Below are 288358 nucleotides of genomic sequence, written 5' to 3' on the forward strand. Positions count from 1 at the left end.
TTCAATTCTGAACAGCCAATCGCAGTTTCTCAATGTTTCAGCCAATCAGCTTGGTTGAAAAAGTCAAACGGGGTTCTTTCCCTTCTGAGCCCTGCCATGTGCCCAAACAGTGGTTCCCCCCCACATATTGGGTATCAGCATACTCAGGACAAATTTGACAATAACCTTTGTGTCCAATTTCTCCTGTTACCCTTGGAAAACAAAATATTGGGGACTAAATGATTATGTTTGTGGAAAAAATATGATTTTTTATTTTCACGCCCAGGCGTTATAAACCTCTGTGAAGCCTTTGGGGGTTTAAAGTGCTCACCACACATCTAGAGAAGTTCCTTAGGAGGTCTAGTTTCCAAAATGGGGTCACTTGTGGGGGGTTTCCACTGATTAGGCACATCAGACGCTCGTCAAACGCGACATGGCGTCCGATCTCAATTCCAGCCAATTTTAGGTTGAAAAAGTCAAACGGGGCTCCTTCCCTTCTGAGCACTGTCATGTGCCCAAACAGTGGTTCCCCCCACATATTGGGTATCAGCATACTCAGGACACATTGGACAACAACTTTTGCGGTCCAATTTCTCATGTTACCCTTGGGAAAATAAAAAAATTGTTGCTAAAATATCATTTTTGTGACTAAAAAGTTAAATGTTCATTTTTTCCTTCCACGTTGCTTCTGCTCCTGTGAAGCACCTGAAGGGTTAATAAACTTCTTGAATGTAGTTTTGAGTAGCTTCTGGGGTGTAGTTTTTAGAATGGTGTCACTTTTGGGTATTTTCTGCCATATAGACCCCTCAAAGTGACTTGAAATGTGAGGTGGTCCCTAAAAAAAATGGTTTTGTAAGTTTTGTTGTAAAAATGAGAAATCGCTGGTCAACTTTTAACCCTTATAACTTCTTACAAAAAAAATGTTGTTTCCCAAATTGTGCTGATGTAAAGTAGATATGCGGGAAATGTTATTTAGTAACTATTTTGTGTCACATATTTCTCTTTTTTAGGGGCAAAAAAATTCAAATTTTCGCCATATTTCTGTTTTTTTTCATAAATAAACGCAAGTTATAGTAAAAAAATTTTACCACTAAAGTGAAGTCCAATATGTCACGAGAAAACAAACTCAGAATCGCCTAGATCCGTTGAAGCGTTCAAGAGTTATAACCTCATAAAGGGACAATGGTCAGAATTCTAAAAATTGGCTCAGTCATGAACGTGCAGACCACCCTTGGGGGTAAAGGGGTTAAAAGTGCTAAGAATCACCTGATGTGGCAATTCACAGTGTTCATAAGTTGACCCACTTTCACCCCTACCTAAGCATTGTGATGCATAAGGTTATTCACCCAATCAGGCACTACTTTCTTCTAACAAAGGGCAATACACCCACTATACCTGGGTATACATTATATAGCTCTTAGATAAGTCTTCTACTACAGGGAGAGAGTTTTTCTTTGCAAATATTCTCTGTTCTGGTTACTAAAGTGTGGTTTCAGATGTAGATTCCAACACTTAGTTATGTCCCTCAGTCCCATTGAAATTAAAGCAGCAGCACTGCACATGTTTTACCACTACTCCTTTCAAGTGGACTACTGCAAAGCCCTTATTTCAGTATCGGTGTAGTACCAAATTTATTTTTCCTTTTCCATGTATTTAATTTGACTACATATTCAGTTTATTATCTGGTGTGTTTGGCCAAACAGTTATTAAAAGTTCGGGCTCGGGTAACAGAAGAGTACCCAGACCTGAACCGGAACCCTTACACCATTCACTTAAATGAGGGGCCCTAACATTCAGTGTTTGTCATGTGCATGACCATGTGGAAAACTTTGCTTCTGATCGGCACTAAAATCATTTCTGCTGGTCAGAAAGCTGCAGTTCCCACGCTGTTAAATGACAGCGTGAGACCACAGCTGTGATCGAACACATAAAGTTTACCTTCCGTCAATGGCGTGGGCTGATGGGACTACTGTTCCGATCAGACTACACCTGCTGCCGCTAATAACAGCGAGAGCAGGAGTGGCTGATGGCAGTATTCATCAGCCAACACCTACGCTCTAAATAAAAAAAATTATAAAAAAAGACGTGGGTTCCCCTGTATTTTTGATAATCAGCCAGGCACAAATGGCAGCTGGGGCTGTAATCCTCAGCAGTCTGTGTTAGCAAGGTTGGTTATCAAGAATAAAGGTGTCCTCACTAGTGTTGAGTGATACCGTCTGATATTGAGAAATATCGGATCGGCCGATATCCAAAAAGTATCGGGTATCGCTGATTCCGATCCCGGAAATCCCATTCAAGTCAATGGGACCAAAATATAGGATTTAAAAAAAAACCTTTCTTTCCTTGTTGGTTAATTCTCCATGAAGAATAACAACTAAGAATAATGTAGAATGTATTGGGGGAGGTGGAGGAGACATTAAAGGCATAGAGGTTTAGCCCAATCAAATGGAATAGCAGGAATAATTTTTTTTTCTTAAGACGTTCGGATTTACAAAGATATTGACTATGTTAACCTCTTTTTTTTGTCAGATATGTATGTTTCACTACTTCCATGCTCTTCGCCTTCTTTTTTACTTCTCCCACACTTTCTCCTTCATGATCCTCAGCAGCATCAGCATCTTTTTCATCAACTTCTTCTTCACCTTATTCATCTTCTTCTTCTTCACCTTCTTCCTATTATTCTTTTTTTTTACATTCTTCATATTCTTCTTATTCAACTATTATTCTTCTTCATATCCTACTTCTTCATCTTCTTCCTATTCTTCTTCTTCATCATATTCTTATTTGTGACAGTCATTCCTGTAGTTGTTATCTATAAAAGTTTGAAGATTACACCTTCCGTTCTGTCTGTTACAAAAGATTTACAACAGGATTTGTCCGCGTTCAGTTTGGCCTGCAGCAGCAGGCATTTTCCAGGGGCACCACGAGGAGGAACAAACTCACCCCCATACACTGCTTAGTCTTCTTCTGCTTATAATTTAGATAATATCATTTGCTCTGATTTTTAGTCTTATGCTTAATGTTCTTCTGCTTTTGGTTTTTCTGCATCTTGGTCTTCTGTCTCTTGTTGTTCTGCATCTTGGTGGTTGTCTTCATGTTCTTTGTCCTCTTGGTCATCTTCTTCAGGGTCATCTTTTTGGTCTTCTTTGGTGTGGTCTTCAGGGTCGTCGTCTTCAAGGTCGTCGTCAGCGAGATCCAGAGTGAGATACAAAAACCATTTCCACAAGATCGAACTTGGAAAAGTAGCAGAAGGTACAAGAAGGCTGAGGAACTGCTGAGAACCAGCTGAGGGTACTGGAACCCGGATGGTTAGCAGAAGAAACAAGAGCAAATGGAACTAGCGAGGACCAGCTGACGGTGCTGGAACCCAGAGGGGCAGCATAAGGAACAAGAGCCAATGGCACAACCGTGGACCAGCTGACGGTGCTGGAACACGGTTACTAAGCAGGAGGTACCTTTGCTAGAAAGCACTACCAAGGACCAGCAGACGTTGCTGGAACTCAGATACCGAGAAGGAGGCACCTCAGCCAAAGGCACTGCCGAGAACCAGCTGAAGGTGCTGGAACCCAGATGGTTAGCAGAAGGAACAAGAGCAAATGGAACTATTGAGGACCAGCTGACTGTGCTGGAACCCGGAGGAGCAGCAGAAGGACCAAGAGCCAATGGCACAACCGTGGACCAGCTGACGGAGCTGGAGCACGGTTACTAAGCAGCAGGTACCTGTGCTAGAAAGCACTACCACGGACCAGTAGATGTTGCTGGAACTCTGATACTGAGAAGGAGGCACCTACGCCAAAGGCACTGCCGAGAACCGGCTGACGGTGCAGGAACCCGGATGGGTAGCAGAAGGTACCCATGAAAAACAAAGTTGCAAGGCCACGAGCCTGCCGCAGTTACTGAAAACCACAGTCCTACAGGGGGTGCTTGTCCTATTGGCACTACGGAACCAGCCTTTATTACCAGAACCCGCAGCCCACATAGGAAGCACCTAAACAGCAGGCACCATAGGCTTGGCTAACCCGACCGCAACTCGACAGGACAGCGTATTGGTGGCAAAGTGACATTAACACTACCCGGAAACAGCAGGTGTGCTGGACCCAAGCTGGGCAGGAGGGAGTACCCATGCCAAAGACACTGCCAAGAACCAGCTGACAGTGCTGGAACCCGGATGGGTAGCAGAAGCTACAAGAGTAGCTCTCCTCCTTGATGGCATTCCAGAGTTCCTGTGCTGTGTTGCTTCGATTCCCCAAAGAAATTAATTTCAGTATGGCCTGTTGACGTTTGGCCCTGGCTGTGCTCTTATCGGCCGCAACAGGCTCATGCAGCGCTGATTCTGAGGAACTGGAGTATGAGGAGGAGTCAATGTGTACAGACTGGATTCCTGCAATCCTTGGAGTTGGCAGAACACGTAGAGCGCCACTCTCCAGATCTGTACCCGGCTCCACAACATTGACCCTATGGGCAGTGAGGGAAAGGTATCGTCCCTGTCCATGGTTACTGGTCCACGCATCGGTGGTCAGGTAGACCTTGCTACTGAGGGCGTTTAGTAGCGCATGTTTAATTTTTCCCTCCACATGCTTTTGCAGGGCAGGGACGGCTTGCCTGCTGAAATAAAAGCGGCTGGGCACGGTGTATTGTGGGACTGCCAATGCCATGAAGTTCCGGAAGGTGTCAGTCTCCACCAGCCTGAATGAGAGCATTTCAAGGGCCAGTAATTTGGCAATGACAGCATTCAGAGACTGTGCTCGGGGATGGTTTGCCGAGTATGGCCGCCTTTTCTCCCATGCCTGTGCTACTGATGGCTGTAGAGTGGCCTGGGAGTGTGAGGATGAACGGGAATGTGGTGCTGTGGGTGGAATGTCACTGGGTCTCCGGACAACAGTGCCAGAGGTTCTTCCATGGCGATCCTGTGAGGAAGCCGAACCAGCTGTGTGTGAGCTGGAGGAAGAAGCTACAACATGAGCTGAAGAGGTGGTAGGTGGTGCTGTACGTTGGCCTACGTCTTCAGTGTGTCTCTAACTCCACCACGTGCTTGGCCCGCACATGTTTCCACATATTTGTGGTATTGAGGTTGCTGACATTTTTCCCTCTTTTGACTTTCTGATGACACAGCTTGCATTTGACAAAGCAAAGGTCATCTGCAACTGTGTCAAAAAAGGACCACGCACTGTAAGTCTTGGGAGCGCCCGTTTTGGCTTTTGGAAGAGGAATGCTCCTAACGGGTGCCAAAGTGGAGGCTACAGGCAACCAAGTCTGCCCCCTCCCTCTCCCTCCTGTTTTGGCCATTCGGGGAATCTCTTCCTCAGAGCTGCTCCCACCACCTTCCTGTTCCTCATGCCATGAAGGGTCAAGGACCTCATCATCTACACTCCCCTCTTCAAACACCTACTTCCCCTGGGTAGTCTCGCCAGCACTGTACGCACCAGAAAGTGGCACCTGAGTCTCGTCATCATCTGATGCGTACTGAGGTGTGCTGACCATAGGCACTGGCCCACCCACCTCTTCAGATTCAGAGGGTCAAAGCAGTGGCACATCACTGCATACTCCCTCTTCTTCACATTCTTGAATGCTGCTTGGCTGGCCCCCTCTTTCCAAGCCAACAGATTTAGAGAACAGAAGTAGAGACTGTGATGGCTCCTGTCCAGGGCTCTCTGACTGCCTGGGCACTTTGGCAGGTGGTGAAGAGACATATGGTTGCTCTTCAGTGCTCTTGCCCTGAGAGGATGTGGAAGTCATTGAAGTCGATGCGTTAGCTGCCATCCATCTGACAACTGCTTCAATTTGTTCCTCCCGCAGCAGTGGAGTACGGCGAGGTCATACAAAGCTGCGCATAAAGGACTGTTGCCTGCTAAAACTGGGGGATGCTGACTCACTGGTGCCCGCAGCAGGCATAGAATCCCCACGTCCTCTCCCTGCAGAATCCCCACGTCCTCTCCCTGCTGAAACTCCACACCCACGTGCCTTACTCCCTGCCTTCTTCATCTTGCTAGACTGAGAAAGATAGGCAGAAAAGTACAAAGGGGGGCTTAGTGAGCTTATTCCTGAACAGCTGCTAACAGGTATAAGAAACACTAATTTTATAAAGTGTGTGTGTGGACTACACTTTAATATGAGCTAATGTGGCCTACACAACTGTCAAATGTAGTGTTTGGTGAACTTTATTTTGTTTTTTTTTTCAAAAAAAGAAAAAGGATGTGACCAAAGATTTGAAAGCGATAGTATCACAAACTTTTTGGAGCTATTACAATGCAGGAAGGTAACCTACAATGCAAAAGATGAGGCTCCAAAAAATAGGGTAATACTAATCTGGCTGCAGCTGAAGTGCACAAGCCAGAAAAAAGGCTCCTCTATGTACTCCTATATAGTGTTTGCAACCAACCAATGTAGATTGATACGGATGAATGCACACTAATAGGAGAATGAAAAATGAGTTGCAATAAAAGAAAAATATGTATGAGGCAGTGACGCATGCTGAGCGGCCTACAACCAGACGTAACTGTAGGACACACTACAGCGTGAGCTGCACTCACACACAGAGACTTCTCAGACAGCCGTGAACAGTGTAGATAAGTGTGCACTAGCACTGAAAGGCTGTAGAAAGGCTCCACTGTCTAATCCTATAGTGTTTGCAACCAACGTATATGGATACGGATGGATGCACACTTATAGGAAAATGAAAAATGAGCTGCAATAAAAGAAAAATGTGTGAGGCAGTGACGCACGCTGTGCGGCCTACAACCAGACGTAGCTGCAGGACACACAACAGCGTGAGCTGCACTCACACACAGAGACCTCTCAGACAGCCGTGAACAGTGCAGAAAACTGGGCACTAGCACTGAAAGGCTGCAGAGAGGCTCTGCTGTCTACTCCTATAGTGTTTGCAACCAACCAATGTAGATGGATACGGATGGATACACACTAATAGGAGAATGAAAAATGTGCAGCAAAAAAAGAAAAATATGTATGAGGCAGTGATACACACTGAGCGGCCTACAACCAGACGTGGCTGCAGGACACACTACACAGCGTGAGCTGCACTCACACAGACCTTGCAGACAGCTGTGAACACTGCTGCAAGGCAAAATAAAGCTACAGTGGTTGATTATGTAGCATGGGTAAAGCACAATATTATTTTGAAAAACGCTATCTCTAACTGTCTCTCACAGTCTTGAACAGCAGCCTGTCCCTAACTGAATTCAAAGCAGAGTGAACCCGAAATGGCGGCGGCGGCTTTTATAGTGCATCATGACATCATTTCAACAGCCAATCACAGCCATGCCATTAATTAACATGCCTACATGCCTAACAGGATGTGCCCATACTTCTGAGGATTGTCATTGGCTGAATCAAATCAAACTGGCTCCTAGCATTATGGGAACTTCCGATTCCGATATTCGATATGCTAAAAGTATCGGAACTCAATATCGGAAATCCGATACCGTGAATATCGGCCGATACCCGATACTTGCGGCATCGGAATGCTCAACACTAGTCCTCACTCTGTTTTTTTAAATTATTTAAATAAATAATTTAAAAACGGCGCGAGGTCCCACTTATTTTTAACAACCAGCCTTGGTAAAGCAGACAGCTGGTGTCTAGTATTCTCAGGCTGGTAAGGGACAAATGGATATAGACCCCCAGCCTAAAAATAGCAGCACGCAGCTGCCTAGAAAAGGGTGTTAGGTGTCGGGTTCCTGTCGATGCACAGCAGGAATCCCGAGCCTTGCCTTCAGCAGTTTCCCATTCCTCTCCGGCCGCAGAGGAGGCTTCTCAGCAGACTCGTCGATCCCGATGCTCTGCTCAGACTAGCACTATGGGTTTGGTTGCTGCTGCCACCTCTGGTCCAGCTATAGCAATGCATGCTGATCAGCAGCGAGCTAAGGACTAAGTCCTCCTTTCAGTCTACTGAGCATGCCCGTGGGCCAATCTCTCTTTGGAGATCAGAGGTCACATGCTCAGGTCCTTCTCCAGCTCGGATTGGACCATCAGGAAGGTCCCAGAAGGATGCTGCTATAAAAGGCTTGCATGGTCGCTCAGCCATGCGCTAGTATAGACAGTATTTTTCAGTTGTGTGTGTGAATATGGATGTATGCTTTCTGGTGACTGACTCATTAAGACTCCATCGCTCTGGTTGTGCATGTGTATAGGGTATTGGAGATAAGTCAGTGCCTACAGGTGGCATTGCCTATGTGCCATGGTGCATGCAGTCCTCTGCACCACACTTAGCTTCAAACTGTGCCATCCAGCACAAGGCACTACTATACTGCATCAAGCAGCAACCATCAGTGTGGCGCCGTGCGCAATACGTGCACTTTCCTAGCCCTAAGTTTGGGTGGTAAGCGGCGTCCGCCAGAGCGGTGCTGTGCTCACTTGGTCTGCTTTATCTTCCTTTCAGTTTCTTCCTGGCACTGCAGTTGCGGCGCCGAGTGCTAGTGATCTAGAAGGAATCTAACCCAGCATCTTTGGGGCTGAGTCCTTAGGCTGTACACTAGCGCTCACTCCGCTGAGTCCTGTAACAGGCTCCGGCATCTGTTACTGTGGCTCTGGGTAGTAATAGAGTTCGCTCCCGTACACACCGGGTCAGCAGTTTCCCGCAGTGTTTAATTAGTACTCCACCATTACATAGCAGCAGTATACCATCTCTGCACGGTGGACCCTGGGTTGAGATCGCACTTTCTCATATTTTATATTTAGTGCCATCCGCAACCTTAACAAAGGGACATCTATTAGATGCACCAATTCTGGCGCTTTGTCCAGCTCCAAGTGGGATTCATAATTGTACTGATGATGTCACCTTTGCATTGTCCGGTGACATCAAGCCCAACACTTAGTAATGTAGAGGTGTCTATAAATGGGGTTACTCCAAGCCGTTTTCTTAAATTATTTATATAAATAATTAGAAAAATCGGAGTTGGGACACCTCTATTTTTGATAACCAGCCTTACTGAAGCTGACAGCTGAGGGTTGCAGCCCCCAGCAGTCAGTTTTGCTGGGCTGGTTATCAAAAATACAGAGGAGCCCACAATGTTTTTTATTTCATTATTTATTTACTGTTCGGGTTTGTCTATCTCTAAAAATCACCATGATTACATAGCATAGATGTATTTTTTTTTCTTATATACAGTATTTTTAATTATATAAAACCCTGCGGGTTCTACAGAGCATATGCCATGTTTGCCACTTACCAGGCTAATTTGATAAAATTAGACATCTTGTACCACAGTTGCTGTGTGCCAGAGGGTTTGCTACCTAGCCATTTTGTCTTGGTCCGGATATTTACATGCATCTTTGAGAATTGTACTGCTCTAGTCATAAATCAGTATTAATTACTCCACATACAGATTAGATTGTTGGCTGGTCCTATTTATATCTATTGGATTGGCAGACTTTTTTTTTACTAATTCACTTTTAGCATTACCTAAGTCGTACAGTTGATGTCTAACTTTCAGAACACGGTGAATAGACTTTTTTGGAGTCTTCAGCTTCATAATGCTGTGTGACCCTGTATAAAAGATGAAATCTGATTTGATGCACTTTATTTTTGTAATCATCCTGATCCTTTAAAGAACTGAGGGGAAGATGACTTTCTTGTAGCTTCTATTTCACTGTGATTGATCAATCATCTAGCTATTCTATATCTCTAAGATTCAAGCCGACACATTGGGAAGAAATCAGACGTGCATTTACAACTTTGAGGCACTTACATACTTTGCAAAATGCAAGAAACCTTTTCTGCTTGCTGAAAACTGGTGTTCTATAATTTATCAAATACTCCACTATCACATTTGTAGGTAATTAATTAAAGTAAATCACTTTTATAACATCTTTTGACTATTTTTGACAATATCTATCTATCTATCTATCTCTCTATCTATTTATCTATCTATCTATCTATCTATCTATCGATATATCTATCTATCTATCGATATATCTGTATATGTGTCCTGATTCCGCTGCTATACAGTCAGATCCAGAAATATTTGCACAGTGACAAGTTTTGGCATTTTAGCTGTTTACCAAAACATATTCAAGATACAGTTATATAATCAATATGGGATCCTAATTGGAGTAAGGGTTTAGGCATTACAGCTCTGTAATATGTAGCTGCATCTATTTAAAGGGAATAAAAGTAATTTGATAATAATTGCAAAAGCTCTTTATATTAATGGGCTGCATGGACTATTCCCTTATTAATTCATCATCAATTAAGCAGATAAAAGGTCTGGACCTCATACCAGGTGTGGCATTTGCTTTTGGAAGCTTTTGCCATGAACTCAAAACATGGAATTTGTTAGGGCTGGTGGAACGCACCAAATTATAAAATAATAGTAGGTGCGTTCGCAGCCCGGGGTCCACCGTGCAGAGGTGGTACACCTCTGCTAAGTAGTGGTGGAAGAATTAAGCGGTGTGAAACCAGTCACACGTGGGTTACGTCACCCAATGTGAACAGGGGCGAACTCTGCTAATGCCCAGAGCCGCACAACCGCTGCTAATGCACAGAGCCCGGCCAAAAGAGCGCACAGTGTACAGCCACAGAACTCTACCCCAAGGACACGGGGGGGTTAGAGTCCTTCTAGGCCCACTGAACGCGCGGTGTCACTACTTCGAACGCCGCTATAAATGCTGGCTATGGAGCATGTGCACTGAGGCGTGCCGAGTCCCTGGTGAGGACTGATGCCTGACTCATCCTCTGTCCTACCTATGCCTAAGACTGGGCGCTAGCAGGCTAGGCTGCACAACACATGCGTACCAAGGGTAGGGGTTTCTTAATGAGTCATTCACCAGAGACATTCATGTGTGCATACATCACTCACTCCACATAGTCTGTAAATACAGTCTTATCCTAGCGCATGGCCGAGCTTCCATGCAAACTTTTTATAGCCGCGAGCGTCCGGGACCTTCCTGGCTTCTCGGATGGGCCAATCCGAACAGGAGCAGGACCTGAGCACGTGACCTTCGATCTCCAATGGGAGATCTCTCCACGGGCATGCTCAGTGGCCCGACATGGGGACTTAGTCCCTGGAGAATCTCGCTGCTGGGCAGCATGTATTGTCATAGCTGCGCCAGAGGTGGCAGCAGCAAGCAAACCCACGGAGCTGGTCTGGGCAGAGCGCCTGGACCGACGAGTTTGCTGAGCAACCTCCTCTGCGACTGGAGAGGAATGGGAGACCGCTGGAAGTAAGGCTTGGGATTCTTGCTGTTCAGCGACAGAAATCCGACGCCTAACAGAATCTTTTGGACATGGGCTCTTAGTGGAATAGAAAAAGGCCATGATTCGGCTGAAAAAGAGAAGTAATCAATCAGCCACACAGCAGAAAATTTAGGTGTGTTTAAAAATAGTTTGGTACATTCTGCTAAAAAAGTGCACTGGTGAGGTTTTGGGAAATCAAACAAGCTTGGATTCCACAGAAGATTGCAATGGTAAATGATCCTAGAATACTTTCCATGGTTAAGAAAAACTAATTCACAACATCTATCCACATGATGAACACTCTTCAGGAAGTAGGTGTTTCACTATCTAAGTATACCATAAAGAGAAGACTTCATGAGAGCAAATAAAGAGAGTTCACCACAAGGAGCTAACCCATAGTCAGCCTTATAAATTGAAAGGTCAGATTAGATGCTTTCAAAACCCATCTAAACAAGCCAGATCAGTTCTTGAAAAGAGAAAAAGCATTTTTTGGACTAAAATCAACTGTACCAGAATGATGGGAAGAGGAAAGTATGGAGAAGTCTTAGAAAGGCTCATGATCTGAAGCACACCACATCCTCTTTAAAACATGGTGGAGGCAGTGTGATGGTATGGGCATGCAAGGCTTCCAGTGATACTGGGTCACTAGTGTTTATTGATGATGTAATTGAAGACAGAAGCATCCAGATGAATTCTGAAGTGTACAGGGTGAAACTTTCTGCTCAGATTCAATCAAACACAGCAAGGTTGATTAGATGTCACTTTCATAGTACAGAAGGTCCCAGAAGATTGGGGAAGGACAAATGTTGTTCCTACCTTCTGAAAAGCAAAGATGATGGAGCCAGGAAATTACAGGCCAGAGAGCCTTATTTCTATAATAGGAAAGATCTTTTAAAAAATTATTAAACAGCACGTATGTAAGTACTTACATAACACAGTAATTAACCTGAGTCAGCATGGGTTTGTAGCAAAAAAAGTCATGCCAGACTAATTTAATTTCCTTCTATGATGAAATCACTGACTGGGTGGATCAGGGAACTGCAATAGATATAGTATACTTGATTAAGGCCAGATGCTATCGCATCGAGAGGATAGTGACACACCTCTTGCCATGTTAACCCTCAATACACACACACTTCCTCAACACACACTCCTCTCACCTTTCACCATCTCCACTCACATCCACTCACTCTTTCACTCCACATACGACCCTTTCTCTCACTCCATCTCTCATACTCACACTGTCATCGTCGCTGCTCCATGATCCCCGACATCTTCTTCCGCCGGCGCCATCCTGGATCCCGACGTTGTCCACGCCGGCGACATGTTCTTGCGGCCATGCCATCTTGAGTATTCTGAAATCCTGCGAGTGGACATTAGTTGAGATAGTGAAAGGTGAGAGGAGTGTGTGTTGAGGAGTGGTGTGTTGAGGGTTAACATGGCAAGAGGTGTGCTGTGACGTCACCGGTTACAACTGGACGGAAGTTGTTACAACCCGGAAGCTGCTTAGCGCATTTATTATAGTAGATTAAGGCCCGATGCTATCGCATCAGGAGGATAGTGACACACCTCTTGCCATGTGAACCCTCAACACACAGTCCTCCTGAACACACCACACCGCCTCAACACAAACTCCTCTCACCTTTCACCATCTCCACTCACATCCACTCACTCTTTCACTCCACATACGACCCTTTCTCTCACTCCGTCTCTCATACTCACACCGTCATCGTCGCTGCTCCACGATCCCCGACATCTTCTTCCGCCGGCGCCATCCTGGATCCCGATGTTGTCCACGCCGGTGACATGTTCTTGCGGCCATGCCATCTTGAGTATTCTGAAATCCTGCGAGTGGACATTAGTGGAGATAGTGAAAGGTGAGAGGAGTGTGTGTTGAGGAGTAGTGTGTTGAGGGTTAACATGGCAAGGGGTGTGCTGTGACGTCACCAGTTACAACTGGACGGAAGTTGTTACAATCCGGAAGCTGCTTAGCGCATTTATTATAGTAGATTAAGGCCCGATGCTATCGCATCAGGATAGTGACACACCTCTTGCCATGTGAACCCTCAACACACACTCCTCCTGAACACACCACACCGCCTCAACACACACTCCTCTCACCTTTCACCATCTCCACTCACGTCCACTCACTCTTTCACTCCACATACGACCCTTTCTCTCACTCCGTCTCTCATACTCACACCGTCATCATCGCTGCTCCACGTTCCCCGACATCTTCTTCCACCGGCGCCATCCTTGATCCCGACGTTGTCCACGCCGGCGACATGTTCTTGCGGCCACGCCATCTTGAGTATTCTGAAATCCTGCGAGTGGACATTAGTGGAGATAGTGAAAGGTGAGAGGAGTGTGTGTTGAGGAGTGGTGTGTTGAGGGTTAACATGGCAAGAGGTGTGCTGTGACGTCACCAGTTACAACTGGACGGAAGTTGTTACAACCTGGAAGCTGCTTAGCGCATTTATTATAGTAGATTAAGGCCCGATGCTATCGCATTGGGAGGATAGTGACACATCTCTTGCCATGTGAACCCTCAACACACACTCCTCCTGAACACACCACACCGCCTCAACACACACTCCTCTCACCTTTCACCATGTCCACTCACGTCCACTCACTCTTTCACTCCACATACGACCCTTTCTCTCACTCCGTCTCTCATACTCACACCGTCATCGTCGCTGCTCCACGATCCCAGACATCTTCTTCCACCGGCGCCATCCTAAATCCTGACGTTGTCCACGCCGGCGACATGTTCTTGCGGCCACGCCATCTTGAGTATTCTAAAATCCTGCGACTGGACGTTAGTGGAGATAGTGAAAGGTGACAGGAGTGTGTGTTGAGGAGGAGTGGTGTGTTGAGGGTTAACATGGCAAGAGGTGTGCTGTGACATCACCAGTTACAACTGGACGGAAGTTGTTACAACCCGCAAGCTGCTTAGCGCATTTATTATAGTAGATAGATGTATCACACCTATGTTTTTATGTGGATAAGATATTTACATAGTGAGCCTCAAGAAGGACAGTATTACTGATGTATGTAAAGTGCTATTGAAATAATAGTACTCTATTAATAAATAAAAAAAAATTATTATTACCTAAGTTATGTAGGTATGTGTTAGCTATGTAGTTGAAATCTACGTATGTTTGCCTAAATTTTTTCTGTTTTTGCCTTTTTTTTTTTTAATCTAAATACAGTGGGGCAAAAAAGTATTTAGTCAGTCAGCAATAGTGCAAGTTCCACCACTTAAAAAGATGAGAGGCGTCTGTAATTTACATCATAGGTAGACCTCAACTATGGGAGACAAACTGAGAAAAAAAATCCAGAAAATCACATTGTCTGTTTTTTTTTCATTTTATTTGCATATTATGGTGGAAAATAAGTATTTGGTCAGAAACAAAATTTCATCTCAATACTTTGTGATATATCCTTTGTTGGCAATGACAGAGGTCAAACGTTTTCTGTAAGTCTTCACAAGGTTGCCACACACTGTTGTTGGTATGTTGGCCCATTCCTCCATGCAGATCTCCTCTAGAGCAGTGATGTTTTTGGCTTTTCGCTTGGCAACACGGACTTTCAACTCCCTCCAAAGGTTTTCTATAGGGTTGAGATCTGGAGACTGGCTAGGCCACTCCAGGACCTTGAAATGCTTCTTACGAAGCCACTCCTTCGTTGCCCTGGCGGTGTGCTTTGGATCATTGTCATGTTGAAAGACCCAGCCACGTTTCATCTTCAATGCCCTTGCTGATGGAAGGAGGTTTGCACTCAAAATCTCACGATACATGGCCCCATTCATTCTTTCATGTACCCGGATCAGTCGTCCTGGCCCCTTTGCAGAGAAACAGCCCCAAAGCATGATGTTTCCAGCACCATGCTTTACAGTAGGTATGGTGTTTGATGGATGCAACTCAGTATTCTTTTTCCTCCAAACACGACAAGTTGTGTTTCTACCAAACAGTTCCAGTTTGGTTTCATCAGACCATAGGACATTCTCCCAAAACTCCTCTGGATCATCCAAATGCTCTCTAGCAAACTTCAGACGGGCCCGGACATGTACAGGCTTAAGCAGTGGGACACGTCTGGCACTGCAGGATCTGAGTCCATGGTGGCGTAGTGTGTTACTTATGGTAGGTCTTGTTACATTGGTCCCATCTCTCTGCAGTTCATTCACTAGGTCCCCCCGCGTGGTTCTGGGATTTTTGCTCACCGTTCTTGTGATCATTCTGACCCCACGGGGTGGGATTTTGCGTGGAGCATCAGATCGAGGGAGATTATCAGTGGTCTTGTATGTCTTCCATTTTCTAATTATTGCTCCCACAGTTGATTTCTTCACTCCAAGCTGGTTGGCTATTGCAGATTCAGTCTTCCCAGCCTGGTGCAGGGCTACAATTTTGTTTCTGGTGTCCTTTGACAGCTCTTTGGTCTTCACCATAGTGGAGTTTGGAGTCAGACTGTTTGAGGGTGTGCACAGGTGTCTTTTTATACTGATAACAAGTTTAAACAGGTGCCATTACTACAGGTAATGAGTGGAGGAAAGAGGAGACTCTTAAAGAAGAAGTTACAGGTCTGTGAGAGCCAGAAATCTTGATTGCTTGTTTCTGACCAAATACTTATTTTCCACCATAATATGCAAATAAAATGAAAAAAAACAGACAATGTGATTTTCTGGATTTTTCTTTCTCAGTTTGTCTCCCATAGTTGAGGTCTACCTATGATGTAAATTACAGACGCCTCTCATCTTTTTAAGTGGTGGAACTTGCACTATTGCTGACTGACTAAATACTTTTTTGCCCCACTGTATACCTATACCTATGTATATTTTTATGGATTTAAATATGTCTATGACATATATGTGAAAGAGATAATTAGTGTAAGATATATCTATCTGCTTAAAATATTTATATATATAACATATATCAAGCTATGTATAGAAGTCTTAGAAGTCTATTATCTATATCTATTTAGAATGTAACTATTATTTATATATCTATATATCTATCAATTCTAGGACCAACTTAAATAGTTTAAAGTAAGACATTTTTGTAAACGACATTTCTAGTGAAGATTTTTGGGCTATTAGGTAGCAATTGTCCTTGAAGTGGTGTATCCACCACTTTGACCCTAACGTTGCTGCGTTGCTTTACTCGGGAGAATGCAACATACAATTGTCCATGGGCAAATACAGGTTCGGGCAAAAAAATTCCAACTCGATTGAGGGTCTGTCCTTGGGATTTGTTAATGGTCATAGCAAAAGCAGGTTTTAGAGGAAACTGTCGACGTTTTAATTTAAAAGGTAACCCAGTTTCTGAAGGACACAAATCGATGCGTGGAATAAACACAATGTCTCCTTCAGCTGGGCCAGTAATCACTTTAGCCTGTATGATGTTGCGGAGTAAGGCAATGACAATGAGGCGAGTGCCATTGCAGAGACCTTTCTTGGTGTTTAGGTTTCTTAATAGCATCACAATGGTGCCAATTTTAAGTTTTAAGAGATGTGATGGCATTCCTGATGGTGTCAGAGAGTTTAAAAATTCAACTGGGTAGTTTTCACATTCCTCTGCCTCATCAGCATCGACAGAATCATCACTTGTATATACAGTATAATCACCACTAATGCGATCCATTACTTTACAGTTCAGAAAATCGACGTCATAATTTTTTGGACATAGTATAGCATGTGATGCAGCAGTGTTGAGACTTTGTTGGTCATTAACATCAATGCAAATATGGTCTCCAAAGATCTCGGTTACTATAGAGCCAGTGCAAAGCATGTCTGGAGGAATTTCAATGACATCCTCTCCAAGGTTATGTTCATTAGACAGCTCACCATTTCCAAGTTTAAGCAACCAAGTGCTGTATTCAGGATCAGTGGAGCGCATGTTGTTCATTAGCGGTAGTCTGGTAAAATGTTGCCAATGTTCTGAATATTTAATGCAGGAATCTACAATGTCTATTCTTGTTCCATGAGCGATGATGGGAAGACATTGTCTGAAGTCTCCTCCAAGAACAATAACTTTACCTCCAAATGGTGTTTTATTTTTTTCAGCAACATTTGTTGTCATGATGTCACGTAGAAGTCTATCTATCACATTCAATGCATGTTTTTGGACCATAGTGCACTCATCAATAATAAAAAGTTTTGTACTCTGTAAATGTTTTCCTGCATTTGTATCGTTTTTAATCCTGGAAACAGATGTTTCGCTGATCGGAATAGGTATGCCATATAGAGAGTGGATTGTTCGGCCTCCTTGTATCAAGTTAGATGCTATTCCTGTAGTTGCTGCAGGTGACAATTTCTCCTTGTCCTCTTAAATGATGTGTAAGTAGATGGTATAGGTAGGTCTTTCCACTGCCACCAGGTCCATCGAGAAAAAAGCACTTTGGTATTAAACTGCTATTTTGTAAAGCTTCAGTAATGACATCATAGGCAAAAAGTTGCTCCTGATTAAGAGTTTCTTTCATCTCTGCAGCTTTTTTTAACTCATAATCCTTATCATATTGTTTAAGGAGTTGTTTAATATTTTTTGCTGGGCATGGTAAATTATAATCAGCAAAAGTTTTTCCATGGACTATGAGGACATCTTGGACATCTTTCATAGTATATCCTTCACAATCGATACACTCTTCAGTGTTGCTGTGGTATGTATGACAATAGTCTTGTAAAAAATGGTCCTTAAATTCATTCCACAATTCAAGTGGATTACTGGGGGGGCCAAAAATACAGATATAAGCAAACATGTCTCTAAGTTGGGAAGGCATGTTAAGAATGCAAGCATCTGTTAAAGTATGTCTCCAGATGCTATCATCGAATAATAATCCAAGTGCTAACGCAGCATCCTTAAAGGTTTCATGCATAACTCCATTGACGGTTTTAATGCTGTCAAAACTGGTAGCAGCTTTTACATGCAGTAACAACAAACGTAAATAATAGTGTTCTTGGTCTTTCACACTAACAGTGTACATTCTTCCAATAACTGTGAGACCCCCTCGTTTTCTTTGTTCCCATGTGCCTTGTTTCCAAATGTAGTGTTCTGGAATTTCGCGGTAGAAATAGTTATGTGCATTGTGGTCGATCTTATTAAGGTTGAAATACGCCATAAGTGTAGAATTGGAATTGAGCTTTTGATGGATGTTGTCTGCAAAGTCATTCTCATGAAAATAGAGTGGTTGAGAATTAGGCAGATGTACGGCTAGGCGAATGATGGCATGAGATTGTTTATGCATAGGAAAAGCAAATATCCGCCATGCAGCCTCAGGTGCACTAACATATCTGGTATCCGTAAATTGGTGTGTTTCATCATGTTGGATGCTATTTTGGGAAATTTCAAGGTTGGCTTTGTCATGTCCTTTGTAAACGTATTTAAATAAATATTTTACACTTTGAATGGAATCACATATTTCTACATTAATATGGCACTTGTATTTGGTGAGTAAAAATGGGTTATATGGAACTACCCATGAATTGTCAATCGTCTTAGAATGGTGTTCATATGTTTTGCCAATGGGTCTGCGGTAAGTGGGATAGCCATCCTTTTCTTTGATGGTATATGGTTGGTTTTGTTTTGGGAAACCTTTGCTACACTTTCCAAGATCCATACAGGGAGAATTAGGATTGTGTTCTCCACAGGGACCATGAATCATGTGTTGAAGAACAATGTTATGGAGCTGAGGGTAGATTGTTTCATCAGGTATTTCAGCCCAGACTATATTGTCTATGTCCGCCTCAGTCCGTAATTTAGACAGGCTGTCAAGAATAATTAAAATATGAGCGTGTGGGAGACCACGCTTCTGAAATTCAATGACATGGACCATTGCAGTGACGTTTCCAAATAATCCACTGCTAATGTCTTTTAAGAGGGATTCCAGTTTAATTTTAAAGACACGTGCAACCAAGTCTGGTCTGTGTTCAACACGCTGCCACGGTTCTAAATGTGTAGTAATCTCATTCCACTTAGGATTACATGTCATGGTGATAAATAGATCTGGTCGACCATACTTTGTAACAATAGCCATAGCATCCTGGTAGCGCTGCTGCATGTTGCTTGGACTGCCTTCAAAAGAAGATGGTAAAATGACGGTTTTCCCAATAGGGATGCCCTTTTGAACCGATTTTTTGAGTAGATGTTCTTGAAGGAGGCAGTAATCCTCCACTTTTAAATCTTTTTGGTGTTTGCGGATGTAATGTAGGCGATTAGCTTCGATTTTGACATAAGCATCTACTAAATATTGCTGTGTTAGCTTACCACCATTGAGGAGTGGATTAAAGTAATTTCTGACAGATAACATATAGCAAAAGTATTGCAGTTGAGTGATCCTCCTCGAACTTTTGCCTTGTTGTTTGAGTCCATCATGCCATCCTTGGTCTCCATAAGGGAAAAATATTGGATAGAGGAGGGCATCCAAATTGCTATGGAGAATACTAATTTGTTGTGTTTTTGGAGCTAAAGGGTTATGGGGATCAGGTTTTAAATGAATTAATGTCTCTATTGAAAGGTGGCTCACCATTGTCATTTTGAAACACGGCTGCTACTTCACTGACAGTGGGATTATTGTAGCGTCGAGGGTCTTGAGTACGATCTTGTTTAATAGCCATAGTGATGTTTGGCATGACAGTTCCGTTTTGTAGAGATTTAATTTTTTCTTGTTCTTCCACATCACGTAACATTTGATAAGCTTCCACAAAAGGATTAATAGTTTGGATTTGAAGGGCAATAATGTTCATCAATGTAGGATGACATTTTTGATTTTCTTTACATCGTAAGCGTTGTTCGTTTGCGGTAGTGGTATCGAGAATGTAAAGTTGGGTAAATGCGCATTGCTGGTCATCTGAGGGATGTAGTGTTCCAGTTCTATGATAGATCTGGCCATGTATGCGGAAACAGTATGGGCCATATCCAGGAGGTGGTGAAATATTTGCACCCGTGGAGGCAAAAGCAAAGGAACTGTTAATACTTCGAATATTATCCATGAAATTTTTGCTAAATTCACTTTGCCCTTTCAGCAAACGTGTAAAGACATCAGGATATTGTAGTATGGGTACATGGACTTTACCCTTCTGACAGCAGAGCGTAAAGTTGTTATCAGAAGGTATCTCTGCTACAAAATGCAAAGCTTCGCAATGCTCACATACATGGATCATGTCACCACAGCTGTGTTCGGTAATACTATTTTCATCATTAGTGAAAATGTGAGGTTGTAGTAGAAGTGCATGTCCAACCGATGGGGTGCGCCTAGTTTTGAGACCAACGTATATTTGTCTTGGTTGCACTTTCTGCGGGCTAACTGCAGCTTGTATGTGAAGAAACTGTGCGTTGGTATTGACTAATGGTGGTATTGATAGGGCAGAAACAGATTGCTGATTAGTTATGTCAGTGAACGGCATATAGGATGAAGTGTGGTAGTAACTTGTTCCACATGCTGATGTGGAAGCATCCTGTTGTGAGTCTACTAATAATGATGAGGAAGAAGCCGTCTGTTGTTGGCGGTGATGGCGTGTAGAGGCTTCTTCAGCCAATGTAATAGATTTAGAGTTAGGGGATTCGTGTGTGAGATGACGGCGTTTATAAGCCTTAATCTTGTCAAGCCGATGCTGTTTTTCCTCAGGAGTCTCATTAGCACGGCGTTGTTTTTGTCATAGTGCTAAAGCTTCTTTCCTTTCACTGGCATTGGCATACTGTGCATCGGTATTGAATGGTGGTATTGATAGGGCAGAAACAGATTGCTGATTAGTTATGTCAGTGAACGGCATATGGGATGAAGTGTAGCAGTAAATTGTTCCACATGCTGATGTGGAAGCATCCTGTTGTGAGTCTATTAATAATGATGAGGAAGAGGCCGTCTGTTGTCGGTGGTGACGGCGTGCAGAGTCTTCTTCAGCCAATCTTATGGATTTAGAGTTAGGGGATTCGTGTGTGAGGCGACGGCGTTTATAAGCCTTAATCTTCTCAAGGCGATGGTGTTTTTCCTCAGGAGTTTCATTAGCACGGCGTTGTTTTTGTCGTAGTGCTAAAGCTGCTTTCCTTTCACTGGCATTGGCATACTTTTTGTTATGACTCATGTTGGCACAGGTAAAGGAGTCTATTTGGCAGTTATCTGGCAGTGAAGAAGGCGTCCTGGAGTATTGTAGAGTAAACAGATACTAATTGACCCTGTAATTGCCCAGCAGTAGTTATGAAGTGGTAGTGGCAAATTGGCCCTGTAGTTAGACACCGGCAGAGGAGCAAGGCAGCAGTAGTTATGGCGGTAGAGGCAAATTAGCCCTGTAATTAGACACCGGCAGAGGAGCAAGGCAGCAGTAGTTATGGCGGTAGAGGCAAATTGGCCCTGTAATTAGACACCGGCAGAGGAGCAAGGCAGCAGTAGTTATGGCGGTAGAGGCAAATTGGCCCTGTAATTAGACACAGGCAGTGAACAGTCAGAGGAGCAAGGCAGCAGTACTTATGGCGGTAGAGGCAAATTGGCCCTGTAATTAGACACCGGCAGAGGAGCAAGGCAGCAGTAGTTATGGCGGTATTGGCAAATTGGCCCTGTAATTAGACACCAGCAGAGGAGCAATGCAGCAGTAGTTATGGCGGTAGAGGCAAATTGATCCTGTAATTAGACACCGGCAGAGGAGCAAGGCAGCAATAGTTATGGCGGTAGAGGCAAATTGGCCCTGTAAATTAGACACCGGCAGAGGAGCAAGGCAGCAGTAGTTATGGCGGTAGAGGCAAATTGGCCCTGTAATTAGACACCGGCAGAGGAGCAAGGCAGCAGTAGTTATGGCGGTAGAGGCAAATTAGCCCTGTAATTAGACACCGGCAGAGGAGCAAGGCAGCAGTAGTTATGGCGGTATAGGCAAATTGGCCCTGTAATTAGACACCAGCAGAGGAGCAATGCAGCAGTAGTTATGGCGGTAGAGGCAAATTAGCCCTGTAATTAGACACCGGCAGAGGAGCAAGGCAGCAGTAGTTATGGCGGTAGAGGCAAATTAGCCCTTTAATTAGACACCAGCAGAGGAGCAAGGCAGCAGTAGTTATGGCGGTAGAGGCAAATTAGCCCTGTAATTAGACACCGGCAGAGGAGCAAGGCAGCAGTAGTTATGGCGGTAGAGGCAAATTGGCCTTGTAATTAGACACCGGCAGTAAACAGGCAGATGACCAAAGCAGCAGTAGTTATGGTGATAGAGGCAAATTGGCCCTGTAATTAGACACTGGCAGAGGACAAAGGCAGCAGTAGTTATGGCAGTATAGGCAAATTGGCCCTGTAATTAGACACCGGCAGAGGAGCAAGGCAGCAGTAGTTATGGCGGTAGAGGCAAATTGGCCTTGTAATTAGACACCGGCAGTAAACAGGCAGATGACCAAAGCAGCAGTAGTTATGGCGATAGAGGAAAATTGGCCCTGTAATTAGACACTGGCAGAGGACAAAGGCAGCAGTAGTTATGGCAGTATAGGCAAATTGGCCCTGTAATTAGACACCGGCAGAGGACAAAGGCAGTAGTTATGGCGGTATAGGCAAATTGGCCCTGTAATTAGACACCGGCAGAGGAGCAAGGCAGCAGTAGTTATGGCGGTAGAGGCAAATTAGCCCTGTAATTAGACACCGGCAGAGTAGCAAGGTAGCAATAGTTATGGCAGTACAGGCAAATTGGTCCAGTAATTAGACACCGGCAGTAAACAGGCATAGGACCAAGGCAGCAGTAGTCATGGTGGTACAGGCAATGCCAAGCATCCGCACAGCAAGTCGGCGGGAGGTAAATGACGCAATTTCACGAATGCAAGATGGCGTCGGCGAAATCTCGTGAGATTTCGCCGACGTCGTTAACACCTCTTGCCATGTTAACCCTCAACACACCACACCGCCTCAACACACACTCCTCTCACCTTTCACCTCCACTCATGTCCACTCACTCTTTCACTCCACATACGTTCCTTTCTCTCACTCCGTTTCTCATACTCACACCGTCATCGTCGCTGCCCCGACATCTTCCTCCGCCGCCGCGATCCAGGATCCAGACGTTCTCCAGGCCGCCGACATGTTCTTGCGGGACGCCATCTTGGATTTCGTGAAATCCCGCGATATTTAAGATGGCGTCGCCGCAACAACATGTCGCTGGCGTGGACGACATCGGGATCCAAAAAGATGGCGTCGGCGAAATCTCGCGAGATTACACCGACGCCATTTTGGATCCCGATGTCGCCCACGCCAGCGACATGTTCTTGCGGGATGCCTTCTTGGATTTCGTGAAGTCCCGCGATATTCAAGATGGCGTCGCCGCAACAACATGTTGCTGGCATGGGCGACATCAGGATCCAAAATGGCGTCGGCGTAATCTCGCGAGATTTCGCCGACGCCATCTTTTTGGATCCCAATGTCGTCCACGCCAGCGACATGTTGTTGCGGCGACGCCATCTTAAATATCGCGGGATTTCACGAAATCCAAGATGGCGTCCCGCAAGAACATGTCGGCGGCCTGGAGAACGTCTGGATCCTGGATCGCGGCGGCGGAGGAAGATGTCGGGGCAGCGACGATGACGGTGTGAGTATGAGAAACGGAGTGAGAGAAAGGATCGTATGTGGAGTGAAAGAGTGAGTGGACATGAGTGGAGGTGAAAGGTGAGAGGAGTGTGTGTTGAGGCGGTGTGGTGTGTTGAGGGTTAACGTGCGTGTGTGTGTGGTGACGTCACCAGTTACAACTGGACGGAAGTTGTTACAACCGGAAGCTGGTTAGGGCATTTATTATTATAGATTTCAACTTCAGCAAAGCATTTGATAAAGTATCTCATGCTATCCTTATTGAAATAATGACCAAGTATAGAACTGACAAGGCTATAGTTAATTAGATTCATAACTGGCTCAGTAATTGTACTCAACGAGTGGCGATAAATAGTTGCACATCCAACTGAAAGAGTGTTTAAAGTGGGGTACCACAAGGCTCTATCCTGGCCCCAGTGTTGCTGAACATTTTTGTAAATGATGTAGATAAGGAAACTGAAGGTAAGCTAATCAAATTTTCATATGATGCTAAACTAGGAAGGATAGCTAACACTAGAGAAGACAGAGAAAGGATGCAGAAGGATCTAGATAAGCTTGAACAATGGGTGTCGACTAATAGAGTGGTATTTAACATGGAGAAATACAAGATTCTACATCTTGGCAGGAAAACCAAAAAATACGACTACATAATGGGAGGAATAGAAATAGGAAACAGCATGTGTATAAAAAACTTTGGTATATTAATAGATCACAGATTGCACATAAGTCAACAGTGTGATGCAGCAGCAAAAAGGCAAACACTTCTAGAATGATTTAAGATAAGCATAGAGTCTAGATCACCTGAAGTAATTATCCCCCTGTACCCCTCCTTGGTCAGGCCTCATCTGGAATACTGTGTCCAGTTCTGGGCACTCCATTTTATAAAAGACATTGAAAAACTGGAGCAAGTTCAGAGAAGAGCAAATAGGATGGTGAGTGGATTGCAGACTGTGAAGAACAGTTAAAGAATCTCAAAATGATTAGCTTGAAAGCAGAAGGCTAAGAGGAGACTTAATACAGTAGCTGTCTACTAATATCTAAAGGAATGTCACAGCATAGAGCGATCATCCTGATTCTCATTTGCACATTGAAACACGAGAAGCAATGGAATGAAACTGAAAGGGACAAGATAAAGCGTAAATATTAGAAAAAAAAACTTTTTGACATCTATCATTTTACGATTTTAAAAAGCATTACTTATTCTACTGTAACTTGTACATCACATTCAATATGTTTTCTGCCATTTGTACCCCACTAACATAGACAAATATCATCCAGGACATTTCCCCATATTTGTTGCCAAATGAATATGTCTGATTAGATTTTATGCAATATGTATAGATCATGTATCTGGATAGAGTGCTGCACTGAAAAAGCACAATACTGAATAATTATCTTCTATTATTTTCTTTTTTTCTGTACTGTTTCATTTTCTTATATGACATGATTTTCTTCATTGCATTATGCACCAAAAAAAGCTTGTAACAATGTCTGATCTTTCCATTCATTTCATTTCATTTAATACGGTCTACATTGACATGATTTCATGTACTTTCTCAACATGCCCCCTGGTGGTGATAGAATTAATTGCTTTGTTTCACATTTGTATGTACTTCAAGCAGCTTGTAGTTTTACAATCAGAAATTTGCAACTGATGGTATATCGACTGCATGTAGCATGTGGGAACAGCTTCTGGGTAATGACTGATTGCTGAAAAACTGAAGTTATGTGAATAATTGCAAAATATGCTTTTCTATTTAGTCTATTTTAACTTTACATTTATCGTTATATATTTATTTTATGGTATGTTATCTATTAATTCACATATCTATTTATATGCTGTTTTTCCATTTATTACACCTATATCTATCTAAAGTGGCATGTAAAAGATTGGGCACCTCTGGCAAAAATTAATGTAACTGTGAACAGTTTAGTAAGTTGAAGATAAAATAATCTCTAGAAGGACTAAAGTTAAAGATGACACATTTTCTTTGTATTTTGGGCCAAAATATATATTTTTCATCTTTTATATTTTAACAGTTACAGAAAGGAAAATGGCTTGATTCAAAAGTTTGAGCACCTTTGGAGATTGTGTGCTCAGATAACTTTTGACCAAGGTTTCAGACCTTAATTAGCCTGCTAGGCTAATGATTTGTTCACTATCATCAATAGGAAAGGCCAGGTGATGCAAATTTCCCAGCTTTAGAAAAACTCAGCCTCCTCTAACCTTGTGCCAAAAAACAGCAGCCATGGGTTCTTCTAAGCAGCTGCCTAGTGTTCTGTAAATAAAAATGAATATAGTGGACGTCCACAAAGCAGGAGAGGCTATAAGAACATTGAAAAACATCTTCAAGTGGCCCTTTTCTCAGTTCAAAATGTAATTAAGAAATGGCATTTAACATGAAGAGTGGAGGTCAAGATAAGGTCTGGAAGCCGAAGCAAAATTTCATTAAGATCTACTAGTAGGATTGCTAGAGAGACAAATCAGAACCCCCCGCTCAACTGCAAAACACCTTCGCAAAGATTTAGCACACTCTGGAGTTGTGGTACATTGTTCTACTGTTCAAAGACATTTGCACAAATATAGCCTTAATGGTAGAATCATCAGAAGAAAACATCTCCTGCGTCCACACCTTAAAATTCAGTGTCAGAAGTATGCAAAAGAACATATCACAAACCTGATACATTTTGGAAACAAGTCCTGCGGACCGATAAGGTTCATATAGAACTCTTGACCCAAAGTGATCAAAGGTATGCGTGTGGAAAAAAGGATGCAGAATTTCAAAAAAAAGCATCTCGAAAATCATTAAGCATGGGGGTGGACCAATCAATCTTTGAGTTTGTGTTGCAGCCGATGACATGGGGAACATTTCATGGGTAGGAAGAAGAATGGATTCAATGAAATTTCAACGAATTTGGGAGGCAAACATAACATCATGTGTAAAAAAAAGCTGAAGTTAAAACGAGGATGGTTTCTACAAATGGATAATGATCCTAAACACACCTCAAAATCCACAAAAGATTACTTCAAAAGGTGCAAGCTGAAGAATTAACAATCAGAAAAAAATGAAAAGAGGCAGCTCACCTGGCTGATCCTTTAAAAAGAGGTGATACGCCTATGTCGGACTCCCTCTGATGTGTACTCCGGCGGTGAGCCCACATCTCTCCCTTAATATATTTTTTTTTTATATAAACAATTGTTATGCAATTTTTATCTTCCAGCAAGAATTGTACAATAATATATATGGATATAAGACCAAAAATGTCTTTTGAAAGAATATTTTATTCAGAAATTTCATGGTATAAGGTTTTCTTTTTTTCTATACATATTGATGGATTTGGCATCATTTGTGTGGTTTCATTTCATGGTGGCTCTCTTGAGAGGATGTTCTCCTTACAAGGCATACTGTATCTCCTCCTTTTTCCCCCCCCCCCATTTTTGGAGGTTCTTGTCCCTTTCTTTATAATTTTCTTTTAATATTTTTTTCTGCTGATTACTGTTAATAAAGAAATTAATATATATTAGTCATTTTATAATGCAAGTATTATAATAATTTTATAACAGAAATTTAAATATATTTTGTCTATTAAGTGTCTATCATGTGTTCAAGCAATGAACTTTGACATCCTTTGAATCAGGTGACCTGTTAGACGCTGAGCACCTGAATGACAAGTGTACTGTTTTTTCTATTTAAGAACCTATTCATGATGCTTGTATGTGGTTAGTCCTGAGGAAGGAGTTCTGTGAAACTTCGAAACGCGTCGAATAAAGACCACTGTAATAACAATCGTTTATAGTGATTCGCAGCACGGATTGTCTGACCACTTTTTTTTCCTATCCTGCATCTTCTACGTCGGTCCCTCGTGGATCTGTGGTTTCTGCAGCAGCGAATCCTCCATGCTTATTATAAGCTCCATCTGGTGAGTGTATTATTTTTAAAATTATATACTTACATTGGATAATGCACTATTTCTCTTCAATAGTATCCCCACATCTCTCCCAGGACATGTCTGCTGTTTTGAACAGCTAACATGTGCCCGCAATAGACACGGGCAGAATTGAAATCCATATACCACATATTTGGGATCACCGCTTTCAGAATCACCCAATATATTAATAAAAAAAAGGATTAACCTGATCGCTAAATAGCCTAGCGAGAAAAAAAGTCAAAACGCCAGAATTCCTTTTTAAGGTCACAGCGACATTGCATTAAAATGCAGTAACAGGTGATCAAAGTATCGTATCTGAACCATTATGGTATCATTAAAAACGTCAGCTCAGCACGCAAAAAATAAGCGCTCTCCAAACCCGAGATCACAAAAAATGGAGTTTCGGAATATGGCGCAATTTTTTTTTTAACAAAGCTTGGAATATTTTTTCTCCACTTAGCTAAAAAAGAGCCTAGACATATTTGGTGTCTATGAACTCATAATGACCTGGAGAATCATAATGGCAGGTCATTTTTAGCATTTAGTGAACCTAGTAAAAAAGCCAAACAAAAAACAAGTGTGGGATTGCACTTTTTTTGCACTTTCACCGCACTTGGAATTTTTTTCTCATTTCCTAGTACACAACATGGTAAAACCAATGGTGTCGTTGAAAAGTTTATCTTGTCCCGCAAAAAAACAAGCCCTCACATGGCCATATTGATGGAAAAATAAAAAGCTATGGCTCTGAGAAGGGGAGCAAAAAACAAAATTTTGGCACTTAGCCTCACTCTTCCCACTTGCCCTTTAGCAGAGCTGATCAGCTAATGGACTCTGGTGAACTTTCAAGGTAGCTCAGTGATACACTGTGGGAGCAATTCCCTCCTCTCAGTGTATCGCGGCTGGGTGACATTGATGTGGGACACTCGGTATTAGGCGGGCGTCACACTAGAGAGAAATACGGACAAGTGAGAGGCGTTAAAAACGCGCATTGCACACGGACCAATGATTCTCTATGGGGCAGCTCCCATCAGCCGTATATTTCGGTTTTAGGAAGTTTCGCCCCCCGGAGTTCGCCCCCAGCATTTAGCCTCCAGCAGTTCGCCCCCAGCAGTTCGCCCCCAGGTACACTTCGCCCCCGAACATTTCGCCCCCAGCATTTCGCCCCCAGGTTGTTTCGCCCCCGCACATTTCGCCCCCGCACATTTCGCCCCCAGCAGTTCACCCCCGGATGTTTCGCCCCCGGATGTTTCGCCCCCAGCAGTTCGCCCCTGGATGTTTCGCTCCCGGATGTTTCGCCCCCAGCAGTTCGCCCCTGGATGTTTCGCTCCCGGATGTTTCGCCCCCAGCAGTTCGCCCCCGGATGTTTCGCCCCCGGATGTTTTGCCCCCAGCAGTTCGCCCCCGGATGTTTCGCCCCCGGATGTTTCGCCCCCAGCAGTTCGCCCCCGGATGTTTCGCCCACGGATGTTTCGCCCCCAGCAGTTCGCCCCCGCATGTTTCGCCCCCGGATGTTTCGCCCCCAGCAGTTCGCCCCCGGATGTTTCGCCCCCGGATGTTTTGCCCCCAGCAGTTCGCCCCCAGCAGTTCGTCCCCGGATGTTTCGCCCCCAGCAGTTCGCCCCCGGATGTTTCGCCCCTGGATGTTTCGCCCCCAGCAGTTCACCCCCGGATGTTCACCCCCGGATGTTTCGCCCCCAGCAGTTCGCCCCCAGATGTTTCGCCCCCAGCAGTTCGCCCCCGGATGTTTCACCCCCGGATGTTTCGCCCCCTGTCAGTTCGCCCCCAGCAGTTCATCCCTGGATGTTTTGCCTCTAGCAATTTGCTCCTGGATCTTTCGCATCCGGGAAAAACCTGCCTGAACTGAACATTGGCAGGTTTGCTTATCACTAATAATACACCATATGAGTCTAAGATATACAATTCTGATCAAATTAGTTTTTTTTATTCTCAAACTTTGTTTTCTAGATGAGTAATTTTACAAACAGACAGGAAAATAGTAGGATTTCATTGGTTACTAAGGAGGTCGTGCCCCCTTGGGAGCAGAACAGATCCTGGCTCCCTATGATACATTCAGGGCTGCTTGTTCACAGCCCTCTGCAAAGCTCCCCTTCACCCTCCGCTCATGTGCTCTGTCCTGGACAAGAGGAGGGCTCCCCCCTGCCTGTGTAAAGCCGTTACAGGACGGAACACATAGGGGGGCTTTGCAGAGGGCTGTAAACCAGCAGCCCTTTATACATCATAGGGAATATATTGTTAGCTGCATGCTCCTGTGCAGCCACGCCCTCTAGAATCCATCCACAAGTACTGCTACTAAGGAGAAACAACCTCCTTAGCAACCACTGAAATCCTGCAGCACATGGAGCTTTAACTTGGATGAGACTTTTCACACAGAAGTGAAGCTGCTGGAAGGTCTCCTTTGGAAATGAATATCATGGGCACAGGTACTATATCATAACATGTTTTTTGCAGAGTTATGCTTTAACTGTATATATCAAAACTGTTTTAACAAGAAACATAAAAAGGTATAGAGGGGAAGGATTAGAGAAAAAGAGAAAATACAAATTGCAGGTTATAATGCTTGAATTAGTTTACAGCTAAAAACACTGCTCTCAAAACATACAATATGTGACCATGAACTAAAAATCAAAGCTGTAGGCAATGCCTCTCAGATAATCCATCAAGCTTCTATTATCGAAATCTTGCACGATACGTTTAACCCTTGCTGAAATTGCAGCATACTTTTTGCTTCTTGCAGCGATGGGATTTCCTGCTATTATCTGAATAATTTCAAAACTATGGAGCTCTTGCTGATGTTTCAGACAGTTAATGAACCGGTATATATTTTGGAAAAGAGTGCCACATGTTTCTCGAAAGCTACGGTGCCATCCTTCGACATCATTATTTGTTCGCTGTTGATCATTCAATGTTCGTTCATACACATTCCAGAATTGAACTGGAAACAAAGGTGCTTGACGTCCTCTGCGATTCATTCGACCGATATAGCTGTCTTCAAAATAGTTGGCAATAGGTATTGCTTCTTGTGGAAAGTCAGGATCTTCCACCAATTCTTCAAATGATTGCACAACATTCTGTGGTGGTAGAAAGGCCAGGGCAGGTATCATGCGTATCCAACGGGCAAATTCATGGTCACCTTGGTATTGCATCTTGAGTCCTTCATTTTGAACTTTACGCCAAACCGACTGTGATAGGTGGAAAAAGCAACCAGTCTTCACAAGGTTGGGGAATTCACTTTCAAATGCCTGTATTGCAGCTAGTTCAAAATCCAACATCAGGTTGTCTGGCTGCAGTCCAGGCTGCAAGTTCTTCAGCTCTTGCAGCAACCTCTGGTATGTAGAATGGCTCTTGTCTGTCAGCAAGGTGTACACTACAGGAACGACAAGGCCGCTGTGGACTACATGGATTGTGTAAAGTTGCTTAAACAAGGCTGGTGTAGTGAAAAACATGCCATCAGCAAACCACTCTTTACTTTGTGCCAGTAGATGGAGATTGTCTCTTGTTCCAAATATCAACATACGGCTGTGTCCATTTCCTAATTTAAAATGAAAGTATTAGTAGAGGAAATAACAGAAAAAGTGTAACAAGCAGCAGACAGAGTTTTGGGATAAATTCACAAAAAAAATATCCTAATCAGAAGCCTCTGTTCATATCTCACATTAAATACTCACATTTTGCTCCAGATTTTCTGATTTCATAATAAAAAAACTGAAGCAAAATCTAGTGTGAAGGGGCCAACCAATAGTTTTTTAACATATATTGTCCCAGTGGAAAATTATATATTTTTGTTTAAAATTAAAATTCCTTCCAAACTTGAAATAGGTCACATTTTTAGGGTACCTTTAGACCCTTCAACTAGACGGCCGTTCAGCACGGCCGATCGCCACTATGCTGAACGGGCCATCTAGTTGTCAGCCGCATCCAGACGCGGCGTGCGGCTGGACGTCTGAATGAACGACTGGGCGGTCCGCCCGCCTGAATGGGGCATTCCATTCAGGCGGATGGGCACGCTAGTCGTCGGGTGGGCAGCGCGGACGTTCGTGACGTCCGCGCTGCCTATGCTGTCTCATTGAGAGGATTGTGCAGGACGCAAAAAACGCCAGTAAAATCACCAGTGTGCTTTTGGCCTAAGGCATAACTGAATGGTCCATTAGGCTGGGGTCATATGCAGCATTAATGTGTAAATCCCATCCACATGCTGATGAAAAAATTTTGTTTACAAAAAAAAAACATGCAGTGCAGCATGTCAATGTATGCTGCCATTATACAAACAAAATTCCAGCCATTCAGACAAGGGGCTGAAATCCTGCACTAAAACCTGCACCTAAATCCATAGAGTTAAGTGAAGATTTTGATACAGAATTAGGGTACCACAATAGTGGCCACAATTGCAGGCACAAATAGATTCCTGTGGGATCTCCAATTGCTACCGCAATTACAGCCGCTGTGGAGATGCCGCTCCACAATCCCCTTCCGTCAGTGGGCACGAGGCCTCAGGCTTTATCCAGACAAGCTGGATTTACAGGCATATTCCGTGCTGTGTTTCCTGCCTGAAACCCGCCCTTTCATGTCTATGGTGCGGATTCCGGCCGGGGCCGGAAAACGCCCCACCGGAAAATAGCTTCAAAGCTATTTTCCGGCGGATCCCGGAAGGAATGGGAATGGGCAAGAGGGAAACCGCTCGAAAAATGCCTGCAAACCACGCCAAATACGCTCGGTTTAGGCCATAGCAGGGCATGGCCACGCCCATAGCAGAGCTTGACCACGTCCCCTATTTGCAGAAGCATTTTGCCAAAGCGCTTGCAAAGTGCTTAAAAAGTGCTTGGAAGCAGCAGGCAAAACGCATCTGCAAAACATGGCGTATCTCACCTGAGCTCCGGAGTTCAGCCCGACCTGTCCACGGATCTGCAGGACTGAACTACGAGAGCCGAGGAATCAGCCGGCGATGGCAGTTCAGTCCGTGCATGCCGCAGACAGGCGAGGCTGAACTCCGTGGCAGCATCCAGGACAGGTATGGCCAGTACAATGCTGCATATTTGGAATTAGTGTTGGCCGGTCCGATCACTGAAGATCGTAATTTATTACGATTTTCAGGCTGATCGTTATTTTAAATTACGATCCGATTTGTAGCCAGATCATGATGATGATCTGAATTAGAAATCGGAATCCTCCGTAATCTGAAAACACTGTCCGGGCATACACTCCCGAACAGTGTGCGTGTATATATATATATATATACACACACACACACTATACGGGTGTACAGCGTGTGTTCATATTTAGCTTTAGTAAATGGCTCCAGGCTGCGCTGTTAAAAAAATAAACAAACCCAGTTACTCACCTCTTTCTCCAGTGTCCAGTACTGGCTCCGGCTCCTAGCCCAGCAGTGCAGGGAATCCCGAAATCCAGGCGGCGCATCGCCGCCTCTGTGCCTGCCGTACTATAACTACAGTGGAGAGTGATCCCAGGACCGCTCACTAGACGGTCCTGGGAAAGCACCACATCACGCCACAGAACAGCCCGGCACATGTGCAGAGGTGGTGATGCACAACCCAGAATGCATAGCATTGGGATTTCGGAATTCCCTGCACCGCCGGAGACAGCGCTGGACACCGGAGAGAGAGTTGAATAACTGGGTTTGTTTATTTTTTAACAGCGCAGCTTGGGGCCATTATATATATGCAAGAAAGCTGGAAGAAGAGTGGCTCAACTGAGATTGTTGCTGAGGACTCAGTGTGCTGCTAGAGCAGGGGTTGGCTTCCGCCCGTAGTTAACATGCATCCATGAAGAAAGACCTCCGCGCTCCTGAAGTCCTATACAAATCCTTTATTGCATTTCAAAGTTCCAAAAGTGCCAGACCACCATCACCCACCCACATATATGCATATATATACACACACACACTGTTCGGGCGTACAGTGTGCATATATATATATATATATCTACATTTAGCTCTGGAGATTGGATCTGAATTAATTCCAATCTTTCGGTATGATCAGCCCGATACGATACTATCTTTCCAGTGATCGGCCAACACTAGTTGGAATCAGTAGGCCTCACTACATTATATTACCCTCAAAGTTTCCCTTGAAGGAAAAAATCACATAGTATTTTATATCAGCACCTTATAGTGTAGCATTTTTCACATTTGTGCAAAATAAACTTTGCAATAATTATGCATAATGGAATTGTTTTAATACAATGTTAAATGGTTAAGTAGCTTACCAGAGTCATGCAGAAGGAACTGCTGCTGGACACCATCAATACTGATCTCCTGGAACTCGAGGGGGATAACAAGTTGATCAAGGGTTTGAGGTAACCTTGGGATATTGCCAAGTTGCCTTGCTAATCGTATTGTCCTCTTCAGTGATGCTTTCCTTGGGAGAAGTGCTGCAACATTAGAATGGGCTCCTGAAACGACGTCTGTGAGAATCTGTTGTGGTGTCTCCTGTGTTGTCCTTGCCCTGGTCACAGCCTCATTAACAAGTCGGATTGCTTCAGGTCTTGCAGCTTGTGCTGCGTGATTGTGAAGATTGACTACTTTCACAACTTCGCCAGATTCTTCATTGGTCCAAACACGTCCCTTGCAAGTCGACCGTTTTTCACATACCCAGATGGAATGAACATCGTCAGCGGTTCGTTTGGAAAATAAGTAAATGTGATTCTCATGGACCAACTTCCTCCTTCCACGTTTGGACAGAACTGAATTCATAGTTGTAGAAAGTGAATTGCTGTGGAAGCTGACTGATTTTTTGTGGCAGTACACTTCTCTCTTTGTGGAGATTTCGGACACTGCTATATTCTGATATACAGATGGAATAAAAGCTAGTCTAATGTAACTTGCAGGACATGTGACCATGCTACTTGTTACATCTGCAACAAAACTTGCAGCAAAGCAGGTCAGTGCTTGGTCAGGTAAAAGTTCAAAATTGTTTAGATTTTAGGCCTCTTGCACACTGTAATTTTAGAGTGGTTTCACACTTGTGTTTGTGGCCGCCAGAGGTCGATCCGCTCTGGATCTGACATCCAGCTGACCCCAGGGCAATGCTGGCTGAATGCTGGCATTCCGCTTGCATTGCCCATAGAAGTGAACGGCTTGGTTCGGCGATCTGCAGACGCCCGTTCGCTTTTGTAATGCCGCATTCCGCTATCAGTGTCAGAACAAAAAGAAGAGCATTTTCTTCTTTTCGTTCCGCTGCAGGTTAGCGGAATGCGGCATTACAGAAGCGAACGGGCGGCCTGTAGTGCATATGTAGCGGAAGTGTGAAAGCACCCTTATGCTGCCACTGTTTTAGAACTCCAAAGCACGTGCTTTACTGGCATTTTTCAGAGCGCTTTTGTGAGCGCTCTCGGTAATGACCCATAAGATACAGGCTATTGATGAACGCTAAGTGCTCAAAAATAGCTCCTGTAATAAAATAAAAAGAGCTGGCCGAAACAACACCTCACTTTTCTAGCCATTGACTTATCTACTATATAATTGTCTAAGGGTCACTTTCGTCTTTCTGTCTGTAACGTTTTATTCGTATATTCATTGGTCGCGGCGTCTGTCTGTCATGTAAATCCAAGTCGCTGATTGGTCGTGGCAAAACGCCCACGACCAATCAGCGACGGTCACAGTCTGCCATAAAAATGGCCGCTGCTTCACTGCCCTGCACTCACCGCTGACCGCTCACACAGGGTTAATGCCAGCGTTAACGGATCGCGGTGTACCGCACTCCTTTAACGCTGCTATTAACCATGTGTGACCAACTTTTCGCTATTGATGGTGCCTATGCAGCATCAATAGTGAAAAGATGTAATGTTAAAAATAATAATGATAAAAAAAAAAGTTATTCTCACCCCCTCCAACGTCGCGCTGTCCTCCGCGCCTCTCTCCAATGCACACCGTCCAGGACCTGCGATGATGTCACGGTCATGTGACCGCGACATCATCGCAGGTCCTACGCTCAGACCGGAAGCCACCGCCAGCACTGCAGAGAGGTGCGAGGACTTCAGGGCCCGTGGCTGAGGTGAGTATATCTTTATTATTTTTTTTTTAAACACGAATATAGTGCCCACATTCCTAGACTACGTGGACAGTGCAATATACTACGTGACCAGTGCAATATACTACGTTGGCTGGCCAATATACTATGTGCGATGTGTAATTTACTATGTGCGCTGTGCAATTTACTACGTGGATTGTGCAATTTACTACGTGCGCTGTCCAAAATACTACGTCGGCTGTCCTATATACTACGTGGCCTGTACAATGTACTACGTGGACTGTCCAATATACTACATAACCTGTGCAACATACCACGTGGCTGTGCCTTCTAGAATACCCAATACATTAGAATCGGGCCACCATGTAGTATATTCAAAATTGGCAATCTTCTTAGCGATTTTCCAGTGCTTAGCACTTGGGAAAGTGGCTACTGTGAAAGCGGTCTTAGGGCTAAAACACAAGGCCAAAATTCCCTGCCTAACTTGGGGTCGAAACATCTGGGGGCAAAAAGCAGGGGGCGAAACATCCGGGGGTGAAACATCCGGGGGCGAACTGCTGGGGGTGAAACATCCGGGGGCGAACTGCTGGGGGCGAAACATCCGGGGGCGAACTGCTGGGGGCGAAACATCCGGGGGCGAAACATCCGGGGGCGAAACATCTGGGGGCGAACTGCTGGGGGCGAAACATCCGGGGGCGAAACATCCGGGGGCGAAACATCCGGGGGCACATCCGGGGGCGAAACATCCGGGGGCGAAACATCCGGGGGCGAAACATCCGGGGGCGAAACATCCGGGGGCGAAACATCCGGGGGCGAACTGCTGGGGGCGAAACATCCGGGGGTGAACTGCTGGGGGCGAAACATCCGGGGGGCGAAACATCCGGGGGCAAACTGCTGGGGGCGAAACATCCGGGGGCGAAACATCCGGGGGCGAAACATCCGGGGGCGAACTGCTGGGGGCGAAATGTGCGGGGGTGAAACAGCCTGGGGGCGAAATGCTGGGGGCGAAATGTTCGGGGGCGAAGTGTACCTGGGGGCGAACTGCTGGGGGCGAAATGCTGGGGGCGAACTGCTGGGGGCGAAACTTCCCACTCCCGTATATTTCTCGTGTATATTTTATGGTCCGTGCCAGTAGCAGCATGCTGTGATTGTCAGCATACTACGCCCGTAATACGCCAATGCAAGTCTATGGGTGCACAAAAAAAACGCATTAGACACATACCAGATGTGTGACTTGCGAGAAATACGCACCAAAATTCCTGTAGAAAAGCCGGCAATTCAGTGCGCGACACAGTAAAATCATACTGACAGGTTTAATAAAGAAACAAAAGAATAGTTATATACACATAGAATACACATATATATATATATAGACAAAAAGAATACAGCAGCACATGTGCATGAATCTAAGCCATGTGAAAACACAGAAACACATTAAAACCATTCAATTTGGATAATAATCCTCAAAAATAATTTTTTCAAAAATTTTTTTAAAAAATTACAGTAAGATGAAAATGAAGGTTCTTAGTGCACAAGTTGGCCAATTCATGTAAGCCCATCAACCACGGCAAGGTGACCTCCCCCTGATGGGTCCCTGCTCTACAGTACATAAGCCACTTCAGGGCCACCAGCCTACAATTTTGGACAAACATGCCCCTACCGTGCTAAGCCTACAATTTATGGGCAGGTAGAGCTGATTGTGGCCACCTGCAAGGCCAATAGGAGGGGTGCAAGATCAGACTGTTGGCAGCTAGCATCCAGCAACCAGCAAATAGAGAAAAAAAAATGACCAGCACCTCCATTCAATTTGGATAATAATCTTCAAAAATATTTTTTTCAAAATTTTTTAAAAAAAAGTTACAGTAAGATTGGCTTAGCCCGGTAGTGACATGTTTGTCCAAAATTGTAGACTGGCGGCCCAGAAGTGGCTTATGTATGGTAGAGCAGGGACCCATTAGGGGGAGGTCACCTTGCCATGGTTGATGAGCTTACATGAATTGGCCAATTTGTGCAATAAGAACCTTCATTTTCATCTTACTGTAATTTTTTTTTAAAAAATTTGAAAAAAATATTTAAGGATTTTTATCCAAATTGAATGGTTTTAATGTGCTTCTGTATTTTCACATGGCCTAGATTTATGCACATGTGCTGCTGTATTCTTTTTGTCTATATTGTGCAGTTTTTGCAGCTTGCACATGTACACATTAGGAGGTGCTGATCATTTTTTTTTCTTTTTTTTCTCTCTCTCTCTCTCTCTCTATATATATACACACAAACATCATTGAGACACACACACATAGTATATATATATATATATATATATAAATATATATATATATATATATATTTCATGTAGTTCTACATAGCAGAATAGCCGCAAAATCATTTGCCAGCTTCTGTAAAATCATTCCCAAACCCAACATGAAATGACATATGGTTTACATACAGTAAACCACTTCATTTCATGTATTTTTTTTATATGTCCCTGACTAATAATTAAAGTAGGGTTTGTGTGTAAAATTTAGGACATCTAGGTGTTAAATTAAGGGGGTTAATTCTTAAATCTTATAGATGCGCCTTTTCTGGGGTGTCTGGGGGCAGATTTTTGTAGCCGGGGGGGCAAAAACAATGGTCTCTCTCAAGGCTATTAAAATCTGCCCTCACTCACCTGCTTTACCTCTCTGGCTGCAATTTTGCCGAGGGAGTCCACGCTTTTTTTTCCAATGAATTAACCCCTCAATTTAACACCTAGACGTCCCAAATTTTACACACAAACCCTAATTTAATTATTAGCCAGGGACATATAAAAAAATACATGAAGTGAAATCGTTTACTGTATGTAAACCATGTGTCATTTCATGTCGGGATTTTGCGGCTATTCTACTATGTAGAACTCTATGAAATATATATATATATATATATATATATATATATATATATATATATATATACAGTGCATATATATATACATATATTTATATATATGTGTCTCAATGACATGTATGTATATATATATACACACGCATGTATTCTATGTCAATATAACTATTCTTTCGCTTGGGTGTTAACCTGTCATAGGGCTCCATTATATGTCCATTTTGCAAGCCTGCAAGAAAATCTTGGCATACGGATGCCATACGGATTACATACGGATGCTTACATGGGCAAAATATGTGGCCACACTGTGACAACGGATGACATACGGATCACTATTCAGGGACCATTTCTGTGTATTACGGCCGTAAAATACGGACTGTATTTTTATACGTTGTGTGTGACTCCAGCCTTACATGGACTATGGTGGGCAGGGAGTATATGTTAGTTTATTGTTTTTGATTGCTTGCAGGAAACTCGGGCGTCGGGGATTAGGTGTTTGGTGAGTATGTATATCTTATGTGATTATGTCAATGTTTTGATTTTTTTTTACAATTGAACTCAGGCGCCGAATGATGAGACAATTCACCCATCATCAGCTCATGCTGTCTCTGTTATATGGGCTGTTCATCGCATGGGTACGCACACACAAAGACACCCGCAGACAGATGCAGTACCTGAAGACAGACACACACAGACACCTGCAGACAGATGCAGATACCCAGAGACGTACACAGACACCCGCAGACAGACACAGACAGATGAGAACGCACACAGACACAGATAGATGCAGACAGATGCACAGACACGCACATTTTCTCCGCTTACACATATTCTCCGCTCACACACATATTCTCCATCCACACACTCTTCCTCCTTCTGATATCATTTCCTTTGACAATTCTGCAGTTTTTTGCAGCAAATCTGCAGCAAATACGCATACCTTTTTACACCTGCGTTTTTGCTGCAGATTTGACTGACTCAATTGAAGTCAAAAACGCTGCAGAAACGCAAAAAGAATAGACATGCTGCAGAAAATAAAATGCTGCAAATACGGACGGAAATTTACGGATCATGTGCACACTTCAGGATTGTCGTTGCATTACCTTGCTTTACTATTCCATTGTGTTTTTGGAGCATTCCCGGGCATAAAAAAAACTCTGTGAAAACGCATCAAAAACGCATCATGTGCACATAGCCTTACATGGGCCAAGTTATGAACCCTAGACAACTCATCTTGAAAATGACTTTTGACAAGTTCCTCATATGAATAGATTAGTGCCTTCGATCAGAAGATCAAGGAATTACAACTTGTGAGTAGAGATGAGCGACTTTGCCTTTTTTCGGGTTGAGTCTGGTTTCTTGAAACCCGACTTTCGCAAAAGTTGGGTCCAACGAAATCGGCCGATTATCGTGAAAAGTCGAAGGCAGACTGAAACACGAAACCCAATGCTAGTCAATGGGGAAGAAAAGTCGGCAGTGAGTGGAGGACAAGAAACACACCTACAGCGCCCATTTTAATGCCAAAAACATCAATTCTTATTACTTAAGCTTGTCAACCTTAATTTACTTTATAATAGTTAGGCATTGAAAACTGGGGGTTATTTGGCTAAAGTTGTGTGGGGGGGAGGGCAGGCTCCAGATTTTCGTGGGCCCAGGGCCAAAGAGTGTCAATGGGCTCCTTTAACACATACCACAATTCATGATCCTCTGATACAGCAGAGAAATAGCGGTATAGTACAATGAAAAATACTTCACTTCTTACATCACATGACTGATATCCATTTTAAATTCTCCAATAGCTCCAAAAACGGACAGTATATTACTCCATACAATATTATGGCGACCGCATAGTGCGCTATACAGAGTAATGAGGCCCATATATTTCTCCATACAGAATCATTGGTCCCATATAATGTTAGATACAGTATATGATGTGCTCCACATAATGCTACAGTATATGTTGGTCCCCATGGATGAAGCTCCACTGTCTTATGGGCCCAAATAATGCTCCATATGTAATGGGCCCCATTTCTAATGCTCCAGTGTATAATGGGCCCTGTAAATGCTGCTCCAGTGTCTGATGTCCACCTTTGGAATGCTCCAGTGTATGGTGGGCCCCATATATCATTCTCCAGAGTATAGTGCTCCCAAAAAATTGCTCCCAACCTTTAAACAATTAAATAAGTCTCCTCGCTAGGGAATCCCTGTACTAGTGTGGACTCCTCATTGTCCCCATCTTCCATCTCTCTGCACTTGGACTGTTTAGGCAGAGGGCGTACAGATGTGATGTCATCGCGCTCTCTGACCAGAATGTCACTGTCAGGAAACGCGGAAGACGTCATGGCGGTGGAGCAGGGAGAGGTAAGTATTTCAACTTTGCAAGTGCTGTGATCCTGAGCAAGCAGGGGGGGCCCACTTGTTGGCGACGGCTCTGGCACAGGGCCCTTCATAGTACAGCGGTGTGTCTGATGGCGGGTGGGCCCTCCCACCGGCAGAGACACTTTTGTGTACTATGAGGGGCCCTGTGACAGTGCCGTTGCCCATGAGTATGCCCCCCACCTGCTCAAGCAACCAGCACTTTCATCTGCATCTTCCTCTTTGTCACCGTGTAAGGTGGTATAGTATGCGGGAAGGGGAACCTGAGTTTCATCAGGGTCAGATTCTGCCTGTGTAGAGTGCGAGGGGAATGTAGTGGTCTGGGTCAATGTACCAGCAGAATCATCTAGCAGTGGCTGGGCATCAGTGCACTTGTGGTGCCCCCAGGAGTACAGTCACCACAGTGGCATTACCTTCCTCCTAGGGAGTGTGATGTCATGCTAGGGAGCAACAAAGGATCTCTCTAGTAGTTAAACCAACACACAACACACTTCCCACTCCAGGCCAGCAGGGAGAGCTCTGAACCTGACTGCTGAGGAGTTGCTCTCTGTGGTCGGGAGGAGGGAAGTTATGGCAGTCTGTGAAGGGAAGGGGAAGTGTGTGGATGTGAGAAGGGGAGCTGGAGGATGAGCAGAGTTAAGGCTCACTCCTAGCTGGAGCGCATGGTCTGGATTCTGGTCTCCGAGTTTGTAGGGACACTGACGATCCTGCAGCAGAAACCAGAGGAAGTAGCAGCTGTAAATGCTCTGTTCTCACCTAAAGCTCGGAGGCCCCAGCAGCGACTTGTGTGAGTCAGAAGGAAAAGGCTACGGCTGCCTGCCATGCGAGAAAGTTTCAAAAGAAAGTCAACAGGAGGAACTTCAGTGAACTCAGTACTGCAAGTACCTCAGATAAGCGCTAGAATGGAGGCCACATTACCTATCTGCAGAGAGAGAATTTAAAAATTTGCTTCCAGGCTGACCAACTCCTTCTCCATCTTTACTCTAGGTCCTGTACGGCACTTTCCAAGTACAGGTAAAGGAACTGCACGACTGTGTCTGTCATCTTTCTCCTGCGCCTGGCGCATGGCTCTGCTACATCCTGCACTGCACACCATCTACCAACTCTTTCATCTGCCTTGCGACTACGGCCCTAACTGTGCAGGGCTTCTACATCTTAGCTGCACCACAACATCTGTCTCAGAGAAGCAACACTGCAGCGCTGGTCAATATGATCAGAAACCACAGGTGGCGTCACGTATCATTCACCTATAAACGTTATTTACCCCTTTGCATGGATGCCCATGCCCACGGACCGGGTCACCACCACCGTGACACATCCCTCTGAAACACCGGACCAGTACCGATTAACCCCACCGCCCTGGCTGGCCACCCACACTTGATTTCAGATTCATATTGGACTGGGGAATTCACGATTTGACTTGATAACCCAGGCATGGTACGTGTGAAAGAACTCCATGGACTAATGTGAAGTGTGGCCTGCTGCATCATTCACTTTTGGTGGGGGTGAAGGACACAAGGAAAGGGGTTCTTCCTGACCAGGAGCAAGCACTTGACGTCTCAGTGCTTGCATTTTTTGAAACTTCAGAAGAGGAGGGCATATTTGCTGGAGTCTGTTTCGGCAATGTAAGCCAAAACCAGTTCCTGATGCTCCGGCTTTAAAAGCGGTTAACCTACTCCCAGAAAAGGTAGCCTTCCAGGTGTTCCAGAGCCAGACCATGACGCAGGCTCAACAACTCGTGCCTTAGCTGCTATTGTGCTTTTGCCACTACCAGCAGATGCACCACCACCATCATTACCAGCTGGCCCCCCACGTCCGCGGCCTCTTCCACCATACTTGGAGAAAATGTACCCAAAATAACTTCAGATATAAGGTACTGTATCAGAAGTGTACAGCTCTATACAGTCAAAGGATAATTGTCAATCTCCCTATATATTTCATGAGTCACACAGAGACGCTCACAGGCTCAGTATGGATTAGACAAGAATGCAAAAAGTAGAAAAACGGTACAGTATCATCAGATACCCGGTATATATAGTATAGTTTAAACATTCTAAAACTCCGTATATATTTTGGGAGGAAGACACAGACGCACTCAGGCTCAGTATGGATTGCAACACAATATAAAAAGCCGTAAAACGGTAATGGATCTGAAGCGTTCAGCTGTACACAGTGTAGGGGTCATTGTCAATCTCAGTATTTATTTCCACAGTCAGAAACAGACTCTCACTTGGTCAGTTTGGATTAGACCAGAATATAAAAAGCAGTAAATGGGTAATGTATCACAAGCGTAGAGCTGTATACAGCTGTATACAGTGTTGGGGTAATTTTTAAAACTACATATAAATTGCAGGAGCAACCCATAGACTCTCACATGCTCAGAATGGATCACACCACAATATAAAAAGAAGATCCGCAAGAAATAATCACACATGTGGGCCAATGTTCCAGGTGTCAATGATACACTTAGAGTGGTGGGTGGAGGAGGACTTCCTGGCAGAAAACGTACAGTATCACCAGACAACAGGTATATAAAGCATAGTTTAAACATTAAAAATGTACGTCTATATATCAGGAGTAGTGTTGAGCCACCCCGCTAGTGTTCGGTTCAGTTCGTCGAACAGGAGGCAAATTCGTCGAATGTTCGTCAAACGTTCGACGAACACCGTCGAGCCCCATTGAAAACAATGGCAGGCAAACACAAACACATACAAACACATAGAAAACAATTACAAAACACCTTAAAAGGTGTCCCAAAGCAGACACAATGCTCAGAAGACAAAAATAACATATGGAAAAGGGCAACTACATATAGGAAAGAGGTGGAGGAGTAAAAGGAGGAGGAGGAGACACAGATATAGGCATGTCATGCCATTATAACGTCAATAAAAGCTGAACTAAAAATTTAAAATAAAAAAAATCTAGAATTCTAAAATCGAAGATGATCATATACCGTTGGACTTCCCATCATAAATTATGCCAACTGCTGATCGGGCGGCGTTATTCCCACGACCCTCCGAACAGCGTCCATGAAGGCAAAGTGTTTGGTTTCCGGGGGCAGTATGGTTGCAAAGCTGAACCTTAAAGGAATGTCCAGAAGGGCACCACCAGGAGTGGAGCCTGTGGCTTAATTGGACTCCACATGGGCAACCTCAACCATGCCAGCTACGGAAAAGATGGACAGATTGCAAGCTTTGTCGATTCTGTGGGTGGTGGTGCATGGCCGCTTTGAGTTGCGCTAGCGATTTGTCAGCTTAATTCCGTTAATGAACGAGACTCCGGCATGCCCCCGTGGTCCGCGTCTAGCTTACTAGAGGGACACGCGAGGCTCTGGCATGCGAGATCGAGCAATAACAGGTCTGTCATGCCCTTACATGTCCGGGGCTGCATGCGCGCTACAGTGAAAGGACTAGCATGTGTCGTTTACAGGTGCGGATAACCCGCTGAACCCCGTTAGTGATGGGGATCTGGGATTCTAATTCTTCCCTGCGAACGAGGATTTCCCAGTAAATGCAGGTCAACCGGAATTCCGGAATTAGGCCTAACCGCCATTCCAGAAAGAATGTGAAAAAACTAATTGTCCAAACCACAGGTGCTGTAGCTTGCTTAACAGCTGGGCACCTCTGCTGAGTAGCACGCAGTTCTTACATAAACAGGCGGCATAACTTGGTTCACGGGTGGGCAACTCTGCTGAGTAGCAGACAGTGCTTACATAAACAAGCAGCATAGCTAGGTTCACGGGTGGGCTCCTCTGCTGAGCAGTAGACACAGGTACTAGGCCCAAAGTATTGACTGGGCTAAATGGAGTTAAAAAATGGTTCTTACATAAACAGGTGGCACAGCTTGGTTCACGGGTGGGCTCCTCTGCTCAGTAGCAGATAGTGCTACAAGGCCCAAAAGGATTTTCTGGACAAGATGTGGTAAAAAATTATTAGAAACACACACGGTGTAGCTCCTTGACAGGTGTATTAGACCGCTGGCTACCAGACACCGCTACTATGCCATGAAACTGTCTATTAACATTTAACCCCTTAACGACCAGGGGTATTTTTGGTTTTACATTTTCATTTTTCCCTCCCCTTCTTTCCAGAGCCATAACTTTTTTATTTTTCCGTTTATATGGCCAGGTGAGGGCTTATTTTTTGCGGGACGAGTTGTACTTTTAAATGACATCATTGGTTTTACCATATTGTGTACTCGAAAATGGGAAAAAAATTCCAAGTGTGGTGAAATTGCAAAAAAAGTGCAATCCCACACTTGTTTTTGCTTGGCTTTTTTGTTAGGTTCACTAGATGCTAAATCTGACCTGCCATTATGATTCTCCAGGTCATTACGAGTTCATAGACACCAAACATGTCTATGTCCTCCTTTATCTAAGTGGTGAAAAAAAATTCCTAAGTTTGCTAAAAAAAAAAAAAAAAAAAAAAAAATTTGCGCAATTTTCCGAGACCTGTAGCGTCTCTATTTTTCATGATCTGGGGTCGGCTGAGGGCTTATTTTTTCCATGGTGGTCTGACGTTTTTAATGATACCACGTTTGTGCAGATACGTTCTTTTGATCGCCCGTTATTGCATTTTAATGCAATGTCTTGGTGACCAAAAAAACGTAATTCTGGCGTTTTGAATTTTTTTCTCGCTACGCCGTTTAGCGATCGGGTTAATGCTTTTTTTTATTGATAGATTGGGCGATTCTGAACGCGGCAATACCTAATATGTGTATGTGGGATTTTTTTTTTACTGTTTTACTTTGATTAGGGCGAAAGGGGGGTGATTTGAACTTTTAGGTGTTTTAATTTTTTTTTATTTTTAAACATTTTTTTTTTTTACTTTTGGCATGCTTCAATAGCCTCCATAGGAGGCTAGAAGGTTGCGCAACCCGATCGGCTCTGCTACATATGGGCGATGAGCAGATCGCCCATACAGTGGGGAAAAAAAGTATTTAGTCAGTCAGCAATAGTGCAAGTTCCACCACTTAAAAAGATGAGAGGCGTCTGTAATTTACATCATAGGTAGACCTCAACTATGGGAGACAAACTGAGAAAAAAAAATCCAGAAAATCACATTGTCTGTTTTTTTTTCATTTTATTTGCATATTATGGTGGAAAATAAGTATTTGGTCAGAAACAAGCAATCAAGATTTCTGGCTCTCACAGACCTGTAACTTCTTCTTTAAGAGTCTCCTCTTTCCTCCACTCATTACCTGTAGTAATGGCACCTGTTTAAACTTGTTATCAGTATAAAAAGACACCTGTGCACACCCTCAAACAGTCTGACTCCAAACTCCACTATGGTGAAGACCAAAGAGCTGTCAAAGGACACCAGAAACAAAATTGTAGCCCTGCACCAGGCTGGGAAGACTGAATCTGCAATAGCCAACCAGCTTGGAGTGAAGAAATCAACTGTGGGAGCAATAATTAGAAAATGGAAGACATACAAGACCACTGATAATCTCCCTCGATCTGGTGCTCCACGCAAAATCCCACCCCGTGGGGTCAGAATGATCACAAGAACGGTGAGCAAAAATCCCATAACCACGCGGGGGGACCTAGTGAATGAACTGCAGAGAGCTGGGACCAATGTAACAAGGCCTACCATAAGTAACACACTACGCCACCATGGACTCAGATCCTGCAGTGCCAGACGTGTCAGATTGCTTAAGCCTGTACATGTCCGGGCCCGTCTGAAGTTTGCTAGAGAGCATTTGGATGATCCAGAGGAGTTTTGGGAGAATGTCCTATGGTCTGATGAAACCAAACTGGAACTGTTTGGTAGAAACACAACTTGTCGTGTTTGGAGGAAAAAGAATACTGAGTTGCATCCATCAAACACCATACCTACTGTAAAGCATGGTGGTGGAAACATCATGCTTTGGGGCTGTTTCTCTGCAAAGGGGCCAGGACGACTGATCCGGGTACATGAAAGAATGAATGGGCCCATGTATCGTGAGATTTTGAGTGCAAACCTCCTTCTATCAGCAAGGGCATTGAAGATGAAACATGGCTGGGTCTTTCAACATGACAATGATCCAAAGCACACCGCCAGGGCAACGAAGGAGTGGCTTCGTAAGAAGCATTTCAAGGTCCTGGAGTGGCCTAGCCAGTCTCCAGATCTCAACCCTATAGAAAACCTTTGGAGGGAGTTGAAAGTCCATGCTGCCAAGCGAAAAGCCAAAAACATCACTGCTCTAGAGGAGATCTGCATGGAGGAATGGGCCAACATACCAACAACAGTGTGTGGCAACCTTGTGAAGACTTACAGAAAACGTTTGACCTCTGTCATTGCCAACAAAGGATATATCACAAAGTATTGAGATGAAATTTTGTTTCTGACCAAATACTTATTTTCCACCATAATATGCAAATAAAATGAAAAAAAAACAGACAATGTGATTTTCTGGATTTTTTTTTCTCAGTTTGTCTCCCATAGTTGAGGTCTACCTATGATGTAAATTACAGACACCTCTCATCTTTTTAAGTGGTGGAACTTGCACTATTGCTGACTGACTAAATACTTTTTTTCCCCACTGTATGTAGCAGATTTACTGCTGTGCTTTCAGTGCCGACCACCGGGTGGCGCTGAAAGCCATATGCGTGGAACTACCATAGAGGTCTCATAGAGACCTCTGGTTGTCCAGGCAACATGACGCCGACCCCCGATCACGTGATGGGGGTCGGCGATGACGTCATTTCCGGCCCGGCGGCCGGAAATTCTATTTAAATGCCCGCTGTCAGCTTTGACAGCGGCATTTAACTAGTTAATAGGCGCGGGCGGACGGCGATTCCGCTCGCGCCTATTGCGGGCACATGTCAGCTGTTGATAACAGCTGACATGTCCCGGCTTTGATGCGGGCTCAGCGCCAGAGCCCTCATCAAAGCAGGGGAAATGGCTGATGACGGACTGTGTCCGTCATTGGACATTAATGGGTTAAAACCATTATTAATGTGAAAATAAAGTTACGCTTTTGGTGACTGAACCATTCTCGAACGGAACCTCAAACAGCCAAATTTTGAGCAAAGTGTTCGAGTTCGACAAACGGCTCAAACACCGCCCAAAACAGCTCGAATTTGAACTTGGCGAACAGGTCGACTTGAACACCGCTCATCTCTAATCAGGAGGCAGACTCAGATGGTCTCAGGCCCAGTATGGTTTTGACAAGATTGTAGAAAGTTGAGAAAGGGTACAGTATCACCAGATAACAGGTATATATAACATAGTTTACACATTAAAAATCTATATCTATATATCAGGAGGCAGACTCAGACGGTCTTAGGCCAAGTATGGATTCAACAAGATTGTAGAAAGTTGAGAAAGGGTACAGTATCACAGGATAACAGGTATATATGTAGCATAGTTTACACATTAAAAATCTATGTCTATAGATCAGGAGGCAGACTCAGATGGTCTCAGACCCAGTATGGATTCGACAAGACTGTAGAAAGTTGAGAAAGGGTACAGTATCACTGGATACCAGGTATATATAGCATAGTTTAAACATAAAAAATCTCCGTGTATATTTTCAGAGTACGACAAAGACACTCACAGCCTCAGTATGGATTAGACAAGAATCTAAAAAGTTTAAAAATGGTAATGTATTCGAAGCGTACACCAGTATACACTGCTGGGGTATTTTTCAATCTTCATATATATTTCAGTCTCAGTAAGACAGCCCAGACTCTCCGTAAGAGGAAGCGAGATGGATACAAGGACAGACGAAAAGTCAAGTGATTGCAGAAATTTTGGATTTACTTATCACGGGAAAAACTCCTAGGAGAATTCTCAGAGGCGATGCTGACCCTCAATTACTTTGTCTGTGGAGACAGCGAAAACTGTTCTTTGTGAAGAAAGGTTTGCTGTACCGCAGTACCGTGGATCTCATCACCGTTACTCATCTCCATCAAATTGTGATCACAGGAAGAGAGGTAGACATTGTCCTCACTGCCTATCATGATCTGTCAGGTAACTTTGGAGTGCAAAAGACAAAAGCCACTGGCCATAGGCAATTCTATTGGATTGGCATGAGAGGACACATTTAAAAATGTGGGCAGGAATGTCACACTTCTGTGAGTAGGAAAGCCATGAAAGCTGATGTCCAGGGCAACGGCACTCGCATGGGTGCGTGCGCCAGGTGGTGACCCCGGCCCGGGGGGGAGGCAGCCCAGTTAGGGAGGTTGAAAAAATGGCATATGTTGATGTTGGACATTCAGCAGCTGCAAATGGAGGAATTGGAGAAGTCCGAGGAAGAGGAGGACAAAAGTGAGCCATTTTTCTGGCAACCTACGTGTCAGCAGGGGAAGGTGGGACAGAATCCTTTGAAACCCACGCATGGTTCTTTTTAATGAAGGTTAGATCATCAACATTTTGGGTCAACAGACGGGTTTCTTTTTTCTGTCAGGATTGATCCAGCAGCACTGAATACTCTTTCGGATAGCACACTAGCAGCAGGGCAAGCGAGCTCCTGTTAGGCTTATTGTGCCAATTCAGGCCAGGTGTCCAGTTTACAGGCCCAATAGTCAAAGGGGAATGACCTGTGAGGGAGAACATTGATATGGGAGGAGAAGTAGTTTGTTTTCAAATAATTTTATTGGTTTTTTTTAAATAAACAGGGTAGGGAAAGGAAGGTAGGAAGGGAGGGAAGGGAGTGGGGAATAAACAACCTTGTACAGGTACGGAAAAAAAATTTAAAAACTAGAGAACCCACAAACAGGCATAAAATAACATATATCGAATAACAACATAAAAGAAAAAAAATCGACAATCCTTAATATGGGGTAACATTCTTGGAAGGAGATACAGCATCCCAGTACTAAAGCGCCCAGGTTTAAACTTCAAAATATAGTGCCTCTTGTTAAGTCTAGGTGATATGAAATTTGTTGTTCCAGGTTTGCGATTCCAGATTTGCGATTAACAACAATCACATTCACAAATATTCAAAAAAATGGAAGACCTGTAACCATAGTTGACAACTGCTGTCTCCTGTCACTTTCAATCGATGCAGTATTACAAGTCGTGTGAGCGGTACTTGAAAAATCAGTCGACAACATGGTCATGAAACCCCTGTGTCCAACGCCACTTCAGATGTGTGCACCACGAACACCTCTTCCATGTTGCCCCCTACGGCTCATGGGAGAACCATCACCGCCGCTGTGTGCTGGGAATGCCTCAAAGAAATGGTTTACCAGAGTTGCTTGTTTGTTAGCCAATATTAGCTCTAGGTTCTCCTGTGGCATGATGTTTTGGAATTTGCCTTTATAGCGTGGATCCAGTATGCTGGCCAACCAGTATTCGTCATCGTTCATCATTTTAGCAATGCGGTGGTCCCTTTTTAGGATCTGCAAGGCATGATCACACATGTGGGCCAATGTTCCATGTGTCAATGATGCACTGCAAGTGCTGGGTGGAGGAGCACTTTCTGGCAAATCAGCATCCCTCCAGTCACACACAAACCCTGTACCTGACCTTGCCACGGCAACATTTTCTCTTGCCCCCTGAGAAGCATCCTCCTCCCTTAAATAATCATACCCATCATCCTCCTCCTCTTCTTCTTCTTCCTCCACCTAGTCCAGGAGAGTTCTGTTGTGAACTCATTTTCTGGTCTACCAGTTGTGAGTTCTCCTTCCGGTATCCCTCTGGTGGTAACAGGAGGTAGTGAGGTTGATTTAATTAGTAGAGATCTGCCACCTGATGATGAGGATAACGATTGGATCTCTGGAATCTCAGACTGGATTTAAGACAGCCGACGCCCTATTCTGGTGCTGGTGATTCCTTCTGGCTTTTCAGGTCTTGGTTTTCAGCTCTGTTCCAGTCATCTCAAGCTAAGTGTTTCTGCTAATGTTCACACTTGATTTTGTTGGTCTATTCAGTTTTTTGTGTGGTCAGCCAGCCCCGGCTGGGGCTGTGCTGAATATCCACTCTTATTTATCTGTATTTGCCAATTTGATTTTTGTCCCTTATTAGATTGGCCTCTTTTTTGCTCTGTCTCAGAGTGTTTCAGAGTGCTGATATAGTGAGAGTAAGTCTGCATCTTTGCCTCCTCATAGGAGTTATGACTGTGCAATTGAGTTGATGCCTGGGTGTAAATTTCCCTAGGATCGGCTTTTCAACTTATCAGTACCCGAACATGATGCTATGCAATCCTATATTAAGGAGTCGTTGGAGCAGCATCATATTAGACCATCTTCGTCACCTTTAGGTGCTGGGTTTCTTTTTGTGGCCAAGAAAGATGGTTCATTAAGACTGTGTATTGATTATCATTCCCTTAACAAGATGACGGTTAAATATCAGTACCCGTTACCTCTGATGTCTGATTTATTCTCCAGAGTTAAGAGTGCCTGCTGGTTTACTAAGCTTGACCTCAGGGGGGCATATAATCTTATTCACATCAAGCACAGGGATGAATGGAAGATGGCGTTTAATACTCCGGAGGGACATTTTGAGTACCTGGTGATGCCTTTTGGGCTCACTAATGCCCCTTCTGTCTTCCAGTCCTTTATGAATGATATTTTCCGAGACTTTGTGGATAAGTTTTTGATCATCTATCCGGATGATATTTTGATCTTTTCTAGTGATTGGGATTCTCATGTGGAACATGTCTGGACTGTGTTCCGGATTTTGAGGGAGAATTCCTTGTTTGTTAAGGGATCGAAATGCCTCTTTGGTGTACAGAGGATTTCATTTTTGTGATTTATCTTGTCTCCGTCGACTATTGAAATGGACCAGGCCAAGGTACAGGCCATTTATGATTGGGTTCAGCCTACTTCTGAAGGCTCTCCAGAAGTTTTTGGGTTTTGCTAATTTTTATCGTAAATTTATAGGTAATTTTTCTGGTATTGTCAAACCACTGACTGATCTGACCAAGAAGGGCGCTGATGTGCTGAATTGGTCTACTGAGGCTGTCCCAGCATTTCAGGAGCTTACGCAGAGATTTACTTCAGCTCCAGTTTTACGGCAACCTGATGTCTCACTTCCATTTCAGGTGGAGGTAGATGCTTCTGAGATTGGTGCAGGAGCTGTTTTGTCCCAAAAAGACCCTGTGACTTCTAAGATGAATCCCTGTGCCTTCTTTTCTCGAAAGTTCTCCCCATCTGAACGCAACTATGACGTGGGGAATCGGGAATTGTTGGCCATGAAATGGGCAATTGAGGACTGGAGACATTGGTTGGAGGGAGCTAGACATCAAGTTGTGGTCCTCACCGATCACAAGAATTTGATTTACCTGGAGTCGGCCAAACGCTTGAATCCTAGACAGGCTAGATGGGCCTTGTTTTTCATGCGTTTTAATTTTGTGGTCTCTTTTCTTCCGGGCACTAAGAATGTTAAGGCAGACGCCCTTTCTAGGAGTTCCTTTGCTGATTCTCTTAATGTGACCGAGCCTACTACCATCCTAGGTGAGGGGGTAGTTCTTTCTGCCATTTTGCCCGATTTGAGACGCGCCCTGGAGGAATTTCAGGAGGATAAACCTGAGCGTTGCCCTATGGGAAAATTGTATGTTCCTGACCAGTGGAGAAAGAGAGTGATGTCTGAAGTTCATTGCTCCGCATTGGCTGGTCATCCAGGTATTTTTGGTACCAGAGATTTGGTGAGTCGGTCTTTTTGGTGGCCCGCCTTATCTCGTGATGTCTGGAATTTTGTACAGTCCTGTGGGACTTGTTCTCGGTCTAAACCCTGTTCTCGTTCTAGTGGGTTGCTGATGCCCCTGCCGGTGCCCAAGAGGCCATGGTCCCATATCTCAATGGATTTTATTTCTGATCTTCCTGTCTCTCAGAGAATGACTGTTATGTGGGTGATTTGTGATAGATTTTCGAAGATGGTCCATCTTGTACCACTCCCAAAGTTGCCATCTTCTGCTGAGCTGGTGCCCTTGTTTTTACAACAGGTGGTTCTGTTACATAGGATCCCTGAGAACATTGTGTCGGACAGAGGAGTCAGGTTTGTTTCCAGATTCTGGAAAGCCTATTGTTCCAATCTGGGAATTCAGTTATCCTTCTCCTCCGCATTTCATCCCCAGACCAATGGGCAGACTGAGAGAACAAAGCAGACCTTGGAGTCTTATTTAAGATGTTTTATATCTGCTGATCAGGATGATTGGGTCTCATTTTTGCCCTTGGACGAATTCGCGCTGAACAATAGAGCTAGTTCTGCCACTTTGATGGCACCCTTTTTCTGTAATTTTGGGTTTCATCCTCTATTCTCTTCAGGGCAAGTGGAATCTTCGTTCTGCCCAGGTTTGGACACTGTGGTTGAGAGAATGCAGCAGATATGGGACCAAGTGGTGGATAAGTTGTCACTCTCTCAGGAAAAGGCCCAGCGATTTTCCAACCGGCATAGGACCATTGGTCCCCGGTTTAAAGTGGGTGATATGGTTTGGTTGTCGTCTAAGAATATTCCTATGAAGGTTGCATCTCCAAAATTTAAGCCAAGATTTATTGGACCTTATAAGATTTTGGAGATTCTTAATCCTGTTTCTTTTCGATTGGCTCTTCCAGTTACGTTCAAGATCCATAACGTATTTCACAAATCACTGTTGAAGAGGTTTGTTGAGCCAGTAGTTCCTATGGCAGCACCTCCTGACCCTGTATTGGTTAAAGGCAATGTGGAATATGAGGTAGAGAAAATATTGGATTCTCGTTTGGTTAGACGGAGACTACAGTATTTGGTCAAAAGGAAGGGTTATGGCCAGGAGGATAATTCTTGGGTCTCTGCCTCTGATATTCATGCCAATAAATTGGTTTATGCTTTTCACCAGGCCCATCCTGATCAGCCTGGTGGTGTGGATGAGGGTTCGGTGACCCCTCCTCAAGGGGGGGTACTGTTGTGAACTCATTTTCTGGTCTACCAGTTGTGAGCTCTTCTTCCGGTCTCACTCTGGTGGTAGCAGGAGGTAGTGAGGTTGATATAATTAGAAGAGATCTGCCACCTGATGATGAGGATAACGATTGGATCTCTGGAATCTCAGACTGGATTTAAGACAGCCGACGCCCTATTCTGGTGCTGGTGATTCCTTCTGGCTTTTCAGGTTTTGGTTTTCAGCTTTGCTCCAGTCATCTCAAGCTAAGTGTTTCTGCTAATGTTCACACTTGATTTTGTTGGTCTATTCAGTTTTTTGTGTGGTCAGCCAGCCCCGGCTGGGGCTGTGCTGAATTTCCACTCTTATTTATCTGTATTTGCCAATTTGCTTTTTGTCCATTATTATATTGGCCTCTTTTTTGCTCTGTCTCAGAGTGTTTCAGAGTGCTGATATAGTGGGAAAAGTCTAGTGACTTCAGGGTTAATTTTGTTATCAGAAGTGTTGGACATTATTTTTGTAGGGTTTTTTGGGCAGATTGCAGACAGTGTCTTTCCTTTCCTGTCCTTTCTAGTTAGTTTGGGCCCATCATTTGCTCAGCCTATTTTCCTGCCTGTGTTTGTGTTTTCATCTTGTTTCACCGTCAATACATGTGTGGGGGCTGTCTATTCCTTTGGGGTCTGCTCTGGGGCAGTTAGTTTTCCCCTTTTCTTGCTTTAGGCTTATTTTGTCCTCCGGCTGTGATGAGGCGTCTAGATTCATCGTAGGAACGCTCCACGGCTGTTGCTAGTTGTGTGGTTAGGATCAGGGGTCTGCAATCTGCATAATTACCAACCTCTCTGGTTTTCAGTGACTTAGGCTACTTTCACACTAGCGTCGTGTGACGTACGTCACAATGCGCAGTTTTGGCGAAAAAACGCATCCTGCAAAGTTGCCCACAGGATGCGTTTTTTCTCCATAGACTTGCATTAGCGATGCATTGCGACGTATGGCCACACGTCGCATCCATCGTGCGACGGATGCGTCGTGTTTTGGCAGCCGCGGCGCACACAAAAACGTTACATGTAACTCTTTTTGTGCGTCGTGTCTGCCATTTTCGACAGTGCATGCGCAGCCGAAACTCCTCCCCCTCCTCCATGGACATTACAATGGGGCAGTGGATGCATTGAAAAACTGCATCCGCTGCCCCCGTTGTGCAAATCTTTCACAACGTGCGTCGGTATGTCGGCCCGACGCATTGCGATGGGCCCGTACCGACGCAAGTGTGAAAGTAGCCTTAGCTTGTTTAGTTTTCCTCCTCGGTGACCCATTCATAACAGAGTTCCCTGAGCAGACAATGGCTGACTGTCATCAAGGTTTCCCTCCTCCTCTTTCTCCTTGGCTGCAGACGCCTGCTCCTTGATGTGCATCAAAGTTTGCATGAGCAGACGCATAAGTGGGATGCTCATGCTTATGATGGTGTCGTCTGCGCTTACCAGCCGTGTTCATTCCTCAGAACACTGAAGGACTTTACAAAGGTCTTTCAGCTTCGACTGCTGCACACCAGACAACTCCATGTCTGCCCTCAAACTGCCTGCCTGTGTATCCTACCACAAATGCGTTACAGCCTGCCTCTGTTCGCACAGCCTCTGAACCATGTGCAGGGTGGAGTTCCACCTTGTTGCAACGTCGATAATTAGGCGGTGCTTGGGAAGGTGCAGCTTCTGCATACGACTGGAGCGTATGGGCGACCAGCGGATGTGCGAGCACTGTCTTCACACCTTATGGAGCAGGGCTGTTAACTCCGGATAATTATTGAGGAAGCACTGCATCACCAGGTTCAAGGTGTGAGCCAGGCAAGGTATGTGTCTGAGTTTTGAAAGGGCTATGGCTGCCACAAAATTCCGGCCGTTATCACTAACTACCTTGCCTGCCTCAAGATGTAGACTGCCCAGCCATGACTCAGTTTGCCACTGCAAGTAGTCGGCAAGTACCTCCGCGGTGTGTCTGTTGTCGCCCAAACACATCATCTTCAACACAGCCTGCTGATGCTTACCACTAGCTGTTCGATAGTGGGACACCTCGTGTGTAACACTGGCAGCTGCGGATGGAGTGCTCGTGCCACTGCGCTCTGTGGACGAGCTTTTGCTTCTGGAGGAGGAGGGTCGAACGCCTACAGCCAACTGTTTCCTATACCGTGGGCTAGGCAGCACTGTCCCACCGCCCCTATCCCCTGTAGACCCTGCATCCACCACATTAACCCAGTGCGCAGTGATTGACACATAATGGCCCTGGCCATGCCTACTGGACCATGCATCTGTTGTGAGGTGCACCTTTCCATTCACTGATTGCTTGAGTGCATGGGCAATGCGGTCTTTCACATGCAGGTGGAGGGCTGGGATGGCTTTTCGAGAAAAGAAGTGCCGACTGGGTAGGTCATAGCGTGGTACAGCGCAGGCCATGAGCTCGCGGAAAGCTTCGCTTTCAACCAAACAGTAAGGCATCATCTCTAACAAGATTAGTTAGGTAATGTGGGCGTTCAAACACTACGCAGATGAGAGGATGAGTACTTTCTTGTCCTACTGAGAGTCTCTGATAGGGTGAGATGGACTTGAGAGCTGCATATGGTGGAACTAGTGGTGGACATGGCGGACTGAGAGAGGGTTGGTGATGGTGATGGTGTTGGTGGTCTTGCTGATGACCTAGATTCAGCCTTTCGTAGCAATAACATTGTGATTCCCTGACTGCTTTGGCCTTGCGACGACACCTGAACATTTGCTGCTGGTGGTGTGCAAACCGGTGGGCTTACAGTGGGGGAAGCGATGTAGCGTTGCTGACTACCTTCTTTGGGAGCAGGTGCACATGTGGGACTTGAGGTTTGGTAGTCCATCCACGCTTGCAAGTGCATGGTGGTTAAATGTCTAAACATGCAACTGGTATTCAAATTTCTCATATTTTTCCCTCGGCTAAAGGTCTTTGCGCACTTCTTACAGATAACCTTTGCCTGATCATTAGGATTTTGTTCAAAAAAGTGCCACACTGCACTCTTCCTACTATGGAAGACATTTTGAGGCCTTGCACGCTGTTAATTTGACCGTCTGGCCAAGCTGTCCTGCAACTCTTTGGGTTTTTGTAAACCGTTTTTGGACTGCTACGGGCCTGCCAGATAACAGCTGTTGCGATGTTGATGCCTGCTGCGATCCTCCTCCTCCTCTTCTGAGCTATTGGCAGCGGCACCCTCTTCCCCCAATGGATGCCAATCTGGGTCAACAACTGGGTCATCCATCACCTCCTCTTCAATTTCATGTGCACCTTCCTCTGTGTTACCGTGTAAGGTGGTATAGTGTGCGGGAAGGGGCACCTGAGTTTCATCAGGGTCAGATTCTGGCTCAGTACACTGCGAGGACAATGTAGTTCTCTGAGTGAATGTACCAGCAGAAAAATCTAGCAGTGGCTGTGCATCAGTGCACTCCATGTCCGATTCATCTTGGACTGGGGAATTCACGGTTTGACTTGATAATCCAGGCATGGTATGTGAAAAGAGCTCCATGAAGTAATTTGTAGTGTGGCCTGCTGCATCCTTCACTTTTGGTAGGGATGAAGGACAAAAGGAAAGGTGTTGTTCCTGACAAGGAGCCTCCACTGACGACTAAGTGCTTTTATTTTTTGAAACTTCAGAAGAAATGGCGATAGAGCAAGAGGCTGTGTCAGCAATGTAAGCCAAAACATGTTCCTGAAGCACCGGCTTTAAAAGCGGTTTACCTACTCCCAGAAAAGGGAGCCTTCGAGGCCTTGTGGAGCCAGATGATGATGCAGGCTCAACACCTCCTGCCTTAGGTGCTATTGTGCTTTTGCCACTACCAGCAGATGCACCCCCACCCCCACCACCATCAGTACCAGCTAGCAACCCCCACCCACTTCCAAGGCCTCTTCCACCATACTTCCTCATTTTCGGAAAAATGTACCCAAAATACCACCAGCTATATGGTACTGTAAAACAAGGTACAAGGTGTATATAGTATTGTGGAGAATTTGAATCTCCCTAGAGATTTTAGGAGGCTGAACTATTATCTCAGGCCCACTATAGATTACACCTCAATTTAACAGGCTGAAATAGGCAGGTGTATGACCATGCACAAGGTGTTAGAAGTGGCGGAAGGCACTTAAAAAAAAAAAATAATTAAAGTGCCTTCGCCACTCGGGGTCCAACGTGCGGTGGATGGTAAAACCGCTGCTGAGAGAGGCAGAGCACAAATATGCACAGGGTTCTAACACACCCAGAAGCAATAAGGCAAGCTCTGTTAAGGGACACATAGCTGCAGGGAAAATAATACCAAAATAGTATCGCTGAGCCTGTTAACAGCACAAGATCTCAGCGACACACGTGCGGTAGCCGGAAACCGGAGTAGTTAAATAAGATCACTTCAACCGAGCGGACTTACCGTGTAAACGTGTGCTAGGCGTCGCAACTGCGCACGCCAGGGACAAGCTGCAACCGCAAATATTGCAAGCGCGATGCAGGAAGCTAAGCTGCTGGAAAGATGGAGCTTGTGCATGCTGGCGCTAGCGCAGGTACTGACTGAAAACCACTCACACACAGATGTATTATCAGAGGGAAGGGGATTCTTAATGAGTCAGTCACCAATCCAAGCATCCGTCACCATGCACACAGCAGCAGTATGAAAATACTAGCGCATGGCATAACAGCCATGCGCACTTTTTATAGCGTACGGGACCTGCCGGAAGTCTCCAGAGCCCTGAGCTAAACCAATGGAATCAGGAGCAGGACCTGAGCACCTGACTCCTGAACTCTAATGGGAGCTCGTCCCGTGGGCATGCTCAGAAGCTGGAAAAAAGGACTTAGCCTCTGGAGACAAATGTGAGAATATAGATTCCCGCATAGGCATCATAGAACCCAGATTCCTAACATTACCCCCCCTCCTAGGGCCCCCTCCTCCCTGAGCCTTCCAATCCACCAGCCTGTGCCCGACAGCGGCACAGGTCTCAGACTCATCAAATGGTGAGCCTGATGTCCCGGTAGGTGAAACCGAAAACCGGGACACACAGACGGTATTATGGGAGGCCAGGTCGCCAGGTCTCAGGAGGGACACTCGGGAGACAATGGGAGTGGGAGTTTTAGGAGAAGGCCGCCGTGTATCGGCGGGCGTAGCCACACTCCGTTCGGGAAGACTATTCCGTGCACATAAGGTGCATGCCCGAATGAACTTTTTTACGTCCCGAGCCCTGTGCGGCCACCAATACTTTTCGGCCAGAGACTTCGTGGTCTGCATATAGCCACGATGGCCATCCGCATTGGGTGCGTGTGCCCACGTGAGGACTTTAGGCCGCTGGCAAGGAGGGACAAAAGTCTCGCCTACTGGCTCACAGTCAGAGCATTGTGGGGAACTGTCTTCCTGGGAAGCAGCAAATAGATGGTGACAACCGCTTAAGGACTCTTGAGCCGGACATGTCTCAGAAATGACGCGAGACATCTCCATGGGCTCAGGAGGTAGAACCTCTGGCTCGGGCAGGTCCTGGGGCTCAAAAAATTTGGAAGATGCCGGGCGCGTGGTGAGAGGAGGGAAAGAGTCCAGGGGCTGTCGGAAGGTGAGTATATCACTAGTTTTTATTTTAATTCTATTTTTTACAGGTTTATGGTACCCAGGGCCTGGAGGAGAGTCTCCTCTCCTCTGGACCCTGGGTACCATCCTCTCATTGAGCGCTGCGCCGGTCATCTCCCGGCTGCATTGCCACTGACCTCCGTGCGGCAGGAGATGACCCGCGGCAATCATTGGGAGTTCAGCGTCTAGCGCCACAGATCTCCTGATGGTAGCGGTGGCGTGCGTCATTCGAATGCCGCGCGAATTTGCGGCCGGACTGTGCCTGTCGCTGATTGGTCGCGGCCGGCCAGGCACGACCAATCAGCGACGTGGGATTTCCGTTACAGGAAGACAGACAGAATTAGGCGATTATATAGTAGATTGACTCCCAGATTGAACACTCCAGCAGGGAGCACTCCAGCAGGAACACTCATAATTGCAGGCTTTAGCCTAAAAGAGGATCCACATTAGATAGGTTCCCAGCAAACCGGAGATCACCTTTTGTTGGCTACTGGGCATGCAAAAATTGACCAAATTATGTGCTAAGTATCTCCATTTTTTCTTATTATCAAGAATGCTTATTCTGATACCTCACCACTACAAGATTTGGAGTTTTATAGATAACTAAACTGGAAATCAATTAAATGTACTGTATATCAGCTTTCAAAGTCAATATTGGCAAGTCATTTATTGGTATGTGTATACGATGATATTAGGATGCGACATGTTAATTGCTTCTTGCACAGAGGCTGTAAGGCTTTATTAAAAATATGCTAAATAGAAAATAAAAGCTGTATTTCAAAATCAACATGATTTTTTCCTGTTTGTCTATTGTATGTTTTATTTAGTAGAGAGCAGGCTGTAAAACTATTTCTCTTAGTCACATGGAATCTGTCCCAAATGGATAAAATATCACTCTTTGAAAAATGACTTGGAAAATATAAAAAATATTGGGAAGCCCTACTCTGACACAATGATAGAGAGCCTGCAAAATGCAAGTAACACAGAAGGAGCATAAAACAACATTGTTTACCATGGGAAGAAGTTGCCAGCTGCCTTAAGAGGCAATATTTGTAGTATATTTTTTATTATTATCTTTTCTGTTGAGACCTTTATATGGGAGAACAAAACCCTTATGTTTAACAAGATTTATCCTTCTTATGTATTCAAAATTTTTCATCCTTTTTTCTTTCATCATGAAGTAAAAGGCATAACCATTAAATGATCTCCAAAAAGGTGCCAATGTGAAGCCATTGATAGGATGCTGCAACTGTCCAAAACCCATTTTTAGAGAAAAAGTATAGTCAGTAATAGACACAAATTCCAATCTTTTGCAAACAAGTTCCTTCATTTTATGATTATCTAGAACCTTTCCTCGGTAAATAAATGAGTATACCCATCCTCACTATCCTATCTCAATATGTTGTAGGTATAATAATAAAAATTAGCAAACAACTCTAATTAGAAATGCAGTATAGTTCTTCTGATTCACTATGTCGCTATGCAGCAGCTCAGGTATCCATTGTTATGACCACTCCATATAGTGACAGTTAGTTAGTTGCTAGTGTTCATAACCATGGAAACCTAAGCTACTGCAATACCTGCACATGAGGTAAGCGACATTGAGAATCAGAAAAACTATGAAACTTTTCTAATTGGAGGTATTTGCTAATATTATTATTGTTACACATTGTGATAGGATCTTGGAGAAGGAAATAAAGTTCAGCTCCCAATGACGCAAATGGTAGCCGAGCTGCAGTACCCAAAATTGGCCATTAAACAATAAATGATGCCATAGTGCACTGACTCTGTACATGGTTTACATCCACCTGTAGCTATGCAAATAGCTCCGTGGTAAAGTTGCCTGACCACAAGGAATGATGGGATATCAATATTAATTTCTTCACAACCTTTTGATTTTCCATTTTTGCAATTTCATTTTGCTCCCCTTTTGCTTACTAGATACCAAATACAGGTGCATCTCACAAAATTAAAATATCATCAAAAAGTTAATTTATTTCAGTTCTTCAATACAAAAGTGAAACTTATATATTATACAGAGTCATTACAAACAGAGTGATGTATTTCAAGTGTTTATTTCTGTTAACCCCTTTCTGCCATTAGACGTACTATCCCGTCCATGTGCCCTGGGACTTAATTCCCAAGGACGGGATAGTACGTCTAATGCGATCAGCGGCGCCCACGTGGTGAGCGCCGCTGATCGCGGCCGGGTGTCAGCTGATTATCACAGCTGACAACCGGCACAATGTGTCAGGGGCAGTCACGGACTGCCCCCGACATGCTAACCCCTTGTACACCGCGATCAAACATGATCGCGGTGTACCGGGGGTTAAAGGGAAGCATCGGCAGGGAGGGGGCTCCCTCCGTGTTTCCCTGAGCCCCCCACGGCAGCGCAATGTGCAGCGCTGCTGCAGGGGACTCCTTCCCTACAGGCCCCCGGATCCAAGATGGCGACGGGGACCTTCGGGGGCCTGTAGGGAGCTGACTTCCTCACTGCCTGCAAAGCGCAGGCATGAGGAAGTCTGCAGAACTGCCTGTGACAGATTGCTGATCTGATCTGTGATGTGACAGATCAGCGATCTGTGATGTGACAGATCAGCGATCTGTCACAGGACAGTGATATCCCACCTGGGACTATGTAATAAAGTAAAAAAAAAAAGTGTAAAAATAATTTTAAAAAAATCGCTAAATAAATTAGTAAAAAAAAAAAATATTCCCCAATAAATTCATTTTTTGAAAATAAAAAAAAACAATAAAAGTACACATATTTGGTATCGCCGCGTCCGTAGCGACCTGCCCTATAAAACTGTTACATTAGTTAACCCCTCTAGCGAACCCCTTAAAAAATAAAAATAAAAAACGAACCAAAAAATAATTATTTATTATCATACCACCGAACAAAAAGTGCAATAACGCGCGATCAAAAAGGCGCATATAAATATCCATGGTACCACTGAAAACGCCATCTTGTCCCGCAAAAAACGAGCCACCATACAGCATCATCCGCAAAAAAATTAAAAAGTTATAGCTCGCAGAATAAAGCGATGCAAAAATAATTAATTTTATATAAAATTGTTTTCATTGCAAAAAACCGACAAAACATAAAAAAAACGACCTAAATGAGGTATCGCTGTAACCATACCGACCCAAAGAATAAAACCGGTTTATCAATTTTACTGCACGCGGAACGGTGTAAACGCACCCCCCCAAAAGAAATTCATGAAACGCTGGTTTTTGTTCATTCTGCGTCCCAAATATCGGAATAAAAAGCGATCAAAAAATGTCACGTGCCCGAATATGGTATCAATAAAAACGTAAATTCGTCCCGCAAAGAATAAGACATCACGTGGCTCGGTGGGTCAAAATACGGAAAAATTATAGCTCTCAATATTTGGTGATGCAAAAACTATTTTTACACTAAAAAGCATCTTTTAGTGTGCGACAGCCGCCAAACACAAAAACCGCCATAGATAGTAAATCAAACCCCCCGTTATCACCGCCTTAGCTAGGGAAAAATAATAAAATAAAAAAATGTATTTATTTCCATTTTCCCAATAGGGTTAGGGTTAGGGTTAGGGCTAGGGCTAGAGTTAGGGCTAGGGTTAGGGCTAGGGTTAGGGCTCAGATTAGGGTTATGGGTGTGTTGGGGTTAGGGTTAGAGTTATAATTGGGGGTTTCTACTGTTTGGGCACATCAGGTGCTCTCCAAATGCAACATGGCGTCATCTCAATTCCAGCCAATTCTGCGTTGAAAAAGTCAAATGGTGCTCCTTCCCTTCCAAGCTCTGCCATGCGCCCAAACAGTGTTTTACCCCCACATATAGGGTATCAGCGTACTCAGGACAAATTACAAAACAACTTTTGGGGTCCAATTTCTCCTGATACCCTTAGGAAAATAAAAAATTGGGGGCAAAAATATCATTTTTGTGGAAAAAATGATTTTTTTATTTTCACGCCCAGGCGTTATAAACTTCTGTGAAGCACTTTGGGGTTCAAAGTGCTCACCACACATTCTAGATATGTTCCGTGGGGGGTCTAGTTTCCAAAATGGGGTCACTTGTGGGGAGTTTCAATAGTTTAGGAACATCAGGGACTCTCCAAACGCACATGACACCCGCAGACCAATCCATCAAAGTCTGCATTCAAAGACGTCACTACTTCCCTTCCGAGCCCCGACATGTGCCCATACAGTAGTTTTCTCCCACATATGAAGTATCAGCGCACTCAGGACAAATTGGACAACAACTTTTGGGGTCCAATTTCTCCTGTTACCATTGTGAAAATAAAAAATTTGGAGACTAATTGATCATGTTTGTGGAAAAAATACGATTTTTTTATTTTCATGCCTGGGCATTATAAACTTCTGTGAGGCCCTTGGGGGTTCAAAGTGCTCACCACACATCTAGATAAGTTCCTTAGGGGGTCTAGTTTCCAAAATGGGGTCATTTGTGGGCAGTTTCCACTGTTTAGGTACACTAGGGGCTCTCCAAAGGCAACATGACACCCGCAGACCATTCCATGAAAGTCTGCATTCCAAAACGTCACTACTTCCTTTCCGAGCCCCAACGTGTGCCCATACAGTAGTTTTCTCCCACATATGGGGTGTCTGCGTACTCATGACAAATTGGACAACAAATTTTGGGGTCCAATTTCTCCTGTTACCCTTGTGAAAATAAAAAATGGGGACTAAAAGATGATGTTTGTTGAAAAAATACGATATTTTTATTTTCACGCCCGGACGTTATAAACTTCTGTGAAGCCCTTGGGGGTTCAAAGTTCTCACCACATATCTAGATAAGTTCCTTGGGGGGTCTAGTTTCCAAAATGGGGTCACTTGGGGGGGGTTTCCACTGTTTAAGTACATCAGGGGCTCTCCAAACGCGACACGGCGTCCGATCTGAATTCCAGCCAATTTTGCATTGAAAAAGTCAAACGGCGCTCCTTCCCTGAGGTCTGCCATGCGCCGAAACAGTGGTTCCCCCCCACATATCAGGTATCAGCGTACACAGGACAAATTGCACAATAACTTTTGCAGTCCAATTTCTCCTGTTACCCTTGGTAAAATAAAAAAAATTGACCCTGAAGTATTTTTTTAGTGAAAAAAAGTTAAATGTTCATCTTTTTTTAAATATTCAAAAAATTCCTGTGATGCACCTAAAGGGTTAATAAACTTCTTGAATGTGGTTTTGAGCACCTTAAGGGGTGCAGTTTTTAGAATGTTGTCACTTTTGGGTATTTTCTATCATTTAGATCCCTCAAAGTGGCTTCAAATGTGATGTGGTCCGTAAAAATAAAATGGTGTTGCAAAAATGAGAAATCGCTGGTCAAATTTTAACCCTTATAACATTCTAACAAAAAAAAATGTTGGCTCCAAAATTGTGCTGATGTACAGTAAACATGTGGGAAATGTTACGCATCAAGTTTTTTGTGTGCCATATTATCTGTGATTTAAGGGCATAAAAATTCAAATTTGGAAAATTGCGAAATTTTCAAAATTTTCGCCAAATTTCCATTTTTTTCACAAATAAACGCAAGTTATTTGAATGAAATTTTACCACTAACATGAAGTACAATATGTCACGAGAAAACAATGTCAGAATCACCAGGATCCATGGAAGCGTTTCAGAGTTATCACCTCATAAAGGGACAGAATTGTAAAAATTGGCCTGGTCATTAACGTGCAAACCACCCTTGGGGCTTAAGGGGTTAATGTTGATGATTATGGCTTCCAGTCAATGAAAACCGAAAAGTCCTTATCTCAGTAAATTAGAATATTTTATAACACCACCTTGAAAGAATGATTTTAAAATTTGGAATGTTGGCCTACTTAAATGTAAAGTGTATATATAGTAAATGCACTCAATACTTGGTCGGGCTCCTTTGACATCAATTACTGCATCAATACGACGTGGTATGGAAGCGATCAGCCTGTGGCACTGCTGAGGTGTTATGGAAGCCCAGGTTGCTTTGATAGCCACATTCAGCTCATCTGCATTGTGGGGTCTGGTGTCTCTCATCTTCCTCTTTACAATACTCCACAGACTCTCTATGGGGTTAAGGTCAGGCGAGTTTTCTGACCAATCAAGCATGGTAATACTTGATTTGATTGATTTTTAGCCCCCAATTTTTTTATTTTCTCAAGGGTATCAGGAGAAATTGGACCCAAAAAGTTGTTATCCAATTTGTCCTGAGTATGCTGGTACCCCATATGTGGGAGAAAACTACTGTTTCGGCACATGGCAAAGCTCGAAAGGGAAGTAGTGACATTTTGGAATGTAGACTTTTATAGAATGGTCTGCGGGCGTCATGTCGCGTTTGGAAAGCCCCTGATGTGCCTAAACAGTGGAACCCCCCACAAGTGACCACATTTTGGAAACTAGACCCCCCAAGGAACTTATCTAGATGTACAGTATGTTAACAGTGGCAATGTCCAACAAGTGCCCACTTTTTGGACCTAATCTACTGTTTCCTGGTATGTAAATTTTATAAGTGACTCCGGATGTCACCGCAGCTCAGCCCGGCTGGGAACAGTGACCGGATGTAACTGCGGTGACATCAGTGACATCCCAGCTAGAACTGTGAGCTGTGAGTGCTCACGGTGCTAGCGGGGATCTTATCACAGCTCAGTGCGGCTCAGAACAGAGCCCAGTGACCAGAGGTAACCTCTACAGCATCACCCCCAATTACTGATGCTGCGTTGCCAGCAGCTCATTCACCAGTGATTCTCAGTTTGCACGGTCGCATCCTGGCACCGTCCAGGTTGAAAACTAATGTTTTTATGATTGGCTGCTGCCACACCCTAAAAGACACTTTTTTTTGCAAAAAATAGTTTTTGCATTGCCATGGTTTGACAGCTATAATTTTTCAATATTTTGGCCCACAGAGTCATGTGAGGTCTTTTTTTGTTGCGAGATGAGCTGACATTTTTATTGGTACCATTTTTGGCACATGATATTTTTTGATCACTTTCTATTCCGATTTTTTGGGAGACAGAATGATCAAAAACCTGCAATTCATGAATTTCTTTTTTGGTGGCTTTAATACCATTCTGTGTGTGGTAAAATTGATAAGGCAGTTTTATTCTTCGGGTCGTACGATGGCAGCGATACCTCATTTATATTTTTTTTTATGTTTTGGTGATTTTATACAATAAAAATGTTTTATAGAAAAAATAATTTTTTTGCACCACTTTATTCTGAGATCTATAACTTTTTTACTTTTCCACTGATGGAACTCTATGGTGGCTTGTTTTTCGCAGATCAAGATGATGTTTTCAACGGTACCATGTTTATTTATATCCTTCTTTTTGATCGCGTGTTATTCCACGCCTTATAAACTCTAAGCCATGCTGCTGCTTTTTTCCATGGACTCATTGACCAATTCAAATTTTTTATGGTGCTCTGCAGTCAGAAATTCTTAAAAGCAGACAAAACTAACTGATTCAGGCTATGTGCCCATGTATGCAGAAAATTTCTGCATGAAAACCGGACTCTTTCCCAGAAAACGCGTTTTTGATGCGTTTTTTTCCGTGCGTCCCCAGACTCATAGAAAATAGCTAAAAACTCGGACTTTTCCGCAAAATTAATGAGCATGCTGCGTTTTTTACCGCGATGAGTTTTTTTCGCAGAAAAAAACGCATCAATATACTCAAAAAGTGCAGAATGCATTAAAATGAATGGGATGCGTCTTTTAAGCTATTTTTTGCATTTTTTAAGTATTTTTACCGGCAAAAACGCTTAAAAACTGCAAAAAAATGCTTACGTGGCCACACAGCCTTAGTGTGTCCATTCACGGTTTCTCTCTTGCATCTGCATGTAAGAGGCAGTGGTGAGACATTTTAAACTACTGAAGTGGGAATTACCACTGATAAATGACCTAGGATGAAAACTCAGCTTTCAGACCCCTGGCACTACATTGCAACCCCGCAACCCAAAATCATTTGGGAATCTTCACATTTCTTGATGTCTTGCAATCCGCAGCCACCCAGAAAAAGAAAATCCATTGGATGCGCCAATTCTGGTGCTTTGACCAGCTCTTCCCACTTGCCGTGTGGCGGTGACAAGTGGTGTTCATATTGGTGGGGTTAATGTCACCTTTGTATTGTCCGATAACATCAAACCCACGGTTTAATAATGGAGAAGTGGCTATAAGACATCTATCCCTTACTAACCGCATTGTGATAATGTATAAAAAAACACCAAGAATAGTCCTTTGTTTTAAATAATGACACAGACTACTTTATTGACTCTAAATTAAACCATATTCACGTCATCACCCAGTCCACTGAAGCCAATGTTCCATGCAAATTAATTAAAATGCTAAACAACAATATTCCTCACCTGTCCAAAGTGAAGGGATAATCCATAATGTCCCATAACAATCCTGATGACTTTGTGAGCAGTCACTAATGTGATTGCTCTACCCAGCAGCTGGCGACACACTGGCAAGAGCATGTAATCAGTGTACCACTGAGCTGCCGTGAAAAATGTTTCCAGAGTTCATCAGTTCATGAGCCCTGGTGATTTCACTTTTGGCATCTCTGCTGCAGGAGAACTTTCTCACGCAGCCATGCCGTAAGTGAGGTCACAGGAGCTTATCAGCTGATGAGCCCCAGTGGCTCATCAGGTCAGTGCAGGTCAGTGCTACAAACTGCAGAAGTGATTACATGCTCCTGTCGGTGTATAGATGGCTGTTGGGTAGTGCAGTTGCATCAGCTGATGTTACTGCTCTACAAGTTATCCGAATTGTTGCAGGACAGTATGGAGTAAGACGGATAGCTGAGGGATATGGTGGTTTGTTATTTTTCCTCTTTTCCAGGTGAGGCTGGTTCCACGCTAGTGTTTTTTTGCGCTGCGCTTTTGCGCACACATGCGCATGCGTCCTTTTCCCCTATCTTTAACATGGGTGCGCATGGTCTAGCGTTTGCACACAGTCGTACGCGTTTTACGTGCGCATGCGTTTTTTTGTATTGTGCGCCCAAGCGCGCCGGACGCAACCTGTTGCATTTTTGGTCTGTCCGACCTGTCTCAAAAAAATGCATGCGCACGGAATGTGCATGGAATGCGCAAAAAAAACACATTACAGTCTATGGGAACGCAGATGTGCACATGGATATGCGCACGTATGCGTTTTAAGAGTAAAAATGGCTAAAAAATGGTTAAAACACATGCGCAAAAAAAGCAGCAAACGCATACAAAACACACGCGCAAAAAAACGCTAGTGTGAAACTAGCCTGACATGGATATTAGGGATAAGGTGCTAAGGTTAGTATATGGTGTTTTTTAATTTTTTTTAAAGAAGACAAAGGGCTTCAGGGATTAGATGTAAGGTGAGTATATACTGTGATTTCTATTTTTACTGCATTATGTATTTTTTTCTTCACTTTGAGCAAAGGCACCAACTGATGACTACACCCATCAGTGGCAGCCTGCTCCCACTGTTATCAGCAACAGCAGGCATAGGTTGATGGGCGTAGTAGTCTTTCATCAGCCAATGCCTCCGACACACTTTTTACGACGCATCACAATCACAGCTGCGGAGTCACTTTGACATCTGACAGCGTGACACCGCTGAGCTCTGACAGACAGTAACAATCTTATTAGACCTGCCATGTGCACACAGTTTTAATGGAATCTCAATCATTTACCAAACTTTGAAAAAATTTCGACAATTTTGAAGAAAATGCTCAGGAATATGAACACAAATCTGAATGTGCACTGTTCCTACCGACTTTGAGATTGGCAAATATTTTCCAAACAAATTCGTTCATCTCTAGTCACTGCTATGCAAAAAGCTATATGTAGATTCTTTTTGTTGCTACCCACGCTTAACGACATTAAAGGTTTTGCATCCGCTTGAGAAGTTTGCACAAGATCTAAAGTTTGTCATAACCAGCTAACTGGGGAATTGGCCATTGCCTATTCTGGAAATACTGTGGACTAATTTGTACAATTCCTCTTGAATGTGCTGGAGGGCCTTCCTGATAGCATGTTCCTGGGTCTTTTGGATGTCTGGCATGATGCTACTTGCCACGTCAGCCGCCAGTTTGTTATAGTCTATTGTTATCAATCTTGAAGGGTCTTCCCTGCTACACTCAGCTAGGTCTTCAATGTCCTCCCTACAAAGGGTTTTCTGTTGTGAGTGTGTTGCGGTAGCATCCTCTCTTGTGGGGCTTGGGTCCAAGATGTCTTCCCCCTTACTGTGGTTCCCACTGCTTGTTTGCATAGGGCTCTCTGGCTTTTGCGAGCTATGTAACACGTAGCGATCCATTTGCTGAATTAGTGATGTACAGTAAATGGGTTCAGTGTCTGAGCCCTCTGTTGTTGCAGTTTATCCTTTCTCCAGAGAATTATCAACTCTTATGTTTCTTGGCAGCTATAGAAATATCTCTCCCTATAGCACAAAGCAGGTACTTGTAGTTCTAATTTTTGTCCACTAGGTGGCAGCAGAGCTTTTCCTTGCATGAAAAGCAGTTGCAGTTCATTGTAGCGGCCAGCAGATGTCACCAGTTTTCCCAGTAGAAATGACCAGCCAAGTGTGTTTAACCTTTTTCTCTCTGCTTTTTCTGGTCGCTGTCCCACTTTTAGGGGCCCCTTTACCGGAAAACACAGGAAAACAGCTATGCTCCAGTAAGCTGTGTTTTCATGGGGGGGTCTGTGTGCAGCTAGTCTCGGATTGTGCCTTTAGTCACAGTGGGTTTTGCTGTGGGTTACCCAGGGTGGAGATAGCAGCCCCTCCAGGCCTCGATGCGAGCATGTGGGTGGGCAGCCGGCCAGGGCCATCGGGGGTCCCAGGAGTGGTCAGGGAACGTAGTGACTGACTTTTTTGGGTGATGTGGAGTGGGGGCCAGTGGTAATCTGTCTTTTTCTTGTCTAGGAGGTACAGATGTTGGCAGATTTCTTAGTAGAGCTTCTGTCTGGTGTGGGAGCTGCTCTTTCAGCCGTGCTACATCCTCAGTGCTGGAACTGAAAGTCTGGACTAATTTGTTAATGGATTACATTTAGAGTTGAGCGAAACGGGTCGAAAAAATTCAAAAGTCGCCGACTTTTAGCAAAGTCGGGTTTCATGAAACGAAACCCGACCCTAGGATGAGGTCGGCCACGAAGTCGGCGACTTACGCGCCAAAGTCACGTTTCAAAAGTTTGTTTTGCGCTCTTTTTCAGCCAATCAGGATCCACGGACACTGTGGGCAACGTGATGACCTAGGCACGGGTCACCACCATCTTTCAGAAGGGCATGCAAGTGATTGGCTTGCTTTGGTGGGCGTCACAGGGGGTATAAAAGGGCGTGCACGCCGACCGCCATCTTACTTCTGCCGATCTTAGTATAGGGAGAGGTTGCTGCTGATTCTGTAGGGAGAGCGTTAGGCAGGGAAGAAGACAAAAAAACTGCTTCTGCTGCTAGCGATTTGGCCTGCACAACACACAAGTCACTGTGTGTGCAGTGCAAGGGGAGGCTATATTGTGGTGTATCAGTGGTGTTGGTTGTTGGGCTGCCTTTTAAGGCTTCCTGACATGCTGGCATTGCTGTTTACCCACTGCTCCGCAAACTGCTTTTTTTAAAAGCAATCCAATCTCCCTTATCCTCTAGTCACTTTTGTCACAGCTGTGCCATCGAGCCTGTCACATAGCGCTCAGATATCAGTGGGCCTCACACAATCCACAAGTGTCCAGTGTCCAAAAGTGTGCGCAGAGATTCAAAATCTCCATTATCCTCTCGTCACTTTGGTCACAGGCAGCTGTGCCATCGAGCGTGTCACATAGCGCTCAGATATCAGTGGGCCTCACACAATCCACAAGTGTCCAGTGTCCAAAAGTGTGCGCAGAGATTCAAAATCTCCATTATCCTCTCGTCACTTTGGTCACAGCTGTGCCATCGAGCCTGTCACATAGCGCTCAGATATCAGTGGGCCTCACACAATCCACAAGTGTCCAGTGTCCAAAAGTGTGCGCAGAGATTCAAAATCTCCATTATCCTCTCGTCACTTTGGTCACAGGCAGCTGTGCCATCGAGCGTGTCACATAGCGCTCAGATATCAGTGGGCCTCACACAATCCACAAGTGTCCAGTGTCCAAAAGTGTGCACAGAGATTCAAAATCTCCATTATCCTCTCGTCACTTTGGTCACAGCTGTGCCATCGAGCCTGTCACATAGCGCTCAGATATCAGTGGGCCTCACACAATCCACAAGTGTCCAGTGTCCAAAAGTGTGCGCAGAGATTCAAAATCTCCATTATCCTCTCGTCACTTTGGTCACAGGCAGCTGTGCCATCGAGCGTGTCACATAGCGCTCAGATATCAGTGGGCCTCACACAATCCACAAGTGTCCAGTGTCCAAAAGTGTGCACAGAGATTCAAAATCTCCATTATCCTCTCGTCACTTTGGTCACAGGCAGCTGTGCCATCGAGCGTGTCACATAGCGCTCAGATATCAGTGGGCCTCACACAATCCACAAGTGTCCAGTGTCCAAAAGTGTGCGCAGAGATTCAAAATCTCCATTATCCTCTCGTCACTTTGGTCACAGGCAGCTGTGCCATCGAGCCTGTCACATAGCGCTCAGATATCAGTGGGCCTCACACAATCCACAAGTGTCCAGTGTCCAAAAGTGTGCGCAGAGATTCAAAATCTCCATTATCCTCTCGTCACTTTGGTCACAGGCAGCTGTGCCATCGAGCCTGTCACATAGCGCTCAGATATCAGTGGGCCTCACACAATCCAAAAGTGTCCACTGTCCACAAGTGTGTGCAGAAATTCAAAATCTCCCCTGTCCTATAGACACCTTGTACCTTGTTTTACATTACTATATAGTTTGTTGGATTTTGTCTACATTTCTACCAAAAATGAGGAAGGCTGGTGGAAGAGGCCGTGGAATTGGGCGGGGGTTGGCAGCTGGTAATGATGGTGTTGGTGGTGGATCTGATGGTAGTGGCAAGAGCAAAATAGGACCGAATGCAGGAGGTGCTGACCCTGCATCATCGTCTGGCTACATAAGGCCTCGAACGCTTAGTTTTCTAGGAGTTGGCAAACCGCTTTTAAAGGCAGAGCATCAGGAAAAAGTTTTGTCTTACATTGCTGACTCAGCCTCCAGCTCTATCGCCTCCTCTTCTTCAGTTGTAAAAAGTAAAAGCACTGAGTCATCATTGGAGGCTCATGTTCATGAACCACACCTTTCCTTGTGTCCTTCACCCCAACCAAGATTGAAGGATGACGCAGGCCATACTACTGATTACTCCATGGAGCTGTTTTCACATACCATGCCTGGATTATCAAGTGAAATGGTGAATTACCCAGGCCAAGATGAATCTGACATGGAGTGCACTGATGCACAGCCGCTGATGGATGATTCTGCTGGTAAATTCACTCAGAGCACTACATTGTCCTCGCAGTGTACAGAGCCAGATTTTGACCCTGATGAGACTCAGGTGCCCCTTCCCGCACACTATACCACCATACACGGTGACACAGAGAAAGGTGCACATGACATAGAAGAGGAGGTGATGGATGACCCAGTTGTTGACCCAGATTGGCATCCATTGGGGGAAGAGGGTGCTGCTTCCAATAGCTCAGATGAGGAGCATCCACAGCAGACATCGACATCGCAACAGCTGTTATCTGGCAGGCCCGGAGCACTCCAAAGACAGGTTCCAAACATCAAAAGAGTTGCTGGACAGCTTGTCCAGAGGGTCAAAAGATCACAGCGTGCTAGGCCGCAAAATGTCTGCCAAAGTAGGAAGAGTGCAGTGTGGCACTTTTTTGACCAAAATCCTCATGATCAGGCCAAGGTTATCTGTAAGAAGTGCGCAAAGACCTTTAGCCGAGGGAAAAATCTGAAAAATTTGAATACCAGTTGCATGCTTAGACATTTAACCAGCATGCACTTGCAAGCGTGGACACAACACCAAACCTCAAGTGCCACATGTGCAACTGATCACAACGAAGGTAGTCAGCAACGCTACATTGTTTCCCCCACTGTAAGCCCACCGGTTAGCACAGCAGCAAATGTTGAGGTGTCGTTGCAAGACCACAGCAGTCAGGGAATCCCACTGTTATATCAACGAAAGACTGATTCTAGGCCATCAGAAAGAACACCAACTCCATCACCATCATCAACCCTCTCTCAGTCCGCCCTGTCCACCGCTACTTCCACCATATGCAGCTCTCAAGTCCAGCTCACCCTCCCAGACACTATGAGTAGGTCAAGAAAGTACTCAGTCTCTCATCCGCGTACACTGGGTTTGAACGCCCACATTGCCAAACTAATCTCGTTTGAGATGATGCCTTTTCGGTTGGTGGAAAGCACAGCTTTCCGCGAACTCATGGCCTATGCAGTACCACGCTATGACCTACCCAGTCGCCACTTCTTCTCTCGCAAAGCCATCCCAGCCCTCCACTATCATGTGAAAGACCGCATTGTCCATGCACTCAAGCAGTCAGTGAGCGGAAAGGTGCACCTCACAACTGATGCATGGTCCAGTCGGCATGGCCAGGGCCGTTACGTGTCCATCACTGCGCACTGGGTTAATGTGGTGGATGCAGGGTCCACAGGGGACAGCGGTGGTGGGACAGTGCTGCCTAGCCCACGGTATAGGAAACAGTTGGCTGTAGGCGTTCGACCCTCCTCCTCCTCCTCCTCCTCCTCCAGAAGCGAAAGCTCGTCCACAGAGCGCAGTCGTACGAGCACTCCATCTGCAGCTGCCACTGTTGCACACGATGTGTCCCCCTATCGAGCAGCTAGTGGAAAGCGTCAGCAGGCTGTGTTGCAGATGATGTGTTTGGGCGACAGACACACCGCCGAGGTGCTGGCCGAGTACTTGAAGCGACAAACTGAGTCATGGCTGGGCAGTGTACATCTTGAGGCAGGCAAGGTAGTTAGTGATAACGGCCGTAATTTTGTGGCAGCCATAGCCCTTTCAAAACTCAGCCACATACCTTGCTTGGCTCACACCTTCAACCTGGTGGTGCAGTGCTTCCTCAAAAATTATCCGGAGTTAACAGCCCTGCTCCAGAAGGTGCGAAGACTGTGCGCGCACATCCGCCGGTCGCCTGTACACTCCGTTCGTATGCAGAAGCTGCAGCGATTGCTCCACCTTCCCAACCACCGCCTCATTATCGACATTGCAACAAGGTGGAACTCCACCCTGCACATGGTGGAGCGGCTGTGCGAGCAGAGGCAGGCCATAATGCATTTGTGGGAGGATACACGGCCAGGCACTTTGAGAGCAGACATGGAGTTGACAGGCGTGCAGTGGTCGAAGCTGAAAGACCTTTGTAAAGTCCTTCAGTGTTTTGAGGAATGCACACGGCTGGTAAGCGCAGACGACGCCATCCTAAGCATGAGCATCCCACTTATGCGTCTGCTCATGCAAACTTTGACGCACCTTAAGGAGCAGGCGTCTGCAGCCAATGTTGATGAGGAGGAAGAGGAGGAGGGAATCCTTGATGACATTCAGCCATTGTCTGCTCAGGGACCTCTCCTGGACGAGGTGGAGGAAGAAGAGGAGGAGGAGGAGGATGATGGGGATGATTACTTAGGGGAGGAGGATGCATCTCGTGGGGCAAGTGAAAATGTTGGCGTGGCAAGGTCTGGTAGAGGGTTTGTGCGTGACTGGAGGGATGTGGATTTGCCAGAAAGTGCTCCTCCACCCAGCACTTGCAGTGCATCATTGACACCGGGAACATTGGCCCACATGTCAGATTATGCCTTGCGGATCCTAAAAAGGGACCCCCGCATTGCCAAAATGATGAACGATGACGATTACTGGTTGGCCAGCATCCTGGATCCACGCTATAAAGGCAAATTACAAAACATCATGCCACAGGAGAACCTTGACCTAATATTGGCTAATAAACAAGCAACTCTGGTAAATCGGTTGCTTGAGGCATTCCCAGCACACAGCAGCGGTGATGGTTCTCACACGAGCCGTACGGGCCGGGGGCAGCTTGGCAGAGGTGTTCGTGGTGCACACAGCAGAAGTGGCGTTGGAGACAGGGGTTTCATGACAATGTTGTGGACTGATTTTTCAAATACCGCTCACACAACTGGTAATACTGCATCGATGGAAAGTGACAGGAGACAGCAGTTGTCAACTATGGTTACAAACTACTTTTCCTCCCATATCGATGTTCTCCCACACAGGTCATTCCCCTTTGACTATTGGGCCGCTAAACTGGACACCTGGCCTGAATTGGCCCAATATGCCTTACAGGAGCTCGCTTGCCCAGCTGCAAGTGTGCTATCGGAAAGAGTCTTCAGTGCAGCTGGATCAATCCTGACAGAAAAAAGGACCCGTCTGTCAACCCAAAATGTGGATGATCTAACCTTCATTAAAATGAACTACGCATGGGTTTCCAAGGATTTTGTCCCACCTTCCCCTGATGACACATAGGGTGACAGAAAAATGGCTTGCTTTGGTCCACCTCTTCCTGGTACTTCACCTATTTCGCCTTTTGCATCAGCTGAATGTCCAACATCAACATATGCCACTTTCTAAAACTCCCTAACTGTGCTGCCTCCCCCCCCATGGCCGGGGTCACCACCTACCGCACGACACCGTGCGAGTGCCGTTGCCCTGGACAGGTGGGTAGGCCGACTCTTGGGCGCGGGCACTGGCACAGGGTCCCTCATAGTGCAATCAAGTGTCTCTGACGGTGGTGGTGCACACCCGCCGTCAGACACACCGCTGTACTATGAGGGGCCCAGTGCCAGTACCGACGCCCACGAGTGGGCCCCCCTTGCTTGGGCAGGGCCCCAGCAATTGCAATCTTTACCTCTCCCTGCTCCTCCGCTGTGTAATCTGGGCCGTCAAATCCATACTGTGCCTGGCACCGTCTGAGCCTGCCTCCTGAGACATATATTTTGAATGTGTACGCTATCCATACATGTTATCCGGGGATACGGTACCCTTTCTAACCTTTGTGCAATCACGTGCAATCCATACTGTGCCTGAAACCGTCTGAGCCTGCCTCCTGAGACATATATTTTGAATGTGTACGCTATCCATACATGTTATCCAGGGATACGGTACCCTTTCTAACCTTTGTGCAATCACGTGCAATCCATACTGGGCCTAACACCGTCTGAGCCTGCCTCCTGAGACATATATTTTGAATGTGTACGCTATCCATACATGTTATCCGGGGATACAGTACCATTTCTAACCTTTGTGCAATCACGTGCAATCCATACTGGGCCTAACACCGTCTGAGCCTGCCTCCTGAGACATATATTTTGAATGTGTACGCTATCCATACATGTTATCCGGGGATACGGTACCCTTTCTAACCTTTGTGCAATCACGTGCAATCCATACTGGGCCTAACACCGTCTGAGCCTGCCTCCTGAGACATATATTTTGAATGTGTACGCTATCCATACATGTTATCCGGGGATACGGTACCCTTTCTAACCTTTGTGCAATCACGTGCAATCCATACTGTGCCTGACACCGTCTGAGCCTGCCTCCTGAGACATATATTTTGAATGTGTACGCTATCCATACATGTTATCCAGGGATACGGTACCCTTTCTAACCTTTGTGCAATCACGTGCAATCCATACTGGGCCTAACACCGTCTGAGCCTGCCTCCTGAGACATATATTTTGAATGTGTACGCTATCCATACATGTTATCCGGGGATACGGTACCCTTTCTAACCTTTGTGCAATCACGTGCAATCCATACTGGGCCTAACACCGTCTGAGCCTGCCTCCTGAGACATATATTTTGAATGTGTACGCTATCCATACATGTTATCCGGGGATACGGTACCCTTTCTAACCTTTGTGCAATCACGTGCAATCCATACTGTGCCTGACACCGTCTGAGCCTGCCTCCTGAGACATATATTTTGAATGTGTACGCTATCCATACATGTTATCCAGGGATACGGTACCCTTTCTAACCTTTGTGCAATCACGTGCAATCCATACTGTGCCTGAAACCGTCTGAGCCTGCCTCCTGAGACATATATTTTGAATGTGTACGCTATCCATACATGTTATCCAGGGATACGGTACCCTTTCTAACCTTTGTGCAATCACGTGCAATCCATACTGGGCGTGAGAACGGCTGGCGAGCTGTTAAGCAAGCTACAGCACCTGGCCAGACAAGTACAGGGATTCCCTAGCGAGGAGACTTATTTGATTGTTTTCAATGTTGGGACAGCAATTTTTGGGGAGCACTATACTCTGGAGAATGATAGATGGGGCCCACCATACACTGGAACATTCCAAAGGTGGACATCAGACACTGGAGCAGCATTTACAGGGCCCATTATACACTAGAGCATTAGAAATGGGGCCCATTATGTTTGGAGCATTATTTGGGCCCATAAGACAGTGGAGCTTCATCCATGGGGACCAACATATACTGTAGCATTATGTGGAGCTCATCATATACTGTTTCAAACATTATATGGGACCAATGATTCTGTATGGAGAAATAGATGGGCCTCGTCATGAGATGTAAAAAGTGAGGTATTTTTCATTGTACTATACCGCTATTTATCTGCCGTATCGGAGCATGATGAGTTGTGGTATGTGTTAAAGGGGCGCTCTTTCGCCCAGGGCACATGAAAACCTGCAGCCAGCCCTCCCCCCCCCACAACTTTAGCCAAATAACCCCCATTTTTCAGTGCGTAACTTGTATTATGAAGTTAATTAAGGTTGACAAGCTTAAGTAAGAAGAATTGATGCTTTTGGCATTCAAATGGGCACTGTAGGTGTGTTTCCTGTCCTCCTCTCACTGCCGACTTTTATTCCCCATTGACTTACATTGGGTTTCGTGTTTCGGGACGACCCCGACTTTTCCCTATAATCGGACGATCTTGCTCGACCCGACTTTTGGAAAAGTCGTGTTTCACGAAACGAAACGCGACCCTAAAAAACCAAAAGTCGCTCAACTCTAATTACATTATTGATTTGCCTTTGTCTAGTGGTAAAACTGGTACTTGGGTGGTTGTTGACCAAATCAATAAGCAAGCTCATTTTGTTGCATTATTGGGGATAGCTAATGTGGTGGCGCTTTTCACGTTATCATTATCAATCGTGGTGAGATTGCATGACATTTCTTTGAACATTGAATCAGATGGGTGGGTGCAATTTGTCTCAAAATTAGTGTTTTCTAAGATATTGGGGATTGACCAGTCATTTTCCATTGCTTTTTATCCTGAAACTGTCAGACTAACAGGGCAAATCAGTCATTAGAGCAAATTCTAAGATGTTGTGTTGCACATCAGCAGGAGGGCTGGTCCTCATTCTTACCTTTTGTGAAGGTCCTCTTTAACAGTCAAGTTAACCAGTCTACTGGAAACTCACCATTTTTTGCAATTATGATTTTCAGCCTCATTTTGGTGAATTCTCAAAGATGAGTCTTGGCTGTTTGGAAGTAGACGTTGCCATACAGAAAGTTGGGGATGACTGGAGGGAGATTCAGAAGAATATTTGAGTCGCTCATTATCGCCAGAAATAGAAGGCCAATAGAAACCATTCAGGGGGTCCCATATTCAGGTTTGGTGATAAGGTATTGGTTTCTTCCAAAAATATTACATTGAAAGTGCCATTAGCTAAATTACATCATAAGTTTATTCGTCCATATGAGATTTTTGAGGTAGTTAACCCGGTGGCTTTCAGATTATTACTCCCCCCATCTTTTTGCATTCCAAATGCAATCCATAACTCACTACTAAAAGAATGTCTCCCCTCAGTTATGGCTCCTTCATATCCACCTCTGTCGGTTTCTGTCAATGACAGTTTGGAGTTTGAAGTGCTAAAGATTGTTGATTCTTGGAAAGTCCATAATTCCCTCCAGAACCTTATTAACTGGAGAGGTTACAGACCAGAGGATTGATCCTGGGTCCCTGTTCAAGCTGTAAATGCTGATCATCTAGTCATGACCTTCCAGGATAGATTTCCTGGGAAACCAGTAGAGCCTCCCCCTAGAAGAGGGTGTACTGTCATGATTTCGCCACTCAGTTATGTTTTCCTATGGAAGCTGGGTCATCCAGAAATGTTGGTCTTCTGATTTAAAGCTCAGCTGTCCAATCTTGTGATGGGCATGCTGAGCTGTCAATGTTGTGATTGGCAGATCAGCTGTCAAATATGTGAGTGCGGAACTTTCTCCATTTGTTCTGTATTCTGGAGATTGCCCAAGCTAATTAATTGAGCTGTTTGCCCCTGATTCCTGCCAGAAATAGTTTGTGCTTCCTGATGAGTGTTTGTTTGATTCTGTTTTTCTGAGTTCTGATCTTCTGCTGCCTGACCGTTTGGACTATGTTTTGACTATCCCTTTTTCTTGCTCTTTTGCATTGTTCCGCTATCTCCTGGTATTTTGACCCACGTACCGTGACCTGACTAATTCCTTTGTCATAGAATCATAGAATCATAGAATCGTAGAGTTGGAAGGGACCTCCTGGGCCATCTGGTCCAACCCCCTGCTCAAAGCAGGATTCGCTAAATCATCCCAGTCAGATGTCTGTCCAGCCTCTGTTTGAAGACTTCCATTGAAGGAGAACTCACCACTTCTCGTGGCAGCCTGTTCCACTCATTGATCACTCTAACTGTCAAAAAGTTTTTTCTAATATCTAATCTGTGTCTCCTCCCATTCAGTTTCATCCCATTGCTTCTAGTCTTTCCATGTGCAAATGAGAATAAAGTTGATCCTTCTACAATGTGACAGCCCTTTAGATATTTGTAGACAGCTATTAAGTCTCCTCTCAGTCTTCTCTTTTGCAAACTGTCTTTTCCCTTGATTGTCTGCGTGCCATATTAGTACTGACCCTGGAATGTCTGACTTCTCTGCCTCATAGTGAGTGCTTGACTAGTGACTAGCGTTACAGGGACATTTATTTTGAAATATCTCTGTCATGATCCAGGTTGGATTATAACAGATAAAAGCACTAGTAACCTTTTTTTTTCCTTAAGCTGTGTGCTTAAAGATAGTTTTGCCCCCGGTGGCCATTAGGGTCATTGTACTGTGGTGGTGGTTTCACTTCTAGTTTTGCCCCCGGTGGCCGTTAGGGTCATTGCACTCTGGTTACTTTAGTTAGTGCATGTGATTATGAAGCAGGTGTGATTGCTGGCTCTTACCTATAAAAGATTGTCAGGTGGTTGCAATCACTGTTGGTGATACTGCTCATTTCCAACCAAGTCTGGTGGAGGAAGGACAACTGAGAGGAGTTCCTTGCAGCTCAGGCAGAGCTCTGGTGTAGTAGCTTCAGGTGGAAGCTGAATTCTGGTGGTAGACTCTGTTGCTTGGAGCAATAGCAACAGAGCAAAGCTAAGTGGTGTTATCCCTGTTTGTGACTTCCCTTATGTGTGTTTCAGTGCAGTGGTGGGATTAGTTTCTGCACCGTCCTTTTCACTAGTAAGGGATAGGTGCAGGGCGAGATAGGGTTCTTAGGTTCCAGCTCAGCGACAGGTGCGGAGCCTGTATAGGGACTGTTAGGAGTGTAGAGACTGGCTCAGGGGAGTGCAGGAGGTCTCCACGCCCCATTCCCTATCGCAGGGCCCTCCATTGTATCGGTTTCCCTGGTGTTTCCCCTTATTATTTAAATTCGCCCTACTGGAGGCGGTGTATCCGGTTTCACGTGTAATTTTGAAATTCGCCTGCTGGAAGCGGTGTATCTGACTGCATGTTCTATTATTTAAATTCGCCCTGCTGGAGGCGGTGTATCAAGGGTCACGTGTGCCATAGAAATTCGCCCTGCTGGAGGCGGTGTGTCCAGTCACATGTTGACCATCACAATCTCTCGAATGTGAGAATACTACATTAGTGGTTGCAAACTACAATTTTGCCACACAACATGGCTTGCAATAGAAGAATATTATTTATATTTTGGAGGTCATATTTTTCAGAATAGTTTGCAGGTCTTATGTTCAGAACCTATAAGGTACCAAAACAGCAGAAAAATCCCTAAGCTGTACCCATTTTGTAAATTACCTACAGTGGTTGTTGCAGATTGAAATTTGCCAATATGTCATTTCAGTGCACAATATATAGCTAAAATAGTTAAGTGAAGCCACCCTGCAGTGCCATGCCATACCATACTTGTAGCTTCTAACTGCCATTTGGGCACACTGGATTGCTCAGCATGAAACAGGACCATTTGGCTTTGTAAATTTGTTGGCTTTTTCAGTGATATTATTGCCCTTACAATTACTACACAATACTATACTATTTTTCTTTACATATTACTTATTGCTTGCTTTTTGTTCTTTTTTTCTGTAGCTGTATAATGAAAAATTACCATGTTATTTACTTATTTTTTAATGGTGTGTAAACTGTATGATAAAATCCTGTAACAGTGTAATGGCTTTGGTTGTTTTGGAAACTTCAATACCAATAATGAGTCTTATTGCTTATTTTGTGTTTTATTTTTACATTTTTATATATTTTGCTCAACTTTTTCCTTTCTTTAATCCACTATGAGACTTGGACTTTCAAAAGTTTGTTCATTAATTTAATACACAGCAATACTTACTTATTGCAGCGGATTGGATTTATGCATTTTACCCTGACTTGGTGTGCTACATGTTGCGTATTGCATAGCCTAGAGGCCATCACTACTGACAGACCTCTGAGCAGTTACTTGGCCTTGGGTGGCCACAGAATACATTGAGACCCCATGAGCCCTTCATCGCGCCATTGAGGGGGAAATAGGAACTTCCATCCTCTCACAACCATTTAGACGCAGTAGTTGCTACTAATTTAGCACCTAGATTGTTAAATGGCCATGATCAGTGCTAGCACAGACCATAAGCCTTGCAGCAGATATGATCAACTGACTTTTCTGTGATTAGAATAATGTTTTTTTCAAAATTAACGGAAACTGAGAATTCTTTGAGTCTTATTTGCTCTAGGAACATAACTCTTATTGCAGTGAAGTTTATCTTTAATGTGAAAAAGATATCTGCAGATGTTTTAACAAAAAATGTTGGTGCAGCACTAAATCATAGTGAGTAAAAAACTGGAAAACAACAATAACTTCATTGTTTATTTGCATTTTTAGGGAGCTTCCAGCTCTCTCCCTATTACACACACTATTTCCCCTACTTAAGAACTACTCTCAATGGTCAATGTTCTCTCTAATCTGGGCAATTTAGTGAGGAAAAGGGCAAATAATATACTGATTAGGTCAGTGAGACTTTTTGCAGATACACCTTATGGCAAGGTGTTACATGTTTTACCATTTCCAAGGGTAAGAGTACTTATGGCGCCCCTCGACCACCTAAAATGCCACCATACCACTGCCTCTACGATATACCTTTCACACAGGCTAATGACCCCTTTTCTTTCATAGACTGCTCCTTGTGCCCACCTCTCACAGTATGGGATGGTCATCCACCAATTCTCCCCCCCCCCCACTCCGGCACCCAACATACAAAGAATGGTTCCTCACATTCATTCCATGAATTTTATCAGCACATTGCCTGATCATTAAGGTGGAAAGCTGATATCGGAGCTCTCAGTTATGCAGCAGTCTTGCTGAGCAGCTCAAAATAAGTAGTGTTGATAGGGATCTTTCGGGTTTGGGAGTCAAAGAAATGTTCCCACCTCACCCCCAAAGTGCCAACCTCATTTTTTACAGTATAAAGGAATACCCTTATATCATTTTTAGAGATTTAGATAAACTCTGGAACACCATTAGCAAAATCTCCAAGTTAATTTTCTTGTATCTGCATGCCTGTTGTCAACAACAAAAATAACAATCTCTCTCAAAGACTGCTCTCCTCTCAAATCTTTTTAATACAGATTGTTTACCAAGCTCCCCTCTATCATAGACAACTCACCATGCCCTCTCTATCACATACTTTTCCTTGATGAAGACTGCTCACAGTGGCCCATCTCACAAAGTGACAGCTCTTTTTACCCCATACTCAATGTCAATGTTTTTGCACACCGGACCATTTAGTTATCACTTTTGCCTTGTGACACGGTGTTCCATCATGCTGGAGAAAGCATTGTTCATTACAAAATTTCTCCTTGATTATTAAGAGAAGTTACTTTTGAAGGATGTTTCAATACTATTTTTTATTCTTTATTCATAACACTGTGCTTTGGCAAAATTGTGAGTGAACACACTCCCTTAAGTGAAGTAAAGCCCAAGCATGAATGATCTCAGTATGCATTACTGCTGGCATGACACAGAACTTATGATAGCAATCATCTTTTCTTCCCAATCATTCTTCAAAATGTTCCGAACAGTCTGAAGTCACTTTACTGTAGCCCTCTGTATTCAAATCACAGTCGTTTCTGCAGAATAACAGTCTGTACTTGAAGATTTTTCTTTAAAAGAAGTGGCTTGTTTGTTGTCCTTCATGACACCAGATCAGCCTCCAAAAGCCATCATCTCACTATGCACCAGTGCCTGCTGACATGGAAGGAAGCTCTGCACTGGTCTTGAATCTACAGCTAAATTTGCTTCAGGTCATGGCACTTGCTGGACTTTTTTGGATGCCCTGAAGCATTTTTCACCACAATTAAACCTTTTTCTTCAAATGTCTCAATGATCCGATAAATGGGTTATTTACAATTGCAATTCATCTGATCACTCATATTCATAACAATCTGAAATTTATGCATTTCATAATGGTTATGAAAACTGTTCAAAGACAATGCATCATAATGCACCCTAAAAAAAATCTGCTGTTATATTCTTTTTGCCAGCTGTAGACAAATTCCGTGCCACATCGCAGTTATATTTCATCCATGCAACACATTAATATTTTTTTTAATTAATTCTACTTGCAAAAACACACTACCTTAGATTTAAAGAGGTTATCTTAGACGTTTTTTCTCTAAGGGACTTATACCTTACTGTCAAGTAGTTGCTAGCTATGCTAGCCATCTGTCTGTTTTGCCCTGCGATAATCTTTTTCAGGTCAGAGCCATCATGAACCACCCTAACCTGTAATTCTTCTGCTTCCTGTGAAGTCTCATTAATGGAGTAGCTCCTTCTCTTACTGTAACAGAGTCTACCAAGCTGGGGTACCTCTTTCAGTACCACCCCGTGTTTTCGGAGGTCCGCTCTGCGTTGGCTGGAGTCTGAATGAATGACGCTGGCTGGAATTCCTTGGTGACATGGGCGCCTATAAAAGATCACTGCTTCTCCACGTATTTCCAGTCTGACAACACTTTGCTCTCAGGACACAGAACATATCACACAAATAAAGAGGGCAGGCCAATAGAAAAGCGGCAGGCCAGACATGCATTACAAAAGCCGCAGGTGGCCGGAGCCTGCCGATGTTTACTGTAGGAATTACAAAGGTGGGGGGAGGGCGGACAAAAGGAGAATATCGTGTCCCCTCTGCCCAGAGGCGCAGCCTGTGGGCTTATGCATTAGGGACATGCATCTCACATAGAACCTATTATACATACATATAACTGCACAACATTTTCTGGGTGCTGAGTGGTTCTGTAGCACGTAACACTTACACTCTGCTCTTTTAACAGGACAGCACGGCTGACGTCATGCTGATTGACATCAGTCTCCCCACTGCATACTTTGTGGAGTTAGTTGTCAATCAGCATGGCATCAGAAGTCATGCCCTTTTGACAAAGCAGATCGGAATAGAAAGAACTGCTCTGTTGAAGTGAGGCCAAAGAAAGCAGGAGAATCATTGACTAAGAGAGAGAATTTTACTGGGTGCAACAGGTAGGTAATTAGCTTCTACCTGCCAGTAAGTTTTTAGCCACCTAGGAAAAAAAATCCACAATAACCCCTTTAATTATTTATCTAACTATATACAGTGGGGCAAAAAAGTATTTAGTCAGTCAGCAATAGTGCAAGTTCCATCACTTAAAAAGATGAGAGGCGTCTGTAATTTACATCATAGGTAGACCTCAACTATGGGAGACAAACTGAGAAAAAAAAATCCAGAAAATCACATTGTCTGTTTTTTTTTTCATTTTATTTGCATATTATGGTGGAAAATAAGTATTTGGTCAGAAACAAAATTTCATCTCAATACTTTGTGATATATCCTTTGTTGGCAATGACAGAGGTCAAACGTTTTCTGTAAGTCTTCACAAGGTTGCCACACACTGTTGTTGGTATGTTGGCCCATTCCTCCATGCAGATCTCCTCTAGAGCAGTGATGTTTTTGGCTTTTCGCTTGGCAACACGGACTTTCAACTCCCTCCAAAGGTTTTCTATAGGGTTGAGATCTGGAGACTGGCTAGGCCACTCCAGGACCTTGAAATGCTTCTTACGAAGCCACTCCTTCGTTGCCCTGGCGGTGTGCTTTGGATCATTGTCATGTTGAAAGACCCAGCCACGTTTCATATTAAATGCCCTTGCTAATGGAAGGAGGTTTGCACTCAAAATCTCACGATACATGGCCCCATTCATTCTTTCATGTACCCGGATCAGTCGTCCTGGCCCCTTTGCAGAGAAACAGCCCCAAAGCATGATGTTTCCACCACCATGCTTTACAGTAGGTATGGTGTTTGTAGGTATGGTCAACAATACAGCGCATGCATAACGCCTTTTTGTATGACCAAACAACTCAATCTTTTTTCATCAGTCCACAGGACCTTCTTCCAAAATGTAACTCGTTTGTCCAAATGTGCTTTTGCATACCTCAGGCGACACTGTTTGTGGCGTGCTTGCAGAAACGGCTTCTTTCGCATCACTCTCCCATACAGCTTCTCCTTGTGCAAAGTGCGCTGTATTGTTGACCGATGCACAGTGACACCATCTGCAGCAAGATGATGCTGCAGGTCTTTGGAGGTGGTCTGTGGATTGTCCTTGACTGTTCCCACCATTCTTCTTCTCTGTCTTTCTGATATTTTTCTTGGCCTGCCACTTCTGGGCTTAACAAGAACTGTACCTGTGTTCTTCCATTTCCTTACTATGTTCCTCACAGTGGAAACTGACAGGTTAAATCTCTGAGACAACTTTTTGTATCCTTCCCCTGAAAAGCTATGTTGTTTTCAGATCATTTAAGAGTTGTTTTGAGGAGCCCATGATGCCACTCTTCATAGGAGAATCAAATAGGAGAACTACTTGCAAGTGGCCACTTGAAATACCTTTTCTCATGATTTGATACACCTGGCTATGAAGTTCAAAGCTCAATGAGGTTACAAAACCAATTTAGTGCTTCAGGAAGTCAGTAAAAAGTAGTTAGGAGTGTTCAAATCAAGAAAATGATAAGGGTGCCCATACTTTTGCACCGGTCAAATTTTGTTTAAATGCAGATTGCACATTTTCTGTTAGTACAATAAACCTCATTTGAATCCAGAAATATAACTGAGTCCATCAGTTATTAGATATATGAAACTGAAATAGCTGTTGCAAAAACCAAAATTGTTATAAAGAAAAAAGGTTAACATTAATAGGGGTGCCCAAACTTATACATATGACTGTATGTACCTTGAATGGCATCAAATATTGGTTTTCAGCAGCATTTGCCTTGACTATTTTTCTTTCCAAGCGCCTGATACAATAAGTACATTACTAAACTTTTCAACCTTTGAGACATAACAATTTTTATTCTCTGCTGTTTAGTTGCACTTTTAGACTGAAGCAATGCTTTTACTCAACTTGGAAGGAAACATAGAAGCAGACTATATTCTAGGACGCTTGCGGCAAAAAAAGGAAAAAAAAGAGAAAAAGATAAACAGTGCATGTATAAAATGCTTGGTGCATGGAAGTGAAAATTTACAGACCTTCAATCTTGATATATAAAAATAAAACACAGTTTAGCCTTAAGCTATTCCCTAAGTAAATGTGAAAAAACTATGAAGATGAACCTGTAAAAAAAAAATCATACTTTAAAACTGGGGCCTTTGCTAAATGCTAAGATTAATTTAAACAGCTGGTTATGGCTATAAGTTTCTTTTCCTTGCATAATTATTATTTTATCCATTTCTTGAATTTAAATTTCTTGATTTGTATTTGTCTTTTTAAAAGAAGTGTTTCTTTATCATTACTAATGTGTGTTTTATAAACATTTGTTTTTCAAAAAAATATACAGTCTATGTCAGTGATGGCGAACCATTCTGAGACCTAGTGCCCAAACTGCAACCTAAAACCCAAATATTTATGACAAAGTGCCACCAGGGCAATTTTGTGTGATGAAAAATGTGTAGTGGCTGTCTCAAGGTACTGCAGCGCTGCCCTCATTCAAAGTGAATGAGAACTACTCAGCAGCGCTGCACAGGAGAGTCCGCAGCTGCCAACTCTCTTCCCTGTACAGCACTTGCCGTCCCTAAACCCTGATGATCAATTCTATTATGCAAACAATTCATTGATTTTAAACTTACCTTTGCAGTCTTCTCTTCGGTTCAGCAGGGGGGCTTCAAGCCCATGTGTGCTTATCACACACTGAAACTGAGAAGAGATGAGCCACTTTGCCTTTTTTAGGGTCGAGTCGGGTTTCATGAAGCCCGAATTTCTCAAAAGTCGAGTCGAACGAAATCAGCCGACTATAGGGAAAAGTCGAAGTCCGACTGAAACACAAAACCCACTGCAAGTCAATGGAGAAGCAAAGTCATCAGGGAGTGGAGGACAGTAAACACACCTACAGTGCCCATTTCAATGCCAACAACATCAATTCTTATTACTTAAGCTTTGCAACTTTAATAGTATATTACTCCATACAGTATTATGGCCACCACATAGTGTGCCATACAGAATAATGAGCCCAATATATTTCTCCATACAGAATAATTGGTCCCATATTATGTTCCATACAGTATATGATGAGCTCCACATAATGCTACAGTATATGTTAATCCCCATGGATGATGCTCCAGTGTCTTATGGGCCCAAATAATGCTCCATATATAATGGGCCCCATTTATAATGCTCCAGTGTATAATGGGCCCCGTAAATGCTGATCCAGTGTCTGATGTCCCCCATTTGGAATGCTCCAGTATATGATGGGCCTCATGTATGATGCTCCAGTGTATGATAAGCCCAAATAATGCCCCATATATAATCTGCCCCATTTAGAATGCTCCAGTATATGATGGGCCCCATGGATGATGCTCCAGTGTCTTATGGGCCCAAATAATGCTCCATATATAATTGGCCCCATTTCTAATGCTCCAGTGTACAATGGGCCCCATAAATGCTGCTTCAGTTTCTGATGTCTCCCATTTGGAATGCTCCAGTGTATGATGGGCCCAAATAATGCTCCTTATATAATCTGCCCCATTTAGAATGCTCCAGTATGTGATGGGCCCCATGAATGATGCTCCAGTGTCTTATGGGCCCCCACATAATGCTCCTTATATAATGGGCCCCATTTCTAATGCTCCAGTGTATAATGGGCCCGTAAATACTGCTCCAGTGTCTGATGAAAATCAATGCAGAGCTCAATGAACACCTACAGAAAACAGTTTCCACGAAAAAAGTTTGTCACGAGCTGCACAAATCTGGATTCCACGGAAGAGCTTGAAATGTAAAAATGCTTCTCTCAATGACAAATGTTTCCATGCATTTAGAGTGGTGTAGAAATCTCCAGAATAGGTCTCTCGAGCTGTGAAAACATTTTATATTCTCAGACAAATCATCATTTACCCTATTTCCGACTTCCGGCCGAGTGTACGTTTGGAGACAGCCTAAAGAAGCATTCCATCCAGACTGCCTTCTCCCAACCGTAAAACATGTCGGATGGTCTGTGATGATCTGGGGTGCTATTTCATTGAGATTTGCCTGGCCAATGATATCCCTTCATTGAAGAAGTAACAGCCGCAATTATTTAGGCATTTTGGGCAACCAAGTGCATTCTATGGCTCAAGCACTGTTCCCGGAGGGGAACGCCATCTTTCAGGATGATAATGCACCAATTCATACAGCTCGAATCATTAAAGCATGGCACGAGTAACACTGTAATGAAGTTGAACATCTCATCTGTCCCCCACAATCCCCAGACCTCCACATTATTCATCATTTCTGGCAGATTTTATCGATTCAAGTTAGACGTCGATTTCCACCACCATTGTTGCTCAAAGAACTGGAGGGTGTTTTAACTGAAGAATGGGCTACAATTCATTTGGAAACAATTCACACCTTGTATGAATCCATACCTCGGATAATCGAGGCTGTAATCACCGCAAATGGTGGACCTACACCATATTAACCTAAGTTGTTTTGATGTTTCCATGTCTTTCCATTATTTTTTCCAACCACCAGATTTCATGAGTCAACCACACTCGCTCACTCAGTCAGTATGGATTTAACCATACTCAAACATGTTGAAAAAAAGTACTGTATCAGCAGATACAAGGTGTATCCAGTCCAGGGGTAATTGGAAATATCAGTCTATATATCCGGAGTCAGAAAAATACACTCACAGTCTCAGTATGGATTAGACAAGAATACAAAAAGTCCAAAAAGGGTAATATATTACAAGCGTACAGCTGCATACAGTGTTGGTGTCATTTTAAATCTCCCTATAGTTTAAAAGAGTGAGACACAAACTCTCACAGGCTCAGTATGGATTACACCAGAATATAAAAATTAGAAAAAGGGAAATGTATTCGAAGCGTACAACAGTATACAGTGTTGGGTACTTTTAAATATTTTAAATATATATTTGAAATATCAGTGTCAGTAAGCCAGTCCAGACTGTCTGCTACAGGAAACAAGATGGATACAACTCCAGATGGAAAGTCGAGTTATTGCAGAAATTTTAGAAATTACTAATCACGGGAAAACCTCCCGGGAGGATTCGCACAGGCGATGCTGACCCTCAAGTAATTTGTCTGTGGAGACTGCGAGAATGGTTGTTTGTGAATAAAGGATTGCTGTATAGCAGTAGCATGGATCCCATCACCGTTACTCGTCTCCATCAAATTGTGATCACAGGGAGAGATGTACACATGGTCCTCACTGCCTATCATGATCTGTCTGTTCACTTTGGAGTGCAAAAGACAGAAGCCACAGGCCGTAAGTGATTCTATTGGACTGCCATGAGAGGAGACATTGAAAAATGGTGGAAGGAATGTCACACGTCTGTGACTAAGAAAACTGTGAAAGCTGATCATAAAGAACACCCCTGCATCCAATTGTGAGTCAACGTCCATTACAAATGGTAGCCATTGATCATCTGAAAGTAGAGCCCAGCAGGACTGGCCATAGCTAAGTTTTAACCATCATCGATCAGTTCTGCAAAGTTGTAGTGCCTGTCCCTGTGAAGGATTTAACTGGCCAGACTACACAGCGGTGGAGCAGGGAGAGGTAAGTCTTGCAAGTGCTTGGGCCCTGAGCAAGCAGGGGGGGAACACTGCACACTCATGGGAGGCGGTACTGGCACAGGGACCCTCATAGTACGCCGGTGTGTTTGACAGCGAGTGGGCCCCCCCCTGTCAGAGACACACTATTGTACTGCGAGGGGCCCTGTGCCAGTGCCGTCGCCAAAGAGTGGGCCCACCCACCTGTTCAGGGCAACAGCACTTGCCAGGGTGCGCCAGGTGGTGACCACAGCCATGGGGGGGCAGCCCAGTTAGGGAGGTTTAACCCCTTCACCCCCAAGGGTGGTTTGCACGTTCATGACCGGGCCAATTTTTACAATTCTGACCACTGTACCTTTATGAGGTCATAACTCTGGAACGCTTCCATGGATCCCGGTGATTCTGGCATTGTTTTCTCGTGACATATTGTACTTCATGGTAGTGGTAAAATTTCATTCAAATAACTTGCGTTTATTTGTGAGAAAAACAGAAATTTGGCGAAAATTTTGAAAATTTCGCAATTTTCCAACTTTGAATTTCTATGCCCTTAAATCACAGAGATACAGCACACAAAAAACTTGATAACTAACATTTGCCACATGTTTACTTTACATCAGCACAATTTTGGAACCAACATTTTTTTTTGTTAGGAAGTTATAAGGGTTAAAAGTTGACCAGCGATTTCTCATTTTTACAACACCATTTTATTTTTGGACCACATCACATTTGAAGCCACTTTGAGGGGTCTATATGATAGAAAATACCCAAAAGTGACACCATTCTAAAAACTGCACCCCTTAAGGTGCTCAAAACCACATTCAAGAAGTTTATTAACCCTTTAGGTGCGTCACAGGAATTTTTTTTAATATTTAAAAAAAATGAACATCTAACTTTTTTTCCCCAAAAAAATACTTCAGGTTCAATCTTTTTTATTTTACCAAGGGTAACAGGAGAAATTGGACTGCAAAAGTTATTGTGCAATTTGTCCTGAGTACGCTGATACCTGATATGTGGGGGGGAACGACTGTTTCGGCGCATGGCAGAGCTCAGAATGGAAGATGCGCCGTTTGACTTTTTCAATGCAAAATTGGCTGGAATTCAGATCGGACGCCATGTAACGTTTGGAGAGGCCCTGATGTACCTAAACAGTGGAAACCCCCCACAAATGACCCCATTTTGGAAACTAGACCCCCCCAAGGAACTTATCTAGATATGTGGTGAGAACTTTGAACCCACAAGGGCTTTACAGAAGTTTATAACGTACAGCCGTACAATTAAAAAATCATATTTTTTCCACAAAAATGATCTTTTCACCCCAATTTTTATTTTCCCAAGGGTAACAGGACCATAAAAGTTATTGTGCAATTTGTCCTGAGTACGCTGATACCCCACATGTGGGGGTAAACCACTATTTGGGCGCATGGCAGAGCTCGGAAGGGAAGCAGCGCCATTTGACGTTTTTGGCTGGAATTGAGATCGGACATCATGTCGCGATTGGAAAACCCCTGATGTACCAAAACAGTGGAAACCCCCCACAAATGACACCATTTTGGAAACTAGACCCCCTAAGGAACTTATCTAGATGTGTGGTGAGAACTTTGAACCCCCAAGGGCTTCACAGAAGTTTATAACATACAGCCGTACAATTAAAAAATCATATTTTTTCCACAAAAATGATCTTTTCACCCTCAATTCTTATTTTTCCAAGGGTAACAGGACCCTAAAAGTTATTGTGCAATTTGTCCTGAGTATGCTGATACACCACATGTGGGGGTAAACCACTATTTGGGCGCATGGCAGAGCTCGGAAGGGAAGCAGCGCCATTTGACGTTTTTGGCTGGAATTGAGATCGGACACCATGTCGCGATTGGAAAACCCCTGATGTACCTAAACAGTGGAAACCCCCCACAAATGACACCATTTTGTAAACTAGACCCCCCAAGGAACTTATCTAGATGTGAGGTGAGCACTTTGAACCCCCAGTACTTCACAGAAGTTTATAACGCCTGGGCGTGAAAATAAAAAATTCGTATTTTTTCCACAAACATGATCTTTTAGTCACCATTTTTTTATTTTCCCAAGGGTACCAGGAGAAATTGGACCCCAAAAGTTGTTGTCCAATTTGTCCTGAGTATGCTGATACCCCATATGTCGGAGAAAACTACTGTATGGGCACACGTTGGGGCTCGAAAGGGAAGTAGTGACGTTTTGGAATGCAGACTTTGATGGAATGGTCTGCGGGTGTCATGTTGCCTTTGGAGAGCCCCTAATGTACCTAAACAGTGGAAACCCCCAACAAATGACCCCATTTTGAAAACTAGACCCCCTAAGGAACTTATCTAGATGTGAGGTGAGCACTTTGAACCCCCAAGGACTTCGCAGAAGTTTATAATGCCCGGGCATGAAAATAAAAAAATCGTATTTTTTCCACAAACATGATCAATTAGTCCCCAATTTTTTTATTTTCCCAAGGGTAACAGGAGAAATTGAACCCCAAAAGTTGTTTTCCAATTTGTCCTGAGTACGCTGACACCCCATATGTGGGAGAAAACTACTGTATGGACACACGTCAGGGCTCGGAAGGGAAGTAGTGACGTTTTGGAATGCAGACTTTGATGGAATGGTCTGCGGGTGTCATGTTGCCTTTGGAGAGCCCCTAATGTACCTAAACAGTGGAAACCCCCCACAAGTGACCCCATTTTGGAAACGAGACCCCCTAAGGAACTTATCTAGATGTGTGGTGAGCACTTTGAACCCCCAAGGGCTTCACAGAAGTTTATAATGCCCGGGCATGAAAATAAAAAAATCGTATTTTTTCCACAAACATGATCAATTAGTCCCCAATTTTTTTATTTTCCCAAGGGTACCAGGAGAAATTGAACCCCAAAAGTTGTTGTCCAATTTGTCCTGAGTACGCTGACGCCCCACATGTGGGAGAAAACTACTGTATGGACACACGTCGGGGCTCGGAAAGGAAGTAGTGACGTTTTGGAATGCAGACTTTGAGGGAATGTTCTGCGGGTGTCATGTTGCCTTTGGAGAGCCCCTAATGTACCTAAACAGTGGAAACCCCCCACAAATGACCCCATTTTGGAAGCGAGACCCCCTAAGGAACTTATCTGGATGTGTGGTGAGCACTTTGAACCCCCAAGGGCTTCACAGAAGTTTATAATGCCCGGGCATGAAAATAAAAAAATCGTATTTTTTCCACAAACATGATCAATTAGTCCCCAATTTTTTCATTTTCCCAAGGGTAAGAGGAGAAATTGGACCACAAAAGTTGTTGTCCAATTTGTCATGAGTATACTGACACCCCATATGTGTGAGAAAACTACTGTATGGACACACGTCGGGGCTTGGAAGGGAAGCAGTGACGTTTTGGAATGCAGACTTTGATGGAATGGTCTGCGGGTGTCATGTGCGTTTGGAGAGCCCCTGATGTACCTAAACTATTGAAACTCCCCACAAGTGACCCCATTTTGGACACTAGACCCCCCACCGAACTTATCTAGATGTGTGGTGAGCACTTTGAACCCCCAAGTGCTTCACAGAAGTTTAAAACGCTCGGATGTGAAAATAAAAAAATCATTTTTTTCCACAAAAATGATATTTTTGCCCCCAATTTTTTATTTTCCTAAGGGTAACAGGAGAAATTGGACCCCAAAAATTGTTTTGCAATTTGTTCTAAGTAGGCTGATACCCTACATGTGGGGGTAAAACACTGTTTGGGCGCATAGCAGAGCTTGGAAGGGAAGGAGCACCATTTGACTTTTTCAACTCAGAATTGGCTGGAATTGAGATCAGACGCCATGTTGCATTTGGAGAGCCCCTGATGTGCCCAAACAGTGGAAACCCCCCAATTCTAACTCCAACCCTAACCCCAACACACCCGTAACCCTAATCTCAGCCCTAACCCTAGCCCTAACCCTAGCCCTAACCCTAACCCTAGCTGCTGCCTCCTGTCATTTGCAATCGATTCAGTATTAGCAGTCGTGTGAGCGGTATTTGAAAAATCAGTCCGGAACATGGTCATGAAACCCCTGTCTCCAACGCCACTTCGGCTGTGTGTACCACGAGCACCTCTTCCATTTTGGCCTCTACAGCTCGTGGGAGAACCAGCACCGGTGCTGTGTGCTGGGAATGCCTCCAACAAACGGTTTACCAGAGTTGCTTATTTGTTCGCCAATGTTATCTCTAGGTTCTCCTGTGGCATAATGTTTTGTAATTTGCCTTTATAGCATGGATCGAGGATGCTGGCCAACCAGTAGTCGTCCATCCTTCATCATTTTGGCAATGCGGGGGTCCCTTTTTAGGATCCGCAAGGCATAATCACACTTGTGGGCCAATGTTCCAGGTGTCAATGATGCACTGCCAGTGGTGGGTGGAAGAGCACTTTCTTGGAAATCCACATCCCTCCAGTCACCCAAAAACCCCGTACCTGACCTTGGCATGCCAACATTATCTCTTGGCCCCTGAGAAGCATTCTCCTCCCTAAAATAATCATCCCCCTGTTCATCTTCTTCCTCCACCTCGTCCAGGTCAGTTGCCATCGCTGACAATGGCTTACTGTCATCAAGGCTTGCCTCCTCCTCTTCCTCCTCCTCTGCTGCAGATGCCTGATCCTTAATGTGCATCAAAGTTTGCATGAGCAGACACATAAGTGGTATGATCATGCTTATGATGGCGCCGTCTGCGCTTACCAGCCGTGTGCATTCCTCAAAACACTGAAGGACTTTAAAGAGGTCTTTCAGCTTTGACCACTGCACACTCGACAATTCCATGTCTTCCCTAAAACTGCTTGCCCGTGTATCCTCCCACAAATGCATTACAGCCTGCCTCTGTTCGCACAGCCTCTCAACCATGTGCAGGGTGGAGTTCCACCTTGTTGCAACGCCTATGATTAGGCGGTGCTTTGGGAATTGGAGCGATCGCTGCAGCTTCTGCATACGACTGGAGTGTACGGGCTAGTGATGGATGTGCGAGCACAGTCTTCGCACCTTATTGCTGCGGATGGAGTGCTCGTGCGACAGCGCTCTGTGGACGAGATTTCGCTTCTGGAGGAGGAGAATGAGGAGGGTGGAATGCCTACAGCCAACTGTTTCCTATACCGTGGGCTCGGCAGCACTGTTCCACCACCGCTCTCCCCTGTGGAGCCAGCATCCACCACATTAACCCAGTGCGCAGTGATGGACACGTAACAGCCCTGGCCATGCCTACTGGCCCATGCATCTGTTGTGAGGTGCACCTTTCCACTCACTGATTGTTTGAGTGCTAGGACAATGCGGTCTTTCACAGGCAGGTGGAGGGCAGGGATGGCGTTTCGAGAAAAGAAGTGCCGACTGAGTAGGTCATAGTGTGGGACAGCATAGGCCATGAGGTCTCAGAACACTTCGCTTTCAACCAAACGGAAGGGCATCATCTCTAATGAGATCAGTTTGGCAATGTAGCCGTTCAAAGCCAGTGTACGTGGATGAGATGATGAGTACTTTCTTGTCCTCCTCAGAGTGTCTGGTAGGGTGAGCTGGACTTGAGAGCTGCATAGGGGGAACTAGTGGTGGACATTAAGGACTGAGAGGGGGTTGGTGATGGTGATGGTGGTGTTGGTGATGGCCTTGATTCAGTCTTTTTTTCCAAAAACATTGTGATTCCCTGACTGCTTTGGCCTTGCAATGACACCTCAACATTTCTTGCTGGTGGTGTGCTTATCGGTGGCCTTACAGTGGTGGAAGCAATGTAGCGTTGCTGGCTACCTTCAGTCAGAGCAGGTGCACATGTGCTACCTGAGGTTTGGCAGTCCGTCCACGATTGCAAGTGCATGGTGGTTAAATGTCTAGGCATGCAACTGGTGTTTAAATTTCAGAGATTTTTACCTCGGCTGAAGGTCCTTCCACACTTCTTACAGACAACCTTTGCCTCATCAATAGGATTTTGGTCAAAAAAGTGCCACACCGCACTCTTGCTACTATGGTATAAATTTTCAGGGCTTGCATGGTGTGCAAATTTGACCATCTGGCCAAGCTGTCCTGCAACTCTTTGTTTTTTTAACAAGTTTTGGTACAGCTGTGGGCCTGCCAGCTAACTGCTGCTGAGATGTCGATGCCTGCTGCGGATACTTCTCCTCTTCTGAGCTATTGCCAGTGGCACCCTCTTCCCCCAATGGATGCCAATCCGGGTCAACAACTGGGTCATCCATCACCTCCTCTTCAATTTCAACTGCACCTTCCTCTGTGTCACCGTGTAAGGTGGTATAGTATGCGGGAAGGGGCACCTGAGTTTCATCTGGGTCTGATTCAGGCTCACTAGACTGCGAGGCAAATGTATTGCTCTGGGTCAATGTACCAGTAGAATCATCTAGCAGTGGCTGTGCATCAGTGCACTCCATGTCAGATTCATCTTGGACTGGGGAATTCAGGATTTGACTTGATAACCCTGGCATGGTGTGTGAAAAGAGCTCCATGGAGTAATCTGAAGTGTGTGCTGCGGCATCCTTCACTTTTGGTGTGGGTGAAGGACACAAGGAAAGGTGTTGTTCCTGACCAGAAGCCTGCACTGATGACTCTGTGCTTGCAGTTTTTGCAACTTCAGAAGAGGAGGCAATAGAGCTGGAGGCGTTTTCAGCAATGTAAGCCAAAACCTGTTCCTGATGCTCTTGCTTTAAAAGCGGTTTACCTACTCCCAGAAAAGGGAACCTTAAAGGCCTTCTTGTGCCAGACGATGACGCAAGCTCAACACCTCCTGCTTTAGCTGCTATTGTGCTTTTGCCATAACCAGCAGATGCACCACCATCACTACCAGCTGCTCCCCCCTGCCCACGTACGCGGTCTCTTCCACCATACTTCCTCATGTTTGGGAAAATGTACCAAAAATACCAGCAGTGATATGGTACTGTATGAGAAGCGGAAAGCTCTATACGGTGTATTGAAAAATGGAAATGTCCGTATATGTACAGTATTTACGGAGTCTCACGCACACATGCTGACTCTGTATAGATGTGACCGTAAAGCGAACAGCAGATACAGTATGCAATACTGTTAGAGAAACGGACAGCTCTATATGGTGTATGGAAAAATGGAAATGTCCATCTATGTATTTACGGACTCACACACACACGCGCTGTCTCTGTATCGATTTGACCATAATCAAACAGCAGATATATTATACTGTTTGACAAGCGGACAGCTCTATATGGTGTATGCATGGAAAATTTTAATTATCCGTCTATCTTGTACTGGAGTCACACACACACGCTGTGTCTGTATCGATTTGACCGTAATCAAACAGCAGATATAGGATTCTGTTTGACAAGCGGATAGCTCTTACGGTGTATGGAAAAATTGAAATTTCCGTATATGTATTTACGGAGTCTCACACACACACGCTGTCTCTGTATAGATTTGACCGCAATACAAACAGCAGATCTACAATACTGTTTGATAAGCGGACAGCTATATACGGTGTATGTATGGAAAAAAGAAAATCTCGGTCTATCTTTTTACGGAGTCACACACAGATAGCATGTATTTGTTCATGATACCAGCCAGTACACCGTAGTGTGTGAGGAGCGTACACCTCTATACAGTGTGTGAAAAAATGAACGGTCGCTAACTGTGCAGAAAAAAGGAATAAAAGTATTTTTGCTTTGAAAAAAGCAGTCTGCACAGAAGTGTGCACACAGCAATGAAGCTATCAGGTAGCCTTATAAGGCAGCCTAATAACCACCAGAGCTGCTGCACACAAAAGTGTGAAAAAATGAACGCTCGGTAACTGTGCAGACAAAAGGAATAAAAGTATTTTTGCTTTGAAAAAAGCAGTCTGCACAGCAGTGTGCAAACAGCAATGCAGCTATCAGGTAGCCTTATAAGGCAGCCTAATTACCACCAGAGCTGCTTCACACCAAAATATTATCCTCCCCTGTCACTGCACACTAACTGTTGTGTTGTACAGTGAAAATTGCTATCAGCAGAAGCATAGTTGTATTTTTTTTGCCTGCCTAAACACTCTCCCTATAGAGAACGAGCAGCAACCTCTTCCTATGCTAAGATTGGCAGAAGTAAGATGGCGGTCGGCATTCAGGGCTTTTATAGCCACTGTGACGCCACACAAAGCCAGCCATCACTGCAATGCCCTTCTATAAGATGGTGGTGGCCGCTGCCTATGTTATCGCGTTGCCCACAGTGTGCGTCTTTGATCATTGGCTGAGAAAAGACGCTGGATGCATGATGGGAAACGCAACTTTGGCGCGCGGGTCGGCGACCTCATGGCCGACCTCATGCTATGGTCGGGTTTCGATCGGCGAAACCCGACTTTAACGAAAGTCGGCGACTTTTGAATTTGACCGACCCGTTTCGCTCAACTCTAAAACTGAGCCACTCACACTGCCCTTTCTAGACACAGCAGTTGGATTGAACTTTAGGGAGAAAAAAATGCAGAATGTTAGATAGATAGATTTATTTTAGCAAGGAATGCAAGCAGATTCCTTGCTGAAATCCAATGCTACATTTCACAGTGTAAATATATCTAATCTCTAGCCACAGTCACACAAATGTGATAACACTTACTGTATCTGGCTGCTGCGGACTCCTGAATCCTGGCATGCAGATGGCTGGCTTGGGAATTGTGGATAGCACCTGGCAAGAATGGCAGGCTGGGAGGTTTCACCGTGATCTGAAAAAGTATAAATATTTGCTGCAGCTCCACATTTGACAAAAAATATATAAATAAAAAAAAAATCGCTGGCGGTCCAGGTGCTGAGATTGCTAGCAGCCGCCAAACTACTAACAGGTGCACACTTTATGTTTTAATTACTGTGCTTACCACCTGCCCAATTAGAATGGTCCCACAGCCAGTAGTTATGTTCCCATCCTGATCCCCTTCCTGTAGTAATATGCCCCATCATTGTCCCCTTCTTTTAGTAATGTGTCCCATCATGATCACCTTCATGTAGAAATGTCCCATCATAATCCCATTCATGCAGAAATATGCCCCATCATGATCCCCTTCATGTTGAAATATGCTCCATCGTGATCCCCTTCATGTAGAAATATGCCCCATCATGATCCCCTTCATGCAGAAATATGCCACATCAAGATCCCCTTCATGCAGAAATATGCCCCATCATGATCCCTTTCATGCAGAAATATGCCCCATCATGATCCCCTTCATGCAGAAATATGCCCCATCGTGATCCCCTTCATACAGGAATATGCCCCATCATGATCCCCTTCATGCAGAAATATGCCCCATCATGATCCCCATCATGCAGAAATATGCCCGTTCTTGTAGAAATGTAGAAATTGCCCATTCCACCACCTCCATCATTTCCTCCTCCCCATCATTGCCCTCTCCCCACCACCATTGTTGCCCTCTCCCCATCACTCCCATCATTTTTCCCTCTCCCCATCACTCCCATCATTAGCCCTCTCCCCATCACCACCATCATTGGCCCTCTCCCCATCACTCCCATCATTAGCCCTCTCCCCATCACCACCATCATTGGCCCTCTCCCCATCACTAGCCCTCTCCCCATCACTCCCATCATTGTCCCTCTCCCCATCACCGCCATCATTGGCCTTTTCCCCATCACTGGTTCTTTCCCCATCACTCCCATCATTGTCACTCTCCCCATCAACACCATCATTTGCCCTCTCCCATCACTGGCCCTCTCCCTATCACTCCCATCATTGTCCCTCTCCCCATCACCACCTTCACTGGCCCTCGCCACACACATAGGGCCACACTCACCACACACACACTCACCACACACACACTCACCACACACACACAGCAGCCACACTCACCTCTCCGCGCGCCGGCAGCTTCCTTCCTGTTACTTCCTCACACACATTGAGAAGCGCGGCGGCGGCTGGATGACATCATCATTCAGCTCCACGGCCACCCAGCTCAATGTGTGTGAGGAAGCTGCAGCACTGAACAGTGAGGCGAGGCCGCGTGCCAGCTGAGAGGGCTCTGCATGCCCTGTCTGGCACACGTGCCATAGGTTCGCCATCACTGGTCTATGTTCTTAAAATGTTCTTAAAATATACTGCAGAAGACAAGTAGGACAACCATTCACCAAGTAAGGTTCATGTATGTACAGGCAGAAGGAGTGTCAAGCAGCAATGAAAGTCATAATTGAAAGAAAAGTGAATACCGCTAGGGTAACAAGCCTCACTCGTATCGACATATGTAAGGTGTCTTCCTCAGGGCTTGATATCTTTTTCTGTCCTTACATTTCCTATCCCTTACTGCGCTAGTTTAAAGCTCTCCTGATGAGTGTAGCAAGTCATCTTCAAAAGATGTGTTTTCCTGTTTTTGCAAGATGTAACCCATCTCTAGCAAGAAGTCCAGCATGCAATTAATTCACGCCATGGTCAAGAAACCAAAAATGTTGCTCATCGAAGTAGCCAGTTGTTCACCTGTAGAATCCTGTTCAAGCTCCTTAGTCCATGTCCATCGACTGCATGGATGGATAAGAAGATGACCTGCTCTCCCAGTTCATTCACTTTCCAGCCTAAGTTTCCAATGTCTCTGCATATAGTCTCCACGTCCTTTTTTGCTGTGTCATTTGCTCCACAAATTTGGTTCACAAAATTTTAATAGGCTTTTTGTAATTTTACAGATCACAGAAATGTTCACAAACCACGCAATACTTTGTGTCTGAGAAATGGAAGGCTACATACTTTTTAAAAGCTTTTGTTCACTTTTAGGCCATGTACCCACGTTGCATAAATGCTGCGGAAATTTCACCAAGATTTCCGCACTCCCGTCGCGGGTAAAATCGAATGCGTTTTTCCCACGGAAAACAAGCGTTTTGCAAGTGTTTTTCGCTTGCGGAATGCTTGCACATTCCAAGCCATTAGCATCGCTTGGAGATAGGATGTTAAAATAATAAAAAAATAAAAAATATTGTTATTCTCACCTTCCGACGGCCCCCGATCTACTCTGCAGTGCTCCCGACATCTTCCGGTCCCGGTAATGCTTTGTGCGAAGGACGTGAGATGACGTCACGCTTGTGAGAGCGTGATGTCATCAGCAGTCTTTCGCGCATAGCATTACTGGGACCGGAAGATGCCGGGAGCATGGTGAGAGGCGGGAAGGACTTCGGGGGCTGCAGGAGGGTGAGTATATCACTGTTTTTTATTTTTATTCTATTTTTTACAGAATTATGGTACCCAGGGCCTGGAGGAGAGTCTCCTCTTCTCCAGGCCCTGGGTACCATCTGCACATGATCCTCTTACTTTGTGCATGGTGGGCATAGCCACATGCAGAAAGTAAGTGGATCAATGCATTCCTATGGGTGCGGAATCCCCGCGATTCCGCAAAAAGAATGGGCATGCTGCACATTTTTCCGCTATGCAATTCCGCAGCGGAAAAATCCGCAGCATTAGCACAGCATTGCAGAATCCCATAGAATTGCATGGGATGCGTTTTCTTTGCGTTTTTGCTGCGATTCAGCAGCGCAAAAATGCAGCGAAAGCACAAAAAAACCGCAACGTGTGCACACAACCTTAGGGTTCACAGAAATTTATACCACACTATGAAATAGTGATATGGCTGAGAAATGTTGCCCAAAAAAATGTTTCAAAGAATTTTGGGTGTTTTATATAACACAAAAAACGACCTTAAAGCACATAATATTAGATGGACCATATTATACTTCAGAATATATTCAATTTTTCCAGCGCTGACAAAAAAAAAACTGCAGCTATATATTTGGCAACGGACTGCACTTACTTAATCCCTGTGTACAAACTGGATTCTATAACTTTTCCTGCACTTGCTCCTGGGACTCTCTGTCCTTCCCTAACCTAAATGCAGATTGCATGTGCCGCAAACGATTACCTCTTATAAGTGCTGTTAGTATTATGGCTCATCTTCAGCACCAGTATCAATACTGCAGGCTTCTAATTCATTCTTCTGTTCACACAGGTCTTGAGAAGAACTCTCTCCCTCCAATACAAAGTGTCACAAAGCTGTGCAGTGGCATCCATTTATTCTTTTATAACCTCGGATGATGTCACACGGCCAGCCAATCACAGTAATGCCGCATCCAAGATGACTATGGCATTACAGTGACTCACAGGCAATCCCCGCATACTAATGGGCTGCGTAACAGACTCCAAACATGTTAGATTTTAAATTTACATCGAGCACCACTCATTACTCGCTGAGTAACCAGTACATCCAAGCAACATGATACTCGAGCTCATCCCTAATAGCAGAACCTATTTTAATCTACTGCAACATGTCACTTAGAGATTTATACTCGCATTCTATCTAAGACCTGCATATACCTGTCAGTTCTTGTCAAATCTGTGACCCTACATCAATATGGATATGATGAAACCTGATTTACAGTAAACCGTATTTTTAGGATTATAAGATGCTCCAAATTATAAGACGCACCTCAAATTTTGAGGAAAAAAATAGGAAAAACTTTTTTTTAATAAAATGGTGGTGCTTCTTATAATCCATGCATCTTATTGCCTACTGGGGGTGGTGGCTGCGATGAAGTGGGGTCCCAGGATTGCTGCTGAAGGAGGCAGGAGTGGGGTGATGCTGCAGGCCGCAGGCTGGGATGAGGGGGTGTCTGATGTGCAGTGCACTGCTGCAGGTGTCCTGTGCTGTGGGTGTCTGGTGTTGCAGGGCTGTCCAGCACTGTGGGTGCTCTGCAGTGTTGTGGGGATCTCTGGCGCTGCTGCTCCGATATCCGGTGATGCGAGGGGGCTCTGCTGACATTTCGTGAAAGGCCAGAGCCCCTGTAGTTTTGTGGTTTCCAGTGCTGTTGACTACGGGAAAATAGTCGCAGTGGTGGGGAGCATGTGCAGAGAGAGATCTCAGCATCAAAATCTCTGGAGATAGATTTCAGCGCTTCATCAGCACCGCCAGACACCTCAGCAGCACTGCTGGACACCCCAGCTGCACCACCGGGCTCCCCCTCATCCCAGCCTGCAGCAACGGTACCAGTAAGGTATATATGCATTATAAGACGCACCCCCATTTCCCCCCAAATTTGGGGAAAAAAAGTGTGTCTCATAATCCATAAAATATGGTAACTAATAAGGGACAATAGTGAGGAATCACATTATAAATCATATCTCTGCAATCAAGCGCTATACCGGGAATTTAGTGGGTCATTATTATGATAAATGGTTTTTAAAATATATTATTATCTAACAAATTAATAAAAGTTAATTTTTATTCACAGACCCTTTTTATTTTCTCTTCCCTAATATTCTACAGTATTGTAATAGTAATGCCTACATGGTTAAATTATTAGTGCAATAGTGAACGAGTGTGGTTGTCAATCAAAGCCACACTTCTGCTGGGAATCACCTTGAAAGTCAATTACCTACTGCCGATGAAGTACATGTACTGTCTGTATGCTGCTATAGCATGTAGAATATTTACAAGCACAAAATCTCATAAATGAAATGAACATTAGATTGACAAAATACTCAGAACAATAAAATATTTTGTAAATGTAAAATAAAAACTAAAGAGAATGTGAAAATAATAATCAATGATACTTTGAAAACTGCTAGGTTAAAAAATACAGACGATACATTAGTACTGTACTTGCCATAAAAAATTTCACATAGTATGTTATCTACTTACCAATATTCCCATAGTCACATCTCTCTATAATACCGTCCCATCCTTAGTTAGGAACAGAAAAATAATAGATGAACATAAAGGTATAAATATTAACCTGATTTACTTGTCAGCGATATCATCAATCAAATTCAGTCATAGCGATAGATCACAAAGAATAGATCAATATACTTTTAATCATAGGCTTCAGTACCTGGAAATATGACAGTCGATTTAATGAAGCTCCCACTCATAAATAATATGAACTTGAAGATGGGAAACAGAAGTCTAAATATAAACACAAGAATCAGGTTGGAAAAGGAAAAGACACATTAAGACAAAATCACTGTTGTCAAATTACGCCAGATTTTGAGATTGAAGAATCTTCACATTAAAACTTCTGCACATTAAAAATTTATGTCAATTGGGTAGAGTTGAGCAAAACGGGTCAGTCAAATTCAAAAGTCGCCGAATTTAGCTAAAGTCGGGTTTCGCCGATCTAAATCATGAGGTCGGCCATGAGGTCGCATTTCAAATAATGCTTCCAGCGCCTTTTCTCAGCCAATGATGGAGGACGCACACTGTGGGCAACGAGATGACATGGGAGCGGCCAGCACCATCTTAGAGAAGGGCATTGAAGTGATTGACTGGCTTTGTGTGGCGTCACAGTGGCTATAAAAGGCCGTGACCGCCGACTGCCATCTTACTTCCGCCGATCTTAGAATAGGGTGAGGTGCTGCTGATGATTCTGAATAGGGAGAGCGTTAGGCAGGGAAGAAGAAAAAAAAAATGCTTCTGCTGATAGCGCTTTTCACTGTACAGTTAGTGTGCAGTGAAAGGGGAGAATTTTTTTTGTGTGCGGCAGCGCTGGTAGTGATTAGGCTGCCTTTTAAGGCTACCTACTAGCTGCATTGCTGTGTGCACACTGCTGTTCAAACTGCTCTTTTCAAAGCACTCCAACTTTTATCATTTTGTTCTGGTCAGTTACCGAACGTTCATTTTTTCACACACCGTATAGCAGTGTACACTCCTCACACACTACCATGTACCGGCTGGTATCACGGACAAATACAAGCTATCTGTGTGTGACTCTGGAAAAACAAACTGAGGAGATTTTCCATTTTTCCAGAACTACACCGTATTGAGCTGTCCGCTTTTCAAACATTTTCGTATATCTGCTGTTTGATTATGGTCCAAACTATACAGAGACAGCATGTGTCACTCCGTATAAAAATAGATGGAGATTTAAAATTTTCCATGCAGACACCGTATAGTGGTGTACGCTCCTCACACACGACCGTGTACCGGCTGGTATCACGGACAAATATAAGCTATCTGTGTGTGACTCTAGAAAAACAAACCAAGGAGATTTACCATTTTTCCAGACCTACACAGTATAGAGCTGTCCGCTTTTCAAACAGTTTCGTATATCTGCTGTTTGATCACGTTCAAAACTATACAGAGACAGCGTGTGTCACTCCTTATAAAAATAGACGGAGATTTAAAATTTTCAATACAGACACCGTATAGAGCTGTCCAATTCTCAAACAGTATTGTTTATCTGCTGTTCGCATTACAGTCACATCTATACAGAGTCAGCGTGTGTGTGACACTCCATAAATACATATACGGACATTTCCATTTCTCCATACACCGTATTGAGCTGTCCGATTCTCAAACAGTATTGTTTATCTGCTGTTCGCATTACAGTCACATCTATACAGAGTCAGCGTGTGTGTGTGTGACACTGTGTAAATACAGTCATATGTTAAAGTTTGGGCACCCCTATTAATGTTAACCTTTTTTCTTTATAACAATTTTGGTTTTTGCAACAGCTATTTCAGTTTCATATATCTAATAACTGATGGACTCCGTTATATTTCTGGATTCAAATGAGGTTTATTGTACTAACAGAAAATGTGCAATCTGCATTTAAACAAAATTTGACCGATGCAAAAGTATGGGCACCTCAACATAAAAGTGACATTAATATTTCGTAGATCCTCCTTTTGCAAAAATAACAGCCTCTAGTCACTTCCTGTAGCTATTAATGAGTTCCCGGATCCTGGATGAAGGTATTTGTGACCATTCCTGTTTACAAAACAATTCCAGTTCAGTTAAGTTTGATGGTCGCCGAGCATGGACAGCCCGCTTCAAATCATCCCACAGATGTTCAATGATATTCAGGTCTGGAGACTGGGATGGCCATTCCAGAACATTGTAATTGTTCCTCTGCATGAATGCCTGAGTAGATTTGGAGCAGTGTTTTGGATCATTGTCTTGCTGAAATATCCATCCCCTGCGTAACTTCAACTTTGTCACTGATTCTTGCACATTATTGTCAAGAATCTGCTGATACTGAGTTGAATCCATGCGACCCTCAACTTTAACAAGATTCCCGGTGCCAGCATTGGCCACACAGCTCCAAAGCATGATGGAACCTCCACCAAATTTTACTGTGGGCAGCAAGTGTTTTTCTTGGAATGCTGTGTTTTTAGCCTCCATGCATAACGCCTTTTTGTATGACCAAACAACTCAATCTTTGTTTCATCAGTCCACAGGACCTTCTTCCAAAATGTAACTGGCTTGTCCAAATGTGCTTTTGCATACCTCAGGCGACTCTGTTTGTGGCGTGCTTGCAGAAATGGCTTCTTTCGCATCACTCTCCCATACAGCTTCTCCTTGTGCAAAGTGCGCTGTATTGTTGACCGATGCATAGTGACACCATCTGCAGCAAGATGATGCTGCAGGTCTTTGGAGGTGGTCTGTGGATTGTCCTTGACTGTGCTCACCATTCTTCTTCTCTGCCTTTCTGATATTTTTCTTGGCCTGCCACTTCTGGGCTTAACAAGAACTGTACCTGTGTTCTTCCATTTCCTTACTATGTTCCTCACAGTGAAAACTGACAGGTTAAATCTCTGAGACAACTTTTTGTATCCTTCCCCTGAAAAGCTATGTTGAATAATCTTTGTTTTCAGATCATTTGAGAGTTGTTTTGAGGAGCCCATGATGCCACTCTTCATAGGAGAATCAAATAGGAGAACTACTTGCAAGTGGCAACCTTAAATACCTTTTCTCATGATTTGATACACCTGGCTATGAAGTTCAAAGCTCAATGAGGTTACAAAACCAATTTAGTGCTTCAGGAAGTCAGTAAAAAGTAGTTAGGAGTGTTCAAATCAAGAAAATGATAAGGATGCCCATACTTTTGCACCGGTCAAATTTTGTTTAAATGCAGATTGCACATTTTCTGTTAGTACAATAAACCTCACTTGAATCCAGAAATATAACTGAGTCCATCAGTTATTAGATATATGAAACTGAAATAGCTGTTGCAAAAACCAAAATTGTTATAAAGAAAAAAGGTTAACATTAATAGGGGTGCCCAAACTTTAACATATGAATGTGCATACACAGACACTTCCATTTCTCCATACACCGTATTGAGCTGACTGATTCTCATACAGTATTGTATATCTGCTGTTCGCATTACAGTCACATCTATACAGAGACAGCATGTGTATGTGACACTCCGTAAATACATATACGGACATTGTTAGTTACACAAAAAATGTATACAGTTGTACACTTCTGATTCAGTACCGTATATCTGCATGTTGGATCACGGTCAAATACATACTGGGAAAGCATCTGTGACTAACAAAATATATACGTAGATTTAATTTTTTGAATACACCTTAAACAGCTGGATGCTCCTCATACAGTACCATCTCTCTACTGGTATTTTTGGTACATTTTCCCAAACATGAGGAAGTATGGTGGAAAAGGTAGCGGATGTGGGCAGGGGGGCGCGGCTGGTACTGATGGTGGTGGTGCATCGGCTGGTTCTGGCAAAAGCACAATAGCAGCTAAGGCAGGAGGTGTTGAGCCTGCGTCATCGTCTGGCCCAAGAAGGCCTGTAATGTTCCCTTTTCTTGGAGTAGGAAAACCGCTTTTAAAGCCGGAGCATCAGGAACAGGTTTTGGCGTACATTGCCGAAACAGTCACCAGCTCTATTGCCTCCTCTTCTGAACGTTCGAAACCTGCAAGCACGGAGTCGTCAGTGCAGGGTTCTGGTCAGAAACAACACCATTCCTTGTGTCCTTCACCCCCACCAAAAGTTAAGGATGCGGCAGCCCACACTTCAGATTACTCTATGGAGCTCATTTCACATACCAAGCCTAGGTTATCCAGTCAAATCCTGAATTCCCCAGTCCAAGATGAATCTGACATGGAGTGCACTGATGCACAGCCACTGCTTGATAATTCTGCTGGTACATTGACCCAGAGCACTACATTGCCCTCGCAGTCTACTGAGCCAGAATCTGACCCTGATGAAACTCAGGTGCCCCTTCCTGCATACTATACCACCTTACACGGTGACACAGAGGAAGGTAAAGAGGAAGGTGCAGATGACTTTGAAGAGGAGGTGATGGATGACCCAGTTCTTGACCCGGATTGGCATCCATTGGGGGAGGAGGGTGGCGCTGGCAATAGTTCAGATAAGGAGAAGGATCCGCAGCAGGCATTGACATCGCAGCAGTGGTCATCTGGCAGGCCCGTAGCTGTCCAAAAACGTGGACCAAAAACTAAGAGTTGCAGGACAGCTTGGCCAGACGGTCAACTTAGCACAGCGTGCAAGGCCAGAAAATGTATACCATAGTAGGAAGAGTGCAGTGTGGCACTACTTTGTCAAAAATCCTACTAATGAGGCAAAGGTTACCTGTAAGAAGACCTTTAGCCGAGGTAAACAACTCAGAAATTTGAATACCAGTTGCATGCTTAGACATTTAACCAACATGCACTTGCAAGCGTGAACGGACTACAAAACCTCAGGTAGCACATGTGCACCTGCTCCGACTCAAGTTAGCCGGCAGCGCTCCATCACTTCCCTCACTGTAAGGCCACCACTAAGCACACCACCATCAAGAAATGTTGAGGTGTCGTTGCTAGGCCAAAGCATTCAGGCAATCACAATATTTTCGCGAGGAAACACTGAATCTAGGCCATCAACACCCTCACCATCACCAACCCCTTCTCAGTCCGTCATGTCCAATGCTAGTTCCCCCATATGCAGCTTTCATGTCCAGCTCACCCTACCAGACACTCTGAGTAGGACAAGAAAGTACTCATCCTCTCATCCGCGTACACTGTGTTTGAATGCCTACATTACCAAACTGATCTCATTAGAGATGATGCCCTTCTGTTTGGTAGAAAGCGAAGCTTTCTGAGAGCTCATAGCCTACGCTGTCCCACGCTATGACCTACACAGTCGGCACTTCTTTTCTCGAAAATCCATCCCTGCCCTCCACCGGCATGTGAAAGACTGCATTGTCCATGCACTAAAACAATCAGTGAGTGGAAAGGTGTACCTCACAACAGATGCATGGACCAGTAGGCATGGCCAGGGCCGTTACATATCCATCACTGCGCACTGGGTTAATGTGGTGGATGCAGGCTCCACAGGGGACAGTGGCAGTGGAACAGTGCTGCCTAGCTCACGGTATAGGAAACAGTTGGCTGTAGGCTTTCGACCCTCCTCCTCCCTAAGCAAAAGCTCGTCCACAGAGTGCAGTCGCCCAAGCACTCCATTTGCAGCTGGCAGTGTTGCACACAATGTGTCCCACTATCGAACAGGTAGTGGTAAGCGTCAGCAGGCTGTGTTAAAGATGATGTCTTTGGGCGACAACAGACACACCGCTGAGGTACTGGCCGACAACTTGCAGCGACAAACTGAGTCATGGCTGGGCAGTCTACATCTTGAGCCAGGCAAGGTAGTCAGTGATAATGGCCTTAATTTTGTGGCAGCCATAGCCCTTGCAAAACTCAGGCACATACCTTGCCTGGCTCACACATTGAACCTGGTGGTGCAGTGCTTCCTTAATAATTTTCCGGAGTTAACATCCCTGCTCTATAAGTTGCAAAGACTGTGCTTGCACATCCATCGCTCGCCCGTACACTCCAGTCTAGAGTTGAGCGACTTTGCCTTTTTTTTGGTCGAGTCGGGTTTCATGAAACCCGGCTTTCGCAAAAGTCGGGTCGAACGAAATCGGCCGATTTTTGTGAAAAGTCGAAGGCCGACTGAAACACGAAACCCAATGCAAGTCAATGGGGAAGCAAAGCCGGCAGGGAGTGGAGGCCAGGAAACACACCTACAGTGCCCTTTTTAATGCCAAAAACATCAAATCTTATTACTGAAGCTTTTCAACCTTAATTTATTTCATAATACTAGTTACGCACTGAAAAATGGGGGTTATTTGGCTAAATTTGTGGGGGAGTAGGGCTGGCTCCAGGTTTTCATGTGCCATGGGCCAAAGAGCGCCCCTTTAACACATACCACAGCTCATGATGGTCCGATACGGCAGAGAAATAGCGGTATAGTACAATGAAAAATACTTCACTTTTTACATCTCATGACTGATATCCATTTTAAATTCTCCAATAGCTCCAAAAGAGGACAGTATCTTACTCCATACAGTATTATGGCCACCGCATAGTGCGCTATACAGAGTAATGAGGCCCATATATTTCACCATACAGAATCATTGGTCCCATATAATGTTTGAAACAGTATATGTTGAGCTCCACATAATGCTACAGTATATGTTGGTCCCCATGGATGAAGCTGCACTGTCTTATGGGCCCAAATAATGCTCTATATAATGGGCCCCATTTCTAATGCTCTAGTGTATAATGGGCCCTGTAAATGCAGCTCCAGTGTCTGATGTCCACCTTTGGAATGCTCAAGTGTATGGTGGGCCCCATATATCATTCTCCAGAGTATAGTGCTCCCCAAAAATTGCTGTCCCAACATTGAAAACAATTAAATAAGTCTCCTCAAATAAGTCTCCTCGCTAGGGAATCCCTGTACTAGTCTGGGCGTACAGACGTGATGTCATTGCGCTCTCTGATCAGAATATCACTGTCAAGAAACGCGCAAGACGTCATGGCGGTGGAGCAGGGAGAGGTAAGTATTTAAACTTTGCAAGCACTGTGATCCAGAGCAAGCAGGGGGGGCCCACTCGTTGGCGACGGCACTGGCACAGGGCCCCTCATAGTACGGCAGTGTGTCTGATATGGGTGGGCCGAACCTGTATCTTTCAGCTGCACCTTCCTTTTTGTCACCGTGTAAGGTGGTACAGTATATGGGAAGGGTAACCTGAGTTTCATCTGGGTCACATTCAGGCTGTGTAGAGTGCGAGGGGAATGTAGTGGTCTGGGTCAATGTACCAGCAGAATCATCTAGAAGTAGCTGAGCCTCAGTGCACTTGTGGCGCCCCCAGGAGTACGGTCGCCACAGTGGCATTACCTTCCTCCTAGGGAGTGTGATGTCATGCTTGGGAGCAACGAAGGATCTCTCTAGCAGTTAAACCAACACACAACACATTTCCCACTCCAGGCCAGCAGGGAGACCTCTGAACCTGACTGCTGAGGAGCTGCTGTCTGTGGTCGGGAGGAAGTAAGTTAGGGCAGTCTGTGAAGGGAAGGGGAAGTGTGTGGACGTGAGAAGGGGAGCTGGAGGATGAGCAGAGTTAAGGCTCATTCCTAGCTGGAGCGCATGGTCCGGATTCCGGTCTCCGAGTTTGTAGGGACACTGACTTTCCTGCAGCAGAAACCGGAGAAAGTAGCAGCTGTAAATGCTCTGTACCCAACTAAGGCTCGGAGGCCCCAGCAGTGACGTGTGGGAGCCAGAAGGAAAAGGCAACGGCTGCCTGCCATACGAGAAAGTTCCAAGAGAGAGAGTCAACAGGGGGAACTTCATTGAACTCACCACTGTGAGTACCTCAGATAAGCGCTAGAATGGAGGCCACACTACCTATCTGCAGAGAGAGAATTCCAAATTGGCTTCCAGGCTGATCAACTCCTTCTCCATCTGTACTCTGGGTCCTGGACGGCACTTACCATGTACAGGTAAAGGAACTGCACAACTTTGTCTGTCCTCTTTCTCCTGCGCCTGGCGCACGGCTCTGCTACATCCTGCACTGCACACCATCTACCAACTCTTTCATGTGCCCTGCGACAATGGCCATACCTGTGCAGGGCTTCTACATCTTAGCTGCACCACAACTTCTGTCCCAGAGAAGCACCACTGCAGCGATGGTCAATCTACTCAGAAACCACAGGTGGCGTCACGTATCATTCACCTATAAACGTAATTCACCCCTTTGCATGGATGCCCAGGGCCACGGAACGGGTCACCACCACTGTGACACATCCCAGGGAGACACCGTCCCGGTACCGATTAACCCCACTGCCCTGCCTGGCCACCCACACTCCATGTCAGATTCATCTTGGACTGGGGAATTCACGATTTGACTTGATAACCCATGCATGGTATGATAGAAAGAGCTACATGGACTAATGTGAAGTGTGGCCTGCTGCATCATTCACTTTGAGTGGGGGTGCAGGAGACAAGGAAAGGGGTTCTTCCTGACCAGGAGCCAGCACTCGACGACTCAGTGCTTGCATTTTTTGAAACTTCAGAAGAGGAGGGCATATTTGCTGGAGTCTGTTTCAGCAATGTAAGCCCAAACCAGTTCCTCATGCTCCGGCTTTAAAAACGGTTAACCTACTCCCAGAAAAGGTAGCCTTCCAGGCGTTCCGTAGACAGACAATGACGCAGGCTAGACACCTCCTGCCTTAGCTGCTATTGTGATTTTGACACTACCAGCAGATGCACCACCACCATCAGCACCAGCTGGCCCCCCCACGCCCACGTCCGCGGCCTCTTCCACCAAACTTCCAAATTTAGCACAAAATAGACACAAAATAACATCACATATATGGTACTGTATCAGAAGCGTACAGCTCTATTCAGTCAAAGGATAATTGTCAACCTCCATATATATTCCATCAGTCACACAGAGACACTCCCAGGCTCAGTATGGATTAGACAAGAATATAAAAAGTAGACAAAGTGTACAGTATCATCAGATAGCAGGTATATATAGCTTAGTTTAAACATTAACAATGTATGTCTATATATCATGAGTAGTGTTGAGCCACCCCGCTTGTGTTTTGGTTCATCGCACAGGAGGCAAGTTCGTCGAATGTTCGTCGAACCACACTGAAAACAATGGCAGGCAAACACAAACACATACTAACACATACAAAACAATTACAAAACACCTTAAAAGGTGTCCCAAAGCCGACAATATGCTCAGAAGCCAAAAATAACATATGGAAAAGGGCAACTACATTTACAAAAGAGGTGGAGGAGAAAAAGGAGGAGGTGGAGGAGACACAGATCTAGGCTTGTCATGCCCTTATGAAGTTAAGAAAATCTGGACTAAAAATGTAAAAACCAAACCCAAAAAACCAAAATCTGAAAACGAACACGATCATATACCGTCGTACTTCCCACCAATAAATTATGGCAACTGGCGATCGGGCGACGTTATTCCCATGAACCTCCAAACAGTGTCCATGAAGCCAAAGTGTTTGCTTTCCGGGGGCAGTATGATGGCAAAGCTGAACCTTAAAGGAATGTCCAAAAGGACACCACCAGGAGTGGAGCCTGCGGCTTAATTGGACTCCACCCGGGAAACCACAACCATGCCACCTCAAAAAAAGATGCACACATTGAAAGCTTTGTCGATTGTGTGTGGTGTGGTATGTTCGTTTGTAGTTGTGCTAGCGATTTGTCAGCTTTATTCCGTTAACGAACGAGGCTCTGGCACGCGCGATCGAGCAATAACAGGGCTATCATGGCCTTCCATGTCCGGGGCTACATGCGCGCTACACTGAAAGGACCATCTTTTGTCACTTGCAGGTGCAGATAACCCGCTGAACACCGTTAGTGATGGGGATCTGGGATTCCAATAATTTACCGTGAACGATGATTTCCCAGTAAGTGCAGGTCAACAGCAATTCCTGATTTCGGCCTAACCGCCATTCCAGAAAATATGCAAAACATTACGTGTCCAAACCACAGGTGCTGTAGCTTGCTTAACAGCTCTGCAGCCATTCTCAGGCCCAGTATGGATTCTACAAGATTCGAGAAAGTTGATAAAGGGTACAGTTTCACCGGATAACACGTATATATGTTGCATAGTTTACACAATAAAAACCTATGTGTATCGATCAGGAGGCAGGCTCAGACGGTCTTAGGCCCAGTATGGATTAGACCAGATTGTACAAAGTTGAGATAGGGTACATTATCACTGGATAGCAGGTATATAGAGCATAGTTTAAACATTTAAAATCTCCGTGTTCTCTGCATTATCTTACACAACAATCTAAAAACTAAAAAAAAGGAAATGTATTTCAAGCGTACACCATGATACACTTTTGGTGGTATTTTTAAATCTTCATTTATATTTCTGTCTCAGTAAGACAGCCCAGACACTCTGCAATAGGAAATTAGATGCATACAATTATTTACCTAAAGTCTAGTGATTGCAGAAATCTACGAATTAATATTCACGGGAACAACTTCCATCACAATTCTCAGAGGCGATGCTGACCCTCAATTAATTAGTGTGTGGACACAGGAAAAACCTTTTTTGTGAAGAAAGTGTTGCTGTATCACAGTACCGTTGATCCCATCGCCATTACTCATATCCATTCAATTTTGATCACATGGAGAGATGTAAACATGGTGCTCACTGCCTATCATGATCTGTCACGTAACTATGGAGTGCAAAACATAGAAGCCACAGGCCATTGGCGATTCAATTGGATTGGCATGAGAGGGAGGGCACATTTAAAAATGTGCGCTGGAATGTCACACTTCTGTGGGTAAGAAAACTGTTAAAGCTGATGAGAAACCACCACTGCATCTCATTGTGAGTCGACGTCCATAAGAAATGGAAGCCATTGTTCATCTGAAGCTGGATCCCGGCCAGCGGGACAGGGCATAGCTACGTCTTAACCATCATCTTCTATCAGTTCACCAAATTTGAAGTGCCAGTCCCAGTGATGGATTTGACAGCCCAGACTACACAGCGGAGGAGCAGGGAGAGGTAAACATTGCAAATGCTGGGGCCCTGCCCAAGCAAGGGGGGCCCACTCGTGGGCGTCGGCACTGGCATTGGGCCCCTCATAGTACGGCGGTGTGTCTGACGGCGGGTGTGCACCACCACCATCAGAGACACTTGATTGCACTATGAGGGACCCTGTGCCGGTGCCCGCGCCCATGAGTCGACCCACCCACCTGTCCAGGGCAATGGTACTTGCACGGTTGCGTGCACTCGGTGGTGACCCCGGCCATTGGGGGAGGAGGCTGCCCAGTTAGGGAGGTTTACAAAATGGCATATGTTGATGTGGGACATTCACCTGCTGCTAAAGGCAAAATTGGTCGAGTCCCAGGAACAAGCAGACCAAAGAAAACAATTTTTCTGGCAACCTATGTGTCATCAGGGTAAGGTGGGACAAAATACTTGGAAACCCATGCATGGTTCATTTTAATGAAGGTTAGATCATCCACATTTTGGGTCGACAGACGGGTCCTTTTTTCTGTCAGTATTGATCCAGCAGCACTGAAGACTCTTTCCGATAGCACACTTGCAGCTGGGCATGCGAGCTCCTGTAGGGCATATTGTGCCAATTCAGGCCAGGTGTCCAGTTTAGCTGCCCAATAGTCAAATGGGAATGACCTGTGAGGGATAACATCGATATGGGAGGAAAAGTAGTTTGTAACCATACTTGACAAGTGCTGTCTCCTGTCACTTTCAATCAATGCAGTATTACCAGTCGTGTGAGCGGGACTTGAAAAATCAGTCCACAACATGGTCATGAAACCCCTGTCTCCAACGCCACTTCTGATGTGTCTACCACCAACACTGCTTCCAAGTTGCCCCCGGCCCCAACGGCTCGTGTGAGAACCATCACCGCTGCTGTGTGCTGGGAATGCCTCAACCAACCGGTTTACCAGAGTAGCTTGTTTGTTAGCCAATATTAGGTCATGGTTCTCCTGTGGCATGATGTTTTGGAATTTGCCTTTATAGCGTGGATCCAGGATGCTGGCCAACCAGTAGTCATCATCGTTTATCATTTTGGCAATGCGGGAGTCCCTTTTTAGGATCTGCAATGCATAATCTGACATGTGGGCCAATGTTCCCGGTGTCAATGATGCACTGTTAGTGCTGGGTGGAGGAGCACTTTCTGGCAAATCCACATCCCTCCAGTCACGCACAAACCCTGTACCAGACCTTGCCACGCCAACATTTTCACTTGCCCCACGAGAATCATCCTCCTCCCCTAAATAATCATCCCCATCCTCCTCCTCTTCTTCCTCCACCTCATCCACGAAAGTTACCTGACCAGACAATGGCTGACTGTCATCAAGGCTTCCCTCCTCCTCTTCCTCCTCATCAACCTCGGCTGCAGACGCCGGCTCCTTAATGTGCGTCAAAGTTGGCATGAGCAGACGCATAAGTGGGATGCTCATGCTTATGATGGTGTCGTCTGCGCTTACCAGCCATGTGCATTCCTCAAAACACTGAAGGACTTTACAGAGGTCTTTCAGCGTCAACCACTGCACACCTGTCAACTCCATGTCTGCCCTCAAAGTGCCTGCCCGTGTATCCTCCCACAAATGCATTACGGCCTGCCTTTTTCCGCACAGCCGCTCAACCATGCGCAGGGTGGAGTTCCACCTTGTTGCAACGTCGATAATTAGGCGGTGCATAGGAAGGTGGAGCAATCGCTGCAGCTTCTGCATACGACAGGAGTGTACCGTCGACCGGCGGATGTGCGAGCACAGTCTTTGAACCTTAAGGAGCAGGCCTGTTAAATCTGGATAATTAGTGAGGAAGCACTGCACCACCAGGTTCAAGGTGTGAGCCAAGCAAGCTATGTGTCTGAGTTTTGAAAGGGCTATGGCTGCCACAAAATTTCGGCCGTTATCACTAACTACATTGACTGCATCAAGATGTAGATTGCCAAGCCATGACTCAGTTTGTCGCTGAAAGTAGTCGGCCAGTACCTCTGCGATGTGTCTGTCGCCCAAATACATCATCTGCAACACAGCCTGCTGACGCTTTCCACTATCTGATCGATAGAGGGACACCTCGTTTGCAACACTGTCAACTGCGGATGCAGTGCTCGTGCGACTGCGCTCTGTGGACCAGCTTTCGCTTCTGGAGGAGGAGGATCGAACACCTACAGCCAACTGTTTCCTCTACCGTGGGCTAGGCAGCACTGTGCCACCACCGCTGTCCCCTGTGGACCCTGCATCCACCACAATAACCCAGTGCGCAGTGATGGACACGTAACGGCCCTTGCCATGCCTACTGGACCATGCATCAGTTGTGAGGTGCACCTTTCCACTCACTGATTGCTTGAGTGCATGGACAATGCGGTCTTTCACATGAAGGTGGAGGGCTGGGATGGCTTTGCGAGAAAAGAAGTGGCGACTGGGTAGTTCATAGCATGGACCTGCGTAGGCCATTAGTTCACGGAAAGCTGCGCTTTCAACCGACCGATAGGCCATCATCTCTAATGAGATTAGTTTGGCAATGTGGGTGTTCAAAGCTAGTGTACGCGGATGAGAGGATGAGTACTTTTTTGTCCTACTTGTAGTCTCTGGTAGGGTGAGCTGGACTTGAGAGCTGGATATGGTGGAAGTAGCGGTGGACATGGCGGACTGAGAGAGGGTTGATGATGGTGATGGAGTTGTTCTTTCTGATGGCCTAGATTCAGTCTTTCGTTGCAATAACAGTGTGATTCCCTGAATGATTTGCCCTTGCGACGACAACTCAACAGTTGCTGCTGGTGGTGTGCTAACCGGTGGACTTACAGTGGGGGAAACAATGTTGCGTTGCTGACTACCTTCTTTGGGAGCAGTAGCACATGTGGTACGTGAGTTTTGGTAGTCCATCCACGCTTGCAAGTGCATGGTGGTTAAATGTCTTAGCATGCAACTGGTATTCAAATTTCTCAGATTTTTCCCTCGGCTAAAGGTCTTTGCGCACTTCTTACAGATTACCTTTGCCTGATCATTAGGATTTTGTTCAAAAAAGTGCCACACTGCACTCTTCCTACTAGGGAAGACAGTTTGAGGCCTTGCTGTGCTTTTTTGACCATCTGGCCAAGCTGTCCTGCAATTTTTTTGGTTTTTGTAACCCGTTTTTGGACTGCTCCGAGCCTGCCAGATAACAACTGTTGCGATATCGATGCCCGCTGCGGATGCTCCTCCTCCTCTTCTGAGCTATTGGCAGCGGCACACTCTACCCCCAATGGATGCCAATCTGGGTCAACAACTGGGTCATCCATCACCTCCTCTTCAATGTCATGTGCACCTTCCTCTGTGTCACCGTGTATGGTGGTATAGTATGCGGGAGGGGGCAACTGAGTTTCATCAGGGTCAGATTCTGGCTCAGTACACTGCGAGGACAATGTAGTGCTCTGAGTGAATGTACCAGCAGATAAATCTAAATGTCTTTAGAGGTGGATATGCTCCTAGTAACTATTGACATAGAGTCACTGAACACCTCTATTAGACACAGTGATGGCCTTCGGGCGGTCCGCTTCTTCCTCGAGACTGCCAACTGGGATGGCCATTTTTTGGATTTTGTTTTGGATTTATTGGAGTTTGCTTTGACAAAATTTTTTTTGTTTTTAAAGACAAATTTTATTTACAGTTACAGGGGACTGCAATGGGCGTAGCGTGTGCCCCGGCCTATGCAAACCTATTTCTAGGTTTTTGGGAGAGGCAGGTTTTTTATGGGGATGGGGCCCACGCCGCGGACCAGGTGGTGGGTTGGTTTCGTTACATCGATGATGTATTGATGATATGGAGGGGTGACGAGACCAGCCTATCCAAATTCATGCAGTTCCTTAATGTAAATCCATTCAATCTTAGATTTACATTCAATTATCATGCAAAACGTATTGATTTTTTGAATATAACATTGTGTGTGGCGGAGGATGGGTCCATTGAGACCGATTTATATCGTAAAGAGACGGCAGTGAATTCTCTTTTACACGCCTCCTCAGCACACAATTTTTCCGTGATTAAAGCCATCCCAGTTGGACAATTTTTGAGGAACAGGCGGACCTGCTCGACTATGGCCCGATTTGAACGGCAATCTGCCCGCCTCACGGAGCGGTTTTGAGATAGGGGATACAGCAATTGCTGTATTAGGGAGGGCTATAGACGTGCCAAACGCACAAAAAGGGAAGAACTACTTGCGCCCCCAAAAAGGAAGGTCTCGATTGATTCTAATGAGATGAGATTTATCTCGACTTCTAATTGCCGCTGGGATCAGATTCGTGACGCATTAAATAGACATTGGCCAGTTTTACATACGGATAAGTTCTTGGCTGGGAGTTTACCACAGTGTCCCTTGATGGTACAACGCAGGGGGAGGAATCTAAAAGACCATCTTGTTAAAAGTCATTATACGACTAAATCACAGTTTATTTTCAATATGAGTAACCCCAGGGTTGGGTGCTTCACCTGCGGTGCATGTGTCGCGTGTCCTAATATCCTTAGGAGTGGGACTTTCAGTACTTCTGATGGGAGCAGGGAGTACAAAATACGTGATTATATCTCGTGTAATACAACTTTTGTGATATATTATGCGACATGCCCCTGCTCCCTAATTTATGTGGGCCTCACTTTGAGGGAATTGAAGGTACGGACGCGCCAACATGTTCGTGATATCATAGCCGCTAGGGACGCTGTGGATCCGACTTTGCGTAAGACTCTTTCAAGACACTTCTTGTTGTGTCACAGTTCTGATCCCAGCGGCCTTAAGGTGAGGGGCATTGATAGGATCCATGGCGGTGTCAGGGGTAGCAATTTGGTCCGCCTTTTGGCACAACGTGAATGTAGGTGGATTGTCACTCTTGACACCGTCACATCTAAAGGACTCAATGAAAACTTACCTTTGTTCCCTTACTTTGATGGGTTTTTCCTTTGTATTTCCACCCATCTCTGTCTGAGTCCTTGTGGTAGCGTCCTTTCATATATGTATATTTTTATACATGTATTATATGTTTAAAGAATGAATTTGCATCACCGTCCCACGTTTTTATGTTTTTATGTATTATTTTTAATTTTGTCATTTCTCTTAGTCTTTTTTTATAGTCTTTGCCTTGCCAGGTCTTGATCTTTTGGAACTTACGCTTGATATGATATCCCATCAGTCAATATTGGGAAAGTCTTGTATGTGGGATATCATCGAATATTCAAATAGAACCAAAGGATCCTTTCCAAACCGGAGAAGAAGACTATTTTTGTCTATTTCTTTCTTGTCATTTTTTTGTGCCCATATATATTTGGTTATTTTTTCATTTTTTATTATTTATTTAATATTTTTCTAGTTTTGTTTTTGTTTTTCTTTCTTATGATTTCTTTCACTATTATGTATTATTTGTTTTTTATATTATTACTCTTTTCTTTCATTATTTCTGTACATTATCACTGATTTTTGTAATATGCGTACGTTTCTAATATTGCAGTATTTTGTGATACTATATAGGATTGCGCTCTGTCACTTTTATGATGCACTCTTTCACTTTATATCGCTATCTGAGATATTATTAATGTCTTGTTGTTCTTTCTGTGTTTAATTGAGCACTTGATCACTGCAACCCTCTCTTATAATTCGGGCTGCATTAACACTATATGTATTTTATATGGGCCGATTTTCATCCTCTCCAAGATGGCTGCCGCTATGGTCTTCTTTGCAATGGCGGTTGAGGTGTGCACGCGCACTTTGCTCCACGCCCCTCCTACTCTCCTCTGTGGCTATCTATATTAGCCTGGCATGCATGTTTATGACGTCAGCAGGTGGATTTCCACCTACATGTGTGCCGCTTACTGACAGCCACGGAGGTGGGAGGAAACATTCCTGGCGTGTGATGTCATCGGCCCGTGCGCCCAGCACACCGGCATTGATTGGCACCATTATATAACTACAGAGATATGGCATCTCTTTGCACCCCTTTTGAAAAAGCATCTAACGCGAAACGCGAGTCAGGGGGTCACAGGAGGGCACATTGGTGTACTGGTGATTATGGGTAAGTGATATTTATTTTGATACAGATGGGCACATTGATTTGTCAGTTGTTCCGGACAATGTTGTTTATATTTGCTCATGTTTCTGTATGGATACTTTCCTTGGGATTTATCCTGTTGTACTGTATTACTGATATGCATATTGTATAACTCTTGGTCGCTGTATCACCATGTGTACCCCTGTATTGGCCGAAGTACTCCTTCTTTCCTTTTTATTGTAAAAGCCTTAATATTTGTATGTACATTTTGTACATTTTCAGAATGATTTGAATTAATAAAATATAATTTTTTTATTGGATTGTGTTTCTCTACTCCGTTTCTTCCATGTGTATCAGCAGATAAATCTAGCAGTGGCTGTGCATCAGTGCACTCCATGTCAGAATCATCTTGGACTGGGGAGTTCACGATTTGACTTGAAAACCCAGGCATGGTATGTGAAAACAGCTCCATGGAGCAATCTGTAGTGTGGCCTACCACATCCTTCAATTTTGTTAGGGGTGAAGGACACAAGGAAAGGTGTGGTTCATGACCATGAGCCTCCAATGGCGACTCAGTGCTTTTATTTTTATTTTTTAAAACTTCAGAAGAGGAGGCGATAGAGCTGGAGGCTGAGTCAGCAATGTAAGCCAAAACTTGTTCTTGAAGCTCCAGCTTTAGAAGCGGTTTACCTACTCTCAGAAAAGGGAGTGTTATGAATGAGTCACCATAGGAGGCAAAAACAGAAATACTAGCTAAGTCCAGAAAACCAGAGAAGTTGGCAGCTATCGGATTGCAGACCCCTGAGCCTATCAACAACAACTAGCAGTAGCCGTGGGGGGTTTCTACAGTGCCCTAGACACCTCGATCACAGCCGGAGAACTAAATAGCCTAAAGACAGAAAGGGAAATCTAAACTGCCCCAGAGCAGACCCCAAAGCAAAAGGCAGCCCCCAACATATAATGACGGTGAAGCAAGATAAAAAACACTCACACAGATAGAAAGATAGGCTGAGCAAATGATGGGGCCCAAGCTAACTAAATAGGACAGGATAGAAAAGCTGCTGTCTGCAATCCGCCAAAACCCTATCAAAACAAGAGCCAACAGACTGATAGGGAAAAAAGCCCTGAAGACGCTAGGCTTCAAAAAGACTATATCAGTACTAAGGTATTTTCTGAAGACAGAGCAAAAAGGAATTCAGCTCACTCCAGCAGGGAATGGCAGAAATCCAGAAAAACAAGGCAAAACAAAACCAAAACACAAATGCAAAAAGCAGAGCAGAAAACTTAGCTTTTGAGGAGCAGGAATCAGACTGGTCTCCTAGAATCCCTCTGAGAAATCACCAGCAAGGCAGAAGGGTGTCGGCTGCCTTATATCCAATCAGCAATTCCAGTCACCCAGTCATCATCATCCTGCTCAGGTGCTTGGTAATCAGCCTCACTACCTTCCTTCACCAGAAGAGGGAGTTCATCAGACCTCAATGGTGAAGGGGAAAATGAACTCACAACAGGGAGCCTTCGAGGCCTTGTGGAGACAGACGATGACGCAGCCTCAATACCTCAAGTATTAGGTGCTATTTTGCTTTTGCCACTACCAGCAGATCTACCACCAACACCAACACCATCATTACCAGCTGCCAACCCCCGCCCACTTCCACGGACTCTTCCACCACACTTCCTCATTTTTTGGAAAAATTTACCCAAATTTACACCAACTCTCTGGTACTGTAAAACAAGGTACAAGGTGTATGTAGTACTGGGGAGAATTGGAATGTCTCTACACTTCAGGACACTGTGGGATTCAGTCAGGCCCTGTTTATTTAACACCGCAATATTACAGGCAGATTCTCTATCCTGTTAGAAAGGTTTATAGAGGACTGTGGGGAATTGGAATGTCTCTACACTTCAGGACACTGTGGGATTCAGTCAGGCGCTGTTTATTTAACACCACAATATGACAGGCAGATTCTCTATGCTGTTAGAGGGGTGTATAGAGGACTGTGGAGAATTGGAATGTCTCTACACTTCAGGACACTGTGGGATTCAGTCAGGCCCTGTTTATTTAACACCGCAATATGACAGGCAGATTCTCTATGCTGTTAGAAAGGTGTATAGAGGACTGTGTAGAATTGCAATGTCTCTACACTTCAGGACACTGTAGGATTCAGTCAGGCCCTGTTTATTTAACACCGCAATATGACAGGCAGATTCTCTATGCTGTTAGAAGGGTGTATAGAGGACTGTGGAGAATTGTAATGTCTCTACACTTCAGGACACTGTGGGATTCAGTCAGGCCCTGTTTATTTAACACCGCAATGTGACCGGCAGAAATTGCCTAGTGTATGACAAACTACAAGGTGTATATAGAATTGGGCAGAACTGGAATCTCCCTACAGTGTAGGCCTGTAAGAATGGAACAACTCCTCGACTTATCCTTACAGAGTCACACACAGATAGCTTCACTATGGCCGTGATAACAGCCGTTACACGGTACTGAGAGAGGAGCGTGCACGTACACCGCTGTCCAGTGTATGTAAAATTGTCAAGCTCCGTGTTTTAGTATACGGACTGACACACGCTGTCTCTCTATAGTTTTGAATGTAATAAAGCAGCAAATTTACAAAACTGTTTGAAAACCAGACAAAACTATAAGGTGGAGGTCAGTAACAACGGAACAACTCCTCGACTTATCCTTACAGAGTCACACACAGATAGCTTCACTGTGGCCGTGATAACAGCCGTTACACAGTACTGAGAGAGGAGCGTACACCGCTGTACGGTGTGTGAAAAATGAACGCTCAGTAACTCACAAGGACAAAACAATAAAATCTGGATTGCTTTGAAAAAAGCAGTTTGCTCAGCAGTGGGCACACAGCAATGCAGCTACCAGGTAGCCTTAAAAGGCAGCCTAATAACCAACAGAGCTGATGCACCAAAATATAGCCTCCCCTTGCACTGCACAGTGACTGATGTGTTGTACAGGCAAAATCGCTAGCAGCAGAATCAGTTTTTGGTATCTTCTTCCCTGCCTAACACTCTCCCTACAGAATCAGCAGCAGCTCTCCCTATTCTGAGATCAGCATGAGTAACATGGCAGTCGGCGTCCCTGCCCTTTTATACCCCCTGTGATGCCCCACAAAGCAAGCCAATCACTTGCATGCCCTTCTCCAAGATGGTGGTGACCACTGCCTATGTCATCACATTGCCCACAGTGTCTGTTCTTCCTGGCTGCAAAAAGGGCGCTCAAGCATCTTTTGAAATGCGACTTTGGCGCTAAAGTCGCCAACCTCGTGGCCGACCTCACGCTAAGGTCGGGTTTCATTTCATGAAGCCCTACTTAGGCGAAAGTCGGCGACTTTTCAATTTTTTCAACCCGTTTCACTCAACTCTACTCCAGTCATATGCAGAAGCTGCAGCGATTGCTCCACCTCCCCATGCACCGCCTAATCATAGACGTTGCAACAAAGTGGAACTCCACCCTGCACATGGTTGAGAGGCTGTGCGAACAGAGGCAGGCTGTAGTGCATTTGTGCGAGGATACACGGGCAGGCAGTTTGAGGGAAGACATGGAATTGTCTGGTGTGCAGTGGTCAAAGCTGAAAGACTTCTGTAAAGTCCTTCAGTGTTTTGAGGAATGCACACAGCTGGTAAGCGCAGACGACGCCATCATAAGCATGAGCATCCCACTTATGCATCTGCTCATGCAAGGTTTGACGCACATTAAGGATCTGGCATCTGCAGCAAAGGAGGAGGAACAGGAGAAGGAGGAGGAGGAGGGAAGTCTTGCTGACAGTCAGCCATTGTCTGGTTAGGGAACTGTCCTGGATGAGGTGGAGGAAGAAGAGGAAGAGGAGGAGGATGAGGGGGATGATTATTTTGGGCAGGAGGATGCTTCTCAGTGGGCAAGAGAAAATGTTGGAATTCCAAGGTCAGGTACAGGGTTTGTGCATGACTGTAGGGATGTGGATTTGCCAGAAAGTGCTCCTTCACCCAGCAGTGGCAGTGCATTATTGACACCTGGAACATTGGCCCACATGTGAGATTATGCCTTGCGGATCCTAAAAAGGGACCCCCACTTTGCCAAAATGATGAAGGATGACGACTACTGGCTGGCCAGCATCCTCGATCAATGCTACAAATGCAAATTACACAACATCATGCCACAGGAGAACCTAGAGATAATATTGGCTAACAAACAAGCAACTCTGGTAAACCGTTTGTTTGAGGCTTTCCCAGCACACAGCAGCGGTGCTGGTTCTCCCACGAGCCATAGTGGGCACAATGGAAGAGGTGTTTGTGGTGCACACACAAGTGGCATTGGAGAAAGGGGTTTCATGACCATGTTGTTGAATGATCTCTCAAGTACCGCTCACACGACTGCTAATACTGCATCGATTCAAAGTGACTGGAGACAGTAGTTGTCAACTATGGTTACAAAGTACTCCCATATCGATGTTCTCCCTCACAGGTCATTCCTCTTTGACTATTGGGCCTCTAAACTGGACACCTAGCCTGAATTGGCACAATATGCCTTACAGGAGCTCTCTTTCCCTGCTGCTAGTGTGTTATCTGAAATAGTTTTCAGTACTGCTGGATCAATCCTGACAGAAAAAAGGACCTGTCTGTTGACCCAAAATGTTGATGATCTAACCTTCATTAAAATGAACCATGCATGGGTTTCAAAGGATTTTGTCCCACCTTCCCCTGATGACACATAGGTTGCCAGAAAACTGCCTCGTTTTTGTCCTCATTTTCCTCGGACTTGCCCAATTCCGCCATTTGCAGCTGCTGAATGTCCAGCCTACACATCAACATTTGCCATTTTTTAAACCTCCCTAACTGGGCTGCCCACCACCCCCCAAGGGCTGGGTTCAACACCTGGCACACCCGGGCAAGCGCCGTTGCTCTGAACAGGTGGATGGTCCCACTGATGGCCGATGGCAATGGCACAGGGGCCCTCATAGTACAATACAGTGTCTCTGACGGTGGGGGGGCCCACTTGCCGTCAGACACACCAGCATACTTTGAGGGGCCCTGTGCCAGTACCGTCACCCATGAGTGTGCCCCCCCTGCTTGGTCAGGGCCACAGCACTTGCAAGTTGCAATACTTACCCCTCCCTGCTCCACTGCTGTGAAGTCTGGGCAGTTAAATCCTTCACAGAGGCGGCCACTAGAAATTTGGTGTATTGATCGATGATGGTTAAGATGTAGCTATGGCCTGTCCTGCTGGCCTCTACCTTCAGATGATCAATGGCTACCATTTGTAATGGATGTCAACTTACAAGAGGATGCAGTGGTGCTTTATGATCACCTTTCACAGTTGTGATAGTCACAGACGTGTGACATTCCTGCCACCATTTTTCAATGTCTCCTCTCATGGCAATCCAATGGAATCGCCTACGGCCTGTGGCTTCTGTCTTTTGCACTCCAAAATGACCAGCCACATCATGATAGGCAGTGAGTACCAGGTCTACATCTCTCCCTGTTGTCACAATTTGATGGAGATGAGTAACAGTGATGTGATCCACGCTACTGCGATAAAGCAATCCTTTCTTCACAAATGACCATTTTCACTGTCTCCACAGACACAGTAATTGAGGGTCTGCATCGCCTTTGCAACATCTAGGAGGTTTTCCTGCGATGAGTAATTCTCAAATTTCTGCTAACACTCAACTTTCCATCTGTACATGTATCCATGTTGTTTCCAGTAGCAGAGAGTCTGGACTGGCATACTGAGATTGAAATATATACGAAGATTTAAAAGTACCACAACACTGTATACTGGTGTACGCTTCGAATACTTTTCCTTTTTCTACTTTTTAAATTCTGGTGTAACACATACTGAGCCTATGAGTGTCTGTGTCTGACTCCGGAAGTATAGATGGAAATGTACAATTACCCCTAGACTGGATACACCTGGTATGTTCTAAATTTTTTATTACGGTATCATCCATAGCGAGTGAGCATGTGTGGTTTACGCCTTCTATATATACGGTGAATCGGAGATACCAATTTTTACACTATACTCGATACAGTCTGTATCTTGTTATACAGTACCTTTGTTCGACATTTAGTATTACGGTCAAATCCATACTGAGTAAGCGTCTGAGAGTGACTACGGGACTATGTATACGGAGATTTCAATTGTACTTTATAATATATATACATGCTATCTTGTTATCCAGTACCTTTTTTACAACATTTTTTTTTATGGTCAAATCCAGACTGAGTGAGCGTCTGAGGGTCACTCCGGAAATATATACCGAGATTTCAAATTTGTCCAACACTGTATACAGCTGTACGCTTCTGATACAGTAACCTTTTTTGCTATTTAGATTCTGATGGAATCCATAATGAGCCTGTGAACGTCTGTCTGTTACTCCAGGAAATATATTTGGAGATTTAAGATTAACCCAACACTGCATACAGCTGTACGCTTGTGTTACATTACCCATTTGCAGGTTTTCATATTCTTGTGTAATCCAGGGGTTAAGGGGTTCACTAAAGGGGTTAACCAATGGGACAGTTTTATAGGGTGGGTCATTATAGATGAGGCGATACTTAATATATGTACGTTTATTGTTTTTTTTATTTACATAAAAAAATACATTTATTGGAGAATTTTTATTTATTTAGGATTTTTTTAAAATTATTTTTACAAATGTTAATTTTTTTTTACATTTTTACATTGTCCCAGGGTGGGACATTACTATGCAAAGTCAGATCGCTGATCTGACACTTTGAACAGCACTGTGTCAGATCATTGATCTGACAGGCACTGAGAAGCCACCTCCCTGCAGGACTCGGAAGGACCCTGCGGCCATCTTGGATCTGGAGACCTGCAGGGAGGAGGCCCTCGGAACAACGCAATCACATTGCGTTTTTCTGAGGGTCTTAGGGAAGTATGCAGGGAGCCCCCTCCTTACGTGATGCTTCCCTATGCCACCAGAACACTGAGATCATGTTTGATCGCAGTGTGCCGGGGGTTAATGTGCCAGTAACGTGGAAGCCTCCTATATTTCTGTTAACACATGGCAACCTGAGTGGTGAATTGCTTTTTTGTGGATTAAGTTGAAGCTATTATTGGGAGCATTTTACATAACGTTTGGGATCACTTAGTTTTGGGGTTTCCATCTAAATCTCCTAGTTACATGACAGATGAAACCCCCGACGGGTCCATTCACTATAATGAGGCAGCAGAGTTACTCTGGACTCCATCTGGCCTCTGTTCAGCATTGTCATTTTTTATTTTTCTGCTCATGGAGCTGTATGGCGGATTGTTTTCTGAGGGACAAGATGGCGTTTTCAGTGATACTATCTTAATTTACTTTAGTCTTTTTGATCGTGTTTTATTCCACTTTTTCCAAACGTTATGATGATAAAGCATTGTTTGCTACTTTTTTGTGTTTTTTTACAGCGTTCACTGAAGGGGTTAACTAGGGTGACACTTTTATAGATTGGATTGTTCTGGATGCAGCGATACCAGGCATGTGTACTTTTTTGTTTATTTGTTTATTTAATTTTTTTGTACATAAAATGTGTATTTATTAGTGGATTATTATTATTATTATTATTATTATTATTATTATCATCATCATTTTTAGTAATATTATTATTTTGTAATTTTTTTTACAATTTTTTTTACCTATTCCCTGGGACTTTCATTTTTTTTTACTTTGATTGAAGGTATAATGCATTGCAATGCACTAGCATTGCAGTGCATTATACCTACACTGAAAGCTTCTATGAATATGGTCTTAGAAGTTTTCTCTAGGTTGGTGACCCGGGGGTCATCATGTCGACCCCAGGTCACCATGGCAATGATCGGGTCCTGCGATGACATCACAGGGACGTCGATCACAAGGCAGAGGGAGCTCCCGTCCCTCTGTCTCCCTCCTGAACACTGCAATCAAGCTCGATTGCAGATTTTAGGGGGGTTAACAGCAAGGGGCAGTGCTTACACAGCTCCTGGCTGTTACTGCAGACATTCAGCCACTGGCAGAGATGAGCTGCTACACTGATCAGGCAGGAAGTGCTAATATTTCAACATTACCTGCGCGATCATGCTGTGTCAGATTGACTGACCAATCACAGCAATCTTGGTGAGGGGACTGGCAGCATGGGTCCCTGCACCTCTTCTTGCACTTCTCAGCTGTCACAGACAGCCATCGTCACTGAACTGTCACTGCTTGTTTACACACAGTTACAGTTTAAATGCATGATGGACACAGTCCGTCCTGGTGCGGGAACTGACAAAAGGCCATGATGGACTGTGTCTGTCATTGGAAGTTAAGGGGTTAAGGAACCTTTAATAGTAGGCTGCCTTTAACTTTGAGCACTGCACTTAAGCTATCCAGGACTGCAACCAATGGAAACCAACTACAAACTAAAATGTGTCTATACAAATTCACAGAACACTTCACTTTAATTATTTTGTCCTCCCATTCTGTTTTCTTATGCATTGACTGCAAGGCCTGCCCTGCTACCAAATCATATGCACCCCAATAAGCCTTTGAACCCAGGTACTGGATGGGCCCAGAACAATCCACTTCACATTATTAATTTTGTCCTCCCATTCTGTCTTTTATGCATTGACTCCAAGGCCTACCCTGCTGCCAAGTCATGTGCACCCCAATAAGTCTTTGAACCCAGGTACTGGATGGACCCAGGAAAATTTACTTCACATTATTCATTTTGTACTTCCATTCTGTTTTCTTATGCATTGACTGCAAGGCCTGCCCTGCTACCAAGTTATATGCACCCCAATAACTCCAATCCCTCCTTGGAAGAAACAGGGAGGAGGACCTCTTACCAAAAAATGTCCCATTTAACCCCTTTACCCCCAAGGGTGGTTTGCACGTTCATGACAGGGCAAATTTTTACAATTCTGACCACTGTCCCTTTATGAGGTATTAACTCTGAAACGCTTCCATGGATCCTGGTGATTCTGACTTTGTTTTCTCGTGACATATTGTACTTCATGTTAGTGGTAAAATTTCATTCATATAACTTACGTTTATTTGTGAAAAAAATGGAAATTTGGCGAAAATTTTGAAAATTTCGCAATTTTCCAACTTTGAATTTCATGCCCTTAAGTCACAGAGATACAGCACACAAAAAACTTAATAAGTAACATTTCCCACATGTTTACTTTACATCAGCACAATTTTGGAACCAACTTTTTTTTTTGTTAGGAAGTTATAAGGGTTAAAATTTGACCAGCGATTTCTCATTTTTACAACACCATTTTATTTTTATGGACCACATCACATTTGAAGCCACTTTGAGGGGTCTATATGATAGAAAATACCCAAAAGTGACACGATTCTGAAAACTGCACCCCTCAAGGTGTTCAAAACCACATTCAAGAAGTTTATTAACCCTTCAGGTGCTTCACAGGAATGTTTTGAATATTTAAAAAAAAATGAACATTTAACTTTTTTTCACAAAAAAAAAAATTCAGGTTCAATTTTTTTTATTTTACCAAGGGTGAAAGGAGAAATTGGTCTGCAAAAGTTATTGTGCAATTTGTCCTGAGTACGCTGATACCTGATATGTGGGGGGGGGAACCACTGTTTCGGTGCATGGCAGAGCTCAGAAGGGAAGGAGCGCCGTTTGACTTTTTCAATGCAAAATTGGCTGGAATTCTGATCGGATGCCATGTCACATATGGAGAGTCCCTGATGTACCTAAACAATGGAAACCCCCCACAAGTGACCCCATTTTGGAAACTAGACCCCCCAAGGAACTTATCTAGATATGTGGTGAGAACTTTGAACCCCCAAGGGCTTCACAGAAGTTTATAACGTACAGCTGTACAATTATAAAATCATATTTTTTCCACAAAAATGATCTTTTCACCCTCAATTCTTACTTTCCCAAGGGTAATAGGACCATAAAAGTTATTGTGAAATTTGTCCTGAGTACGCTGATACCCCATATGTGGGTGTAAACGATTATTTGGGCGCATGGCAGAGTTCGGAAGGAAAGCAGCGCCATTTGACTTTTTTGGCTGGAATTGAGATCGGACACCATGTCGCGTTTGGAAAGCCACTGATGTACCTAAACAGGGGAATCCCCCCACAAGTGACCCCATTTTGGAAACTAGACCCCATAAGGAACTTATCTAGATGTGTGGTGAGCACTTTGAACCCCCAAAGGCTTCACAGAAGTTTATAATGCCTGGGCATGAAAATAAAAAAATCGTATTTTTTCCACAAACATGATCATTTAGTCCCCAATTTTTTTATTTTCTCAAGGGTACCAGGAGAAAATGTATCCTAAAAGTTGTTGTCCAATTTGTCCAGAGTACCCTGATACCCCATATGTGGAAGAAAACTACTGTATGGGCCCACGTCGGGGCTCGGAAGGGAAGTAGTGAGGCTTTGGAATGCAGACTTTGATGGAATGGTCTGCGAGTGTCATGTTGCCTTTGGAGAGCCCCTAATGTACCTAATCAGCGGAAACCCCCCACAAATGACACAATTTGGAAACTAGACCCCCTAAGGAACTTTTCTAGGTGTGTGGTGAGCACTTTGAACCCCCAAGGGCTTCACAGAAGTTTATAATGCCCGGGCGTGAAAATAAGAAAATCGTATTTTTTTCCACAAACATGATCATTTGGTCCCCAATTTTTTTATTTTCCCAAGGGTACCAGGAGAAAATGTACCCCAAAAGTTGTTGTCCAATTTGTCCTGAGTACCCTGATACCCCATATGTGGGAAAAAACTACTATATGGGCCCACGTCGGGGCTCGGAAGGGAGGTAGTGACGTTTTGGAATGCAGGCTTTGATGGAGTGCTCTGCGGGTGTCATGCTGGCTTTGGAAAGCCCCTGATGTACCTAAACAGTGGGAACCCCCACAAATGACACCATTTTGGAAACTAGACCCCCTGAGGAACTTATCTAGATGTGTGGTGAGCACTTTGAACCCCCAAGGGCTTCACAGAAGTTTATAACGCCCGGGCGTGAAAATAAAAAAATCATATTTTTTTCCCACAAAAATTATATTTTTGCCCCCAATTTTTTATTTTCCAAAGGGCAATAGGAGAAATAGGACCCCAAAAGTTGTTTTTCAATTTGTCCTGAGTAGGCTGATACCCCATATGTAGGGGTAAAACACTGTTTGGGCGCATGGCAGAGCTTGGAAGGGAAGGAGCACCATTTGATTTTTTCAATGCAGAATTGGCTGGAATTGAGATCAGATGCCATGTTGCGTTTGGAGAGCACCTGATGTGCCCAAACAGTGGAAACTCCCCAATTCTAACTCCAACCCTAACCCCAACACACCCCTAACCCTAGCTCAGCCCTAGCCCTAACCCTAGCCCTAGCCCTAACCCTAATGGGAAAATGGAAATAAATACATTTTCTTTTAATTTTATTTTTTTTCCCTAACTAAGGGCGTGATAACGGGGGGTTTGACTTACTATTTATGGCGGTTTTTATTGTTTGCAGCTGTCGCACGCTAAAAGACGCTTTTTATTGTAAAAATAGTTTTTGCATCACAACATATTGAGAGCTATAATTTTTTCGTATTTTGACCAACTGAGTTGTGTGAGGTCTTATTTTTTGTGGGACGAGTTGACGTTTTTATTGGTATCATGTTCGGGCATATGACATTTTTTGATCGCTTTTTATTCCGATTTTTGGGACGCAGAATGAACAAAAACCAGCTTTTCATGAATTTCTTTTGGGGGTGCGTTTACACCGTTCCGCGTGCGGTAACATTGATAAAGCGGTTTTATTCTTTGGGTCAGTACGGTTACAGCGATACCTCATTTATGTCTTTTTTTATGTTTTAGCGCTTTTATGTAATAAAAAAAAATTTATATAAAAAATCATTATTTTTGCATCACTTTGGCTACTTTCACACTTGCTTTTTTTGCAGCGCGTTTTTCCCCGCAAAAAACGCATGGAAAAAAACGCATACAAACGCATATATATGCTGCGTTTTTTCCAAGCATTTTTATGAGCATGCATGAAAAAAACGGAGCGTTTTTATGCGTTTGTATGCGTTTTTAGTGCGTTTTTACGGCGTTTGCGGTTTTTTCCAACATTAGTTGGCCCCTCACACTAACCCAAACCATGACTTTACTAACCCTAACCCTAACCCTGACCCTAACCCTGACCCTAACCCTAACCCTTAACCAATTATACCCTAACCCTAACCCTAACCCTGACCCTAACCCTAACCCTATCCCTTAACCAAACCCTACCCAAACCCTAACCCTAAACCCTAACCCTTAACCAAACCATACTAGCCCTAACCCAAACCCTAACCCTAAACCCCCTTAACTAACCCTAACTCTAACCCAAACCCCTAAATTCCATTGTCTAACTAATGGTCAACAAAAAAACACATGCGCAAAAAAACGCATACATGAGCATGGCAATGCGCACATATACGCACCCATGGGTGTCTTGCTGTAAAAAACGCACTGCGCGCGCATGCATTTTTTTGAGGCAAGTCGGACGCCCAAAAAATGCAACAGGATGCATTTTGTGTGCCCGAGCGCACACTACAAAAAAACGCATGCGCGGAAAAACACATACAAACGCATGTGTATGTGCACATAAGCGCATCCCATGCAAAATATAGGAAAAAAACGCATGCGTTTTTTAGCGCTAAAATACAGCGCAAAGAAATGCAAGTGTGAAACCAGCCTTTATGCTGCGAGCTGTAACTTTTTTATTTTTTCTCTGATGATGCTGTGTGGCAGCTCGTTTTTTGCGGGACAAGATGACGTTTTCAGTGGTTCCATGGATATTTATGTGCGTCTTTTTGATCGCGCGTTATTGCACTTTTTGTTCGGCGGTATGATAATAAATCATTATTTTTTGCTTCGTTTTTTATTTTTATTTTTTAAGGGGTTCGCTAAAGGGGTTAACTAATGGGACAGTTTTATAGGGCAGGTCGTTACGGACACGGCGATACTAAATATGTGTGCTTTTATTGTTTTTTTTTTTATTTCCAAAAAATGAATTTATTGGGGAATATATTTTTTTTTCTAATTTATATAGCGATTTTTTTTAAATTATTTTAACACTTTTTTTTAACTTTATTACATTGTCCCAGTTGGGACATCACTGTCCTGTGACAGATCGCTGATCTGTCACATCACAGATCACTGTGACAGATCAGCAACCTGTCACAGGCAGTACAGAAGGCATCCTCGTGCCTGCGCTTTGCAGGCACTGAGGAAGCCAGCTCCCTGCAGGCCCCCGAAGGTCCCCGTCGCCATCTTGGATTCGGGGGCCTGCAGGGATAGAGCCCCCCGCAGCAGCGCTGCACATTGCGCTGCCGTGGGGGGCTCAGGGAAGCAAGGAGGGAGCCCCCTCCCTGCCGATGCTTCCCTTTAACACCCGGTACACCGCGATCATGTTTGATCGCGGTGTGCAAGGGGTTAACGTGTCGGGGGCTGTCCGTGACCGCCCCGACACATAGTGCCGGATGTCAGCTGTGATAATCAGCTGACACCCGGCCGCGATCAGCGGCGCTCACCACGTGGGCGCCGCTGATCGCGCTAGACGTACTATCCCGTCCATGGGCATATGGGCCCGGGTATTGCTCCTACTAGCCAGTTTCCTACTCCACACTGATGAGGGGCAATACCCCGAAACAGCTGTCTGTGGATGGATACCATGTTTTGTCATAGGTGGTTTCCTTCATTGGAGACTGCCCTTCCCGTGGTTGTTCCTTCCCGGTGAAAGACCTGGCTAGTCATTGCCTGCGTTGAGAAACATGTGATGGTGTCTCCGCGGCTTATATATTTGCATGTTTTACATATTTCCCATAAGGGATGGGAGCAGTGCTCTAGAATCACTGCGTTGAGAAACACGTGATGGTGTCTCCGCAGTGTCGGATGTTGATCTCCATGAGGTCAATCATCCTCCTTTTTTCATAGTCTGCTACTAGGCATTGCTCCTACTAGCCAGTTTTCTACTCCACACTGATGAGGGGCAATACCCCGAAACAGCTGTCTGTGGATGGATACCATGTTTTGGCATAGGTGGTTTCCTTCATTGGAGACTGCCCTTCCCGTGGTTGTTCCTTCCCGGTGAAAGACCTGGCTAGTCATTGCCTGCGTTGAGAAACATGTGATGGTGTCTCCGCGGCTTATATATTTGCATGTTTTACATATTTCCCATAAGGGATGGGAGCAGTGCTCTAGAATCACTGCGTTGAGAAACACGTGAGGGTGTCTCCGCAGTGTCGGATGTTGATCTCCATGAGGTCAATCATCCTCCTTTTTTCATAGTCTGCTACTAGGCATTGCTCCTACTAGCCAGTTTCCTACTCCACACTGATGAGGGGCAATTCCCCGAAACAGCTGTCTGTGGATGGATACCATGTTTTGGCATAGGTGGTTTCCTTCATTGGAGACTGCCCTTCCCGTGGTTGTTCCTTCCCGGTGAAAGACCTGGCTAGTCATTGCCTGTGTTGAGGAACATGTGATGGTGTCTCCGCGGCTTATATATTTGCGTGATAATCAGCTGACACCACGTGGGCGCCGCTGATCGCGCTAGACGTACTATCCCGTCCATGGGCATAGGGGCCCGGGTCCCATGGATAGGATAGTACGTCTGATGTCATAAGGGGTTAAAGGAGCTGGTCTCCTAGACTTGGAATACAATACCCTTAGTGTATGGGCTGGCAAACATTTCCCCTGTGGGGTACACCTCAACCTTTTTCAGAACAAGTCTGTTACGTACAGCCTAACCACTCACCCTTGTTAATAATGCAACACCGGCTGTATCTGCATGGAACACTTAAAACCTTTTGATCTAGTGACGGTGGATGATCAGACATGGAAGAAGGCCTGATTAAAAAATAGGCCCAATTTCTAGGAGCGGGTCTCCTAGACTTTGTATGCCCATACAGTTAGTGTATGGGCTTGCAAACATTTCTCCTGTGGGGTACACCTCAACCTTTTTCAGAACAAGTCTGTTACACACAGCCAAACCACCCACCCTTGTTAATTATGCGATACTGGCTGTAGCTGCATGGAACATGTAAACCCTTTTGATCTAGTGGCAGTGGATGATCAGATGTGGAAGAAGGCCGATTAAAAAATATGCCCAATTTCTAGGAGCAGGTCTCCTAGACTTGGAATGCCCATACACTTAGTGTATGGGCTGGCAAACATTTCCCCTTGGGGTGTACATATTTTTTCTATTTTGGTGATGGGCATCATAACACCCTTGTCAAAACATAGAGTGGCTGGAGCATGACTGCATACATTCACCCTGGTGTTCAAGTGGTGATGGACGTTGAGGATGAGGAGAAGGATGAGGAGGACACAAAATAGCCAAAATCAGAACGCATATATCCATGTTTGGTTGTGAAGAGGAGCATGGGAATACACTTCCCAAAAAAGCACTACGCTGTCATCATTTGGTGGTGTCGAGAAGTCTGGCCCAATCGATCCCTTGTTCATAATATAAGAGTCAGCCTGTCTGCATTTTCAGTAGAAAGGAGACTGCGCTTATCTGTAATAATGCCACAAGCAGCACTAAAAATCCGCTCGGACAAAACGCTAGCAGCAGGCCAGGACATCCAAGGTGTAGAGACCCAGCTCATGCCACATGGCCAACTTGGATTCTAATTAATTAAAAGGTACAGTGGAATCACGGAGGGCATTGGTACAGTCAGCAAGGTACTCCCTCAGCATCTTAGAGAAGATTGCATTCCTTGTGAGATTACCCCGTGCCTCAGTGCATGGGTGATGGGAGGGTCTTAGAAAATTGTCCCAGAACTTTGCCAGTGTTCCCCTGCCTCTGCTGGAGTGGACTTGTGTCTGTCTCGCCTGTCCTGCTTAGTTGGCCAGCGAACTGTTATCTCTGCCGCCAGCGTTTTGAGATGGGATTTTTTTTAATAATTCTTCAACAATGGCCCTATGGTACTGCATCATTTTGGTACACCTGTCTGTCTCTGGAACAAGAGATTGAAAGTTATCCTTGTTCCATGGGTCTAAAAGTGTCACTAGCCAGTAATGACTGGTACCCAATAGTTTGACAATACGAGGGTCACGGGAAAGGCAGTGCACCATAAAGTCTGCCATACGTGCCAGACTGGTAACAGGCAAAACTTCCGTGTCCTCACCAACAGGACAACTGACCAAGGTGTCCTCCTCCTCTTCCTTTTCTTCCCTGTCCTCAGGCCATCCATGCTGAACAGACGGTATGACAGTTGTGGTGTAGTCCTGTCTATAGCGCATGAAAGTAGCTCCTGTTCTTCCTCCTCCTCTTCCTCATAGTCAACCAATCCATGTTGGGATGACACGAGGCTGGGCTGTGTGTAATCACCCTGTATGGTTCCTTGATCCATGTCCTCGTGCTCTGCCTGCAATGCCTCCTCTTTCATTGTGAGCAGAGAGCTTTTCAGAATGCAGAAGAGCGGGATGGTGATGCTAATTATGGCCTGATCACCGCTCACCATCTTGGTGGACTCCTCAAAGTTTTGGAGGATGCTACATATGTCTGATATCCATGTCCATTCCTGAGATCTTCTGTGTGGAGTCAAACCTGAAAAAAGATGGCCTTGTTGATGCTGGTATTCAACAACTGCCCACTTCTGCTCACAAATCCTTTCTAACATACGCAGTGTAGAGTTCCAATGCGTGGGGACATCACACACCAGTCGGTGAGCCGGAATCTGCAATCGTTGCTGAAGCATGGCAAGGGTGGCTGAAGCTGTAGCTGACTTTCTAAAATGTGCACACAGGTGGCGTACTTTAACCAGCAGCGGACAGCTTTTTAAGAAAACATTGAACAATGAGGTTCAGCACATGAGCCAAGCTTGGTACGTGTGTCAGTTCACCTTGCCTCAGAGCCGCCACCAGGTTCCTGCCATTGTCACACACAACCATGCCTGGCTGGAGATTTAGCGGTGTCAGCCATACATCTGCCTTCTCTTTCAGAGCTGTAAACAACTCTTCAGAATTGTGCGGTTTGTCACCTACGCAAATAGGCTTCAGCACAGCCTGTTGCCACTTTGCTTTGGCAGTGCTTCCAGCTTGGGACTGATGTGCTCATTTCTGACATGGAGGCTGAAGAGGTGGAGGAGGAGGTGCAAGAGCAGTACACAGTGGGGGCACCCCTAATTGACATAGGGCCCACAATCCTTGGCGTTGGGAGGACGTGTTCCATTCCAAGGTCTGACTGAGTCCCGGCTTCCACTATGTTAACCCAGTGTGCCATCAGCGAGATGTACCATCCCTGGCTACAAGCAACTGTCCACATGTCCGTGGTTAGTTGTTCTTTCCCTGTAACTGCATTGTTGCAGGCACGGGTAATGTTGTGGGACAACTGCTTGTGTAATGGCGGGACGGCACAGCGGGAGAAATAGTGGTGGCTGGGGACAGAGTACTTGGGACAGCCGCCGCCATCAGGTTGCGGAAAGCTTTCGTCTCCAAGAGTCTAAAAGGCAACATTTCGACTGCAAGCAGACAAGAAATATGAGAATTAAGTACTGTGGCCTGTAGGGGGTTGGCTGCGTATTTCCGCTTACATTCCAATGACTGGGGTATGGACAACTGAAGGCTGCACTGGGACAAGGATGTGGACATGCTTGATGATGGTGCTATTTGACTGTGGGCAATGACAGCTGCAAGGCAGGAGGCATCTTCGCATGCAGCATGGACAGGGTATTGGCTTGCACGCACAACAGTGGATGAAGCAGTGGTGTCACCCGCAGACACTCTTCCTGGAGCCTGAGGTTGGGCCCACAAAGTCGGGTGCTTTGCTGCCATGTGCCTGATCATGCTGGTGGTGGTAAGGCTTGTAGTTTTGTTACCCTTGCTGATGCTGGCATGACAGGTATTGCAAATGGCTTGTTTGGGGTTAACGGCAGAGTCTTTAAAAAATAACCAGACTTGGAAAGACCTAACAGTTGGACTGGCAACTTCCATCAGGTTGGTGTTATGGGGAACGGTTGCACACCTTCTGTCTACAGCCACCACACTGCTTCTTCTTGCCTGAAGTGGTGCAACGCCTACCTCCCCCTGTGTGCTGCTGTCCTCGCTCTGCATGTCCTCCTGCCAGGTTGGGTCTGTTACTACATCATCCACCACCTCATCTTCCACTTCCTCACCTCCTCCTGACTTTCCATCAATTGTGTCTCATCATCATCCACCTCTTGTGACCGTGGCTGCTCACAGATTTGTGCATTGCTACATGGAATATCATCTTGCCCCGCTTCTAGTGGACCAGGCAAGAGGCATGAATCCCAATGGAAAACTGAACAGCTCTTCGGAGTGTCCGAGTGTGGGATCAGTTGTCTCAGGGCATTCAGCATGGTGGGAGGAAGGAGGATCAGGGTAAGGAATATGCGGTCCAGATTCATGGATACTGTGACTTGACCATTTTGAAGACAGGGTGCTGGTGGTGGTGGAAAAGTAACTATATGTATTATCCGCTATCCAACCAACAACCTTTTCACACTTCTCGGGCTTCAATAGTGCTGTCTTGCCAGGGTACCCTAGGAGTTGGGACACTAAGGTCCAGCGATAAGATGTGGGTGTTTCCAGTGGGCCAATTTCAGCTAGTCCACGGCTTCGGCCTGCACCATCACCACAATGTCCACTACCCTGTCCCTTGCCACACGCCTTGCCCATTGTAAATGAAATAGAATATTATACACGTTGATTAAAAAGGGTGATTTGGGAGTCAACTTGTATGCGATAAGTGTGCTTAAAAACCACAGAACTGCCCAAACTTTGAGCATGCACAGTTATGAGCTGGCACGGAGATACCACTATGAGAAATTTTTTTTTGTTTTTTATATTTTTGTGTTTTGGATAAATAGTGCTGTATATAAGTACAGTTTCACCCAGGACATAAAAAAGAAAACCACCGCAAACTGGCCAAACTTTGAGCACACACAGATATGAGCTTCCACGGAGATACCACTATGACAAATGTGTGGACTGTATTTTTTTTACGAAATACTGCTGTATTTAAGTGCAGTGGCAGCCAGGACAAAAAAGAAAACTGATCTAAACTGGCCAAGCTTTGAGCACGCACAGATATGAACTGGCACGGAGATACCACTATGACAAATGTGTTTTTTTGTTTTTTTTATATGGCTAAATAGTGCTTTATATAAGTACAGTTTCACCCCAGACACTGTAAACTGGCCAACCTTTGAGCACACACAGATATAAGATGACATGGAGGTACCACTACGAAAAATGTTTTTTTTTTGCTAAATAGTGCTGTATACAGTATAAGTATAGTTTCACCCAGGACAAAAAATGAAAACTGCCATAAACTGGCCAAACTTTGAGCACACACAGATACAGTCATATGTAAAAGTTTGGGCACCCCTATTAATGTTAACCTTTTTTCTTTATAACAATTTTGGTTTTTGCAACAGCTATTTCAGTTTCATATATCTAATAACTGATGGACTCAGTTATATTTCTGGATTCAAATGAGGTTTATTGTACTAACAGAAAATGTGCAATCTGCATTTAAACAAAATTTGACCGGTGCAAAAGTATGGGCACCCTTATCATTTTCTTGATTTGAACACTCCTAACTACTTTTTACTGACTTCCTGAAGCACTAAATTGGTTTTGTAACCTCATTAAGCTTTGAACTTCATAGCCAGGTGTATCAAATCATGAGAAAAGGTATTTCAAGTGGCCACTTGCAAGTAGTTCTCCTATTTGATTCTCCTATGAAGAGTGGCATCATGGGCTCCTCAAAACAACTCTCAAATGATCTGAAAACAACATAGCTTTTCAGGGGAAGGATACAAAAAGTTGTCTCAGAGATTTAACCTGTCAGTTTCCACTGTGAGGAACATAGTAAGGAAATGGAAGAACACAGGTACAGTTCTTGTTAAGCCCAGAAGTGGCAGGCCAAGAAAAATATCAGAAAGACAGAGAAGAAGAATGGTGGGAACAGTCAAGGACAATCCACAGACCACCTCCAAAGACCTGCAGCATCATCTTGCTGCAGATGGTGTCACTGTGCATCGGTCAACAATACAGCGCACTTTGCACAAGGAGAAGCTGTATGGGAGAGTGATGCGAAAGAAGCCGTTTCTGCAAGCACGCCACAAACAGTGTCGCCTGAGGTATGCAAAAGCACATTTGGACAAACCAGTTACATTTTGGAAGAAGGTCCTGTGGACTGATGAAACAAAGATTGAGTTGTTTGGTCATACAAAAAGGCGTTATGCATGCGCTGTATTGTTGACCGATGCACAGTGACACCATCTGCAGCAAGATGATGCTGCAGGTCTTTGGAGCTGGTCTGTGGATTGTCCCTGACTGTTCTCACCATTCTTCTTCTCTGCCTTTCTGATATTTTTCTTGGCCTGCCACTTCTGGGCTTAACAAGAACTGTACCTGTGTTCTTCCATTTCCTTACTATGTTCCTCACAGTGGAAACTGACAGGTTAAATCTCTGAGACAACTTTTTGTATCCTTCCCCTGAAAAGCTATGTTGAATAATCTTTGTTTTCAGATCATTTGAGAGTTGTTTTGAGGAGCCCATGATGCCACTCTTCATAGGAGAATCAAATAGGAGAACTACTTGCAAGTGGCCACTTGAAATACCTTTTCTCATGATTTGAAACACCTGGCTATGAAGTTCAAAGCTCAATGAGGTTACAAAACCAATTTAGTGCTTCAGGAAGTCAGTAAAAAATAGTTGGGAGTGTTCAAATCAAGAAAATGATAAGGGTGCCCTTACTTTTGCACTGGTCACATTTTGTTTAAATGCAGATTGCACATTTTCTGTTAGTACAATAAACCTCATTTGAATCCAGAAATATAACTGAGTCCATCAGTTATTAGATATATGAAACTGAAATAGCTGTTGCAAAAACCAAAATTGTTATAAAGAAAAAAGGTTAACATTAATAGGGGTGCCCAAACTTTCACATATGACTGTATGAGCCGCCACGGAGATACTACTACGACAAACGTGTGGGCTGAATTTTTTTTTTGCTAAATACTGCTGTATTTAATTACAGTGACAGCCAGGACAAAAAAAGAAAAATGCCGTAAACTGGCCAATCTTTGAGCACACACAGATATGAGCAGGCACAGAGATACCACTACAACAAATGTGTGCCCTTTTTTATTTTTTGGCAAACTATTCATAGAATCATAGAATCATAGAATCATAGAATCGTAGAGTTGGAAGGGACCTCCTGGGCCATCTGGTCCAACCCCCTGCTCAAAGCAGGATTCGCTAAATCATCCCAGTCAGATGTCTGTCCAGCCTCTGTTTGAAGACTTCCATTGAAGGAGAACTCACCACTTCTCGTGGCAGCCTGTTCCACTCATTGATCACTCTAACTGTCAAAAAGTTTTTTCTAATATCTAATCTGTGTCTCCTCCCATTCAGTTTCATCCCATTGCTTCTAGTCTTTCCTTGTGCAAATGAGAATAAAGTTGATCCTTCTACAATGTGACAGCCCTTTAGATATTTGTAGACAGCTATTAAGTCTCCTCTCAGTCTTCTCTTTTGCAAACTAAACATTCCCAAATCCTGCAACCTTTCCTCATAAGACAGGGTTTGCAGACCGGTCACCATTCTGGTCGCTCTTTTCTGAACTTGCTCCAGTTTGTTGATGTCTTTTTTAAAATGTGGTGCCCAAAACTGGACACAATATTCCAGATGAGGTCTGACCAAAGAGGAGTAGAGGGAAATAATGACTTCACGTGATCTAGACTGTATGCTTCTGTTAATACATCCTAGAATTGCATTTGCCTTTTTTGCTGCTGCATCACACTGTTGACTCATATTCAGTCTGTGATCTATTAGTATACCCAAGTCTTTTTCACATGTGCTGTCACTTAGCCCTATTCCTCCCATTCTATATATGCTTTTTCCATTTTTATTGCCCAGATGTAGTACTTTGCATTTCTCCCTGTTAAAAACCATTCTGTTAGTTGCTGCCCACTTCTCCAGTTTATTTAAATCTTTTTGAATCCTCTCTCTCTCTTATTGCTGCATAAAAGAAAAGTTTCACCCAGGACACAAAAATAAAACCGCCATAAACTGGCAAAACTTTGAGCATACACAGATATGAGCTGGCATGGAGATACTACTATGACTACCACTACGACAAATGTGTGCCCTGTATTTTTTGGGGGGGCTAAAAACTGCTTTATTTAACTACAGAGAAGCCAGTACAAAAAAAGAAAAATGCCGTAAACTGGCCAAACTTTGAGCACACACAGATATGAGCTGGCACGGAGATACCACTACAATAAATGTGTGTTTTTTTCTTTTTTTGGGGGGGTAAATACTGCTGTATATAAGTACAGTGACACCCAAAACATAAAAAAGAAAACCTCAGTAAACTGGCCAACTTTGAGCAAGCACAGATATGATCTGCCCCGGATATGCCACACCAAAAAATGTGTGGCCTGTATTCCAGTTACACCTGGGGCTAGCTATATATGGCCAATATATCCTGCAGGTAGCAGTAGCACCAGATCACAGGAAGGAGATGGACCATTTTGATATATGCAATGATCTATATACACACATACAGTGCCTGTAGACCTTGTACTGATGTATATAGAGCGACGTACACAACCCTGCCTACCTAACACTGGAACCTATACACTCTGGAATTAGTCCTTAGAAGGACTGTGGCTTTAGCTGGATTTGAGTAGTTTAGGATGGTAGACCCCACACTAATAAATCCCCAATTCTGTCCCTGCAGCAGCTCTACCTACACTATCTCAATCCGGAGCTCAATGCACCAAGCAGGGCAGTGTTTGGTCTCTTATACCCCTGATGATGCTGTGCAGCCAGCCAATCACTGCATGACCACAACAAAGAAGACTGCTGTGTTTCATTGCCTGGCAGACAATCCCTGTATTGTGATTGGGTCTGTAAAATCCGCCAAGAAAGCTGGGTGGAAACCCGAGTTCCCACCGAGTAATCCTGGAAATGCTCGGTGCTCGCGGAGTACACCGAGTACTGAATAATGAGCAGTGGTGAGCACGTTCACTCATCACTAATAATTATTTATTTTACCATTACTACCTCCAGACTCCAGAGGAACATAGTATATGGTGCTACAATGTGATTCACCTGAGGCCTAGTCAGGACCTTGAGGGTCACACGTCATGACTTGACGATCTGATGTGTTAGCACAACACAGAGTGTGGTCAAAAGCCACCTTTTCAAAGGCACAAAGTAAAGCAGGCCACTGAGGATGTGCTCAATGGTTAAGGCAAGATGAAGAGGTACAGAGAACAAAACAGAGGGCTGTGGCGGCGCTGAACAGATGAGCGGTGAGGTGTGTTTCATTTATTCTATTTTTTTATCCTTTTGCTGGCTATTTGCGGTTCAGGAACTGGTGGCCAGATGGCCGCCATTTTGTTAAATGTACAATGATCGAAATGCATAAATTTTAGGAGGATTCAATTCTCAACAAACAAACTCACTCACCTTTAGTCATTAGCAAAACGTTTTTGGAATAGTTGAATGCACAGTATAACATTTATTAATTTACTCAATGCAATGTTGGTTCAGGTTTTGCCGAACATTGTCCACTTTTACTTTGACACGTCTTTGGACTTGGCAAATAGCAATTACAATCTGTGCCTAGATATTCCTTTTAGCCAGGAACAGTTGGTGCTCATTAACATTCTTATCAGCCAAATTTAGAAGGGTTTGTATTTCTAGACTACAGACACACATTTCTATTTCCAGCACTTGGTTTCTACATAATATCCTGTTACAGTTATGATTGTGCTTAATTAAAAGCAAAATATCAATCTAAAGTATTCACCAAACTCTGGTAATGTTGATGTAAGCAAATTCAATCACATTAATTCCCAAGATTTATTGCATTTAGTCAGTGTTATTGAAATTCTATGAATGTGAGTTTTCTATAATGAATATGAATATGTGTAATGTGTTTGATTATTTCTCTGATTAGGGAATTGTTTTTTGATTTGACCACAGATTCATGTATGCATAGCAAAACTATACTAATCAAATAACAACAACTTTTAAAATTAAATTATCTGATTGTGAAAATAAGAAGAATACCAAAATATATATATCTACCATATATACTTGAGTATAAGCTGACCTGAGTATAAGCCGACCCCCCTAATTTTGCAACAAAAAACTGGGTATCTTATTGACTCAAGTATAAGCCTAGGGTGGAAAATGCAGCAGCTACTGGTAAATTTCAAAAATAAAAATAGATACCAATAAAAGTAAAATTAATTGAGACATCAGTAGCTTAAATGTTTTTGAATATCCATATTGAATCAGGAGCCCCATATAATGCTCCATACAGTTCATGATGGCCCCGTAAGATGCTCCATACAAAATACGCCCCATATAATGCTGCACAAAGGTTACTAATGGCCCCATAAGATGCTCCATAGAGTAATATGCCCCATACACTGCTCCATAAAGGTTATGGCCCCATAAGATTCTCCAAAGATTATGCCCCATATGCTGCTCCATAAAGGATATGGCCCCATAAGATGCCCCATGGATACCCATGCCCCATATGCTGCTGCTGCAAATAAAAAAAGACATACTCACATCTTGTCGCTGGGGGTCAGGTGCTGGTGTCCTGAGCAGGCGGGGACACCGGTGTGCTATCGGGGCCAGGTACCTGTGTCACTGCTGGCTCAAGGCCCCGGCACCTACGATATTCACCTGTCCATGTTCCACCACCATGCGCTGCTCTGTCTTCCGGGTCTCTGCACTGTCTGTTCAGGCAGAGGGTGCGCACTAGCCACGCCACTGTACGCTCTGACCTGAACGTCACAGCCAGAGGATGCAGAGAACAGAGCGGCGCGCGGTGATGGAAACGGGGACAGGTGAATATAGCATGGCTTCCCCTGTCCTCCCCATCATACTAACCCCCTCCTGGTCTCCGATGCCACAGCTCTTCCTTCCTTTAGCGTTCACGTGTTACCGCTCATTAAAGTTATGAATATGCGCATAATTATGACTTTAATGAGCGTTACCACGTGACCGCTGAACACAGGCGCCGGAGACTATGGGAGAAGCAGGGGAGCTGCAGAGACCATGCCAGGAGGGGTAAGTATGATCTGACACCCGCGCTCCTGCTCCCCCACTGACTCCCTGGTGTATGACTCGAGTATAAGCCGAGAGGGGCACTTTCAGCCTTAAAAAATGGGCTGAAAATCTCGGCTTATACTTGAGTATATACTATCTATCTAAATTCTAAACATAGACAGCACTCCAGAAAATACTAACTATAATAGCCCATGTCTGGTGATATTTTGGTTTAAAAAATATGAACTTCTCTCAATTAAGAATCAGGATTTAAAGTGCAAATATTTATAGCAGTATCAAGTGCAACATAAGTGCACAGTAATTAGTCAATTAATTTAATATCCCAAAAGTGTTTGATTCCAACAACATAATGTGAAGTAGCCCATAATTTGATACATTGTTTACATATAAGCAATTACATATAAGATAATAACCAGCAAATATAGAGCTTATATCATAATGATATTAATAGCAATCATTAATATGATATTAAGAGAAACATTTCCCCAATACATCAAATACAAATAATATTCGGCATTCTAAACACCCAATTAAGCATGCTTTAAGACTGTAGCAAGAGGAGAAAAGAGCAAATATATGGACTAATCAGTACAGTAGAACTCTGCTAGCCTATGCACATAAGCTCTATTTAAGCAAAATATTTGGCACCATTAAGAATGAAGTTGCCCATCGCACTTACACTTTTTTTTTTGTTCTATCGAAAAGAAGACTGTGGTACCATATTAATTAATGCTGCTAGTGACAGGAAGCTAAACTCTATTACATATCCATGTGGAAGTTAAAAAAAAGTGCATAATAGATATTGCTGTATACGTAAGCATAATGAGACAACAGATACACAAACAAGTTTTCCTAAGTAATTAGCAAAATAAGAAATAAAATCACTACAAGGACAGAAAATTAAGGAAATAGGCCCTGGTTCATCAAGACCATCAATTTTTTTTCATTGGTGTTAATGAGGGGCATGTAGTAGCCTGACACTCCTGATTCATTAGAAGCGACTGAAGATAATTTTCTGGTGTAGTGCCACAGCTCATCATGAATTAGATAAGCTGTGGCATAATGTTCACACCAAGCTCCATCTTGCCCAAGCTCTGTCCATCTTGGCAAAGCTGAGAGAATCTCATGTGAAAACACCAAAATGTGCAAAATTTCTGTGCGATTCTGAGCTGCGCAAGAATTTTGTAACTTATCAAGTAAATTAAGCCTGAATTCTGGGGAAATTGCTTTGATGAATTGGGTTCATAGTCTCAATAAAAGGCATAGTAACTATATCCACAAAACAAATAAATCTATAGCACTGTGCCAAAGTTTTAGGCAGGTATGGAACCCTTCTGCAAAGAAAGAATGTTTTATAAAATTGAAGTGTTAAAAAATTTTTTTTATCAAATGGAAAACTGTGAAGTGAACAAAAGAGAAATATAAATCAAATCAATGTTTGCTGTGACCACCTTTTTGTCTACAAAAATCGTCAAAGAATCACATTTTCTAAATACATTTGCACATAGTTTTTGAAGGAACTAAGCAGGAAGGTTGTTCCAAATAGCTTACACAATTTTTTTGTCTCTTCATGCACTCCCAGAGTGGATGATGTTGTGATCAGGGCTCTGTGGGGGCCATACCTTCACTTCCAGGACTTGGTTCTTTTACACAAAAATTGTTTCTAATGGCATTGGCTTTATTTTTGAGGTCCCATATGATGTTAAATGATGGATCGAACATTATTTCTCAGCACTGAGTACACCATTAATCTTGACACAATTCCCAATTTGCTGAAACACAGTCCCAAACTTGCAAGGAACCTTCTCTGGCTTTATTGTTGCTTACAGACACTCACTAACTTACCACTCTCCAGGGGCGTGTCCAGATGCTGATGTGAGATGACGTGTGGCTGCAGAGCTCCCTCCAGACACCATACATTACCAGCTGAAGAGCCCTGTACTGGCGCTCTATCTTGCCCACCGATGGGTTCGAGGAGGGAGAGAAACTCTGTGCTCTCCAAAGCGATACAGAATGGCCCCACTTTCCTCCTCCTGGAGCGGGGAACTGCCTGACTATGGGCGCCATCTTGCTCAGAGGGGGAGGTGTCTAACGAGCAAAAAGACCCCAAAGATAAAAGTCTAAGGGGATCACATTGGGAGACCTTGGTGGACATTCAACTGGCCCACGATGACCAATCCACTTTCCAGGAAACTGTTCATGTAGGAATGCACCTACATGATGGTGCACCACCACATTATGGGTTTCAGGTCCGAGCGTTCCTACATGAACAGTTTCCTGGCAAGTGGATTGGTTGTCATGGGCCAGATGAATGGCTACCAAGGTTTCCCGATCTGATCCCTTTAGACTTTTATCTTTGGGGTCATCTGAAGGCAATTGTCTATGCTGTGAAGATAGGAGATGTGCAGCACCTGAAGCAACGGATACAGGTACCACTCATTAAACTCATAAATATGCGCATATTCATGAGTTTAATGAGCAGTACCAAGTGACACCTGAATGCAGGAAGCAGAAGACCAAGGGAGAAGCAGGGGCTGCAGAAACATGCCAGGAGGGGTGAGTATGGTCTCTGACACCCCCGCTCTCCCTCCCCCCGCCCATCCCCGGTATATGACTCACGTATAAGCTGAGAGGGGGACTTTCAGTCCCAAAAAATGGGCTGAAAATCTCGGCTTATACACAAGTATACATGGTATTTTTTAAGGAGCTGGAACGCCTTCCTTTTTTTCCTTTATTTCAAGTGTTATCTCAAAGCAAGGGTCAAAGCAAATGATACTCTTGGTTGTGTCAATACTTGGGTAATCATTCAGTTAATTTGTGTTGCAAATCTGTAGTGCTGAATATATGATGTGAAATGTTTTTATGTGCAATATAGTCATTATAATTTGTTATAACTAACCACAGTTGGTTACTATGCCCAGGCAAAGCCGGGCTCTTCAGCTAATTTTGCATAATGTTTTTCATATTTATCATCTCTGCTATCTAATATTTTTGCCCATTGGGGTTCTTTTTTATAAATTCCCATATTTTTAATTCAGTTAAATAAAAGACATATTTTTCCATTTAAATGCTGTTGAACTCAATAGATTATCATACATGAATCTGTCACAGATGACTTTAGATCATAGATGATCTTTATAATGATGACCATTTGTGATCATTGTAAAACGTTCTCTTATTCTTCCACCTCTCATTGTGACAGATAATATTATTACTTTTCCTATAATAAGATATGCAAAATACAATTGTAATATCATACATACAGGCAAGTATAAGTTTGAAGAATATTTCACAAAAACAATTGGTATTTTCTCTCAATTTTTTTGTTTTTTTTATTTTGAAGCATGAAATTTATATTATTTTCAAACAACAAGATCTTGTGTTTCACAGTTGATTAACAAGGGATTCCAGATAATGAATGTAGCACAGGGGAAATGTTAAGTGCCTGTTCTTAACAGAAAGAGCCTTAGAAATTTAATGAACAATTACCAAAAGTGGAACCTCTCAGAAAACATAATTACAAGTTCTATTCTTTATACTTCTAACAATGACATGAATATTAATGAAATCTGGATTTCATGTATGGATTATATATGCATGTATGTATGTGTTATTTTTATTAATATATTTTTTACTTGCTGATGTTGCTTTTTTGTGTTGTTTTAATGTTAATTGTTACAGCTCACCACATCTATATATATAAAACTGAATGTATGTATGTATGTATGTATCACCAACCAATCACGAAGCATCTGTCATTTCACCAGAGCAGGTTAAAAGAAGCTGAGCTGTGATTGGTTGCTATGAGCAAGATTTCCCACTTGACAACACCTCAGCAGACACTGACATGGTGGGAGAAATCTAGCATCCCTGGGAACATAAGCTCCCAGCCATTGTCTGCCCCCCAAAAAGGAGCAGAGAGCACATGACAGAAATGAATCCCCCCTCCCATGCCCATATACACATCACACATCCTCCATCCTATAGACACATCTTCCCTCTTAAAGGGATCATTGGTATGGAAGTCAGAGCAAATCCATCCAGCGCTTTGGTTTTGACCCCAGGCCTCTCTTAAAGGGATCCCTGGTATGGAAGTTAGGACTGATCCACTCAGCTCTGTGGTTCTGACCCCAGGGTTTCTTAAAGGGATCATTGGTACGGAAGTTAGGGCAAATCCACTCTGCGCTTTGGTACTGACCTCTTAAAGGGATCTCCTGCATGGATGTCAGGGCAAATCCCTCAGCGCTTTGATTGTGACCCCAGGGTTCTATTAAAGGGATCATTGGTATGCAAGTCAGGGCAAATCCACTCAGCGCTCTGGTTCTGACCCAAGGCCCCTCTTAAAGGGATCATTGGTATGGAAGTGAGGGCAAATCCACTATGTGCTTTGATACTGACCCCAGGCCTCTCTTAAAGGGATCTCCGGTATGGAAGTTAGGGCAAATCCCTCAGTGCTCTGATTCTGACCCCAGGGTTCTATTAAAGGGATCATTGGTATGGAAGTCAGGGCAAATCCACTCAGTGCTCTGGTTCTGATACCAGGCCTGTCTTAAAGGTATCCCCTGTTGTGAATTCGCTTTCTGGCCTACCTCTCGTTACTAGTGAAGGTAGTGGAGCTGTGTTATGAATGGGTCACCGAGGAAGAAAACTAAACAAGCTAAGTCACAGAAAATCAGAGAGGTTGGAAACTATGCAGATTGAAGACCCCTGGAGCGTTCCTACGATGAATCTAGACGCCTCGTCACAGCTGGAGGACTAAATAAGCCTACAGCAAGGAAAGGGGAAAACTAACTTCCCCAGAGCAGACCCCAAAGAAATAGACAGCCCCCACACATGTATTAACGGTGAAACAAGATGAAAACACAAACACAGACAGGAAAATAGGCTGAGCAAATGATGGGGCCCAAACTAACTAGAAAGGACAGGAAAGGAAAGACACTGTCTGCAATCTGCCCAAAAAACCCTACAAAAATAATGTCCAACACTTCTGATAACAAAATTAACCCTGAAGTCACTAGACTTTTCCCACTATATCAGCACTCTGAAATATTCTGAAACAGAGCAAAAAAGAGGCCAATCTACTAAGGGACAAAAAGCAGATTGGCAAATACAGATAAATAAGAGTGGAAATTCAGCACAACCCCAGCCGGGGCTGGCTGACCACACAAAAAACTGAATAGACCAACAAAATCAAGTGTGAACACTAGCAGAAACACTTAGCTTGAGAAGACTGGAACAGAGCTGAAAACCAAGACCTGAAAAGCCAGAAGGAATCACCAGCACCAGAATAGGACATCGGCTGTCTTAAATCCAGTCTGAGATTCCAGAGATCCAATCGTTATCCTCATCATCAGGTGGCAGATCTCTACTAACTAAATCAACCTCACTACCTCCTGTTACCACCAGAGGGAGCCCGGAAGGAGAACTCACAACTGGTAGACCAGAAAATGAGTTCACAACAGTACCCCCCCTGAGGATGGGTCACCGAACCCTCATCCATGCCACCAGGCTGATCAGGATGGGCCCGGTGAAAAGCACGAACCAATCTATTGGCATGAATATCAGAGGCAGAGACCCAAGAATTATCCTCCTGGCCATAACCCTTCCATTTGACCAAATACTGGAGTCTCCGTCTAACCAAAGGAGAATCCAATATTTTCTCTACCTCATATTCCACATTGCCTTTAACCAATACAGGGTCAGGAGGTGCTGCCATAGGAACTACTGGCTCAACAAACCTCTTCAACAGTGATTTGTGAAATACGTTATGGATCTTGAACGCAACTGGAAGAGCCAATCAAAAAGAAACAGGATAAAGAATCTCCAAAATCTTATAAGGTCCAATAAATCTTTGCTTAAATTTTGGAGATGCAACCTTCATAGGAATATTCTTGGATGACAACCAAACCTTATCACCCACTTTAAACCGGGGACCAATGGTCCTATGCCGGTTGGAAAATCGCTGGGCCTTTTCCTGAGAGAGTGACAACTTATCCACCACTTGGTCCCATATCTGCTGCGTTCTCTCAACCACAGTGTCCACACCTGAGTAGGACGAAGATTCCACTTGCCCTGAAGAGAATCGAGGATGAAACCCAAAATTACAGAAAAAGGGTGACATCAAAGTGACAGAACTAGCTCTATTGTTCAGCGCGAATTCGACCAAGGGCAAAAATGAGACTCAATCATCCTGATCAGCAGATATAAAACATCTTAATAAGACTCCAAGGTCTGGTTTGTTCTCTCAGTCTGCCCATTGGTATGAGGATGAAACGCGGAGGAGAAGGATAACTGAATTCCCAGATTGGAACATTAGGCTTTCCAGAATCTGGAAGCAAACTGGACTCCTCTGTCCGACACAATGTTCTCAGGAATCCCATGTAACCGAACCACCTGTTGTAAAAACAAGGGCACCAACTCAGTGGAAGATGGCAACTTTGGGTGTGGTACAAGATGGACCATCTTCGAAAATCTATCACAAATCACCAAGATAGCAGTCATTCTCTGAGAGACAGGAAGATCAGAAATAAAATCCATTGAGATATGGATCCATGGCCTCTTGGGCACCGGCAGGGGCATCAGCAACCCACTAGAACGAGAACAGGGTTTAGACCGAGAACAAGTCCCACAGGACTGTACAAAATTCCTGACACCACGAGATAAGGCAGGCCACCAAAAAGACCGACTCACCAAATCTCTGGTACCAAAAATACCTGGATGACCAACCAATGCGGAGCAATGTACTTCAGTCATAACTCTCTTTCTCCACTGGTCAGGAACATACAATTTTCCCATAGGGCAACGCTCAGGTTTATCCTCCTGAAATTCCTCCAGGGTGCATTTCAAATCGGGCGAAATGGCAGAAAGGACTACCCCCTCACCTAGTGTAAGGATCCTGACAGCGCCGGCGTACAGCCCTCGCTGAGCAGGGACTCACCAGTGCTGTAGGGGTCCCGGGGACAGTAACAGTTGGAAAGTACAGATGCACAGGACCTGAACGCTGAAGTATTAGCAAGCAGGCAAGGGACCTACGGTCATGTGACCACAAGGGAGCAGGGCTTAGCGTCCTGCTTGCTAAGATGGAAGAACACTTAGAGTCGGGCAAACCAGAGATCATACACAATACGGGCGAACGAGGTACAGGAGGGACAAGCAGATGGGAGGTCAGACGAAGCCAAAGGTCATACACAAGAGGGCGGTGCGGTACAAAAGGGACGAGCAGAGAGCAGTCGAGTCACAAGCAGAGGGTCATACACGAGAGGACGGTGCGGTACAAGAGGGTCAGGCAGAACTCATAACAAGGACAGAACCGGATCACAACCAAACAAGCAACAAGCTGTCAGGCACAAGGCACACGTATACAAGAGGTCACTTAACTCAGCCGAGGGCAGGAGTATAACTAACACCGGACCCAGGTCCAGTGAGCATTAAATAGCCGCCCTGTGCCAGAGAGAGGAAGAAACAATTAACCCCCTGTCTGACCAGGATGGGCCAAAGCGAAACCTCGTCCTGGATCATGACAGTACCCCCCTCTCAATGGGGAGCCACCGGACCCCCAGGTTTCTCAGGATACTTGGCGTGAAAAGCCCTGACCAACCGATCCGCATGAACCGATCGAGCAGGAGCCCACGAGCGTTCCATCGGACCGTAGCCTTTCCAATGTATCAGATATTGAAGGGCACGACGGATCAACCTGGAGTCGACAATTCGTTCCACCTCGTACTCGTACTGCCCGTCTACCAAAGCCGGTGGCGGGGAAGCTGATGGTCCCTCCCAACCGGACCTCACAGGTTTCAAAAGGGCCCTATGGAAAACATTTGGGATCCGCAGAGATGGCGGGAGACACAACCGAAAAGCCACCGGGTTAACTGCTTCGGTAATTTCATAGGGACCTATAAACTTGGGTTCAAACTTCGCAGAGGGGACCTTGAGCCTTATATTCTTGGTGGATAACCATACCTTATCCCCAACCTGAAACACTGGTCCCGCGGATCGTTTTTTGTCTGCAAAAATTTAAATTTATCCTGAGCCTTCGTAATGTTACTCTGGACCTCCCGCCATACCTCCTCCAACCGCTGGATCGTCTCATCCGCCCCAGGACACCCAGAATTCAAACGGGAAAATTCTCCAAAATGTGGATGAAACCCATAGTTGTACAAAAAGGGAGATGTACCCGTAGACTGGTTAATGCGGTTGTTAAATGCAAACTCGGCCAACGGTAACACAGAACACCAATCATCCTGTCGGGCTGAGGTCAAGCAACGCAGAATTTGCTCCAGTGACTGATTGGTCCGCTCGGTCTGCCCATTAGACTCTGGATGATAAGTGGATGAAAAGGACAGACCAATACCCAACCTCTTACAAAAAGCCCTCCAAAATCTGGAAACAAATTGCACTCCTCTATCAGACACCACATTCAAGGGTACCCCATGCAACCGCACCACATGCTCAACAAACAATCTGGACAATGTTTCCGCATTAGGTAGAGCTGCCAAAGGTACAAAATGTGCCTGCTTACTAAACCTGTCCACCACAACCCAAACGTCGGTATTACCCTTGGAGGGGGGAAGGTTGGTGATGAAATCCATGGACAAATGGGTCCATGGTCTCTCAGGAATTGGCAGTGGTACCAATTCCCCGGCCGGCCGGTTATGGGGGGTTTTCGCACGGGCACAAACATCACATGCAGACACATATTTCCCAACATCAGAGGCTAAAGAAGACCACCAGAATACTCTAGCAATGGCCTTCCAGGTAGCCGAGATGCCTGGATGTCCACCCAGAACTGAGTCATGGAACTCTCGGAGGACCTTGAGACGAAACTGAGCTGGCACGAAAAGTTTATCCACCGGCTTAGCCGGAAGTGCAAGAGACTGGGCTTCCCGAATCTCCCGTTCCAACATGTTAAAAACACCTGCCACCACCACCCCAGGCTGAAGAATGGAGGATGGAGGTTCCAAGGGGGACACCGGATCTAGACTGCGTGACAAGGCATCAGCTCTGACATTTTTGGATCCTGGCCGAAAAGTGATCGAGAAGTTGAACCGGGAAAAAAAAGTGACTATCTAGCCTGCCTGGGAGTCAACCTTTTAGCTGACTCAATGTAAGCTATGTTTTTTTGTTCTGTAATTACGGTTATAGGATGGACAGCCCCCTCCAAAAAATGCCTCCATTCTTCAAAGGCCAGCTTTACGGCCAGAAGTTCTCGATTCCCAACATCATAGTTTCTCTCCGCAGGAGAGAATTTCTTCGAGAAAAAGGCGCAAGGTCTCAAATTGGTCAAAGTGGCAGGTCCCTGGGACAATACCGCCCCCACCCCCACCTCTGAGACATCTACCTCGACAATAAATGGTTCAGACGGGTCCGGTTGAATAAGAACCGGAGCAGACATGAAACATTTTTTCAAAAACTGAAACGCCGCTACCGCTGCGGCTGACCAATTCTTAATATCAGCCCCCTTTTGAGTCATGTCTGTGAGGGGTTTAACCACCTGTGAGAACCCCCTTATAAATTTACGATAATAATAGGCAAACCCTAGGAAACGCTGCAGAGCCTTCAAATCACAAGGTTGAACCCACTCGACAATGGTCTGCACCTTATTAGGATCCATGCGATACTCTTCTGCAGACACAATGTACCCCAGAAACGACAGTTCTTGAACACAAAATAGACATTTTTCAAGTTTAGCAAAGAGACAGTTCTCCCGGAGCCTTTGGAGAACTGCCCGAACATGACCTATGTGAGCCTGTTTATCAGGAGAGTAGATCAGTATGTCATCCAAATATACCACCATAAAACGGCCAATAAAATCAGAGAACACGTAGTTTATGAAATTTTAGAAGATTGCTGGCGCATTGGTCAGACCGATAGGCATAACCAAATTTTCAAACAACCCTTCAGTAGTGAGAAAAGCAGTTTTCCACTCATCTCCGTCCCAGACTCTGATAAGGTTATACGCTCCCTGTAGATCTAGTTTCGAAAACCACTTACCTCCGGACAATTGGTTGTATAAATCAGGAATAAGTGGAAGGGGATACGTATTCCTCACAGTTATCTTATTTAACTCACGAAAATCGAGGCATGGGCATAAACCACCGTCTTTTTTCTTTACAAAAAAGAACCCCGCCGCCACGGGAGAAACAGAAGGACAAATGTGTCCCTTACGGAGACTCTCGGAAATATATTCCTTCATTGCTGCCCATTCTGGACCTGAAAGGTTATACAAGCCGGCTTTGGGCAATTTAGAACCTGGAACCAGGTCAATGGCACAATCAAATGGGCGGTGTGGCGGTAAAACCTTGGCCTCTTTTTCGGAGAAAACGTCCGTATAGCCTTTCAGGCACTCCGGAATACCTTCTAGACCCACGGACGACACAGACACAGTAACAAGACATTTCTCAGAACAATAGGGATCCCATTTAACAATGTCCCGAGATTCCCAATTAATCACTGGATTATGCACTTGTAACCAGGGGAACCCCAACACCAGTCCCGCAGGCAGGTTGTCCATAACAAAACATGAAATATGTTCCTGGTGCAAGGAACTTACTTTAAGGAGAAACTCTTCTGTACGAAACATAACGTCGTTTTTAACCAGTGGTGTTTTGTCAATGGCAACAATGTGAATAGGAGTCTCCAACCTAACTGTCCCTAACTTACACCTGGATACCAAGTCAGAGTCAATAAAGTTTAATGACGATCCGCAATGCATGAAGGCAGAAGTGAATGTGGAGACACTCCCACAACAAAGTTCCACTTGCAACAACATTTTTGAAAATGCAGAAAAGGGTACTTGAGAGCCTGGGTGACCTCCATGACAATCACCCGGGCTCAGTCGCTTGTTGGTCAGAGGACAGGAGGGGTAATACTTTTTCCAATGTCCAGAATCGCCACAGAAAAAAACAGAATTTTCCCATGAGTCGTTGTCTTCTTTCTTTCTCTTTGAGGTCGATGGTCTCCAATGTAGGACTGGCTCCCCTTCCTTGGGAGAATAATGGTGTCTCAATCTGCATCACTCCCCTCGCCCGTAGCCTGCGATCCATTCGGATGGCCTGTGTCATAGCCTCCTCCAGGGAATCAGGTGGAGGGTGGAGAGCCAAGGCATCTTTCAGATGTTCAGCAGGCCTCTACGGAACAAACAACGTAGGGTGGCATCATTTCAGCAGACCTCAGCAGCCCAGCGTCTGAACTCTGAACAAAACCACTCGGCTGAGTGTTTCCCCTGGGTGTTACCCTTATAACTTCCTAGCAAAAAAAAATTTTGGTTCCAAAATTGTGCTTATGTAAAGAAAACATGTGGGAAATGTCACTTATCAAGTTTTTTGTGTGCCGTATCTCTGTGATTTAAGGGCATAAAAATTCAAAGTTGGAAAATTGTGAAATTTTCGCCAAATTTCCATTTTTTTCACAAATAAACGCAAGTTATTTGAATGCAATTTTACCACTGTCATGAAGTACAATATGTCACGAGAAAACAATGTCAGAATCATCGGAATCCATGGAAGCGTTCCAGAGTTATGACCTCATAAAGGGACAGCGGTCAGAATTGTAAAAATTGGCCCGGTCATGAACGTGCAAACCACCCTTGGGGGTGAAGGGATTAAAGGCATCCTCCTCTGCAGAATGGTCCAGCATTTAGATGACAGTAATAGTGATGCTGATGATGGCATGGTCACAGCTATCCATTTTAGCAGCCATATCAAAAAAATTAAGAAGGGTGCAGCGGTCCTTCATCTGTGTCCACAACGCAAATGTGAATTGCACCACATCCATACTGTGATGTACGAGGCTATGTAAAATGTCATACCGCACCTGGCCTCGGCCCTACTTTTACAGTCGCTGCAACATGCACAGAGTTGAATTCCATGGCGTGGTCACTTTGCATATCAATTGGTTAAATGGTAGTCCGAAAGATCTCTACATACCAACTTAAGTGGAATGGTGAAAGTGAACACACAACAACAGTGTTTTCTACAGCAAGGCATCCATGCTGGGACAGTGGTGTATGAATTGCTGCACCATCAGGTTGATGATACGAGCCATTCAAGGCACTTTGACAAAGTTGGCCTGGTGTAGGGCCGCCACCAGGTTTGCACCATTGTTGCACATGACCTTCCCTGGCTCCAGGTTGAATGTAGGCAGCCATTGCTCTACCTTGGCATGGATAGCTGTCCAAAACTATTGATTTGTATGATTGTGATCTCCAAGGCATATTAATTTAAAAGATGCCTGATTGGGGTGAGCCATGGCTGTGCAGTACAGAGGTGGGGGGATTCCATCTGCAGTGTTGTAACATCTGTTTCATTTAGGCAGAGGTTGAGGGCACAGGTGGAGGCCCTAAAGAAGGTGAAGGAGGCAGAAGCGCTGGAGCAAGTAATAGATACAGAGGTTTGTTCTGCAAGCCCTGGGGATTCCAAGTCTTGGTGTCTAGTGACACCTTGCTGTCTAGTGCTTTAAGTCTCCATCCCCTGGTGTGTAGTAGTTTAGCTCTCCAAATAAAGCTGTTTAGTATTTTAGTTCTCCAACCCCTGTTGTCTAGTAGTTTAGTTAACCATGATATGGTGTGTAGTGGTTTATTTTTCCACCCTCAAGCTCCCTGCAAGCCTTGGGGATTGCAAAACTTGTGAAGCAGCCCCTTTCCCGACTGCAGCCACCAGAGTCACCCAGTGCCCAGTCATCTAGCTGTAATTCCCCTGTCCATGCTTGCTCATCCAGGTGTCATTGTTGAAATGCCCCCTGGAAGACATAGAATTTTTCAGGGAACAGCCTTGGCATGGATGTTGTCTGCAACTTGTTGCTGTAGCGCAGGCACATCTTTCATAAGGCCCCGTCTCACATAGCGAGATTGCTAGCGCGATCGCTGATGTGTCACCAATTTTGTGGCGAAACAGCGATCTCACTACATGTGACACATAGCGGCAACCGGCCCCCCCCACTGGATATTGCTGATCATGCTCGAATGTCCTGGGCCATTTTTTCATCATCAGCATCCCGATGGCCAGCATGCATTGCTGGTGTTTGACACCGATGAGTGACCTCGTTGGTGACGCAGAACTCAGCAACGCTGGCTGGAATCGTTCAGAATAGCTGCTGTGTGACAACGCACCAGCAATCCTTATTAGGTTGTATCGTGGTCGGGATCACTGGTGCGTCGTTGAAGAGATCTGCCTGTTTGGCAGCTTACTAGCGACCATGTAGCGATGCACCAGCGATCCCTACCAGGTCGTATCATTGTTGGGATCGCTGGTGCTTCGCTATGTGAAACGGGACCCTTAGAGAAGTAATGGTGACTGGGCAGCTGGTATTGGGAGTACTGTGATGGACATTAGCTTTTGGAAACCATCTGTATTCATAAAGCAGAAAGGCTGCATTTTCATGGCCATCAGATTGGAGTGGCCTTGCAATAATCACAGAGATAACAGGCCATGAGTCAAACAGAAACAAGCACTGTGATCTTAGTAGCTAATAGCTCCCAGCTGGCCCATATCGTCCAGACTATGACACGATTGGGCCACGAATCATCCGAGGAGGCTGCAGACTGTTCACAATAATTAGTTCCCAGAAAAGTAATAGTGAGCGTACGACTTATTCATGTCCAGATTGCAACACATGGAATATGCATATATTCCGCTGTACTATCACTGCTAACTCCACAATAACCTTACAATCATCGCTGCCAGCAACAATCCTGTTATTAACCCAATAAATAAATGCAGGCCGGTTGGACGCCATTCTTCTTTTGAGGTTCACACCATCAGGCTGTGTGCACACGTTGAGGATTTTGGTGCGGTTTTTTAACGACTAAAAACCGCATGTATCGCTAGAAAACGCAAGTGCGTTTTTTTGTGCGTTTTTTGCAATTTAGATGCGTTTTTTTGTGCGGTTTTCATGCGGTTTTCCTGCGGTTTTTTAGTGCGGTTTTTGATGCAGTTTTGACTGCGCTTTGCAAAGCAAACAACATACATAAAGTTACGGCAACTTGAATGAGGAAAAAAAAAGAAAGATGATGTCATTTCCTTGGCCAACCCCCACCATTCTCCATTTTGCTAGCCAAAAGCAAGTATGAGCACAAACATCCAGCATTCAAGCGCCCAGTATACTGCCCCGATGGCCGAGAACCAGATCACACAGCGGTGCCTGCTCCGCAGGCCATATCGAATCCTTTTGATGTGGTTTATGCTGCAAAACATTAATCGCCACAGAGAGGAGGTAAGGCTGGTTTCACATTATGTTTTATTGTGCAGCACATCATGCGCTATAGGTCGCATGTGCAATGGTTCCCTATCGTTAACATGGCGGGCGCTGGGTATAGTGCTTGCATGCGTTAATCATCGGTTTGGGGCCTTGCGCATGTAACAGGTGTGCGCCCTGATGACCTAGACACATGTATTTTAATGTTATGCTTAACGTTTTTTACAAAATTGCTTCCTATGCACTCCTATGGTAGTGGCAAAATATTCAGCATCTGAAGTTTTTTCGTAATGGTGGCAAAAATGCTGCCATAGGAGTGGAAACCATCACTTGTTAATTTACTGCTTTATGTGCGGATGGTACCCATGGTTTGGAGTAGTGGTTACTGTGTTCCAGACCAGGATAAATTAATCTGGTAACCAATATATATTAAAAAAAAAACAGTGATATACTCATCCTCCGTCGGACTACGTAGTCCTTTGAGCTGGTCACCACGCTCACGGCATCTTCCGTTCAGTTGCCATAATGGTATGTGATAATTAGGTCTCATTACATCATGTTCTGGCAACCGTTACGTCTTCTAAGATCACTGTTTTAAAACTAATTTGGAGTCGAACATGCCGTGAGTGCCATTTTGTCTAGTGGGGGACATTATGTTTTATTTTTGGTAACATGCTGTCTTTAGGACAGATGCAGAATAGGCAGCGGTGCGAGTTTCTTAAATTGTGCTGAAGTTTGGCCAGCTAATATGCAACGTGTGCACATTGCCTCTTTGTTTTTTCTTAACATTTATTTGTATTTTAGTTGCAGGAGCGACGAAGGAGGAAGAGGAACAGACGAATGTGGGTGCACCCGCTTGTAGCTGAGCGACAGGAGAAGGGCCATTTTTATGTCCTTTACCAAGATTTGAGTCGGTAAGTTCAAAATATCTTTAATCCGTCTCTTCAAATATTATCATCATGAATTTAAAATTTTTGTCATGATATCATTTCAGCTTTCCGGACAAATTCATCTTGTTTTGTCGGCTGTCCATCCCGGCATTCGACCGATTGTTACATATATTGGCACCACATCTGACCTTTGCGGATACCATAATGAGGAAGGCAATCACTGCTGAGGAAAGGCTGCTCATCACCTTGCGGTAAGTATATAGTTTTTTTGTTTGTTTGTGCTTCAGGCTCTTTCACACGTCAGTGTGTCAGGTCCTTTTAATGTAACTTTTGACATGTACCTGAGACACTCACACACGTACACCCACTCCAATTAATAGTTTGTTGCACGTTAGCGTGTTTTTGTGGCCCGTTTCCCAAAAACGATGACATGTCTGATTTCAAACACTTGCACGGTTGACAAAGTGTCACGCACACGTGGACACAGCCAACACACATTGATGCCCTCTGTGTGACACGCATTGCACAGGTTAAGAAGTGCTGCATAAAGCGCTGTTTCCTGGCATCAGGTGATGAAGATGCAGCCATCATTGTCCCCTTCTTTGCTGTATTTGATTGACATCAGTGAAGAATGGGCTTTTCCGTAATTACCTGACACCGTGTCTTTGCTTCATGCTGCACTTCTTCCCTGGCAGCCATCCGTGTGGAATGATACACTGCATAGTCAGCAGACGGTTGACATATCCGCACACACACTCACACATAGATGGACATGGATATCTTTGTAACATTTTTTCATGTAGTCTCTTAAATGGGAATATGTTAAACATGTTTAATAACATGTTTTGCTAACGTTTCTAATATTGGTTTTCTTTTTCTTTGTAGATTTTTGGCCACAGGAGAGAGCTATACATCCCTACACCTCCAATTTAGAGTTGGTAAATCCACTATCTCTCAAATTGTGAGGTGCACATGTAACGTGATCTGGCAGAAATTGCAGCCCATGGTGATGCCTTCCCCAACCGAGGAGACTTGGCTGCAGGTCGCAGCAGGCTTTCAGTCTGTGGCCAATTTCCCAAAGTGCATAGGTGCAGTTGATGGTAAACATGTAAGGGTTCAGCAGCCACCACGATCAGGATCACGCTTCTTTAATTATAAGAAGTATTTTTCGGTGGTCCTGATGGCGGTGGCTGATGCACATTACAAATTTGTTGCCATTGACGTTGGTGCCTATGGTAGTACAGGGGATTATCGGGTGTTGCGATCATCACAGATTGGTCAGCAAATTCTTCAAGATGGCGGAACGCTCCCAGCCCCAAGACCTTTGCCGGGTTCCACAAATCCAGTGCCCTTTGTGATGGTATCGGATGAGGCATTTCCCTTAACGACAACCCTGCTACGCCCATACCCACGAAGGGGACTGGATGATCGGCGGAGGATTTTTAATTATCGGCTGAGTCGTGCACACAGATATGTGGAATGCACCTTCGGGATCATGACTAGTCAGTGGAGGATCTTTCACACTGCCATCCAGTTGGATACAGACACCGTTGACGCTGTGATTAAGGCCTGCTGTGTACTCCATAACTATGCTCGGGAGAACAGCTCAGAGGTAGATTTGGAGTACCAGCAGCCACAATGTAATCAGCTGCGCAACGTGTGTCTGGGAAGACCATCCAACTCTGCTGTGCGTGTGAGAGAAACCTTTACTGACTATTTTATGAGTCCCGAAGGTGCCGTGCATTGGCAATACTCCTGTGCTGGTGTGCTGGCAGCCTCACCAGCACTGAAAGATGGAAGAACAGAGTGTCACAAAAGAAAGAACCACTCAAGTTGTAATGAAAAACTTTTGCAAAAAATTTCAACAAAAATTATGTTGCATTAATCAATAAAAAAAAGGGTGATTCTGTATTGACGGTGTGTGTTTGATTTCTTTCACCTAATTTTCCTTCTTCAAAGCCTACACACAGTACATTGGCTGGAAATCCTACAGTTTCTGCTGCATCAACCACCTTTTTGATCCTCCATCGCATAGTCCTGTGATTCTCGACACATGACAGGCAGAATCATAGAATCATAGAATCGTAGAGTTGGAAGGGACCTCCTGGGCCATCTGGTCCAACCCCCTGCTCAAAGCAGGATTCGCTAAATCATCCCAGTCAGATGTCTGTCCAGCCTCTGTTTGAAGACTTCCATTGAAGGAGAACTCACAACTTCTCGTGGCAGCCTGTTCCACTCATTGATCACTCTAACTGTCAAAAAGTTTCATCCCATTGCTTCTAGTCTTTTCTTGTGCAAATGAGAATAAAGTTGATCCTTCTACAATGTGACAGCCCTTTAGATATTTGTAGACAGCTATTAAGTCTCCTCTCAGTCTTCTCTTTTGCAAACTAAACATTCCCAAATCCTGCAACCTTTCCTCATAAGACAGGGTTTGCAGACCGGTCACCATTCTGGTCGCTCTTTTCTGAACTTGCTCCAGTTTGTTGATGTCTTTTTTAAAATGTGGTGCCCAAAACTGGACACAATATTCCAGATGAGGTCTGACCAAAGAGGAGTAGAGGGAAATAATGACTTCACGTGATCTAGACTGTATGCTTCTGTTAATACATCCTAGAATTGCATTTGCCTTTTTTGCTGCTGCATCACACTGTTGACTCATATTCAGTCTGTGATCTATTAGTATACCCAAGTCTTTTTCACATGTGCTGTCACTTAGCCCTATTCCTCCCATTCTATATATGCTTTTTTCATTTTTATTGCCCAGATGTAGTACTTTGCATTTCTCCCTGTTAAAAACCATTCTGTTAGTTGCTGCCCACTTCTCCAGTTTATTTAAATCTTTTTGAATCCTCTCTCTCTTCTCTAGTATTAGCTATCCCTCCTAGCTTTGTGTCATCAGCAAATTTAATCAGTTTACCCTCAATTCCTTCATCTAAATCGTTGATAAAGATGTTGAACAATACAGGGCCCAGGACAGAGCCCTGTGGTACCCCACTTGAGACATTCTTTCAACTGGATGTGCAGCCATTTACGACCACTCTTTGGGTCCGATCACTAAGCCAGTTATGAATCCACCTAACAGTTGCCTTGTCCATTCCATACTTAGTCATTTTTTCAATAAGGATTGTATGAGAGACTTTGTCAAATGCTTTGCTGAAGTCAAGATATACTATATCTACAGCATTTCCTTGATCCACCCAATCAGTGATACCGTCATAGAAGGAAATTAAGTTAGTCTGACATGACTTATTAGTTACAAACCCATGCTGACTCTGTTTAATCACTTCATTCTTATCCAGGTATTGACATACATGTTGTTTGATAATTTGTTCAAAGATCTTTCCTGGTATAGAAGTCAGACTCACTGGCCTATAGTTGCCTGGGTCCACCTTCTTCCCCTTTTTGAAGATAGGAACAACATTTGCTCTTCTCCAGTCTTCTGGCACTTCTCCTGTTCTCCAAGAATTTTCAAAGATTATGGAGAGGGGTTCAAAAATTTCTTCTGCTATCTCCTTCAGTACTCTGGGGTGTAATTCATCTGGACCTGGAGACTTGAATTCATTTAGGTTAGCTAAGTGTTTCCTCACTATCTTTCTGTTTATAGATATCCTGGATTCTTCTATTCCCTTAATAGGACAGTGAATAACAATTGATGTTACATTTCCTTTCTGAGAGAAAACAGATGCAAAATAGGAATTTAAAAGTTCAGCCTTCTCAACATCCTGTCTTACCATTTCATCATTTTCATCCTGTAAAAATCCTATAGCATCTTTGACTTTTCTTTTACTTTTGACATATCCCCAAAATCCTTTATTATTGCTTTTGACATCTCTTGCAAGCCTCAATTCATTTTCAGCTTTAGTAATCTGATTTGTGCCCTGCAGGTTCTGCAGACAGCATTAAATTCTTCTTTAGATATGCCTCCCTCTTTCCATTTTATAAACATTTTTTTCTTCCTTTTTAGCATGTGCTTAAGTTCTGTGTTCATCCATCCTGGTTTCCTTAAATGCTTCCTATTCTTCCCTCTTTTCGGAATTGTTAACAACTGTGCTTTGAGAATTTCATTTTTCAAGATTTCCCATCCTTCCTGGACATTTTTGTCATTAAGGATATCCAGCCATTGGATCCCTTCCAATTCTCTTTCTGAATCCCTTAAAATCTGCCTTTCTGAAATCTAACCTTGACGTCTGAGTCTTCACAGGTCTTCCGCCTCTAGTTATCCAAAATTCTAAAATAGCATTGTCGCTACCTCCTAGGGTCCCAGCCACTTTTACCTCCTCAACCATTTCCTCCCTGTTTATAAGGATTAGATCCAAGGTAGCAGTTCCCCTTGTTTTCTCCCTTACCTTTTGGAAGATAAAGTTGTCAGCAAGAGAGGATACGAATTTCCTTAACCTGTTAGTTTTGCCTGAGAGAGATTCCCAACAAATGTCTGGATAGATGAAATCTCCCATGACAACTATGTCATATTTTTTGGAGAACTTGGCCATTTGATGCATAAAGAGTTCATCCATATCTTCAGCTTGCACAGGCGGCCTTTAGTAAATGCCTACAATGGTGTCCTTTCCATTGTTCTGGCCTTGTATTCTTACCCAAACAGTTTCCACAGAACTCCCAGTCTCTGAAGCTTCAATCTCTGTGCAGATATACGCATTTCTAACATACAATGCGACACCCCCTCCTCGTTTATCAAGTCTGTTTCTTGCAAATAAGTTGTATCCTTCTAGTCTTGTATTCCAATCATGTGTATTGTCCCACCAAGTTTCAGTGATTCCAATGACATCATATTTCTTTTCCTGTGTTAGTAGTTCCAATTCTCCTTGTTTGTTGCCCATGCTTTGTGCATTAGTATAGAAACATTTTAGTTTGTGATTGGTTTCTCTTTCTCCAATATTTTTATTAATTAGATTCTTTCGTCTTTGTTCTTCTTTTCCACTTCTAATAGCAGAGTTCTCAATAGCATTTGTCAGGTGTAAGGCTTTTTCTGGTCTTTTGCTTCCCTTCCCATGTTGTTCTAGTTTAAAGCTCTCCTTACAAGTGTAGCAAGGCGACTTCCAAATACATGCTTTCCAGTCTTCGTAAGGTGCACCCGATCTCTAGCAAGTAGTCCATCGTATAAGTAGTTCACTCCGTGATCCAGAAATCCAAATCGTTGCTGACGGCACCATCGACGTAGCCAGTCGATCACTGCACTTACATTAATCTGTCCCAAAAAAAACAAACACATTGCAAATACATTATTTTTTATTTAGAAAACAATATATAAATTCAATGACATTGTTGGCATCGAAAAACCAGAAATACAGCAAAATATAATTAGATTTGAACAACCACAAACCTGACATTTTTAGCCAACACAAATTTTTTGGGGGGATTATTGTGTTGAAGCGGCCAAGGTGTTAGAAACAGACAACATGTCTAGTTATTTTAACAAATATTATGTAGACCATTGACGGTAACAATTAGGGGAGATAATGGTACTCAGGGGTATAGGGATAGTTGGCCTGGGAGCTGCCTGAGTCAGAGTGGTTAAAGTAATTTGGGTTGTTATTTGGTGGCCTGTACTCCACCGGCCGCTGCTGTTGGGTGGGTGGTGTTGGTCGGAACAGGTTAAAAACGCCCATTAAAATATTACTGTACGATGCTATGGGAGCAGGGTCCTGTAAAGCAGTGATTGACATCTGCACCATTGTCATTAATTAAAGACTGCCTCTCCTGTGTCAAGGCTCGAATTTTACTGGCAATTGTCATGCCAAAGAAATCGAACTCATCCTCGCTCGTCGTCTTTCTAATCAAATCCAGTGTATCCGATGATGCCTTTAAGGTGGTGTCAATGTGCTTTTTTGTTTCTTTTCTTGCTCGGCTCTCCAGACACTGGAAAGGCAGTGGCTACACAAGCTTCTGAGGAACCCGATGGTTCATCAGCTGCAGAAACAGATGTTCCTGCAGCTGATGAAGATGGGGCTACATCAGAAGGGGTGGTGCCGAGATGTCACCTGCCTCACAAGACCCTGCTCCATCTTCTGAATCTTCGACGTTTTGAATTATGTTCCCTTGAGTGCTGTTGAGAGAAAAAAGAAAAAAATGAGGATTAAAAATTACATATTTTATTCTGACCAACTGTTTGGCCAACTCCAAAAACATTTGATGACAACTGCGGTGCCCCATTTTCCATTGCATGATTATAATGCATGTTTGTATTTCACTCATTCGTAATCAGTGCATGCTATATATACACAGTGCAAATTATCTTTGCTGTCAATCAGCGCCAACAAATGGCAGCTAAACATGCAGTATTGGGAGAAGCTGCGCCACATGTCTGAATTTATTGTAGCTTCACAAGCGCTTTATTACGCATAGTGAAGATGTACAATAGAGACCAAAAGTTTCTAGACATCTTTTCATTCAAAGAGTTTTATGTATTTTCATTATAATGAAAATTGTATAATCAGTATGAAGGCCTAAAAAGTATACAATGACAAAGGTGAACGGATGGACTTGAAATGCTTGTTTTACAACGTGAAAAACAAAAACAAAACACAAAACAAATATCCTGGAATAAAAAAGTAAAAAAATATATTGCAAAAATTGCATGAAGGTAGTAATAATAGTAATAATAAGAGTATTTGGTTAACATAATTTTGATCAAAATAATGTAGAAGCCATCCCGCCACGTCACGGCAACCCTTGTGGGACAGTCCTAACTCTTGTATTTAAAACCTTTCCACTTGTCAAGTGACGTAACTGCTCAGACACAGTTTCTCAATTGTTTTACAACGTGTAGCATGGAGGAGGAGGTGTGATGCTGTGGGGGTGCTTTGCTGGTGAAACTGTTGTGGATTTTGTCTAAATTTATGGCATTGTGAACCAGCATGGCTACCACAGAATCTTTAGGCGGCATGCTATTACATCCGGTTTGCTTTTCGTTGGACCATAATTTTTTAGTCAACAGGACAATGACCAGAAACCCACCTCCAGCCTGTGTAAGGGCTATTTGACCAAGAAGTAGACTGATGGGGTGCTACGCCAGATGACCTGGCCTCCACAGTCACCAGACCTGAACCCAATCGAGATGGTGTGGGTTGAGGTGGGCCCGCAGAGTGAAGGCAAAATGGCCAACAAGTGCTAAGCATCTGTGGAAACTCCTTCAAGACAGGTGGAAGACAATTTACAAGGACTAACTGGAACCATCAGTGTGCTAAGCATTTCGTAATATTAAAAGATGTCAAATTTCTATAACCGAGAAGTAATGCAAATAAAGAAAACTGTTTGAATGAGGTTTTTTTTTTTTGGGTGAACTTACCTTCGCAATGTCTGGCTGGAGATGAGAAATTGAAGCTCTTGAAAGTATGGAAATGTTCTGCTGGTTGGGGATGCTCCACTTTTTTGACAGCTGACAAGGAATTTGTTAAATCTGTCCCGAACAGAACGCCATCATTGTTTTACATCATTGTCTACAAAAGAAAGTCAACACCATTTTTACCACCTTTATTGCTTTATTAACACGTGATAACAAAAATCATCCTGAAAAAGTTAGTTACCAATTTGTGACTGTGTTGCTTTTGGAAAGGAGTGCCAGTCAGGGTACAGATCACTCAAAATTTTGCTCCAGCAACGATCCCTGTTGCCACGGTCTTTGTACAGACTGTCTGCGGGGTCCCAAAGGGCTGGGAAATCACGCACCTACACACAAATAGAAAATGGAATTAGGAACTATATCAGTTACACTAATAAAAATCTAAAAAACAAACATTTACATATAAGCCCTACCCATGGCCTAACCATAATCACATGCCTAACCCAAAGTAAACCTAATCCCCAGACATAATTTTCTTTGTAACATAATGTGTTAAAATCATGTAATTTTTGAGGTACAAGTTTAGAATTCTGTTATATTTGTTTTTATTAGCCAAAGTAAAATGTTTAACAACTAATTTAGGTAGTGAGCACTGATATTGTATAGCTAAAAAAATAGCCATACGTTAGCGGCTTCATATTTTTAGAATGTGAGTGAGGGGATAATACCCATGGCCTTTTCATAGGCTATTAATATCAGCCCGCAGTTGTCTGCGTTTCCTTTTTGAGTGCAAACTTGTGTGTAGACGCAACGTCCCCCCTATATTTTGGTGCCAGAAAGGCAAAGCAGACAACTATGGGATGGTAAATGGAGGCTGGGTTGGGGTTCATAAACATGGCCTGTTTCGAGGCTCTGATTGGCCACAGTTGTATGCGTTTCTTTTCTGGCTCTAAAATTCAGGGGAGGCCTAAAAAACTATTGACGTGGGGTCCCCCTATATTTTAGGCTCAGAAAGGCAAAGCAGACAGCTGCGGCCTAATATCTCAAGCCAGGGAACAGGGTATTTGTGCGTAGCTTATCTTGCTATAAAAAAAGTAACCAAAAACTAAAATAATTACGTGCTGTTCCCCCTATATTTTTGGCCCCAAAGCCTATGCAGACAGCTGCAGGCTGATATGTACAACCTGTTAAGGAGTAATCCTGGTCCCCTTAACCAGGTGGTACATATATGGCCGCAGCTGTCTGCGCAGCCATTCAGGCTCTAAAAAAAAAGGGGGACCCCCCTAAAAAAATGACGTGGGGGTCCCCCATATTTTAGGGCCAGAAAGACTAAGCAGACAACTGCAAACTGATATTTCCAACCTGGGAAGGGGTTAATATCCATGTCCCCTTTCCCAGGCTATGAAGATCAGCCCGCAGCTGTCTGCGTTGCCATTCTGGCTCTAAAAAAAAGGGGGACCCCCCAAAAAAAAATGACGTGGGGGTCCCCCATATTTTAGGGCCAGAAAGGCTACGCAGACAGCTGCTGGCTGACATTCATAGCCGAGGAAGGGGTCATGGATATTGCCCCCCCCTGGCTACAAATATCAAGCAGCAGCAACCCCAGAAATGGCGCATCAATAAGATGCGCCAATTCTGGCACTTAGCCCCTCTCTTCCCACTCCCGCACCACATCGGCGGGATGTGGGGTAATAAAGGGGTTAATGTCACCTTTGAACGGTGATATTAAGCCCGGTTAATAATGGAGAGGCGTCAATTAGACGCCGATCCATTATTAATCCAATATTAAAGAATAGAAAAAAAAACACACAGACACATTAAATAAAAATTTTTAATCAAATAAAAACCACTGTTTTTGACAATCTTTTATTGCACGCTCATTCCATTTGCGATGCCATCGATCACCTAGAGAAAAATAAAATAACAAACCAATTATATACCTACCGTTCCGTCGCAGTCCATTTAAACGAGTGTCCCACGTCGATCAATCATGGAGAAAAGTCACATCAGCAGATGTGACCATTCTCCATGTCAACAGCTCTGCTCCTGCAGTGTGTAACTGCGCATGTGCCTAGAGTTTACCAGAGTTCAGTGACTCCGGTAACCTCATTTACGGCACTGCTGCGAGGGAAAGTTCACACGCAGCTATAGTGCCGTAAATCGAGGTCCCGGAGCAGCCGAACAACGGGAAACTCGCCCGAATGGCGGTGTATCGCCAGAAAACATCCTAGATTGCCGTGGGACCTTTGTTTTTTGGTTATTTTCGGTGGACATGATTTTTGTTGGGGAAATGATTTTTTTTTTATTTATTCACCAACGAGGGGAGCGAGGGCTTCTGGGAACAAGATGGCCGGGCCTGGATGGTGAGTATATAGTATATGTTTTGTGTTGTATGTCATGTCTGTTACATGTATGTTGTATGTAATGTCTGTTACATGTATGTTATGTGTTTTGTGTTTAACACTGTACAATTGTGCTCGGTGGCCGCAGGGCCTACTTTCCCATCACATGGCCGGATGGGAGCAGCAGGCCCATGCGGCGATTGAGCACAATTGTCGCACTACCGTCGCATGGAGACGTACACAGACAGACACATACATATATAAATACATACAAACATACATACATACCAAGTCTATCAAATGCCCCACGTCCATCTCCATGCGACGGTAGCTGTCCATCTTCCAAGAAATCTTGTCACTGCACACTATACTCCGCCCACACACTACACTTCCTCCTGCCTTGACATCATTTCTCCCCATTCTGCTGCGGCTTTTTACACCCAATCCGCACAAAAAACCGCAGATCTTTTTAGATCTGCGGTTTTTATGCGGATTTTACTCAGTCCATGAAATCCTATGGGTGCGGAACCGCAGCAGAAACGCAGAAAGAATTGACATGCTGCGGAAAATAAACCGTAGCTTTTCTGTGCGTTTTTTTCTGCAGCATGTGCACAGCGGTTTTTATTTCTCATAGACAACAATTGTATTGTACACCACAGCAGAAACTGCAGCGGTTCCGCAGGACAAAAACCGCTGCGGAACCGCAGCAGAATCCGCAGTGTGTGCACACTGCCTTAGGGTATTCCATCCCATCTCCCTCAGCGTATTAGTCATATACCGGCCCCCAGGTTCACCCACCCACTTCCTTGACCACTTTTATGCATTGCGGCCACACTTCATGTCCTCAATATTGACAATATTGACAATATTGACAATATTGGGAATCTCTCTCAGGCAAAACTAACAGGTCAAGGAAATTCTTATCCTCTCTTGCTGACAACTTTATCTTCCAAAAGGTAAGGGAGAAAACAAGGGGAACTGCTACCTTGGATCTAATCCTTATAAACAGGGAGGAAATGGTTGAGGAGGTAAAAGTGGCTGGGACCCTAGGAGGTAGCGACCATGCTATTTTAGAATTTTGGATAACTAGAGGCGGAAGACCTGTGAAGACTCAGATGTCAAGGTTAGATTTCAGAAAGGCAGATTTTAAGGGATTCAGAAAGAGAATTGGAGGGATCCAATGGCTGGATATCCTTAAAGACAAAAATGTCCAGGAAGGATGGGAAATCTTGAAAAATGAAATTCTCAAAGCACAGTTGTTAACAATTCCGAAAAGAGGGAAGAATAGGAAGCAGTTAAGGAAACCAGGATGGATGAACACAGAACTTAAGCACATGCTAAAAAGGAAGAAAAAAATGTTTATAAAATGGAAAGAGGGAGGCATATCTAAAGAAGAATATAATGCTGTCTGCAGAACCTGCAGGGCACAAATCAGATTAGCTAAAGCTGAAAATGAATTGAGGCTTGCAAGAGATGTCAAAAGCAATAATAAAGGATTTTGGGGATATGTCAAAAGTAAAAGAAAAGTCAAAGATGCTATAGGATTTTTACAGGATGAAAATGATGAAATGGTAAGACAGGATGTTGAGAAGGCTGAACTTTTAAATTCCTATTTTGCATCTGTTTTCTCTCAGAAAGGAAATGTAACATCAACTGTTATTCACTGTCCTATTAAGGGAATAGAAGAATCCAGGATATCTATAAACAGAAAGATAGTGAGGAAACACTTAGCTAGCCTAAATGAATTCAAGTCTCCAGGTCCAGATGAATTACACCCCAGAGTACTGAAGGAGATAGCAGAAGAAATTTTTGAACCCCTCTCTATAATCTTTGAAAATTCTTGGAGAACAGGAGAAGTGCCAGAAGACTGGAGAAGAGCAAATGTTGTTCCTATCTTCAAAAAGGGGAAGAAGGTGGACCCAGGTAACTATAGGCCGGTGAGTCTGACTTCTATACCAGGAAAGATCTTTGAACAAATTATTAAACAACATGTATGTCAATACCTGGATAAGAATGAAGTGATTAAACAGAGTCAGCATGGGTTTGTAACTAATAAGTCATGTCAGACTAACTTAATTTCCTTCTATGACGGTATCACTGATTGGGTGGATCAAGGAAATGCTGTAGATAAAGTATATCTTGACTTCAGCAAAGCATTTGACAAAGTCTCTCATACAATCCTTATTGAAAAAATGATTAAGTATGGAATGGACAAGGCAACTGTTAGGTGGATTCATAACTGGCTTAGTGATCGGACCCAAAGAGTGGTCGTAAATGGCTGCACATCCAGTTGGAAGAATGTCTCAAGTGGGGTACCACAGGGCTCTGTCCTGGGCCCTGTATTGTTCAACATCTTTATCAACGATTTAGATGAAGGAATTGAGGGTAAACTGATTAAATTTGCTGATGACACAAAGCTAGGAGGGATAGCTAATACTAGAGAAGAGAGAGAGAGGATTCAAAAAGATTTAAATAAACTGGAGAAGTGGGCAGCAACTAACAGAATGGTTTTTAACAGGGAGAAATGCAAAGTACTACATCTGGGCAATAAAAATGGAAAAAGCATATATAGAATGGGAGGAATAGGGCTAAGTGACAGCACATGTGAAAAAGACTTGGGTATACTAATAGATCACAGACTGAATATGAGTCAACAGTGTGATGCAGCAGCAAAAAAAGCAAATGCAATTCTAGGATGTATTAACAGAAGCATACAGTCTAGATCACGTGAAGTCATTATTTCCCTCTACTCCTCTTTGGTCAGACCTCATCTGGAATATTGTGTCCAGTTTTGGGCACCACATTTTAAAAAAGACATCAACAAACTGGAGCAAGTTCAGAAAAGAGCGACCAGAATGGTGACCGGTCTGCAAACCCTGTCTTATGAGGAAAGGTTGCAGGATTTGGGAATGTTTAGTTTGCAAAAGAGAAGACTGAGAGGAGACTTAATAGCTGTCTACAAATATCTAAAGGGCTGTCACATTGTAGAAGGATCAACTTTATTCTCATTTGCACAAGGAAAGACTAGAAGCAATGGGATGAAACTGAATGGGAGGAGACACAGATTAGATATTAGAAAAAACTTTTTGACAGTTAGAGTGATCAATGAGTGGAACAGGCTGCCACGAGAAGTGGTGAGTTCTCCTTCAATGGAAGTCTTCAAACCGAGGCTGGACAGACATCTGACTGGGATGATTTAGCGAATCCTGCTTTGAGCAGGGGGTTGGACCAGATGGCCCAGGAGGTCCCTTCCAACTCTACGATTCTATGATTCTATGATTCTAACCCTTATCCTGGGAGACTTCAACAGCTCCAACTCCCCAACTGCATCCCAGCTTCTATCTCTAGCCTATTCTTGTGACCTCTCACAACTTTCAAATTCTGAAACACACAAAGATGTTAGCACCACTGATCTGGAATTTTTCCGGTTCAGCTCAATCTCCTGCTTAGATGACTAACTTTGTCCAGCTCCACGATGTAGTGAAAAATATTCTTTATTCACTCAATAGAAATGAGGTTTAAAAGCCAGCATGAATTACAAGGCATGCGATCGATCTACGCGTTTCGAGTGGCTAAGCACTCTTAATCATGATACGCAGCTTTGTCCATTCGTAGATCTTATATACTCTATCCGGTCTACACACCGGTTAAATAATTAATTAAAACATATATAAAAACAAATAAAGAGAAAACTGATAATTATAATTTTCAAAAAATATCACAATTAAATATAGCAATTTGAATCATTAAGATACAATATTATCGCCTTCAGTAGCATTTTATCTTTTTTTTTGTTTTATTTCTTAATTTTTATTTATTATTCTCTTATTATTATCCATGAAAAAATGAAGCAACTTCTGAAATAGAAGAGAAACATAACAGATCTCAATGTTGCAACCATTCACAACAGTAAAATTTACATAAATACAATTTTTTCAAGATGCATGCGGTTTTCAATTACATGTCAAGTTTTTATTTCTTTTTTTGTGCAATGTTAATATTAGCACAACAAACCATTTTTTTTAGTATACACATATGTACAAAGAAAAGAGAAAGAAAGGGATCATAAATAAAAAGATTTTTTTGGGGACTATTTCAATTAACGCACCAAATGTGCACACAGCCATAATATAATCGTTTAAAGAGAAGATGGAAAACTCCAATTTGCACTGTTCTAAATAATTTTTTCAGTGTATATAATTTTTTTATTTATATACACAGCCAGAAAAAACAATTAAATCTTTTATTCACCTTCATACACCAATCAAAAAAATCCGTTCTGATACATTTGTTGAAAAGTTGTTATCATAGACTTTCTCAAGAAAGAAGGATGGAAAACTTCAATATTATCATGGACTTTCCCAAATAGATGAAGTATTTCCTAGGTAACTAGTCAACACAAAATTATGTCAAATATTTTAATTTTTATATTTTAAACATGCAAATTCAAAGGGCGGCATGAAGATGCAGTTCGGTGCACTCAAAATGACTCTATGAAACACCTTGCAAAAAACTGCCATATTCCCATGTTTTAATATATATTTAATCAAAACATGAGTATTCATTATACGTGTAATAAACTAGATATTTCAAAAAGGAAAGGGTTAATACGTGCTAGTCTAATAAAAGAGCATGGTGTCTTTTCTCTTATTCAAGCCTCGCGGCATACTGGTGTTTAATTTGAACATCCACCACGCCTCCCTATTCCTAAGCACAGGTTCTAAGTCCCACCTCTAATCCAATTGTGGACTTTCTCAATCCCATATACTTTCAATGAGTCCAGTTTTTTACTATGAGTCTCAATAAAATGTCGGGAGAGCTGCGATATGTTTCTATTCATATTAGCATTCTCTATATCGAGAATGTGTTATCCAATTCTAGTTTTTAACGTGCGTTTTGTGCTACCCACATATTTTAGTCGACATGAAGTACATTCCATGATATAAACTACATTTTTGGTGTTGCAGTTTATGAAATCCTTGATGTCAAATAGATTACTGTCATCAAAATCTCCAAATTTATCACACCTTTTGGTATAGGTACACATCTTGCACTGACTGGCAGCACATTTAAAAAAAACCTCTCGTTTTCAACCAATTGCTCGTATGTTCTTGCCGAGTACAAAGAAAACTTGGTGATAAACTATTTTTTAAGGATGGTGCTTTTCTGGAAACTATCCTTAGTCCTTTTTTTATTATTTTTTCAATATCAGAATCTTCTTTTAAAATTGCCAGGTTATCCTCAACTATTTTTTTAATATTGGAAAACTGATTACTAAATTGTAACACCATTGTTATAGGATTAGCAGAATTTTTGGACAGTTTATGCGAGTCTTTAAAATGAGATTTTTTTGAAACAATCTTTGCAGCCCTGTCTAGACTCCATCGATCATAACCTCTCCTACCCAAACGTTGTCTAATGTCAGAAACTTCTTTTTTATAATCAGAGGGACAACTACAATTTCTCTTAGCACGCGTCATTTCACCCACAGGTATACCCTTAATTGTGTGCCTGGGGTGATGACTTTTTGCATGGAGAATTGTGTTCCCAGCTGTCTCCTTACAATATGTATGAGTAATAACGGATTTATTGGGTATGCCAGTCAGATTTAAATCCAAAAAATAAATAGTGGTCTTTTCATGTCGTGTTAAAAATCTTAGATTTAGAGAATTGCAATTGATATACGCATCAAACTTCTGTACTGTTATTATATCTGATTTCCAAATAATGACAATATCATCAATGTATCTACCGTAAAACTGTATACAATCAGTGTAAGGATTATCAAGATTGTAGATATACATTTCTTCCCACCAACTCATAACGAGATTTGTTAGGGAAGGGGAATATTTAGCTCCCATGGATACGCCATTTACTTGTATATAGTAATTCTCATTGAATATGAAATAATTGTTGGAAATCAACAAAAAAGTGACATCCAAGATGAAATCTTGGAAGTCACACGAGAAATTACTATATTTTTGTAGATGGAATTTTAATGCATTAATTGCTACTGTGTGTGGAATCGATGTGTAGAGAGAAACAACATCAGTAGTCATCCATGAGAATTTGGAATCCCAGATTAAACCATCCATTGAGTTTAATACTTCTGTACTGTCTCTAATAAAACCAGGGACCCTCTGAACCAAGGGTTGTAGAAGCAGATCTAACCATTCCCCTAGTTTCTCACTCACAGATCCTATCCCTGATAAAATCGGTCTCATAGGTGGGGGAAAGCTTTTTTTATGGGTTTTTTGGTAACGCATAAAGCGTTGGTGTAACTGGATTTAACACCTTTAGATAATCCCTCTCTCTCATAGTGATAAAACCCATACAAAAGCCCTCATCAATAATCTGAAAAATACGCTCTTTGATATTAAGAGAAGGATTCTCTAAAATACGTTTATAAATCATGGGGTCATTAAGCATATTTTCAACCCAGTTCACATAATCATCTCTATTCATAAGGACAATCGATCCACCCTTATCTGAATTCTTTATTATAATATTTTCATTTGCCTTCAGTTCTAACAATGCTTTTTTCAGGGACGGCCTCAAGTTACTGCAGGCACAATTTACACCATGCGTTTTTTCAGATAATAATCTAAGATAATTTTCAACAGCACTTTGAAACCTATCCATCACAGGTCTCCTTGCTTTAACCGGATAATAGTTTGGATTAGGAATACTCATGCCTTTTGTTAAAGAAGCAGCAATATCAACATTTGGCACGCTTTCATTTTGTAAAGCCTGCAAATTGATGATAGACATTTGTTCTGGAAAGGAACAATTGCTGTAAGTATTTTCAAAATTCACATCATTTTCCACAATAATATCAGGGTTATCTTCAAAATGCAATTTCAAAGTGATATTCCTAATAAATCTATTAACATCACATATTGTGGAGAAAAGATTAAAATTACAACTAGGAACAAAAGAAAGTCCAAATGAAAGTAACTCACGTTGATCAGCAGTTAGATTCAATGATGAAAAATTAATAACATCAAAGTCACCTAACATGGATTCCTCAGATGATATCTTTGCGTTATTCTTGATGCTCCTATGCTTCCTTCCCTTTCTCCTTTTTTTCTGGATCTGTTTCTCTTGTAATATGAGTTTTTTGACTGCTTCGTCACATCCATGTCAGAGTCTGATGTAGCTCCATTCGAAGTTTCAGCATCAGATGAACTGAAAGTCACTTGTCGGGTAGTTTGATTAGCACTGGTGTGTCGTTTAGGTCTTCATAGTATAGACCTGGGAGACTTGTTAGCATTTTCCCATCTCCCCCATTCGTACACCTGCTCTTTGGAATAATCAGATAGATCACGCTCCAGTTTACGATTTTTAGTATCCATAATCTTTTCCTCAGTTTTATTGATTTTGATAGTAGTATTGTGCAAAAATTCCTCATAAACTTCTTTCGATAATTTATCTTGCGCATTTGATTTCAAAATATCAATTTCTTTTTGTAAATCTTGCAAGAGAGTTTCTTCATTTCTTATGATTAGGGAAATCAATTTCAAGGAGCAGTCTGATAATATATTATTCCATTCTTGTACAAATCCATCTGAGTACACTGTACTAGGGACTTTTTTAACTCTAAGTCCTCTTGGAATAATATTTTTATCTCTGTAATTTCTTAATGAACTCACATTCCACCATATCCGATTTTCCTTCAGCATAAGTGCTAACAAATCCTCTAGCTCCACATTCGAGCTTGTTGAAACATGTGCAGATTCAGCGGTAAACCCAGCAAACAGTTTGGCAGCTTTATTCTGTCTAGCTTCATTTTCCATGGTTAAATAGCCAAATAAGAAAGTCTTTTATAATGCCAGCACTTACTTTAAAACCTCTTGTGAAATAGGGAAGGGAAGCATCTGGGTGCACGGAGACACTTGAAGCAATAAATCAGGATACAAATCCAGCTCACCAGACATAACATTCCAACATCGGAGCACGAGACCGCTGTGTCAAAGCGCACAATCCAAGGCAATGAGAAAAAAACTTTGTCCAGCTCCACGATGTAGTGAAAAATATTCTTTATTCACTCAATGGAAATGAGGTTTAAAAGCCAGCATGAATTACAAGGCATGCGATCGATCTACGCGTTTCCAGTGGCTAAGCACTCTTAATCATGATACGCAGCTTTGTCCATGGGTAGATCTTATATACTCTATCCGGTCTACACACCGGTTAAATAATTAATTAAAACATATATAAAAACAAATAAAAAGAAAACTGATAATTATAAAAATAAAAAAAAAAAGCTTACAGTCTATGAGGAAAGAGGTAGACACGAAAGGTGGGTGGTAACAGTTGCCCTGATTGTATGGACCAGCCATAATGTTAAGTGTGTAACAGTACAGACACAGAGGGATACATAAAGCATGTGGGAACATGATGCGGGGAACCTGGATATTGTGATTATTCCGTGATTATTTGGCGGAAGCTCGAATCCTCGCCCTGCAAGTTTAGCACTCTTGAAGAGGCCATCAACATGTAGGTATTGTCTACCACACACTGTAATGCCACAGCCAGACGCAGGCACATCAAACTTATTGGGAATTTCACAAGAAAAACAATGGTGTGCTTGGTTTTAACGTAACTTTATTCTTTCATGAGTTATTTCCAAGCTTCGCTTTGTTTACAGCCATTGACATGTCACAGAGGTTAACACTTGAGGAGCGGATAGAAATGGTGTTGATATCTGGTGAACACAGTACTCAGTTCATTGCATCAGATTTCAATGCAAGACACCCTATGAAAGAAAACTGACACCATATCCATATAAATGGCCCACCAAAAAAATTTGCCTCATTACTGAACATAATGTTCTATGTAAACTGAGGATCATGTTCCCATTTTTATTTTGCCTATTCTGCAAATTCAGCACACCGATCTGACATCAGTCGAACATCCCTTCGGCGGATATTAGGTAATGCTGCAGCATCTCAATGAGGATGACCCAGACTGTCACATCCAAACATGAATTAGGTGTGAACAGGTGCCTACCTAGAGTCACCAACTCATATACAGTCAAACAAACAAGGTAGCACTCTGTAGCGCTACAGCATGCAAACATGAATTATGAAAATTGAATTGCAATACTGCACAAGAAATATGAAAAATTGAGAATGCTTAGCACACAAATTGGCCAATTCATGTGTACCTGATAGCCATGTTAAGGCGATTCTCATTTCCAGGACCTAATCTAATGCCAATCTTCTCTTAGAAAGTCTACAACTCTATGGGAACCTAATGTGAATTCTCTCCTAAAGTCTATATCTCTGTGGAGGGGTATTGATTAGTGATGAGTGAACATGCTCGCCACTACTCGGTACTCACCCGAGTAATGCTGTATTCACAGTACTCGGCGAGCACCGAGCATTTCCGTGATTATTCGGCAGAAGCTCGAATCCCTGCCCTGAAAGTTTAGCACTCTTGAAGAGGCCATCAACATGTAGGTATTGTCTGCCACACACTGTAATGCCACAGCCATATTTTTTGAGGTATTACAGTGATTGGCTGGCCGCAAAGTGTCATCAGGTCTATATCAGACCTGGCTTCGACCTGCTCAGTGCAGTTGCCTCTGGAATCAGACAGTGTAGGAAGAGTTGCTGCTGACATAGGGAAAGATTTGTGCTTTTATTAGTTAGTGTGGGCATACCATTGTTGAATCCACATATCCAGCTAAACCAACAGTCCTTCTAAGGACTTATTACGCGGTATATAGATTGCAGTGTTAGGTAGACAGGGAGTGTATGTGGCTATATAGATATCAGTAGCATGCAGGCATAGCTTGTGGCATATTTCATTGCATACATCAAGAGGGTCCATTCCATTACTTTCTGCTGCTGCTGCCTATCCAGCAATCCAGAGCCCCCTTTTTTCTCCATTTGCATGTTGATACTACATAATACAGCCAGATCATTTTCATAGTACAGCATGAAAATCCAGCTATTTTAAACAGGGTTGCCCATCCCAGCCATCACATCTGAGTGCGACGAAATTTCTGATATTTTTGTGATACTGTTACATTTTTTTGGAGTGTCTTATAGAATTTCTTGACACCATTTTGCTGCCCAAAAGATTCTTAGCTGCCAAAAAAATATTTAGCTACTGGGCAGATATTTTACACCGGGTTTTATCCACCACACGGATGGCATATCATTGCGCTCAAAATTGTGCCATTTCAGGCCTCCATAGAATTTGTTTTCGTTGTTTCTTAGCCTACTTGTTAACACAATTTAGCTGGGCAAAAAAAATAAAGAAGTACAGACCACATATTGAACAGTCTGGTATCTTGGTCAGGTGCCTGATCTATCTGTGGGCTACAAATTGTGATATTTCAGGCCTCCATTCTATTGTATTTGCTGGATCAACTACCCGTTTTATTATCATTAAATTTTTCTGACAATAGTAGTCTAGAAAACTGATATTTGTGCCACGTGAGTGTGGCTCAGCATGAAAGCAGGTAGAGGTGTTGCATGTGGCATCAGGGCTCCCAGCAAAGGGGCCCTGCACTGATCCCTCACCCACCTCGTCTTGCTCATCTCTACCCACAAACACTAAAAATCGTTTTCTGAGACAGATCAACCATGAAACCTTTTCAATTTTCAAACTTGCGCTGTAACTCCAAAAGGTTTAAACAAATTTACAGAAAATGTTAATATTACCATTATATATGTTTTTTATAATTTTTATGCATACAAATATTTTTTCATTTTGTTAGTAATCCTATAAATGATTGCTAATGTAATAGTCTTTTACTAGTGGTTTTAAATAGTTAAATTTTACTTTGCTGCTACATGGATCTGGTGATATATTTACATCATATTCAGCTGTGTATTTTAGATTAAAGTTTATTTCCATTTACTAGCTGAAGAGCCTGGCGTTGAACGGGCATAGTAACTAACTGTGGTTAGTTGTAATATTTTATATGGATTATATTACACATAAAAACATTTCACATCATATATTCAACACTACAGATTTGCAACACAAATTAACTAAACGATTACCTAAGTATTGATAGTATTTTATTTTCAACTCATTCAAGAGCCTTTTGATAAACAACATTTTTGGTTTTTCCTTTCGGTGCAAAGATGAACAGATTTTTGGCAGTTCCAACTCTTGAACAGGCCATGAAAAGTTGACCATGAGAAAAGCATGGAGATTGCAAATCGATCTCTACTACTTTCAAGGACTGTCCTTGAGCCTTTTTAATGGACATTGCAAATGCCAGTCAAAGTGGAACCTGGAGGCGTTTAAAATCAAAAGGCAAACCAGATGGAAAGAGTGGAAATCATGGAATGAGAAATGTCCTCTTTTTTGGCACATCCTGTTGCTGAGCTGGGTATCTAATCCTTTCCTGTGTGATACCATCTGCTGAGCTGTGTATCTAATTCTGTCCTTTGTAATAGTGTCTGCTGAGCTGTGTTCCTAATTCTATCCTGTGTGATACTGTCTCCTGTGCTGTGTATCTAATTCTATCCTTTGTGACACTGTCTGCTGAGTTGTGTATCTAATTCTTTCCTGTGTGTTACTGTCTGCTGAGATGTGTATTTAATACTATACTGTGTAACACTGTCTGCTGAGCTGTATATCTAATCCTATCCTGTGTGATACAGTCTACTGAGCCGTGTATCTAATCCTATTCTGTGTGATACTGTCTGCTGAGCTGTGTATCTAATCCTATCTTGTGTGATACAGTCTGCTGAGCTGTGTATCTAATCATATCCTGTCTCTTACCGTCTGCTGTGCCATGTATCTAATCCTATCCTGTGTGATCCTGACTGCTGAACCGTGTATCTAATCCTATCCTGTGTGATACCATCTGCTGAGCCGTGTATCTAATCCTATCATGTGTGATTCTGGCTGCTGAACTGTGTATCAAATCCTATCCTGTGTGATACTGTCTGTTGAGCCATGTATCTAATCCTATCCTGTGTGTCACATTGTGTATGAGCCATGTATCTAATCCTATACTGTGTGATACTGTGTGCTGAGCCATGTATCTAATCCTATCCTGTGTGACACTGTTTACTGAGCTGTGTATCTAATCCTCTCCTGTGTAATACTGTCTCCTGAGCCGTATATCTAATCCTCTCATGTGTGTTATTGTCTGCTGTGCCATGTATCTAATCCTCTCTTGTGTGATACTGTCTGCTGAGCCATGTATCTAATCCTATCCTGTGTGATACTGTCTGCTGAGCCGTGTATCTAATCCTATCCTGTGTGATACAGTCTGCTGAGCCGTGCATCTAATCCTATCCTGTGTGATACTGTCTGCTGAGTAGTGTATCTAATCCTATCCTGTGTGATACTGTCTGTTGAGCCATGTATTTAATCCTATCCTGTTTGATACTGTGTGCTTAGTTGTGTATCTAATCCTATCCAGTGTGATACTGTCTGCTGGGCCTTGTATCTAATCTTATCCTGTGTGATATAGTCTGCTGAGCTGTGTATCTAATCCTATCCTATGTGTTACAGTCTGCTGAGCTTTGTATCTAATCCTATCCTGTGTGATACAGTCTGCTGAGCTGTGTATCTAATCCTATCCATTGTGATACTGACTGCTGAGCTGTGCATCTAATCCTATCCTGTGTGTTATTGTCTGCTGAGCCGTGTTTCTAATCCTCTCTTGTGTTATACTGTCTGCTGAGCCGTGCATCTAATCCTATCCTGTGTGATACTCTGTTGAGTCTTGTATTTAATCCTATCCTGTGTGATACTGTCTGCTGAGCTATGTATCTAATCCTATCCTGTGTGTTACTGACTGCTGAGCTGTGTATCTAATCCTATCCTGTGTGATACTGACTGCTGAGGCATGTATCTAATCCTATCCTGTGTGATACAGTCTGCTGAGCTGTGTATCTAATCCTATCCTGTGTGATACAGTCTGCTGAGCTGTGTATCTAATCCTATCCTGTGTAATACTGTGTGCTGAGCCATGTATCTAATCCTATCCTGTGTGACACTTTGTGTTTGAGCCGTGTATCTAATCCTATCCTGTGTGATACTGACTGCTGAGACATGTATCTCATCCTATCCTGTGTGATACTGTCTGCTGAGCTGTGTATCTAATCCTATCCTGTGTGATACAGTCTGCTGAGCTGTGTATCTAATCCTATCCTGCGTGATACTGTCTGCTGAGCCGTGTATCTAATCATATCCTGTGTGATCCTGACTGCTGAACCGTGTATCTAATCCTATCCTGTGTGATACCATCTGCTGAGCCGTGTATGTAATCCTATCCTGTGTGATTCTGGCTGCTGAACTGTGTATCAAATCCTATCCTGTGTGATACTGTCTGTTGAGCCATGTATCTAATCCTATCCTGTGTGTCACATTGTGTATGAGCCATGTATCTAATCCTATACTGTGTGATACTGTGTGCTGAGCCATGTATCTAATCCTATCCTGTGTGACACTGTTTACTGAGCCGTGTATCTAATCCTCTCCTGTGTAATACTGTCTCCTGAGCCGTATATCTAATCCTCTCATGTGTGTTATTGTCTGCTGTGCCATGTATCTAATCCTCTCTTGTGTGATACTGTCTGCTGAGCCGTGTATCTAATCCTATCCTATGTGATACAGTCTGCTGAGCTGTGTATCTAATCCTATCCTGTGTGATACTGTCTGCTGAGCAGTGTATCTAATCCTATTCTGTGTGATACTGTGTGCTGAGCCATGTGTCTAATCCTATCCTGTGTGACACTGTGTGCTGAGCCGTGTATCTAATCCTCTCATGTGTTATTGTCTGCTGTGCCATGTATCCAATCCTCTTTTGTGTGATACTGTCTGCTGAGCCGTGTATCTAATCCTATCCTGTGTGATACTGTCTGCTGAGTCGTGTATCTAATCCTATCCTGTGTGATACTGGGCTGTGTATCTAATCCTGTGTGATACAGTTTCCAGGCTGCGTTTCAAATCCTATCCTGTGATACTGGGTTCCCCCTGCAGTCTGTGTCAAAGGGTGGTCTGTGTTGGCATGGTAATAAATTGTGTCATTTCCAGCTTTACAGAAGGATGATAACATCATAGAAATGATAAGAATAATAGACCTCAGTTGCCACAACTGTCTACTAGGAAAACTGTTGCTCATAGCAACCAATCACAGCTACAGCTTCTTTTAAACAGCTCTGATGAAATGAAAGATGTTTAGTGATTGGTTGCTCTGTGGAGTGGGCGTGGCTGATACACACATACATACACTCATTTTTATATATATAGATATGCATCTGATTGAGTGAAATCTACTCCGAAACGCGTTGTCTAATTAAAACTATTCTAAAACCTCTCCAGCTCCTCGGTTATGTCATACTGGCAGCACTCACAAGAGACGTCTTTTTCCTTGTCCTCTACCCTATTAACAAACTCGTCTCACCTATCCTGGTGTTGCTGCATCTTCAACTCTCCTGTGTCAAGATCCATGATAACCTACTCAACTCAGCGATCCTGGTGCTGCCGCATCCTCTACTTTCTATCAATCTATCCTCAAATTATTAATGAGATATGGTCTGGGATGTAAGTTTGATAACCAATAATTTTTTTTCAACAGATTAATCACTAAAACAATAAAAAATCTTTAGGTTAAATAAGGCCGGTTTCACATTAGCGCTTTTTCAGCGCGCGCACGGCCGGGGGTAGCTCCGCCCCTGAGCCGGCTCTCTGCCCGGCGTGCCCGCCCCTTGCTTGTAGCGCCGCCTACTAGCGGACAGCGGTGCCTGCGATCGGCGCACCCTATCTTTAGCATAGGGTGCGCAGATCGTGCGCAGGCCGTGCGCTAGTTGCGCTTTGACCTGCGCTGCGCACTTTTGACGGTGCGCCGTGCGCGCCAAAATCCGAAAAGTTTGATTTTGGCGCGCACGGCGCACCGTCAAAAGTGCGCAGCGCAGGTCAAAGCGCAACTAGCGCACGGCCTGCGCACGATCTGCGCACCCTATGCTAAAGATAGGGTGCGCCGATCGCAGGCGCCGCTGTGCGCTAGGTGGCGGCGCTACAAGGAAGGGGCGGGCACGCCGGGCAGACAGCCGGATCGGGGGCGGAGCTACCCCCGGCCGTGCGTGCGCTTAAAAAGCGCGAATGTGAAACCAGCCTAAAGTAATGTTTTTTCATTTTCAAAATTGTGGGGTTTTTTTATTGTTCTTATAAACCTAGAAGGATATGGTTAATGGTGTCTGCAAGAATATAACCATTCATCCCACTAAGAAGAGCACAGTGATGATAGGATCCAAATATCACGTAGAACTATATAAACTGCGACATATAATGGGATGGCATTTTCTGAGATCTTTACTTGCTTTGGCATGGTTCGTTGCTTGGAGCAAGAATGACACAGGTAATACAGTTTGTAACATATATATTTCTTTTTCATGTTTTGCTCTGCTGCATTTTTGTTGTAGATTTAGGATAAAGGCAGTAAAGCCTTGTTCTATATAGAGAAGATACTGTATAAAGTGCAGTACGGATCTTGCTAACCTTTTGGTGTGGAGAGTACATTTGAGATTTTACCTGTAAATTGAGGGCTCATTGAAATTAGTGATCCATAAATCATTCAAGGGAATTTTACATTACATTTTGAAGCAAACAGAAAATCGCATTAAACATCTTCATAGAAAATAAAAGCAGTAGAGATGTACTCTTTGTAATTCATATATATGTTTTACGGTCTAGAATGTGTTTACAGAAATATGCACAAAATACTTCACATGTATAGTACATACAGTTGCAAACACAATTATTCCACCTCCAGTGCAAATTAGGTTTATTAACAAAATTGACATATTCCCGTCACTTCCAATTAACCAAACAAGAACAATTGAAATAGCTCAGCACAACAAATATAATAAGTGGGTTCTCCAAATTCAACCCAAAATACCACTTTAAGGATTTCTGGCAAATCAGAGTTATTCAATCCCCTGAATACAGTCTTCTCGTGAAGCACAAATTTTAAATAAGGTTTTATCTAAAAAATTCATAATGTAATCAATTAAGAGCTTCGTTATTTGCATCAGGTCGTTAAAAAATACGTGGGCTTCCCATTGCCCTATAGTGGTGGCGAGTGGGGTAATCTAACAAAGGGTTAATGTCACCATTCGATTGTAAGGTGACATTAACCCTTTGTTAGATTAACCCATTCGCCACTGCTACAGGGAAATGGGAAGCCCACACATTTTTTTAAAACGATTAACCCCTTAAAATAACAACTACAACTCCCACACAAACCCTCATCTAATTATTAATCAGGGACATATTAAAAAACATGAAATGAAATGCTTTACTGAATGTAAATCATGTGTCATTTCATGTCGGGCTGGGGAATGATTTGATAGAAGCCGGCAATTTAATTAGCGGCTATTCTGCTATGAAGAACTCTGTGAAATATAAATATATATATGTATATATGTTTATCTCAATGACTTGTGTGTGTATATATATATATATATATATATATATGCATTCTGTGTGTCTATATCTATTATTTCGTTTCTGTTAGAAACCCTGTCATAGGGCTCCATTATATGTCCATTTTGCAAGGCGGCGAGAAAATCTCGCCATACGGATGCCATACGGAATACATACGGATGCTGACATGCACAAAATACGCAACCACACCTTGCTTATGGATGACATACGGAGCACTATTTAGGGGTCATTCATCCGTATTACGCCTGTAAACTACGGACCGTATTTTGCGTCGGTTAGTGTGACCCCGGCCTTAGAGTGGTCCAAAAAGTTAAGAAATCAGTGCCTTGCACAAACAAGGAAGCATGGTCAAGATTACAAAAAAACAGCAAAGAAATAGAAATCATTCTGACAAAATTAAAATTTGCTAATTCGCACAGATTTCCTGCAAAATTTATTTTCCAGCAAAGTTATTCGGAGTGGATTGAATGTTCCTTCCAATCTAGACCCCAGAAAATCAAAAACTATAGCATGCATTAAAAAAATCCTAGTGTTCACCTCATCGCTGTCCACTGCCCACTGTCTGGTCCTACACAGCTCTTCTTAACACTGCTGTGCTCCACATTTCTGATGTCTTCACTTTAGGCCTCCAGGTTGTGTGCGTGTTAGGACAGCAGAGCGTGCCTTGTATCATGATTTTGCAACGTACATCACAAGAATATGAAGCGCAGTGAGTTCTGAGGCCTGGTCGCTGTTGGAAGTCCCAGTCTAGAGTGAAGAAAGTAAAGTTGTGGAACTTGACAGTGAAAAAAGTGTCAAATGAGTGAGCAGTGTAGGCTTAAAGATGAGGTTAGTTTTATTTTTTAACCTTTGCTGAACTTCTAAGGTTCAGAAGAATAGCGACCAGTAGGCTAAAATTTAGCTGAATTTCGCAAAACAAATTACAGATATTCTAGAGAAAACAGATTTTTTTTAAATATTTGAGTTGAATTCAATTTCACTTACACATTTCCATCAATACAAATGAACATTGGCTGCACTAACTGGATATGGCATGAGTACAGTAGGAAGCTATCATCTGCTGCTATCAGATTCATGAGGCAAAAATGTGTGAGTGACTGGGAAACCTCTGCAGTAAGATTTGGCGACAGCAGTCACTGAGGCTTCTGCTTTCACAGTAATGTGCATACTAAATGCTGAATGTCTCCATGCTCATTATATCCTACAATTAACTGTGCAGCTGAGCTAGCGAACCTCCACTCAAAGACTGTATATGCATCCTATGTATTAACCTCTTTGCACACTAAAGTTGCTCATATGGCAAGTTCGACAAATAAAAGGGCCCATACAGAGCAAAAGGTTCTGTCACTGATTAATGCTATATGCGCAGCAGAGACACAACTTGACTATGATCGTTCCCATGACAAAATCTGGATTGGACCCAAAACACCCCCTTGGTAATGCCAGAGTATATGTTTGATCCTAAAAAATAAAAAAATAATACAAACAAAATACACTCACCAACACTGAAGGTAAAACGTAAAGAGGAAAAGTTGAGGACTTATTAGTATGACAGGATTTATGGACATGTCAATGATAAGAAAATTATGAAAAAAAATGGGAACAGCGTTTTTAAAACACTTTGATTTATTCATTATCGAGTTTGAGAGCAAGAAATAGATGCACTTACATACCTTGGCATGCTAACAATGAGGTCATTAATGTTCTGTCTCGCTGAATGCTTTCGGGTGTGAAAATCATCAATATTCACTGCTGGCACCTGGCTTTGTAATTGCCAACCAATGATGTTTTAAATGTGCTCAAGCGAAGAAAGAATTGAAGATGATGCAAGTCATGATAATACATTTAGGCCACACCGGCTGCTCAGAGTAGCATGAGCAACATATAGGCTGTTGTTATAATGTTTAAAAACAGCTACTGAGGCACTTCCACATTCCCTCATGAAGGAAGGCCTCTTTCAAATGCCTCTTCATTGTATGGCATTTCCTAATTGGTCTCCAAACCAATGCCTGACTTTAACTGTATCCAAGTCAAAAGCGTGGCTCATTACTGAGGAGGATAAACCTCCATTGCCATCTTGCTTTTTACCAGAATAGCCTTTAAGAGCAATGTGTGCTCCTATTTGACACCTAATATCAATTAAAGTACAGAATGGATCACTATGCGCCATTCTTTGAATCCGACATATAGGAATGCCATAAAGTAATATTCACAGAGTGCCATCACACCAGACATTTTCCAGGGACTAAGATATGTGGTGGCAACGTCTACAGTAACTGGTTATATATATATGTATATTGGTGGGCACCACGGAAAATATGACATGAATATGATAACTGGACCACTCTAGTCTTCATTCCATGTACACAAACAACTTGGCATTACATTGATTTAGTGATGGTTCCAGTGGTGCAGTCTTCAGAGCAACATTTCCCAGTAGTCGTTTTTAAAAATTTCATGTCCAGGCCACATGTTGCTTGTGCTACTGTGAGCCACTTGTTTGACCTAAACATGTTACCATGGCCTGCAGCGTCTCCACATTCATCCTCCTATTGCACATATCTGGGACGTCATTGATCAACAACTTCAGAAGTAAATGAAACCAGTGGATGTTGATGATTTGTGTGCCCAAGTGCATTTAGTGTGGCCAAACAATCCTCAAACAACCATTAATAACCTCACTAAGAGATGAGCGACTTTTCCTTTTTTTGGGTCGAGTCGGGTTTCATGAAACCCGACTTTCTAAAAAGTCGGGTCGACCGAAATCGGCCGACTATAGGGAAAAGTCGGGGTCCGACTGAAACACGAAACCTAATGCAGGTCAATGGGGAAGCAAAGTCGGCAGGGAGTGGAGGACAGTAAACACACCTACAGTGCCCATTTCAATGCCAACGACATCAATTCTTATTACTTAAACTTGGCAACCCTAACTTACTTTATAATAATAGTTACGCATTGAAAACTGGGGGTTATCTGGTTAAAGTTGTGGGGCGGTAGGGCTGGCGCCAGGTTTTTGTGTGCCCTGGGCGAAAGAGTGTCAGTGCGCCCTTTTAACACATACCACAATTCATAATACTCCGATACGGCACAGAAATATACGTATAGTACAATGAAAAATACTTCACTGCTTACATGACATGACTGATATCTATTTTAATTTCTATAATAGCTCAAAAACCGGACAGTATATTAATCCATACAATATTATGGCCACCACCTAGTGCGCCATATAGAATAATAAGCCCCATATATTTCTCCACACAGAGTAATTGGTCACAAATAATGTTCCATACAGTATATGATGAGCTCCACATAACGCTGGAGTATATGTTGGTCTCCATGAACGATGCTCCAGTGTGTTATGGGCCCAAATAATGCTCCATATATAATGGGCCCCATTTCTAATGCTCCAGTGTATAATGGGCCCCGTAAAATGCTGCTCCAGTGTCTGATGTCCCCCATTTGGAATGCTCCAGTGTATGATGGGCCAAATGGATGATGCTCCAGTGAATGATGGGCCCCATATATCATTCTCCAGTGTATATTGTTCCCCAAAAAATGCTCCCAACATTTAAAAAAATTAAATACCTCTCCTCGCTGGGCACTGCTCTACTCTGGACTCCTCAGCATTGCCATTTGAAAGCTCTCAGCACTTGTACTGTTTCGGTAGAGGGCATACAGACGTGATGTCATCGCGCTCTGTAACCTGAATGTCACTGTCAGGAAAGGCGGAAGACGTCACGGCAGTGGAGCAGGGAAAGGTAAGTATTGCAAGTGCTGTGGCCCTGAGTAAGCATGGTCGGCCCACTTGTGCGCAACGGCACTTGCACAGGGCCCCTCATAGTACGATGGTATGTCTGACGGCGAGTGGGCCCTCCCACCGGCAGAGACACTTTTGCGTACTATGAGGGGCCCTGTGCCACTGCCGCCACCCACAAGTAGGACCCCCCACCTGCTCAGGGAACTGGCACTTTCATCTGCACCTTCCTCTGTGTCACCGTGTAAGGTGTTATAGTATGCGGGAAGGGGCACCGGAGTTTCATCAGTGTCACATTCTGGTTCTGTAGAGTGCGAGGGGAATGTAGTGCTGTGGGTCCATGTACCAGAAGAATCATCTAGCAGTGGCTGTGCATCAGTGCACTCCATCTTTAATTCATGTTGGACTTCGGAATTCAGAATTTCACTTAATAACACAGGCATAGCCTGTGAAAAGAGCTCCTTGTAGTAATCTTAAGTGTGGGCTGCCGCATCCTTCACTTTTAGTGGGGGTGAATGAGACAAGGAAAGGGGTGGTTCCTGACCAGAAGCCTGCACTGACGACTCAGTGCTTGCATTTTTTTTAAACTTCAGAAGAGGAGGCGATAGAGCTGGAGGCTTTTTCGGCATTGTAAGGCAAAACCAGTTCCTGATGCTCTGGCTTTAAAGGCAGTTATCTACTCCCAGAAAAGAGAGCCTTAAAGGCCTTCTTGTGCCAGCTGATGATGCAGGCTCAACACCTCCTGCCTTAGCTGCTATTGTGCTTTTGCCAGAATCAGCCAATGCACCACCATCACCATCAGTACCTGCTGCCCCCCCACACCCATGTCCGCGGCCTCTTCCACCATACGTAATAATTTTTGTGAAAATGGACTAAAAATAACAGCAGATATATGGTACTGTTTCAGAAGCGGACAGCTCTATACAGTCTAGGGATAATTGTAAATCTCCGTATATATTTCATGAGTCAGACACAGATGGTCACAGGCTCAGTATGGGATAGACAATAATATAAAAATTTGCAAAAGGGTGCAGTATCACTAGATACAAGGTATATATAGTATAGTTTAAACATACTGAATCTCCGTATACATTTCAGGAGGCAAACACAGACGCTCTCTGGCCCAGTATGGATCCGACAACAATATAGAAAGTTGAGAAAGGGTACTATGGCACCCCTGAGGGTACGGTCGCCACAGAGGTACTGCACCTCATCCAAAGGTGTGGTATCCCACCCTCAGGTAAGGAGGGATCACCACTCAGGACTCCTAACCCTGCACTCAACACACACACATGTTAGTCAGTGCTTTCTGGGTGTACCCGGCAGCAGGATGGCCTCATCCCAGACTGACTAGGAAAGGGTGTTGGGGGTTAGTGTGGAAGGTAGGTACAGTGGGAGGAGCTTAGGTAGTGGAGTGATTGTGGGCATCCAATCAAAGAGAGCAAGCTAACAGTTGATGGGTGGAGCTAGTCTGAGGTAGTGTGAGAGGGCTGAGGGTCAGAGAAGAGAGAAAAATCTTGTCCAAGCTCCTAGACTGGAAGGAAGGGGTCCTTGAGGCACGGGAAGTGCAATAAGCCACCTGTGAAGCCCATTTCTGGAGAAGGAAGGACCAGATCTTGTTGGGGAAAGTGGCTCCTGAAGGTAGTGGAGAAATACAGGGCTCAGCTAGAAAGACGGAGGCTGAGGTAACTTTAAGTGCCTCAGTCGCAGCCACATTCAATACTCAAAAAGGCAGCAGTTGGAATAAAGGACCCCAGAGCCTGACCCACGTTGCCTGGTGTGATCCGTGGCTGTCGGCTTGGGACACTGTTTGCGAAGGCCCACAGCAGGAAGGAAGGGAGAGATCAGCGCAGAGACATGGCCTAGAAAGGATACATAAGGAGGAGTCTTGAACAGGTATTCCTGATCTACCTTTGAGTTTTCCGGACCCCTCCCTCGGATGACACAGTACCAATCGGGTCATCTTGTGCACAAAACTTTTGAGGAAAAACTCAGAAACTGCACCCAACTGCATTCTTGGTGACTTTTACAACTTGCCTGCTACACACGCTACACTCACCATCACAGTCAACGGCTCACAAACACCATCTCAACTGCCCTGGGATACAGCTCTGCCCGTAGAGAGCTTCATCATCTTGTCTGCTTTAACACCGGCACAGAGGATCTGAATTGCAGCGTCGGCTACCCTAGGCGAGTACCACGGGTGGCGTCATGATCCCCCTTTTCCAAATTAATTATCATACCATCTTCCCCCTCATCTGAACTGTCATCTTCTTTATTGGACAACCAGGGCCATGAACTGGGTCCCAATCACCACCGTGACATACTTCCCCCTTAAAGAGCCTGAAGACCCGGTACTGAGTAACCCCCAGCCCTGCGTGGCGTTTCATTTTAACACCAGATAACAGGGATATATTGTATAGTTTCAACATTATAAATATACGTATATATTTGAGGAGGCATACACAGATGCTGTCATGGCCAGTATGGATTCGACAACAAACTAAAAAGTAGGAAAAGGGTACAGTATCACCAGATCAAAGGTATATATAGTATAGTTTCAACATTCAAAATCTCTGTATCTATTTCAGGAGGCAGACACTCTGAGGCCCAGTATAGATTGCACAACAATATAAAAAGCAGTAAAAGGGGAATGGATCCCAAGCGTACTGCTGTATACAGTGTTGGGGTCATTTGGCGATCTACATATATATTTCAAGAGTAACACACAGCCTCTCACAGGCTCAGTATGGATCACTCCTGAATATAAAAATGAGAAAAAAGGGAAATGTATTCGAAATGTACACCAGTGTACAGTGTTGGAGTACTTTGAACTCTTCATTTTTATTTCAGTGTCAGTCTGCCAGTCCAGACTCTCCGCTAGAGGAAGGTAGATGGATAAAAGTACAGACGTAGAGTTGAGTGATTTTAGATATTTTTGAATTTGTAATCACGGGAAAACCTCACGGGAGAATTTGCAGAGGCAATGCTGACCCTCAATAACTTTAACTGTGGATACAGCTAAAATGCAAATTTGTGAAGAAAGGGTTGCTGTATCGCAGTTGCGTCGATCCCACCAAATTGTGATCAAAGGGAGAGCTGTAGACATGGTACTCACAGCCTATCGTGATCTGTCTGGTCACTTTGGAGAGCAAAGTACACAAGCCACAGGCCGTAGGGGATTCTATTGGATTGCCATGAGAGGACACATTGAGAAATGGTGGCAGTAATGTCACATGTCTGTGACTATGAAAAATGTGAAAGGTGATCATAAAGCACCATTGCATCCGATTGGGAGTTGACGTCCATTACAATTGGTAGCCATTGGTAATCTGAAGGTAGAGGCCAGCAGGACAGGACATAGCTACATCTTAACCATCATCGATCAGTACACCAAATTTGCAGTGGCCGTCCCAGTGATGGATTTAACTGGTCAGACTACACAGCGGTGGAGCAGGGAGAGGTAAGTATTGCAAATGCTGTCTCCCTGAGCAAGCAGGGGGCACCCACTCGTGGGCACCGGTACTGACACAGGGCCCCTCATAGTATGCCAGTGTGTCTGACGGCGAATGGGCCCCCCCGTCAGAGACACTTTATTGTACTATGAGAGACCCTGTGCCAGTGCTGTTGCCCAAGGGTTGGGCCACACAACTATTCAGGGCAACAGCACTTGCCCGGGTGTGGCAGGTGTTGACCCCGGGCCTGGGGTGGGGGGGCAGCCCATTTCGGGTGGTTTAAAAAATGGCATATGTTGATATGTAGGCTGGACTTTCAGCTGCTGCAAATGGAGGAATTGAAGAAGTCAGAGGAAGAGGAGGACAAAAGCGAGCCTTTTTTCTGGCAACCTATGTGTTATCAGGAGAGGGTGGGACAAAATGTTTTGAAACCCATGCATGGTTCATTTTAATGAAGGTTAGATCATCAACATTTTGGGTCAACAGACGGGTCCTTTTTTCTGTCAGGATTGATCCAGCAGCACTGAAGACTCTTTCAGATAGCATACTACCAAGCAGGGCAAGCGAGCTCCTGTAAGGCATATTGTGCCAATTCAGGCCATGTGTCCAGTTTTGAGGCCCAATAATCAAAGGGGAATGACCTGTGAGAGAGAACCTCGATATGGGAGAAGTAGTTTGTAACCATAGTTGACAACTGCTGTCTCCTGTCACTTGCAATCGATTCTGTATTAGCTGTCGTGTGCCGGGACTTGAGAAATCAGACCACAACATGGTCAGGAAACCCCTGTCTCCAGCGCCAGTTCGGCTATGTGCACTACGAACACTCTCTTCCATTGTGCCCACTACGGCTCGTGGGAGAACCAGCTCCGCTGCTGTGTGCTTGGAATGCCTCAAACAACCTGTTTACCAGAGTTGCTTGTTTGTTAGTCAGTATTAGCTCTAGGTTCTCCTGTGGCATGATGTTGTGTAATTTGCCTTTATAGCGTGGATCGAGGATGCTGGCCAACCAGTAGTCATCCCTCATCATCTTGGCAATGCGTAGGTCCCTTTTTAGGATCCGCAAGGCATAGTCACACATGTGGGCAAATGTTCCAGGTGTCAATGCTGCACTGCGAGTGATCGGTGGAGGAGCACTTTCTGGCAAATCCACATCCTTCCAGTCATGCACAAACCCTGTACCTGACCTTGGCACGCCCACATATTCTCTTGCCCCCTGAGAAGCATCCTCCTCCTCAAAATAATCATCCCCCTCATCCTCCTCCTCATCTTCCTTTTCTTCCTCCACCTCGTCTATGCCAGTTCCCTGACCAGACAATGGCTGACTGTCATCAAGGCTTCCCTCCTCCTCCCCCTCCTCCTCCTGTCGCTCCTCAGCTGCAGACGCCTGATCCTTAATATGCGTCAAAGTTTGCATGAGCAGACGCATAAGTGATATGCTCATTCTTATGATGGCGTTGTCTGCGCTTACCAGCCATGTTCATTCCTCAAAACACTGAAGGACTTTACAGACGTATTTCAGCTTTGACCACTGCACACCCGACAATTCCATGTTTGCCCTCAAACTGCCTGCCTGTGCATCCTCTCACAAATGCATTACAGCCTGCCTCTGTTCGCACAGCCTCTCAACCATGTGCATGGTGGAGTTCCATCTTGTAGCAACGTCTATGATTAGGCGGTGCTTGGGGAGGTTGAGTGATCGCTGCAGCTTCTGCATACGACTGGAGTGCACAATTGAGCAACAGATGTGCAAGCACAGTCTTCGCACCTTATGGAGCAGGGCTGTTAACTCCGGATAATTATTTTGGAAGCACTGCACCACCACGTTCAAGGTGTGAGCCAGGCAAGGAATGTGTGAGAGTTTTGAAAGGGCTATGGCTGCCACAAAATTCCGCCCATTATCACTGACTACCTTGCCTGGCTCACGATGTAGACTGCCCAGCCATGACTCAGTTTCTATGCAAGTAGTCGGCAAGTACCTCAGCGGTGTGTCTACTGTCGCCCAAAGACATCATTTTTAAAACAGCCTGCTGCCGCATACCACTAGCTGTTCAATAGTGAGACACCTCGTGTGCAACACTGACAGATGTGGATGGAGTGCTTTTGCGACTGCGCTCTGTCAACGAGCTTTCACTTCTGTAGGAGGAGGAGGGTTGAACGCCTACAGCCAACTGTTTCCTATACCGTGGGCAAAGCAGCACTGTTCTTCCACCGCTGTCCCCTGTGGAGCCTGCATCCACCACATTAACCCAGTGCGCAGAGATGGACACGTAACAGCCCTGGCCATACCTACTGGTCCATGCATCTGTTGTGAGGTACACCTTTCCACTCACTGATTGTTTTAGTGCATGGATAATGCGGTCTTTCACATGCCGGTGGAGGGCAGGGATGGATTTTCGAGAAAAGAAGTGCAGTCTGGGTAGGTCATAGCATGGGACAGCGTAGGCCATGAGCTCTCGGAAAGCTTTGCTTTCTACCAAACGGAAGGGCATCATCTCTAATGAGATCAGTTTGGCAATGTAGGTGTTTAAAGCCAGTGTACACAGATAAGAGGATGAGTACTTTCTTGTCCTACTCAGAGTGTCTGGTAGGGTGAGCTGGACTTGAGAGCTGCTTATGGGGGAACTAGCATTGGACATGACGGACTGAGAAGGGGTTGGTGATGGTGAGGGTGCTGATGGCCTAGATTCAGTGTTTCCTCGTGAAAATATTGTGATTCCCTGGCTGCTTTAGCCTAGCGACGACACCTCAACATTTCTTGATGGTGGTGTGCTTAGCTGTGGCCTTACAGTGGGGGAAGCGATGGAGCGTTGCCAGCTAACTTGAGTCGGAGCAGGTGCACAAGTGCTACCTGAGTTTTTTAGTCTGTCCACGCTTGCAAGTGCATGTTGGTCAAATGTCTAAGCATGCAACTGGTATTCAAATTTCTTAGATTTTTCCCTCTGCTAAAGGTCCTTCGACACTTCTTACAGATAACCTTTGCGTCATCAGTAGGATTTTGTTCAAAAAAGTGCCACACTGCACTCTTCCTACTATGGTACAAATTTTCAGGGCTTTCACACTGTGCTAATTTTACCATCTGGCCAAGGTATAGTAAGGTGGTATAGTATGCGGGAAGGGGCACCTGAGTTTCATCATGGTCTGATTCGGGCTCAGTAGACTGCGAGGGCAATGTAGTGCTGTGGGTGAATGTACAAGCAGATTTGTCTAGCAGTGGCTGTGCATCAGTGCACTTCATGTCAGATTCATCTTGGACTGGGGAATTCAGGATTTGACTTGATAACCCAGGAATGGTATGTGAAAAGAGCTCCATGGAGTAATCTGAAGTGTGTGCTGCAGAATCCTTCACTTTTGGTGTGGGTGAAGGACAAAGCGAAAGGTGTTGTTCCTGACCAGAGGCCTGCACTGACGACTCTGTGCTTGCAGTTTTTGTAACTTCAGAAGAGGAGACAATAGAGCTGGAGGCTGTTTCGGCAATGTAAGCCAAAACCTGTTCCTGATGCTCCGGCTTTAAAAGTGGTTTACCTACTCCCAGAAAAGGGAACTTTAAAGGCCTTCTTGTGCCAGACGATGACACAGGCTCAACACGTCCTGCCTTAGCTGCAATTGTGCTTTTGCCAGAACCAGCCGATGCACCACCACCATCAGTACCAGCTGCGCCCCCCCGCCCACGGCCGCGGCCTCTTCCACCAGACTTCCTCTTGTTTGGGAAAATGTACCAAAAATACCAGCAGAGAAATGGTACTGTATGAGTAGCGTACAGCAGTGTAAGGTGTAAGTAAGAAGTGAAATCTCCGTATATATTTTGTGAGTCACAGACGCTCACCCAGTATGTATTTCACCGTAATCCAAAAAGCAGATATACGGTACTGTATCAGAGGTGTACAGGTGTATACGTTGTTGGTGAAACTGTCAATCTCCGTTTATGTATTTACGGAATGTCACACACACGCTGAATCTGTGTAGATGTGACAGTAATAAGAACATCAGATATCCGATACTGTTTGGCAATCGGACTGCTCAATACGGTGTATAGAAAAATGGAAATGTCCGTATATGTATTTATGAAGTGTCACACACACACACTGACTCTGTGTAGATGTGACCGTTCTAAAAACACCAGATATCCGATACTGTTTGATAATCGGACACCTCTATACGGTGTATAGAGAAATGGAAATGTCCGTATATGTATTTAAGAGTGTCACACACACACTGACTCTGTGTAGATGTGACAGTAATAAGAACATCAGATATCCGATACTGTTTGACAATCAGACTGCTCAATACGGTGTTTAAAGAAAGGGAAATGTCCGTATATGTATTTATGGAGTGTCACGCACACACGCTGACTCTGTGTAGATGTGACCGTTATAAGAACACCAGATATCCGATACTGTTTGATAATCGGACACCTCTATATGGTGTATAGAGAAATGGAAATGTCCGTATATTTATTTATGGAGTGTCACACACACACACACTGACTCTGTGTAGATGTGACAGTAATAAGAACATCAGATATCCGATACTGTTTGACAATCGGACTGCTCAATATGGTGTATAAAGAAATGGAAATGTCTGTATATGTATTTATGGAGTGTCACACACGCACGCTGACTCTGTGTAGATGAGACAGTAATAAGAACACCAGATATCCAATACTGTTTGACAATCGGACTGCTCAATACGGTGTATAGAGAAATGGAAATCTCCTTATATGTATCTATGGAGTATCACACACACATGCTGACTCTGCTTAGATGTGACAGTAACAAGAACACCAGATATCCGATACTGTTTGACAATCGGACTGCTCAATACGGTGTATAGAAAAATGGAAATGTCCGTATATGTATTTATGGAGTGTCACACACACACACTGACTCTGTGTAGATGTGACCGTTATAAAAACACCAGATATCCGATACTGTTTGACAATCGGACACCTCTATATGGTGTATAGAGAAATGGAAATGTCCGTATATGTATCTATGGAGTGTCACACACGCTGACTCTATGTAGATGTCACAGTAATAAGAATACCAGATATCCAATACTGTTTGACAAACGGACTGCTCAATATGGTGTATAGAGAAATGAAAATGTCCGTATATGTATTTATGGAGTGTCACACACACACGCTGACTCTGTGAAGATGTGACAGTAATAAGAACACCAGATATCCGATACTGTTTGACAATCGGACTGCTCAATACGGTGTATAGAAAAATGGATATGTCCGTATATGTATTTATGGAGTGTCAAACACACACACTGACTTTGTGTAGATGTGACCGTTATAAAAACACCAGATATCCAATACTGTTTGACAATCGGACACCTCTATATGGTGTATAGAGAAATGGAAATGTCCGTATATGTATTTATGGAGTGTCTCACACACACACACTGACTCTGTGTAGATGTGACAGTAATAAGAACATCAGATATCCGATACTGTTTGACAATCGGACTGCTAAATACGGTGTATAAAGAAATGGAAATGTCTGTATATGTATTTATCGAGTGTCACACACGCACACTGACTCTGTGTAGATGAGACAGTAATAAGAACACCAGATATCCAATACTGTTTGACAATCGGACTGCTCAATACGGTGTATAGAGAAATGGAAATATCCTTATATGTATTTATGGAGTGTCACATACACATGCTGACTCTGCTTAGATGTGACAGTAATAAGAACACCAGATATCCGATACTGTTTGACAATCGGACTGCTCAATACGGTGTATAGAGAAATGAAATATCCTTATATGTATTTATGGAGTGTCACATACACATGCTGACTCTGCTTAGATGTGACAGTAATAAGAACACCAGATATCCGATACTGTTTGACAATCAGACTGCTCAATATGGTGAATAAAGAAATGGAAATATAGGATATGTATTTATGGAGTGTCCCACACACACGCTGACTCTGTTTAGATGTGACAGTAATAAGAACACCAGATATTCGATACTGTTTGACAATCAGACTGCTCAATACGGTGAATAAAGAAATGGAAATATCCGTATATGTATTTATGGAGTGTCTCACACACACACGCTGACTCTGTGTAGATGTGACAGTAATAAGAACATCAGATATCCGATACTGTTTGGCAATCGGATTGCTCAATACGGTGTTTAAAGAAAGGGAAATGTCCGTATATGTATTTATGGAGTGTCACACACACACGCTGACTCTGTGTAGATGTGACAGTAATAAGAACACCAGATATCCGATACTGTTTGACAATCGGACTGCTCAATACGGTGTATAGAAAAATGGATATGTCCGTATATGTATTTATGGAGTGTCACACACACACACTGACTCTGTGTAGATGTGACCATTATAAAAACACCAGATATCCGATACTGTTTGATAATCGGACACCTCTATACGGTGTATAGAGAAATGGAAATGTCTGTATATGTATTTATGGAGTGTCACACACACACACTGACTCTGTGTAGATGTGACAGTAATAAGAACATCAGATATCCGATACTGTTTGACAATCGGACTGCTCAATACGGTGTATAAAGAAATGGAAATGTCTGTATATGTATTTATCGAGTGTCACACACGCACGCTGACTCTGTGTAGATGAGACAGTAATAAGAACACCAGATATCCAATACTGTTTGACAATCGGACTGCTCAATACGGTGTATAGAGAAATGGAAATATCCTTATATGTATTTATGGAGTGTCACACACACATGCTGACTCTGCTTAGATGTGACAGTAATAAGAACACCAGATATCCAATACTGTTTGACAAACGGACTGCTCAATATGGTGTATAGAGAAATGAAAATGTCCGTATATGTATTTAAGGAGTGTCACACACACACGCTGACTCTGTGTAGATGTGACAGTAATAAAAACATCAGATATCCGATACTGCTTGGCATTCGGATTGCTCAATACGGTGTTTAAAGAAAGGGAAATGTCCGTATATGTATTTATGGAGTGTCACACACACACGCTGACTCTGTGTAGATGTGACAGTAATAAGAACATCAGATATTCGATACTGTTTGACAATCGGACTGCTCAATACGGTGTATAGAGAAATGGAAATATCCGTATATGTATTTATGGAGTGTCACACACACGCTGACTCTATGTAGATGTCAAAGTAATAAGAACACCAGATATCCAATACTGTTTGACAATCGGACACCTCTATATGGTGTATAAAGAAATGGAAATGTCCATATATGTATTTATGGAGTGTCACACACACACGCTGACTCTGTGTAGATGTGACAATAATAAGAACACCAAATATCCGATACTGTTTCATACTCAGACACCTCTATACGGTGTATAGGGAAATGGAAATGTCCGTATAAGTCTTTATGGAGTGTCACACGCACACACTGACTCTGTGTAGATGTGACAGTAATAAGAACATCAGATATCCGATACTGTTTGACAATCGGACTGCTCAATACAGTGTATAAAGAAATGGAAATGTCTGTATATGTATTTATCGAGTGTCACACACGCACGCTGTCTCTGTGTAGATGTGACAGTAATAAGAACATCAGATATCCGATACTGTTTGACATTCGGACTGCTCAATACGGTGTATAGAGAAATGGAAATATCCGTATATGTATCTATGGAGTGTCACACACACGCTGACTCTATGTAGATGTCAAAGTAATAAGAACACCAGATATCCAATACTGTTTGACAATCGGACACCTCTATATGGTGTATAAAGAAATGGAAATGTCCATATATGTATTTATGGAGTGTCACACACACACGCTGACTCTGTTTAGATGTGACAGTAATAAGAACACCAGATATCCGATACTGTTTGACAATCGGACTGCTCAATACGGTGTATAGAAAAATGGAAATGTCCGTATATGTATTTATGGAGTGTCACACACACACACACACTGACTCTTTGTAGATGTGACCGTTATAAAAACACCAGATATCCGATACTGTTTGACAATCGGACACCTCTATATGGTGTATAGAGAAATGGAAATGTCCGTATTTGTATTTATGGAGTGTCACACACGCTGACTCTATGTAGATGTCACAGTAATAAGAATACCAGATATCCAATACTGTTTGACAAACGGACTGCTCAATATGGTGTATAGAGAAATGAAAATGTCCGTATATGTATTTATGGAGTGTCACACACATACGCTGACTCTGTGTAGATGTGACAGTAATAAGAACACCAGATATCCGATACTGTTTGACAATCGGACTGCTCAATACGGTGTATAGGAAAATGGATATGTCTGCATATGTATTTATGGAGTGTCACACACAAACACTGACTCTGTGTAGATGTGACCGTTATAAAAACACGAGATATCCAATACTGTTTGACAATCGGACACCTCTATATGGTGTATAGAGAAATGGAAATGTCCGTATATGTATTTATGGAGTGTCTCACATATACACACTGACTCTGTGTAGATGTGATAGTAATAAGAACATCAGATATCCGATACTGTTTGACAATCGGACTGCTAAATACGGTGTATAAAGAAATGGAAATGTCTGTATATGTATTTATCGAGTGTCACACACGCACACTGACTCTGTGCAGATGAGACAGTAATAAGAACACCTGATATCCAATACTGTTTGACAATCGGACTGCTCAATACGGTGTATAGAGAAATGGAAATATCCTTATATGTATTTATGGAGTGTCACATACACATGCTGACTCTGCTTAGATGAGACAGTAATAAGAACACCAGATATCCGATACTGTTTGACAATCGGACTGCTCAATACGGTGTATAGAGAAATAAAAATATCCTTATATGTATTTATGGAGTGTCACATACACATGCTGACTCTGCTTAGATGTGACAGTAATAAGAACACCAGATATCCGATGCTGTTTGACAATCAGACTGCTCAATATGGTGAATAAAGAAATGGAAATATCGGATATGTATTTATGGAGTGTCCCACACACACGCTGACTCTGTTTAGATGTGACAGTAATAAGAACACCAGATATCCGATACTGTTTGACAATCAGACTGCTCAATACGGTGAATAAAGAAATGGAAATATCCGTATATGTATTTATGGAGTGTCTCACACACACACGCTGACTCTGTGTAGATGTGACAGTAATAAGAACATCAGATATCCAATACTGTTTGACAAACGGACTGCTCAATATGGTGTATAGAGAAATGAAAATGTCCGTATATGTATTTATGGAGTGTCACACACATACGCTGACTCTGTGTAGATGTGACAGTAATAAGAACACCAGATATCCGATACTGTTTGACAATCGGACTGCTCAATACGGTGTATAGGAAAATGGATATGTCCGCATATGTATTTATGGAGTGTCACACACAAACACTGACTCTGTGTAGATGTGACCGTTATAAAAACACGAGATATCCAATACTGTTTGACAATCGGACACCTCTATATGGTGTATAGAGAAATGGAAATGTCCGTATATGTATTTATGGAGTGTCTCACATATACACACTGACTCTGTGTAGATGTGACAGTAATAAGAACATCAGATATCCGATACTGTTTGACAATCGGACTGCTAAATACGGTGTATAAAGAAATGGAAATGTCTGTATATGTATTTATCGAGTGTCACACATGCACACTGACTCTGTGTAGATGAGACAGTAATAAGAACACCTGATATCCAATACTGTTTGACAATCGGACTGCTCAATACGGTGTATAGAGAAATGGAAATATCCTTATATGTATTTATGGAGTGTCACATACACATGCTGACTCTGCTTAGATGAGACAGTAATAAGAACACCAGATATCTGATACTGTTTGACAATCGGACTGCTCAATACGGTGTATAGAGAAATAAAAATATCCTTATATGTATTTATGGAGTGTCACATACACATGCTGACTCTGCTTAGATGTGACAGTAATAAGAACACCAGATATCCGATGCTGTTTGACAATCAGACTGCTCAATATGGTGAATAAAGAAATGGAAATATCGGATATGTATTTATGGAGTGTCCCACACACACGCTGACTCTGTTTAGATGTGACAGTAATAAGAACACCAGATATCCGATACTGTTTGACAATCAGACTGCTCAATACGGTGAATAAAGAAATGGAAATATCCGTATATGTATTTATGGAGTGTCTCACACACACACGCTGACTCTGTGTAGATGTGACAGTAATAAGAACATCAGATATCCGATACTGTTTGGCAATCGGATTGCTCAATACGGTGTTTAAAGAAAGGGAAATGTCCGTATATGTATTTATGGAGTGTCACACACACATGCTGACTCTGTGTAGATGTGACAGTAATAAGAACACCAGATATCCGATACTGTTTGACAATCGGACTGCTCAATACGGTGTATAGAAAAATGGATATGTCCGTATATGTATTTATGGAGTGTCACACACACACACTGACTCTGTGTAGATGTGACCATTATAAAAACACCAGATATCCGATACTGTTTGATAATCGGACACCTCTATACGGTGCATAGAGAAATGGAAATGTCTGTATATGTATTTATGGAGTGTCACACACACACACTGACTCTGTGTAGATGTGACAGTAATAAGAACATCAGATATCCGATACTGTTTGACAATCGGACTGCTCAATACGGTGTATAAAGAAATGGAAATGTCTGTATATGTATTTATCGAGTGTCACACACGCACGCTGACTCTGTGTAGATGAGACAGTAATAAGAACACCAGATATCCAATACTGTTTGACAATCGGACTGCTCAATACGGTGTATAGAGAAATGAAAATATGCTTACATGTATTTATGGAGTGTCACACACACATGCTGACTCTGCTTAGATGTGACAGTAATAAGAACACCAGATATCCAATACTGTTTGACAAACGGACTGCTCAATATGGTGTATAGACAAATGAAAATGTCCGTATATGTATTTAAGGAGTGTCACACACACACGCTGACTCTGTGTAGATGTGACAGTAATAAAAACATCAGATATCCGATACTGCTTGGCAATCGGATTGCTCAATACGGTGTTTAAAGAAAGGGACATGTCTGTATATGTATTTATGGAGTGTCACACACACACGTTGACTCTGTGTAGATGTGACAGTAATAAGAACATCAGATATTCGATACTGTTTGACAATCGGACTGCTCAATACGGTGTATAGAGAAATGGAAATATCCGTATATGTATTTATGGAGTGTCACACACACGCTGACTCTATGTTGATGTCAAAGTAATAAGAACACCAGATATCCAATACTGTTTGACAATCGGACACCTCTATATGGTTTATAAAGAAATGGAAATGTCCATATATGTATTTATGGAGTGTCACACGCACACGCTGACTCTGTTTAGATGTAACAGTAATAAGAACACCAGATATCCGATACTGTTTGACAATCAGACTGCTCAATACGGTGAATAAAGAAATGGAAATGTCCGTATATGTATTTATGAAGTGTCACACACACATGCTGACTCTGTGTAGATGTGAAAATAATAAGAACACCAAATATCCGATACTGTTTCATACTCAGACACCTCTATACGGTGTATAGGGAAATGGAAATGTCCGTATAAGTCTTTATGGAGTGTCACACGCACACACTGACTCTGTGTAGATGTGACAGTAATAAGAACATCAGATATCCGATACTGTTTGACAATCGGACTGCTCAATACGGTGTATAAAGAAATGGAAATGTCTGTATATGTATTTATCGAGTGTCACACACGCACGCTGACTCTGTGTAGATGTGACAGTAATAAGAACATCAGATATCCGATACTGTTTGACATTCGGACTGCTCAATACGGTGTATAGAGAAATGGAAATATCCGTATATGTATTTATGGAGTGTCACACACACGCTGACTCTATGTAGATGTCAAAGTAATAAGAACACCAGATATCCAATACTGTTTGACAATCGGACACCTTTATATGGTGTATAAAGAAATGGAAATGTCCATATATGTATTTATGGAGTGTCACACGCACACGCTGACTCTGTTTAGATGTGACAGTAATAAGAACACCAGATATCCGATACTGTTTGACAATCAGACTGCTCAATACGGTGAATAAAGAAATGGAAATGTCCGTATATGTATTTATGAAGTGTCACACACACACGCTGACTCTGTGTAGATGTGACAATAATAAGAAAACCAAATATCCGATACTGTTTCATACTCAGACACCTCTATACGGTGTATAGGGAAATGGAAATGTCCGTATAAGTCTTTATGGAGTGTCACACACACACACTGACTCTGTGTAGATGTGACAGTAATAAGAACACCAGATATCCGATACTGTTTGACAATCAGACTGCTCAATACGGTGAATAAAGAAATGGAAATGACCGTATATGTATTTATAGAGTGTGACACACACGCTGACTCTATGTAGATGTCACAGTAATAAGAACACCAGATATCCAATACTGTTTGACAAACGGACTGCTCAATATGGTGTATAGAGAAATGAAAATGTCCGTATATGTATTTATGGAGTGTCACACACACAAGCTGACTCTGTGTAGATGTGACAGTAATAAGAACATCAGATATCCGATACTGTTTGGCAATCGGATTGCTCAATACGGGGTTTAAAAAAAGGGAAGTGTCCGTATATGTATTTATGGAGTGTCACACACACACACTGACTCTGTGTAGATGTGACCATTATAAAAACACCAGATATCCGATACTGTTTGACAATCGGACACCTCTATACGGTGTAAAGAGAAATGGAAATGTCCGTATATGTATTTATGGAGTGTCACACACACTGACTCTGTGTAGATGTGACAGTAATAAGAACATCAGATATCCAATACTGTTTGACAATCGGACTGCTCAATACGGTGTATAAAGAAATGGAAATGTCTGTATATGTATTTATCGAGTGTCACACACGCACGCTGACTCTATGTAGATGAGACAGTAATAAGAACACCAGATATCCAATACTGTTTGACAATCGGACTGCTCAATACGGTGTATAGAGAAATGGAAATATCCTTATATGTATTTATGGAGTGTCACACACACATGCTGACTCTGCTTAGATGTGACAGTAATAAGAACACCAGATATCCGATACTGCTTGGCAATCGGATTGCTCAATACGGTGTTTAAAGAAAGGGAAATGTCCGTATATGTATTTATGGAGTGTCACACACACACGCTGACTCTGTGTAGATGTGACAGTAATAAGAACATTAGATATCCGATACTGTTTTACAATCGGACTGCTCAATACGGTGTATAGAGAAATGGAAATGTCCGTATATGTATTTATGGAGTGTCACACACACGCTGACTCTATGTAGATGTCAAAGTAATAAGAACACCAGATATCCAATACTGTTTGACAATCGGACACCTCTATATGGTGTATAAAGAAATGGAAATGTCCATATATGTATTTATGGAGTGTCACACACACACGCTGACTCTGTTTAGATGTGACAGTAATAAGAACACCAGATATCCGATACTGTTTGACAATCAGACTGCTCAATACGGTGAATAAAGAAATGGAAATGTCCGTATATGTATTTATGAAGTGTCACACACGCTGACTCTGTGTAGATGTGACAATAATAAGAACACCAAATATCCGCTACTGTTTCATACTCAGACACCTCTATACGGTGTATAGGGAAATGGAAATGTCCGTATAAGTCTTTATGGAGTGTCACACACACACACTGACTCTGTGTAGATGTGACAGTAATAAGAACATCAGATATCCGATACTGTTTGACAATCGGACTGCTCAATACGGTGTATAAAGAAATGGAAATGTCTGTATATGTATTTATCGAGTATTACACACGCACGCTGACTCTGTGTAAATGAGACAGTAATAAGAACACCAGATATCCGATACTGTTTGACAATCAGACTGCTCAATACGGTGAATAAAGAAATGGAAATGACCGTATAAGTATTTATAGAGTGTGACACACACGCTGACTCTATGTAGATGTCACAGTAATAAGAACACCAGATATCCAATACTGTTTGAGAAATGGACTGCTCAATATGGTGTATAGAGAAATGAAAATGTCCGTATATGTATTTATGAAGTGTCACACACACAAGCTGACTCTGTGTAGATGTGACAGTAATAAGAACATCAGATATCCGATACTGTTTGACAATCGGACTGCTCAATACGGTGTATAGAAAAATGGAAATATCCGTATATGTATTTATGGAGTGTCACACACACACACTGACTCTGTGTAGATGTGATCGTTATAAAAACACCAGATATCTGATACTGTTTGACAATCGGACACCTCTATACGGTGTAAAGAGAAATGGAAATGTCCGTATATGTATTTATGGAGTGTCACACACACACACTGACTCTGTGTAGATGTGACAGTAATAAGAACATCAGATATCCGATACTGTTTGACAGTCGCACTGCTCAATACCGTGTATAAAGAAATGGAAATGTCTGTATATGTATTTATCGAGTGTCACACACGCACGCTGACTCTGTGTAGATGAGACAGTAATAAGAACACCAGATATCCAATACTGTTTGACAATCGGACTGCTCAATAACGGTGTATAGAGAAATGGAAATATCATTATATGTATTTATGGAGTGTCACACACACATGCTGACTCTGCTTAGATGTGACAGTAATAAGAACACCAGATATCCGATACTGTTTGACAATCAGACTGCTCAATACGGTGAATAAAGAAATGGAAATGTCCATATATGTATTTATAGAGTGTCACACACACGCTGACTCTATGTAGATGTCACAGTAATAAGAATACCAGATATCCAATACTGTTTGACAAACGGACTGCTCAATTTGGTGTATAGAGAAATGAAAAAGTCCGTATATGTATTTATGGAGTGTCTCACACACACATGCTGACTCTGTGTAGATGTGACAGTAATAAGAACATCAGATATCCAATACTGTTTGGCAATCGGATTGCTCAATACGGTGTTTAAAGAAAGGGAAATGTCCGTATATGTATTTATGGAGTGTCACACACACACGCTGACTCTGTGTAGATGTGACAGTAATAAGAACACCAGATATCCGATACTGTTTGACAATCGGACTGCTCAATACGGTGAATAGAAAAATGGAAATGTCCGTATATGTATTTATGGAGTGTCACACACACACACTGACTCTGTGTAGATGTGACCGTTATAAAAACACCAGATATCCGATACTGTTTGACAATCGGACACCTCTATATGGTGTATAGAGAAATGGAAATGTCCGTATATGTATTTATGGAGTGTCACACACACACACTGACTTTGTGTAGATGTGACAGTAATAAGAACATCAGATATCCGATACTGTTTGACAATCGGACTGCTCAATACGGTGTATAAAGAAATGGAAATGTCTGTATATGTATTTATCGAGTGTCACACACGCACGCTGACTCTGTGTAGATGAGACAGTAATAAGAACACCAGATGTCCACTACTGTTTGACAATCGGTCTTCTCAATACGTTGTATAGAGAAATGGAAATATCCTTATATATATTTATGGAGTGTCACACACACATGCTGACTCTGCTTAAATGTCACAGTAATAAGAACACCAGATATCCAATACTGTTTGACAAACGGACTGCTCAATATGGTGTATAGAGAAATGAAAATGTCCGTATATGTATTTATGGAGTGTCACACACACACGCTGACTCTGTGTAGATGTGACAATAATAAGAACATCAGATATCCGATACTGTTTGGCAATCGGATTGCTCAATACGGTGTTTAAAGAAAGGGAAATGTCCGTATATGTATTTATGGAGTGTCACACACACACGCTGACTCTGTGTAGATGTGACAGTAATAAGATCATCAGATATCCGATACTGTTTGACAATCGGACTGCTCAATACGGTGTATAGAGAAATGGAAATATCCGTATATGTATTTATGGAGTGTCACACACACGCTGACTCTATGTAGATGTCAAAGTAATAAGAACATCAGATATCCAATACTGTTTGACAATCAGACACCTCTATATGGTGTATAGAGAAATGTCCATATATGTATTTATGGAGTGTCACACACACACGCTGACACTGTTTAGATGTGACAGTAATAAGAACACAAGATATCCAATACTGTTTGATAATCGGACTGCTCAATACGGTGAATAAAGAAATGGAAATGTCCATATATGTATTTACAGAGTGTCACACACACGCTGACTCTATGTAGATGTCACAGTAATAAGAACACCAGATATCCAATACTGTTTGGCAATCGGATTGCTCAATACGGTGTATAAAGAAATGGAAATGTCTGTATATGTATTTATGGAGTGTCACACACACACGCTGACTCTGTGTAGATGAGACAGTTATAAGAACACCAGATATCCAATACTGTTTGACAATCGGCTGCTCAATACGGTGCATAGAGAAATGGAAATATCCTTATATGTATTTATGGAGTGTCACACACACACACACTGACTCTGTTTAGATGTGACTGTAATAAGAACACCAGATATCCGATACTGTTTGACAATCAGACTGCTCAATACAGTGAATAAAGAAATGGAAACGTCCATATATGTATTTATAGAGTGTCACACACACACGCTGACTCTGTTTAGATGTGACAGTAATAAGTACACCAGATATCTGATACTGTTTGACAATCGGACTGCTCAATACGGTGTATAGAGAAATGAAAATGTCCGAATATGTATTTATGGAGTGTCACACACACACGCTGACTCTGTGTAGATGTGACCGTTAGAAGAACACCAGATATCAGATACTGTTTGATAATCGGACACCTCTATGCGGTGTATAGAGAAATGGAAATGTCCGTATATGTATTTATGGAGTGTCACACACACGCTGACTCTGTGTAGATGAGACAGTAATAAGAACACGAGACATCCAATACTGTTTGACAATCGGACTGCTCAATACGGTGTATAGAGAAATGGAAATATCCGTATATGTATTTATGGAGTGTCACACACACATGCTGACTCTGTTTAGATGTGACAGTAATAAGAACACCAGATATCCGATGTTTGACAATCAGACTGCTCAATACGGTGAATAAAGAAATGGAAATGTCTGTATATGTATTTATAGAGTGTCACACACACTCTGACTCTATGTAGATGTCACAGTAATAAGAACATCAGATATCCAATACTGTTTGACAATCGGACTGCTCAATACGGTGTATAGAGAAATGGAAATGTCCGTATATGTATTTATGGAGTGTCACACACACACGCTGACTCTGTGTAGATGTGACAGTAATAAGAACATCAGATATCCGATACTGTTTGGCAATCGGATTGTTCAATACGGTGTATAAAGAAAGGGAAATGTCCATATATGTATTTATGGAGTGTCACACACACACGCTGACTCTGTGTAGATGTGACAGTAATAAGAACACCAGATATCCGATACTGTTTGACAATCGGACTGCTCAATACGGTTTATAGAAAAATGGAAATGTCCGTATATGTATTTATGGAGTGTCACACACACACAGACTCTGTGTAGATGTGACCATTAAAAAAATACCAGATATCCGATACTGTTTGACAATCGGACACCTCTATACGGTGTATAGAGAAATGGAAATATCCGTATATGTATTTATGGAGTGTCACACACACACGCTGACTCTGTTTAGATGTGACCGTTAGAAGAACACCAGATATCAGATACTGTTTGATAATCGGACACCTCTATACGGTGTATAGAGAAATGGAAATGTCCGTATATTTATTTATGGAGTGTCACACACACATACACTGACTCTGTGTAGATGTGACAGTAATAAGAACATCAGATATCCGATACTGTTTGGCAATCGGATTGCTCAATACGGTGTATAAAGAAATGGAAATGTCCATATACGTATTTATTGAGTGTCGCACACACACGCTGACTCTGTGTAGATGTGACAATAATAAGAACATCAGATATCCGATACTGTTTGACAATCGGACTGCTCAATACGGTGTATAGAGAAATGGAAATATCCGGATATGTATTTATGGAGTGTCCCACACACACGCTGACTCTGTTTAGATGTGACAGTAATAAGAACACCAGATATCCGATACTGTTTGACAATCCGACTGCTCAATACGGTGAATAAAGAAATGGAAATATTCGTATATGTATTTATGGAGTGTCACACACACACGCTGACTCTGTGTAGATGTGACCGTTATAAGAACACCAAATATCAGATACTGTTTGATAATCGGACACCTCTATACGGTGTATGTATGGAAAAATGTTAATCTCCGTGTATTTTTTTACGATTTTACACACATATACTGTAGCATTTATTTGTCCGTGATACCAGCCGGTACATGGTAGTGTGTGAGGAGCGTACACCTCTATGCGGTGTGTGAAAAAAACTTACGCTCAGTATCTACTGTGTAGAAAAAAAGGAATAAAAGGATTTTTGCTTTTAAAAAAGCAGTCTGCACAGCAGTGTGCAAACAGCCATGCAGCTATCAGGTAGCCTTATAAGGCAGCCTAATCACCAACAGAGCAGCTGCACAAAAAAGTGTGAAAAAATGAAGGATTGGTAACTGCAGAAAAAATGAATAAAAATATTTTTGCTTTTAAAAAAGCAGTCTGCACAGCAGTGTGCAAACAGCAATGCAGCTATCAGGGAGCCTTATAAGGCAGCCTAATAACCAACAGAGCTGCTGCACAAATATAGCCTCCCCTGTCACTGCACACTACACAGTTCTGTTTTCCTGTGACATTCGCTATCAGCACAAACAATTTTTTTTCTTTTTCCCTGCCTAAAGACTCTCCCTACTGAGAATGATCAGCAGCAACCTCTCCCTATGCTAAGATCGGCATAAGTAAGATGGTGGTCGGCAGTAACGGCTTTTTATTGGCACTGCGACGCTACACAAAGTCAGCCAATCTCTTGCATGCCCTTCTCTAACATGGTGGGGGCCGCTGCCGACGTAATCGCGTGTGCGTCCTTCATGATTGGCTGAAAATAGGTGCTGGAAGGATTGTGGGAAACGTGACTTTGGCGCTCAATTCGGCAACCTCATGGCCCACCTCACGCTATGGTCAGGTTTCGATCGGTGAAACCCGACTTTAGCGAAAGTCGGCGGATTCTGAATTTGGCCAACCCGTTTCGCTCAACTCTAACCTCACTATGATTGGTCTTTCCTGTAAATGACAATGCTTTGCAGGAACAAGGGGAGAAGCAGAATAGGACAATTTTTTATAACCTTCATACCAATCATATGAACAAACTTTTACTTGTGACTTAGATACTAGTACTGTGAAATGTGCATTGTCCGATGAGAGTTTATTAATATGCCCTTCTTTATAAAAAAAAGTTCAATACATAAATTTGCAGTAAGAAATCCAGATATATTTATATATCTGCAAAGAAACATCTCGAATATTTATCCATATTATGAGACACTTTTCTAGCTTTCTTTCATTTAAAATAGCTCTGTAAATCCATTGCATCAAGCTGCCTATCCTGCTGCTTCATCGCTATTACTTTTGGATAGTTACACTACAAGCTATTTTGGGCCCTAAATTGAATGTCAGAAGTCATTTGGTATTGAAAATGTGATGCATTTGACTGTCTGTTGAAGCTGTACAATAAATACACGTATCTTGGTTTCTAATACTATTCGCATGAATGCGCATGAGAGAAAGCTGGGATATACTAGGATTAGATTTACCAGAAAACATTTTAAACCACTCAAGCCATCAGCATTTTTGCATCTAAACCCTTTTCATGACTTATCTTAATACAATAAATAGTGTGTTTTTTTATATTGGGAGATGAGTGAGATAAAGTGATTATAGGAGGCGATTTTGTTTCAATACATAGTATACTATATTTCCTGTGAGTATTCCCAATGAGGCTCAACCTTTTTTTAGCCATACATTAGATAAATGAGAGCATACATTTCCACTCAGCTGAATAACTCATTATAGAATGCAGAATATTTCCATTTCTGGTAAACATTGTTTTTTTTTTTCATTTATTTCCTAATATCGTAAATACTTTTTTTTCTCAAATAGCATGATGCGCTTAAAAGGGATCAGCTGACAGACTGCCATTAATCATTCAATCATTTAAACCTCTTATTGTGAGAAAGGTCTACTCAAAATCCCTCAATTAAAGGGGTTGTTCACTACTCAGACAACTATATATCAATCAGCATGTTTGCACCAGTAAAATACCATCACTAATACTCTCTTGCAGTGCCACGGTGCCGTTCCAGTGGAGATGGCACTTGCTCTTCCAGGCACTAAATGAGATTGTTAAGTAGCATGAGCCCTGCTACCAAAATCAGCAGTAGCTTCACTCTCCCCACTTTCAGATGGATTAGACATCAGAGCTGTGGAGGGCTGGTAACTTCCTCTTGATGTCTGAACTGTCCAAAAGTAGAGAGAATGAAGTCAGCGCTGGCTGGACATAGGGTTCACGTAACATAACAATCTCATGCAAGCACTGGAAAAGTGAGTGCCAACACCACTGCTAATGGCTCCGGCACAAGAGGTGAGTTTAAGTCTTGTTTCACACTTCAGTTTTCTGGCGTCAGTCAAAATCCACCGTTAGCAGAAAAAAACAGATCCGACGGATTTGCCTGGTGGATCCGTTTTTTTTCTATAGACTTGTATTAGCGACGGATTGTGATGGATGGCCTTCTGTTTCGTCCATCATGTGACGGATCCGTCATGAAATTGCTGTCTGTTGACTGGAAAAAAAACGTCCATAGGAACGTTTTTTGTCTGCGTCGAATAGACGGACGGTGACGGATCCATCGCCGTCCGTTTTCTGGTAGAATGGATGCCTATGGGCGATGGATCTGTCCCCGTCCGTTACACGATGGAATCCATTGACGGATTTCGTTCTTTTAAACTGAGCACGCCCAGAAGAATTTCCATTCATTTAATTTAACCCCAAAACCCGTTCTGGCACAGAAAATTCTTTCTCTCTCTCTCTCTCTCTCTCTCTCTCACTCTCTCTAGACTTCTGTTCCTTTAAATTTCATACACTAGCTGCTGCGACGGATCCGTCAAAAAAATGGATTCGGTGCATGAGTTTTTTGCAATCTGCAACGGATCTGTTTTTAAAACACTTTGACGGATTTTGACTGATTCCAAAAGACTGAAGTGTGAAACAGGCCTAAGTGTTCTCATTTTACTAGTGCAAATATGCTGATTGAGAAGAGATTATCCAAGTAGTGTACAACCCCTTTAAGTCTTTAAATCAATATTATGAACATGTGATATGATTATGGGGGTGATCTCATGTAAAGAGGCCTCGGGAGCTTCCTCTAGGCAGAGATGATGGCAGCTATATTAAATAGCTGGCGTTTGTATCTTCCAGAAACAGCCAGAGATAAGTTAAGGTCCAGCTATGACTCTTAACTAGAGTTGAGCGAAACGGGTCGAAAAATTTCAAAAGTCGCTGACTTTTGGCAAAGTCGGGTTTCATGAAACGAAACCCGACCCTAGGATGAGGTCGGCCACGAGGTCGGCGACTTATGCGCCAAAGTCGCGTTTCAAAAGTTTGTTTTGTGCTCTTTTTCAGCCAATCAGGATCCACGGACACTGTGGGCAACGTGATGACATAGGCAGGGGTCACCACTAGAGTTGAGCGATACCGTCCGATACTTCAAAGTATCGGATCGGAATGGATCGGCCGATCTTAAAAAAAAGGATCGGTATCGCCGATTCCGATACCGGAAGTCCCATTCAAGTCTATGGGACTTCCGGTATCGGAATAAGAAAAATCCTGTTTTTCCCTTGTACAGCCTCTCTGGGGTCTGTACGGGCCTTTCGGGGGGCTGTGCCGGCCTGCCAGGGGGTCTGTGCAGGCTCCGGTGGCCTGTGCCGGCCTGCCGGGGGGCTGTGCCGGCCTGCCAGGGGGGCTGTGCAGGCTCCGGTGGGCTGTGCTGGCCTGCCGGGGGGCTGTGCAGGCTCCGGGGGGCTGTGCCGGCCTGCCGGGGGGCTGTGCAGGCTTCGGGGGTCTGTGCAGGCATCGTCCGATGGGACTACAAGTCCCATCGGGCGATGCCTGCTACCATGACAGTGATTGACACATTAGCCAATGATGGGACAGTAGTAGTCCCATCATCCGGCTAATGTGTTGAATGTAAAAAAAAAAAAAAAAAAAAAAAAAAAATTACATGCTACATACATACAACATGCATACTACATACATGCTACATTCATACTACATACTACATACATGCTACATTCATACTACATATATACTACATGCAACATACATACTACATACATACTACATGCATGCAACATGCATACTACATATATACTACATGCATGCAACATGCATACTACATATATACTACATGCTGCATACATACTACATATATGCTACATACATACTACATATATACTACATGCATGCTACATACATACTACATACATACTACATGCATGCAACATGCATACTACATATATACTACATGCTGCATACATACTACATATATGCTACATACATACTACATATATACTACATGCATGCTACATACATACTACATACATACTACATATATGCTACATACATACTACATGCTACATACATACTACATATATACTACATGCATGCTACATACATACTACATGCTACATACATACTACATATATACTACATACATACCACATACATACTACATACATACTACATGCTACATACATACTACATATATACTACATGCATGCTACATGCATACTACATGCTACATACATACTACATATATACTACATACATACTACATACATACTACATGCATGCTACATACATACTACATGCTACATACATACTACATATATACTACATGCATGCTACATACATACTACATGCTACATACATACTACATATATACTACATACATACTACATACATACTACATGCATGCTACATACATACTACATGCTACATACATACTACATATATACTACATGCATGCTACATACATACTACATGCTACATACATACTACATATATACTACATACATACTACATACATACTACATGCATGCTACATACATACTACATGCTACATACATACTACATATATACTACATGCATGCTACATACATACTACATGCTACATACATACTACATATATACTACATGCATGCTACATACATACTGCATGCTACATGCATGCTACATACATACTACATACATACTACATGCTACATACATACCACATATATACTACATACATACTACATACAATACATTCATACAATACATACATAGACATACAGTACATATAACATAGAGTAACATACTTACCAATACTTGTCACATTGTTCCCCGAAGCCATTGTCTTTTACGGAATAAATATTAACATAACAAACCACATAAATACTCACCCACGATCCGAAGCAGTCCACGAGTGTGTCCCACGACGATCTTGGGTAGAGAACTGCAGCATCAGCTGTTGCTGCCGTTCTCTACGGGCTGCAGGAATCCAATGACGGAAGGTAGGTATCCTTCCGCACTGTATTCCTCCGCCACTTAAAAAAAAAAAAGTCCCTAGTCTCACTTTATGCCATTGCTGCGTGGGAATTTCCCACACAGCAATGGCATAAAGTGAGACTAGGGACTTTTTTTTTTTTAAGTGGCGGAGGAATACAGTGCGGAAGGATACCTACCTTCCGTCATTGGATTCCTGCAGCCCGTAGAGAACGGCAGCAACAGCTGATGCTGCAGTTCTCTACCCAAGATCGTCGTGGGACACACTCGTGGACTGCTTCGGATCGTGGGTGAGTATTTTTGTGGTTTGTTATGTTAATATTTATTCCGTAAAAGACAATGGCTTCGGGGAACAATGTGACAAGTATTGGTAAGTATGTTACTCTATGTTATATGTACTGTATGTCTATGTATGTATTGTATGAATGTATTGTATGTAGTATGTATGTAGTATATATGTGGTATGTATGTAGCATGTAGTATGTATGTAGCATGCATGTAGCATGTAGTATGTATGTAGCATGCATGTAGTATATATGTAGTATGTATGTAGCATGTAGTATGTATGTAGCATGCATGTAGTATATATGTAGTATGTATGTAGCATGTAGTATGTATGTAGCATGCATGTAGTATGTATGTAGTATGTATGTAGTATATATGTAGTATGTATGTAGCATGTAGTATGTATGTAGCATGCATGTAGTATATATGTAGTATGTATGTAGCATGTAGTATGTATGTAGCATGCATGTAGTATATATGTAGTATGTATGTAGCATGTAGTATGTATGTAGCATGCATGTAGTATGTATGTAGTATGTATGTAGTATATATGTAGTATGTATGTAGCATGTAGTATGTATGTAGCATGCATGTAGTATATATGTAGTATGTATGTAGCATGTAGTATGTATGTAGCATGCATGTAGTATGTATGTAGTATGTATGTAGTATATATGTAGTATGTATGTAGCATGTAGTATGTATGTAGCATGCATGTAGTATATATGTAGTATGTATGTAGCATGTAGTATGTATGTAGCATGCATGTAGTATGTATGTAGTATGTATGTAGCATGTAGTATGTATGTAGCATGCATGTATTATATATGTAGTATGTATGTAGTATGTATGTAGTATGTATGTAGTATATATGTGTTATGTATGTAGTATGTATGTAGTATATATGTAGTATGTATGTAGTATGTATGTAGTATGTATGTAGCATGTAGTATGTATGTAGTATGTATGTAGTATTTTTTTTTTTTTTTTAACATTTAACACATTAGCCGGATGATGGGACTACTACTGTCCCATCATTGGCTAATGTGTCAATCACTGTCATGGTAGCAGGCATCGCCAGATGGGACTTGTAGTCCCATCGGACGATGCTTGCACAGACCCCCGGACATCAGCACAGCCCCCCGGCAGGCCGGCACAGCCCCCCGGCAGGCCGGTACAGACCCCCACAGGGTGCACAGACCACCGGCAGGCCGGCACAGCCCCCCGGCAGGCCGGTACAGACCCCGCGCAGTCCACACAGCCCCCCGGCAGGCCGGCACAGCCCCCCGGCAGGCCGGCAGAGACCCCCGGAAGGCCCGAAATGACGGCGCATCATGATGCGCACACACCGCGCATCATGATGACGTCAGGCTGTCAATCAACTTTGAACTTCCGATTCCGATGCCGACTTCCGATATTGAAAAAATATCGGAAGTCGGTATCGGAATTCCGATACAGCAAGTATCGGCCGATACCCGATACTTGCGGTATCGGAATGCTCAACACTAGTCACCACCATCTTTCAGAAGGGCATGCAAGTGATTGGCTTGCTTTGGTGGGCGTCACAGGGGGTATAAAAGGGCGTGCACGCCGACCGCCATCTTACTTCTGCCGATCTTAGCATAGGGAGAGGTTGCTGCTGATTCTGTAGGGAGAGTGTTAGGCAGGGAAGAAGAAAAAAAAACTGCTTCTGCTGCTAGCGATTGTGCCTGTACAACACACCAGTCAAGGTGTGTGCGGTGCAAGGGGAGGCTATATTGTGGTGTATCAGTGGTGTTGGTTGTTGGGCTGCCTTCTAAGGCTTCCTGACAGCTGCATTGCTGTTTACCCACTGCTCTGCAAACTGTTTTTTTAAAAGCAATCCCAATTTTTTTTTTTGTCCTGCTGAGGTACTGAGCTGCAAACTGCTTTTTTAAAAGCAATAACAATTTATTTTTTTTGTCCTGCTGAGGTAAAGAGCGTGCATGTTTTCACACGATACAGCGGTGTACGCTCCTCACACAGTACCGTGTAACGGCTGTTATCACAGCCACAGTGAAGCTATCTGTGTCACTCTGTGAGAATAAGTCGAGGGCATGTTCCATTCTTACAGACCTGCACTCTAGGGAGATTCCTACTCTGCCCAATTCTACATACACCTTGTAGTTTGTGATACACTAGCCAATTTCTGCCTGTGACATAGCGCTGTGATATTCAGTGGGCCTCACACAATCCAAAAGTGTCCAGTGTCCACAAGTGTCTGCAGAAATTCAAAATCTCCCTTATCCTCTAGTCACTTTGGTCACAGCTGTGCCATCGAGCCTGTGACATAGCGCTCAGATATTCAGTGGGCCTCACACAATCCAAAAGTGTCCAGTGTCCACAAGTGTCTGCAGAAATTCAAAATCTCACTTATCCTCTAGTCACTTTGGTCACAGCTGTGCCATCGAGCCTGTGACATAGCGCTCAGATATTCAGTGGGCCTCACACAATACAAAAGTGTCCAGTGTCCACTAGTGTGAGCAGAAATTCAAAATCTCACTTATCCTCTAGTCACTTTGGTCACAGCTGTGCCATCGAGCCTGTGACATAGCGCTCAGATATTCAGTGGGCCTCACACAATCCAAAAGTGTCCAGTGTCCACAAGTGTCTGCAGAAATTCAAAATCTCACTTATCCTCTATTCACTTTGGTCACAGCTGTGCCATCGAGCCTGTGACATAGCGCTCAGATATTCAGTGGGCCTCACACAATCCAAAAGTGTCCAGTGTCCACAAGTGTCTGCAGAAATTCAAAATCTCACTTATCCTCTAGTCACTTTGGTCACAGCTGTGCCATCGAGCCTGTGACATAGCGCTCAGATATTCAGTGGGCCTCACACAATCCAAAAGTGTCCAGTGTCCACAAGTGTCTGCAGAAATTCAAAATCTCACTTATCCTCTAGTCACCTTGGTCACAGCTGTGCCATCGAGCCTGTGACATAGCGCTCAGATATTCAGTGGGCCTCACACAATCCAAAAGTGTCCAGTGTCCACTAGTGTGAGCAGAAATTCAAAATCTCACTTATTCTCTAGTCACTTTGGTCACAGCTGTGCCATCGAGCCTGTGACATAGTGCTCAGATATTCAGTGGGCCTCACACAATCCAAAAGTGTCCAGTGTCCACAAGTGTCTGCAGAAATTCAAAATCTCCCTTATCCTCTAGTCACTTTGGTCACAGCTGTGCCATCGAGCCTGTGACATAGCGCTCAGATATTCAGTGGGCCTCACACAATCCAAAAGTGTCCAGTGTCCACAAGTGTCTGCAGAAATTCAAAATCTCACTTATCCTCTTGTCACTTTGGTCACAGCTGTGCCTTTGAGCCTGTGACATAGCGCTCAGATATTCAGTGGGCCACACACTATCCAAAAGTGTCCAGTGTCCACTAGTGTGAGCAGAAATTCAAAATCTCACTTATCCTCTAGTCACTTTGGTCACAGCTGTGCCATCGAGCCTGTGACATAGCGCTCAGATATTCAGTGGGCCTCACACAATCTAAAAGTGTCCAGTGTCCACAAGTGTCTGCAGAAATTCAAAATCTCACTTATCCTCTAGTCACTTTGGTCACAGCTGTGCCATCGAGCCTGTGACATAGCGCTCAGATATTCAGTGGGCCTCACACAATCCAAAAGTGTCCAGTGTCCACAAGTGTATGCAGAAATTCAAAATCTCACTTATCCTCTAGTCACTTTGGTCACAGCTGTGCCATCAAGCCTGTGACATAGCGCTCAGATATTCAGTGGGCCTCACACAATCCAAAAGTGTCCAGTGTCCACTAGTGTGAGCAGAAATTCAAAATCTCACTTATCCTCTAGTCACTTTGGTCACAGCTGTTCCATCGAGCCTGTGACATAGTGCTCAGATATTCAGTGGGCCTCACACAATCCAAAAGTGTCCAGTGTCCACAAGTGTCTGCAGAAATTTAAAATCTCACTTATCCTCTAGTCACTTTGGTCATAGCTGTGCCATCGAGCCTGTGACATAGCGCTCAGATATTCAGTGGTCCTCACACAATCCAAAAGGGTCCAGTGTCCACAAGTGTCTGCAGAAATTCAAAATCTCACTTATCCTCTAGTCACTTTGGTCACAGCTGTGCCATCGAGCCAGTGACAGCGCTCAGATATTCAGTGGGCATCACACAATCCAAAAGTGTCCAGTGTCCACAAGTGTCTGCAGAAATTCAAAATCTCACTTATCCTCTAGTCACTTTGGTCACAGCTGTGCCATTGAGCCTGTGACATAGCGCTCAGATATTCAGTGGGCCTCACACAATCCAAAAGTGTCCAGTGTCCACTAGTGTGAGCAGAAATTCAAAATCTCACTTATCCTCTAGTCACTTTGGCCAAAGCTGTGCTATCAAGCCTGTGACATAGCGCTCAGATATTCAGTGGGCCTCACACAATCCAAAAGTGTCCAGTGTCCACTAGTGTGAGCAGAAATTCAAAATCTCACATATCCTCTAGTCACTTTGGTCACAGCTGTGCCATCGAGCCTGTGACATAGCGCTCAGATATTCAGTGGGCCTCACACAATCCAAAAGTGTCCAGTGTCCACTAGTGTGAGCAGAAATTCAAAATCTCACTTATCCTCTAGTCACTTTGGTCACACCTGTGCCATCGAGCCTGTGACATAGCGCTCAGATATTCAGTGGGCCTCACACAATCCAAAAGTGTCCAGTGTCCACTAGTGTGAGCAGAAATTCAAAATCTCACTTATCCTCTAGTCACTTTGGCCACAGCAGTGCTATCAAGCCTGTGACATAGCGCTCAGATATTCAGTGGGCCTCACACAATCCAAAAGTGTCCAGTGTCCACAAGTGTCTGCAGAAATTCAAAATCTCACTTATCCTCTAGTCACTTTGGTCACAGCTGTGCCATCGAGCCTGTGACATAGCGCTCAGATATTCAGTGGGCCTCACACAATCCAAAAGTGTCCAGTGTCCACTAGTGTGAGCAGAAATTCAAAATCTCACTTATCCTCTAGTCACTTTGGTCACAGCTATGCCATCGAGCCTGTGACATAGCGCTCAGATATTCAGTGGGCCTCACACAATCCAAAAGTGTCCAGTGTCCACAAGTGTCTGCAGAAATTCAAAATCTCCCTTATCCTCTAGTCACTTTGGTCACAGCTGTGCCATCGAGCCTGTGACATAGCGCTCAGATATTCAGTGGGCCTCACACAATCCAAAAGTGTCCAGTGTCCACAAGTGTCTGCAGAAATTCAAAATCTCACTTATCCTCTAGTCACTTTGGTCACAGCTGTGCCATCGAGCCTGTGACATAGCGCTCAGATATTCAGTGGGCCTCACACAATCCAAAAGTGTCCACTGTCCACTAGTGTGAGCAGAAATTCAAAATCTCACTTATCCTCTTGTCACGTTGGTCACAGCTGTGCCATCGAGCCTGTGACATAGCGCTCAGATATTCAGTGGGCCTCACACAATCCAAAAGTGTCCAGTGTCCACAAGTGTCTGCAGCAATTCAAAATCTCACTTATCCTCTAGTCACTTTGGTCACAGCTGTGCCATCGAGCCTGTGACATAGCACTCAGATATTCAGTGGGCCTCACACAATCCAAAAGTGTCCAGTGTCCACAAGTGTCTGCAGAAATTCAAAATCTCCCTTATCCTCTAGTCACTTTGGTCACAGCTGTGCCATCGAGCCTGTGACATAGCGCTCAGATATTCAGTGGGCCTCACACAATCCAAAAGTGTCCAGTGTCCACAAGTGTCTGCAGAAATTCAAAATCTCACTTATCCTCTAGTCACTTTGGTCACAGCTGTGCCATCGAGCCTGTGACATAGCGCTCAGATGTTCAGTGGGCCTCACACAATCCAAAAGTGTCCAGTGTCCACTAGTGTGAGCAGAAATTCAAAATCTCACTTATCCTCTAGTCACTTTGGTCACAGCTGTGCCATCGAGCCTGTGACATAGCGCTCAGATATTCAGTGGGCCTCACACAATCCAAAAGTGTCCAGTGTCCACAAGCGTCTGCAGAAATTCAAAATCTCACTTATCCTCTAGTCACTTTGGTCACAGCTGTGCCATCGAGCCTGTGACATAGCGCTCAGATATTCAGTGGGCCACACACTATCCAAAAGTGTCCAGTGTCCACTAGTGTGAGCAGAAATTCAAAATCTCACTTATCCTCTAGTCACTTTGGTCACAGCTGTGCCATCGAGCCTGTGACATAGCGCTCAGATATTCAGTGGGCCTCACACAATCTAAAAGTGTCCAGTGTCCACAAGTGTCTGCAGAAATTCAAAATCTCACTTATCCTCTAGACACTTTGGTCACAGCTGTGCCATCGAGCCTGTGACATAGCGCTCAGATATTCAGTGGGCCTCACACAATCCAAAAGTGTCCAGTGTCCACTAGTGTGAGCAGAAATTCAAAATCTCACTTATCCTCTAGTCACTTTGGTTACAGCTGTGCCATCGAGCCTGTGACATAGCGCTCAGATATTCAGTGGGTCTCACACAATCCAAAAGTGTCCAGTGTCCACAAGTGTCTGCAGAAATTCAAAATCTCACTTATCCTCTAGTCACTTTGGTCACAGCTGTGCCATCGAGCCTGTGACATAGCGCTCAGATATTCAGTGGGCCTCACACAATCCAAAAGTGTCCAGTGTCCACAAGTGTATGCAGAAATTCAAAATCTCACTTATCCTCTAGTCACTTTGGTCACAGCTGTGCCATCGAGCCTGTGACATAGCGCTCAGATATTCAGTGGGCCTCACACAATCCAAAAGTGTCCAGTGTCCACTAGTGTGAGCAGAAATTCAAAATCTCACTTATCCTCTAGTCACTTTGGTCACAGCTGTGCCATCGAGCCTGTGACATAGTGCTCAGATATTCAGTGGGCCTCACACAATCCAAAAGTGTCCAGTGTCCACAAGTGTCTGCAGAAATTTAAAATCTCACTTATTCTCTAGTCACTTTGGTCATAGCTGTGCCATCGAGCCTGTGACATAGCGCTCAGATATTCAGTGGTCCTCACACAATCCAAAAGGGTCCAGTGTCCACAAGTGTCTGAAGAAATTCAAAATCTCACTTATCCTCTAGTCACTTTGGTCACAGCTGTGCCATCGAGCCAGTGACATAGCGCTCAGATATTCAGTGGGCATCACACAATCCAAAAGTGTCCAGTGTCCACAAGTGTCTGCAGAAATTCAAAATCTCACTTATCCTCTAGTCACTTTGGTCACAGCTGTGCCACTGAGCCTGTGACATAGCGCTCAGATATTCAGTGGGCCTCACACAATCCAAAAGTGTCCAGTGTCCACTAGTGTGAGCAGAAATTCAAAATCTCACTTATCCTCTAGTCACTTTGGCCAAAGCTGTGCTATCAAGCCTGTGACATAGCACTCAGATATTCAGTGGGCCTCACACAATCCAAAAGTGTCCAGTGTCCACTAGTGTGAGCAGAAATTCAAAATCTCACTTATCCTCTAGTCACTTTGGCCACAGCTGTGCTATCAAGCCTGTGACATAGCGCTCAGATATTCAGTGGGCCTCACACAATCCAAAAGTGTCCAGTGTCCACAAGTGTCTGCAGAAATTCAAAATCTCACTTATCCTCTAGTCACTTTGGTCACAGCTGGGCCATCGAGCCTGTGACATAGCGCTCAGATATTCAGTGGGCCTCACACAATCCAAAAGTGTCCAGTGTCCACTAGTGTGAGCAGAAATTCAAAATCTCACTTATCCTCTAGTCACTTTGGTCACAGCTGTGCCATCGAGCCTGTGACATAGCGCTCAGATATTCAGTGGGCCTCACACAATCCAAAAGTGTCCAGTGTCCACAAGTGTCTGCAGAAATTCAAAATCTCACTTATCCTCTTGTCACGTTGGTCACAGCTGTGCCATCGAGCCTGTGACATAGCGCTCAGATATTCAGTGTGCCTCACACAATCCAAAAGTGTCCAGTGTCCACAAGTGTCTGCAGAAATTCAAAATCTCACTTATCCTCTAGTCACTTTGGTCACAGCTGTGCCATCGAGCCTGTGACATAGCGCTCAGATATTCAGTGGGCCTCACACAATCCAAAAGTGTCCACTGTCCACTAGTGTGAGCAGAAATTCAAAATCTCACTTATCCTCTTGTCACGTTGCTCACAGCTGTGCCATCGAGCCTGTGACATAGCGCTCAGATATTCAGTGGGCCTCACACAATCCAAAAGTGTCCAGTGTCCACAAGTGTCTGCAGCAATTCAAAATCTCACTTATTCTCTAGTCACTTTGGTCACAGCTGTGCCATCGAGCCTGTGACATAGCGCTCAGATATTCAGTGGGCCTCACACAATCCAAAAGTGTCCACTGTTCACTAGTGTGAGCAGAAATTCAAAATCTCACTTATCCTCTTGTCACGTTGCTCACAGCTGTGCCATCGAGCCTGTGACATAGCGCTCAGATATTCAGTGGGCCTCACACAATCCAAAAGTGTCCAGTGTCCACAAGTGTCTGCAGCAATTCAAAATCTCACTTATTCTCTAGTCACTTTGGTCACAGCTGTGCCATCGAGCCTGTGACATAGCGCTCAGATATTCAGTGGGCCTCACACAATCCAAAAGTGTCCAGTGTCCACAAGTGTCTGTAGAAATTCAAAATCTCACTTATCCTCTAGTCACTTTGGTCACAGCTGTGCCATCGAGCCTGTGACATAGCGCTCAGATATTCAGTGGGCCGCACAAAATCCAAAAGTGTCCAGTGTCCACTAGTGTGAGCAGAAATTCAAAATCTCACTTATCCTCTAGTCACTTTGGTCACAGCTATGCCATCGAGCCTGTGACATAGCGCTCAGATATTCAGTGGGCCTCACACAATCCAAAAGTGTCCAGTGTCCACAAGTGTCTGCAGAAATTCAAAATCTCCCTTATCCTCTAGTCACTTTGGTCACAGCTGTGCCATCGAGCCTGTGACATAGCGCTCAGATATTCAGTGGGCCTCACACAATCCAAAAGTGTCCAGTGTCCACAAGTGTCTGCAGAAATTCAAAATCTCACTTATCCTCTAGTCACTTTGGTCACAGCTGTGCCATCGAGCCTGTGACATAGCGCTCAGATATTCAGTGGGCCTCACACAATCCAAAAGTGTCCACTGTCCACTAGTGTGAGCAGAAATTCAAAATCTCACTTATCCTCTTGTCACGTTGGTCACAGCTGTGCCATCGAGCCTGTGACATAGCGCTCAGATATTCAGTGGGCCTCACACAATCCAAAAGTGTCCAGTGTCCACAAGTGTCTGCAGCAATTCAAAATCTCACTTATCCTCTAGTCACTTTGGTCACAGCTGTGCCATCGAGCCTGTGACATAGCACTCAGATATTCAGTGGGCCTCACACAATCCAAAAGTGTCCAGTGTCCACAAGTGTCTGCAGAAATTCAAAATCTCCCTTATCCTCTAGTCACTTTGGTCACAGCTGTGCCATCGAGCCTGTGACATAGCGCTCAGATATTCAGTGGGCCTCACACAATCCAAAAGTGTCCAGTGTCCACTAGTGTGAGCAGAAATTCAAAATCTCACTTATCCTCTAGTCACTTTGGTCACAGCTGTGCCATCGAGCCTGTGACATAGTGCTCAGATATTCAGTGGGCCTCACACAATCCAAAAGTGTCCAGTGTCCACAAGTGTCTGCAGAAATTTAAAATCTCACTTATTCTCTAGTCACTTTGGTCATAGCTGTGCCATCGAGCCTGTGACATAGCGCTCAGATATTCAGTGGTCCTCACACAATCCAAAAGGGTCCAGTGTCCACAAGTGTCTGAAGAAATTCAAAATCTCACTTATCCTCTAGTCACTTTGGTCACAGCTGTGCCATCGAGCCAGTGACATAGCGCTCAGATATTCAGTGGGCATCACACAATCCAAAAGTGTCCAGTGTCCACAAGTGTCTGCAGAAATTCAAAATCTCACTTATCCTCTAGTCACTTTGGTCACAGCTGTGCCACTGAGCCTGTGACATAGCGCTCAGATATTCAGTGGGCCTCACACAATCCAAAAGTGTCCAGTGTCCACTAGTGTGAGCAGAAATTCAAAATCTCACTTATCCTCTAGTCACTTTGGCCAAAGCTGTGCTATCAAGCCTGTGACATAGCACTCAGATATTCAGTGGGCCTCACACAATCCAAAAGTGTCCAGTGTCCACTAGTGTGAGCAGAAATTCAAAATCTCACTTATCCTCTAGTCACTTTGGCCACAGCTGTGCTATCAAGCCTGTGACATAGCGCTCAGATATTCAGTGGGCCTCACACAATCCAAAAGTGTCCAGTGTCCACAAGTGTCTGCAGAAATTCAAAATCTCACTTATCCTCTAGTCACTTTGGTCACAGCTGGGCCATCGAGCCTGTGACATAGCGCTCAGATATTCAGTGGGCCTCACACAATCCAAAAGTGTCCAGTGTCCACTAGTGTGAGCAGAAATTCAAAATCTCACTTATCCTCTAGTCACTTTGGTCACAGCTGTGCCATCGAGCCTGTGACATAGCGCTCAGATATTCAGTGGGCCTCACACAATCCAAAAGTGTCCAGTGTCCACAAGTGTCTGCAGAAATTCAAAATCTCCCTTATCCTCTAGTCACTTTGGTCACAGCTGTGCCATCGAGCCTGTGACATAGCGCTCAGATATTCAGTGGGCCTCACACAATCCAAAAGTGTCCAGTGTCCACAAGTGTCTGCAGAAATTCAAAATCTCACTTATCCTCTTGTCACGTTGGTCACAGCTGTGCCATCGAGCCTGTGACATAGCGCTCAGATATTCAGTGTGCCTCACACAATCCAAAAGTGTCCAGTGTCCACAAGTGTCTGCAGAAATTCAAAATCTCACTTATCCTCTAGTCACTTTGGTCACAGCTGTGCCATCGAGCCTGTGACATAGCGCTCAGATATTCAGTGGGCCTCACACAATCCAAAAGTGTCCACTGTCCACTAGTGTGAGCAGAAATTCAAAATCTCACTTATCCTCTTGTCACGTTGCTCACAGCTGTGCCATCGAGCCTGTGACATAGCGCTCAGATATTCAGTGGGCCTCACACAATCCAAAAGTGTCCAGTGTCCACAAGTGTCTGCAGCAATTCAAAATCTCACTTATTCTCTAGTCACTTTGGTCACAGCTGTGCCATCGAGCCTGTGACATAGCGCTCAGATATTCAGTGGGCCTCACACAATCCAAAAGTGTCCACTGTCCACTAGTGTGAGCAGAAATTCAAAATCTCACTTATCCTCTTGTCACGTTGCTCACAGCTGTGCCATCGAGCCTGTGACATAGCGCTCAGATATTCAGTGGGCCTCACACAATCCAAAAGTGTCCAGTGTCCACAAGTGTCTGCAGCAATTCAAAATCTCACTTATTCTCTAGTCACTTTGGTCACAGCTGTGCCATCGAGCCTGTGACATAGCGCTCAGATATTCAGTGGGCCTCACACAATCCAAAAGTGTCCAGTGTCCACAAGTGTCTGTAGAAATTCAAAATCTCACTTATCCTCTAGTCACTTTGGTCACAGCTGTGCCATCGAGCCTGTGACATAGCGCTCAGATATTCAGTGGGCCGCACAAAATCCAAAAGTGTCCAGTGTCCACTAGTGTGAGCAGAAATTCAAAATCTCACTTATCCTCTAGTCACTTTGGTCACAGCTATGCCATCGAGCCTGTGACATAGCGCTCAGATATTCAGTGGGCCTCACACAATCCAAAAGTGTCCAGTGTCCACAAGTGTCTGCAGAAATTCAAAATCTCCCTTATCCTCTAGTCACTTTGGTCACAGCTGTGCCATCGAGCCTGTGACATAGCGCTCAGATATTCAGTGGGCCTCACACAATCCAAAAGTGTCCAGTGTCCACAAGTGTCTGCAGAAATTCAAAATCTCACTTATCCTCTAGTCACTTTGGTCACAGCTGTGCCATCGAGCCTGTGACATAGCGCTCAGATGTTCAGTGGGCCTCACACAATCCAAAAGTGTCCAGTGTCCACTAGTGTGAGCAGAAATTCAAAATCTCACTTATCCTCTAGTCACTTTGGTCACAGCTGTGCCATCGAGCCTGTGACATAGCGCTCAGATATTCAGTGGGCCTCACACAATCCAAAAGTGTCCAGTGTCCACAAGCGTCTGCAGAAATTCAAAATCTCACTTATCCTCTAGTCACTTTGGTCACAGCTGTGCCATCGAGCCTGTGACATAGCGCTCAGATATTCAGTGGGCCACACACTATCCAAAAGTGTCCAGTGTCCACTAGTGTGAGCAGAAATTCAAAATCTCACTTATCCTCTAGTCACTTTGGTCACAGCTGTGCCATCGAGCCTGTGACATAGCGCTCAGATATTCAGTGGGCCTCACACAATCCAAAAGGGTCCAGTGTCCACAAGTGTCTGAAGAAATTCAAAATCTCACTTATCCTCTAGTCACTTTGGTCACAGCTGTGCCATCGAGCCAGTGACATAGCGCTCAGATATTCAGTGGGCATCACACAATCCAAAAGTGTCCAGTGTCCACAAGTGTCTGCAGAAATTCAAAATCTCACTTATCCTCTAGTCACTTTGGTCACAGCTGTGCTATCAAGCCTGTGACATAGCACTCAGATATTCAGTGGGCCTCACACAATCCAAAAGTGTCCAGTGTCCACTAGTGTGAGCAGAAATTCAAAATCTCACTTATCCTCTAGTCACTTTGGTCACAGCTGTGCCATCGAGCCTGTGACATAGCGCTCAGATATTCAGTGGGTCTCACACAATCCAAAAGTGTCCAGTGTCCACAAGTGTGAGCAGAAATTCAAAATCTCACTTATCCTCTAGTCACTTTGGTCACAGCTGTGCCATCGAGCCTGTGACATAGCGCTCAGATATTCAGTGGGTCTCACACAATCCAAAAGTGTCCAGTGTCCACAAGTGTGAGCAGAAATTCAAAATCTCACTTATCCTCTAGTCACTTTGGTCACAGCTGTGCCATCGAGCCTGTGACATAGCGCTCAGATATTCAGTGGGCCTCACACAATCCAAAAGTGTCCAGTGTCCACAAGTGTATGCAGAAATTCAAAATCTCACTTATCCTCTAGTCACTTTGGTCACAGCTGTGCCATCGAGCCTGTGACATAGCGCTCAGATATTCAGTGGGCCTCACACAATCCAAAAGTGTCCAGTGTCCACTAGTGTGAGCAGAAATTCAAAATCTCACTTATCCTCTAGTCACTTTGGTCACAGCTGTGCCATCGAGCCTGTGACATAGTGCTCAGATATTCAGTGGGCCTCACACAATCCAAAAGTGTCCAGTGTCCACAAGTGTCTGCAGAAATTTAAAATCTCACTTATTCTCTAGTCACTTTGGTCATAGCTGTGCCATCGAGCCTGTGACATAGCGCTCAGATATTCAGTGGTCCTCACACAATCCAAAAGGGTCCAGTGTCCACAAGTGTCTGAAGAAATTCAAAATCTCACTTATCCTCTAGTCACTTTGGTCACAGCTGTGCCATCGAGCCAGTGACATAGCGCTCAGATATTCAGTGGGCATCACACAATCCAAAAGTGTCCAGTGTCCACAAGTGTCTGCAGAAATTCAAAATCTCACTTATCCTCTAGTCACTTTGGTCACAGCTGTGCCACTGAGCCTGTGACATAGCGCTCAGATATTCAGTGGGCCTCACACAATCCAAAAGTGTCCAGTGTCCACTAGTGTGAGCAGAAATTCAAAATCTCACTTATCCTCTAGTCACTTTGGCCAAAGCTGTGCTATCAAGCCTGTGACATAGCACTCAGATATTCAGTGGGCCTCACACAATCCAAAAGTGTCCAGTGTCCACTAGTGTGAGCAGAAATTCAAAATCTCACTTATCCTCTAGTCACTTTGGCCACAGCTGTGCTATCAAGCCTGTGACATAGCGCTCAGATATTCAGTGGGCCTCACACAATCCAAAAGTGTCCAGTGTCCACAAGTGTCTGCAGAAATTCAAAATCTCACTTATCCTCTAGTCACTTTGGTCACAGCTGGGCCATCGAGCCTGTGACATAGCGCTCAGATATTCAGTGGGCCTCACACAATCCAAAAGTGTCCAGTGTCCACTAGTGTGAGCAGAAATTCAAAATCTCACTTATCCTCTAGTCACTTTGGTCACAGCTGTGCCATCGAGCCTGTGACATAGCGCTCAGATATTCAGTGGGCCTCACACAATCCAAAAGTGTCCAGTGTCCACAAGTGTCTGCAGAAATTCAAAATCTCACTTATCCTCTTGTCACGTTGGTCACAGCTGTGCCATCGAGCCTGTGACATAGCGCTCAGATATTCAGTGTGCCTCACACAATCCAAAAGTGTCCAGTGTCCACAAGTGTCTGCAGAAATTCAAAATCTCACTTATCCTCTAGTCACTTTGGTCACAGCTGTGCCATCGAGCCTGTGACATAGCGCTCAGATATTCAGTGGGCCTCACACAATCCAAAAGTGTCCACTGTCCACTAGTGTGAGCAGAAATTCAAAATCTCACTTATCCTCTTGTCACGTTGCTCACAGCTGTGCCATCGAGCCTGTGACATAGCGCTCAGATATTCAGTGGGCCTCACACAATCCAAAAGTGTCCAGTGTCCACAAGTGTCTGCAGCAATTCAAAATCTCACTTATTCTCTAGTCACTTTGGTCACAGCTGTGCCATCGAGCCTGTGACATAGCGCTCAGATATTCAGTGGGCCTCACACAATCCAAAAGTGTCCACTGTTCACTAGTGTGAGCAGAAATTCAAAATCTCACTTATCCTCTTGTCACGTTGCTCACAGCTGTGCCATCGAGCCTGTGACATAGCGCTCAGATATTCAGTGGGCCTCACACAATCCAAAAGTGTCCAGTGTCCACAAGTGTCTGCAGCAATTCAAAATCTCACTTATTCTCTAGTCACTTTGGTCACAGCTGTGCCATCGAGCCTGTGACATAGCGCTCAGATATTCAGTGGGCCTCACACAATCCAAAAGTGTCCAGTGTCCACAAGTGTCTGTAGAAATTCAAAATCTCACTTATCCTCTAGTCACTTTGGTCACAGCTGTGCCATCGAGCCTGTGACATAGCGCTCAGATATTCAGTGGGCCGCACAAAATCCAAAAGTGTCCAGTGTCCACTAGTGTGAGCAGAAATTCAAAATCTCACTTATCCTCTAGTCACTTTGGTCACAGCTATGCCATCGAGCCTGTGACATAGCGCTCAGATATTCAGTGGGCCTCACACAATCCAAAAGTGTCCAGTGTCCACAAGTGTCTGCAGAAATTCAAAATCTCCCTTATCCTCTAGTCACTTTGGTCACAGCTGTGCCATCGAGCCTGTGACATAGCGCTCAGATATTCAGTGGGCCTCACACAATCCAAAAGTGTCCAGTGTCCACAAGTGTCTGCAGAAATTCAAAATCTCACTTATCCTCTAGTCACTTTGGTCACAGCTGTGCCATCGAGCCTGTGACATAGCGCTCAGATATTCAGTGGGCCTCACACAATCCAAAAGTGTCCACTGTCCACTAGTGTGAGCAGAAATTCAAAATCTCACTTATCCTCTTGTCACGTTGGTCACAGCTGTGCCATCGAGCCTGTGACATAGCGCTCAGATATTCAGTGGGCCTCACACAATCCAAAAGTGTCCAGTGTCCACAAGTGTCTGCAGCAATTCAAAATCTCACTTATCCTCTAGTCACTTTGGTCACAGCTGTGCCATCGAGCCTGTGACATAGCACTCAGATATTCAGTGGGCCTCACACAATCCAAAAGTGTCCAGTGTCCACAAGTGTCTGCAGAAATTCAAAATCTCCCTTATCCTCTAGTCACTTTGGTCACAGCTGTGCCATCGAGCCTGTGACATAGCGCTCAGATATTCAGTGGGCCTCACACAATCCAAAAGTGTCCAGTGTCCACTAGTGTGAGCAGAAATTCAAAATCTCACTTATCCTCTAGTCACTTTGGTCACAGCTGTGCCATCGAGCCTGTGACATAGTGCTCAGATATTCAGTGGGCCTCACACAATCCAAAAGTGTCCAGTGTCCACAAGTGTCTGCAGAAATTTAAAATCTCACTTATTCTCTAGTCACTTTGGTCATAGCTGTGCCATCGAGCCTGTGACATAGCGCTCAGATATTCAGTGGTCCTCACACAATCCAAAAGGGTCCAGTGTCCACAAGTGTCTGAAGAAATTCAAAATCTCACTTATCCTCTAGTCACTTTGGTCACAGCTGTGCCATCGAGCCAGTGACATAGCGCTCAGATATTCAGTGGGCATCACACAATCCAAAAGTGTCCAGTGTCCACAAGTGTCTGCAGAAATTCAAAATCTCACTTATCCTCTAGTCACTTTGGTCACAGCTGTGCCACTGAGCCTGTGACATAGCGCTCAGATATTCAGTGGGCCTCACACAATCCAAAAGTGTCCAGTGTCCACTAGTGTGAGCAGAAATTCAAAATCTCACTTATCCTCTAGTCACTTTGGCCAAAGCTGTGCTATCAAGCCTGTGACATAGCACTCAGATATTCAGTGGGCCTCACACAATCCAAAAGTGTCCAGTGTCCACTAGTGTGAGCAGAAATTCAAAATCTCACTTATCCTCTAGTCACTTTGGCCACAGCTGTGCTATCAAGCCTGTGACATAGCGCTCAGATATTCAGTGGGCCTCACACAATCCAAAAGTGTCCAGTGTCCACAAGTGTCTGCAGAAATTCAAAATCTCACTTATCCTCTAGTCACTTTGGTCACAGCTGGGCCATCGAGCCTGTGACATAGCGCTCAGATATTCAGTGGGCCTCACACAATCCAAAAGTGTCCAGTGTCCACTAGTGTGAGCAGAAATTCAAAATCTCACTTATCCTCTAGTCACTTTGGTCACAGCTGTGCCATCGAGCCTGTGACATAGCGCTCAGATATTCAGTGGGCCTCACACAATCCAAAAGTGTCCAGTGTCCACAAGTGTCTGCAGAAATTCAAAATCTCCCTTATCCTCTAGTCACTTTGGTCACAGCTGTGCCATCGAGCCTGTGACATAGCGCTCAGATATTCAGTGGGCCTCACACAATCCAAAAGTGTCCAGTGTCCACAAGTGTCTGCAGAAATTCAAAATCTCACTTATCCTCTTGTCACGTTGGTCACAGCTGTGCCATCGAGCCTGTGACATAGCGCTCAGATATTCAGTGTGCCTCACACAATCCAAAAGTGTCCAGTGTCCACAAGTGTCTGCAGAAATTCAAAATCTCACTTATCCTCTAGTCACTTTGGTCACAGCTGTGCCATCGAGCCTGTGACATAGCGCTCAGATATTCAGTGGGCCTCACACAATCCAAAAGTGTCCACTGTCCACTAGTGTGAGCAGAAATTCAAAATCTCACTTATCCTCTTGTCACGTTGCTCACAGCTGTGCCATCGAGCCTGTGACATAGCGCTCAGATATTCAGTGGGCCTCACACAATCCAAAAGTGTCCAGTGTCCACAAGTGTCTGCAGCAATTCAAAATCTCACTTATTCTCTAGTCACTTTGGTCACAGCTGTGCCATCGAGCCTGTGACATAGCGCTCAGATATTCAGTGGGCCTCACACAATCCAAAAGTGTCCACTGTCCACTAGTGTGAGCAGAAATTCAAAATCTCACTTATCCTCTTGTCACGTTGCTCACAGCTGTGCCATCGAGCCTGTGACATAGCGCTCAGATATTCAGTGGGCCTCACACAATCCAAAAGTGTCCAGTGTCCACAAGTGTCTGCAGCAATTCAAAATCTCACTTATTCTCTAGTCACTTTGGTCACAGCTGTGCCATCGAGCCTGTGACATAGCGCTCAGATATTCAGTGGGCCTCACACAATCCAAAAGTGTCCAGTGTCCACAAGTGTCTGTAGAAATTCAAAATCTCACTTATCCTCTAGTCACTTTGGTCACAGCTGTGCCATCGAGCCTGTGACATAGCGCTCAGATATTCAGTGGGCCGCACAAAATCCAAAAGTGTCCAGTGTCCACTAGTGTGAGCAGAAATTCAAAATCTCACTTATCCTCTAGTCACTTTGGTCACAGCTATGCCATCGAGCCTGTGACATAGCGCTCAGATATTCAGTGGGCCTCACACAATCCAAAAGTGTCCAGTGTCCACAAGTGTCTGCAGAAATTCAAAATCTCCCTTATCCTCTAGTCACTTTGGTCACAGCTGTGCCATCGAGCCTGTGACATAGCGCTCAGATATTCAGTGGGCCTCACACAATCCAAAAGTGTCCAGTGTCCACAAGTGTCTGCAGAAATTCAAAATCTCACTTATCCTCTAGTCACTTTGGTCACAGCTGTGCCATCGAGCCTGTGACATAGCGCTCAGATATTCAGTGGGCCTCACACAATCCAAAAGTGTCCACTGTCCACTAGTGTGAGCAGAAATTCAAAATCTCACTTATCCTCTTGTCACGTTGGTCACAGCTGTGCCATCGAGCCTGTGACATAGCGCTCAGATATTCAGTGGGCCTCACACAATCCAAAAGTGTCCAGTGTCCACAAGTGTCTGCAGCAATTCAAAATCTCACTTATCCTCTAGTCACTTTGGTCACAGCTGTGCCATCGAGCCTGTGACATAGCGCTCAGATATTCAGTGGGCCTCACACAATCCAAAAGTGTCCAGTGTCCACAAGTGTCTGCAGAAATTCAAAATCTCCCTTATCCTCTAGTCACTTTGGTCACAGCTGTGCCATCGAGCCTGTGACATAGCGCTCAGATATTCAGTGGGCCTCACACAATCCAAAAGTGTCCAGTGTCCACAAGTGTCTGCAGAAATTCAAAATCTCACTTATCCTCTAGTCACTTTCGTCACAGCTGTGCCATCGAGCCTGTGACATAGCGCTCAGATATTCAGTGGGCCTCACACAATCCAAAAGTGTCCAGTGTCCACTAGTGTGAGCAGAAATTCAAAATCTCACTTATCCTCTAGTCACTTTGGTCACAGCTGTGCCATCGAGCCAGTGACATAGCGCTCAGATATTCAGTGGGCCTCACACAATCCAAAAGTGTCCAGTGTCCACAAGTGTCTGCAGAAATTCAAAATCTCACTTATCCTCTAGTCACTTTGGTCACAGCTGTGCCATCGAGCCTATGACATAGCGCTCAGATATTCAGTGGTTCTCACACAATCCAAAAGGGTCCAGTGTCCACAAGTGTCTGCAGAAATTCAAAATCTCACTTATCCTCTAGTCACTTTGGTCACAGCTGTGCCATCGAGCCAGTGACATAGCGCTCAGATATTCAGTTGGCATCACACAATCCAAAAGTGTCCAGTGTCCACAAGTGTCTGCAGAAATTCAAAATCTCACTTATCCTCTAGTCACTTTGGTCACAGCTGTGCCATCGAGCCTGTGACATAGCGCTCAGATATTCAGTGGGCCTCACACAATCCAAAAGTGTCCAGTGTCCACAAGTGTCTGCAGAAATTCAAAATCTCACTTATCCTCTAGTCACTTTGGTCACAGCTGTGCCATCGAGCCTGTGACATAGCGCTCAGATATTCAGTGGGCCTCACACAATCCAAAAGTGTCCAGTGTCCACAAGTGTCTGAAGAAATTCAAAATCTCACTTATCCTCTAGTCACTTTGGTCACAGCTGTGCCATCGAGCCTGTGACATAGCGCTCAGATATTCAGTGGGCCTCACACAATCCAAAAGTGTCCAGTGTCCACTAGTGTGAGCAGAAATTCAAAATCTCACTTATTCTCTAGTCACTTTGGTCACAGCTGTGCCATCGAGCCTGTGACATAGTGCTCAGATATTCAGTGGGCCTCACACAATCCAAAAGTGTCCAGTGTCCACAAGTGTCTGCAGAAATTCAAAATCTCCCTTATCCTCTAGTCACTTTGGTCACAGCTGTGCCATCGAGCCTGTGACATAGCGCTCAGATATTCAGTGGGCCTCACACAATCCAAAAGTGTCCAGTGTCCACAAGTGTCTGCAGAAATTCAAAATCTCACTTATCTTCTAGTCACTTTGGTCACAGCTGTGCCATCGAGCCTGTGACATAGCGCTCAGATATTCAGTGGGACACACACTATCCAAAAGTGTCCAGTGTCCACTAGTGTGAGCAGAAATTCAAAATCTCACTTATCCTCTAGTCACTTTGGTCACAGCTGTGCCATCGAGCCTGTGACATAGCGCTCAGATATTCAGTGGGCCTCACACAATCTCAAAGTGTCCAGTGTCCACAAGTGTCTGCAGAAATTCAAAATCTCACTTATCCTCTAGACACTTTGGTCACAGCTGTGCCATCGAGCCTGTGACATAGCGCTCAGATATTCAGTGGGCCTCACACAATCCAAAAGTGTCCAGTGTCCACTAGTGTGAGCAGAAATTCAAAATCTCACTTATCCTCTAGTCACTTTGGTTACAGCTGTGCCATCGAGCCTGTGACATAGCGCTCAGATATTCAGTGGGCCTCACACAATCCAAAAGTGTCCAGTGTCCACAAGTGTCTGCAGAAATTCAAAATCTCACTTATCCTCTAGTCACTTTCGTCACAGCTGTGCCATCGAGCCTGTGACATAGCGCTCAGATATTCAGTGGGCCTCACACAATCCAAAAGTGTCCAGTGTCCACAAGTGTATGCAGAAATTCAAAATCTCACTTATCCTCTAGTCACTTTGGTCACAGCTGTGCCATCGAGCCTGTGACATAGCGCTCAGATATTCAGTGGGCCTCACACAATCCAAAAGTGTCCAGTGTCCACTAGTGTGAGCAGAAATTCAAAATCTCACTTATCCTCTAGTCACTTTGGTCACAGCTGTGCCATCGAGCCTGTGACATAGTGCTCAGATATTCAGTGGGCCTCACACAATCCAAAAGTGTCCAGTGTCCACAAGTGTCTGCAGAAATTTAAAATCTCACTTATTCTCTAGTCACTTTGGTCATAGCTGTGCCATCGAGCCTGTGACATAGCGCTCAGATATTCAGTGGTCCTCACACAATCCAAAAGGGTCCAGTGTCCACAAGTGTCTGAAGAAATTCAAAATCTCACTTATCCTCTAGTCACTTTGGTCATAGCTGTGCCATCGAGCCAGTGACATAGCGCTCAGATATTCAGTGGGCATCACACAATCCAAAAGTGTCCAGTGTACACAAGTGTCTGCAGAAATTCAAAATCTCACTTATCCTCTAGTCACTTTGGTCACAGCTGTGCCATCGAGCCAGTGACATAGCGCTCAGCTATTCAGTGGGCCTCACACAATCCAAAAGTGTCCAGTGTCCACTAGTGTGAGCAGAAATTCAAAATCTCACTTATCCTCTAGTCACTTTGGTCACAGCTGTGCCATCGAGCCTGTGACATAGCGCTCAGATATTCAGTGGGCCTCACACAATCCAAAAGTGTCCAGTGTCCACAAGTGTCTGCAGCAATTCAAAATCTCACTTATTCTCTAGTCACTTTGGTCACAGCTGTGCCATCGAGCCTGTGACATAGCGCTCAGATATTCAGTGGGCCTCACACAATCCAAAAGTGTCCAGTGTCCACAAGCGTCTGCAGAAATTCAAAATCTCACTTATCCTCTAGTCACTTTGGTCACAGCTGTGCCATCGAGCCTGTGACATAGCGCTCAGATATTCAGTGGGCCTCACACAATCCAAAAGTGTCCAGTGTCCACTAGTGTGAGCAGAAATTCAAAATCTCACTTATCCTCTAGTCACTTTGGTCACAGCTGTGCCATCGAGCCAGTGACATAGCGCTCAGATATTCAGTGGGCCTCACACAATCCAAAAGTGTCCAGTGTCCACAAGTGTCTGCAGAAATTCAAAATCTCACTTATCCTCTAGTCACTTTGGTCACAGCTGTGCCATCGAGCCTGTGACATAGCGCTCAGATATTCAGTGGTTCTCACACAATCCAAAAGGGTCCAGTGTCCACAAGTGTCTGCAGAAATTCAAAATCTCACTTATCCTCTAGTCACTTTGGTCACAGCTGTGCCATCGAGCCAGTGACATAGCGCTCAGATATTCAGTTGGCATCACACAATCCAAAAGTGTCCAGTGTCCACAAGTGTCTGCAGAAATTCAAAATCTCACTTATCCTCTAGTCACTTTGGTCACAGCTGTGCCATCGAGCCTGTGACATAGCGCTCAGATATTCAGTGGGCCTCACACAATCCAAAAGTGTCCAGTGTCCACAAGTATCTGCAGAAATTCAAAATCTCACTTATCCTCTAGTCACTTTGGTCACAGCTGTGCCATCGAGCCTGTGACATAGCGCTCAGATATTCAGTGGGCCTCACACAATCCAAAAGTGTCCAGTGTCCACAAGTGTCTGAAGAAATTCAAAATCTCACTTATCCTCTAGTCACTTTGGTCACAGCTGTGCCATCGAGCCTGTGACATAGCGCTCAGATATTCAGTGGGCCTCACACAATCCAAAAGTGTCCAGTGTCCACTAGTGTGAGCAGAAATTCAAAATCTCACTTATTCTCTAGTCACTTTGGTCACAGCTGTGCCATCGAGCCTGTGACATAGTGCTCAGATATTCAGTGGGCCTCACACAATCCAAAAGTGTCCAGTGTCCACAAGTGTCTGCAGAAATTCAAAATCTCCCTTATCCTCTAGTCACTTTGGTCACAGCTGTGCCATCGTGCCTGTGACATAGCGCTCAGATATTCAGTGGGCCTCACACAATCCAAAAGTGTCCAGTGTCCACAAGTGTCTGCAGAAAATCAAAATCTCACTTATCCTCTAGTCACTTTGGTCACAGCTGTGCCATCGAGCCTGTGACATAGCGCTCAGATATTCAGTGGGCCACACACTATCCAAAAGTGTCCAGTGTCCACTAGTGTGAGCAGAAATTCAAAATCTCACTTATCCTCTAGTCACTTTGGTCACAGCTGTGCCATCGAGCCTGTGACATAGCGCTCAGATATTCAGTGGGCCTCACACAATCTAAAAGTGTCCAGTGTCCACAAGTGTCTGCAGAAATTCAAAATCTCACTTATCCTCTAGACACTTTGGTCACAGCTGTGCCATCGAGCCTGTGACATAGCGCTCAGATATTCAGTGGGCCTCACACAATCCAAAAGTGTCCAGTGTCCACTAGTGTGAGCAGAAATTCAAAATCTCACTTATCCTCTAGTCACTTTGGTTACAGCTGTGCCATCGAGCCTGTGACATAGCGCTCAGATATTCAGTGGGCCTCACACAATCCAAAAGTGTCCAGTGTCCACAAGTGTCTGCAGAAATTCAAAATCTCACTTATCCTCTAGTCACTTTGGTCACAGCTGTGCCATCGATCCTGTGACATAGCGCTCAGATATTCAGTGGGCCTCACACAATCCAAAAGTGTCCAGTGTCCACAAGTGTATGCAGAAATTCAAAATCTCACTTATCCTCTAGTCACTTTGGTCACAGCTGTGCCATCGAGCCTGTGACATAGCGCTCAGATATTCAGTGGGCCTCACACAATCCAAAAGTGTCCAGTGTCCACTAGTGTGAGCAGAAATTCAAAATCTCACTTATCCTCTAGTCACTTTGGTCACAGCTGTGCCATCGAGCCTGTGACATAGTGCTCAGATATTCAGTGGGCCTCACACAATCCAAAAGTGTCCAGTGTCCACAAGTGTCTGCAGAAATTTAAAATCTCACTTATTCTCTAGTCACTTTGGTCATAGCTGTGCCATCGAGCCTGTGACATAGCGCTCAGATATTCAGTGGTCCTCACACAATCCAAAAGGGTCCAGTGTCCACAAGTGTCTGAAGAAATTCAAAATCTCACTTATTATCTAGTCACTTTGGTCACAGCTGTGCCATCGAGCCAGTGACATAGCGCTCAGATATTCAGTGGGCATCACACAATCCAAAAGTGTCCAGTGTCCACAAGTGTCTGCAGAAATTCAAAATCTCACTTATCCTCTAGTCACTTTGGTCACAGCTGTGCCATTGAGCCTGTGACATAGCGCTCAGATATTCAGTGGGCCTCACACAATCCAAAAGTGTCCAGTGTCCACTAGTGTGAGCAGAAATTCAAAATCTCACTTATCCTCTAGTCACTTTGGCCAAAGCTGTGCTATCAAGCCTGTGACATAGCGCTCAGATATTCAGTGGGCCTCACACAATCCAAAAGTGTCCAGTGTCCACTAGTGTGAGCAGAAATTCAAAATCTCACTTATCCTCTAGTCACTTTGGTCACAGCTGTGCCATCGAGCCTGTGACATAGCGCTCAGATATTCAGTGGGCCTCACACAATCCAAAAGTGTCCAGTGTCCACAAGTGTCAGCAGAAATTCAAAATCTCACTTATCCTCTAGTCACTTTGGTCACAGCTGTGCCATCGAGCCTGTGACATAGCGCTCAGATATTCAGTGGGCCTCACACAATCCAAAAGTGTCCAGTGTCCACTAGTGTGAGCAGAAATTCAAAATCTCACTTATCCTCTAGTCACTTTGGCCACAGCTGTGCTATCAAGCCTGTGACATAGCGCTCAGATATTCAGTGGGCCTCACACAATCCAAAAGTGTCCAGTTTCCACAAGTGTCTGCAGAAATTCAAAATCTCACTTATCCTCTAGTCACTTTGGTCACAGCTGGGCCATCGAGCCTGTGACATAGCGCTCAGATATTCAGTGGGCCTCACACAATCCAAAAGTGTCCAGTGTCCACTAGTGTGAGCAGAAATTCAAAATCTCACTTATCCTCTAGTCACTTTGGTCACAGCTGTGCCATCGAGCCTGTGACATAGCGCTCAGATATTCAGTGGGCCTCACACAATCCAAAAGTGTCCAGTGTCCACAAGTGTCTGCAGAAATTCAAAATCTCCCTTATCCTCTAGTCACTTTGGTCACAGCTGTGCCATCGAGCCTGTGACATAGCGCTCAGATATTCAGTGGGCCTCACACAATCCAAAAGTGTCCAGTGTCCACAAGTGTCTGCAGAAATTCAAAATCTCACTTATCCTCTTGTCACGTTGGTCACAGCTGTGCCATCGAGCCTGTGACATAGCGCTCAGATATTCAGTGGGCCTCACACAATCCAAAAGTGTCCAGTGTCCACAAGTGTCTGCAGAAATTCAAAATCTCACTTATCCTCTAGTCACTTTGGTCACAGCTGTGCCATCGAGCCTGTGACATAGCGCTCAGATATTCAGTGGGCCTCACACAATCCAAAAGTGTCCACTGTCCACTAGTGTGAGCAGAAATTCAAAATCTCACTTATCCTCTTGTCACGTTGCTCACAGCTGTGCCATCGAGCCTGTGACATAGCGCTCAGATATTCAGTGGGCCTCACACAATCCAAAAGTGTCCAGTGTCCACAAGTGTCTGCAGAAATTCAAAATCTCACTTATCCTCTAGTCACTTTGGTCACAGCTGTGCCATCGAGCCTGTGACATAGCGCTCAGGTATTCAGTGGGCCTCACACAATCCAAAAGTGTCCAGTGTCCACAAGTGTCTGCAGCAATTCAAAATCTCACTTATTCTCTAGTCACTTTGGTCACAGCTGTGCCATCGAGCCTGTGACATAGCGCTCAGATATTCAGTGGGCCTCACACAATCCAAAAGTGTCCAGTGTCCACAAGTGTCTGCAGAAATTCAAAATCTCACTTATCCTCTAGTCACTTTGGTCACAGCTGTGCCATCGAGCCTGTGACATAGCGCTCAGATATTCAGTGGGCCTCACACAATCCAAAAGTGTCCAGTGTCCACTAGTGTGAGCAGAAATTCAAAATCTCACTTATCCTCTAGTCACTTTGGTCACAGCTGTGCCATCGAGCCAGTGACATAGCGCTCAGATATTCAGTGGGCCTCACACAATCCAAAAGTGTCCAGTGTCCACAAGTGTCTGCAGAAATTCAAAATCTCACTTATCCTCTAGTCACTTTGGTCACAGCTGTGCCATCGAGCCTGTGACATAGCGCTCAGATATTCAGTGGGCCTCACACAATCCAAAAGTGTCCAGTGTCCACAAGTGTCTGCAGAAATTCAAAATCTCACTTATCCTCTAGTCACTTTGGTCACAGCTGTGCCATTGAGCCTGTGACATAGCGCTCAGATATTCAGTGGGCCTCACACAATCCAAAAGTGTCCAGTGTCCACAAGTGTCTGCAGAAATTCAAAATCTCACTTATACTCTAGTCACTTTGGTCACAGCTGTGCCATCGAGCCTGTGACATAGCGCTCAGATATTCAGTGGGCCTCACACAATCCAAAAGTGTCCAGTGTCCACTAGTGTGAGCAGAAATTCAAAATCTCACTTATTCTCTAGTCACTTTGGTCACAGCTGTGCCATCGAGCCTGTGACATAGTGCTCAGATATTCAGTGGGCCTCACACAATCCAAAAGTGTCCAGTGTCCACAAGTGTCTGCAGAAATTCAAAATCTCCCTTATCCTCTAGTCACTTTGGTCACAGCTGTGCCATCGAGCCTGTGACATAGCGCTCAGATATTCAGTGGGCCTCACACAATCCAAAAGTGTCCAGTGTACACAAGAGTCTGCAGAAATTCAAAATCTCACTTATCCTCTAGTCACTTTGGTCACAGCTGTGCCATCGAGCCTGTGACATAGCGCTCAGATATTCAGTGGGCCACACACTATCCAAAAGTGTCCAGTGTCCACTAGTGTGAGCAGAAATTCAAAATCTCACTTATCTTCTAGTCACTTTGGTCACAGCTGTGCCATCGAGCCTGTGACATAGCGCTCAGATATTCAGTGGGCCTCACACAATCTAAAAGTGTCCAGTGTCCACAAGTGTCTGCAGAAATTCAAAATCTCACTTTTCCTCTAGACACTTTGGTCACAGCTGTGCCATCGAGCCTGTGACATAGCCCTCAGATATTCAGTGGGCCTCACACAATCCAAAAGTGTCCAGTGTCCACTAGTGTGAGCAGAAATTCAAAATCTCACTTATCCTCTAGTCACTTTGGTTACAGCTGTGCCATCGAGCCTGTGACATAGCGCTCAGATATTCAGTGGGCCTCACACAATCCAAAAAGTGTCTGCAGAAATTCAAAATCTCACTTATCCTCTAGTCACTTTGGTCACAGCTGTGCCATCGAGCCTGTGACATAGCGCTCAGATATTCATTGGGCCTCACACAATCCAAAAGTGTCCAGTGTCCACAAGTGTATGCAGAAATTCAAAATCTCACTTATCCTCTAGTCACTTTGGTCACAGCTGTGCCATCGAGCCTGTGACATAGCGCTCAGATATTCAGTGGGCCTCACACAATCCAAAAGTGTCCAGTGTCCACTAGTGTGAGCAGAAATTCAAAATCTCACTTATCCTCTAGTCACTTTGGTCACAGCTGTGCCATCGAGCCTGTGACATAGTGCTCAGATATTCAGTGGGCCTCACACAATCCAAAAGTGTCCAGTGTCCACAAGTGTCTGCAGAAATTTAAAATCTCACTTATCCTCTAGTCACTTTGGTCATAGCTGTGCCATCGAGCCTGTGACATAGCGCTCAGATATTCAGTGGTCCTCACACAATCCAAAAGGGTCCAGTGTCCACAAGTGTCTGCAGAAATTCAAAATCTCACTTATCCTCTAGTCACTTTGGTCACAGCTGTGCCATCGAGCCAGTGACATAGCGCTCAGATATTCAGTGGGCATCACACAATCCAAAAATGTCCAGTGTCCACAAGTGTCTGCAGAAATTCAAAATCTCACTTATCCTCTAGTCACTTTGGTCACAGCTGTGCCATTGAGCCTGTGACATAGCGCTCAGATATTCAGTGGGCCTCACACAATCCAAAAGTGTCCAGTGTCCACTAGTGTGAGCAGAAATTCAAAATCTCACTTATCCTCTAGTCACTTTGGCCAAAGCTGTGCTATCAAGCCTGTGACATAGCGCTCAGATATTCAGTGGGCCTCACACAATCCAAAAGTGTCCAGTGTCCACTAATGTGAGCAGAAATTCAAAATCTCACTTATCCTCTAGTCACTTTGGTCACAGCTGTGCCATCGAGCCTGTGACATAGCGCTCAGATATTCATTGGGCCTCACACAATCCAAAAGTGTCCAGTGTCCACTAGTGTGAGCAGAAATTCAAAATCTCACTTATCCTCTAGTCACTTTGGTCACAGCTGTGCCATCGAGCCTGTGACATAGCGCTCAGATATTCAGTGGGCCTCACACAATCCAAAAGTGTCCAGTGTCCACAAGTGTCTGCAGAAATTCAAAATCTCACTTATCCTCTAGTCACTTTGGTCACAGCTGTGCCATCGAGCCTGTGACATAGCGCTCAGATATTCAGTGGGCCTCACACAATCCAAAAGTGTCCAGTGTCCACTAGTGTGAGCAGAAATTCAAAATCTCACTTATCCTCTAGTCACTTTGGCCACAGCTGTGCTATCAAGCCTGTGACATAGCGTTCAGATATTCAGTGGGCCTCACACAATCCAAAAGTGTCCAGTGTCCACAAGTGTCTGCAGAAATTCAAAATCTCACTTATCCTCTAGTCACTTTGGTCACAGCTGTGCCATCGAGCCTGTGACATAGCGCTCAGATATTCAGTGGGCCTCACACAATCTAAAAGTGTCCAGTGTCCACTAGTGTGAGCAGAAATTCAAAATCTCACTTATCCTCTAGTCACTTTGGTCACAGCTGTGCCATCGAGCCTGTGACATAGCGCTCAGATATTCAGTGGGCCTCACACAATCTAAAAGTGTCCAGTGTCCACAAGTGTCTGCAGAAATTCAAAATCTCACTTTTCCTCTAGACACTTTGGTCACAGCTGTGCCATCGAGCCTGTGACATAGCCCTCAGATATTCAGTGGGCCTCACACAATCCAAAAGTGTCCAGTGTCCACTAGTGTGAGCAGAAATTCAAAATCTCACTTATCCTCTAGTCACTTTGGTTACAGCTGTGCCATCGAGCCTGTGACATAGCGCTCAGATATTCAGTGGGCCTCACACAATCCAAAAAGTGTCTGCAGAAATTCAAAATCTCACTTATCCTCTAGTCACTTTGGTCACAGCTGTGCCATCGAGCCTGTGACATAGCGCTCAGATATTCATTGGGCCTCACACAATCCAAAAGTGTCCAGTGTCCACAAGTGTATGCAGAAATTCAAAATCTCACTTATCCTCTAGTCACTTTGGTCACAGCTGTGCCATCGAGCCTGTGACATAGCGCTCAGATATTCAGTGGGCCTCACACAATCCAAAAGTGTCCAGTGTCCACAAGTGTCTGCAGAAATTCAAAATCTCCCTTATCCTCTAGTCACTTTGGTCACAGCTGTGCCATCGAGCCTGTGACATAGCGCTCAGATATTCAGTGGGCCTCACACAATCCAAAAGTGTCCAGTGTCCACAAGTGTCTGCAGAAATTCAAAATCTCACTTATCCTCTAGTCACTTTGGTCACAGCTGTGCCATCGAGCCTGTGACATAGCGCTCAGATATTCAGTGGGCCTCACACAATCCAAAAGTGTCCACTGTCCACTAGTGTGAGCAGAAATTCAAAATCTCACTTATCCTCTAGTCACTTTGGTTACAGCTGTGCCATCGAGCCTGTGACATAGCGCTCAGATATTCAGTGGGCCTCACACAATCCAAAAAGTGTCTGCAGAAATTCAAAATCTCACTTATCCTCTAGTCACTTTGGTCACAGCTGTGCCATCGAGCCTGTGACATAGCGCTCAGATATTCATTGGGCCTCACACAATCCAAAAGTGTCCAGTGTCCACAAGTGTATGCAGAAATTCAAAATCTCACTTATCCTCTAGTCACTTTGGTCACAGCTGTGCCATCGAGCCTGTGACATAGCGCTCAGATATTCAGTGGGCCTCACACAATCCAAAAGTGTCCAGTGTCCACTAGTGTGAGCAGAAATTCAAAATCTCACTTATCCTCTAGTCACTTTGGTCACAGCTGTGCCATCGAGCCTGTGACATAGTGCTCAGATATTCAGTGGGCCTCACACAATCCAAAAGTGTCCAGTGTCCACAAGTGTCTGCAGAAATTTAAAATCTCACTTATCCTCTAGTCACTTTGGTCATAGCTGTGCCATCGAGCCTGTGACATAGCGCTCAGATATTCAGTGGTCCTCACACAATCCAAAAGGGTCCAGTGTCCACAAGTGTCTGCAGAAATTCAAAATCTCAGTTATCCTCTAGTCACTTTGGTCACAGCTGTGCCATCGAGCCAGTGACATGGCGCTCAGATATTCAGTGGGCATCACACAATCCAAAAGTGTCCAGTGTCCACAAGTGTCTGCAGAAATTCAAAATCTCACTTATCCTCTAGTCACTTTGGTCACAGCTGTGCCATTGAGCCTGTGACATAGCGCTCAGATATTCAGTGGGCCTCACACAATCCAAAAGTGTCCAGTGTCCACTAGTGTGAGCAGAAATTCAAAATCTCACTTATCCTCTAGTCACTTTGGCCAAAGCTGTGCTATCAAGCCTGTGACATAGCGCTCAGATATTCAGTGGGCCTCACACAATCCAAAAGTGTCCAGTGTCCACTAGTGTGAGCAGAAATTCAAAATCTCACTTATCCTCTAGTCACTTTGGTCACAGCTGTGCCATCGAGCCTGTGACATAGCGCTCAGATATTCATTGGGCCTCACACAATCCAAAAGTGTCCAGTGTCCACTAGTGTGAGCAGAAATTCAAAATCTCACTTATCCTCTAGTCACTTTGGTCACAGCTGTGCCATCGAGCCTGTGACATAGCGCTCAGATATTCAGTGGGCCTCACACAATCCAAAAGTGTCCAGTGTCCACAAGTGTCTGCAGAAATTCAAAATCTCACTTATCCTCTAGTCACTTTGGTCACAGCTGTGCCATCGAGCCTGTGACATAGCGCTCAGATATTCAGTGGGCCTCACACAATCCAAAAGTGTCCAGTGTCCACTAGTGTGAGCAGAAATTCAAAATCTCACTTATCCTCTAGTCACTTTGGCCACAGCTGTGCTATCAAGCCTGTGACATAGCGTTCAGATATTCAGTGGGCCTCACACAATCCAAAAGTGTCCAGTGTCCACAAGTGTCTGCAGAAATTCAAAATCTCACTTATCCTCTAGTCACTTTGGTCACAGCTGTGCCATCGAGCCTGTGACATAGCGCTCAGATATTCAGTGGGCCTCACACAATCCAAAAGTGTCCAGTGTCCACTAGTGTGAGCAGAAATTCAAAATCTCACTTATCCTCTAGTCACTTTGGTCACAGCTGTGCCATCGAGCCTGTGACATAGCGCTCAGATATTCAGTGGGCCTCACACAATCCAAAAGTTTCCAGTGTCCACAAGTGTCTGCAGAAATTCAAAATCTCCCTTATCCTCTAGTCACTTTGGTCACAGCTGTGCCATCGAGCCTGTGACATAGCGCTCAGATATTCAGTGGGCCTCACACAATCCAATAGTGTCCAGTGTCCACAAGTGTCTGCAGAAATTCAAAATCTCACTTATCCTCTAGTCACTTTGGTCACAGCTGTGCCATCGAGCCTGTGACACAGCGCTCAGATATTCAGTGGGCCTCACACAATCCAAAAGTGTCCACTGTCCACTAGTGTGAGCAGAAATTCAAAATCTCACTTATCCTCTTGTCACATTGGTCACAGCTGTGCCATCGAGCCTGTGACATAGCGCTCAGATATTCAGTGGGCCTCACACAATCCAAAAGTGTCCAGTGTCCACAAGTGTCTGCAGCAATTCAAAATCTCACTTATCCTCTAGTCACTTTGGTCACAGCTGTGCCATCGAGCCTGTGACATAGCGCTCAGATATTCAGTGGGCCTCACACAATCCAAAAGTGTCCAGTGTCCACAAGTGTCTGCAGCAATTCAAAATCTCACTTATTCTCTAGTCACTTTGGTCACAGCTGTGCCATCGAGCCTGTGACATAGCGCTCAGATATTCAGTGGGCCTCACACAATCCAAAAATGTCCAGTGTCCACAAGTGTCTGGAGAAATTCAAAATCTCACTTATCCTCTAGTCACTTTGGTCACAGCTGTGCCATCGAGCCTGTGAAATAGCGCTCAAATATTCAGTGGGCCTCATACAATCCAAAATTGTCCAGTGTCCTCTAGTGTGAGCAGAAATTCAAAATCTCACTTATCCTCTAGTCACTTTGGTCACAGCTGTGCCATCGAGCCTGTGACATAGCGCTCAGATTTTCAGTGGGCCTCACACAATCCAAAAGTGTCCAAAAGTGTCTGCAGAAATTCAAAATCTCAGTTATCCTCTAGTCACTTTGGTCACAGCTGTGTCATAGAGCCTGTGACATAGTGCTCAGATATTCAGTGGGCCTCACACAATCCAAAAGTGTCCAGTGTCCACTAGTGTGAGCAGAAATTCAAAATCTCACTTATCCTCTAGTCACTTTGGTCACAGCTGTGCCATCGAGCCTGTGACATAGCGCTCAGATATTCAGTGGGCCTCACACAATCCAAAAGTGTCCAGTGTCCACTAGTGTGAGCAGAAATTCAAAATCTCACTTATCCTCTAGTCACTTTGGTCACAGCTGTGCCATCGAGCCTGTGACATAGCGCTCAGATATTCAGTGGGCCTCACACAATCCAAAAGTGTCCAGTGTCCACAAGTGTCTGCAGAAATTCAAAATCTCACTTATCCTCTAGTCACTTTGGTCACAGCTGTGCCATCGAGCCAGTGACATAGCGTTCAGATATTCAGTGGGCCTCACACAATCCAAAAATGTCCAGTGTCCACAAGTGCCTGCAGAAATTTAAAATCTCACTTATCATCTAGTCACTTTGGTCACAGCTGTGCCATCGAGCCTGTGACATAGCGATCAGATATTCAGTGGGCCTCACACAATCCAAAAGTGTCCAGTGTCCACTAGTGTGAGCAGAAATTCAAAATCTCACTTATCCTCTAGTCACTTTGGTCACAGCTGTGCCATCGAGCCTGTGACATAGCGCTCAGATATTCAGTGGGCCTCACACAATCCAAAAGTGTCCAGTGTCCACAAGTGTCTGCAGAAATTCAAAATCTCACTTATCCTCTAGTCACTTTGGTCACAGCTGTACCATCGAGCCTGTGACATAGCTCTCAGATATTCAGTGGGCCTCACACAATCCAAAAGTGTCCAGTGTCCACTAGTGTGAGCAGAAATTCAAAATCTCACTTATCTTCTAGTCACTTTGGTCACAGCTGTGCCATCGAGCCTGTGACATAGCGCTCAGATATTCAGTGGGCCTCACACAATCCAAAAGTGTCCAGTGTCCACAAGTGTCTGCAGAAATTCAAAATCTCACTTATCCTCTAGTCACTTTGGTCACAGCAGTGCCATCGAGCTTGTGACATAGCGCTCAGATATTCAGTGGACCTCACACAATACAAAAGTGTCCAGTGTCCACAAGTGTCTGCAGAAATTCAAAATCTCACTTATCCTCTATTCACTTTGGTCACAGCTGTGCCATCGAGCCTGTGACATAGCGCTCAGATATTCAGTGGGCCTCACACAATTCAAAAGTGTCCAGTGTCCACAAGTGTCTGCAGCAATTCAAAATCTCACTTATCCTCTAGTCACTTTGGTCACAGCTGTGCCATCGAGCCTGTGACATAGCGCTCAGATAATCAGTGGGCCTCATACAATCCAAAAGTGTCCAGTGTCCACTAGTGTCTGCAGAAATTCAAAATCTCACTTATCCTCTAGTCACTTTGGTCACAGCTGTGCCATCGAGCCTGTGACATAGCGCTCAGATATTCAGTGGGCCTCATACAATCCAAAAGTGTCCGGTGTCCACTAGTGTGAGCAGAAATTCAAAATCTCACTTATCCTCTAGTCACTTTGGTCACAGCTGTGCCATCTAGCCTGTGACATAGCGCTCAGATTTTCAGTGGGCCTCACACAATCCAAAAGTGTCCACAAGTGTCTGCAGAAATTCAAAATCTCACTTATCCTCTAGTCACTTTGGTCACAGCTGTGCCATAGAGCCTGTGACATAGTGCTCAGATATTCAGTGGGCCTCACACAATCCAAAAGTGTCCAGTGTCCACTAGTGTGAGCAGAAATTCAAAATCTCACTTATCCTCTAGTCACTTTGGTCACAGCTGTGCTATCGAGCCTGTGACATAGCGCTCAGATATTCAGTGGGCCTCACACAATCCAAAAGTGTCCAGTGTCCACTAGTGTGAGCAGAAATTCAAAATCTCACTTATCCTCTAGTCACTTTGGTCACAGCTGTGCCATCGAGCCTGTGACATAGCGCTCAGATTTTCAGTGGGCCTCACACAATCCAAAAGTGTCCACAAGTGTCTGCAGAAATTCAAAATCTCACTTATCCTCTAGTCACTTTGGTCACAGCTGTGCCATAGAGCCTGTGACATAGTGCTCAGATATTCAGTGGGCCTCACACAATCCAAAAGTGTCCAGTGTCCACTAGTGTGAGCAGAAATTCAAAATCTCACTTATCCTCTAGTCACTTTGGTCACAGCTGTGCTATCGAGCCTGTGACATAGCGCTCAGATATTCAGTGGGCCTCACACAATCCAAAAGTGTCCAGTGTCCACTAGTGAGAGCAGAAATTCAAAATCTCACTTATCCTCTAGTCACTTTGGTCACAGCTGTGCCATCGAGCCTGTGACATAGCGCTCAGATTTTCAGTGGGCCTCACACAATCCAAAAGTGTCCACAAGTGTCTGCAGAAATTCAAAATCTCACTTATCCTCTAGTCACTTTGGTCACAGCTGTGCCATAGAGCCTGTGACATAGTGCTCAGATATTCAGTGGGCCTCACACAATCCAAAAGTGTCCAGTGTCTACTAGTGTGAGCAGAAATTCAAAATCTCACTTATCCTCTAGTCACTTTGGTCACAGCTGTGCCATCGAGCCTGTGACATAGCGCTCAGATATTCAGTGGGCCTCACACAATTCAAAAGTGTCCAGTGTCCACTAGTGTGAGCAGAAATTCAAAATCTCACTTATCCTCTAGTCAATTTGGTCACAGCTGTGCCATCGAGCCTGTGACATAGCGCTCAGATATTCAGTGGGCCTCACACAATGCAAAAGTGTCCAGTGTCCACAAGTGTCTGCAGAAATTCAAAATCTCACTTATCCTCTAGTCACTTTGGTCACAGCTGTGCCATCGAGCCAGTGACATAGCGTTCAGATATTCACTGGGCCTCACACAATCCAAAAATGTCCAGTGTCCAAAAGTGTCTGCAGAAATTCAAAATCTCACTTATCCTCTAGTCACTTTGGTCACAGCTATGCCATCGAGCCTGTGACATAGCGCTCAGATATTCAGTGGGCCTCACACAATCCAAAAGTGTCCAGTGTCCACTAGTGTGAGCAGAAATTCAAAATCTCACTTATCCTCTAGTCACTTTGGTCACAGCTGTGCCATCGAGCCTGTGACATAGCGCTCAGATATTCAGTGGGCCTCACACAATCCAAAAGTGTCCAGTGTCCACAAGTGTCTGCAGAAATTCAAAATCTCCCTTATCCTCTAGTCACTTTGGTCACAGCTGTGCCATCGAGCCTGTGACATAGCGCTCAGATATTCAGTGGGCCTCACACAATCCAAAAGTGTACAGTGTCCACAAGTGTCTGCAGAAATTCAAAATCTCACTTATCCTCTAGTCACTTTGGTCACAGCTGTGCCATCGAGCCTGTGACATAGCGCTCAGATATTCAGTGGGCCTCACACAATCCAAAAGTGTCCACTGTCCACTAGTGTGAGCAGAAATTCAAAATCTCACTTATCCTCTTGTCACATTGGTCACAGCTGTGCCATCGAGCCTGTGACATAGCGCTCAGATATTCAGTGGGCCTCACACAATCCAAAAGTGTCCATTGTCCACAAGTGTCTGCAGCAATTCAAAATCTCACTTATTCTCTAGTCACTTTGGTCACAGCTGTGCCATCGAGCCTGTGACATAGCGATCAGATATTCAGTGGGCCTCACACAATCCAAAAATGTCCAGGGTCCACAAGTGTCTGCAGAAATTCAAAATCTCACTTATCCTCTAGTCACTTTGGTCACAGCTGTGCCATCGAGCCTGTGACATAGCGCTCAGATATTCAGTGGGCCTCATACAATCCAAAAGTGTCCAGTGTCCTCTAGTGTGAGCAGAAATTCAAAATCTCACTTATCCTCTAGTCACTTTGGTCACAGCTGTGCCATCGAGCCTGTGACATAGCGCTCAGATTTTCAGTGGGCCTCACACAATCCAAAAGTGTCCAAAAGTGTCTGCAGAAATTCAAAATCTCAGTTATCCTCTAGTCACTTTGGTCACAGCTGTGCCATAGAGCCTGTGACATAGTGCTCAGATATTCAGTGGGCCTCACACAATCCAAAAGTGTCCAGTGTCCACTAGTGTGAGCAGAAATTCAAAATCTCACTTATCCTCTAGTCACTTTGGTCACAGCTGTGCCATCGAGCCTGTGACATAGCGCTCAGATATTCAGTTGGCCTCACACAATCCAAAAGTGTCCAGTGTCCACTAGTGTGAGCAGAAATTCAAAATCTCACTTATCCTCTAGTCACTTTGGTCACAGCTGTGCCATCGAGCCTGTGACATAGCGCTCAGATATTCAGTGGGCCTCACACAATCCAAAAGTGTCCAGTGTCCACAAGTGTCTGCAGAAATTCAAAATCTCACTTATCCTCTAGTAACTTTGGTCACAGCTGTGCCATCGAGCCAGTGACATAGCGTTCAGATATTCAGTGGGCCTCACACAATCCAAAAATGTCCAGTGTCCACAAGTGTCTGCAGAAATTTAAAATCTCACTTATCCTCTAGTCACTTTGGTCACAGCTGTGCCATCGAGCCTGTGACATAGCGCTCAGATATTCAGTGGGCCTCACACAATCCAAAAGTGTCCAGTGTCCACTAGTGTGAGCAGAAATTCAAAATCTCACTTATCCTCTAGTCACTTTGGTCACAGCTGTGCCATCGAGCCTGTGACATAGCGCTCAGATATTCAGTGGGCCTCACACAATCCAAAAGTTTCCAGTGTCCACAAGTGTCTGCAGAAATTCAAAATCTCACTTATCCTCTAGTCACTTTGGTCACAGCTGTACCATCGAGCCTGTGACATAGCGCTCAGATATTCAGTGGGCCTCACACAATCCAAAAGTGTCCAGTGTCCACTAGTGTGAGCAGAAATTCAAAATCTCACTTATCTTCTTGTCACTTTGGTCACAGCTGTGCCATCGAGCCTGTGACATAGCGCTCAGATATTCAGTGGGCCTCACACAATCCAAAAGTGTCCAGTGTCCACAAGTGTCTGCAGAAATTCAAAATCTCCCTTATCCTCTAGTCACTTTGGTCACAGCTGTGCCACCGAGCCTGTGACATAGCGCTCAGATATTCAGTGGGCCTCACACAATCCAAAAGTGTCCAGTGTCCACAAGTGTCTGCAGAAATTCAAAATCTCACTTATCCTCTAGTCACTTTGGTCACAGCTGTGCCATCGAGCCTGTGACATAGCGCTCAGATATTCAGTGGGCCTCACACAATCCAAAAGTGTCCACTGTCCACTAGTGTGAGCAGAAATTCAAAATCTCACTTATCCTCTTGTCACATTGGTCACAGCTGTGCCATCGAGCCTGTGACATAGCGCTCAGATATTCAGTGGGCCTCACACAATCCAAAAGTGTCCAGTGTCCACAAGTGTCTGCAGCAATTCAAAATCTCACTTATCCTCTAGTCACTTTGGTCACAGCTGTGCCATCGAGCCTGTGACATAGCGCTCAGATATTCAGTGGGCCTCACACAATCCAAAAGTGTCCAGTGTCCACAAGTGTCTGCAGCAATTCAAAATCTCACTTATTCTCTAGTCACTTTGGTCACAGCTGTGCCATCGAGCCTGTGACATAGCGCTCAGATATTCAGTGGGCCTCACACAATCCAAAAATGTCCAGTGTCCACAAGTGTCTGCAGAAATTCAAAATCTCACTTATCCTCTAGTCACTTTGGTCACAGCTGTGCCATCGAGCCTGTGACATAGCGCTCAGATATTCAGTGGGCCTCATACAATCCAAAAGTGTCCAGTGTCCTCTAGTGTGAGCAGAAATTCAAAATCTCACTTATCCTCTAGTCACTTTGGTCACAGCTGTGCCATCGAGCCTGTGACATAGCGCTCAGATTTTCAGTGGGCCTCACACAATCCAAAAGTGTCCAAAAGTGTCTGCAGAAATTCAAAATCTCAGTTATCCTCTAGTCACTTTGGTCACAGCTGTGCCATAGAGCCTGTGACATAGTGCTCAGATATTCAGTGGGCCTCACACAATCCAAAAGTGTCCAGTGTCCACTAGTGTGAGCAGAAATTCAAAATCTCACTTATCCTCTAGTCACTTTGGTCACAGCTGTGCCATCGAGCCTGTGACATAGCACTCAGATATTCAGTGGGCCTCACACAATCCAAAAGTGTCCAGTGTCCACTAGTGTGAGCAGAAATTCAAAATCTCACTTATCCTCTAGTCACTTTGGTCACAGCTGTGCCATCGAGCCTGTGACATAGCGCTCAGATATTCAGTGGGCCTCACACAATCCAAAAGTGTCCAGTGTCCACAAGTGTCTGCAGAAATTCAAAATCTCACTTATCCTCTAGTAACTTTGGTCACAGCTGTGCCGTCGAGCCAGTGACATAGCGTTCAGATATTCAGTGGGCCTCACACAATCCAAAAATGTCCAGTGTCCACAAGTGTCTGCAGAAATTTAAAATCTCACTTATCCTCTAGTCACTTTGGTCACAGCTGTGCCATCGAGCCTGTGACATAGCGCTCAGATATTCAGTGGGCCTCACACAATCCAAAAGTGTCCAGTGTCCACTAGTGTGAGCAGAAATTCAAAATCTCACTCATCCTCTAGTCACTTTGGTCACAGCTGTGCCATCGAGCCTGTGACATAGCACTCAGATATTCAGTGGGCCTCATACAATCCAAAAGTGTCCAGTGTCCACTAGTGTGAGCAGAAATTCAAAATCTCACTTATCCTCTAGTCACTTTGGTCACAGCTGTGCCATCGAGCCTGTGACATAGCGCTCAGATATTCAGTGGGCCTCACACAATCCAAAAGTGTCCAGTGTCCACAAGTGTCTGCAGAAATTCAAAATCTCACTTATCCTCTAGTAACTTTGGTCACAGCTGTGCCGTCGAGCCAGTGACATAGCGTTCAGATATTCAGTGGGCCTCACACAATCCAAAAATGTCCAGTGTCCACAAGTGTCTGCAGAAATTTAAAATCTCACTTATCCTCTAGTCACTTTGGTCACAGCTGAGCCATCGAGCCTGTGACATAGCGCTCAGATATTCAGTGGGCCTCACACAATCCAAAAGTGTCCAGTGTCCACTAGTGTGAGCAGAAATTCAAAATCTCACTCATCCTCTAGTCACTTTGGTCACAGCTGTGCCATCGAGCCTGTGACATAGCGCTCAGATATTCAGTGGGCCTCATACAATCCAAAAGTGTCCAGTGTCCTCTAGTGTGAGCAGAAATTCAAAATCTCACTTATCCTCTAGTCACTTTGGTCACAGCTGTGCCATCGAGCCTGTGACATAGCGCTCAGATTTTCAGTGGGCCTCACACAATCCAAAAGTGTCCAAAAGTGTCTGCAGAAATTCAAAATCTCAGTTATCCTCTAGTCACTTTGGTCACAGCTGTGCCATAGAGCCTGTGACATAGTGCTCAGATATTCAGTGGGCCTCACACAATCCAAAAGTGTCCAGTGTCCACTAGTGTGAGCAGAAATTCAAAATCTCACTTATCCTCTAGTCACTTTGGTCACAGCTGTGCCAACGAGCCTGTGACATAGCGCTCAGATATTCAGTGGGCCTCACACAATCCAAAAGTGTCCAGTGTCCACTAGTGTGAGCAGAAATTCAAAATCTCACTTATCCTCTAGTCACTTTGGTCACAGCTGTGCCATCGAGCCTGTGACATAGCGCTCAGATATTCAGTGGGCCTCACACAATCCAAAAGTGTCCAGTGTCCACAAGTGTCTGCAGAAATTCAAAATCTCACTTATCCTCTAGTAACTTTGGTCACAGCTGTGCCATCGAGCCAGTGACATAGCGTTCAGATATTCAGTGGGCCTCACACCATCCAAAAATGTCCAGTGTCCACAAGTGTCTGCAGAAATTTAAAATCTCACTTATCCTCTAGTCACTTTGGTCACAGCTGTGCCATCGAGCCTGTGACATAGCGCTCAGATATTCAGTGGGCCTCACACAATCCAAAAGTGTCCAGTGTCCACTAGTGTGAGCAGAAATTCAAAATCTCACTTATCCTCTAGTCACTTTGGTCACAGCTGTGCCATCGAGCCTGTGACATAGCGCTCAGATATTCAGTGGGCCTCACACAATCCAAAAGTGTCCAGTGTCCACAAGTGTCTGCAGAAATTCAAAATCTCACTTATCCTCTAGTCACTTTGGTCACAGCTGTACCATCGAGCCTGTGACATAGCGCTCAGATATTCAGTGGGCCTCACACAATCCAAAAGTGTCCAGTGTCCACTAGTGTGAGCAGAAATTCAAAATCTCACTTATCTTCTTGTCACTTTGGTCACAGCTGTGCCATCGAGCCTGTGACATAGCGCTCAGATATTCAGTGGGCCTCACACAATCCAAAAGTGTCCAGTGTCCACAAGTGTCTGCAGCAATTCAAAATCTCACTTATCCTCTAGTCACTTTGGTCACAGCTGTGCCATCGAGCCTGTGACATAGCGCTCAGATATTCAGTGGGCCTCACACAATCCAAAAATGTCCAGTGTCCACAAGTGTCTGCAGAAATTCAAAATCTCACTTATCCTCTAGTCACTTTGGTCACAGCTGTGCCATCGAGCCTGTGACATAGCGCTCAGATATTCAGTGGGCCTCATACAATCCAAAAGTGTCCAGTGTCCACTAGTGTGAGCAGAAATTCAAAATCTCACTTATCCTCTAGTCACTTTGGTCACAGCTGTGCCATCGAGCCTGTGACATAGCGCTCAGATTTTCAGTGGGCCTCACACAATCCAAAAGTGTCCACAAGTGTCTGCAGAAATTCAAAATCTCACTTATCCTCTAGTCACTTTGGTCACAGCTGTGCCATAGAGCCTGTGACATAGTGCTCAGATATTCAGTGGGCCTCACACAATCCAAAAGTGTCCAGTGTCCACTAGTGTGAGCAGAAATTCAAAATCTCACTTATCCTCTAGTCACTTTGGTCACAGCTGTGCTATCGAGCCTGTGACATAGCGCTCAGATATTCAGTGGGCCTCACACAATCCAAAAGTGTCCAGTGTCCACTAGTGTGAGCAGAAATTCAAAATCTCACTTATCCTCTAGTCACTTTGGTCACAGCTGTGCCAACGAGCCTGTGACATAGCGCTCAGATTTTCAGTGGGCCTCACACAATCCAAAAGTGTCCACAAGTGTCTGCAGAAATTCAAAATCTCACTTATCCTCTAGTCACTTTGGTCACAGCTTTGCCATAGAGCCTGTGACATAGTGCTCAGATATTCAGTGGGCCTCACACAATCCAAAAGTGTCCAGTGTCCACTAGTGTGAGCAGAAATTCAAAATCTCACTTATCCTCTAGTCACTTTGGTCACAGCTGTGCCATCGAGCCTGTGACATAGCGCTCAGATATTCAGTGGACCTCACACAATCCAAAAGTGTCCAGTGTCCACAAGTGTCTGCAGAAATTCAAAATCTCACTTATCCTCTATTCACTTTGGTCACAGCTGTGCCATCGAGCCTGTGACATAGCGCTCAGATATTCAGTGGGCCTCACACAATCCAAAAGTGTCCAGTGTCCACAAGTGTCTGCAGCAATTCAAAATCTCACTTATCCTCTAGTCACTTTGGTCACAGCTGTGCCATCGATCCTGTGACATAGCGCTCAGATATTCAGTGGGCCTCACACAATCCAAAAATGTCCAGTTTCCACAAGTGTCTGCAGAAATTCAAAATCTCACTTATCCTCTAGTCACTTTGGTCACAGCTGTGCCATCGAGCCTGTGACATAGCGCTCAGATATTCAGTGGGCCTCATACAATCCAAAAGTGTCCAGTGTCCACTAGTGTGAGCAGAAATTCAAAATCTCACTTATCCTCTAGTCACTTTGGTCACAGCTGTGCCATCGAGCCTGTGACATAGCGCTCAGATTTTCAGTGGGCCTCACACAATCCAAAAGTGTCCACAAGTGTCTGCAGAAATTCAAAATCTCACTTATCCTCTAGTCACTTTGGTCACAGCTGTGCCATAGAGCCTGTGACATAGTGCTCAGATATTCAGTGGGACTCACACAATCCAAAAGTGTCCAGTGTCCACTAGTGTGAGCAGAAATTCAAAATCTCACTTATCCTCTAGTCACTTTGGTCACAGCTGTGCTATCGAGCCTGTGACATAGCGCTCAGATATTCAGTGGGCCTCACACAATCCAAAAGTGTCCAGTGTCCACTAGTGTGAGCAGAAATTCAAAATCTCACTTATCCTCTAGTCACTTTAGTCACAGCTGTGCCATCGAGCCTGTGAAATAGCGCTCAGATTTTCAGTGGGCCTCACACAATCCAAAAGTGTCCACAAGTGTCTGCAGAAATTCAAAATCTCACTTATCCTCTAGTCACTTTGGTCACAGCTGTGCCATAGAGCCTGTGACATAGTGCTCAGATATTCAGTGGGCCTCACACAATCCAAAAGTGTCCAGTGTCCACTAGTGTGAGCAGAAATTCAAAATCTCACTTATCCTCTAGTCACTTTGGTCACAGCTGTGCCATCGAGCCTGTGACATAGCGCTCAGATATTCAGTGGGCCTCACACAATTCAAAAGTGTCCAGTGTCCACTAGTGTGAGCAGAAATTCAAAATCTCACTTATCCTCTAGTCACTTTGGTCACAGCTGTGCCATCGAGCCTGTGACATAGCGCTCAGATATTCAGTGGGCCTCACACAATGCAAAAGTGTCCAGTGTCCACAAGTGTCTGCAGAAATTCAAAATCTCACTTATCCTCTAGTCACTTTGGTCACAGCTGTGCCATCGAGCCAGTGACATAGCGTTCAGATATTCAGTGGGCCTCACACAATCCAAAAATGTCCAGTGTCCAAAAGTGTCTGCAGAAATTCAAAATCTCACTTATCCTCTAGTCACTTTGGTCACAGCTGTGCCATCGAGCCTGTGACATAGCGCTCAGATATTCAGTGGGCCTCACACAATCCAAAAGTGTCCAGTGTCCACTAGTGTGAGCAGAAATTCAAAATCTCACTTATCCTCTAGTCACTTTGGTCACAGCTGTGCCATCGAGCCTGTGACATAGCGCTCAGATATTCAGTGGGCCTCACACAATCCAAAAGTGTCCAGTGTCCACAAGTGTCTGCAGAAATTCAAAATCTCACTTATCCTCTAGTCACTTTGGTCACAGCTGTACCATCGAGCATGTGACATAGCGCTCAGATATTCAGTGGGCCTCACACAATCCAAAAGTGTCCAGTGTCCACTAGTGTGAGCAGAAATTCAAAATCTCACTTATCTTCTAGTCACTTTGGTCACAGCTGTGCCATTGAGCCTGTGACATAGCGCTCAGATATTCAGTGGGCCTCACACAATCCAAAAGTGTCCAGTGTCCACAAGTGTCTGCAGAAATTCAAAATCTCACTTATCCTCTAGTCACTTTGGTCACAGCTGTGCCATCGAGCCTGTGACATAGCGCTCAGATATTCAGTGGACCTCACACAATACAAAAGTGTCCAGTGTCCACAAGTGTCTGCAGAAATTCAAAATCTCACTTATCCTCTAGTCACTTTGGTCACAGCTGTGCCATCGATCCTGTGACATAGCACTCAGATATTCAGTGGGCCTCACACAATCCAAAAGTGTCCAGTGTCCACAAGTGTCTGCAGAAATTCAAAATCTCACTTATCCTCTAGTCACTTTGGTCACAGCTGTGCCAACGAGCCTGTGACATAGCGCTCAGATATTCAGTGGGCCTCACACAATCCAAAAGTGTCCAGTGTCCACTAGTGTGAGCAGAAGTTCAAAATCTCACTTATCCTCTAGTCACTTCTGTCACAGCTGTGCCATCGAGCCTGTGACATAGCGCTCAGATATTCAGTGGGCCTCACACAATCCAAAAGTGTCCAGTGTCCACAAGTGTCTGCAGAAATTCAAAATCTCACTTATCCTCTAGTCACTTTGGTCACAGCTGTGCCATCGAGCCTGTGACATAGCGCTCAGATATTCAGTGGGCCTCACACAATCCAAAAGTGTCCAGTGTCCACAAGTGTCTGCAGAAATTCAAAATCTCACTTATCCTCTAGTCACTTTGGTCACAGCTGTGCCATCGAGCCTGTGACATAGCGCTCAAATATTCAGTGGGCCTCACACAATCCAAAAGTGTCCAGTGTCCACAAGTTTCTGCAGAAATTCAAAATCTCACTTATCCTCTAGTCACTTTGGTCACAGCTGTGTCATCGAGCCTGTGACATAGCGCTCAGATATTCAGTGGACCTCACACAATCCAAAAGTGTCCAGTGTCCACAAGTGTCTGCAGAAATTCAAAATCTCACTTATCCTCTAGTCACTTTGGTCACAGCTGTGCCATCGAGCCTGTGACATAGCGCTCAGATATTCAGTGGGCCTCACACAATCCAAAAGTGTCCAGTGTCCACAAGTGTCTGCAGAAATTCAAAATCTCACTTATCCTCTAGTCACTTTGGTCACAGCTGTGCCATCGAGCCTGTGACATAGCGCTCAGATATTCAGTGGGCCTCACACAATCCAAAAATGTCCAGTGTCCACTAGTGTGAGCAGAAGTTCAAAATCTCACTTATCCTCTAGTCACTTTGGTCACAGCTGTTCCATCGAGCCTGTGACATAGCGCTCAGATATTCAGTGGGCCTCACACAATCCAAAAGTGTCCAGTGTCCACAAGTGTCTGCAGAAATTCAAAATCTCACTTATCCTCTAGTCACTTTTTAGTCACAGCTGTGCCATCGAGCCTGTGACATAGCGCTCAGATATTCAGTGGGCCTCACACAATCCAAAAGTGTCCAGTGTCCACTGGTGTGAGCAGAAATTCAAAATCTCACTTATCCTCTAGTCACTTTGGTCACAGCTGTGCCATCGAGCCTGTGACATAGCGCTCAGATATTCAGTGGGCCTCACACAATCCAAAAGTGTCCAGTGTCCACAAGTGTCTGCAGAAATTCAAAATCTCCCTTATCCTCTAGTCACTTTGGTCACAGCTGTGCCATCGAGCCTGTGACATAGCGCTCAGATATTCAGTGGGCCTCACACAATCCAAAAGTGTCCAGTGTCCACAAGTGTCTGCAGAAATTCAAAATCTCCCTTATCCTCTAGTCACTTTGGTCACAGCTGTGCCATCGAGCCTGTGACATAGCGCTCAGATATTCAGTGGGCCTCACACAATCCAAAAGTGTCCACTGTCCACTAGTGTGAGCAGAAATTCAAAATCTCACTTATCCTCTTGTCACATTGGTCACAGCTGTGCCATCGAGCCTGTGACATAGCGCTCAGATATTCAGTGGGCCTCACACAATCCAAAAGTGTCCACAAGTGTCTGCAGCAATTCAAAATCTCACTTATCCTCTAGTCACTTTGGTCACAGCTGTGCCATCGAGCCTGTGACATAGTGCTCAGATATTCAGTGGGCCTCACACAATCCAAAAGTGTCCAGTGTCCACAAGTGTCTGCAGCAATTCAAAATCTCACTTATTCTCTAGTCACTTTGGTCACAGCTGTGCCATCGAGCCTGTGACATAGCGCTCAGATATTCAGTGGGCCTCACACAATCCAAAAGTGTCCAGTGTCCACAAGTGTCTGCAGAAATTCAAAATCTCACTTATCCTCTAGTCACTTTGGTCACAGCTGTGCCATCGAGCCTGTGACAGCGCTCAGATTTTCAGTGGGCCTCACACAATCCAAAAGTGTCCAAAAGTGTCTGCAGAAATTCAAAATCTCAGTTATCCTCTAGTCACTTTGGTCACAGCTGTGCCATAGAGCCTGTGACATAGTGCTCAGATATTCAGTGGGCCTCACGCAATCCAAAAGTGTCCAGTGTCCACTAGTGTAAGCAGAAATTCAAAATCTCACTTATCCTCTAGTCACTTTGGTCACAGCTGTGCCATCGAGCCTGTGACATTGCGCTCAGATATTCAGTATGCCTCACACAATCCAAAAGTGTCCAGTGTCCACTAGTGTGAGCAGAAATTCAAAATCTCACTTATCCTCTAGTTACTTTGGTCACAGCTGTGCCATCGAGCCTGTGACATAGCGCTCAGATATTCAGTGGGCCTCACACAATCCAAAAGTGTCCAGTGTCCACAAGTGTCTGCAGAAATTCAAAATCTCACTTATCCTCTAGTCACTTTGGTCACAGCTGTGCCATCGAACCTGTGACATAGCGCTCAGATATTCAGTGGGCCTCACACAATCCAAAAGTGTCCAGTGTCCACTAGTGTGAGCAGAAATTCAAAATCTCACTTATCCTCTAGTCACTTTGGTCACAGCTGTGCCATCGAGCCTGTGACATAGCGCTCAGATATTCAGTGGGCCTCACACAATCCGAAAGTGTCCAGTGTCCACAAGTGTCTGCAGAAATTCAAAATCTCACTTATCCTCTAGTCACTTTGGTCACAGCTGTACCATCGAGCCTGTGACATAGTGCTCAGATATTCAGTGGGCCTCACACAATCCAAAAGTGTCCAGTGTCCACTAGTGTGAGCAGAAATTCAAAATCTCACTTATCCTCTAGTCACTTTTGTCACAGCTGTGCCATCGAGCCTGTGACATAGCGCTCAGATATTCAGTGGGCCTCACACAATTCAAAAGTGTCCAGTGTCCACTAGTGTGAGCAGAAATTCAAAATCTCACTTATCCTCTAGTCACTTTGGTCACAGCTGTGCCATCGAGCCTGTGACATAGCGCTCAGATATTCAGTGGGCCTCACACAATGCAAAAGTGTCCAGTGTCCACAAGTGTCTGCAGAAATTCAAAATCTCACTTATCCTCTAGTCACTTTGGTCACAGCTGTGCCATCGAGCCAGTGACATAGCGTTCAGATATTCAGTGGGCCTCACACAATCCAAAAATGTCCAGTGTCCAAAAGTGTCTGCAGAAATTCAAAATCTCACTTATCCTCTAGTCACTTTGGTCACAGCTGTGCCATCGAGCCTGTGACATAGCGCTCAGATATTCAGTGGGCCTCACACAATCCAAAAGTGTCCAGTGTCCAATAGTGTGAGCAGAAATTCAAAATCTCACTTATCCTCTAGTCACTTTGGTCACAGCTGTGCCATCGAGCCTGTGACATAGCGCTCAGATATTCAGTGGGCCTCACACAATCCGAAAGTGTCCAGTGTCCACAAGTGTCTGCAGAAATTCAAAATCTCACTTATCCTCTAGTCACTTTGGTCACAGCTGTACCATCGAGCATGTGACATAGCGCTCAGATATTCAGTGGGCCTCACACAATCCAAAAGTGTCCAGTGTCCACTAGTGTGAGCAGAAATTCAAAATCTCACTTATCTTCTAGTCACTTTGGTCACAGCTGTGCCATCGAGCCTGTGACATAGCGCTCAGATATTCAGTGGGCCTCACACAATCCAAAAGAGTCCAGTGTCCACCAGTGTCTGCAGAAATTCAAAATCTCACTTATCCTCTAGTCACTTTGGTCACAGCTGTGCCATCGAGCCTGTGACATAGCGCTCAGATATTCAGTGGACCTCACACAATACAAAAGTGTCCAGTGTCCACAAGTGTCTGCAGAAATTCAAAATCTCACTTATCCTCTAGTCACTTTGGTCACAGCTGTGCCATCGAGCCTGTGACATAGCGCTCAGATATTCAGTGGGCCTCACACAATCCAAAAGTGTCCAGTGTCCACAAGTGTCTGCAGAAATTCAAAATCTCACTTATCCTCTAGTCACTTTGGTCACAGCTGTGCCATCGAGCCTGTGACATAGCGCTCAGATATTCAGTGGGCCTCACACAATCCAAAAGTGTCCAGTGTCCACTAGTGTGAGCAGAAGTTCGAAATCTCACTTATCCTCTAGTCACTTTGGTCACAGCTGTGCCATCGAGCCTGTGACATAGCGCTCAGATATTCAGTGGGCCTCACACAATCCAAAAGTGTCCAGTGTCCACAAGTGTCTGCAGAAATTCAAAATCTCACTTATCCTCTAGTCACTTTGGTCACAGCTGTGCCATCGAGCCTGTGACATAGCGCTCAGATATTCAGTGGGCCTCACACAATCCAAAAGTGTCCAGTGTCCACAAGTGTCTGCAGAAATTCAAAATCTCACTTATCCTCTAGTCACTTTGGTCACAGCTGTGCCATCGACCCTGTGACATAGCGCTCAAATATTCAGTGGGCCTCACACAATCCAAAAGTGTCCAGTGTCCACAAGTGTCTGCAGAAATTCAAAATCTCACTTATCCTCTAGTCACTTTGGTCACAGCTGTGCCATCGAGCCTGTGACATAGCGCTCAGATATTCAGTGGACCTCACACAATCCAAAAGTGTCCAGTGTCCACAAGTGTCTGCAGAAATTCAAAATCTCACTTATCCTCTAGTCACTTTGGTCACAGCTGTGCCATCGAGCCTGTGACATAGCGCTCAGATATTCAGTGGGCCTCACACAATCCAAAAGTGTCCAGTGTCCACAAGTGTCTGCAGAAATTCAAAATCTCACTTATCCTCTAGTCACTTTGGTCACAGCTGTGCCATCGAGCCTGTGACATAGCGCTCAGATATTCAGTGGGCCTCACACAATACAAAAGTGTCCAGTGTCCACTAGTGTGAGCAGAAGTTCAAAATCTCACTTATCCTCTAGTCACTTTGGTCACAGCTGTGCCATCGAGCCTGTGACATAGCGCTCAGATATTCAGTGGGCCTCATACAATCCAAAAGTGTCCAGTGTCCTCTAGTGTGAGCAGAAATTCAAAATCTCACTTATCCTCTAGTCACTTTGGTCACAGCTGTGCCATCGAGCCTGTGACATAGCGCTCAGATTTTCAGTGGGCCTCACACAATCCAAAAGTGTCCAAAAGTGTCTGCAGAAATTCAAAATCTCAGTTATCTTCTAGTCACTTTGGTCACAGCTGTGCCATAGAGCCTGTGACATAGTGCTCAGATATTCAGTGGGCCTCACGCAATCCAAAAGTGTCCAGTGTCCACTAGTGTGAGCAGAAATTCAAAATCTCACTTATCCTCTAGTCACTTTGGTCACAGCTGTGCCATCGAGCCTGTGACATTGCGCTCAGATATTCAGTGGGCCTCACACAATCCAAAAGTGTCCAGTGTCCACTAGTGTGAGCAGAAATTCAAAATCTCACTTATCCTCTAGTCACTTTGGTCACAGCTGTGCCATCGAGCCTGTGACATAGCGCTCAGATATTCAGTGGGCCTCACACAATCCAAAAGTGTCCAGTGTCCACAAGTGTCTGCAGAAATTCAAAATCTCACTTATCCTCTAGTCACTTTGGTCACAGCTGTGCCATCGAGCCAGTGACATAGCGTTCAGATATTCAGTGGGCCTCACACAATCCAAAAATGTCCAGTGTCCACAAGTGTCTGCAGAAATTTAAAATCTCACTTATCCTCTAGTCACTTTGGTCACAGCTGTGCCATCGAACCTGTGACATAGCGCTCAGATATTCAGTGGGCCTCACACAATCCAAAAGTGTCCAGTGTCCACTAGTGTGAGCAGAAATTCAAAATCTCACTTATCCTCTAGTCACTTTGGTCACAGCTGTGCCATCGAGCCTGTGACATAGCGCTCAGATATTCAGTGGGCCTCACACAATCCAAAAGTGTCCAGTGTCCACAAGTGTCTGCAGAAATTCAAAATCTCACTTAACCTCTAGTCACTTTGGTCACAGCTGTACCATCGAGCCTGTGACATAGTGCTCAGATATTCAGTGGGCCTCACACAATCCAAAAGCGTCCAGTGTCGACTAGTGTGAGCAGAAATTCAAAATCTCACTTATCTTCTAGTCACTTTGGTCACAGCTGTGCCATCGAGCCTGTGACATAGCGCTCAGATATTCAGTGGGCCTCACACAATCCAAAAGTGTCCAGTGTCCACAAGTGTCTGCAGAAATTCAAAATCTCACTTATCCTCTAGTCACTTTGGTCACAGCTGTGCCATCGAGCTTGTGACATAGCGCTCAGATATTCAGTGGACCTCACACAATCCAAAAGTGTCCAGTGTCCACAAGTGTCTGCAGAAATTCAAAATCTCACTTATCCTCTATTCACTTTGGTCACATCTGTGCCATCGAGCCTGAGACATAGCGCTCAGATATTCAGTGGGCCTCACACAATCCAAAAATGTCCAGTGTCCACAAGTGTCTGCAGAAATTCAAAATCTCACTTATCCTCTAGTCACTTTGGTCACAGCTGTGCCATCGAGCCTGTGACATAGCGCTCAGATATTCAGTGGGCCTCATACAATCCAAAAGTGTCCAGTGTCCACTAGTGTGAGCAGAAATTCAAAATCTCACTTATCCTCTAGTCACTTTGGTCACAGCTGTGCCATCGAGCCTGTGACATAGCGCTCAGATTTTCAGTGGGCCTCACACAATCCAAAAGTGTCCACAAGTGTCTGCAGAAATTCAAAATCTCACTTATCCTCTAGTCACTTTCGTCACAGCTGTGCCATAGAGCCTGTGACATAGTGCTCAGATATTCAGTGGGCCTCACACAATCCAAAAGTGTCCAGTGTCCACAAGTGTCTGCAGAAATTCAAAATCTCACTTATCCTCTAGTCACTTTGGTCACAGCTGTACCATCGAGCCTGTGACATAGCGCTCAGATATTCAGTGGGCCTCACACAATCCAAAAGTGTCCAGTGTCCACTAGTGTGAGCAGAAGTTCAAAATCTCACTTATCCTCTAGTCACTTTGGTCACAGCTGTGCCATCGAGCCTGTGACATAGCGCTCAGATATTCAGTGGGCCTCACACAATCCAAAAGTGTCCAGTGTCCACAAGTGTCTGCAGAAATTCAAAATCTCACTTATCCTCTAGTCACTTTGGTCACAGCTGTGCCATCGAGCCTGTGACATAGCGCTCAGATATTCAGTGGGCCTCACACAATCCAAAAGTGTCCAGTGTCCACAAGTGTCTGCAGAAATTCAAAATCTCACTTATCCTCTAGTCACTTTGGTCACAGCTGTGCCATCGACCCTGTGACATAGCGCTCAAATATTCAGTGGGCCTCACACAATCCAAAAGTGTCCAGTGTCCACAAGTGTCTGCAGAAATTCAAAATCTCACTTATCCTCTAGTCACTTTGGTCACAGCTGTGCCATCGAGCCTGTGACATAGCGCTCAGATATTCAGTGGACCTCACACAATCCAAAAGTGTCCAGTGTCCACAAGTGTCTGCAGAAATTCAAAATCTCACTTATCCTCTAGTCACTTTGGTCACAGCTGTGCCATCGAGCCTGTGACATAGCGCTCAGATATTCAGTGGGCCTCACACAATCCAAAAGTGTCCAGTGTCCACAAGTGTCTGCAGAAATTCAAAATCTCACTTATCCTCTAGTCACTTTGGTCACAGCTGTGCCATCGAGCCTGTGACATAGCGCTCAGATATTCAGTGGGCCTCACACAATACAAAAGTGTCCAGTGTCCACTAGTGTGAGCAGAAGTTCAAAATCTCACTTATCCTCTAGTCACTTTGGTCACAGCTGTTCCATCGAGCCTGTGACATAGCGCTCAGATATTCAGTGGGCCTCACACAATCCAAAAGTGTCCAGTGTCCACAAGTGTCTGCAGAAATTCAAAATCTCACTTATCCTCTAGTCCCTTTTTAGTCACAGCTGTGCCATCGAGCCTGTGACATAGCGCTCAGATATTCAGTGGGCCTCACACAATCCAAAAGTGTCCAGTGTCCACTAGTGTGAGCAGAAATTCAAAATCTCACTTATCCTCTAGTCACTTTGGTCACAGCTGTGCCATCGAGCCTGTGACATAGCGCTCAGATATTCAGTGGGCCTCACACAATCCAAAAATGTCCAGTGTCCACAAGTGTCTGCAGAAATTCAAAATCTCCCTTATCCTCTAGTCACTTTGGTCACAGCTGTGCCATCGAGCCTGTGACATAGCGCTCAGATATTCAGTGGGCTTCACACAATCCAAAAGTGTCCAGTGTCCACAAGTGTCTGCAGAAATTCAAAATCTCACTTATCCTCTAGTCACTTTGGTCACAGCTGTGCCATCGAGCCTGTGACATAGCGCTCAGATATTCAGTGGGCCTCACACAATCCAAAAGTGTCCAGTGTCCACAAGTGTCTGCAGCAATTCAAAATCTCACTTATTCTCTAGTCACTTTGGTCACAGCTGTGCCATCGAGCCTGTGACATAGCGCTCAGATATTCAGTGGGCCTCACACAATCCAAAAATGTCCAGTGTCCACAAGTGTCTGCAGAAATTCAAAATCTCACTTATCCTCTAGTCACTTTGGTCACAGCTGTGCCATCGAGCCTGTGACATAGCGCTCAGATATTCAGTGGGCCTCATACAATCCAAAAGTGTCCAGTGTCCTCTAGTGTGAGCAGAAATTCAAAATCTCACTTATCCTCTAGTCACTTTGGTCACAGCTGTGCCATCGAGCCTGTGACATAGCGCTCAGATTTTCAGTGGGCCTCACACAATCCAAAAGTGTCCAAAAGTGTCTGCAGAAATTCAAAATTTCAGTTATCTTCTAGTCACTTTGGTCACAGCTGTGCCATAGAGCCTGTGACATAGTGCTCAGATATTCAGTGGGCCTCACGCAATCCAAAAGTGTCCAGTGTCCACTAGTGTGAGCAGAAATTCAAAATCTCACTTATCCTCTAGTCACTTTGGTCACAGCTGTGCCATCGAGCCTGTGACATTGCGCTCAGATATTCAGTGGGCCTCACACAATCCAAAAGTGTCCAGTGTCCACTAGTGTGAGCAGAAATTCAAAATCTCACTTATCCTCTAGTCACTTTGGTCACAGCTGTGCCATCGAGCCTGTGACATAGCGCTCAGATATTCAGTGGGCCTCACACAATCCAAAAGTGTCCAGTGTCCACAAGTGTCTGCAGAAATTCAAAATCTCACTTATCCTCTAGTCACTTTGGTCACAGCTGTGCCATCGAGCCAGTGACATAGCGTTCAGATATTCAGTGGGCCTCACACAATCCAAAAATGTCCAGTGTCCACAAGTGTCTGCAGAAATTTAAAATCTCACTTATCCTCTAGTCACTTTGGTCACAGCTGTGCCATCGAACCTGTGACATAGCGCTCAGATATTCAGTGGGCCTCACACAATCCAAAAGTGTCCAGTGTCCACTAGTGTGAGCAGAAATTCAAAATCTCACTTATCCTCTAGTCACTTTGGTCACAGCTGTGCCATCGAGCCTGTGACATAGCGCTCAGATATTCAGTGGGCCTCACACAATCCAAAAGTGTCCAGTGTCCACAAGTGTCTGCAGAAATTCAAAATCTCACTTAACCTCTAGTCACTTTGGTCACAGCTGTACCATCGAGCCTGTGACATAGTGCTCAGATATTCAGTGGGCCTCACACAATCCAAAAGCGTCCAGTGTCGACTAGTGTGAGCAGAAATTCAAAATCTCACTTATCTTCTAGTCACTTTGGTCACAGCTGTGCCATCGAGCCTGTGACATAGCGCTCAGATATTCAGTGGGCCTCACACAATCCAAAAGTGTCCAGTGTCCACAAGTGTCTGCAGAAATTCAAAATCTCACTTATCCTCTAGTCACTTTGGTCACAGCTGTGCCATCGAGCTTGTGACATAGCGCTCAGATATTCAGTGGACCTCACACAATCCAAAAGTGTCCAGTGTCCACAAGTGTCTGCAGAAATTCAAAATCTCACTTATCCTCTATTCACTTTGGTCACATCTGTGCCATCGAGCCTGAGACATAGCGCTCAGATATTCAGTGGGCCTCACACAATCCAAAAGTGTCCAGTGTCCACAAGTGTCTGCAGCAATTCAAAATCTCACTTATCCTCTAGTCACTTTGGTCACAGCTGTGCCATCGAGCCTGTGACATAGCGCTCAGATATTCAGTGGGCCTCACACAATCCAAAAATGTCCAGTGTCCACAAGTGTCTGCAGAAATTCAAAATCTCACTTATCCTCTAGTCACTTTGGTCACAGCTGTGCCATCGAGCCTGTGACATAGCGCTCAGATATTCAGTGGGCCTCATACAATCCAAAAGTGTCCAGTGTCCACTAGTGTGAGCAGAAATTCAAAATCTCACTTATCCTCTAGTCACTTTGGTCACAGCTGTGCCATCGAGCCTGTGACATAGCGCTCAGATTTTCAGTGGGCCTCACACAATCCAAAAGTGTCCACAAGTGTCTGCAGAAATTCAAAATCTCACTTATCCTCTAGTCACTTTCGTCACAGCTGTGCCATAGAGCCTGTGACATAGTGCTCAGATATTCAGTGGGCCTCACACAATCCAAAAGTGTCCAGTGTCCACAAGTGTCTGCAGAAATTCAAAATCTCACTTATCCTCTAGTCACTTTGGTCACAGCTGTACCATCGAGCCTGTGACATAGCGCTCAGATATTCAGTGGGCCTCACACAATCCAAAAGTGTCCAGTGTCCACTAGTGTGAGCAGAAATTCAAAATCTCACTTATCTTCTTGTCACTTTGGTCACAGCTGTGCCATCGAGCCTGTGACATAGCGCTCAGATATTCAGTGGGCCTCACACAATCCAAAAGTGTCCAGTGTCCACAAGTGTCTGCAGAAATTCAAAATCTCACTTATCCTCTAGTCACTTTGGTCACAGCTGTGCCATCGAGCTTGTGACATAGAGCTCAGATATTCAGTGGACCTCACACAATCCAAAAGTGTCCAGTGTCCACAAGTGTCTGCAGAAATTCAAAATCTCACTTATCCTCTATTCACTTTGGTCACAGCTGTGCCATCGAGCCTGTGACATAGCGCTCAGATATTCAGTGGGCCTCACACAATCCAAAAGTGTCCAGTGTCCACAAGTGTCTGCAGCAATTCAAAATCTCACTTATCCTCTAGTCACTTTGGTCACAGCTGTGCCATCGAGCCAGTGACATAGCGATCAGATATTCAGTGGGCCTCACACAATCCAAAAATGTCCAGTGTCCACAAGTCTCTGCAGAAATTTAAAATCTCACTTATCCTCTAGTCACTTTGGTCACAGCTGTGCCATCGAGCCTGTGACATAGCGCTCAGATATTCAGTGGGCCTCACACAATCCAAAAGTGTCCAGTGTCCACTAGTGTGAGCAGAAATTCAAAATCTCACTTATCCTCTAGTCACTTTGGTCACAGCTGTGCCATCGAGCCTGTGACATAGCGCTCAGATATTCAGTGGGCCTCACACAATCCAAAAGTGTCCAGTGTCCACAAGTGTCTGCAGAAATTCAAAATCTCACTTATCCTCTAGTCACTTTGGTCACAGCTGTACCATCGAGCCTGTGACATAGCGCTCAGATATTCAGTGGGCCTCACACAATCCAAAAGTGTCCAGTGTCCACTAGTGTGAGCAGAAATTCAAAATCTCACTTATCTTCTTGTCACTTTGGTCACAGCTGTGCCATCGAGCCTGTGACATAGCGCTCAGATATTCAGTGGGCCTCACACAATCCAAAAGTGTCCAGTGTCCACAAGTGTCTGCAGAAATTCAAAATCTCACTTATCCTCTAGTCACTTTGGTCACAGCTGTGCCATCGAGCTTGTGACATAGAGCTCAGATATTCAGTGGACCTCACACAATCCAAAAGTGTCCAGTGTCCACAAGTGTCTGCAGAAATTCAAAATCTCACTTATCCTCTATTCACTTTGGTCACAGCTGTGCCATCGAGCCTGTGACATAGCGCTCAGATATTCAGTGGGCCTCACACAATCCAAAAGTGTCCAGTGTCCACAAGTGTCTGCAGCAATTCAAAATCTCACTTATCCTCTAGTCACTTTGGTCACAGCTGTGCCATCGAGCCTGTGACATAGCGCTCAGATATTCAGTGGGCCTCACACAATCCAAAAATGTCCAGTGTCCACAAGTGTCTGCAGAAATTCAAAATCTCACTTATCCTCTAGTCACTTTGGTCACAGCTGTGCCATTGAGCCTGTGACATAGCGCTCAGATATTCAGTGGGCCTCATACAATCCAAAAGTGTCCAGTGTCCACTAGTGTGAGCAGAAATTCAAAATCTCACTTATCCTCTAGTCACTTTGGTCACAGCTGTGCCATCGAGCCTGTGACATAGCGCTCAGATTTTCAGTGGGCCTCACACAATCCAAAAGTGTCCACAAGTGTCTGCAGAAATTCAAAATCTCACTTATCCTCTAGTCACTTTGGTCACATCTGTGCCATAGAGCCTGTGACATAGTGCTCAGATATTCAGTGGGCCTCACACAATCCAAAAGTGTCCAGTGTCCACTAGTGTGAGCAGAAATTCAAAATCTCACTTATCCTCTAGTCACTTTGGTCACAGCTGTGCTATCGAGCCTGTGACATAGCGCTCAGATATTCAGTGGGCCTCACACAATCCAAAAGTGTCCAGTGTCCACTAGTGTGAGCAGAAATTCAAAATCTCACTTATCCTCTAGTCACTTTGGTCACAGCTGTGCCATCGAGCCTGTGACATAGCGCTCAGATTTTCAGTGGGCCTCACACAATCCAAAAGTGTCCACAAGTGTCTGCAGAAATTCAAAATCTCACTTATCCTCTAGTCACTTTGGTCACAGCTGTGCCATAGAGCCTGTGACATAGTGCTCAGATATTCAGTGGGCCTCACACAATCCAAAAGTGTCCAGTGTCCACTAGTGTGAGCAGAAATTCAAAATCTCACTTATCCTCTAGTCACTTTGGTCACAGCTGTGCCATCGAGCCTGTGACATAGCGCTCAGATATTCAGTGGGCCTCACACAATTCAAAAGTGTCCAGTGTCCACTAGTGTGAGCAGAAATTCAAAATCTCACTTATCCTCTAGTCACTTTGGTCACAGCTGTGCCATCGAGCCTGTGACATAGCGCTCAGATATTCAGTGGGCCTCACACAATGCAAAAGTGTCCAGTGTCCACAAGTGTCTGCAGAAATTCAAAATCTCACTTATCCTCTAGTCACTTTGGTCACAGCTGTGCCATCGAGCCAGTGACATAGCGTTCAGATATTCAGTGGGCCTCACACAATTCAAAAATGTCCAGTGTCCAAAAGTGTCTGCAGAAATTCAAAATCTCACTTATCCTCTAGTCACTTTGGTCACAGCTGTGCCATCGAGCCTGTGACATAGCGCTCAGATATTCAGTGGGCCTCACACAATCCAAAAGTGTCCAGTGTCCACTAGTGTGAGCAGAAATTCAAAATCTCACTTATCCTCTAGTCACTTTGGTCACAGCTGTGCCATCGAGCCTGTGACATAGCGCTCAGATATTCAGTGGGCCTCACACAATCCAAAAGTGTCCAGTGTCCACAAGTGTCTGCAGAAATTCAAAATCTCACTTATCCTCTAGTCACTTTGGTCACAGCTGTACCATCGAGCATGTGACATAGCGCTCAGATATTCAGTGGGCCTCACACAATCCAAAAGTGTCCAATGTCCACTAGTGTGAGCAGAAATTCAAAATCTCACTTATCTTCTAGTCACTTTGGTCACAGCTGTGCCATCGAGCCTGTGACATAGCGCTCAGATATTCAGTGGGCCTCACACAATCCAAAAGTGTACAGTGTCCACAAGTGTCTGCAGAAATTCAAAATCTCACTTATCCTCTAGTCACTTTGGTCACAGCTGTGCCATCGAGCCTGTGACATAGCGCTCAGATATTCAGTGGACCTCACACAATACAAAAGTGTCCAGTGTCCACAAGTGTCTGCAGAAATTCAAAATCTCACTTATCCTCTAGTCACTTTGGTCACAGCTGTGCCATCGAGCCTGTGACATAGCGCTCAGATATTCAGTGGGCCTCACACAATCCAAAAGTGTCCAGTGTCCACAAGTGTCTGCAGAAATTCAAAATCTCACTTATCCTCTAGTCACTTTGGTCACAGATGTGCCATCGAGCCTGTGACATAGCGCTCAGATATTCAGTGGGCCTCACACAATCCAAAAGTGTCCAGTGTCCACTAGTGTGAGCAGAAGTTCAAAATCTCACTTATCCTCTAGTCACTTTGGTCACAGCTGTGCCATCGAGCCTGTGACATAGCGCTCAGATATTCAGTGGGCCTCACACAATCCAAAAGTGTCCAGTGTCCACAAGTGTCTGCAGAAATTCAAAATCTCACTTATCCTCTAGTCACTTTGGTCACAGCTGTGCCATCGAGCCTGTGACATAGCGCTCAGATATTCAGTGGGCCTCACACAATCCAAAAGTGTCCAGTGTCCACAAGTGTCTGCAGAAATTCAAAATCTCCCTTATCCTCTAGTCACTTTAGTCACAGCTGTGCCATCGAGCCTGTGACATAGCGCTCAGATATTCAGTGGGCCTCACACAATCCAAAAGTGTCCAGTGTCCACTAGTGTGAGCAGAAGTTCAAAATCTCACTTATCCTCTAGTCACTTTGGTCACAGCTGTGCCATCGAGCCTGTGACATAGCGCTCAGATATTCAGTGGGCCTCACACAATCCAAAAGTGTCCAGTGTCCACAAGTGTCTGCAGAAATTCAAAATCTCACTTATCCTCTAGTCACTTTGGTCACAGCTGTGCCATCGAGCCTGTGACATAGCGCTCAGATATTCAGTGGGCCTCACACAATCCAAAAGTGTCCAGTGTCCACAAGTGTCTGCAGAAATTCAAAATCTCCCTTATCCTCTAGTCACTTTAGTCACAGCTGTGCCATCGAGCCTGTGACATAGCGCTCAGATATTCAGTGGGCCTCACACAATCCAAAAGTGTCCAGTGTCCACAAGTGTCTGCAGAAATTCAAAATCTCACTTATCCTCTAGTCACTTTGGTCACAGCTGTGCCATCGAGCCTGTGACATAGCGCTCAGATATTCAGTGGGCCTCACACAATCCAAAAGTGTCCACTGTCCACTAGTGTGAGCAGAAATTCAAAATCTCACTTATCCTCTTGTCACATTGGTCACAGCTGTGCCATCGAGCCTGTGACATAGCGCTCAGACATTCAGTGGGCCTCACACAATCCAAAAGTGTCCAGTGTCCACAAGTGTCTGCAGCAATTCAAAATCTCACTTATCCTCTAGTCACTTTGGTCACAGCTGTGCCATCGAGCCTGTGACATAGTGCTCAGATATTCAGTGGGCCTCACACAATCCAAAAGTGTCCAGTGTCCACAAGTGTCTGCAGCAATTCAAAATCTCACTTATTCTCTAGTCACTTAGGTCACAGCTGTGCCATCGAGCCAGTGACATAGCGCTCAGATATTCAGTGGGCCTCACACAATCCAAAAATGTCCAGTGTCCACAAGTGTCTGCAGAAATTCAAAATCTCACTTATCCTCTAGTCACTTTGGTCACAGCTGTGCCATCGAGCCTGTGACATAGCGCTCAGATATTCAGTGGGCCTCATACAATCCAAAAGTGTCCAGTGTCCTCTAGTGTAAGCAGAAATTCAAAATCTCACTTATCCTCTAGTCACTTTGGTCACAGCTGTGCCATCGAGCCTGTGACATAGCGCTCAGATTTTCAGTGGGCCTCACACAATCCAAAAGTGTCCAAAAGTGTCTGCAGAAATTCAAAATCTCAGTTATCCTCTAGTCACTTTGGTCACAGCTGTGCCATAGAGCCTGTGACATAGTGCTCAGATATTCAGTGGGCCTCACGCAATCCAAAAGTGTCCAGTGTCCACTAGTGTGAGCAGAAATTCAAAATATCACTTATCCTCTAGTCACTTTGGTCACAGCTGTGCCATCGAGCCTGTGACATAGCGCTCAGATATTCAGTGGGCCTCACACAATCCAAAAGTGTCCAGTGTCCACTAGTGTGAGCAGAAATTCAAAATCTCACTTATCCTCTAGTCACTTTGGTCACAGCTGTGCCATCGAGCCTGTGACATAGCGCTCAGATATTCAGTGGGCCTCACACAATCCAAAAGTGTCCAGTGTCCACAAGTGTCTGCAGAAATTCAAAATCTCACTTATCCTCTAGTCACTTTGGTCACAGCTGTGCCATCGAGCCAGTGACATAGCGATCAGATATTCAGTGGGCCTCACACAATCCAAAAATGTCCAGTGTCCACAAGTGTCTGCAGAAATTTAAAATCTCACTTATCCTCTAGTCACTTTGGTCACAGCTGTGCCATCGAACCTGTGACATAGCGCTCAGATATTCAGTGGGCCTCCCACAATCCAAAAGTGTCCAGTGTCCACTAGTGTGAGCAGAAATTCAAAATCTCACTTATCCTCTAGTCACTTTGGTCACAGCTGTGCCATCGAGCCTGTGACATAGCGCTCAGATATTCAGTGGGCCTCACACAATCCAAAAGTGTCCAGTGTCCACAAGTGTCTGCAGAAATTCAAAATCTCACTTATCCTCTAGTCACTTTGGTCACAGCTGTGCCATCGACCCTGTGACATAGCGCTCAAATATTCAGTGGGCCTCACACAATCCAAAAGTGTCCAGTGTCCACAAGTGTCTGCAGAAATTCAAAATCTCACTTATCCTCTAGTCACTTTGGTCACAGCTGTGCCATCGAGCCTGTGACATAGCGCTCAGATATTCAGTGGACCTCACACAATCCAAAAGTGTCCAGTGTCCACAAGTGTCTGCAGAAATTCAAAATCTCACTTATCCTCTAGTCACTTTGGTCACAGCTGTGCCATCGAGCCTGTGACATAGCGCTCAGATATTCAGTGGGCCTCACACAATCCAAAAGTGTCCAGTGTCCACAAGTGTCTGCAGAAATTCAAAATCTCACTTATCCTCTAGTCACTTTGGTCACAGCTGTGCCATCGAGCCTGTGACATAGCGCTCAGATATTCAGTGGGCCTCACACAATACAAAAGTGTCCAGTGTCCACTAGTGTGAGCAGAAGTTCAAAATCTCACTTATCCTCTAGTCACTTTGGTCACAGCTGTGCCATCGAGCCTGTGACATAGCGCTCAGATATTCAGTGGGCCTCATACAATCCAAAAGTGTCCAGTGTCCTCTAGTGTGAGCAGAAATTCAAAATCTCACTTATCCTCTAGTCACTTTGGTCACAGCTGTGCCATCGAGCCTGTGACATAGCGCTCAGATTTTCAGTGGGCCTCACACAATCCAAAAGTGTCCAAAAGTGTCTGCAGAAATTCAAAATCTCAGTTATCTTCTAGTCACTTTGGTCACAGCTGTGCCATAGAGCCTGTGACATAGTGCTCAGATATTCAGTGGGCCTCACGCAATCCAAAAGTGTCCAGTGTCCACTAGTGTGAGCAGAAATTCAAAATCTCACTTATCCTCTAGTCACTTTGGTCACAGCTGTGCCATCGAGCCTGTGACATTGCGCACAGATATTCAGTGGGCCTCACACAATCCAAAAGTGTCCAGTGTCCACTAGTGTGAGCAGAAATTCAAAATCTCACTTATCCTCTAGTCACTTTGGTCACAGCTGTGCCATCGAGCCTGTGACATAGCGCTCAGATATTCAGTGGGCCTCACACAATCCAAAAGTGTCCAGTGTCCACAAGTGTCTGCAGAAATTCAAAATCTCACTTATCCTCTAGTCACTTTGGTCACAGCTGTGCCATCGAGCCAGTGACATAGCGTTCAGATATTCAGTGGGCCTCACACAATCCAAAAATGTCCAGTGTCCACAAGTGTCTGCAGAAATTTAAAATCTCACTTATCCTCTAGTCACTTTGGTCACAGCTGTGCCATCGAACCTGTGACATAGCGCTCAGATATTCAGTGGGCCTCACACAATCCAAAAGTGTCCAGTGTCCACTAGTGTGAGCAGAAATTCAAAATCTCACTTATCCTCTAGTCACTTTGGTCACAGCTGTGCCATCGAGCCTGTGACATAGCGCTCAGATATTCAGTGGGCCTCACACAATCCAAAAGTGTCCAGTGTCCACAAGTGTCTGCAGAAATTCAAAATCTCACTTAACCTCTAGTCACTTTGGTCACAGCTGTACCATCGAGCCTGTGACATAGTGCTCAGATATTCAGTGGGCCTCACACAATCCAAAAGCGTCCAGTGTCGACTAGTGTGAGCAGAAATTCAAAATCTCACTTATCTTCTAGTCACTTTGGTCACAGCTGTGCCATCGAGCCTGTGACATAGCGCTCAGATATTCAGTGGGCCTCACACAATCCAAAAGTGTCCAGTGTCCACAAGTGTCTGCAGAAATTCAAAATCTCACTTATCCTCTAGTCACTTTGGTCACAGCTGTGCCATCGAGCTTGTGACATAGCGCTCAGATATTCAGTGGACCTCACACAATCCAAAAGTGTCCAGTGTCCACAAGTGTCTGCAGAAATTCAAAATCTCACTTATACTCTATTCACTTTGGTCACATCTGTGCCATCGAGCCTGAGACATAGCGCTCAGATATTCAGTGGGCCTCACACAATCCAAAAATGTCCAGTGTCCACAAGTGTCTGCAGAAATTCAAAATCTCACTTATCCTCTAGTCACTTTGGTCACAGCTGTGCCATCGAGCCTGTGACATAGCGCTCAGATATTCAGTGGGCCTCATACAATCCAAAAGTGTCCAGTGTCCACTAGTGTGAGCAGAAATTCAAAATCTCACTTATCCTCTAGTCACTTTGGTCACAGCTGTGCCATCGAGCCTGTGACATAGCGCTCAGATTTTCAGTGGGCCTCACACAATCCAAAAGTGTCCACAAGTGTCTGCAGAAATTCAAAATCTCACTTATCCTCTAGTCACTTTCGTCACAGCTGTGCCATAGAGCCTGTGACATAGTGCTCAGATATTCAGTGGGCCTCACACAATCCAAAAGTGTCCAGTGTCCACAAGTGTCTGCAGAAATTCAAAATCTCACTTATCCTCTAGTCACTTTGGTCACAGCTGTACCATCGAGCCTGTGACATAGCGCTCAGATATTCAGTGGGCCTCACACAATCCAAAAGTGTCCAGTGTCCACTAGTGTGAGCAGAAGTTCAAAATCTCACTTATCCTCTAGTCACTTTGGTCACAGCTGTGCCATCGAGCCTGTGACATAGCGCTCAGATATTCAGTGGGCCTCACACAATCCAAAAGTGTCCAGTGTCCACAAGTGTCTGCAGAAATTCAAAATCTCACTTATCCTCTAGTCACTTTGGTCACAGCTGTGCCATCGAGCCTGTGACATAGCGCTCAGATATTCAGTGGGCCTCACACAATCCAAAAGTGTCCAGTGTCCACAAGTGTCTGCAGAAATTCAAAATCTCACTTATCCTCTAGTCACTTTGGTCACAGCTGTGCCATCGACCCTGTGACATAGCGCTCAAATATTCAGTGGGCCTCACACAATCCAAAAGTGTCCAGTGTCCACAAGTGTCTGCAGAAATTCAAAATCTCACTTATCCTCTAGTCACTTTGGTCACAGCTGTGCCATCGAGCCTGTGACATAGCGCTCAGATATTCAGTGGACCTCACACAATCCAAAAGTGTCCAGTGTCCACAAGTGTCTGCAGAAATTCAAAATCTCACTTATCCTCTAGTCACTTTGGTCACAGCTGTGCCATCGAGCCTGTGACATAGCGCTCAGATATTCAGTGGGCCTCACACAATCCAAAAGTGTCCAGTGTCCACAAGTGTCTGCAGAAATTCAAAATCTCACTTATCCTCTAGTCACTTTGGTCACAGCTGTGCCATCGAGCCTGTGACATAGCGCTCAGATATTCAGTGGGCCTCACACAATACAAAAGTGTCCAGTGTCCACTAGTGTGAGCAGAAGTTCAAAATCTCACTTATCCTCTAGTCACTTTGGTCACAGCTGTTCCATCGAGCCTGTGACATAGCGCTCAGATATTCAGTGGGCCTCACACAATCCAAAAGTGTCCAGTGTCCACAAGTGTCTGCAGAAATTCAAAATCTCACTTATCCTCTAGTCCCTTTTTAGTCACAGCTGTGCCATCGAGCCTGTGACATAGCGCTCAGATATTCAGTGGGCCTCACACAATCCAAAAGTGTCCAGTGTCCACTAGTGTGAGCAGAAATTCAAAATCTCACTTATCCTCTAGTCACTTTGGTCACAGCTGTGCCATCGAGCCTGTGACATAGCGCTCAGATATTCAGTGGGCCTCACACAATCCAAAAATGTCCAGTGTCCACAAGTGTCTGCAGAAATTCAAAATCTCCCTTATCCTCTAGTCACTTTGGTCACAGCTGTGCCATCGAGCCTGTGACATAGCGCTCAGATATTCAGTGGGCTTCACACAATCCAAAAGTGTCCAGTGTCCACAAGTGTCTGCAGAAATTCAAAATCTCACTTATCCTCTAGTCACTTTGGTCACAGCTGTGCCATCGAGCCTGTGACATAGCGCTCAGATATTCAGTGGGCCTCACACAATCCAAAAGTGTCCAGTGTCCACAAGTGTCTGCAGCAATTCAAAATCTCACTTATTCTCTAGTCACTTTGGTCACAGCTGTGCCATCGAGCCTGTGACATAGCGCTCAGATATTCAGTGGGCCTCACACAATCCAAAAATGTCCAGTGTCCACAAGTGTCTGCAGAAATTCAAAATCTCACTTATCCTCTAGTCACTTTGGTCACAGCTGTGCCATCGAGCCTGTGACATAGCGCTCAGATATTCAGTGGGCCTCATACAATCCAAAAGTGTCCAGTGTCCTCTAGTGTGAGCAGAAATTCAAAATCTCACTTATCCTCTAGTCACTTTGGTCACAGCTGTGCCATCGAGCCTGTGACATAGCGCTCAGATTTTCAGTGGGCCTCACACAATCCAAAAGTGTCCAAAAGTGTCTGCAGAAATTCAAAATTTCAGTTATCTTCTAGTCACTTTGGTCACAGCTGTGCCATAGAGCCTGTGACATAGTGCTCAGATATTCAGTGGGCCTCACGCAATCCAAAAGTGTCCAGTGTCCACTAGTGTGAGCAGAAATTCAAAATCTCACTTATCCTCTAGTCACTTTGGTCACAGCTGTGCCATCGAGCCTGTGACATTGCGCTCAGATATTCAGTGGGCCTCACACAATCCAAAAGTGTCCAGTGTCCACTAGTGTGAGCAGAAATTCAAAATCTCACTTATCCTCTAGTCACTTTGGTCACAGCTGTGCCATCGAGCCTGTGACATAGCGCTCAGATATTCAGTGGGCCTCACACAATCCAAAAGTGTCCAGTGTCCACAAGTGTCTGCAGAAATTCAAAATCTCACTTATCCTCTAGTCACTTTGGTCACAGCTGTGCCATCGAGCCAGTGACATAGCGTTCAGATATTCAGTGGGCCTCACACAATCCAAAAATGTCCAGTGTCCACAAGTGTCTGCAGAAATTTAAAATCTCACTTATCCTCTAGTCACTTTGGTCACAGCTGTGCCATCGAACCTGTGACATAGCGCTCAGATATTCAGTGGGCCTCACACAATCCAAAAGTGTCCAGTGTCCACTAGTGTGAGCAGAAATTCAAAATCTCACTTATCCTCTAGTCACTTTGGTCACAGCTGTGCCATCGAGCCTGTGACATAGCGCTCAGATATTCAGTGGGCCTCACACAATCCAAAAGTGTCCAGTGTCCACAAGTGTCTGCAGAAATTCAAAATCTCACTTAACCTCTAGTCACTTTGGTCACAGCTGTACCATCGAGCCTGTGACATAGTGCTCAGATATTCAGTGGGCCTCACACAATCCAAAAGCGTCCAGTGTCGACTAGTGTGAGCAGAAATTCAAAATCTCACTTATCTTCTAGTCACTTTGGTCACAGCTGTGCCATCGAGCCTGTGACATAGCGCTCAGATATTCAGTGGGCCTCACACAATCCAAAAGTGTCCAGTGTCCACAAGTGTCTGCAGAAATTCAAAATCTCACTTATCCTCTAGTCACTTTGGTCACAGCTGTGCCATCGAGCTTGTGACATAGCGCTCAGATATTCAGTGGACCTCACACAATCCAAAAGTGTCCAGTGTCCACAAGTGTCTGCAGAAATTCAAAATCTCACTTATCCTCTATTCACTTTGGTCACATCTGTGCCATCGAGCCTGAGACATAGCGCTCAGATATTCAGTGGGCCTCACACAATCCAAAAGTGTCCAGTGTCCACAAGTGTCTGCAGCAATTCAAAATCTCACTTATCCTCTAGTCACTTTGGTCACAGCTGTGCCATCGAGCCTGTGACATAGCGCTCAGATATTCAGTGGGCCTCACACAATCCAAAAATGTCCAGTGTCCACAAGTGTCTGCAGAAATTCAAAATCTCACTTATCCTCTAGTCACTTTGGTCACAGCTGTGCCATCGAGCCTGTGACATAGCGCTCAGATATTCAGTGGGCCTCATACAATCCAAAAGTGTCCAGTGTCCACTAGTGTGAGCAGAAATTCAAAATCTCACTTATCCTCTAGTCACTTTGGTCACAGCTGTGCCATCGAGCCTGTGACATAGCGCTCAGATTTTCAGTGGGCCTCACACAATCCAAAAGTGTCCACAAGTGTCTGCAGAAATTCAAAATCTCACTTATCCTCTAGTCACTTTCGTCACAGCTGTGCCATAGAGCCTGTGACATAGTGCTCAGATATTCAGTGGGCCTCACACAATCCAAAAGTGTCCAGTGTCCACAAGTGTCTGCAGAAATTCAAAATCTCACTTATCCTCTAGTCACTTTGGTCACAGCTGTACCATCGAGCCTGTGACATAGCGCTCAGATATTCAGTGGGCCTCACACAATCCAAAAGTGTCCAGTGTCCACTAGTGTGAGCAGAAATTCAAAATCTCACTTATCTTCTTGTCACTTTGGTCACAGCTGTGCCATCGAGCCTGTGACATAGCGCTCAGATATTCAGTGGGCCTCACACAATCCAAAAGTGTCCAGTGTCCACAAGTGTCTGCAGAAATTCAAAATCTCACTTATCCTCTAGTCACTTTGGTCACAGCTGTGCCATCGAGCTTGTGACATAGAGCTCAGATATTCAGTGGACCTCACACAATCCAAAAGTGTCCAGTGTCCACAAGTGTCTGCAGAAATTCAAAATCTCACTTATCCTCTATTCACTTTGGTCACAGCTGTGCCATCGAGCCTGTGACATAGCGCTCAGATATTCAGTGGGCCTCACACAATCCAAAAGTGTCCAGTGTCCACAAGTGTCTGCAGCAATTCAAAATCTCACTTATCCTCTAGTCACTTTGGTCACAGCTGTGCCATCGAGCCAGTGACATAGCGATCAGATATTCAGTGGGCCTCACACAATCCAAAAATGTCCAGTGTCCACAAGTCTCTGCAGAAATTTAAAATCTCACTTATCCTCTAGTCACTTTGGTCACAGCTGTGCCATCGAGCCTGTGACATAGCGCTCAGATATTCAGTGGGCCTCACACAATCCAAAAGTGTCCAGTGTCCACTAGTGTGAGCAGAAATTCAAAATCTCACTTATCCTCTAGTCACTTTGGTCACAGCTGTGCCATCGAGCCTGTGACATAGCGCTCAGATATTCAGTGGGCCTCACACAATCCAAAAGTGTCCAGTGTCCACAAGTGTCTGCAGAAATTCAAAATCTCACTTATCCTCTAGTCACTTTGGTCACAGCTGTACCATCGAGCCTGTGACATAGCGCTCAGATATTCAGTGGGCCTCACACAATCCAAAAGTGTCCAGTGTCCACTAGTGTGAGCAGAAATTCAAAATCTCACTTATCTTCTTGTCACTTTGGTCACAGCTGTGCCATCGAGCCTGTGACATAGCGCTCAGATATTCAGTGGGCCTCACACAATCCAAAAGTGTCCAGTGTCCACAAGTGTCTGCAGAAATTCAAAATCTCACTTATCCTCTAGTCACTTTGGTCACAGCTGTGCCATCGAGCCTGTGACATAGCGCTCAGATTTTCAGTGGGCCTCACACAATCCAAAAGTGTCCACAAGTGTCTGCAGAAATTCAAAATCTCACTTATCCTCTAGTCACTTTGGTCACATCTGTGCCATAGAGCCTGTGACATAGTGCTCAGATATTCAGTGGGCCTCACACAATCCAAAAGTGTCCAGTGTCCACTAGTGTGAGCAGAAATTCAAAATCTCACTTATCCTCTAGTCACTTTGGTCACAGCTGTGCTATCGAGCCTGTGACATAGCGCTCAGATATTCAGTGGGCCTCACACAATCCAAAAGTGTCCAGTGTCCACTAGTGTGAGCAGAAATTCAAAATCTCACTTATCCTCTAGTCACTTTGGTCACAGCTGTGCCATCGAGCCTGTGACATAGCGCTCAGATTTTCAGTGGGCCTCACACAATCCAAAAGTGTCCACAAGTGTCTGCAGAAATTCAAAATCTCACTTATCCTCTAGTCACTTTGGTCACAGCTGTGCCATAGAGCCTGTGACATAGTGCTCAGATATTCAGTGGGCCTCACACAATCCAAAAGTGTCCAGTGTCCACTAGTGTGAGCAGAAATTCAAAATCTCACTTATCCTCTAGTCACTTTGGTCACAGCTGTGCCATCGAGCCTGTGACATAGCGCTCAGATATTCAGTGGGCCTCACACAATTCAAAAGTGTCCAGTGTCCACTAGTGTGAGCAGAAATTCAAAATCTCACTTATCCTCTAGTCACTTTGGTCACAGCTGTGCCATCGAGCCTGTGACATAGCGCTCAGATATTCAGTGGGCCTCACACAATGCAAAAGTGTCCAGTGTCCACAAGTGTCTGCAGAAATTCAAAATCTCACTTATCCTCTAGTCACTTTGGTCACAGCTGTGCCATCGAGCCAGTGACATAGCGTTCAGATATTCAGTGGGCCTCACACAATTCAAAAATGTCCAGTGTCCAAAAGTGTCTGCAGAAATTCAAAATCTCACTTATCCTCTAGTCACTTTGGTCACAGCTGTGCCATCGAGCCTGTGACATAGCGCTCAGATATTCAGTGGGCCTCACACAATCCAAAAGTGTCCAGTGTCCACTAGTGTGAGCAGAAATTCAAAATCTCACTTATCCTCTAGTCACTTTGGTCACAGCTGTGCCATCGAGCCTGTGACATAGCGCTCAGATATTCAGTGGGCCTCACACAATCCAAAAGTGTCCAGTGTCCACAAGTGTCTGCAGAAATTCAAAATCTCACTTATCCTCTAGTCACTTTGGTCACAGCTGTACCATCGAGCATGTGACATAGCGCTCAGATATTCAGTGGGCCTCACACAATCCAAAAGTGTCCAATGTCCACTAGTGTGAGCAGAAATTCAAAATCTCACTTATCTTCTAGTCACTTTGGTCACAGCTGTGCCATCGAGCCTGTGACATAGCGCTCAGATATTCAGTGGGCCTCACACAATCCAAAAGTGTACAGTGTCCACAAGTGTCTGCAGAAATTCAAAATCTCACTTATCCTCTAGTCACTTTGGTCACAGCTGTGCCATCGAGCCTGTGACATAGCGCTCAGATATTCAGTGGACCTCACACAATACAAAAGTGTCCAGTGTCCACAAGTGTCTGCAGAAATTCAAAATCTCACTTATCCTCTAGTCACTTTGGTCACAGCTGTGCCATCGAGCCTGTGACATAGCGCTCAGATATTCAGTGGGCCTCACACAATCCAAAAGTGTCCAGTGTCCACAAGTGTCTGCAGAAATTCAAAATCTCACTTATCCTCTAGTCACTTTGGTCACAGATGTGCCATCGAGCCTGTGACATAGCGCTCAGATATTCAGTGGGCCTCACACAATCCAAAAGTGTCCAGTGTCCACTAGTGTGAGCAGAAGTTCAAAATCTCACTTATCCTCTAGTCACTTTGGTCACAGCTGTGCCATCGAGCCTGTGACATAGCGCTCAGATATTCAGTGGGCCTCACACAATCCAAAAGTGTCCAGTGTCCACAAGTGTCTGCAGAAATTCAAAATCTCACTTATCCTCTAGTCACTTTGGTCACAGCTGTGCCATCGAGCCTGTGACATAGCGCTCAGATATTCAGTGGGCCTCACACAATCCAAAAGTGTCCAGTGTCCACAAGTGTCTGCAGAAATTCAAAATCTCCCTTATCCTCTAGTCACTTTAGTCACAGCTGTGCCATCGAGCCTGTGACATAGCGCTCAGATATTCAGTGGGCCTCACACAATCCAAAAGTGTCCAGTGTCCACTAGTGTGAGCAGAAGTTCAAAATCTCACTTATCCTCTAGTCACTTTGGTCACAGCTGTGCCATCGAGCCTGTGACATAGCGCTCAGA

The sequence above is a fragment of the Dendrobates tinctorius genome, unplaced genomic scaffold (assembly GCF_039654945.1).
Source record: "Dendrobates tinctorius isolate UK_male_01 unplaced genomic scaffold, ASM3965494v1 ptg000030l, whole genome shotgun sequence".
In the NCBI taxonomy this organism is placed as follows: domain Eukaryota; kingdom Metazoa; phylum Chordata; class Amphibia; order Anura; family Dendrobatidae; genus Dendrobates; species Dendrobates tinctorius.